At 39.2% G+C, this 218,723-nt stretch overlaps 6 protein-coding genes and 1 long non-coding RNA gene across 18 annotated transcripts in view; 4 read left to right on the forward strand and 3 right to left on the reverse strand.

Moving 5' to 3' along the window:
- Positions 1 to 1,990: 1,990 nt before the first annotated feature.
- pde10a (phosphodiesterase 10A) lies at positions 1,991 to 105,488 on the forward strand. Of its 4 annotated transcripts, none has more exons than XM_026939542.3 (22): positions 1,991 to 2,370; positions 68,235 to 68,366; positions 79,170 to 79,198; positions 81,273 to 81,396; positions 83,531 to 83,580; positions 84,313 to 84,453; positions 86,213 to 86,368; positions 87,525 to 87,575; positions 88,651 to 88,709; positions 89,889 to 89,940; positions 90,871 to 91,013; positions 92,096 to 92,188; positions 92,821 to 93,007; positions 94,161 to 94,303; positions 95,578 to 95,661; positions 96,523 to 96,673; positions 96,773 to 96,928; positions 98,419 to 98,591; positions 98,699 to 98,810; positions 98,948 to 99,028; positions 99,179 to 99,267; positions 102,640 to 105,488. In XM_026939542.3, exons 2-22 carry the CDS (start codon positions 68,282 to 68,284, stop codon positions 102,758 to 102,760), a joined length of 2,280 nt encoding a protein of 759 aa, XP_026795343.2. In that variant the 5' UTR covers positions 1,991 to 2,370; positions 68,235 to 68,281; the 3' UTR covers positions 102,761 to 105,488. The 4 variants fall into 4 exon arrangements, 3 of the variants coding, with proteins under 3 accessions (XP_026795343.2, XP_026795337.2, XP_026795341.2); XM_026939536.3 differs by lacking the exon at positions 1,991 to 2,370 and adding an exon at positions 4,329 to 5,451; XM_026939540.3 differs by lacking the exon at positions 1,991 to 2,370 and adding an exon at positions 37,873 to 38,857 and having other exon boundaries at positions 81,276 to 81,396.
- LOC128318012 (uncharacterized) lies at positions 102,777 to 122,648 on the reverse strand. 2 transcript variants are annotated; one of them, XR_008301421.1, is made up of 4 exons: positions 122,509 to 122,648; positions 119,660 to 119,765; positions 118,798 to 118,837; positions 102,777 to 102,916 (listed from the first exon to the last, which is right to left on the reverse strand). It is a non-coding gene; the product is annotated as an uncharacterized LOC128318012 (long non-coding RNA). The 2 variants fall into 2 exon arrangements; XR_008301420.1 differs by lacking the exon at positions 102,777 to 102,916 and having other exon boundaries at positions 118,701 to 118,837.
- Positions 115,753 to 122,459, forward strand: LOC113542058 (uncharacterized protein C6orf118). 5 transcript variants are annotated; one of them, XR_008301419.1, is made up of 11 exons: positions 115,758 to 115,930; positions 117,004 to 117,117; positions 117,251 to 117,852; positions 118,707 to 118,829; positions 119,041 to 119,100; positions 119,670 to 119,919; positions 120,570 to 120,784; positions 120,879 to 120,932; positions 121,079 to 121,140; positions 121,291 to 121,391; positions 122,329 to 122,459. XR_008301419.1 is itself a non-coding variant. In XM_053232527.1 (11 exons), the coding sequence occupies exons 3-11, from the start codon at positions 117,259 to 117,261 to the stop codon at positions 121,334 to 121,336; spliced, it is 1,326 nt and encodes a 441-aa protein (XP_053088502.1). In that variant the 5' UTR covers positions 115,761 to 115,930; positions 117,004 to 117,117; positions 117,251 to 117,258; the 3' UTR covers positions 121,337 to 121,465. The 5 variants fall into 5 exon arrangements, 4 of the variants coding, with proteins under 4 accessions (XP_053088499.1, XP_053088501.1, XP_053088500.1 ...); XM_053232527.1 differs by lacking the exon at positions 122,329 to 122,459 and having other exon boundaries at positions 115,761 to 115,930; positions 119,670 to 119,782; positions 119,861 to 119,919; positions 121,291 to 121,465; XM_053232525.1 differs by lacking the exon at positions 122,329 to 122,459 and having other exon boundaries at positions 115,759 to 115,930; positions 121,291 to 121,465.
- On the forward strand, positions 122,528 to 125,608 carry pla2g12b (phospholipase A2, group XIIB). Of its 2 annotated transcripts, none has more exons than XM_026939322.3 (4): positions 122,528 to 123,036; positions 123,717 to 123,793; positions 124,321 to 124,486; positions 124,811 to 125,608. In XM_026939322.3, exons 1-4 carry the CDS (start codon positions 122,679 to 122,681, stop codon positions 124,927 to 124,929), a joined length of 720 nt encoding a protein of 239 aa, XP_026795123.1. In that variant the 5' UTR covers positions 122,528 to 122,678; the 3' UTR covers positions 124,930 to 125,608. The 2 variants fall into 2 exon arrangements, with proteins under 2 accessions (XP_026795123.1, XP_026795122.1); XM_026939321.3 differs by having other exon boundaries at positions 122,542 to 123,036; positions 123,717 to 123,805.
- oit3 (oncoprotein induced transcript 3) lies at positions 125,003 to 135,136 on the reverse strand. Of its 2 annotated transcripts, none has more exons than XM_053232523.1 (9): positions 134,249 to 134,680; positions 131,937 to 132,311; positions 131,725 to 131,838; positions 130,958 to 131,080; positions 130,743 to 130,865; positions 129,621 to 129,781; positions 128,725 to 129,137; positions 127,949 to 128,048; positions 125,003 to 126,952 (listed from the first exon to the last, which is right to left on the reverse strand). In XM_053232523.1, the coding sequence occupies exons 1-9, from the start codon at positions 134,322 to 134,324 to the stop codon at positions 126,794 to 126,796; spliced, it is 1,644 nt and encodes a 547-aa protein (XP_053088498.1). In that variant the 5' UTR covers positions 134,325 to 134,680; the 3' UTR covers positions 125,003 to 126,793. The 2 variants fall into 2 exon arrangements, 1 of the variants encoding a protein (XP_053088498.1); XR_008301418.1 differs by lacking the exon at positions 125,003 to 126,952 and adding an exon at positions 128,285 to 128,399 and having other exon boundaries at positions 134,249 to 135,136.
- A 129-nt stretch (positions 135,137 to 135,265) lies between these two features.
- On the reverse strand, positions 135,266 to 192,644 carry mcu (mitochondrial calcium uniporter). Its single transcript, XM_026939354.3, has 9 exons — positions 192,403 to 192,644; positions 166,466 to 166,576; positions 146,806 to 146,869; positions 143,455 to 143,625; positions 142,721 to 142,825; positions 142,446 to 142,606; positions 141,740 to 141,943; positions 139,426 to 139,542; positions 135,266 to 139,250 (listed from the first exon to the last, which is right to left on the reverse strand). The coding sequence occupies exons 1-9, from the start codon at positions 192,511 to 192,513 to the stop codon at positions 139,170 to 139,172; spliced, it is 1,125 nt and encodes a 374-aa protein (XP_026795155.3). The 5' UTR covers positions 192,514 to 192,644; the 3' UTR covers positions 135,266 to 139,169.
- Positions 192,645 to 200,180: 7,536 nt separating this feature from the next.
- micu1 (mitochondrial calcium uptake 1) overlaps positions 200,181 to 218,723 on the forward strand; it is a 38,109-nt gene continuing 19,566 nt past the window's right edge. The window contains exons 1-5 of one of the 2 annotated variants that reach the window (XM_026939196.3): positions 200,181 to 200,400; positions 208,478 to 208,642; positions 209,509 to 209,695; positions 214,446 to 214,608; positions 218,107 to 218,150. In XM_026939196.3, coding sequence (XP_026794997.2) covers positions 208,479 to 208,642; positions 209,509 to 209,695; positions 214,446 to 214,608; positions 218,107 to 218,150 — 558 coding nt within the window. In that variant the 5' untranslated portion in view covers positions 200,181 to 200,400; position 208,478. The remainder of the gene's footprint in view (positions 200,401 to 208,477; positions 208,643 to 209,508; positions 209,696 to 214,445; positions 214,609 to 218,106; positions 218,151 to 218,723) is intronic. The other variant, XM_026939199.3, reaches the window with a different exon arrangement.

Here is a 218,723-nt window from a genome sequence, read left to right on the forward strand (position 1 = left end):
TTACTCTTATTGTAATGTCATACTTTATTTTGTCATTCAGTGTATTCAAATGTAGATCCATTTTGCAACAACTTCATCATATTTTGTTTCTATAGTTTGTTACTGTCATTGTTGCACAAAGGCATCAATCACCACTTAATTGTAAAGCACAGTGTATCTGGACATTGTTAAAATAACTACATTGAGAGACCGACATGTGAAGGAAATGTTACACTGCCAGATACTAACTGTTTCTCTGTGTCTTGAGCATGGATACATTTCCTGTTTATGTCAGATTATGTTTCTGTTAGGCTAGTCATGGTGAAATGTGCCACTCTCTGGGACAAGATGTTGATCTGTGATCACTTACTTGATGTTGATCCATGTTTACAGTTAGATCAACTGCTGATATTGTTTCTGCTGAAGATACGATTTATTAAAGTACTGATACGGCTCACTACTGATGATTCAAATCACTCATTCTTTGTATAATGTACTCTACTGAGGCTGAGAATCACCGTGTGTACAGCTGCTATCTTCTGTTGAAGCCGAGACTCACTCAAGTGTTGATACTGATCATAGTTGAGGACAAAATGAGAATCACTCAACATATCAATCAGGGACGTAAGCTGGCCTGGGCACTCGGGGCTGTAACCCCAAAGAGTTTTTCTTTAGCCCTCAATAATTCTCCACTTGGAGTGGTTTGTCACTAGGTAACTGAACGTCAGTAAACGAAGACGGCAGTGTTGTAATTTTGGATCTTCGGTGAAAGGAGTGTTGTATTTTATCTTCAGTGATCAGAGGCAAGACCAATCAGACAGGGTTTACGGGAAAATATGTGGAAATTCTCGTGTCTTATTGGCTGACAGGTCTCACTTCTGCCAAATGCTAGCTCACACAGTCAGTTAGTGTGAGGGAAAAATGAATATACACCAATTTCTTTTACCAGTAAAGGGGTTGAAACTGAACACTAACATCCTCTCATGCTGAGCTAGGAAAATAAGGTGTGTAAATGTCTATATGAGTTCCAAGTTACATGAACATGATATGAGCAGAGCATAAGGACAGCGTATTCACTTTGCATGGCACTGCAGCCAGCCAGTAACAGTCCAACTAACGCCCCTGGTATCAATACTGTTTTCTGCTGAGGATTACTCTGGGTTAGATACTGTTCCTGAATGAGGGTGAGAGTCACTCAAACTCACCACAGAACTCATGAGGTCTGATGACACAACATTGAGACTGTAGAATCTGGTGATGGTGGATGGTGAATTCCATGTCATGGAACAGGCTAAGAGGACTATCAGTATGGAATTCACCATGTTCTCTCCTCTCTGAGCAGGTCTGAGAAGCCCGACCCTGTGCCGGCTGCTGTCCTTCCTTTGATTGAGCCTCAAAGGAGCTCGCCTTCCTGATTGCCTGCTTCACTTCAGGCTGCACTCCTACAGCATCGGGGAGGTTGCTGAATAGGCAGCAGTTCTTCCATAGCCTGCAAGATGTGCTTCCTGCATTATGGTGCAATTAGGGCAAGGCTGTGTAAGTGCTTGTTGAAGATAATCCAGTCCCAAGCAGTCAGGACATTGGTCATGCTAGGGTGTCTTTGCAGCCCAAACATCTTGCTATTGTACCCTGAAATACAGGAGATTAAGAAAATACTTTTGTTTCACAAACACAAACTTAGTCCACAAATACATTTGGAGTGCATAATATCACTCCTGTAATCGACTGCATTTACTTGGGGATCTCTCCATGTGCAATGCATCATGTTTGAGCTGCCTGAGATCATTTGTGGATTTCAGAAACATTTCTCCTGCCTACTTGTTCCAATCAAATATGTATTTTTTGGGCCTATCTGAATGTCAGGGGAGGGGATTGAAATAATCTCAGCATTTTAATTGGCTGATTGGGCCCCTGTTTTAACTGCTATTGGATAACAAATCATAGCACGTGTCACCCTGTAAACCTTAACCAAATTAGTTTAACGAGGTGTGTTGATACACAAAAAAAGTCACTTCGACATGAGAAAGGAGATGTAAGGATTAAAAACAGAAGACAGGCGCTTTGGCTTTTTAACTGATGGCGCAAAATCGTTTGCAACCTGCAGACAAACTTGCTTTCTTTCTAAGAGACATTCCTGGAAGAGATCTGGCAAAGGAATTAAAGTTTTTCTCTTTTTTTGCTCATCTGCTCCTCAGGGAGGTTAACATTTCCGTGGAGGTTGTGCATGATTTACTCAGCAAAGACATGAAATCAGCGTTTCCAAATCGCACGCCAAGTGTACCTAACTTTCCCACTGCTGTAGCCAGCTCAGAAACTGATTTCTTTCTTTTTTTTATCATTATCTGAGATGCACTTTGTCAGCTCTGGTTTCACGGCAAGTCCAACTTTAAGGTAGGCCAATGTTTTTTTTTTTCTTTTCTTTAAAGAAGAAGTGCTATTTACAGAAGACTAGTAAGCAATATACTAAGCAGGCCAGGTTGCCTTTTCATGTAAAGATGTTAAGCAACATAGGAGCAGTGCAGTGAAGGTTTTGCTTTTCAGTGTGGTACGTTTTCTAAATGTCATGAATACAAAAGCAATGCTGTTTTCATACACTGTACATGCAAACGTTTCATACATGTAAATGCAGACGACTCTCCAAATGAGAGTGCTAAGTGTCCTACATTTGTGAACCATTTTTTTTTAAAATATATGAAACACTATATATTTGTGTATATCTTTATTTATTTGTGGGTATGATTTTTTTTTCTGAATCACATTGTGGAATTTGTTATTTGTTTGCAAAATGTGCAATTATGCAACAGAAATATTCCATAGAGTCCATGCGAGTAATGCGAGGTCACTGATTGCACCCTACTCGGGCAGCTTGCAGATCAGTCAGAATCTATAACTTTCCTTTAAGTGCGTTTGCATGTCACGCGCGGCTGGCAAGCCATTTGTGACGCGCTTCCGACGGCGCGAGCACGCGCGTCATACAGGCGCGAGACGCAGCGACGCAAGCCTGATTCACTTTGTACGAGCGCGACACGTGCGCAGTGGGGGGAGGCGGAAACACGGGCCTGCGGTGTTACCCCTAATGCATTCTACAAAGAGGTGCATTTGCAAACCAGAATTCCTGCCTCACATTTCACAGATCCTTACAGACGATCTCAAAGGTCTCGTGCTGATTTCCTAATGCCAGAAAGAATTACCAGATGTAGTTGCTGTAGGTTTAAAGCCTACTTTTCTTCTCACGTTGCATATAAAGAATCAAATGAGCAGGAGAAAAATTGTGCTTTGGGGGATTTATTTATTTATTTTTTACATTTTTTTTTTTTTGCTAATCTCTCTTTTTTTTTTCCTCTATGAGGGAAAAAAAATCTCCTTCTGTCAAAGAGGGCGCATTGACGCAAGCAGCTTTGACGTCAGTAGCTGCAGTGAATGGGGGGAGAGCAGAGCGCCAAGAGCCTGTTGGACTGGAGCGTTCGTCAGTGGCATTAGTGAAGAATGCTAAAGGCGAGCATTTGCAGGAAATCTTCATACCATATGATAAACGCAGAAGTGCAATAAAACAGCTGGCTAGGGTGTGATTTTTAAATGATAATCCTCAAAGCAGGATTTCCAAGTCACACCAGCTCATGTTTTGTATTGAAATCTTGCAGCAGAGCCGGTGCAACAGCCATTATTATTATTACTATTATTATTATTATTATTATTATTATTATTATTATTACAGGGAGTGAGGACGCACAGCCCAATTCATTCCCAGCTTCATCTGATTCTCGCTCACATCTCATTCAACAGGTGTCGCGCGCTTTCCCAACTTTAATAACCAATGCCATGCTGCAGGAATGCAGAGTTTGCACTACCTTTTGTGAGATTTTATACTAAATGTATTGACTTCTGCAAAAGATCATTAAAGAGGCACATTTTTGTTAGGTTCGTGCGTTGTGCTATTTCTATTGTTTTTCTTTCTTTCTTTCTTTCTTTCTTTGTTTTTTTAACAGTTCATCTTCTTCTCACATGCGTCCTCCAGTCAGTGGCTCGTCCAGCGCGCGTACGCAGATGGAACGGCTTGCGTAAAGAACTAAGTGAGGTTATCATTGAAGTCAATTGGAGCTGCAGCCTTGCTGCCGTTTGCGGAGGAGGCCACTGACGTCATTGGCTCACGAACGGAAAAGCAACAACCACCCCCTTCCCTCCCCTCCACCCCCAAACACCCCCCCCCCCCCCCAACACACACACACACACACACACACACACACACACACACACACACACACACACACACCGTGCAACCCTTTATTTACAGAAAACTGATCGCCTCGTGCTGTCAAAAAGCCCCACTCTGACCACTGGAAGTCCCTGAGAGTTCGCTGCTACAGGGAGCTCACCACTGCGCAAAGTTGAAGTACTTAAAGCGGCTTCTGAAACCATGCCCGCTCGCTCAGTCCGCGTTTCCCTGGCAACTGGATCAGGCAGTTCGGCGGAGAGATTGATGAGGGCGCGCGCAACGCTTCTAATTCGTCGCTGGACCATCGATATGTGCGCGAGAGCCAAAGGTGCGACGCGGTGCTCAGTCGTCCATAGCATAGCGATTTGGCTCGTGTGTCCATCTAAACTGGCCACACAAGGATACCAAAAGCTTCTCCCTGACGGCACAGATGTTACTGCATCTGTCGCTTACTTGTGAGGAATTTAGTAAACTCTGACACTGATAGAAAGTCGGTTCAAAAACACGCAAGATGTTGAGAGCATCCTTCTGACATTTCAGTCGCATTCAGTCCAAAACGTAGCGAAACATCTATCATATCTGTGCACTCTTTCTCTGAGTTCACAGCTGACCATGCAAATGAACGCTATGGACATGCTACAGTGGAGCAGCAGAATAAAAGAGCGACCCGCGTGGATGTGCGTGTCGCCACGAGCAGGAGCGCGAGAGTTTAGCCGTGCGTTATCGTGGACGTGTACTTTTTTCCTGCTTCAGTATAATCCCGGGCACACGTGATTGAACAAGTCACTTGGCGGAGGTATTCCATCATTTGTCAAGGGAAGCTTGTTTCCGAGCAATAGGAAAACTAGTCTATTGTTGTTGTTGTTGTTGTTTTCCTATAGTCACTCGTGCATGTGTCGCCGTGCGTTTCTGTAGGCTAATCGCCTGCGCACCTGCCAACTTTTCCCTGAGCGCGCGGGTTTTTGGACGGCAAACCGCTGGAGTCTGAATGCACGAGATCGCGGCGCGCGGAGCTCCTGCTTCTCGCCTCGCGGCCAAACGCATGTGCATAACTGCACAGTCCAGAGTGCCTCGCTTTCACTCACGTCTCCCCTTCGAGCTCAGAGGGCATTTCCAAAACATTGTGTCCTATCTAGAACACCCAATGTCGAAGAAACGAAAAACTCCGGACGACGATGACAGAGGAGGTGGAGAAGGAGGAGGAGGAGGAGAGCTCGCGAGAGCAGAGGATTTCCCGCGTTCAAGCTGCGCTGACCAAGGTATGAAAACTCGAACCTTAACTGCTGGTTTGACTCAAACCTTTGACCGTGAGCCAGTCACTGCGGGTGATGTGTTACTACACGAAAATCCATTAAAGACGCTTGGTGATGGCAAACAAATTGCCCGTAGGCTGCATGTTGATGTAAACTGCTCATGGACAGGGGCATGAGATCCATGTAGCCTTGGATATCCTGCTCAATTGTACTGAGTAACTCACTCGTTCAGGCAGAGGAGAGGAAGAACACATGGAGTACACTTGAGAGAATTAGTGAAATCCTTGTATCATGAGTAGGCCTACGTGATGAGGAAGGCTGAGGAAGGCTTTGAAAGGCTCCTACATGCCTACGTTTCAGCCGGAACGGGGTTTTATATAACTCCATGGACAACACTTTATGTTCATCTGTAATTCTCCATATTCTCTCCACACATCAATCGAATGTTAAACGAGATCGATCCTGAGCTTGGGTTATTCTCCGTGTGGAGTTTTGTGTGTTCTGCCTGCATTTGTGTGGGTTTCCTCCAGATTCACCTGTTTTTCCTCCCACCTCCCTAAAACATACTGGTAGGTGGATTGCCGATGCAAAATTGCCCCTTGTTGTAAATGAGTATACGATTGTGTGCGCGTGTGTGTGCGCGCACGGTGCCCTGCAATAGACTGGCCACCCGTCTGAGGTGTATTCTTCCACCTCGCACCCAGTGCTCCTGGGAGAGGCTCTGGACACACCCTGACCCTGCCCAGGATAAAGTGGTTACTGAAGATGAATGAATGAAAACGTTGATTAAATGACACTCGGACACAGTGCTAGGGAAGCTGCTTTGCAAATGTAATTTGTCAAGCTGTAAGCGACTCATAATTTAAAATAGCAAAGCTATAGCCGAGGTACTCGTTTGATAAAGTAGCTAGCTACGTTACAAGTTACAAAGAAAACGTAACACAAGCTCCCCACCCTTTATGTATTCTTAAATAACTGGATGTTGAGAGTGTTTTCATTTCTGGTTCGCATTGCTTACAAACAGTTGTGAATGATTTGTTGCGTGTATCTTTCAAGCTCGTAAGCATTGATAAATATGGCCATGGATGCTTGATAGTCATATTTTTATCACTAGTAGAATGCGTCCTCTGTAGCTGTATGTTATTCTCCAGACAGTTCCATGTTAGCTGAGAGTTCTGGCTTGTACTGCAGACTATAGTTTGTTGGATTAAAAAATACCATTTAATGGGCTATGTAAAAAGGGAAAAATTAGCATGATCAAAAAAAAAATGCCACACCACTACATTAGTTTGAAAATAGCTCAGCTACTGCCACACTACTAACCATATAGTTAGGCTAGTAGCGTCGCTTCCTGTATTCTATTCTATTCAATTCGATTCAATTCAATTTTATTTGTATAGCGCTTTTAACAATGAACATTGTCTCATAGCAGCTTTACAGAACATAAACAAAAAACATGCAAACAGTCCTAGTTGTTCTTGTAGCTAGCTTCTTACCAACACTGCAGACAGTAATGTTGGACTTACAGTATAGAGCAGAAGAGTAGTTCCAAGACCCTCCCGGAAGGTGTGTTAACATTGTTTTAGGTTTACTTTTTAATAATGGTATGCCAGACCCTGCATGCACTGACCTTTTCAGTCACATGGCCCCTGTCTGCTATGTGGACATACCGCAACTTCCAGGGCTGGCACAATCAGGCCTTTGAGTAGAAGGGAGTCTGGCTGTGTTGTTTGCACACATTGTGTGACCCCACATGAATGTTCTTAAGAGGCCAAGCCAGATTGTGTGTCTCCCTTGGCTGGCATGTAGGGGGAAGTGGGCACTTCCTTCAGCCTGTAGAGCATGGCATCTGGGCATTTGCAAGAAATACTGCACTTACAGTACATAGAAATTGCAATATGTCTTCTTTGACATAAGGAACATTCTAAATCAGTTAGAATAAAGGACATCATAAAGTACAGAAAAGCCTAAAAGAGATTGTGCTTTCCATTTTCCTTTCTAGCATTAAAACTAGCTTGTGCAAGGTGAAACCTTTCACACATCGCAGCCTTGCACAAATTAATAATCTGGTCACCGGCTCAGTGTTGCAGTCTTGCATTTTCTTTCTCATCGAACCCTTATTCTTCATGTTCTCTGTGGCCAGGAGAAGGAATGGAGGCTTAGAAAGAGATCCATTGAGATTCATATCAGGAGCCACAAAAGCCTTTTTGTCTGTCTAACTGAAGCCAAGGCTCGACCTGTCCATGAGGGGAACTCTCCCCAGGTTGCAGACCAGATCAGCCTCGTTTCCCACGAATGGTGAGACACTGTAGCCATGTCTAATCACTTACTCAACATTTTTCCTGGTTCCTTCACAAACAAAATTTTTCCTGAAATAGCAAAAACAGCAACAAAATCTTTATGCACTTCAGTGTCTTTTTTTACTGAAAAGATGATTACTGGTTAGGGATGGTTACACATTTCAGATTACATTGCAATATGATGTTCATAAAGGTATTTGTTAAAGGAAATTGCATTTGTTTCCAACTACTGGTGGCACTATTTTGTTCCAAACCTCTGTGCCTTTAGAAGCAAAGGCTCAAATAAAGAGTTAAAATGATTAACTACAATAATTAGTCAGGACCTATAAGAATGTCAGTTGTATCAATCAACACATCAATCAACGTTAAACAATTGCAAGCAAATTTTATCCAAGTAATTGCTTTGGGAAGACAATGTTAATGAGATGTTCAAATGCTCACAAAATGGCTACCTCAGTGACACTACTGCGATATTACTATTCATATTAATAGTATTTGTCTTAGGCACACTTATTAATAATCCATAATACAGAATTTGCAGCCAGTTTCATTTAAATTTACTGACATTTACTTCCAAGTGAATATATCGACCTTCCAAATTTGGCACATATGCTGTATTGCTTGTGGTCGTATTGCAACAGAGGTGTGGAATGAGGAGAGTAGAGTAAGGGGTGTTCAGGCCTCAGGTGGACCATACTGAAGAATGATGACAGTGGAGGTTTCAGTTGTTGCTGGAAACCTGGTAAACTGGCACCTCCCTTTAGATGTTGTCTGTACCAAAGGCAGGCCCTGGTTACTACACTGAATAGCCTTTTTACATTCTACACATTACATGTATTTGTAAGTGTTTAGGCCATACAATGTTATAACTAGTTTTTTTCCTATCAGTATCTAATGAGTCGTTTATTCTGTCAGTAGTTGGTGTTAGAAGTTAATAGTAGCTACTGACAATAACATTTTTTTCTGTGCGTAACTTGCATCTGTATTTTCTTTCTTCTGTTAGTTGGTAGTGTCAGGGTTTTTTTTGTGTGTGTCAGTAGCTAGTGTTGGTAAATTTTTTTTTCTGGTATTAGCTACACTCACTGTCCATTTTAATTGGAACACCTGTACACCTGCTCATTTATCCAGTTATCCAATCAGCCAATCGTGTGGCAGCAGCACATCAAACATCAGAATGAAGAAAAATGTGATTTCACTCTGTTTGTAAAGAGTCACTTCCTGTCAGCTCAGACCAGTCTGGTCATTCTCCCCAATCTCTCTCAACAAGGTGTTTCAGCCTGCAGACCCGCTGCACACAGGATGTGTTTTGTTTTTCACACCAGTCTGTGTAAACTCTAGAGACTGTTGTGTGTGAAAATGCCAGGAGATCAGCAGTTTCTGAAATACTCAAACCAGCCCATCTGGTGTGTCCTTATAAAGCATTTGTAATCCTACGAATCTTTTTTCCAGCTTGATCTTTAGGCACCAAAAGAACCTGGTCAGATAACTGAACATACTGCGTTAGTGTTGTTTGTTTATGAATGCAAAAATGAGGCTCATTGGAGTTACAGAGGTGGGTTTTCTGGAAGGAAGTAGAGTCTTAACTTCAGGCCTGATTTTTTTTTTTTTTTTTGGAAATCCTGAAATTCATGAGCATTCACTTTACAGGCAGATGGAATCACTTTCAGTAATGATTTTGGTAATGTTACAAATTACACTGGCTATGCATGGTTTGCTGGTACGGATCATGTGTTGGGCGTTGTGAACTGGCAAGTAAACAACTATTGATTGTACAATCCTAATCCTGAATTCTGCCAGTATATTTCTCTGGTATAAAAGCAGTACAAATAAATGGGAACATCAGTGTAACAAGACGTCGAGTTTTAAGGCGGCTTAACTTAGAGATACAATGTCGTTAGAAAGGCCTACCCTTTTTGGATTAAATGAAAACTTGTATAGCAGGAGTATAGTGTTACAGAGCTATAGCAGAGTTAATCCTACATCCTATGCCACCATTGTTCCATCCATTTGTATGACATCACAAAAACCCCATGACAGCAGAATAATTATCTTAAGCCACCACAAGTTTTTTCATAATATCTTCTTAATTATTATTTGATTCAAAAGGTGTTAACCTTTACAGGCCTCACAGATGTTGATGTACAACCATAAACCTTTGAACAGACATGGGTCTTGTACAGTTATCAGATCAGTCGGACTTGTTCCAAAAATTAAAAAATGTCTCTACATTCTAAAATGGATTGTTTAAGGAGATGATTGTCATAATAGGCATGGGTGGGGCCAATTCAGTTCACGTCAGTTCAATTAGAATCAGTTCTATTCAATTCCATTCGGTTGAAGTGAATTCAGATCAATTCAGTTCTGTCCAATTAAATCAAATTAAATTAAAAGAATGAAACAATTCTGGTGAAATTCTGGTGAGCTCCACTGAAGCAGGAGCTGAATAAAGAGTGCAGGATGCTCCAGATGAAGAATCAGGAGCGACAGAGTAGGAGAAGGCACAGCGTTCCAGGGCACAGGATCAAATCATTTCAGTTTACTGAACCTTCTATGGATTAACTTTTTTTTTTTAGTTCTGTTAAGGACTCCATCCTGGACTAACTGCACTCTGGAGGTGACAAATGCATTAACTTGTTTTTTGGGAGCTTAGTTTAGCTTTGTTTCTAATCAAGGTACATGATGTAACCCTGGATGCCCTTTCAGGTACTACATTATCAGAAAGCTTATTTCTAGTTGCCTGTTCTAGTAGCTGTAGTAGAAGCCTTTCTGTCTTATTGAATTAATTATTAGAACGTTACTCATTATCCAGTGTTTGTCTTGCACATCCTCACACACTTTGCAGAAACACACATCTGTTTGTCATCAGCATAGCTGTGGAAGCTAATACCATGTTTAAGAATAATTGTACACAGAGGAAGCATATATATAGGGAAAATAACAATGGGCCTGGAACAGAGCCTTGTGGAACACCAATCTTTACTGAAAGCAATCAGTCAGATAAGCTCTAAACCAAGGAACAGTGGTTCACTTAACACCCCAAAATTTTCTAGTTTATCAAGAAGGATATCATGATTCATTGTACCAAAAGCTGGCTTGAGATCAAGTAATACACACAGAGCATGAGGCATGATAGGTAGCCAGTAGCAGGTCATTTACTACTTTAACCAGTGTTGTCTCCATACTGTGATCAAACCTAAATCCTGACTGAAGTATTTAATGTATATTAAATACATTAATAACTTCCTGAGTAAGTATGAGCTTAACTCCTGAGCTACAACCTTTTATAGGATCTTGAAGATAAATGGGAACGAGGGGTAGGTTTTTGGGGCTTAAACTTTTCACCTTTAGTTTGTCAGACTGTTAGAATCCATGCTGTTTCTACATAGAAAACCTTAAAGCTGCTTCTCACTTAAAGCACTTTAGCAGGGATTTTTTTTGGTGCCTCATGGCCATAGACAGTGTATACCGTCTTATGTACAGCTTTTGTAAATCTAGGGTTTTTAAGTGATGTTAAATACCAACTCAAAGTTTGTGAACAGAATTTTCTGTTTTAGCAATATACTGTAGAGGAGAGAGCAAATCTCCTCTTAGTGTTAAGTGTTAACATGATTTACATTTTTTTAAATACTGCTGAGCTGAAAGAGCTGTTGATTTTTTTTTTTTTTTTTTTTTTTTTTTTTTTTTTTTTTCCAGTTTGGGTGAATGTTGTGGATATTGGGATGCATGCCAGAGCACAAGTACTAATGTGTCATCTGTGAACCAGTCAAATCTTTTTTTTTTTTTTTCTTCTTCTTCTTCTTTTTTTTTTTTTTTTTTTTTTTTGGGATAGTTGTGTACTGTAAAGCATTCACTGAAAAAATTCACTGGCAACAGGGTTCCTGGTAGTAGGTGTGACAGGAAGTTAGTGTATATTTACCAGTATCTTAATGTTACTGAAATGTCCAGTTTTTTTTAAATAAACACAGCTGTAATGTATTACTTTCACGCCTTCACAGTAATTCTGGTAATGGTTAACAGTTTATTTTCTGGGGGGGTAGATCCTTTTTTTACTGTTAAAAACATTGCATTGAAATTTATTTGTTGCACAATTGCAACAAATTTAACAATTATTTAAATAGATTTTATAAAGTGCAATGCAAAGTAGTGATATTTTGTTAATTAGAAGGTAGAGTAAGATTTCATTAAACAATTGCAGCCATTGCTAGGTAAAGAAAAATAATCACTTGTCCGGCTTAAGGGGGGGAAAAGAAAGGCAGTGAGTCGTTTGGGAGCTGAAAGAGTCGACTCTTATTCGTAAGCTGAGCCAAATGATCCGACTCACTGAAAAGAGCCGGAATTCCCATCACTAGTGCAAAAAACCGTCTGGTTCTCACCATAATAAGGCAAGATCATGGGAATAAGTAACAGTAGAGGGAATTCAACAGTTTTACATCTTCAGCATGAAACCAGACGAGAAAGATGGTGATATATAAGATGGTGATTTATAAATCAAATATAATATGAGAACAGCTGAACGTATAAATTCTTCCTACAAGCCAGGAGGCTGTATATCATAGCAAAATAAAATGTTTTATTTCAAATCTTTTTTTTAATCATTGCTTATAGTCAGCTATTCGATGCGAATGTACCAGTGAAGTCTGTAAAATGAGTTATTAGGCTTCAATACAGAAGACAGTGTTGCTTTGAATTCGTTCCTGATCTCACTGAGCTTCCATCACCGCCATAAACTGACTGCATGCCGCAAAGCATCATGGTCAGTATAGAACGAGTGAGCGTGTGTAGCAGTTATCCAGACTGACCGCTAGATGGCGACAAAGTAACAAAAATAATCCCTTTAGGACAACATGAGTATGCGCAGTGTGTTGTGCACAGCGGGGTTCCTTTAACTTAAAATAAAAGAGTAAATAATTTCATACACTCCCTCACTACAGATTTATTTTACATAAAATATATATAATTCAACTTAAAACATTAAGGTCATTATTGAAATGTGTCCAATAATTGCTGTTTTTTTTTTTTTTTTTGGAACAATTGAGTGTTTAATTTCTTCTTGTTATTTTTACTTTGTTTATAAAATCTATTTTTATTTTTGAATTTATTTTAATTTCTTATTTCAGATCACATTTGTAAGAAAAATCAAAATTGTTATTAGATTCAGGTTGACATTATTTATAGGCCTACTTGTTTTTGTTATTTGGTTTAAATCAATTCACATGGCTAGTTAAACAGGCTGACACCTATAAGCACTCAATAATAATTATAATAATATGTATAATGGTTTAATTGAAGAATTAAAAAAAAAAAAAAAAAACAGGCCCCTGGCTATGTTTCATTCACCCCTGAAGGTTCCCAGACCCCACTTTGAGAACAGAGGCTGTAGAGTGGCCAAGTGTCTCTATACCGTTATATAATCAAGGAAAAAAAAATCTGTCGTTAAATTATTTGGTTATTCGTAGCTTTGAAAAAGGCTTTGCACTCTTATACTCGTTATATTAGTCTTGAACGTATTTCCTTATCCTTGTTATATAATCTTTTGACTCTTGTTTACTCACTTACCCTTTCTCGTTTTCTCCCGCCTTTCCTAAATGCCGTCTAGCCATCTTGTTTTCCATTTCCATTTCGCTTCCTCCTTCTGTGAGGCATTAATTTGTAGAAACTCCAAGTAAATATGCCTGTTATTTTGATCTTCATTTTTTGCCAGGAAGTTTTCTCATTGCTTGCCAACATGTCATTGATTTTAATTCCAGGACAATTCATTTTAATTGCTAAAAATCAATGTATTTTTACATCCTTTTCTGTGGGAGTCATGTTTATATTTATGCACTTGTAGGGAAAGTGAAATGCAGAATAAATACAGAGATGGGATTAAAAGGTGTGTGTGTGTGTGTGTGTGTGTGTGGAGCAGGAGGATCAGATGACTGGGTACAGGTTTGTATTGATATGTGTCCTCTGGCTAATGGAAGAGGCTGATGACATCACACGTCACGTTTCTGCTTCTTCAGCATCACTTTGCTTGATGTGGTTTCTGTTCTCTGCCACACCTTTTCTTTAATTTAAAAGTCGCCACACTGTGGATCACAAATCTGTAGTCGGACAGAATATGTGATTAATTCTGAAGTACCATTCCCGTCTTGTCATGCTGATTTTATAATTTGTAATGAACATTTGTCACGTTTCACACACTCGCCTAATTTGTGTGGCAAGCTGTAATGAGGAAAAAAGCTAGATCCAATTAATTTACCTTGTAAGGCAAGTAGTTTACACGCAGGATTTTTTTTTTTCTGGGCTCCCTGAAACAATGACTAAGCAAAAAAAAAATGCTCATTACAAAAAAGCTGTGATGGTTATTCACCCACATGATAACATGATAAAGCACTATTGCCTCAAGCAAAATTTTTAGCTTAATATGGTGTGTAGGTCTGGTTTTTTTTTTTGTTTCTTTGTTTTTTTTTTTCCTTGTTTTTTTCTTCAGCTCGTCCTGCGCTAGGACATAATTACTCTTTCAGTTAGTGTATTACTGTACTAGATGTTGGACAGTGATTTTTTTTTTTTTTAAACAGCATTAGAGAGATTGGAAATCTTATTAGTATATTATTTTATGTTAACATCGTAATTCAAGACTGGTTTTAATGTAACAAGGTTAAAAAAAAGCAAAAAATATCTGGACGGTGGCATGACACCCTTTTTCTCCAGATGTATCACTACAAAATTAATTTAGTCCAGGTTAACCCTTTCATACACAGTGTCTACACTTGAGCTATAAGCTGTAAATCAGCTGAGTCGTTTGAGACTATTAGTGCAGGTTAAGATGAACCATTATCCTGAGTTCTGTTGCTCTCGAGACTATTTGCATTTTCAATGCAGCATGTCTCTGCTCTATCTTATCCCAAATTAAATTAAATTTATTGTAAATTATCCATATCCCAAATAAAAAAAAATTACTCCATCTTAGTTTTTCACCTCTGACGTGAGCTACATCATGCAACAGTCCTAAACTCTGTACATTTTATTCATGTCAAAGAAAAAGGCTATATTTTTTTCAAAAATGATATTGTCTATAAAATTTTTTTTTCTTTACAAAAACATTGAAAGATTTTTTAAAAATTTTAGGTATGATGTTTTATCCTTTATCACTCATTCTATTCCTACACACTTACTTTTGATATCTTAACTTTCAATATAAGTGATTATTTATAGAAAGTCACATTTATGACATGCAGTTTTTAGTAATAAAAACATTTAAAGAATCTGTGGATATGTTTTTTTTTTTAATTGAAAATCTGGTGTGAAAGGGTTAGTTAACATTGCTAGGTAGTGAGAGGGTTAACTGAAATATTTCCACTGTTAAAAGTAATAACTGCTTGTTTTCATACTGAAGAACAAGTTCTGCATCTGCTCTTTATTTGAGCTCTCTTGCATGCATGAATTCCTCTTTCTTTCTTTTTTCCTCTTGATTCCTTCTAGCTATATTCATCCTCTCTGATGTGTCCTTCATCAAGTGCCCTTGGTTGTATATGTAATTATATATGCCCATGACTTTGGTGTATGACTAATGCTGATAAGCTCAGACCATGGATAACTCTTATTTCAGAGAGAAGACTCTGCCCCTTCACATTCCCTTCACCACTATATATAATATTAATATTTATTTTATTTGATATTAGTTTTCCACAGTAAAATCTAACAATGGCAAAATGTATTTACATATATATACACACATACACACAACTGCTGCTCACTGGGTGTTTTTTGTTTTCCACACCATCCTGTATAGACTGTTGTGTGACACTTTCAGGAGATTAGTAGTTTCTGAAATATTCAAACCAGCCCGTCTGGCACCAACAGCCATGCCACGCTCAGTCACAAATGTTCCTATTAAAGTGGCCAGGGAGTGACTATTCATACTTGGCAAATTGTAGGTTCAGCGATTCACTACATGCAGTCTGTCACATGATGACCAGCCACGCTCACTTTTATGTGCACACAGAGCAGCTGTTCAAAAAAAAAAAAAAAAAATCTAACTAATTCCATCACAGGATTATTGCAAAGTGGTGCCTTTGCCTATATGTGTATTGTCCGCAAATTCAGCGTAACATGATGGTTCTTATTCAACAACAGTATAACAGTATTACTATATCTGTGTGATTAATAAAAGTTGCTCTTTTTGTGTATGCTAAAGCTTTGGTGGCTAAATGAGCTTTAAACTCCTGGAAGGGTATGCATTGGGCTTTGCTTTTTGAAATGGCAGCAGCTATAATATATATAAATATAATGTGTGTGTGCGCGCAAATATTTTCTGCAGAACACATTTTTGGCAGAAATTAAGGCTAGGATTTTAGTTTATATGTGTATGTCTTTATATGTTTTTTTAATATGTATTATGGGATTATTCAGGTAAACAGATAAATAAGCCGCAGATATTCATATTAGACGTGTGTTGCAATGCCACTGTTTGTTTAGTGCTCTAAATGTTTTGTATTTGTATTTGTATTAAGCTCAATGTGGGTATTGCCTAAACCATAAAGGTTTTGTTCTTTGTTTCTTTTTTTGTATTATATTTGTTTGTACCTGCTCACTTTTTCTAGCATTTTCTAACAAATTTATTTGGTTCTATTTCCGAAATATAACAATATAGAACAAACTAGTAGCCTAATTTAAACCAACATGAACCTGACCAGGCATTTACTAAGGATGAATGAATAACTGCTGTAAAAACATTGCTGTAATTGCATCACTTGCGTTATTTCTCCCAGAGGCTTCGTATCGGTCATAAAAACCTCCTGCTTGCCTGATTCTTTTGTTGCATGTCTAGTCTCAACCAGATGACATTTGACACCGTTCTGGCAAGCTTTGTGAAAAAAAAAGTGCACCACCTCATTTTATCTGTATTTATAACACATTACCTGCACATTCTGAATAATGTATTTGTACATACGTGTGTGTGTATACGTGTGTGTGTGTGTGTGTGTGTGTGTGTGTGTATATATACATATATATTTGTATGTGTAGTTTCAAAGCTTGTGAGGATTTAATTCTCTTAAGGCAAGGAAAGACCAGTATTTCTAAGTTAAACAGTTCTGTCCTTCACCCAAATCACGTTGTATAAGAGACTAAAAGGGGAGACATTGTGTTTGTTCTCCAGCAGCACATTAAGAATGGCACGTGCTGTCCACGGGTGGCGGATAAGTACAGAGCGCAAGAGACGGCTTGTATAACTTGTCTTTTAGGCACCTTTGTGCACGTACAAAGAATGCTGTGCCAGCCAGCAATGACTGATATCACTGTGCACAGCTCTCTGACATCACAGGAGAAGCTGGACCGTTGCCATAGACGTAGGTGAGGGCAGTAACGCGCAACACCTCACTAAATAACGCAACTAAATATCAGTGAGGCAGGACACACCGTGCTAACGGCAGACTGCCTGGAGTCCAATTTCTTCTGCTGAAGATTTGTTGCACAAGAGCCGTCTGATTAAAGTCAACTGCTGTGGTTTACACAGTGTGGCATTTTAAGATAAAATATAATGCACTTGGTGAGCAAGAGAAGACATTAGAGAGCAAGGGAGCGAGAACCAAAATGACTAAAGGGCAGAGAAAAAGGTAAAGAGACAGACAGGTGGTATTTCTATAGGCCTCCTAGATAGAGCAAAGATTATGAAAGGTTTTTAAAATGGTATTTGATTCAGACACACATTGGCTTCGAGTGGATTTGTCAGCTCATCAGTTTTAGGAGAAGGAAAGAGTTGAATGTTGAAGTAAAATGTATAAAATATATAACATGTTAGAAAAAAACACATAGTAAACTTGGATTTATTGAATATATAATGTCTTGTATATTGTTTTATATTATATATCAGATAGATAATAATCCTTATATATTGTTTACATATTTATTTTTAATTCTAACAATATATATATATGTGTGTGTGTGTGTGTGTGTGTGTGAAAATCAGGTTCATAAGTATTTGGACAGTGACACAATTTTTGTAATTTTGCTTCTGTACACCACCACAATTTGAAATAAAACTATCAAGATTGAAGTGTAGGCTTTCAGCATTAATTCAAGGGGTTTAACAAAATTATTGTTAATTATTGTAAAATTATTATTGTATTGTAAAATTATTGTTTTTTTTGTTTTGTTTTTTTTAAACAGAGTCTCTCCATTTTCACAGTCTCAAAAGTAATTGGACAAACTAGCATAAATATATTAGGATTATTTTTAATACTTGGACATCACCGAATGCTGAGTTTTTACTGCAGCTGCCTTCAGTTGCTGCTTGTTTGTGGGTCTTTCTAGCTTCAGTTTTGTCTTCGGTAAGTGAAAAGCATGCTCAATTGGGTTGAGGTCATCTGATATTTAAAGAACATTTAATTTCTTTGCCATAAGAAGCTCTTGAGTTGTTTTCGCGGTACATTTTGGGTCATTATCCATTTGTACTGTGAGCCACAGTCCTATCAGTTTTGCAGCATTTGACTGAATCTGAGAAGAAAATATAGCTCTGTACACTTCAGAATTCATCCTGCTACGTCTATCAGCAGTCACATCATCCGTAAACACCAGTGACCCAGTTCCATCAGCAGCCATACATGCTCATGCCATAACACTGCCTCCACCATGTTTGACAGTTGATGTGGTATACTTTTGATCATGAGCCATTCCATTCCTTCTCCATACTCTTCTCTTCCCATCATTCTGGTACAAGTTAATCTTGTGTCATAATTGGTCAGGCTTTTTTTTTTTTTTAAGCAAAATCTAATCTGGTCTTTCTATTCCTGACTGTTACCAGTGGTTTACCTCTTGAGGTAAACCATTTGTATTTACATTCATGAAGACGTCTCTTGATTGTGGACTTTGACAATGATACACCTACCTCCTCCAGAGTATTTTTGACTTGGCTAGATGTTGTGAAGGGGTTTTCCTTCAACAAGGAAAGAATTGTGATCATCCACTTTAGTTGTCTTCTGTGGTCTTCCAGGCCTTTTGGTGTTGCTGAGCTCGCCAGTGCATTCCTTCTTTTTAAGAATGTACCAAATTGTTGATTTGGCCCTCCTAAAGTTTCTGCTATCTCTCTGATAGGTCTGTTTGTTTTTTCAGCCTAATGATGGCCTCCTTCACTTGCATCAACACCTCTTTGGACCACATATTGAGAGTTCCCATGAACAGCTACCAAATGCAAATTTAATACATGGAATCAACTCCAGACCTTTTATCTCCTTAATTTGACATGAAATAACAAGGAAACAGGCCACACCTGAGCATGAAACTGCTTATCAGTCAATTGTCCAATTACTTTTGAGCCTGTGAAAATGGAGGAACTCTGTAAACAGTGGCTGTAATTCCTAAACAGTTAATGCAATATTTTTGTTAAACCCCTTGAATTAAAGCTGAAAGTATACACTTAGAGGAAATCTTGATTGCTTCATTTCAGATCCATTATGGTGGTGTACAGAGGCAAAATTACAAAAATTGTCACTGTCTGAATACTTATGGACCTGACTGTGTATGTAATTATATATGCCATATTATATAAATATATGCATTATACCAATTATTTTTGAACACCTTACTAAATAAGGAAATATTGTTTTATATATTCTGTATAATAAATGTCAAATCTCCATGTTGAACATCATAATGTTCTGACTGAATTTGACTTCTCTGAATTAGTTATACAGAAAAACATTAAACTGTCTTTACAAACATACTAATACACTATATACACTGTACTTGTTTCGCTAATAACTGCAACAAATTGCACTTAGTATTAGTTCATAAATCAAACATCATCTCGAACAGAATTTTCAGTGCATGTAGTTTGATTAGCACACTGATTAACTGCAGTCCTTCATGTGATGGTTGTAAGTGTATAAACAGTAAAACTATTCATAATTTAACTGAGTAATATTTATATATTCATTTTAAACTTAAAATAACATAAGTGCACTGTGGGGGGAAAAAGAATATAGGCCTACAGTTGAGATGATTAGTAAATCAAGGCCTGTGTGTGTTTTAGAGAAATGCGTAAATGAAGGCAGTGTATGTGTGTGTGAACAGACGCATGGCCAAGTGTCATGTGTAAAGGTGTGAGCATGTGCATGGTGCTAATATCGAGGGCTTTGATGTGACGGCGCACACTGAGTCCATTTGGACGTCCCTTACAGACGTAAGCAGACAGCAGTGGGAAACACATGCAAGCTTAAATCTGCTGTTTGTTTTTCTCTCTCTCATGCTCTCTCTCACTCTCTCTCACTCTCTACCCTCAGGGAGGTGCTGACGTATGTCACACACATCATCATAATCATCTTTCGAAGTTAATGAGGGCAGAGATTGAGGTTTGAGAGCAGCCTCTGTGAAAAAATTCCAGGTCACTGGTCTCAGTGGACGGAGTGTGTGTGTGTGTGTGTGTGTGTGTGTGTGTAACATGCATCCTGCACAATGATGTTTGGCATTCTTCAATAATAGCCTCACTTTAACGTGGGTTGACAGAATCATATACAAAATTAAATTGTGGTTTTGCCCTGTAATTATTTGCATGAAACCAAGCATTTCTGCGTATATACAGCATTATATGAATCAGAGACACTTCCAGTCTGTGTGTGTGTGTGTGTGTGAGTGAGAGAGAGAGACGGACAGACAGTGAACACCCTCGCAGTGCACTCACACTCATACTTTCCTGCTGACTGTTCTGTGAGATTTTTTTTTATGAATCACAGGTGTTCCTGCAGTCTAACAAATTATCTGTGCTTTAGTGGAGTGCAGTATGATGTTCTAAAGAGCGCTTTAAGGACAAATGTAACATTTCTGCCTTCAACTGTTCTGCTTCACTAGTTTGACATACAGTAAGTTTTGAGGAGACTTTTCAATGCATAATTTCTCCACTGTTTATGAGCACAGTCAGGGGAGCGGCCATTCCAAAAACAAAGCCAGACTCGGAGAGGAAAGAGAACAACACATCTGTCCTTGAAAAAAAAAAAAAAAGTCTTCATTATGCAGACAAGCACAGTTTAATACATCAGCTAAAAGTACTTTCTACCCTGTTTAAATGTGCTAGAATGGAGATATTGTACATCATAATTAGTGATAACTTTTAGTTGTAATATTAGTAATCATTTTTGTCGTAACCATTTAGTTGTATTTCAGTGGTACTGCCTTGTTGTTTGGCTCATAAAGATCATTATGAGCATTTTCCTCAAATCGTGGTTGAGACAGAATTATTTTTTCCAACTTTGTCATGGTTTCCAATTTCTTATTCTATTTAATTGTAATTGTATTTATTTTTTTTTACTTATTTAGTTAATTATAATTTTGTTGGAATACTGTATTATCATTTTTTAATTTTAATTCCAGTTTTGGGTTATTCTTTATTTTTATCTTTTGGTCTAGACTGTCATTTAACTTTTAGCTTTAACTTAAGACACTATGTGTACTGTGCGTCATTTGACTCGTAAACGTGCGTAATTACACAATTGCCCTGAGGTTTGGAAATAAAACAGCATGTTTAAGCAAAGTATTTAATAAAATGACTGTTGCAAATGTTTGCAATTTTCTTTAGCTATGCAATTTAACCAGCTCAAACAATTTGTTTATATTTCAGCTTTAACAGTCAAGTAATAACATTTCAGTCATCTTCCTTTGGTTTTTCAACTATTTCGGTAGAATAATTCAGTCTACAATATTCCATCTTATCTGTGATGTACTGATGCATCCCTTGTGTCCAGTTGTCCTGGGATAGGCTCTGGATCCAACTCTGATAAAGCTGTTACTAAAAATGAATTAATGAATACATGAATATTCAGTGTTGGGGATATTAGGGATCCTCAGGAAAACCATTAAAGCGTCAGTGCGCTCCAATTCCTCCACTAAACGGCCAAGGATGTCCACAGAGAATTTCATCACAGACCCGTGTTTGTCATTCACATTCCCCACCCTGTCATGTGTTTCTTGCTACTTCTTGAATGAACCAAGAGGTAAGCTCAGGTTTTACTGATTCTAAGGTTGTATTGATGCTTGATAACCTTAGGCTGAAATGTACCTATTTGCTATTTTAATCTTTTCGACTATGTGGCCAAGAGTTGAGCCTAAATGATTATACTCCACTTTGGACGCTCTTCTAGCCCTTCATGCAAGCATGGCAGCATCATATTTAATCAGACTGAGTCATTTTGCAATTGAATATATATCCAGTCACTTTTGGAGCATGTTATTAACCTCAAATACTCTGAGCTAAAGTAAAATGTCCTAATAACCATTGCACAGCATATTAGAGGCTGACACTAAACTAAACAGCTTAGACATAAGGCTATATATAAGCTGTTAGAACTGATCATCTCAATTAATGTATATAATATAATCTCCTGCACATGAATGTCTGTCCCCATTATTGCTAGTGTTTTAGGAGTGTGTATTGCTATAGCACACAAGATGACAATGTAACCTCTCGGTCAGGGCAGTGTATCGCAGTTGGACTGATGAGAGCATAGATGCTTGTGTGACAGCTGTGAAGGAACGAATGGCTCACTGTGGATACAGAGTGGTGAGGAGTGTTAGAGGCTCAAGGACATCAGGTGCAGTTTTAATACTTTTTAATGTACAGTGTTAATACTATAGAGTCATATCCTGAATGACTCAGCTGGGCCGTGTAGTACGAAGGACTTATTCATTAAGCATGGTAGGATATAAGAGGCCGTGTAGACTACGCAATGTCTGTTTTTAAGTTAAACACATTAAGATATTTATCCACACGTAGCCCCTAATATACTTATTACCTGTGCCTCTACTACACTCAGTGGCCACTTTATTAAGAACACCTGCTCAGCCAGAGAGCCAATCATATGGCAGCAGCACAATGCATAATAATACGCAGATACAGGTGAAGAGCTTAATGTTCACATCAAACATCAGAATGGGCAAAAAGTGTGATCGTGGTTACTTTGATTGTGGTATAGTTGTTGGTGCCAGATGGGCTGATTTGAGTATTTCAGAAACTCCTGATATCCTGGGATTGCGAAAAAGAAAAAACGTCCAGTGAGCGGCACATCTGCAGGCGCTTGTTAAGAGAAGTCAGTGCAGAATGGCCAAACTGGTTCGAGCTAACAGGGAGGCTAAGGTAACTCAAATAACCACTCTTTACAACTGTGGTGAGCAGAAAAGCATCTCAGAATGCACAACATGGAGGGAGGGGGGGAGTTGCCTGGTCTTTTTCTAATCTTGGACTTCCCAGTTTCAATGAGGTGTACAGGTATTTCTAATAAAGTAACCAAGTAAATGTATATGCACATAGGTATGATGATATGTATTCTCTGCTTACTTCAAAAAATGACAAGACATTAGACTGATATCACAATCTTAAAATCAATAGAATAAAATGCTCTCATGCAAGAAGCCAGAACCAGCCAGTGGAACGAATTGCAGAGTATTGTATGGAACAAATAGAATCAATCAGACCTCAAAATAAGAATTTTTAATACATTCTTATTGTTATGGTACTGATACTGACACATTCTGTGTATTCATACTAAAATATTCTAACATTCTCTTCCACTTATCCACCCTGTCTCCTAAATTGGACACATCTCTCCACCGCAGTAGATCCTGAAAGTAGTAACACCTACAGTGGGCCAGTGAGGGGAAAGCACAGGCCTCTTCTGGTATCCCTCAAGTCCAATGATATGCAGCAGAGAGATCAGTGGAAACCGGGGTCAGGTCAGGTCACTCAACACCTGCAGAACAGGCCGGAGCAGAGATGCCTCAAAGGAGACAAGATGGTTTTACAAAATGAAAATGTTCAATGATCAGTGAGAGAGATGTGTATAATGTGCAGTGTTATAAATTGTAGTGTCATATTAACTCCTTAAAGTATATTATTCAGTATCTCCTATGAAATATTCTGTAACTAGAGTTAAACTAACAGAAAGATAAAGTGTTAAGATAAAGGTAGATTGTATATGTGAATATAAAATATATATAGAAAGGAGACTAAATAGCAAATGAAAGAATACATTATAAATGCATACATTATAGACACACAAATAAAACCGTAGATAAATAAAAAGGATGTTCCTGCACTGCATGTGATAAGAGATATTCTCACAGTCTTCTTCCAACTGGAAACTAAAAAAAAAAAAAACACTTCAGTACTACTAAAATATCCATCACGGTGAAACCTTGTTGGAGACTAAGTACCTATTATGTATTTGCAGCAAATTGATAGCACACAAATACCTGTGCAGTAATTTAAAAAACAGAAAGTAGCACATGAACAAAGGCTCTGCTGAGCTTTGCTGGACATGGTCCACCATGCTGGAAGAAGTGGCCCGGAAAGAGATTGCCTTCAATTAGAAATTTTTTTGAGCAAGGCACTAAGTCTGACTATACCTCAAACAGGCCGAGTAAACATTTGTTTAACATGTTAATTACTAACATGAGATTGGGGTAGATACAATGACCCAAGTTGATAATGTGATTCAAATATTTATTCAGATTTGAAGAAATTATAAAAAATAGAAAACCAGTGGCCTGTATAAGGTATGGATGCTTGTCTTTTATTCACATGCGTACCCAAGTTTGACAGTGCGTCACTATTACAATCATCCACACAACGGTAGGTCTACATAGACATGATCTGTTACTCACTGAAGTGGATAAGGTGTTTTGGGCTTGAACTTGCTTTAGGTATGTTTTGGAAAGTTTCCAAAGGTGGTGACAGTTATTCTGCAGCTTTAAAGAAATCCTGTTTGTCTTTACCATCAAAGGAGTGTGTTTTGATTTTGATGCACAGCTTGGGTGACGTTAAGGTGTTTGACTTATTTCTCACCATGGTTCACTATCTCTATAAATCAGACATGTGGCCTATTGTTTGTTTCGGCATGTAGCAGTGTGGGTGCTCCGGGCGCAGAGTAACTCATTTCATAATTTTTATGAATTCATAAATTCAACTTTCACAACCTCTTGGATTTCATGGCAGGATGGTGATGCTTTTTCTGCCAGACCCCAACAGAGCTTGATTCTGGATAATGGTTATCCAACACAAGCAATGTTGTAGTTGGGCAAGTAATCTCTGGGCAAAGACACGTGGAAGGGCTGGACGAAGACGCATGGAAGCTCTGGGCAAAGACACGTGGAAGCTCTGGGCGAAGACACGTGGAAGGTCTGGACGAAGACGCGTGGAAGCTCTGGAAGCCGACACATGAAAGCTCTGGAAGAAGATGCACACCTTCTGTTTTAAGAGGTATCTCCCTATTGGGCTGATGCTATTAGAGAGTGAACACAGTCCACTGTCTTGCAGCAGTCCTGTGCCATGGTGATTGGCAAATACAGAGCACCTACAGAAGAAAATTTGGTCTTTTTTTCAAATAGAAACTTACTGTCCGATGTGGATTGCAGACAGGACAGTGGATGACGCTTTGGACCAGAATGAGTTGGCACATGATTAGCCAAATCTACAGTTGTATGATTTTCTGCTACTACCACTTACGTGGATGACACTGCAGCGCACCTGATAGACTCTGTAACCAGTTTGTTGATGGCCCCATTCTGGTCAAAGAGACCATGCTTCACACCTTGAAATTACAGGTCTGGCCACTGGGAGCAACTCCAGCATAGTGGCATGTTCACAAAGAGTCAGATACACTCTTGTGAGTGCTCATGCTTCGGTGCAGAATGTCTCCAACCTTCACACAAAACAATGGTCACACAGTGGGATCTTAATTTGGTACTACTTAAACGCAGCTCAGTAGGGACCGCCTTCTGTTGATTGCCATTTGTCACATAGTACAGCTACCTCCAGGACAGCACTAAGCGTAGTGTCAGTTGCAGTTATTTCTAAAGAGGTGACATGGAGAGCACAAGTGTAGCTCTGTGGTGAGACTGAGTGATACATCCCTCAGTAAAGACTACTATCAGAAAGTTGAGTAATTCTTATCAATAGTGCGCAATATCGGAATTCTGAACAATCGTTATCCTCAATTGTATATAAAAATTGTCAACACTTTTGTGACTCACATTCTCAGTAAAGTATGGTATCATAACTATTTGAGTGCTGTCTGTTGTCTGACAAGGTCCACCATCAAGGTGTATTACCAACTTTGACATAGGGCCTTCACCAATTTCGAAGGAAACCACCATGGCAGTCAGGAAAAAAGGAAGTAAAACGGAAGGTTATGTATGTAATCCCAGTTTTACGACTGAGTGGCGGACTGCCAGGCCAGCTGGGTAAGTCAGGTTAACAAGAATGGCCATAGGACGAGCTTGACGTAGATGCGGGCCTTTTATTGGCTACCCACATGAGGTCACATTCAGGGATACGAGGTAACAACTTTGCTGTTGGTACTCAGAAAGGAAACAAGTAACCATAATCATATATATTCAGTGGTTGAATGTCCAAACTGGTTAAGTTGCATATACAGTCTATTTCTTTTTTTTAATTAATTAAATTATGGATGCTTAAATTGTTATTTTAATTCAACATAATGTTTTTCTCTAAAAACTTCAATTATGTACTTACACAAGAGTGTAGCGTATGATTATGACGTTTTTGCTCACTTTTTGCACCCAATAGTAGGTTTAGGTAGAAAAAATATTTCTATTTTTTATTGCTCTTATTGTATATAGGTTTATTTTTTCAAATTAGGTTCTATTCCTACACATAAGGCACCTCAGAAATTAACATTAAGGTGGATGATGTGCATGGATTTTTTTTTTTTTTTTTTTTTAAAGACAATGGAGTTTGTCACATCCCCAAACAAGCTCAGACAGCTATATTTTGATCAAAGTACATTCTGGGTTTTTTCTAGTGTGGCACATTGCTTTTGGTTAGCTAAAGACTTCAGGTTAACTCAGTAATACACTTACACTTAATACATTTACACTCACCACCCACTTTGATAGGGACACCTCTACCCCTCCTTATTCATGCAGTCCATTCAGCCAATCACATGGTAGCATTGCAATGTATAAAATCATGCACATGCAGGTCAAGAGCTTCAGTTAATGTTCACATCAGAAAGGAAATGGGGAAGAATGTGATTTCCGTGACGGGCTGGACTGAGTATGGTAAAAACTGCTGATCTCCTGGGATTTTCACACACAGTCTCTAGAGTTTACACAGAATGTTGCAGAAAACATCCAGTGAGTAGCAGTTCTGTGGGTGGAAACACCTCGTTGATTAGAAAGAGATCAGAGTTGAATGGCCAGATGGGTTTGAGTTGACAGAAAGGGTACAGTAACTCAAATAACTGCTCTTTACAACTGTGGTGAACAGAAAAGCTTCTCAGAACACATTGAACCTTGAAGGGGATCAGCTATAACAGCAGAAGACACGTTGGTTTCCACTCCTGTCAGCCAAAAACAGGAATCTGAGTCAACGTTGGGCACTGAAACTGGACAGGTGAAGAAAAAGACTACATGATGCGTATGAGCAAAGGTTATGGGGTTCCTATTAAAGTGGCCAGTGAGTGTAATTATAAAATTTGCAGAATACAATCTAACATATTCCTGGGATTTGACCTCACAGCCTTAGCACATAATTCAACAACCCATAGCACATAATTTAAACCACTCAGGACATATTTTCAAACTTGTGTTTAACTGTACTCTGTTGTGGAAATAAACACTGGATGACTAACAGCTGTTACTGTAGATTTATTGGTTCATCTTTGAGGTAGATTAAAGCGTTGAACTGCTTTGAGGTAGATAAAAGCATTTTGTGGAATGCTGGTGGAAAAGCATCCTACACAATATGACCCAGATAACACATTTACTTTAACTGTCAATGTTAAGCATTTAATAATGACGTATAATAACACTGCATGTAAACACCATAATGTTGTGTAGATGAATGCTGGCAGAGCACCACGGCTGCCTTAAGTGTAGCTTAAATATGATCTTGTGTGACCTTATTTTTGACAATATATTGATTTAATTTCAGCATAATGATGTGTGGTCTGGCATTTTACCTCTTTAAACCAACAAACAGACTGACTGCTGGCAGTTGTGCCAATAAAAAAGATGCCATCTGTTGGATTTTTTAACTTTTGAATATGGCTTGTGTTAATATATTGGTAGTGATCATATGACTGGAAATATGCCTTATCATGAAGGCAGAATAGGAAGTGCACAATCAGCTGAGCCATTGTAGCCATGATTTCCCCAGCTCACATACAACTGTGATCCTTGACTTCTTGTCTCAATTTAATATTCTCTTCCTTTTATTTATATCCACTTTGGTTTGAACTGCGGGGTTAAGCGGAGTTGGTGCCTTTTGTTCCGAAGTGACGATACACAATGCGACACAGCAACAGACTGGATTGTGCCTAAGTCAGTTGTGGTACTATTAATTGCTTAAACAAGTATAAATTAAAATGTGTGTGTGTGTGCACACCTATATACTGCCCTGGAGTGGGTCTGTGTGTGTGTTTCAGTAGTAGAAGCTGCAGCAATGCGTGCCATTTCACTGTTGTTGAGGGGGACACGAGGTCCTGGAAGGCAATGTGAGTGGCAGTAACAGCGTCTCTCCATTCCAGCCTGGCCCATCTCTCACTGCATTGGCTGCGGCTCTGACGCAGATAGCCCCCCCTCCCCTCTTCCCCTCCCTCCCCCACTCCCTTTTTTTCATCCTTTTTTTTTCTCTCGCTGGCTTAGATGGGTTTTTGATTCATGTGCTTTCTGCACTTCCTCCCACTGTAACGTTCACCTCTGCTTGAGAGCAGCATTTTTTTTTGTGCCTTTCCTTTTCTCTTTCGTTCATCTATTTATTTCTCTTCATATACTCAAATCAGAAATGTCCATGTCATTTTATTTCATGGGGTCCTGAATAGACCATACTGCACATCTTGGACCCAAAATACTGATGTTTGAAAAAGCCAAAAGGGGAAACATCATTGCAACAAGTACATGCATAATTGTTATTTTATGTAAAATATATGTGGTAATTAATTATGCGACTTACATCTTAAAGCACCAGAATGGGTCTGTGGTTTGTTGTTTTTTTTTTTTTTTGGACCCACAGAATAACAGAGCCTAACATGGAGAATCCTGTCCCCCCTTTTTCTCTTTATGGCACCTTCTGCTCACATGCTCTTTACAACACACACGTAGCTTTAGCGTTGACTCAGCGTCACTCTAATGTCCATATGCATCAGCAGTACGTCAGACCCATTTACCCACTCAATATATTACCACATTTCAAAAGGCTCTGATTTTTTATTAGAGACTTTTGTTTTTCATTGTAAAAAAATATATGGCTTGTTTACACTAGTTCACTAGAAGCAATAGATCAACAATTAAAATGGTCAAAATACTGTACAAAACCAGAATTTCTTTCTGCTCATAAGGCAACATGTGCATGGAGAATTGTTCATAAAATTTGGTCATTTAATTTTTATGGTAGAACAGTAGAATTTCCCATGTGAAAAGCAGATGCTAAGCGATTGACTTCTAACAGGCACCGCCGTTGCTGAAATAGTTGCAAGCAGCGCTGCGAGCACAAGCATAACTTTGCCGAGCCCCAAGGGACCGGTTTTTTCATACGCCTGTCTCTGACGTCAATGCTCTGGCTGTCCTGTGGATCGTCACAGCAGACGTTGAGAGAAAAAGAGAGAGAGAGAGAGAGAGAATGAGAGAGAATGTGTGTATCCTAATGTGTGTGTGTTTGAGTGTGTGCAAAGACTGCAGTCTGCACTCAAGACTGTAACCTGCTGCAAAAGCATACCGTATTGAAGAGATGCATTTTGTTACAAAGCAATAGGTGTGTGTTTTATTTGGGTGTGTATCTGCTTTTGTGCTAGGGTGAAGACACAATGACAAAGCATTCAGGTGGCACTTTAAAACCAGTTGCTTGATTCTGAGGTCTCTCAGTGTTTGACATTCATTACATAAAACACACAGTGATGAGGCGTGGTAAGCATGATGGATCACAGCGGCTGAATAGGATCAAATAGAGAAATGTCATTACTCATTATAATCATTTTGGGTTGTTGGCTTCACACTAAGCGTCAGGATTTTTCACCCAGTATCATCAATGCATGACAGAAATTAGTTATTTGAAATGCTGTGGAAATTTAAATGAAGCTGTTTCACTAACATCAGAGCATTTGCATGTAAACTTTCTAAATATTGTTGTGAAATTCAGTATTTAAAGTGAGCATCACCATAAGTCAGTCAGGGGTCTTCATCAATTCTATGGCTGCTCAGTCACCTTGATACATAAACATGAAAACATTTTGCCTGCTATTTTCTTACTAAAACTTGGTATCGATTACCCTTTTTTTTTTTTTAGAGGACAACAATAACATTGTATCTGTAGTTTCTGAAAACAACATACTGTATTTCATTATATTCGTCTTGAGAATCAAAACCACAGCAGTGTAATGGAATGCAGCTAGCAGCTTTGCTTTATCTGTGCTTTGTCTATGAACTGAGGCTGCAATGGTCCGATCAGGAGTTTAAGTTTCTCGAGAAGAGTTAAACATACAGGAGAATTGTTCTGGAGAACTGGCAATATTGTGGACTTTAGGCCATGGTCATGTATGAATAATAATGCTTAGATAAGTTTGGAACTGGAAGTGAGTTTTGATATCAATTCACTAATCTCATACTAATTTCAAAACCTCTGTCTTATTTTTATTTTTTTGATAAATAACTATTTCATTATAGTGTTATTCTCAATTAATACAAGTATTTTAGACAGTCACAAGAGAATTGCTTCTTCTTGCTCCCTTCTAGCTTCAATGCCTGTATTTATATTTATATATATATATATATATATATATATATATAATATAATATATATGGTAGGAGGTTCATCTCACATTTATGCCATGCCCACTTTGGGTTTTATATAATATATATATATATATATATATATTATATAAAACCCAAAGTGGGCATGGCATAAATGTGAGATGAACCTCCTACCATCACATCCCCAGAAACACTGGAAGACACTGGGGGAAAAGCCCAGAGGTAGAAATGCCAACACGGTCTGCATGGTCTGTAAATTCTGGCTCTGGCAGTTCCTCACCCTCAACTACATCACTCAAGTTCATATTTGCGCTCAACTAGAATTGAGCGCATGATTGTTTTTTTTGTTTGTATTTTTCATTTTATAAAAAAAAATTAGTTTGTTATATTACAAACTCGTAGCCTAATTTAAACCACTGCGACCCTGACTGAGCAGTCACTAAAGGATAAATGAATTAACATGGTCTTGCTTTGTCCCTCAAACTTCATATCCGACCACTCATGAAAGTAAAAACCTAGCGTGACTTTTTTTTTTTTTTTTTTTTGTCCCATAGGTCCCCAGTCCCAGTGCACAACCTCTAGTCTCAACCAGATTCCCTGTGAATTTTCCTGGCAAGCCTTCTAAAGAAAAAAGCATAGTGCACTTCCTGTTCATATCTGTATTTTCTGTTTGGAATACATTATCTGTTCATTCTGAATAACGTATTCATATTTGGTTACATGCCTACTGTACACAATATACAAAGCAAATTGGTAGGAAAAAATATCAAGCCTAGGGTTATAATTTTCAGGGCATTATTATAGGACAATATACAACCCATGCCACTCACTTTGACAATTATCTGCATTCATCTGCACTGTATTCATTCAACTTTGTTTCATTGCTACTGTAGATTGATTTTGTTTGGCCAACATTTTGTTCTAACCTGAAACTTCAGTATTATCCCTTGTAGCATTACTGCTTAAGACAAATGACAGACCATACCTTTCACAACTCAATTTGAATGAACTGTTACAGAGATTAAGGCAGGGTTGAAGTTGAAGTTGATGCTATTTCTGTAATATGATATTGAACCACATTGCCCTCATTTCTTATAATTCCTATGAATTTGTCATGAGATAAAAGGTTCTCATTAATAGATTTGAATGAAAATGTTGAGAAACTGTTATGTGGAGAGTCAGGTTGAATGAGTAGCACACTTATTAATTCAGTCTGTTTTTCTTTTTTTTTTTTTTTTTTCTTTTTTTTTTCTTTTTTTTTTTTCTTCTTCTTTGCTATTATGCCAACCCACAAGAGCTTTACAAGCAAGCTTAGTGTCTATGAATCAATCATATGTATTTTAAATATGGACTAAGGCAATGTCAGGAAACGTCTCAGGAAGTTCAGCAAAGTTTAATAACAAGTTAAACACAATCTGAATCATCATCATCCAGGTTATGAGTATATAGGAAATTTGAAACTGTAAGTAGTCAGTGGAAACAAATCCAAGTAAGATACAAAACCAGGAAGTAGTCCAAAATCTAATACACAAGACGTCATGAGACATGTTTAGCTTGAGGACCTACTTATAAAGGCAATGCTAACAATTCCCATTGCTCTGTGGCATTGATAAAAATGACCAAACACGACTATTGTCTTAACGGCGTCATGATTTTCAGAGCTGTGTAGTTTTCTAAACATCCAGCATAGTGTAGTCCATCATTGGATAACCAAGAAGCCATTTTGCTTCTTTGTAATACCATTAGCAAAACAGTGGAACTTGAGAAGCACTGAGATGTGTTTTTTTTTTTGGATTGGATAGACCAATCAGCTGGCTTCTTGTGACTAGAGAACTCCTAGCACAGGAGATAGGAATATCATAGTGCAGGAGGCATTGTTTGTGGGGGGAAAAAAATAACCCAGTAGAGTTGGCACTGGTACCATAAAAGATCTTACATATTGCTTAATAATTTATAGACTTTCCATTAAATTGCGCTTTGTTGAAGAGATGAGTGGTTTAACAGCAGGCAAAAATTCACAATTGCAAATCCTCTTGTAGGAGTAAAATGATGTTTTTTTCCCCTTATTTTGTTTGGATTATAAACCAGCACTCCACAAGGGTTTTATATATATATATTTTTTGAATGTCCTGAGTGACTCCAGCATCTGCAAATTTTGGAGTCAGTTTATCAGTGAATGGTCTCCTTCTGGCCTAAATGTACTAGCAGTTTGTTTCATCAGCCATGGAAAAAATAATATACTTTAAAGATTACATTATTACATTACATTCTTTACGTCAGTGCTGTAATAATGATAGAACAATGCATAGAGAACTGAACTAAATGAGCTAATACTGGATGTTAAGCCATTAAAGACAACACCATGTGCTAAGATCTGAAGTGTGTGGCATTACAGCAATCTAAAAAGAAATCTCAAAATTGGTGATCATTAATTTGTATTCATATATGTTTCAATTTCATGTATGAATTTCTAAAACAGCTGAAATCTCTGCTTTAAATAATGCTTTCTTGAATACTATGTATTAGGCGAGTAAAGCCTTGGTATTTATTTCTGAGAAACAATGAAAGAACGCTCTTGGTGGTTTAGACATGGACTGTTGAACAGTATTATCGTCTGAGCTCTAGGTCCGAGAAGTCATTTAACCAAATGGCATTAAAGTGAACTTTATAAGCTCCGTTATGAATTAGATTGTGTTGTGCAGGACTGGACTGTTACTCGATGAACTATAAAATCCTTGCTCTACAGTATTTGACGCAACACGCAATATTCCTTGAACTTGCTTCCTATGGAGAAAAAAAATACAAAGATTCTCACAAATCATAGCAAAAAGAATTGGACCAGGGCAACTATGTGGTCTTGGGCTCACAGCCTTGTCACAAATGCTTACTTCACTGCTATTGCAGGCACATAGGCACAGCAATAGTTATTGGATTATAAATTACTTCCATATGTTCCAACGTCCCATCCCCCCATCAAACACTCATCCCTGTTCTACTTCAAACCCGGCTCCCGCCTCATTCAGCTAGTCACGACCTCTAGGATAGAACTATGTTAGAAAGTGTGTTTGGGTTAAGGTGGCATCTACAATGGCCTAGGTTATATCCACACAAACTTGAAACATTTTCTGTAACAAGAAGTGAACCTAGTAGCCTACTGAAACCTCATTATTTAGGATTTTTCATTAAACATGAAGAATGTCTGAAATACTTAAATGGCAATAGAAAGTGGTGTGGAGTGTGACACTGATATTTTCACACCAAAGTACTGTACACAGCATGACACAAAGTCGTGTATTGCTTAACGGTTAAACTGTGGCGTCATTGCATTTAACAACTGTGAAAAAGTGATTTTTTGTGACACAAGAGAATACATTTATAGCATACTGATTTGATTTACCTACTACTGTGTCTTAAGGGTGTAATGATACGGCATATCGTATTGTATCGTTTGATACGTCTGCTTTTCGAACAAAGCCTGCATAATAAAATAGGCTATTTGTCATAAAATACTGCTTATATTGTGTGAGGTGTAATAGGCATTTAAACTTAATCAAGCCCACACTCCTTCCTCTTCCTGTTTATCTTGGATCAGGATAGGCAACAGGGCTTTGAAAAAAAACACTCAACACGTAGCCAACTGGTGATGGAGCAAAAGATTACAGTGTGCCAAGTATGCCAAATAAGAGTACTACATACAAAACACCATGCCAACTAGGAAGTTCATAGCTGCAGATATCTACTTAGTGGAGGAATATGCAGAATTCAGTAACACATGTAAGGCTACAGAGAGCTACCTGACTTGGACAGCACAGGAATGGAACAACAGAACCACTGAAAGCCTGGCCAGAGAGCTAATGTTTAATTAGCCATGTTTCATTTTGTGCATTCTAATGCACAGCTTTTGTTTTGTTATACTCTGCTAAGAGTCTGAATGGATCACACAAACACTGTCATTATCTAGTTTCAATTATGGTTCTTTTTCATGATGTTGAATTTTTTTTTTTTTAATCAACTGAAAACGTGCACCTAAGGCACATATTCGGGCAATGCTTATTTTTGCTGTAGTGAAAATGTCATATCGAGGCACCACCTTATATATTATAATCATATAGATTTTGGAGTTTGAGTATTGCTACACTGCTAGCGTGTCTTTATATTACTATAAAGAATACTTTGTATGCAATTCTTGGTGGTCCTGAAATTGTCAGTGCACTTGGTTTGCTTGATTTTCACTGCTGTCATCATGACCTAATTTTACCCCAGCTGAGTTCTCTCTTTAGTTTGTTTCACTCTAGGCAGCATGCATGGGGTACTAATTAAAATTCTGCAAAAAAAAAAAAAGGGGTTCTGACAAAATGAGGAATCCTTATAGGACGGCAAGCAGGACCGGAGAGAATTAGTGATTCAGCAGTTATCTGCATTTTAACCTACGATCCTCTGCCCAGCTAACAGACCTTTAACATATTACAGTGTTGGTACAATAGCAGTTATTGCATTTGTTTTTACATTTTCCTTGTCTCTCTGATTGCATGTTCCATACAATTGACTTGCACTGTTATTGAATTCACTATTAATTGATTTCTGGGATTTAGCTGCGTTTGTCCATGTGTATCCATGATTAGCCCTCAACGCCCAGAACATCTTTTTGCTGTTTTATTCGATGGTCAGAAACGAATGCTAATGTTTAGAAGCGTTGGACATAGACACATGGCTTGGCGAAGCCTAAACAGAGGAAGATGACATCATAACCACCGTCTCGCAGACGAATCCTCATTACGAGGCTCCGCACAGGGTGCTTAATTACAGGAGAAGGAAGGATGTGACATAAAAGTGGAAAAATGGGATAAAATGGCTCTTTTATGTCACATCTGACAAAAGCCCTGGCTGTGATATTTTCTGCTTTAGGTTTTCTTAATGCATTGGCCTTGAACGGTGGTGTGTTCCCACCCACGTGGTGGCACAGTTTGTTATAGAGAAGCTTCCTCCACACATGATTATTACCTTGTCCTTCTCTTTTTTAGCAAAACTGTAACCGACAGTGTTGTTATATTCCGAAGGCAATGAGATGCTGAATTAGAAAGACTGTTTTAATACAAAATTTATCAGCTTGATTTTTTTGGACACTTTTCATGCTTAATAATGGTCCGACGTATAAACCGATGGAAATCGATGGATATAATATAATAATTTTGATCGGATCAATTTCAGATTATTTAGATTATACCTTTCTGTGCAACATGAAACTGTGGGAAAGTATTTGACAAATGTTTTCTGCAAATTCTAATTGTTTCACTCATCTGATTTCTCTGGGAGCTGATCGATAACTAAATAGCTGTTAGGTCAGAAATGTGCTTTGAGAAAAGTATTCTGATATTATATGGACGTTATGAGACTTTTTGTGTAAAAATAAAAATGCACAGAGAGAGAGAGGAGAGGGATAAAATGTTATAAAAATATGGTTTTAGGACTATTCAGCATGGTCACATAAGGACTGATACAAGTCGAGGCATATGAAATGTTAACTAATGTCTGGGGCAGTGGTTTGTGGTCATAACGTTTGTAGGAATTCCAATATAATTGTGCATACTTATCAGATTTCCTCTGACTTTTGTGTAAAAACAGGTTGCCCTGTTAAAATGCAGACATGCACCGTTTACTCAGAACTCAGAAAAAGACAATGTGTAAAAAAGGTGAGAGTGTACTTTCAGTGTGCTTTCAAATTACATAAACGTAAAGAGTATATAGTTATTTTAAAAGTTTCTCCTTTTTCATGAAATACTTACATTTTCTGTAAATACTGGACAGACATCTCTGAAGCTACAGTGACCCTTGTTGACATGTTGTTATCAAAACCTCAGCAAAATTCTATATTGTGATACAAATCATGTATCGTGATATGACATTTGTGCCATATCACCCAGCCCTGCACATATCTTTTTTTTTTGTAATGGATACAAAAAAATGATCGTGTAATGGGTCATTTTTTGCCACCATCCCAGAGCTCATTTTAGTTTCATCATGATGCTGAAATCAATACCTGTGCCAATGCACATGCATATCACGTTTGTACCCATGCTGTTCTGTACCCAGTTACCTTACTGTATGAAACTCGCGTTCAGTTCTGTAACATATTATATGTAATAAAAGCTTCAGGTGGTTGGCAGTCTTTTAAAGAGTATAGGTTGCCAACTGTACTGATGTAGTACACTTTCTGGGTCACTTCCTGTGTAGATTAACTAACTAAACACCTTTTGCGCTAACTGAGTTTACCCACTGACACTGAATTGCTCAGATTTAAGAAACATCTTACCGTTTTTGTGAGCCGTGTGCGGGCCTGAAAGACGTCAGTAGGACGTCAAAAAAATGACACAGGAAATCCTTTGAGTAAACCTCAAAGTTTAAAAAAACACGACTCGTGGAACAGAAACCAAACGCATGTGATAATTACAAAGGACTGGATGGCAAATGTCTGTGTGTTTTAAATAACCAAGTGGAGTTTCTCATGCAAGCAAAAGCAGATTGATAACATCGCCAGAGTGTGCGAGTTCTGGTTTATTATCACAGTGTAATAATCAATTGAATCAACTGTAGGATAATTTAACACCACAAGATGGATGGGTGTTCCCTAGTAGGCTGTTCTCTAGTAGTTAACCTTCCTGTGATGAAGCATGTTCTGATTTTACAAATAAATACACCTACATTTCTAAACCGCTGTTATGTAGTGTACATGCAGGAGAGGGATATCATGTTAAAACTGCACTTTTTTTTATATAGTATTTGCTGTTTTTTCCCTTTGCATAGCTGTAATATCAAAAATACTACTGCAGCATCATTTCTATGCAGTGTGCAATGTTGAACCTGGGCAAATAAAACAACACAGGCTATTAATAGAAATCTGGTGAGGATTTTTGCGTGTATTTTTTGACCTGTTTAGTGCATTGCTTTCTATAGGTGTAACCTGTGCACAGAAGTTATTTACTGGAGGAATGACTTTTCTGTTCATTTACATTTCAGTGTTAATTGAATGTAAGAAGATTAATCTTTTATTTTGTATAATTGAACATTGTGTTAGAAAAATGTTTTGATGCAACATGGCATAAATATGAAAAGTAATTTTTAAAAAAATGTCGCGAGCGAGCTCTCTCTCACACACCTCTCTCTGTCTCACACACACACACACACACACACACACACCGCTCTCTCTCTCTCTCTCACACACACACACTCACACACACACACACACACACACACACTCTCTCTCTCTCTCTCTCTCTCTCTCTCTCACACACACACACACACACACACACACACACACACTCTCTCTCTCTCTCTCACACACACACACACAGAGAGAGAAAGGGAGACTGACGCGTGCTGACGTAAGGAGCGCATCAGACCGCCTGCTGCAGCACTAGCAAACAGTTTGACTTCTACTTATGGCTCCGTGTAATCGCGCTCATATGGGTGTGGCGAGCAGGAATGTGCTTTTATGGCCACCTTGTGTTAATTCATTCACCGGAGCGGTGTCGGTCAGTAGAATGCCTCCATTATAATGCCTGCATATCGCTTTGATCGTGCTGTGGGCGATTTCCGTTCAGCAGAGAGCAGTGCAAACCGGCAGCAGAGCCCAGAGGAGAGAAAACGCAAGAAATGAGGGGACACTCGGGGGTTATTTTATTTTAGTTTTTCATTTGGCGCAGAGCATGAAATGTGTCCGAGCTGTTCTCGCGTTTATTCCGAGCTCCTATATATATAAAAAAAACCCGTCCAACCCAGTGAAATTACTCCCATCACGCCCCCAATAGCCCCCGACTCCAGGGAAAACACCACACACACACACACACACACACGCACACACATACATGCACGCACACACGCACACGCGCGCAGACAAGTTTTGCGTCTCCGCCAGTGTGTCCGCTCACGGCGTGCGACTAACAGCTCCTTTCTAACGCTCTGCTATTTATTTATTTTTCCGCGCGCGGACACACAGGAAGCGAGGAGGAGCTGAAGAGCTCGCTGTTGTGCATCAGCGGGAGTTTTGTGCTCGTGCGAGGAACAGGAGGACGCGGAGACACGAGGTATCGCTCGCTCCCTCGCTCGCGCGCGCTTCGCCGTTTCCGGCATTCCCCCCCTTCACTAGCAGCCGGCTCGGACTGCGGTACCCGGATTGTCCGCTTCCTTCTCCGTTTGGCTTGATGAGCCGCCGGACTCTGCCTTCAGCAAGACTTTTGAGTACAGCAGTTTTTTCTCCTCTCCTCCTCCTCCTCCTCATCCTCCTCTCCCGTTCTGTCGCGCTTTCCAGTCCGACATGGAAGATGGGCCGCCTTCGACAAGCTGCTTCAGAAGGCTCGCGGACTGTTTTCTCGGCTCAAGTAGGTACATTTCGGTTATTGTTTCCTCCCTCCAGCAGGCTCATGCTGCTGGTTGTTGGAAAATACAGCTGTAGTTCTTGTACTTGTGTTTTGTTCTTGTTTGGAAACTTTTGTGTTTGCCCGCTTTGCCAGTTTAGTGCTCAAAGTTAGCAGGCGCGAGCGTTTTTTTTTTGTTTTTTTTTTTTAAAGAAAGTTTCCGATGCAAGTTCATGGAAATAGCCTGCAGCACATGGCTGTCATGCAGCTATCACTAGTCATCTTTGTAACTTGCTGTTCAGTGTTTATAGAGGAGCTGCAGTGAGACACACCATGCTGTGTGATTTACAGCTGAGAACATGACAAGAAAAATAAACTTTCATGTTCAAGACGTCCAGTGAAGACTAGAAGTACTATCACTGCTTAAGATTCAGGCACCAGCCCTGTTGTGTATTTATTTGTGAGAGCTGCTTTGAACTAAAATTCTCCACTGGAGCACTAGATTTCAGTCTTTTTGTTTCACTGATTAGGATTGTTTGTTTGTTTGTTTGTTTAACAATACACCTAATGTATCTCATTAGTTTCCAAGTTGAAATTGCATGTCCTGAAATTGTCTTCCTAATCCTTGGTTTGGTATAAACCTAATCTAATGCACCATCAGCTCTATTTTGAAAGCTATCTATCTATCTATCTATCTATCTATCAGAAAGCTTCATATCCTCACTCATCACCTGGTTTGTTTATGTATTTGCCAGTAGGCTGGTTTTTGGTCGCTGCCTGCTGAAACAGATTTCTTCTGAAACACACAGAAGTTGTAGATTTTCATAATCTGTGTCTTTGCAGTGCACGATGATGTAGTGTGTGGTTTTTTTTGTTTTTTTTTTTAATCTTAGCCAACTGTGAAAATTTGAATGAGCTCTTTTTTTTTTATACAGAGCAGGCCTGTGTGCTTCCTTTACACAAAAACCTCCAAGCCGCTTTTGTAAGTGGTAAATCCTTCAAATAATCATCACACATGAAAATACTTTATGTATAAAACTGGAAGTTAGGCTATCTAATCTGCTTTAGTTTTTCTTTCTTTCTTTTTTTATACACAGCTTTTCGCTTCAGTGGCATGCACTTATTATAGATATTTTATATGCATCACTAAGAGAGCACACTTTATTGTAAAAATATACAGACTGTCCAAAAAACATAATTTTTTTCTTTCTTCAGTGATGATTTAGTGGTGTTGCAGTACAACAGGTGTGGTTCGTATGTGACCAGTAATCAAGCTAGATTTAATCATATTGTGTTATCTTCAGTACATTGTTTTATCTGCGCTTAGCATGCCGGCATGTTTAAACTGAACACAGCCTATTCAGTATCACTCAACAAGTCATTGCTTTATTCATACAAGCTGCTTTGATAATCAGTGATTGTGTCGGTGTACGCTGCCAGTCGAAAGTTTTTGAACTCCTGGAGTTTCTTATGTTTTATTTCACTTTAATCACTATGAGTTCCAGATCAAATAATATAATACTGAATAGCAATTATTAAAAATTAAATAAACCTAAATATTTGCAGAACGTATTAACTGCTCACTCTACTATGAAACTTTAAAACGAGCGCTTTATTACTGGCAGGTGCCCTTGGAGGGTAAATGTGTTTAGTCTATAGGTACATGACTCATAGCTCTATAATTAAACTGTAACGTGGTAAAAATGTGGTGTGCTACAGGTGCAGGATTAGAGTGGTAATGATTTTAGCTGCATCTGATTAGATTATATTATTCCAATAAAATAAATTCACTTAATTTGCTGAACAATTTCAATTTTAATTTCACTTAATTTGACTTCTGTCTATTTCCTTGTTAGAAAAGCAGCTCAACCTGAGCAAAAATACAGTACAGATACAGAACCTATCAGCTGTGAGTTTTCACAGACTTTGGTAGATTTTTTTTATTTTTTATTATTATTTTTTTTCAATATTTAATTTGCCCTGTCTGGTCTGATTAGTGAAGTGTAGACATGGTTTGTTCAAAAGAAAAGGGAAAAAAGTCAATGAGAAACAAATGTTTAAAGACATTTGGACAGAGAAGTGTGTCTTTTATACTAATAACTAATGGTAAAGTGCTAAAAGGTAATACTTGGCGACAGTAGGGTGTTCAAAGCTTTTGACTGGCAGTGTATATTCTAATAAAAGTTTATGTTGTGGTTTCAGTGACAGGTGAGTGTCAGCAGTCTTCATGCTAGTAGACACTTGCAGCACATTTGTGGCTTACCATGGTACAAGTTGCATCACAGCACTTTGAAGACTCAGAGGTGTAAATGTTTTGTAAGGTTTGTTTTGTGTATAGTGATCAGATAGTGAGCACAGGAACAAAACCACTTTTAAATTGTCAACATAGGTTTTCAAGTTTCAGGAAAGGCACATTTTCTTGAAAATATAATATGAGTACCCACATTAAATAATGTTTCATTTAATTGTCTAATTGTATCATTTCAAAACATTGTAAATAAGTATGTTCTATAAAGTAGAGAATACTACTAAGCAATATGTATCTCGTCATAAGACTGCTTCAGTAGTTTGTAAGCGTTTCATAGCTTTTATGAACATTAACTATGACTAATATATTTTGGCTTCTTTCAGTACCTTCATCAGCTCTAATTTACATCATAGACATAATGACTTTCAGGACATGGCAGAATATAAATGATCTTGTTTTGGTCCTGCTGAATAAAGAAGACATGCATGTCCTGAATTTGCTGAGTTAAACTTGATCAGGGTTGGAATCCTGACTTGATATTAACACTAGCTTTTCTTTTCTCTTATTCTGCTTAGCATGCTTCTTGGCATAAAATACTGGTTTGACCCACACAATAAGCAACCCAGCTCGCTATTGTATCTTTAAAACCAGTTAGCAGCATGTTGACATGAAAGGAAGGCTAGAGGTGATGTCACATGATCAAAGTTGTGATTGTCTGATATAATGAATATGACGCAGGGATGTCAGTCACTTGGGGAAAAATAAGTACAAGCAGGTGAAACAATGAATGCGTCACTGTATGTGAATGACGATGAAATGAAACGCACAGGCCAACTTTAATACACATCACAATGGTAAATGGTTTTAAATCAAGGAGCACATTATCTTGCCTAGAGCATGGCCATTTACCAGCTTTTAAAAATGAAGGTTTTGCATACTTTTAGTTAAGTGAATAATGTGAAAATACCTGAAACATGAAACCTCTCAAAACAAACACACACATAGTTAGAGCTATCACTGCTGAGGTCTTGTTTTTTGTGTGCTTTGTCTTGGCGTTTTTGGTAAAAATCGCTTTAGATTTGACACTCTGAATTCAATGCTACTCAGCAGACTCAATCTTGAAAGTTGCCCCATCAAGACGGCGATGCAATTTGTGTGTCTCTCTATCCTGAGTTAGGCATTTAGCTTTTCGTATCTATATCGCTCATATTTTCAGAAATAAAACTGAGAAAATAATAAATGAATTCAATTACTTGCTTGAATAAATTAAGAATAAACACGCTAATGCACTGTGCTGTTTTAGTATGTGTCTCACCTCTGTACTGGAGAGGTGGCCTTATGTTTGTTTTACTCCAAGTTCTAGTGGAACATGTCCATGACAGACACTAACAGGCTGCCTCTTAAAACTCTTGACAAAAATTCAAGACTCTTTTTTTTTAAAAAAAAAAAAAAAAAAAAAAAAAAAAAATTAATTTAAGTGACAGACTCTACAAAAGGACGATGTTTACACTGAAAGTGATTATTAAAACATCTTTCCGTTGCTTTGAAAAAATATTATTGTGAATAATTTATATTGGGGAAAAAAATAAATCCTGAATAATGAATGAATAGTTTACATGACATCTGTTGGGTGGTCAGTTGAAAAGTAGTTTTGAAACAATACAAAATTGTTTTGTGATTCTCTATATTTAATAGAATTTCGATAGTATGTAAATATATGTTTGAAACCATGCAAAAAAAAAAAAAAAAGTTTCAGTAATATGTAAATATCTGTTTGAGACACTCAAATCCATAACGAGTGGCATCACACATAATGCTTTTTATGTAAGGAAATACTTCTTAAAAGTATGCCCTGAAAGCACAGAGAACACAGAGCTGGTGCTAAATAAACCATTAAATAATTACACTTACCGGCCACTTTATTAGATACACCTGCTCATTCATGCAGTTATTCAAATCAGCCATTCATGTGACAGCAGTGCAGTGCATGAAATCAGGCAGGTACAGGTTAGAGTGTCGGTTAATATTCGCATCAGACATCAGAATGGGGAAAAATGTCATCTCGGTGACCTTGACCATGGCATGGTTGTTTGTGGCAGACGAGCTGGTTTGATTAGAGTTTACACAGAATGGTGCAAAAAACATAAACATCCCGCTTGCAAGCCCACTCCATCTGTTTGTGCCGAAAGTTTGAATTCCAGAAGCAGCCATGCAAGCCCAAGGCATGACGACACTACCTCCATTGTGATTGACCGATGAGCTCTTATGTTTTGGATCATGAGTAGATCCTTCCTTCGTCCACACTTTGACCTTTCGTTCACTTTGGTAGAGGTTAAACTTGGTTCCAGAACCTTTGTGGCTCATCTCTGTATTTCTTTGTGAATTCCAGTCTGGCCTTCAGATACTTGCTGCTCTTGAGTGGTTTGCATCTTGTGGTATGGCCTCTATATTTCTGCTCTTGAAGTCTTGTTTGAATGGCGGGTTGTGATACCTACACAACCCCCCGCCCTGTGGAGGTTGTTTTTGCCTTATTTTCACAGCTCTCACAGTGTTCGTCATCGGCTGCTGTTGGTTTCCTTGGTTGACATGTTTGATGTCTGGTTGTTGGTACACCAGTGGTTTCTTTCTTTTTCAGGACCTTCCAAATTGTTGTATTGGCTATGCCCAATTTGTGCAATGACTCTGATCAATTTTCCCTCTTTTCTCAGCTTGTCTCCCATAGACAGCTCTCATGTTGGTTTTTCTTTTTTTGACAACAAACACAGTCTTCACAGGCAAAACCCAGCACTCAAACCAAGAGTAGACATTCAGAGCTATTAATTGTTTAAACAGTCCGTCTAACAGGGCACACCTCAGCAACAAGAAACACCTGTCTGTCACATGTTCCAATATTTTTGATCTCTTGAAAAATGGGTGGGCTCGAACAAAAGGTGACATTTTCTAAGTTGTTTAACACATCTAGATGTAAATGTCAGGAAATGAAACTGAAATTCTGATCTATTCATCTCATTCATCTTTTGATCTAAAAACTAAGCCGTTTGTATACTTTGGGAGGGGACTGCCTGTTTTGCGTTTGTGTGCCGTTTGAATACTTTTGTGACCGCCTGTTTTGTCTGTATGAAAGCAAAAACTTTTTTTTTTCATGCGATGGGATTCCCAGTCCCCATGCAAACCTTTAACCCGCAACCCAAACTACTCCCCATGTTTGGTTCACTTTCTGTAGTTGAGTTGATTCAGGCTGGAATTGCTTTCTCACTGCAGTCAAACTGCTTTAGAAATCAGCTGCTTTAATACACACTCAAGTGTGCTTGCATACCTAAATGAACCATAAGTCCACGAGAGTTTTCCCAGATATGCGTATGTAAAAACACCATTAATGTACAGCTTCGAGGACAACCTGAAAAATTAAGTGTGTGATGGCATTGCATACATCTTGTCCAGCGTGTGAATCATCTTTTTTATGAAGTATTGAGTGGTACTGTAATTTTCATTAGGTGGAAATATTGCAGTGATTTATTTTCAAGTTATTTTTGGTGTCGTTTTAGTTTACAAATCAAAAGTAGCAGATCGCCGGATGTTTGAAAAGACCTCTGTTACTACTGGCAAACTTCATTTTTTTAAATTTTATTCTTTCTCAATTTATATTTCTATCTTCTAATTAAATACAAGAATGAACAAAGTCTAAAAATATTACAGGTAATTTCCAAAAACTACTTATTTAGAGATATAGTGTTTCTGTGGCTGAATCATGTCATTGTATTGAGCATGTAGTGGACTACATGGGTAGTACAACACCGGGTCTGCGTGTGCAAATGCTTAACATTGAGTTTCTGTGTATCCAATTCAGATTATTAAAATAACCTGCATGTAATTCAGGTTGCCAGAGTGTTTTTTGGGTAGAAGTGGCCAAGACTAGGTTTTCTAAAAGAAAAGGACTTACGTTTAACCTCAAATATCTGGAGAGAGAAAATTCGGGCAGAAGAAGCAGATGCATCTTTGCTGTCAGCTGCAATATGATGCAACATAAAAGCAAGGGACAATTAATAGCATCATATTTATGTATTAAATATTGCCCTTTAATTGTATTCCACAATTTTTCGTTAAGTGCATTTACAAAAGCATGAATTTCAGGGTAAGATGTTTTGGTTACATCAAACTGTCAGATAGGTACCTCTCCTCACTTGGGACGATGGCGCACAAGAAAAACTGACTAAAGTTCAAGGTCAGAATCATGTATGTATTTATACACACACATATACTTGTATATACTTTTTTTGGAGTACCCTGGAGCACGCACACATTTCCAGTGCAACTTTCAGAGTAGCGGTCTGTAGTAAGTCTTTAGTAATGCTTGAGGTCTGAATACTCAACTTTGTGTGTTGCCCACAGTGAATAGGAAGGTATTTGGGATTAAGCCTCACTGTGTGAATTACTACTGTAAGTGTAGACAAGATATTCAGCATCAAAATGACCATGAATGGTAGTGTGCTTCCACTACAACCGGATTTGTGTTTTATGCTTTATTGTACTGTTCTCATCTATTATTTATCGGTGGTGGTTTTACCACAGATGATGCAAGAGCAGTGAGCAGTGTTTCAGTTCATTTTCAGGAAAGCTTTGAAAATGGAAACTAACAGAATCAGCATCAGTCAGCATTTTGAAATTCTAGCCAGCTTACACAATGAGTCCTGAGCCGCACCCTGAATACACAGACAGAAATGCATCTCCACTCTTCCACCCCCCAAGGTTTTCATATATAATTTTATTTCTTTTTCTTTTTTTTTTATTAACCCTTTTATAAGAAGGGTTTAAATATGCATTTGTAAATTTCTCCAATTTATTCTCTTCCAACTTACAGTTGCTTACAGTTGTTTTGCCATCAAACCTACTCAAATGAATTTCTCTTGTTTTAAATGTGTACATTCGAATAATAAAGAGGGGAAATCCATCACTTCTGTTCCTTGTTCCTCATTTATTCTATCACTTGTATTATTCTTCACTACTATTCCAACTTGTCTGTTCCTCTTTATCTCTTTGCAAACAAGCTGTTATACTGCATAACAAGTCATGCACTAACACATAGTGGGGAATCAAAAACACTGCAGTAGCACACACCTGATCCAGCATCCAACACTCACTCACCACTCAGTCAACAGTCAACCAACTTCAATTTTATTATGATATACACATCACAGTGCAAAGGTGGAGAGTGAGAAAAATAATTTCCTGTTTTTGTGGCTTAAATGTTTTAAGTGGGTCATGTATGTTGTATTTTGATAGTACTGAATTCAGCTGAGTGATGTTGCTTTTATACAGCAGTTCAAGAAATTAATTAAACAAGAAATTAATATCAAGAAACTGACATTTTGGCCACAATATGGCCAAATGTTTAATTTATTTTTTCTCTGCTAGCAGAAATAGATCCCAAAGAAGCTACACTCACTTTTCAAACTAGGAAGTAGAATTTTATGTGGCAAACAAGGACAAGTGGAGTGATACAAACAGTGAAACGTCCCAGTACTAAATGTAAGCACTCTTGGAATGCCGCTCATCCAATCAAATTAGTGGCCCGGACTTAACTGTTGTATAATTGTTAATAATTTTTCTTATATGGTAGCTTCTAAGGCACAGTGTGTCGAAGCTCATCTGTAATAATGTTTCACCAATATTGCTGATAACTTGGATTAAATTCCACTACCGTGACAAATCTCATAGTGATCATATAGAGATTAATTATTTAGTAATCAGAGTTTAGTGTATATGTCAAACACTCATATTTTCAGTAGGATTCATGGTACAGACACAGCTGAGCTCAGTGATGGATACAAACACAGACGAGAGCAGTGCAAAACTGAATTTCAGAGGTCCACGTACAGGGTTATTCAAAGTTCAGCTTTTGTGCGATGCTCTTCAGCCAATAGGTGAGCAATAGGCACATCTAGTTGTTCTCGCAAGTAGTGAAATATGGAAGAAGGCATACTTTTATCCGTATCTAAACACAAGGAACTGTATAACACCAATATTAGTCTATCTAGAAATATCACAAAAGCTTATCGCATAGAAGTAGTTGTCTGGTAGTCGAGAGATGTAAAAGTATTTGATGTTAGTCTTGCATCAGGGCCTGAACAGGTTATTTGCCTGTGCAAAACAGTAGGAAGTGGAAGTTCTGTGGAATATAGTAAGGTGACTACAGAAAAGCAATAATCAGAGAAATAAAATAATGATAACTTTCAATACACCACATGCTACCTGTGTGAGGGAATGATGCTGAGGGACCCCCTTTAGTTAGTGAAAGCTACATTTTTCCTCGGACCATGCCTAGTCCAGTGGTTCCAATGGTATATTTGATTTACATATGTTGGTTAAAAATGTAGGTTAATTTTTTTTTTTTTTGTTACACATGACAGGCCTCCTTGCCACCTATGCCTTCTTGAATGTATTGATGTACACACTGTCATTAAAACTAGCACTGGCCCACTAGCACTACCCAAATCCACTCTCCCAACCTGAAGAAAAAGAAAGTCAGCCACTACCATCAGGAACCATGGCCAGTGCCACTATAGGGGAGCATGGTCTGAAGATGATGAAAGAGCAGAACAATACTCTTGTTCAATAATAATGAGAACTGCCTATTTGCAGGCCAGACACTCCTTTATTTATTTATTTTTTGATGGTGATATACTTTGGCTCATGCAAGGGGAGCTTTCGAAAGACGTACTGCAATGGGTGGACCCTCCCCCTCACCACCTGGGACAGAATACGCCCCCCAGCCCTCTGTCATTGGTCTGCAAAACACGAAGTAGGGCTTAGGGCTGGCACTGCTAAGTCCACTGGACCAGATCTGGCACTCTCTTTTTACCGAAATAGGTCTGTGAGCTAATGATGTTTGAATAATTAGGCATAAAATAATATCCCCAGCCATCCCCCGGAACTGTCTCACCTCCGTTTTGGTCTGGGTCGCAGGGAGACCACAGTCACAACAGTCTTATCAGATTGGAGAAGCATCTGCCCATAACCTACTGTTTTGCACAGGCAAATAACCTGTTCAGGCCCTGATGCAGGACCGACATCAAATAGTTTTACACCAGTGATCCTGAGCCCTCCTGCTCTAGACCTGCCTGATCCATCCTGATGCCCTACATCAGGTTAGGATTCTCATCACTTGGAAATCACTCGCTGTTGCTGAGGATGGCCCCACATGGACAGCCTAAAGATACATGAGATTACTGAGGATGGTACCACTTAAAAACCATGAAGATGGCTTTGGACTGCAATTGATATGAATAGACTTGCTATGATGGCTTAGGACTACAATTGCTGTGATAGCTTTGGGACTGCACTTGCCACAAACAGTTTTGCAGTCAAGTCTCCATCCATGAACAGTTGTTATCTTCATGATATGATAACTTAATGTGAAAACTATAATGAATTTCCTGTTTACCCAATTGCACCTGTTGACCATGTAGTACACAGTTGTTGAAGGGAATTATTTATATTTGCACTATTCGTTGTCACCCAGATGAGGATGGGTTCCCTTTTGAGTCTGGTTCCTCTCAAGGTATCTTCCTCATATCTTCACAGGGAGTTTTTCCTTGCCACCGTCGTCTCTGGCTTGCTCATTAGGGATAAATTTCTAAGTTTAAAATTTATATCTTGAATGTATATATTTCTGTAAAGCTGCTGTGTGCCAGTGGCCATGGTTAAAAGCACTATACAAATAAAATTGAATTGAATTGCCCCCAAGTGGAAGGCCAGATACCGATACATTTTACCAGGTTCGTTGTGAGGTCAGCTTGTCTCAAGGACTTTAGGACTGCCTTCGTATGCTGCTGCTAATTGTTACTGTACATAATTATGTTCTCTAAATACACAACAGCATATGCACTGTGAGGCCTCAGCACTCAGTCCAATAACCTTGAAACATAGTCGGTGCTCTAAAAAGACCGAATGGAAGCATTCAGTAGCACCCAATCCAACGGTCGTTGAAACATAACAGGTGTGCTGAAAAGCCCAAGTGGAAACCTGACAAACTAGTGTGAACAAAACAAGGTGGACTGTGGTGATAAGGGAATCTGCCAGCGGCCGGTCTTGTTGCTCACCCCTGCTTGGTCACAGTCATGTATCATACCAGGAAGTTTGTCTGCTGTCAAAGCTGGGAAAACTTCACACTGCTTTACTTGCTGGGACCCATCCAGTCCACTGGTAACTGATGGACACACTGGCCGTTCCCAAAATTACTGGGTGGAAAAGGTGAGGACTAACTGCCACCTATCTTTTATGCTCTTGTACCATGAATACACTTCACCTTCTACTCTTAACACTTTTGCAATACCTTGTCTTGAATCAGGCTTTGGTGGATCAGGACCTGCTTGCAGCCTTAATCTACCAGGGCTTCACTGCAGCCCCAAAAGACTTTTCTTTTAGAGGGGTGCTGGTCAGTGATATTCTCAGGGTGGGTAGGAGTTCGGAGTTCTCTGGAACTTGTGGTCCTTGGTCAGCTGGATGGCTTCAGCCAGTGTCAGCATGGTGACACTGGACCCACTCTGAGATACTGGTTGGAAGTCAGGCAATAACTGCTCCAGCACCAATCCATTCGATGGCCTTCTCCATTGGTTTGGGTGCAGCCTCATCCAGTATCTGCATGGGTGAAGGTCACTGGCTGGTCCCCTTCCTCTAACACCAGTGAGCAGAACTGCCAGTGGTTCCCCTCATGGGATAGACCTACCTGCCTGAGCATGACTGTTTTGATGGATGCATAACATCCCCAGTCAAAAAAAAAAAAAAAAAAAAAAAAAAAAAAAAAAAGCATGGATATAGAACACCCACTCACTCTTTGGCCAGCCACATGCCAAGGCAGTGCCCTCAAACATTTCCAGGTACATCTCTACATCATCCTGCTGTGTCATCTTGATAAGGGAGAGGGAGCTTACTGGTGGAATAACAGGAGGGAGGAAAGGGTCAACAGGCTCTTTGTGACTGCCCTATATTGTTCTTAATTCAGTTTCCGGGTTTCGGCAGCAGTTTAAAATCAGCAGTACGCTACTCAGACAAACAAAGCAGACCCAGGGTAAGAGCACACATGAGTTTTTATTTAGGCTTATTTGCTGGCATAGGAATCAGTCACTAAAGCTTTTTTTTTTTAAAAACAAACAACTTTGCAGCTTCCTCACGTACTCAATGATTTCTGCTTTGTTTTATCCTTGCCCATGGACCCACAGACATGCTTAGCTCAGTGCTCAAGATCTTCCCCAAACACCTACCGCGGAGTACAGACCTATGTTAAAACATGCCCTGATTAATTGTTTCATGATGATTTCCCTTTAATCCCTCTAATAATTAAATGTAATCAATTAACATATAAATTCTAGAAATTATCATCATTTTGGCATACATTGACCTCTTCTATGACTGTTGAATGCTTTTTAAAGTAGGCTTAAGGCTGCTGCCTATATCACCTGAATAATGGTATAAGACTGGCATGCATATTGGCAAGTATTTATCATTTAATTTTCATATTAATTTGCATGCGCCTCTGCTTATTGTACAGTTTGAGTTTGGAACATGCAAAAGATCACACAAATACTGTATTTCAGAATAAGGCTTTTGTAATGGAAAGTTGTGCAAAGTTCATCCACTACATGTGGAAAAATTGTTTTCAGCTGACATAAACCCTAGTATGTATTACACTATATGGCCAAAAGTATATGGACTGATCATCACACCCATGTGTCTGCCTTTGACCAACTGTTGCCACAAAGTTGGAATCACACAGTCTCCACTGTCTTTGTATGCTGTAACATTAAGATATCCCTTCACTGGAATTAAGTGGCTTAGCCCAAACCTGATCCAGTATGACAATGCTCCTGTGCACAAAGCGATGCCATAAAGACGTGGTTTGCCAAGATTGGTGTGGAAGAACTCAAGTGGCCTGCACAGAGCTCTGACCCTAATCCCATTGAACACTTATGTGTCGAATTGGAACGGTGACCAGGCTTTCTCACCCAACATTGCCTGACATCGCTAATGCTATTGTGGCTGAATTGGCAGAAATTCCCACAGCCACATTCCAAAATCAAGTGGAAAGCTTTTCCAGAAGAGTGGAGGCTATTATAACAGCAAGGGGGACTAAAGTTGGAATAGGATGTTCAACAAGCACATATGGGTGTAATTGGTCAGGTGTCCACACACTTTTGTTCATCCGTACCACCTAAGACCCTTTGTAATTCAGTAATGCAAAAAAAAAGTCTTGCATATTCATGGTAATATGAAGATACTGCTGTTGTGGATCCTGCAGAATTATACATAATATTAATTCATTTATTCATCCAGCCATCCATCTTCAATAACCGTTTTATATTGTTCAAGGTCATAAGGAATACAGAGCCTATCCCAGGAACATTTTTGGGAAATTGAGGGTTATAATCTGTCTCCTGGCATGCTTTTGGGTTTGAGAGAAAACTCCAGAATCTGAAAGAAACCCACACGGACACAAGGAGAACATGTGAAAATCTGAACAGACAGTAACCTGAGTTCAGGATCGATTTGCATAATCTGGATCTGTGAGACAGCAAAGTTACTCACTACATAATATTGTTAAATATCATGGCATAGATTAAAAAAAAAACAACAAAAAAAACAAATTTATTATTATTAGCAAAGACAATCTTAGATGAGAGTTTATGAATGTTAAAGAACTGTCATTCAGAATTGTCATTCAGAATATACTAAGTTAATAAATGTTTTAAAATACAATATCAAGTTACTCCCTGTGAAAATAGTTTGTAGTTATGATATTTATTTGTCTGGTAAATTTGTTGCCATACTGTCACGATGTGAAAGTAGTAATAATAATAATAATAATAATAGTAATAATAATAATAAGAAGAAGAATTGTGTAGAGAATCAATTTTCTATTTCTTACCTATAACATATATCCTGTCAGTGAAATTCTTAGTCTGACTTACATAAAACAGAATAGTTATGCTGACTTTTACAAATTAGCAGTTTAAAAAAAAGAAAAAAAAAAAAAGAAATGTTTACACTGTATGAAAAGTAAGCTTAGTACCGCTCACACATGACAATTCAATCTCTGAACGTGAAATGATATGATGTAGTACTCGCACTATAAGAGTGCCTCACAAAAGTGCACGTATTGGGGGACTGTTGAAGCTGAATTTAGCTGAAGCTAAATGTCATTTATGTCTTTAATACCCCTCAGGCTGAAAAGAAAATGTTCACACAGGGGTCTTTCAGGTCTAATGATGGGTGCAATTTATGTGCAAAATCTTCAAAGGAAAGGAAGCACCAAAAAATACCTATCGACATGAAAGTGTTTTGGGAAACATGATCATTATGGTTTGTCCATTTCTCTTAAAGATTTGGACATTTTCTGTCAGTCTTGTTTCCAGTAGATTCAGATACAAACTAACTTTTGCACTTTTGCATGGCACAATGAAGTCCAGTCACTTGCATAGACTATAGCACATGAATATGATTACTGAGCACTGTGCTGCTGATTTAAAAAAATAAATAAATAAAATAAACAGTCAGAGGTGCACACTGTTTTCCATGCAAACTAGGGTATAGTAGGCTTCTATGCTAATCTTATTGTGCCACTGCTCATGCTACTTAACAGTTGATTCAATTTTCTGTCAAAAATGGGGTGACATTTCCTTCCCCAGTCCCCACTGTAATTTTCGCCACAGTCTACAGCTGCTACAACACTGGCAGATTATCAGTCCTCCACTTCAATTGCTTTACAGCTTTTCATGCTCGAGTAAGACAACAGTAACAGTTTATGCGAGGGTGTTGTGTAAAATATCAAAGCGGTTAGATTGTCCCTTTAAGTCATGGTTCATAAATGTACAACCTTAGCCTGTTAGCTACTTTTGTACCATTAGGAAAACAACACAGACTGCATTGTTGTCCTGATAATTATGATAATTTAACACTGATAAATGCTTATTAAACGATCTTTTATTAAAAGATCTTTGGTATGACCAAGAGGTTTTAACATCAGAAACTGTGTTGCCAGGGGCTTTTTTTTTAACCACATAACAAATAAAAGATTTCATCATGATTCCATTACTAGTAATGCTATTCCCACAAAAAAAAAAAAATAGCAGTTGTAATAATACAAAACCACCTGTTTCATTATAAATACAGTAGCAGCTCCACAGTTTGGTTTTTAGTTCTTACAGGACTTATTCAAACACAGTTAGATTTCTGCTCGACTTTTCTGCCTGAAACTTGGCTTGTATTGATGAGTGGTTCACTTTGAATGTTTCGGCGTTCGGTCGCTTTGTTTGGTTTCCTGAATCAAAAACAAAACTGCCACATTCGCACATATAATTTTGTGCTCATTTTTTAACAATGCCGGTTAAGTTAAAACTATTCTAAATATTAGGCTGCTGTTACACTAGAAAACATAGTTATAGTTCGATGCCAAGAATAGTCTCTTTGGCCAAGAATAGTAATTGAAGTACAATGACAGTGATTTGATTATAATGTTGGATGATGCACTTCATGCAGTCTGGGTCAATGACTACATTCTCTTAACATATGGAAACAAATAATACTGGAATCTAATAGCTAATCATGGACAACTGAACCGATCTGACAGGTCAAATAATTATGATTAGGCAATTCTATAATAACCTATAACTCTACTTATTGAACAAGGGCAAAGATTCGTGAGTGTTTGAGAGAGTTTATATAGCACAGTTACTAAGGAATTTAGTGACGAAGGAGGAGTGCAGCAAAAGTGAGTCATGCTATAGAATTTACTTTCATTTAGGCCAGTGTGTCCTGTTCCTGCTCTACAACATCGGGTGGTGCGTCATTCGTGTTATTGCTTAATGCTCTTATTGCCAAGACTGCCAAAATATAGCACTGTAAGTATAAAGGGGAATTCCATCACCGACTGCATTGTGCCTTCAAAAGCAATGTTTGCATCTCTTAGTGTCTGGCCCATTGGCCCTATTACGTTTTCAAGGAATCGCACAGGATTGTGAGCATTGACGTATTTCCACATAATCATGTAGTTTTTCTTGGTTAATCCAACATCATACTTCAGATTGTTAAACAGGACCTCTGACTGCTGATATTTTACCTGCTTTAACTTGTGTGTCAGCCACTGGAATTTGAACAGCAAATGTTTTTGTCTATAAATGTCTATGAGCTTGGGGTGAACAAATCTTGGATTGTTCTTCACCTTCTGCGAGTTGCTCGTATTCACACTGCTCAGCTTGCATCATGACCGACATAAATAGACATAATTGTGCCGTCATTGCGGCATTAATTACTCTGAGTCATGTTTTCTTCTCTCCCAAGAAAACAAATGTAATTTAAGTGACAAAATTCGACATAATTGTATAAGCACCAGTCAACTGGTATACACATCATTTTTAACTTTGGACAGTACCAAGCTGTTGTAAACCTTCTTCTGAAAGACTGATCCATACTGATTATACATGAAGCTTATCTGTTCATAGGATATAATTAGCTTGTGATCATGAAATTCAAAATGCTCTCATTTAAATGTAAGGACTTTGTGTAGCCCAATGTATTGGTGCGTAATAGCATTCAATACTTTCTTTCTTTTTTTTTTTTTTGCCTTTAGGACATTACTTACTTTTCTTATTCAGGGTAGGCTCTATGTATTTTCATGCAAGGGTTTTCGAAATCTCTGCAGACCACGTCTAGGCCATGGAGTATTTTCTGCTGGGCCGCAAAAGTATTTTGGGTCTAGGTTTGACACACGCTCAAACATGTATGACCTCAGTGTATTGATTTCCATTGAAGTCATAATTTCAGTTAACTTCTGCAAATATGTCTGAGCTTTCCACCACAACGGTATTAATCCTGTTATCCCCCCCCCAGATCATTAGCATTTTATGAATCTTTTGTGGAGTTTGGGCATTTAAAATACATTTGTTTTCTTGAGAGATAGTAAAGCATTACTCATGGTAACGTTCCACTGCCTTTAAAGGTGTAGCGGTTCATATAAACACCATATAAATTTTTGACCATATCAAAATGTACATTGGGTGAATTTCCATTTCATTGTAGCTCTAAATCCAGATGTTAGGACTTCTACACTGGTTGTTTATCAAACCAGACAGTCATTTCCATGCTTATTTTCTGTGTGTGTGTGTGTGTGTGTGTGTGTGTGTGTGTGTGTGTGTGTACATGCTCCTTTGTGGAGGTCATTGTTTAAGGCTAGTCAAGGTCACCACTAATATAAGCTGATGGGCATTCTCATCCACAATTGGACCAACAACTACAGAGCATAACAAAAAATAAGGCTGTATTGTCATGTGGGAAACACTCCTCGAAGAAGGAATCGCACTTCCTGTCTCAGCTGGATGTTGTTTAATCATTGCCCTGATTTCCTTTCCACAAATGGCCCTCTTTTTCTGCAGGGAAGTCAATAAAGATGTTTCACATGATGCCCATTTTGTCTTGCATCAGAAATGCAGGACATCCACAGCTTAATGTTTAGGTGCGCCATGCAGACGCCATTACAGGATGAAAATCGACTCAGTCAGCAATAACAGTAAAGCTTACATCACAAGGCTTTTCAAGAAACATGCACCAATACTTTGACATGCTTTGAGTAGCTGCATTATTTTTTTTTATAAATACCTTAAGGGTGTTTGAATACTGGACAGGTGAAAAACCTAATTTCAGCACAAACATGCAAGCTTGATTAATCTGAAGGTGATTATCAATTTTCTCTAACAGCATGGCTCTGACAGTAGATCCAGGTGTCATTCAAATGGTACGTTTATGTAATGCACTCATTCTTACACGTTATCATTTCTATAGTAACAGTTCATTCACAGGGAATTGTAGATGATCCAAGGCTGAAAATAAATGGAATATTAAAAATGTATTATTTAACAAAGAAAATGTTTAATGGTTGATATGGTGAAGTTTTCTGTTAAGAGATGTTTGATTTATTGTAGCAGTCTCCAGTGTCAGAACTTTGAAACGGTCAGTGCAAGTCTTGAGGACAGATGACTTTGCGCTTTCTGGGTTCTCCATATCATGACAAGCTACATTTGTTTTTGTCCTAGTAACTTAATTTAACTTATCAGAGAGAAAAGAAGAGAGGCTGGTGAGTGTCCAGCTTTTTATCGCTGCTATAATATAGGTGATAACAGGAACTAACTTGTATCATGGATGTTGCATGACATTAGATATAATTCTAAACTGTTAAAAAGTGTCCGTGTGATGTTTATTAATAATGAAACTGTAATCGTTTGCAAATCACTGTGGTATAAGTGGAATAAAACATTTTGGGACATGATGGCCTAGGAAAATAATCAGCTTCAGGGTGGTAAAGGTATTTCACCACCCCGCTGTTGATTATTTTACTATAACAGTATACTCCGTCATGTTTTATTCCTTTCTTTTCACATGGTTTTACCTAAAGCAACTTTGGCTGAATAGAACTTAAGTAGTTCTGGGATTTGAAGTCAGATCTTCCAGTTAACAGCATAAACCTGTACCACTGAGCTCCTATATGTAATATGTGCATCCTGTAGATAGCTTTATGATCTGCTGTGTGTAATATAATTCATGTCCGTGGCTTATTCAGAGACGAAAACAATGTAGCCACAGCTACACAGTTGTAAATGTGAACATGGTCTAGAGCAAGCTTAGGGCAATGGCTTGGACGTGGCAGTGCAAGCCTGTCAGCGTGACCATGTGTCCTATCCACTTACTGATCAGCAAGACACGGTTTTAGCTTAAACCCTTATTACGTCATTGAGCTGTTTGGTGTTTCTAACATTCAAGGCTCTGTGAAGGCAGTGAAACACTCTGCAGTTCTCATCAGTGTTATCCTAGTTTCACTGGTCGACTGAACTTTAGCTTTCTCCAGATGTTTGTGAGTGAATGTTATTCATCTTATGTTTTTTTCAGATCTCATGAGATGTGCGTGTATGTTTGTGTGTGTGTGTGTGTGTGTGTGAACGTAATTAAACAGCTGATTTGAAAGCTAAACCTACATGGCTGACTTTAAGCCTGACTGGTTCAACCTACATCAAATAAATATTAACAACAGTCTTAATCAAGGTCAGCGGTGCATCCTTAAGTAATAAGCATATACCACATTTTGGACCTCTGCTTAAACAGAGGCAGAGCTGCACAGTACATCATGTTGTGGCTGGCGATTAGAGGTAGGCTTATCATTCTGTATAAGCTAGCTGGACATTAGAAAAAAAAAAAAAAAAAAAAGCCAAGGCCTCATTTACTGGTGTATGATCACGGCCTTGGCGGCAAGGACTCCAGAGAGAGAGGAGCCTGGTCTCGTGCACATCCATGCCTTATCTCCATATAAACCCGTATTTTATAGCCTGTACACCTTCCACCTAATGAGCACAGCCATGAGAGTGGAAATAATGCAAATTACCTTTCCATGGAAATCTATATGTGTACATGTTTCAGTGCAAGAGCGCACATTGGTTTGCACATTTGTTCACATATGTGTTGGAGCGTGTGTAATGCTGGTGGAGGTGTAATCAAAACAGTAGTGGCGTTACGTCACAGTTTTTACTATTTACTTTTAGGTGCTGATAGAGATAACTGTAGCGATATGAAATTTTAGGACTGATTCTTTTAAATAAAATGTCCATGTGTGTTTATTAATAGTGACAGTAATTTTTCTTGCTCAAGCCTATCTATGAATGATGACAGATTTTACAGATTTGTGTTATAACAACCAGCATTAAATTTTTAAAGTGAGGGTTAAAAAGATATTTCTGTTTGCCACCGCTAGTATGACTCTGCCTGGCCTATGTATGTATTGCTAGTATTGAATCAATACAGGACATATTTTAAGTAATCTTCAGTCTATGCTGCTATATTATCAGAATTATTGTGCTTTTCAATATAATCTCAAATGTTACATTTTTTACAAGATTTCATTGACTCCATGCAGCCTTGAAAGTGACGCTAGTGAAGATACAGCCTCTTGTCACTCCCTCTGACACCGTTTCTCTTTACCTTATCGCCAGAAAACCTGTAAACAAACTGCCGGGGGGAGAAATTCTACACCCCCAAAGTCGCAGCAGGGTCTGCATTTAGGGTGCAGAGGTAACTGCCCTCCACCCTTCCCCTCCTGCTCCTTCCTTTTTTCATTTGCATGGGCAGCGTCCCTGCAGCCCTCCCATAGATAAGATAAGAAACACATGCTCTTCCCACCTCCTGGCGAGGGAGTCCCAGCTGGACCTGCTGACGCACGCAGCCTCTTGCACACCCACCCGAGCCTGCTTCACTCTCATGGCAGGCAAGTGAAAAAGTACTACCTTGGCAGAGTGCCTTTGACACGGTGCCAGAAAGAGAATCGTTCACAAAAAGCCGCCTTTTTTTCCTCCCTCTGTTGCGCTCGCTGTATCGGAACCCCACCACCTCTGCTGGCTTTATTTATTACTGTAAAGCTTTAGAGCTACACACTTCCTGGACATAGGCGGTGTGAAGCTGACCGCACACAGAGCTCTTAGTCTCTGAGCTCACCTCATCAAATAAACTCTCTAAAAGGCAAGGCTCCTATGAAGGCTGTGATGAAGGAGGTCTGTTATCATACTCCCCATCAGCACGGTCAAATCTAATTGACAGCGGAAACCACTATTATTGGCTTGATATAAATTATGCAGGGGAATCAGGGGAAGTGTATTTGCTTTCAGGACTGGAGTTTATTCTTGCAGTTCTTCCTTTGGAAAAAAAAAAAAAAAAATTGTTAGCTTGTGGATAGCATAATGGTTTCAAACTGCCGTTCGAAGCTCGACGTGTACAGTGCTGTGCAAAAGTTTAGGACCCCTAATTTTTTCTACAAGGTTTGTTTTATCTAAATGCTTATTTTAGGTCTACATGAGTGTGACTTGTTTAAGAGTCTGTTTTTCGTCAGTAAATTTGGCAAAACTGTGTACTTTTACAGAAAGAGACAATTTGGTTGAAACCGAAACCGACCTACCTCCTTTTGCTAAGCATTTCTGTGAACATGCAAGGGTATCTTGTTTCAATCAAACTAAACTTCGAGATAATTAAAAAAAAAAAATGGTGACTTTTTTTTTCCGATCCAGTCAGTACATCTTGCTTCAAAATGTCATTGTCACATGGTTTATAATTTTGCTGTGTTGTCGAAACTCAGCGGAAGTGCATATTATACTGAAGGGGAGAAACACTGCAAAAAAGAGATACTAGCAAGTAAAATATCTTGAATACAGGCAAATTCATCTAATATTTTTAAGCAAATTTCCATTTCAAATTTTGCCATTTCTGTGTACTTTTCATCCATTCACACTTTGTGAGTGTTTTTTTTTATTTGGTTTACAGCTCGTTATAGCCTTTTTTTTTTTTTTTTTTTTTTTTTTTTTTTTTTTTTTTTTTTTTTTTTTTTTAAAGCCACTTCTCATTTGTTTTTTTTGTACTATTAAACCAAACATCAGTAAATTGACTGCGACTTTTGTAAATAATCTTAAGTAAATATTACAGTACTGCACCTCTACAGTTTGAGTGATTGACCACAACCTGTTAAACAGCTGAGTGTACTGCTGGTCATTCTCAGATCTCGAATGCAGTGTTATGACATTGTCACGGAAGACCATGTGTCACAGTGAAACACTGACGTCCAAGCCCTCCCTTTCAAGAACCGTTGCTCTTTTACTCAAAGCAGAACTAAAATAAAAACCCTTGGTGACGCAATCCAAACGTCTGGGGGGATCTAAGACTCTGCTGAACTGATCTAAAAAAGACAAAAAGGATCAGCGTTGCGGAATAAGGACAATTGCAAAAGTCAGGAAGGAAATGAGGCCTCCTTAATTTGGGACGGAACAGGAGGTCATACTCGTACAGTTCAGAACAGTTATTAGGACCTGTGTGTTTTATGAATTCTCTGTTTGGCATAATGAGGGCATGGGTTTGCCCACTTACTGCATGACTAGATTGATAGAGTGATTTAACAGGACAGACTTTTCACTGCTTTAGTCTGTGGGTCTCAAAAGCATTCTGTAAGTAATGGGACAGACACGTTGAATGAAGGATGAAATGATGGATACGATTGCATAAAGTCATTTGTTTGTCTCATTTGTATCTTGGCCATCTGTGCAATGTATCATTAGTCTGTATACTCTATTACTCTTGTCTCTCAGTCAGAGGACCGAAAAAGGCAGTGCCTGTAAATCATGCAATCATAAAGTAGCTTAATAAATCAGAAGCATGACCAAAATATTAAATGTGCCAAAAAAAAAAAAAAATTCTGTACCATTACAGGATTTTGTTTTCCAGTGCTTTTCAAAATCACTGGTAATTGATTATGTTCAGGGTTGCCAGATTAGGTTCTATATTATTATTATTATTATTATTATTATTATTATTATTAACACCAACAACAACAGTAATAATTTTGTTAGTAAAACTACTACTGTGATGTCGCCTACTTCCTTTTTATTATTATTATTATTATTGTTGTTGTTGCTAGTACCACCAATTTTTGTACCATTACAGTATTTTATAGTTTTTTCTATGCTTTTCAAAATCTGCTGTTCAGGGTTGCCAGGTTGATATTTTTTATTTTTATTTATTTATTTATTTATTTATTTTTTAAGTTAGGTGCATGTTTATCTCAAACACAGCCAACACAACTGCATAGTGTTTACAAGTTACCAGTAATAGGCTCCAAAAACAGAAAAGCTTTTTAATGGAAATATGAGATGTCTTAACCTGTATCAGTTTGATGGAATGAGGAGATTGTGGAATAAACACCTGTTGTATCACCCCATATGTGAAATGTGGTGGATGACCCTGTACGACTGCCAGGGAAACTGGGTCTTTTCTCTTTATTCATGATGTGACGTCTTATGGCAGCATCTAAAACTGTATGTTCTAGCTCATAAAGTTCAAACACTGAAAACTTTTCACTTGAGACCTAAGAAACAGAAACAGATGCCTTTTATTAATGCATATCTGTTTGTATGTTTTGTGCAATAACCCTCTGCAATAAGTCTACTTTATCATTTCTTCACTATAGCTAAAAGACACTAGAAGAGATACACCTTGTTATTTCTGAATACTAAACAATGTGTTGGAACGATGGCACATGGACTTTTTGGGACGCTACCTAAATGTCACATACAATTCAAGGAAGCCATGTGACCACTGCTATTCCGAAATCTTGCTAAAATCCTATCATATCATTTTTCAGTTCTTTGAAACTTGACCTTGACCTGACTGAGTCTTGGCGTACTACCAACTCTGTCTGTGACCCCAGAACTAAATGATCAAAACTTTTCAAAACGAATTATATAAACTGCTTGTCTTATCTCGCTCCTCTACCACTAGCTGTTCTGTAAGCATGAGATAAGGTCACTATGCAGGTCATTTATGCAATGTTTTATCACTGACGCTGATAACGTTCACCCCGGCTGACCTGGACTATGTGTGAGCAGCAGATGAATATGTAGAAGGCTTTCCTGGTGCGAGAGCAGCCAAACAGTTTTGGCCAAACAAGCCAATGTTTCAAGACCAGATATTTTTGTGACGAGTGAATCCTAGAAGATGCACTCCTGTAATTTGGTGTGTTGACAGTCATATGGAAGGGAAAGCGAGCTTAGGAGATTTGATCAGTTAAGCTTTATGAAAAGTGCATATCTAGACTATGAATCACCTACTTGGAAGATTAAAATGGGTAATTATGGTGCGTTCTGACAAACAATAGAGAAGTGTAAAGTAAAATGTTAAAATGTTGGGTAAAAAGGTTGATTTGCACTCATTATTGAGCTGGGTTGTAAATATGGAAACATGGGGAAAATGTTTGGTTACTAATGATTAGACAATAGAGATAATAGAGCATGTTTTGGACCACGAAAAAAATAAATTCAAAAACTAATTAAAATTATTAAAAAAAGAAGTCCATTACCTTCTGGACTGGAACCACAGAACCAGAGGTAATTCTATAAAGAAATTTAGTGCATTTGGGGCTATAATAAGAGTCACCCCCCAAGTTATGTCAATATTTACAAAAATATTTTGTATTCAGAGACAGGTTGTGCTTCTGCTTACATATATTTTCTCAGCTTTTCATTCAGATTATGTAAATCACCTGTGTGTGGTTCACGCCTCTGAAGTTGCCAGATTTTTTGTAAGTAGAACCGTGCCAGACAGGATTTTTTTTTCCAGCAGTGTCTAGACCACCACCTTTAAACATAACCGCTTGCCTTTAAGCTTGAAAAAAAATCAGGGGATGGACAATGCAGACTTCTTCTTTGCTGTAAAATGTAATTCACTGTAGAATAAATGTAAGAAACAATTTAAAAATAAAAAAAGTCTAACATGATGTATGAAGATGGCAAGCATTGAAATAATAAGATCTAATCTAAGGACTAATATATTGCTGCATGAATAGTCCTAGTTGTAATCATAACATTACTTAATGAAGCCATGAGATACTAAATCCCAAGTCATGAAATTATGATGTGTGCCCTGGACTTTTATCACATTTTTTAATTTGCTATTTTTACTTGCATTTTTCATTATGCATTGTTTTTTATTCATTTTATGTGCTGTTTTAAAGAAAACATGACCATGGTTAGAAGAATACGCTGACCAAGCATCTGGTTTGCAAAACATAAATTTCAGCGTGACATATTGCGGTTACGTCAAACCGACAGACAGTGTCGCTAGCGTTAATACAGCTCCCCAAACAAGGTTAACTGGTGTCCTGTGCCAGCACTGCTCCAGCACGAGCACCAGCCCCGTGTCGGTTGGAAGGTCTTCACTGAGGGTCAGTGGTCTGTGCCACATGGGTGACTGAGAGAGTTGGCCTTTGAGCTGTCTGGCAGGGATCATACCAGCAGGGATCATACCAGCAGGGTCAGTGTGGGATGTAAGGCATTTGTACTAAGCCAATGAGATCCTGTCCATCCCCAGGGCCTGACATCCTCCTGAGTCAAATGTGCTCTCGTTTTATGTGCAAAAAAGGGAAGGACTGTGGTCAGGGCGGAACTTGGAGATATGACGTAAAGAAGGAATGTTAGTAATCTATGTCGGAATGCATGTGTGTTTATTTAGCGATTCACTTATTTATTGAAATTTATCTGTAGGTTGCTTGTTTTGCAATATCTTGTGTTCGAGTGTCCTGGTACCATTATGGATGATTGATTAATGGGTGTTATATTAAAATACTAAAATAATATTTTGATAAAGTAAAACAGTATTATTCAAAATGTATACCTAATGTCATTTGTGAAGATAAATTTCTGAAAATTCTCAAACTCAGTGAAGGATCTAACCTTATGTCTCTACATAACATATTTAGAATCAGAATCAGAATCAGAACGACCCTGCATCAGTGTGGAACGGCCTGAAAGCCATCACCAACTGCAAGACATTATCCCCTCAATCTGTTGGGAATTAACAACTGGCTGATGATACAGGCGCTCGATTAGAGGATCATATGCATATCATATAGGATCATAATGCACAATTATAGGATCATATTTTAAGGACATTTATTGTATTATTAAGACAGTAACAGTTGTATTTTCATCATCTGACATGTATTCAATTCCCAGGTTTTTATAGAGTTTAGATTCATAGCATTCTTTTTTTTTTTTAATTAAAAAAACACTTCTCAACAAGAAGTGCTTGTGTAGCTCCAGGATGAGCTTTTAATGAGGATGCTACAATTGTAAGGGGCCAGTGTATTCTCAAAAAACATAGCTTGCAGGCTGTTGTGCAACCAGGCTTTCCCATGAACACTTGCTTCACTTTTCCCTCCTGTTCGAATCTGGCAGGAGGACTCCACAATAGTGAGTGTGAAAAACAGCTCTTCTAGTATGAATGTGTGAATCTACTTGTTGAATGAATAATAAATAATAGCATATCTGGAGAGTCGTCGGTGTCTATTGTCAGTGGTTTGCTTCTGTAGCCCGGCCTAGCAAATGTTTTATTGAGCTCCAAAATAAAACCATATCTCTACCATATTTCTTTACAAAGTAGCCACTGCTCCATAGAGCCCACACACATCACACGCTGGGTCTCCAAAAAAATAATAATTTAATTAAATTTAAAAATAATAGCTTGCACATGTATTTTTTTCATCGCTCTTAAATGAATGTTCTCCATCTTCCTCTAAAATCATACAGGTATTATAATGAAAAGGCGTGTAACGGACCCCATTTTGACTCCCAGCTTCATAGTACATTCTAACAGCATGTCCAGCAAACTTTCTGGAATGTAGCAGACCCAAAAATGAAAGTACATTTTTATAATTTGTGAACAAAAATATCTTTTTCCAGCAGCACTGGCATTTTTTTTTTTTTTTTTTTTAAAAAGTGTTTTCCAGTGTTGCAAGGGAATAGCAGTAGGCTTCATGTTTAACAAATAAAAAAAAAAAAAAAAAAAAAACTTCTGGTCTAGGCCACATGCACTTCCAGTTCAAAGAGTGTCATTGCGTTACACTCCTAATACAGAACCTAAAGAATGGTTTTTAGCACGTAGCCGGTCACTTACATTGTACATAGTGTTAGAATCTGGAGAAGAAGTGAAGGCAAACCTGGATCCTGGAATCAGAACTGGACAATGAACTCGCAACGTTTTATTGGATGTATTTTCAATAGCAAGGCCAAAATGGAAATCAGGACAATGAATAGGAGAAAAGGAACAAAAGGACATGACTGGTGTGGTGATCTCTGGTACGTACTACACCAATGAGTTCTGATGATGTAACTTGATTTGATCATATTCCCCCAGATAGCATTCTTACCAAAATACAAAACAGAAAGCATGTTTACTGAACTATGAAACACATGGGGTTAAGGCAGGGGAACGTTGGAAGCTGGATGCCCTTGTTTTTCATTGTGTGACTTGTGTAAAGGGGTAGAGGCTTGAATTGTCGGAAGACATGAAGGCTTGAGGTCTAGTAGGCAGCAGAATTTTAAATCAAAACCTGACTAAAGCCTAAAAAAAACCCTCTTAGCCAAAGCACGTGTTTGCTGTCAGTGAGTAAGAGAGTGTCTTTGACCGAGTGTTCGGCAGGGACGGTTTGACGTAAACCAATTAATAGAGACATTTTTATTTTGGCACCATTTTCAGCAGCCTAAAACTGAGTGCACTTCATAAATTCAGAGGCTCGGGAAGTCTTTTCCGCTTTCCGGCAAAATGAAGACGGACGAGGCGAGACGCTCCCTTGCCCTGCTCTTGCTTTAGCCGTTGTGTGTCTCTGTATCCCCTCCAGTTGTCGATTTATTAAGCAGTGCACTCTGTCCATGTGCGTCAGCACCGACTCGAGGAGTCTCGTGAGGCTGTACGCAGCTTAAGAGCACTGTCTCGTGTCTGGACAACGTCAGTCGACCCCCCCCCCCCCAAACTCTTTCCTAAGTGCACACACACACACGGGTTTGTGCGAAGACCTGGGCGTCTGTGAAAGAACCTAATGAACACATAGCCTCTGTGCAAGGACCAAAAAGAAGAGACGCACACACAAAGCTCATAGCTGGCTGCAGGCTATCAAAATGACACTACTTTGCTTATTTTTCCAAGATTTGCTGTTAAGGCTGCGAGGCTGAATGACTTGTGCATCTGGTTCGACTTTAGTGTTCAAAGCATAGAGCCTCTGCCTTCCGTGTCTGTTTGGCTTTTGTTGTCGTGCACCAAAACAGTCTGTAGCCATTTGCTACCCCATTGGAGTTCCATTGAAGTCCTGACAAAAGATGTGGCTCGGGTTTTGCGATCCCTCATAGTTTCTGTGTGCGTGAGTGTGTATGTGTGTCCATGCGGTACACATGCCTCCCAGCTGTAATCCCCTTCAGGCTTACACATTCAGTGAGGCAATGCAAAAATACAAGAACATAAAGCTACATGGCCTATGGTGTGCAGACAGTTTTTGATCTCATAAATCCATAATTCAGTAATTATTATTATTATTATTATCATTATTATTATCGTATTACAGCACTGTTGAGTTCTCAGTTCTTATTGGTCAGAAGGTGTTGATTAATTTTCTGTAACAGCAGCTCTGACAATTGTTCCAGCTGTATGTCAAATCACAGGTTTATATTAATATGCCAGTTCTAGTATGTTATCGTTTCTGTAGCAACAGCAGGACTTTCATGGTGGATAAAAAGTGCTATTTAACAAATAATAATGTATAATTGTTGATACTGTAAAGCTTTCTGTAAATTCATTTAACATTTATAGAAGGAGCCTCCAGAGTCCGCTCTTTGTAACAGGTAAAGCTGTTCCTTTAAGTGTTCTAGCATTGGGAAAGTCTTCAGTACTGTGGGCTTTACGACTTTACGATGACCTGACAAGCAGCATTTTTTGAGAGAGAGGGGAAAAAAAAGAGGTGAGAGAACGACTGTTTATAGCTCACTATAACGTTAAGTGATAGCAGGCACTAACTTGTCTCATGGATGTTCCATAACATTGAGTGTAACTATAAATGGATAAAAGGTATAACGTGGTGTTCTTTAATTACTATAAAATTGTAATAATTGCCAAATTGCTGGGGTGTAAGAGGAATAAATTATTTCAGGACTCTTCTTCTAACATAAATAGATTCTGTGTATTAAGCAATAATCTAATATCCTTACAGTTCCTTCTCCTTTCCTATGACCTGCTTTTATCATTTCTCATTTTAATTGTTACCCAATTCACTACTGTATACTGGTTTCATTTTCATGCATATAAGCGATATGTCTAATGACTTGTTTAGTCTGACCAAATGATCCCTAATAAAAAGACACTGAGAAATACAATCCAGACATTATACTCCAATACTTGCCCTATATTACAATGTTAACATTAAAGGATGGCTTCAACAGAGGCTAGGCCACATCCGAGGATGTACGTCAGCATTGGCTCTCAGACGCCATGGAGTGCATTAAAACCCCACACTAGCTCGGCAAATGGCTGCCCGCGCTGACAACAAAGACAATAAACGGCAGCACTTAGCAAACACACAAGGACTTAATTGCCTATTAAACACAATCAAGTTGGGCGTCTTCTTCCCTCAGCTCTGCCGGGACCGCCTGTCTTTCCCTGGAGATGCAGCAATACAATAAACAGTCCCATGGAGTAATTTAAGAATACACCATTTCCATTTTTCCGTTTTGGTACCACGTCGATATCAAAGCTCTTTGTAGTAGACGATACCTGATACTAATCAGATATTTGCATTCTCTTAATACACACACCCCTATCACATTATGTGAATGTTATAGATGTCACGGTGGTTTTGTGTTCATGTGGTTGATCTGTCGTATCTGGTCAAAATTACACTCGTTCACCATCCACTAAGTGGATCGGATTGAAAATATGAACAATCCCCTGGAAAGTCCTAGTGTGTTTAAAACATCCTGTCCGAATTTTACAAATCCAAAGCCCTAATAATAAGTATTAGATTGTTTTCAGTTTGAAGGTTTTTTAGGCTTCTCTGGTGTCAATTTTTTTTTTCATGCAACTGAACCGGTTTTGAAAACACTTGCTGTCATGTCATCACTCAATCTGCAGTTTGGACTGGAAAATACAGGGTATGTGTGAGTATGTAGCTGAAAACTGAAGCTTACATTACATCCTATGTTGAGCTAGCGTGAACAAATACATGTCGGTTTGGGATGAAAATTTTAAAAACAATTAGGTTGAATTTAATAAAAGTTATGGCAAATGTTTAAAACCTGTGTCCACCAAAGCCAAAGCTCAATGCACACTGCCCTAAAACTTTTATAATAAATATATTATTTTTTATGCTTTAAAATACAAATAAGTAGACAGTCTGGTTTAGTTTTAAATTACATTAAAAGAGGCACTGAAAAAAGTACTAAATACTAACCAGCTAATTATTGGACATAGTGTTCTCTGTGGAAGTCATTATTTTATGTCCCATGTATTTTATACTAATATGTGAAGCAGTGTGCTATTTTCGATTAAGCCTTGGTTATATGCTGAGGTCAGATTTTCTACTCTAGCCGAGCAAGTGATTTCTTTGCCAGTTAGCGTAGCCTCATGCTAACGGGTGCCACAAGTTTCATTCACTGTTAATACTGTTCCTGCACACAGTTCTTCAAAATGTCTATTAGAAATGTTTCCCACTGCTCTGATATTTGTACAAGCAAAGCACAGGGACTGATGGCAGTGGCTGTCTTGCAGGTCTGACGGATGAGAAAGTGAAGGCGTACCTTTCCCTGCACCCGCAGATGCTGGATGAGTTTGTGCTGGAGAGCGTGAGCGCGGAGACGGTGGACAGATGGCTGAAGCGCAAGAGCAGCAGCCCTCCTACAGGTATGCTGTCCTGCAAAAGCAACGTGAGCTCTGCTGTTATCAACAATCTCCTCCTGTGTCCACTTGCTATTTGTGCCACGATCTGTGCTGGCTTTTCGGAGGTGTGCAGAGCTTTTTTTGGGTTTTTTCCCAACACCTTGTAAAAGAGACAGTAAATGTGATTTTATAAACTGTTTTCAATACTTGTAAATTTAAGCATAGCTTCTAGGGGAGTAGTGGTTGTTTTTGTAAGACTTGCATCTTCCTTGGTTTTCACATAAAATTTTATTATGCTTTATTCATTGTGGATCTACAAAAATGTGTTCTGTCATTTTCTACATAGTGCAGTTTGTGTTGTTTGGCTTCAGTGCATGGTTTTCAAATGGAATCAGACTGGCAGAGAAACGGTCCTGGCAGGGAGAAGGAGTGACCTCACCACATCCGTTGAACTTGGAACATATACACTTGTGTGGGTCATTAAAATAAAATGCCAAACTTGTAGTTGAATTATACTGTACATCTTCCTCCCCAAATAAATACAGCCTCCTAGAAACTGCACAGTAAACTTAGAGATTTGCAATTGCCAAAGCACTAAATACGCTGCATTTCTCGTCACTGTCAAATCTGTATGTTCGAGTGTGTGAGTAACTGGTGCCGATGAGCATATGTGAGAGGTGGCTTGGGGCTACAGAGAAAGAGCACTAGTGAAAACCTGGGTGAAATGGTCTGCTGAGTGCGTACAGGTCGTTACAGGCCTGGCATTGCCATGTGCTTCCCGCACTGTGCCCACTTTACCAGACCCACCACAACCATCAAGGGCCCACAGCGCTGGCGGTCAGCCTAAGCTCAGCCTCTGACGTCATAGCCAACCTCCAGGGGCATGCAGGCGGCCGGGGAGGAGTGGAGGTGTGGGGAGGGGGCCAACGTGTCGCATTTTGGAAATGTTTTCTGCATGAGCGCAGCAGCAGAGCTGGAGGATGTATTTTGAGCGGTCTCAATGCTTTTCTACATAGTGTTTGTGTCCATTTCATGGGGATGCCTTTATTTACTTATTTATTTTTTAAGAGCACAAGAGAAAATATTTGAGCTGAATTTATTTAGTGACTACACTGAGTCTGCAGTCTAAATGCTTTGCTCTGGTCGAGGCATTGCCTCTTTGGCTTGGTTAATAATAAAACAGTCAGACAAGATGTCAGCTCCAAGACGCCATCCCTCAATGTGTGTTTATACTTAGCTTCACATACGTCATAGGGACAAATTTGTTGCCATTAAAATGTGATTAAACCACGCCGCTGTTGAATTCTCGAACCTGAAGCTGCGGATTTATTGCCTATAGCAGCAGCTCTGACAGTAGTGCCAGCTATAATTTAAATCACAGGTTTATGTTAAACAGCTTGTTGATTATACAGTGTTGATATGTTATCATTTCTATACACTGTTCCCTCTATTTCTTTTCTTGCCGAGCAAAACCTGTTTCTATTGGGCAGGCCCTTCTGCCATTTCAGCAGAAATACCCAATGAGCCACACAGATTGCGGCTGCTCTGCCCCCTGCCTGGTTAGCATTAGATCTGTGCAATATTTCATGACTAGAGTCACCCAAAATTAACCAAATATTGATGACATAATAGTATAAATTTTAATATTTTACCCAATGGAAAAAAATATTCCTACAGCTAAGTGCTGCACATTATTAAACCTTTTCTTCCACAAAATTGTCAGTTTTACCAAAATATTCAACCTCAGACAGTATCAGACACCAGCTTTGTTACACTGAAAAATCTACTTTAATATTTAATAGATAATGCATCCAATATGTGTTAATGCAATCTAGAAGTATAAATAATGCTTATATTAGAATTACATTAATACACTAATCAGTTAGGATGATTGTTTTTTACATTTTTATACTAAACAGTGTTTTGGTTTTGTATGACCTTTTAAACTTTCTATAGTCACGCCCTTGCATACACTGATGGCGCCTGTTGACGGGACCGCAGTAATTGTCAGAGGTGTTGAACAATTAGCATGGCTTGCTAAGCTCACAGCTAATGTAGCTAGCATTATTTATGGTTGAGGCAGAATTTCGGTGTTCTGATTTTGATGTACATTTCTGTATGGGTTTCAGAAAATAAGAAAAACACAATGCAGTTATGAAAGTCAATTGTACCTGTGGCAGGTGTGAACTGCACTGTAATCATGTGTCATTTACTCCAATTGACAAACTTTATTAACTGTAGCTGCTATAATGTAAGTGATAACCAGCACCAACATGCGCCCCAACACTGAAAGGAACTATAAACAGGTAAAAAGTATTTCATTCACTAATAAACGAACAGTTATAATTTTTTTTGACAAATCACTGTGGTATATGAGGAAAATATAGTTTTTCTAGCTCTCCTCTAAGAGGTTGATTGAGGATCTGAAAATGAAGCTAATTGATGCCTACAAAGCAGAGGAGACTATAAATAGATATCAGAGTGCTTCCAGCTCACAATTTCCACTGTCCGAAATGTCATTAAGACATGGCAATTAAGGGGAACTGTGGAAGTCAAGGCAAGATCTGGAAGACCAAGAAACATATCAGATAGAACTGCCTGTATGCTGCACAGAAAAGCAACACAAAATGCCAGTATGACACTAAGGACCTAAGGAGGGTTTAGCTGACACAGCAGTGTTGGTGCACTGTTCTACTCTGTAGCGTTGCTTGAACGAACATGATCTGCACGGAAGAGTCATCAGAAGAAAACCTTACCTGCAAACTCATCACAGTAGTGAACGTCTGAAGTATACAAAACAATTTCTGGATAAGCCAGAGGCATTTTGGAGTGCTGTGAAAAAATTAATTTGATTGGACAAGTGGAGTTCCAAGAGTGCTGATATTTATATAACACTGGTATGTTTCATTGTTTGCATCACGCCGCTTGTTTGTGTTACGTACATTAAATTTCAATTCTAGTTTGTTACTTTGAAACTGTTACTACACTACGGGCTGTCGGCATGGCACCAAACTGCAAAAATAAACAAAATATTTGATCATATTGTGTCTGAAATGTCAGTTACTCAATATTAATTTCTTGTTTATAGAACTGATGTCTAATAGCAATACCACCCTTGCAATCATGCCGCATGTAGGTAATCACAGCTGTGCTGATATTCACTATAACAGCACTCTTGCTCATGCGATATTGCTTTTCTCTAGACCGCGATTGTTAATTAATTTTAGCCCCAAAACAATGTCTTTAGTATTTTATGCAAAGTCAGGCTGCTCTGTTTTTAGATAAGACATTGTCACACAGGTCTCCTTATTTCTAATCAGCTGTGGCTAAGAGGACACTCAGTAAAGAGATGTGAAACTGACAGTTTATGCCAAGTTGGTCAGTGTGGGTAGTGGGCAGTGTCAGTTCTGCAGTGACAGATTCCTGACCAAAACTTACTCAGGCAATGAAACTGAAAGAAAATAAGTGTAGAACTAATTACTGTCTGTGGTGGATTGTAGCGGCTCAGTAAGCAATACCATGGGCAGCAGTCTGTGCCGCGTTGTGTTCTATCCATGGCTTGATCTGTGTGGATCATCACATGACCTCGGTTGTAACGTTTATGTGCCTGAGTGTGTACAGGTCCCCACATGTCTCTCCCAGCACACCAAAGAAGGAGAAAAAAAAACACGTTCTTTCTTCAGGCAACTACGAAGGCAATCCTGGTGCTCCCTAATCATGTGATCCACAATGTGTTTCTCTGTGTTTCTCTCAATTTCTTAGGTCTTTCCTATACCATGTTCTAAGCTAGTGCTCTCATTCTGATAGCTTCATGGATATTTTTTATATTTCTATATTTATATTTTTTTTATATATAAATTAACAATTAACAATTTAAGCTATATTTATATTTTTTATATAAATATATATTTTTTATACTTCTTTTATTTGCACCCGATGAAATGCTATTTTGTCTTGACATTCCAGTTCAGGATCTTCATATGCTTTATTTAAGCAGTAAAACCTCAGAGGAAGTGTGTTTATCATGAATAACTTCACAACCTTGTGTTCTTTTGCTTTCTGTTGCAACAGTTTTCAAAATAAGGCAAAAGATGAAGCAAATAAACTAAGAACATTGTTTCTCATATACATTTTTTAATAACTGCAGTTTCTTCCACCACAAAAAGTAGATTCACAACAAGTGGCTTGTTGGTAGGTCTGTGTAAGTTGTGTTTATTTGCTTTTCCTTTCGATTTGAAAATAGGAAAATAAGGAAGCGGCTTTTGTTTTTTTTTGGCACACAATAAAATAGGAATTGAATTTTTTTTTTTTTCCTCATAAACTTATTTGTAACAAATAAAATATGGACTCATTTTGAATTGTTTCTACTTGTTTCACAATGCAAAGTATAATAATTTTAAAATTAAAATAAGATTTTTGAATCCAAATATGGAAAAAATGCCAACTACAATACAGTAGCTATTCTCTGGTTAAGATGTGTACTCTGAAACCTAATTTTGATGTGATAAAAATAGGAACAACATAGGCAGAAATAAAATTTGGATGATTACCATATAACAATCTTGAAAAAAAAACCATTGTAATCTTCCTTTACCCTCTTAACCTCTTGCTATTTTTAAAAAGCATATAGTGATCAGACAATCTTTAATTGAGTTTTATTGCTACCAATACTCAATAATTGCCAATACCCATCTGGGTCATTCAAGATCATTCATTAATTTTAGCCCCAAAATGAAATTGAAATGTTTTTTTTTTTTTAAACAAGTGAAAGAGAAATTCTAAAGCTTTTCGTAGTATTAATTGTTGTAAAGCCAGCACCTCGTTTTCATAATTTTTTTTTATTTTGAAATGAAAAATGAATGAATTTTCTGTACATATCGTTGTTCCTATCTCTGTGAAAACAGTCCACATTTGATGCAGATTCCCTCACAGTTCTCCCTCTTTTTCCAATGTTGATTTACCGGTGAGAAAGGTGCCATTGTTTTGTTCACCTTTTCCAAGGATAATTAAATGTATGAAAAACAGTATTTGTAATAACTTATTTTTGACTTGAAGAGATGGTTAAAATTGCTGCATAACTTTTGTAACATTACTCAGTGGTCACAGTTACAGCTTAGGCTACTGTTTAATAAAAAAATAATAATAATTAATAATATCTGAGTAGGCTAAAGAATGCAAGTCATACGTTATTTTTCCTTATACTTATAATATTTTTTGTTGAAAATTCAACAGCTTAGAGTAGTGTGACCATTGCTGTTACTTAGCAACCCATGGTCAGCTGAATGATGCAGATTTGGTGGGGGGAAAAAAAAGTGCCGTTATCAGATATAAAATCACTGCTAGAACACTTTTTCAACCAATCAGGTTGCGTGTTGGGAGCTAACGGTTGTATAATTAAGGTTAAGCGCAAACAGAGAAAGTCTGAGGCGAATCTCCTGGTCTTGAGTGTAAACAGAGGTGAACAGTGTGTGAGCAGCTGGAGTCCTCGCCTGCAAAATGTGAACAGTCATGTTTTGTATCTTGTGACTGCGTTTACCCTGAAAGCCCACATTCCTAACACATTGCCCCTCTAAGGTTGTGTAACCTCTATGATTGCAGTACAATGGCCAATTTAGCCTGTTCAATTTAAGCATGTTTGTGTGTGTGTGTGTGCTCCCATTTCTAAATGAATTTACCCTACAATGTTTGGGTGTAAAATCAATGCAAGCCTAATCAACATGTGTGTGTCAAAAGTCTGAGTGAGTGAGTACTGGCAGTCAACAAACCAGCAAAGGTGCAAGTACAGGACTACAGACTTGTTGAAAGTGTGTGCATGTGTGTGACTGACTACTGAGGTGTGTGAAACTGGTGAGGTGTTATCCTGCCTGTCTGTGTGTGTGTAGTTTGGCTGTGACTAATGAGCACCCTCAGGCCCTACTGACGTCAGTAGCCCCCTCCCCACTCCCCCCTGGCTCTGTGGACTCCTGACACACACACACACACACACACACACACACACACACACACACACACGTGCTAGGTACTTAATAAATTCCCAACTCTTCAGTGCACCATTTCTAGAGGAACAACACAGCTGGGATATAGCCTGTAACTCTCTGTCCTCCACTGCACACACTTACTATTGCTTTCTCTTTTTCTATTTCTCTCTCTATTTCTCTTTCTCTCTCTCTCTCTCGCTCTCTCTCTCGCTCTTTCTCTGTCATTCTTCTAATCTGACTCTCTCTCTCACTCACACATATGCATATACACATGGTGATTTATGACCCAGTCAGACTGTCTGCGGCTGTGTGGCTCTAATCACTTTGGCACTAAGGCAGAGCGCTATGGATGACGTGCTCGGGAAAAATGGCTGAAATGTGCCATAATTTAGTTAGAGCAGGAGAGGAGCCTCTCGGCCTCAATGTGTGACTTGTTTCCAGTTTCTCCTTAGGTTTGGAATATGTGGAAGGAACTGCGACAACATTCTTCACATACATACACATTTATTTTTTTAATACCTGCTTTCTTCCAGGACTGCCTCATTATTAATACACCTATCTGATGCCTCCTTTCTTTCTTTCTTTTTTTTTTTTTTTTTACTTCCTGCATTTCTTGCTGCAGTCATTAATTGCAACTCCACTCAGCTGCACTAATTTAATCGATTTCCCCTGTGTAAAAATGAAGCAGACTTTATAAGATTTGTTTAGGACGCCTCATTTAGAGTAAGACACAGACGTTTTAACTTTTGCTCTGACTACACGTTTGCACGCAGGAGCGTTGAGACTGTGCGGAAAATATAGGAAGTCTGTCTGAAAGAAATAAAGGAAATAAATGAACAAGCATGAAAGAAGGAAAGAAAAAGAAAGGAAAGCAGAATGATGAAAAAAGAAACTAAACAGAACAAAAGAAAAGAAAAAAAAACCTGTAAATGCAACAACAGAGAGAAGAACCAAAGAAATAAGTGTGAATAGTTTGAAACTTCCAGGTTTTGTCTGTAGGAATGTTTTGAGTAATTGATAACAATCAGGATATGCAGATTAATAATGAGTATTTAATATTAGCAGTATTTTAATACTCTGCTTAAAAGTCAAACAGATCTGTACTCTAAGATTTGAGACAACAGATGACCCCTGATTGACTTTTGTATAAATCTGACTCCATATATGACGTGTTTTAAGGGTCAGTGCACGGTCTCGCCATTTGTTCGGGAATCCCAGGTGAATCTCCTGTTGTAGCCTGTGGCGAGGCTGATCCTGGCTTACTCAGTATGTTCCCACCAAGCTTGGAGCCAAACACACACGCTCACAGATGGAACAGTAGCGCCCTCCGCCTGAGCACTCAGCCTTCGAGCTCCCACCACCCAGCAATATGGATGAGGCAGAAAGACAACAGGGGGATTGGGTGGTGCATTGGGCTTTGCGTGGCAGCTGATACTGTTTGTCAGCTGTTTTTGGCCGCTGGCCACAGGCACACAAAGATCAGCTTGTGCGGTGGAATCTGGTAGCCTGGGAAGATAAGGCCTATGTGGTTTACCTGCAAGATCAAAGATAGATGGTCACACATGCATAGCAGTATTGACACTAGGAGTAAGAAATATACATTGTACAGCCACAATTACAGTGTCCAATTTTGTAAGATAATGAAATCCTACATATAGGACTGTGCAGAAATCTTAGGCAAATGTAAAGAAATTCTCTAAAGCAAAGATACTTTCAAAATAATGAAACGAAATGTTTAGAAATATTAAAAAATGCCCATGAAAAGCAATAAATTGTAAAATACTAAATCAGATCACTATTTTGGTGTGGTTTGTGGCACTTTTCTGCAGACTTTGCCTCACAATGGCTTTAGATTTTGCAGGTCCCAGACAGCCTGCATTTTTTTTTTTTTTTTAACTAGTCATCTATTAATAAATATGTTTAACATTCTTTAATGACATTTACAATTCTTTAAAGTTGTTCCTTCTGACACAGGAAAGTCTTCAGGTCAGAGAGCTTTGAGGTTTCTCGGTAACGGTGGTAAAGGAACGACTGTTTATAGCTGCCATAGCATAAGTGAGAACAGGAAGTAACTTGTTTTATGGATGTTCCACAACATTAAATTTAACCTGTTTTTTTTTTTTAAAAAAAGGATAAATTGTAATTGATGGCAGATTTCTGTGGTATAAAACAGAGAAATAAAACACTTCTAGATGTGTTGGTTATTGGTAAATAGACAACTTGGTGACTCCTTTGTGTCGGGCCACATCACACCACCACGCCATTGATTATTTTCCTACAACAGCATGCCCCGTCTTGTTTTATTGCTTGAGCAAAAAAATTCTCAGTAACATTTAATTTATTGGAGATGTAAAATTAGCTTCTTACTGAATAATTCAGTTAAATAATAAATACACTGACACTTTCTTTGTCACACTGTGTAATGTGACGTTAACTAAATAACTACTTTAGATTTATTTATCATGGTATACAGTCAGACCTGTAGCTACTTTACCAGTGTGTACTATCACATGATCCTTTAATAGCGTGCGAGAGAGAGAAAGCCTCAATGCAAATCCGACTTTGTGGTGTGCACCGTCCTTTTTTTTTTTTTTTTTTTTTTTAGTTCTGATATAGTATACATAGTAATAGTCAAAATGTGTGCCCTTGTCTAATCTTATTCTTGCTGTCATCCTGCTACATCACATTAACTTCCCCATGAAGCAGTAATAATAGTTTATCACATATTACAACTGTATATACATAACTGTGTTCCCTTTGTTTGATATGAGACTTTTTTTGAGTGCCAACTGCACTCAGGAACTGACACTCAGGATCAGTATGGGCTGATACCAGCGCAAAAAGGTCAATCAAATATATGAGGTGGGGGGAAAAAAAGAATGCTTCTGTCCTGAAACAAATGGAAAAGATTGAAGTTGGATTTGGAAAACATTTTTTAATATTTATTATATTTGCAATGTAAGTGATTTTGTGTGAAAGCTGTGGTTTTGTGCAAGTCTTGTTTTTAGCTATGTATTTTTCCTTTATTTTTTTAAGTGCTTCAATTTAAAAATAAGTGCCCAAGTGCTTAAATAAAAATAATTTTAAAGTTTAGTTTTTTTAAAGAAAAAAAAATGGAAAAGTATCGATATTGGCTGATACTCAAGGTTTCAATGTCAGTATCGGTATTGGAAAAGGAAAAGTGGCATCACACCATCCCTATATAAGAGTAGAGGTTTCTTGAGACAGCAGACATAGGATGTGTCATAGGATTGGTCAAAGGAATACACCAGAGCCAATCGTTTGCACAGAACTGAGAACTGTCGATTGAAATGTCACTCTGCTGCTGTGCCACTTGCTGCTGTGCCACTCGCTGCTGTCATCAGAATCACAGCCCCAGGTTGTGCACTTGCACAGAAAATGAACTGTCACCTGTTGTCTGTCGCTTGCTAGTGTGAACGCAGGGTCAGGCTGGGACATGCCTGCTGCGTCATATTTCAGATGATCAACGACAGATTTCCCAGCATCCTCAGTAACCGCACCAGAGAGACGGAGTTGTTGTCCATTAAATGAGTTAAAATGTACTGTTTTTTCCCAGTTTCATTTTACCACACAATCTTTACAGTATTCAAATGACTTATAGTCTTTAACAGCATAAATGTATAAATAATCTGAAAACTGGCTAGACTAGACTTTTTTTTTTTTTTTGCATATATGATACAGTGGCTATTTGTGGTTATTTATATATTGCAAAATGTACATGCAGTGTCACTAAATAGTCTTCTTGGTGTTTTCTCTGTCCATTGTATTTCCACTTTGGTGAGTGTGCATTGTGTCCCTGAAAGGACTTGTCACATGTTGGGTCACATGTTGCTTAATGACGCAGTGACTGAGATGCGTCTGCCATGGCAGCCACTAATGTACACTAAATCACATTACCTCAGAGTAGAGAGGAGCCTTATGCGTCTTGTTTTCAGGCCCACATCTGTCCACCTTGTGCCATGAAAAGTGCTTTCTTCCTCTGTGCCTTGATTCAGTAGCTGTCTTTCACTGAGGAGAAGGTTCTGCTCAAATGCCTGTTTGATGATGGGATGACAAAATGAGATGCTTTGGACAGCTAATGTACAAATTCACTTTTCACTCATTCATTTTATATACATTTATGTGTTTGCATGTTGCTCTGTCTGTCTAGGGATGTGACGCAATACCACAATCTGTATCTGTTTAGTGCTCCAAATATTTCCAGTTCAACTAGAGATTTGGACTTTCTTTTTTTTTTTTTTTTTTTTTTTTAATCCCACTCATGCTTGTGAGATTTTCTTATAAACTTGGGTTTGTTCTAGTTTCCAAAATATAAACAAACTAGTAGCCTAATTTAAACCGCTGCAACCCTGACCAGGCAGTTACTAAGGATGAATGCATGAATGCTGCACGTCTGTTAATGATCTTTCTTTGTCCTGCGAGCTTCATATCCAGCCTCTCACTGGTACCTGAATGAACTTAAGAACCTCTTGCTCACGCAACTTTTTTTTGCTGCGTCCCACAGGATCCTGGTCCCGATGCACACCTCAGGGCTCAACCAGATACCCTGTGTATTTGTATCTATTTAGAAAACAGAATCTGTTCATTCCAAATAATGTATTCATATTCTGTCACTTCCCTACTGTACAGACACCAAAAGGTCTGCCAAGACTAAACCTAACTCATTCTGTACTCTCACTATGTAACTGTGATTTATCTCCCGAATAGTCACCAATATTTTGGAAGGTTGGTTTTAGAGAAGCAATACCAACGAAAGTATAAAATGCAATAATTTAACATGGCACCATTTTCATTCACTTGAACATGTTTTTGTTTTGTGTCCACACAGATGAGCCTTCAACTAAAGAAGTAAGCAGGGTAAGTGAGGTGACTTCTTTTTGAATAGTTTACTGTGCATGTCTGGTGTGTTTAACAGTTTTGTTTTTTTTCTTCCCTGTGAGTTTACCCAGAGGTAAAACCCACATAAATGCCAGCCCAGCCACAGTGTATTTTATTCTCGCTCCCTTATTGCTTAAGATTACATGTTGGTGTGTCTGTGTGTGTCTGTGTGTGAGTGAGTGAGAGCATGTGCATGTCTGGAGGTGTCTTTAGAAGCTAAACAGCACAGCATTTGTGATTTACTAGGTTCAGTTTCCAGTCATTACAGTAGCAACACTTGGTACAGGGGCTTATTTATGATAATTGTTGGCCAGTCATGATGTTCCAAATGAGACAAGGAATGGGAACTATTACAACTAACATCATAGCAGCTTTTCAGAGTGAGAGCTCTGGGATAGCACTTGTTTACGGTTAAAGAAGCTTTTTTCCTGATTTGAGGTGTATAATTATGATATATCATTACTGTCCAAAAAGTGGAATGTCACAATATATACACCGATCAGCCATAACATTAAAACCACCTGCCTAATATTGTGTAGGTCCCCCTTGTGCCTCCAAAACAGCTCTGACCTGTTGAGGAGGCATGGACTCCTCAAGACCTCTGAAGGTGTTCTGTGGTATCTAGAACCAAGACGTTTGCAGCAGATCCTTTAAGTCCTGTAAGTTGCGAGGTGGGGCCTCCATGGATCGGACTTGTTAGTCCAGCACATCCCACAGATGCTCGATCAGGTTGAGATCAAACCATTCCTGAACAGTTTTTCAATGTGGCAGGGCGCATTATCCTGCTGAAAGAGGCCATTGCCATTAGGGATTACCATTGCCATAAAGGGGTGTATTTGGTACGCACCAGTGTTTAGGTAAGTGGTACATTTCAACGTAACATCCACATGAATGCCAGGACCCAAGGTTTCCCGCAGAACACTGCATAGAGCATCACACTGCCTCCGCCGGCTTGCCTTCTGCCCATAGTGCATCCTGGTGCTATCTCTTCCCCAGGTAAACGACACCCACGTACCTGGCCGTCCACAGGATGTAAAAGAAAACGTAATTCAGCAGACCAGTTCTGATGCTCAGGTGCCCATCGTAGTCGCTTTCGGCGATGGACAGGGGTCAGCATGGGCACTCTGACCGGTATGCAGCAAGCCGCATTGCGCTGTGTGTTCTGACACCTTTCTATCATAGCCAGCATTAACTTTTTCAGCAATTTGTGCTACAGTAGCTCTTCTGTGGGATCGAACCAGATGCGCTAGCATTCACTCCCCATGCGTATCAGTGAGCCTTGGGCGCCCATGACCCTGTCGCTGGTTCACTGGTTGTCCTTCATTGGACCACTTTTGCTAGGTACAACCCACAAGACCTGCCATTTTGGAGATGCTCTAACCCAGTCGTGTAGCCATCACAATCTGGCCCTCAGAATCTTACGCTTTCCCACTTTTCCTACTTCCAACACATCTACTTCGAGAACTGACTGTTCACTTGCTGCCTAATACATCTCACCCCTTTACAGGTGCCATTGTGACGAGATGTTATTCACTTCACCAATGTTATTTACTTCGCCTGTCAGTGGTTTTAATGTTATGGCTGATTGTCAACTGTCTTGACATAAATTTAAATGTAAAAACAGTTTTAGGTGACACACAAGGAGTTTTGTCACAAACCTGTTTAAAAAAAAATAGTTTAATGTTTTTATCCTCCTATTAGAAGGTTCATAATTATTCAGCTTTGTCATTACATCATAAATTTTTGTAATGACTTTTTCAACACAGGACGTCTGCCATTATCATTCACGTGCCCTTGTTTGAGGCAACACAGACAAAACATGCTGGTTTTTTGCTGCTGTTGCATAACACACAGACCTACTTTGTAAGTGGTTGTGGGATTTCTGAGTGTATCCAGGGCAGATGGGTTTCACAGACAGGGATTCATAGAGAGTTCTAGCATGTATTTGTGTGTTTATATGTATTTGTGTGTTTATATGTCAGACAGAATTTTAATGCAGTACATGACGTTTGTGTTTGGCTAGTTGCATGCTGTGTATGTCTGTTGTGTCCAGCAGTACCAGGACACTAATATGCAGGGCGTGGTTTACGAGCTCAACAGCTACATGGAGCAGCGGCTGGACACAGGCGGAGACAACAAACTCCTGCTGTACGAATTGTGCAACATCATCAAAACAGGTCAGGCCTCATACACACACACACACAACTACACTGATTAAGCTCCATCACTAAGATTACACCATGTTTGATGATAATGGAAATCCAGCTTGGTATGGATAGTTGTTTTGCATATGTCTCAACACATACTGAAGCATGGGCCCATTATGCAATGATTAAAATTTTCACCTAAAACAATAATTTACTATTTTAAAAAATTGCTCTCACTCTGTTTTTATCTTTGGCCACATCCTGTTATTTCCGGGATATTAATATGTCTCGTTGTCATCCATCACAAAGAGCTTTCAACACAGAGACAGATGTTTGTTGGCTTGCACAAGCCACGTTAAAAATACCATTAAGCACAATCAGGGCCATAATAAAAAACAAAATTTTGAAAGTCTGAGAATGGTGCCAGAAGCAGAAAAATGCAGACCATGGTTTCAGATATGTCCAGTTGGTTTCATGTGGTAAAATCAACTGTTACATGGCACCACGCCATGTAATAATGCTCTGTGTTCCGATATGATCAACCTCAAATCCATTCAAATGTTTGGTGAAAAACTTGACATCATACGAGTAGAAGTATCTGATAGCCACTGTAAAATATAGGTGTGGATTATTGATGTGTTGGAGCTGTTTTGTGCCTGGTTATTTAGGGGCTCTTGTGCTAAGCACTGTCCTCTCTGGGTGTCTGTGAGCTCATGTATGTAGAAGGGGGTAGACAGCGCTTTCCTCTGAGTGTGTTACACTGTCCTGTGATGCAGCATCCTAAAGAAGTTCACAAAGATGCAGTTGGCTGGCTTCACGTCTCTCAGAGGAAGCACTTTAGCTTTCACCCTCTGTTATTGGTAACTCTCATATGATATGGGAGAGCTGGCTGGCAGGTAGGAATTGGCAGATGACCAAATTGGGGAGAAAATAAGGAAAAAGACCCCAAATATACACTCAAGTCAACACAGGAATAATTACAGGAACAAAATTAACGTTTGGCAAAGGCTGCTTCAGTCTCTCAAGTTGGACTATACTGAATTGAGGAAAGAAGTCCACATGAGCAAACGTAACAGAGTAAAAGTGCTTGAAATGTTCTGCTTGTAGGGGTCGTCCAAGATTCCTCTGCAAGTGTCTGCAGCCTTTTTGAGGATTGCAGGAAGTGGTTCTGTCCTAGCATTGTTTAAAAAATTAAACCTAGATGCTTAAGCTCAAAAAAATCAGTCAATGCATTTGGCATATTATTTTCACAAAGGGTTCATTTCATTCTGAAGCTGACTGTATTATAAGGCTGTCACCACTGAGAGTATGCCCTACATTTGAAAACACTGATCTGTTCTGTGATGTGACATGGAGTGGTGGTAACATTGTGCACTGTGTGTTCAGTGTTGTAGCTTGGCCTTTACATTCATTTGGCTAAATAGACAAATCCTGTCTGCAGTAGGTCTCCATAAGGCCTTAGTGCTTTCTCCACAAGCAGACAGTCTAGTCGATTTATGGGTTAATGATGCAGCCCAGAGAGAGTGCTGGGTGCTGGTGGGGATGACCCTGGTTAGCAGGCCTTGCCCTAGCGCATGTTCTTCATCTCTCTCTGACACTGCTCCTCTCTCTCTTTCTCTCTCGATCTGTCTCTTGCTCACTGGGTGAGTAGTGCACAGGCTGTCACATTTCATCCACCCACGCCTCGTCAGCACACTGCAGCACTGCAGAGCTCAGGGATGCAGCCCTGCCCCCTGCACACACGCGCACACAGACCTGTGCACATGTTTTCTTTTACATTTGTGCATACACATGCGTGCACATAAACCTAAACACCACTCAGTGCAAACATGCCAGACCACACACACACACACACACACACACACACACACACACACACACACTCGAGTGTGACTCGAGATTCTTTACTCCAAGAGACATGAACACAGATCAGTCTTGTATGTAATTTGACCTCTAGCTTACAAATCTTAAACCTTTTTTATTTTTTTATTTTTAATTTTTTTTTTTTTAATAAAAACAAGTCTTTAAACAACCCAAGCTCATACACATGATTGAAGCAGTTGTGGGCTATTTTGATAAAGGGTCACATCTCAAATAGAGGATCATCCAGTCCATGACACCTCGAAAGTATCATTGTTTTTTGTTTTTTTTTTTCCCCTCACAGCCACAAAAGCTGATGGCTTTGCACTATACTTCCTTGGAGAATGCAACAATGTAAGTGGCCCTCTACAAACCTCATTTATATTTTATTTTATTTTATTTTATTATATTCATATAGTAATGGAATTTCAAAGAGGCAGTGGTCATGCATGGCTTCAAGGATTGAAACTTTCTACCACTGGTAAGGCATTTCCATAGCATTGAAAGAAGTGCTGTATATTACTGTCCATCCTTTTTGGTTGTTAAACCTGTTTGATGGTACTGTAAGCAGAAAAGAGGAATGAATAGGCCTCTCTTTACCCTAGCCTTCTCTAATCTGTAGGAACATCAAGGTCAAACAAATGCATGAATTTACAAATGGCGATTTGCCTCTTTTACTTCATTACCAGAGTAGCTATGTCATCATTATGACCCTATCTACAACAGATAAACATATTTGAGGGTTGGGATTGCTATTTCTGTATACTTATTACATTTTGACATTTGAACAAATGCTAGAGCAATCAGTGATCATATGAGGGTTAGTCAAATGAAAACCCTAATATTTTTAATGTTGGATTGTTTATTGCAAAAAGGTGTCACAAAATTGTATAATTTTTCTTCAAGTGTTCAGCGCTTAACAAGGGTCCAGATTCTTCTATAAAATTGTCCGATTCAATTCTAATTTATGTCGCACTTTTAAGGTTTTAATTTGACTGACCCTCATTGAATTGTAATCAAACTGGCTTAAGAATCATGCATCATGAATGACATGCTGACTTGATGCTGTCCTTTTCTCTGGACCAGACCCTGTGTTTATTCACGCCAACAGGGGCAAAGGAGGGGCTTCCTGGGCTCATCCCCTCCGGTCCCATTGCGTTCGGTACCACCATAGCTGCTCACGTTGCCAAGACACGCAAGACACTACTTGTAGAAGACATCATGGGGGTGAGTCACAGTGCACCACACTGACTGGAAAGCTGCGCCGGCTTTTAATATTCCTGTTGAAGATGATGAACGCTGTCAGCTATCATTAGTTGTCGGTCAGTGGTTGTGTATAAATGTGCAAAGAATTCATTTTAATGTTTTAAGATCAGATTTCATTTATCATTCTTTCTTTATGCAAATTTGCTTAGTTGAAGTAATATAGGCAATAACTTATATTATATACAGCTTCACTTTCTTTACATTACACCTTTTTGATTTATAGTTGTTGTGTGTACTAACACCCCAGAGGGCAACAGAATGTGTACATAAAATATGGTGCTGGATCAGTGATGCTTTGGGGCTGTTTTGTGGCTGGTGGTTCACAGGCTCTTGTGAAGACTGAATTCTGCTAAGAGCTAGGTTATTTCTACCCAAAACCTGGTTGCCTCTGCCAGGAGGTTCAGACTTGGCTATAGATAGAGCTTTCAATAAGATGATGAACCAAACATACTTCTAAACCAAAACAAAAAAGACAAAATCAGTGTTTGGCAATGGCTTTCTCAGTCTTGGACTCATTCTCTGGATTTGAACCCTACTGAAAACCTGTGGTCAGAATTAAAGACGGACGTCCACATGCACAAACCTAAGAATATAAAGGAGCTTATATTGTTCTGCATGGAGGAGTGGAACAGGGTTGTTTCTCTCTAAGTGTCTCTAACATTGTTAGAGATTACAGAAAGCGTGCGGTTATTCATCTCCAGGCAAATGTTACAAAATGCCAATACTTTTGAAACAAACGTTCTGTAGTTTTTTTTGGGTTGCGGAGTGAAAAACATTGTATCTTCTGTTGACATGACAGCAGAAATGACAACAAGTCATTAAAGCATTATTTCCTTGTTTATTTTGTGTGCTCATGTACCATACTGGTCACACAATTGAATGTGGTGATGACATAAAATTGAGGTCATGTGTCCATACATTATTTTATTAACCTATTTTGAATTTCAGAATTTGCATGCATTCCAGTTACTTTACTTTCTCTGAAGAGAAGAAGCCCATAGTTTAATGGCCAAGCTAGCCAAGTACTACTCTGTTATCTTTGCAGCTCACTGTAAGGAGGTGGAGTTGGAGTTCATAAATTTATTGTATGTATAAAGTTCAGTTCTTGAATTATTGTCTCTTATTAAGATGGCATCTCCTCAGAGCTGCTGCATATGCACCAATAAAAAAAAAAAATCATTGCCTTCGTAGGGATGATTTATACAATTAATTATTTGTCAATAATGTCATACCTATATGTTTAATAAGGTCTTTGAATGGAATTCCGTAAATATTTTGAGTCTGTTTCCAGCCCAAAATATGTTTCTTGATTAAATATTGTGGTTACAGCAAACTGTCAGGCAGTGGTGGTGGACTTAATACTGTTCAGCACTTGGGTCATTAGTGAGCAAGAAAAATCAACTTAAGTTCATGGTGAGAATCTCGGAAAACTTTCTCAGCATGTCACACGCAGCTGTCTGAGTAGTATGTAAGTTTGTAGTTACATCTGAGGTCTGAATGAGAAATTGTGGTATTAAGTCCTCATTATGTGTGCTTAACTCTGTTCTGATTACAGGTAATTAAGGTAATTAAGCAATGACGCAAATCAGTTATGGTAGAGCAGGTACAATACAGAGCTGCACAATGGAAGGGAACCTCAGAACTGGAATGCAGAAACACTAGTTTGAAGCATGAATACATTTGCATTGTTGAAAGTGTGTGCGTGTGTTTGTGTGCACAGGATGAGCGGTTCCCCAATGGCACAGGGCAGGACTCAGGGATCCATGTTCACTCTGTTCTGTGTCTCCCCATCCTCACGGCCATCGGAGACCTGATCGCTGTGCTGGAGCTGCACCGCCACCTGGGCCGAGAGCCCTTCAACCTCAGCCACCAGGAGGTGTGCAGACATTACACCACCCATCATCGCTGTTTGCAGACTGACAAATAATGGTGGTTAAAGTAGGGTGAACTCGGGTAATGTGGGACACTAAGCATCGTCGTTTTTGTTTCTTGTTCTAGTAAGAGCATGTCGAGAGTGTTATTACTACATCGAAGCAAAATCGCATGGCTTTAAAGCATGCATTAGTTTAATCTTAAGGCTATAAATCTGTCAGAATTAAAAGTGATCCTAATTTGAATTAAATTATACATATCACATACTCGTTCAATAAAATCTTTTTCAATTATTTTTACATTATCTGTCTTTATAAAACAGTAGAACAGCATGTACTCTTGGGTACTTTATATGTAGGAAAGTTGGAAATTGTAAGCAGGAAAGAAAAGCTAAAAATCTGATAACAGCACAGCTCTGACAGTAATTCAAATGATAGATTCATAGTAATGGCTTTATTCTAAGAAGTTATGGTTTCAGTTCATTCACAGAGACTTGTATGCCAGTTATTCCACTTAATTTAAGGTTAATAATGAACAGACTAAAAAACTTAAAGAAAAATTTATAATTATTAATATGGCAAAGTTTTCTGTAAGGAGAAGTTTTGAACATTTATGGAAGGCGTCTCCGGTGTCAGCACTTTGTAACAGTCAGTAAGTTTTCAACAACAGGAGAGTTTTCAGGACGGAGGACTCTGTACGTTCCAGTTTCGGTAACATGACAAGGTGTGAAAGGAAAAATAAAAGAGGCTGGTGAAGGACAACTGTTTATAACTTAAGTGATAACAGGAATTAACTTGTGGACATTACATCGAACTATAAATGGTTAAAAAGCATGATGTGTTGATTAATACATTTAAATTGTAGTTTTTGGCAAATCATTGTGGTGTAAAAGGAATAAAACCACTTTGGGACATGCTGTTAGAGTAAAATAACACTAACAATAACCTGGCATGTTATATTTTCCTATAACAGCACTCCCTGTTGTGTTTTATTCCTTAAATAAAGCTCCAGAGTAAAATAATACAGACATTGGACCACTAGTAAGAAATTAGCATGACAGTGCAGATGTTTGTAGGGTGTCAGAAGATAAAATAGCATGCATAAGGATTTTATCTTTGTTATTTTCAGGTAAATATGTATTTTTTTCTCTCTTATTTGAGGTTGCCACTGCAAATTTGGCATGGGCTTCTGTAGCTATTCACCAAGTGCAGGTGAGTTCAAACACTCTTCCTTTTGCATGAGCTGTGCCATGTTTTTTTCTGTTTCCACACACATTTAAATGCGAAGCCCCTGGGTATACGGACTGAACAGTCTCAGTGGTCCAACATGCACAACCTGACCATTGAATCAACGTACACAGGCGCCACAGAGGAGACAATTATGAAGTCGCAACCTGTTTAAACATGAGCAGTAACACTCTGGGTGGTGGTGTCCCATGGTGGCTCAGGGCCCACTGGGTCTGTCTTGATTTTTTGAACGGTATGCAACTACAAGAGCTTAAAGAAGCTGTTAGTCATATATTAGGGACCTGGTGTTTTTTTTGTGTGTGTGTACATGTGTATAAATATATATATATATATATATATATATATATATATATATATATATATATATATATATATATATATATATATATACACACACACACACATAATATAAATACATAATATAAAAATAAATGTATATAAACAGGAAATAATTATGTGAAATCTGAATGTATAGTTATAACGCTGAATATATAAATGCAAATCTGAATATATATTGTCTACTTCTCAATATAAATATATCTTTATGATCAGACAATAGACAGATGTTCTTATTGAATTTTTCTCTGAAAACAGTAGGCCTATACATCCTGTATGCATTTATCAGTATAATAGTACAATAATGTACTATTATATCATTATTTTAAGTGCACATCACTTATCTAAGCCAAAGGGAGCATGTCCCTCTACTTTACAAAAGGCTGTTCGTAGTGCCAAAGGGTCCTCACAGTCAGTGTTAATGCTATGTAGCTTTTCTGCAGAATTTAGCATGACTGAGAGGGCTAGGGAAACTGGCAACAATCTGTTGAGGAATAGTGATTTTACTGAGACCAAGAATGTTTATTGGTTTAGTCAAATATGGAAAAATTAAGAGCTTGTCTATCATTATGCCTGATAAAATGTATGAATATATAATCAGAGTTTATAACTATATATTCAGGATTTAAATTTATATATTGATGATTTAGAACTATGGGCTGCCTGATGTCTTTAATACATCCTGCTTTTCTATTCATTCCAGGTCTGCAGAGGTTTGGCAAAGCAGACAGAGCTCAACGACTTCCTCCTAGATGTGTCAAAGTAAGTGAATACATGGGAGGATGTATATCCTTGGAGAATGCTTCTAATCTTTAATAAAATGCAGTGGTTATAAGATGAAATATAAAAAAGTTAGACAACATTTTTGTATAACTTTGATGTGTGGGTTTTTTTTTTTTCTAACATGGAATTACATTCGTTTGTGTAGCAGGCTGGGAAAATGCTTCATGTGGTCAAAGTTTCTACTATATGTAAACTACAGATTTTCTTAAGCTGCATTATGTTTCAGTTTTGCAGAATTAGTTATGTCTGATTATCCCCAAAAGTGAACACTGGAAAAAAAAATGCATTTTAATGATTTTATTCCAATTCCACTGAGACATCAGTTTGTTTTTAATTTCATTTACATTCAGTTTAATACACAATCAGATATATTGTGTAAAAGACACATTATATTGCTTTAATTGTTAAAATATTAAAGAATTATAAGTATATGATGGGAAATATGTAATCACTTTGATCATAAACATCATCCATGTCAGACTCTAGTCTTATCACCCATGTTCAATTACAACATTAACCATTCTTTATGTATTCTTGTATTGGTATTATATTTCTATTAGGTCATTGAAAAATTTGCCGGCTGTCGTCTGTACAAAGTGTGTTTTTTGATGATGTGATGGCGCAGGAGCGTCACAGACATTTTGACAGTCGGTATCTCATTAACTGAACTGATTAAAGTTTACATCCATTTCCATGGCATGTAGCTATTGAAAAACATGATCAAACCACGACATTTATTCAGTGTGAGGAAATCACACTTAGCTAGCAAAGTTTCGATTTCTTTAGGCAGACTGACTGTTTTTACCATTGTGTTTCCTTATCCAAAATGATCTCTGCAGAAAGCCTAGGCAAGATCAGAAAGTAAATAAAACAGTTCTACATCATTCTGACATATACATATTTGACAGATATTTATGGTTTCTTAAACATTTATTTGACATGTCAACAAAAAACCTTTTTTTCCCCCATTTTTGGCTGTTTGAGTTCATATCTGATGGGTTTTCCCAGACCAACACACATACATGATAGTCATCTCTCTTAATTTGAATAATACTGTATAGTTTCTTTCAGTGTTATGTGTTATTTTATTTGTTTAAAAACTTTGCATGGATGATCATATCCATTTAAAATGGCATTTTTCCCCCCTACTCCCTACAGAACGTACTTCGACAACATTGTGGCAATAGATTCTCTACTTGAACATATCATGGTGAGTATGTTTTTGCTTTTCTCCTCATGGTCACACGCCTGGTCATGAGGAGAAAACATGCTGTGCTTTTGTCGCTCATGTGTGTTAACATCACTAGTGAAGAAATATGAGCAATGAAAGAACTCTTATTTGTTTGTTGGGTTTAGCGAAAGTCCCTTTCTAGAAACTGCTCATGCCATTCCCCTTGGGCTTTTTTTCCTTTACTCTTCTTTTTTGTGCTCATGTTTTTTTCTCTTTCATGCTCTTGCATTTTTGCTCTATTGATCTCTATCCCATCAGGCCGAACTTCCACTCCCTCATCCTCTAGTTCTTTTGTTCTTCTCCTTTATCTGCCTCTTAAAGAGACACCAAGCACACAGCACATATCAGATCACTGACCCACTCCTGTCTGTCTCTCTTCCTGCTGAGCCAAGCATTACAGGAAGTGATGCTGACAGGTCAGAGAGGGGACAGACACAGTCAGAGCATCGAACAGCTGTAATTCTATCAGCGTCAGTCTGTTCCTGGCCACACTTTAAGCTTAAAGTACCTGCACAAATAAGAGCCTGACTAATTCAGGAGCCATCTGACAGAATTTTTTCCATTCTGCTGATAAACGATGTTATAACAGGTCCAACATAATCACAGAAAGTTGTCAAAAATGAAGGAATAGTTTCCCCACTGGTACTTCTCTTAAACACAAACATGCCTGTTAAGAAGCCAAAGGAAAAATATTGAGAGAGCGGGGAAATAGCGGGGAAATACTTCCCATGTGACCATCAAAGATCCCTGCCCAGATATTAACGCAAATGATAGAAATGTATTTATAATGACTGGGAATGCAGTGTATTCTCAGTAGGCATTAGTCATACTGCTGAACTTTGTTGGACATTTTATACTGTCAAACAGGAAATGTAAAAGATGTGAGTGCTGTGCTAATTTGTGTTCCAGATATATGCAAAAAACCTGGTGAATGCAGACAGATGCGCCCTCTTCCAGGTCGATCACAATAACAAAGAGCTGTACTCTGACCTCTTTGACATCGGGGAGGAGAATGAAGGGAAGCCGGTATTTAAGAAAACCAAAGAAATTAGGTGAGTTCCAATAAGCTTTTGGCATTTAGCATTATATTTACAGAACAGTGTTCTTACTAGGGATGCATCAATGCCAGTTTTCTTTTTTCAGACTGAGTATGAGTACATGTTTTTTTGATACATGATACTGATACTTATACCAAAATGAGTAACCTACTTAGTATTAAGCAATTGGGGCAACAGGGAATGTTCAATTTTGCTCTGTTTATGTTGGTTGCTGCCTTGTGCTGCTAGCAATGAACAACTCATGTTGTCAAGTTTTATTTTTTAAGATGTTATCGCATTTAAATACTATCTTTAATAGAGAGTGCATGAGTGGCTCACTCAGAGCAGTTTCAGCGACTGTGTTCATCAGTAATGAGCACAAGGTGCTATGAATTGCACCTTGGCTCTCAAGCTGACTGAAGTGTGGACCCTGGAGAGCATGTGTGTCTCGGTGCTCAGTGCTCACAGACGTGAAGTGCTCTCACAAACACACTCACTTCACTCCACCATGCTTGCAAATATCTTTGCGCACGCAAATTCACGGCACTTTGTGCTTGTTTTTAATGACCACGCTCACTGCTTTGCGCGCTCAGGTCCAGTATCAGTTTTGATGCATTTCTGCTTACTATAATACTGTATATTGTGTGTATGTGTTTGTCATATTCTGTAATATAACACTCTCCCTCCACTCTGGCAGCTAACAGGCTCTTTTCAGAACTACCCTGGCACTAGGTCCTTAGCAATGTGGCATGGACATCCATGTCACAGTATTGTCCATGTAATGAGACATGGGTAGCCACCAGTGTCCTCCTCTGGAATGCAGTTGGTTTAAACAGAACAGTATCCTAGAATGGCCTTCATCTGTGCACGCAGAAATGATTTCAGTTCATTAATGACTGCTCCAGAGATCATACAACATGCTTTACGAAGCAAAAGTGCCTCCCCTGTGATACGCAATTAAGTACTGCAATGTTCAAAAGCGTTACAATATGTTTGGGGTCTGGGCCAAGAGATCTGTAGAGCTGCTTTGTGTGAATGTTCTGTTGCATTATAGAAATGAAGCATACTTAAATTGAACTCAGTCTGTCTCCACCTAGGTTTTCTATAGAGAAGGGTATAGCAGGTCAGGTGGCACGAACAGGAGAGGTCTTGAATATTCCAGATGCCTATGCAGACCCACGGTTCAACAGGTAACACGAATGTTAATTTGCAATGTAGAAACTTTACATGTCCGCATGGCTTTCCTCCTTTCCTCCATCTCTTAAAATCATGCTGGTATGGGATATGGGGAGAACATCCGAAACTCTACAGAGTGTAACCCAAGCTTAGGGTCCAACCCACAATGCCACACAATGCCAACCACTAGATTCTCCCTATATATTATTTCATAGTATACCAAACAATGGAATTTATAATACTGTCCTATCTTTCACACCTTAAAACAGTAGTACAAGCCACACCAATTGAGAGACACTGTTTAAAAACAAACGAAAAAAAAACACACTTGTACCCATTCATCCTACTTTTTTTTTTTTTGCACACTTAAAGAAGCATGAACTTAATAGAAATCCATTAAAATAATCATCACACTATTAAAAGAACCAGTTTATTTACAGAAGTCAGCAAGTCAGTTTTATACTTTACAGTTTGCCTCTCTCAGATTATGGAACAATTTTACGTTCTCTCATGCATGACTTCTATTTGATGCATTAAGTTTAGACCGCTCTCTGAAATTCCAGGTGTATATAACACAAATGCTTTATATACCTGATTAAATGTGATTTCTTTGGTTCGTCCTCCTCCTGTCTTCCACTCTTCACAGAGAAGTGGACCTGTATACGGGCTACACGACACGGAACATCCTGTGCATGCCCATCGTCAGCCGGGGAACCGTAATAGGCGTCGTACAGATGGTGAACAAGCTGAACGGAAGTGCCTTCACTAAAACTGATGAGAACAACTTTAAGATGTTTGCTGTCTTTTGTGCTCTGGCCTTACACTGTGCAAATGTGAGTAATGGACCAGTGTGTTTACCTAAACCTCTCAGAGGGGGTACGAGTCACTCTCCAGAGTTAAATTCCTGCAGATGGCATTTGTAAATTAACAAGCTTAATGACCTCAAACACTTTTGCTCCTCATCAGCAACAAGATTCAGATTTAGACACGATTCCTCCAGCCACCACTGACCGATTTCCACAAAGTCTATATTTCTGTGCATGTCTAAGGTGCTGTGGCACTTCAGATTTTTTTTTTTGGCATTGAATTATCATCAGTAAGACATTTATCATGAGTTGTTGTGAATTTTGGGGACAACAAAAAAATCATTATAGCAGTTTGTTTCCCAACTGTTGAAGGCTTTTCTTATATTCCACAAACTCACAACTTACTCAAAAGGCTCTTTGACTAAGTTGCGCGATATTTTTTTTTAAACCCTTGAAGCCTCGTCTTACTTTTGACTGATAAACACAGTCAGAAGACAAACATACTCGGCCACAGTGAATGTGTATAAAGAGAAGTGGTGTTTAGTCTTGTGTACAGAGTAGCAATTGTTCCTTGGGTTTGGCAAATGTGGATTAGTTTTGGAAATTTGGCTTCAGGGTTATTTTTTTTCCTCTGACAGGCATCAGGTTTAGTGGCTAAACAGTTGCTGAGGAAAAACAATAAGGAATGACCACCATACCCACTGCTGAAACAGTCAGCAATGACACAGCTGTGTGGTGATTTTTGGGTGTGAATTTTACGTGTGTATTTATTTGGCAGACACTGAGCCACAACTGCTGGGTTTCAATGCTGTTTTATTTGTATAACACTTTTAACAATAGATTTCCACAAAGTGTATGTTTCTGTGAATATCTGTGGAGGAACCATCACCCATAGGAATGTTTGACAGTCTGTGTGTGTCTTAATGGGTCTAAAGCAATGCCACAATCTATTTTATGCTCCAAATATTCGTATCTGTATTTGGATTTAAAGCTGAAGTGGGCATGACCTAAACCAGAAGGGTTTTGTTTGTTTATGTTAATGTTAATGTGTTCAGTCTGAATGTATTTATACAGAAAAAGGCCTCCTAATAGAGTGATGTTCTGAAGATGTCCTCTGTGTGTGTGTGTGTGTGTGTGTGTGTGTGTGTGTGTGTGTGTGTGTGTGTGTGTGTGTGTGTAGATGTATCACCGGATCAGACATTCGGAGTGCATCTACAGGGTGACTATGGAGAAACTTTCATACCACAGCATCTGCACATCTGAAGAGTGGAAGACCCTCACACAGCTCTCCCTTCCTACCCCCATTTACAAAGAGATTGAACTGTGAGTATACGCTGGAGTGCCCAATAGCACTGTGTATTCTTATTGGACACTTAGACTCGCCTACCTTGTTAGTCCAACTTATTGGTGTAATGGCAGTTTAACCTTTCTTTTTTTTTAAATTTCATAATTAATCTGGTTGTTCACAATTAGACTTTTTGTATACTAATGGTATACTTAGAAAATGACCTACATGGTAGGTAGCCTGAGAAAATGAAGAATAATGTAACTAAGTTGGATGGTAGAGGACTAAAACACGACAGGGCATACTGTTGTAGGAGAAAAAAGTGGACAACAGGATGGCGTTATGGAATATCCACAAAACAATTAGCTCCTGTTATCATTTGTTATAGCAGCGAAAAAACAGTCATACTCTCACAGCTTCTCTTTTTTCCCCATCTCTTGAAGTTAATAGGACAAACACAGCTTGTCATGCTACTGAAAAAGCAGAAAGCATAAAAAGCAGAAAGCAAAAAAAGCAGAAAGCACACTCTGTCCTGAAGACTTGCTTGGGCAGAACACTTATTGACTGTTACAGCACGCTGACAGTGGAGACTCCTTCTATAAATGTTATATAAATGTAAACTTACAGTTATACATTTCTCTTTTTTAAATCACAACAGCCGGTATTATATTAGATTTAGATTATGTGGAGCATTGGTCAAACAATTCCCTGTGAACTAGCAGTTAGAGACAATAACATATCAGAATAAGTGCTTTAATATGGCGCTGTGATGTGTGCTGCAGCCAACACTACAGTCAGAGTTAATATGACATTAACAATTAAAGCATTAAAAACATGAAAAAACATTAACAAATACAAATAGATTTTAATATTGTTTATTTAATTTTTTTTTTATGTGAGCAACAGTATAACAAAAATATTGACTGTGTCATCTATTTTTCTTCCAGTTTAATTTCCTTCCCTCTAAAATAACTCGCATTTCAGTGGGCATATGGGCCGATGTACACTATGCTAGCAGTGGATTAACACATAAAATTGACATAACATACATAAAATTAGAAAACAAATTAGAAAAATTTTAAAATCACTTCCAAATCTCCTGAGGAGACACACTCTACAGTAATGGAGTGATGAACAGCAGCTGTCTCAGGTTTATATCTAGGTGACAGGCTTCACACTCATTCATCACATTGTTTTAATGGGTGAGACTGGGAAATGATTACACATGGAAGAAAATTACACACAGATTTTTCTGAAAAGATTATCATATTCATATGAACATATGCAGTTCATGCACACTCTGTTTTCATAGGTTCCACTTTGACATTAGCCCCTATGAGGAACTCTGGCCTGCAGTCTTTGTGTATATGATTCACAGTTCATGTGGGAAAAACAGGTGAGAGCAACACTTCACACCTCTTAACTAAAAACAGATGGAAATGACACTGATGTGTCTCAGGAAAAAAAGAATCCCTGCATACTTCTGAAAAAAAAAATCATTACAAACCTGTTCTCTCAGTTTTTACACTCACAACCCATGAAGCTTTATCAGCCTTTACAGATAATATTCTGATTTTGCGTCATTCGCACTTACAGCCTTTAAACAATAGATCCCATAAAAGTCCCGTTACACAGGAAATGATACAGATAAATGGAATTCATGTTTCGAAACACCGGAACTTGTTTAATTTGTTTCTCACTTTTTTTTTTGTACTTATGCCACAGTGTTGAAGTGATTCACTTAAAAATGATACAGCCTGTACTATAGCATTAACCATTCATGATGTAGAGTTTTGTCATTAGTATGAATGACTAACACTTCTTTAATTTCTGAGTTTCTCACATTTACAGACATTTTTTCCTACAGACGGTGGTTCTTTATGGGTTGTATGCTTTGCTTTCTATTGTTGCTTCACTCCTCATATTTTAAGTCCACCCCAAAGAACCACCTCCTAAAGTCTTCACACATTGTAGCATAAGTAGTTACTGAAACACTGTTCAGTTTCCCAGTACACAGTATTTCACAAATATTAGGCCCACGACTCAACATCCATCATACTTTGTGAAGGTACATGTGTGAAAATGGCTATGGACCAATTCAATACATATTCAACTTTTTTATTTATCCTTGCCTGCTCAGTGTTATGTGGCTCATATAGAATGATGAGGTGTTTGTCAAAGTTTCTAAACTGGTTGTTGTGTGTGTATGTGTGGTGTGTGTGTGTGTGTGTGTGTGTGTGTGTGTGTGTGTGTAAAGTTTTGAGCTGGAGAAGTTGTGTCGATTCACCATGTCAGTGCGAAAGAATTACCGACGGGTTCCATACCACAACTGGAAGCATGCAGTGACTGTGGCCCACTGCATGTACGTCATTCTCCAGAAAACCTCTGGAATCTTCACTGAACTGGAGGTCAGAGTATCCCCAAACTTTTTTCCCCCCCAAAAAATGTCTTCTTACATGCCATCTCATGTTGTCTTCCCCTGTTTCTCTCTTTCTGCATTCACGCAGAGGAAAGGTCTGCTTATAGCCTGCTTGTGTCATGACTTGGACCACCGAGGCTACAGCAACAGCTACCTGCAGAAGTTTGACCACCCGTTGGCGGCGCTGTATTCCACCTCCACCATGGAACAGCATCATTTCTCCCAGACAGTGTCTATCCTGCAGGTAGAGCTCTACACACTCTTGGCTTCTTTCCTGGTGAGCTGTGTCCTATTCCTGACTTCATCACCACTATATTAGCACTTCTCCACCGAACAGCACCACTCACCACTGCTCAGCAACAGGGAAGCTCAGGGCTGTCTGTACCTTGGCCAAGGGTGTGTCACTTTCCCATTGCATAACTCTATTCATGAAAGGAGGACGTTTCCTTGGAAATTATCAGGTAGTGACTTGATGGGCACAAGTAGAAAAATACTGCTCAAAATTCAAATAATTATTTTGAAATGAAACCAGGCATATCTGATTCAATGTGGCCCTCCTGAGCTTCTCTCGTAAGCACAAGACATAGCCAGTTCGTTTTAGTGGCAGAGTGTGAATATGATAGTATTATCATATTCAGTGAAAATAAAGAGGAGCAAACTTTGATGCCCTTCTTGACACAACCCTCCCCAGTTTTATCCGGGCTTGGGACCGGCGCTGCAAGCACACTCTTGCATGCAACTCCAGTGACTGGGGTTGGTTCCCTGGCCGGAAATCGAACCCGGGCTGCAGCGGTGAGAGTGCTGTGGCCTAACTGCTAGTCCTCCAGGGACAATTACATGTTACTATGGGTAAATAAATAAAAAATGAATCTGAAACACTAAATTGATGGCCAGAAAAAAATGACTTGTTAAAAGATTTTTGTGCTGATAGAGAGAAATTAATAGGACGTCTATGTGCACTATTTTTAGCTCCACCCATCAGTCCTGGTTGGCTTGCGTCTAAGTACAGCACAGCCCACTTGAAAATAGTGTCAACATGGTGGTATATGGATAATTTCCCAAGCCTTGCCACACTGTCCAGTGGAAAAGTGCTATATCCCTCCTCACCCCCAGCAAACAAAGTAATCCCTCTTTGATCCTTTCACAGTAATGGTGTGTACTGTTTGAGGTGAGATAGTTATCCTAACAAAACGCCTAAGGGTGTCTGAGCAGGATTTCCACATGTTTGAATGAAGGGAAAAAAATGTGAAATGATCAGAGAGGAGCTTATTTTCTCATACTAGTAAACAGTTAAGGACAATATTTGTGTATTTGTAGATATATGGAATGTCTACTGTAACACGCACTGGTGTCTGTGGACAGGCAGTGGTCCCAGTTGATTCTTGTGTTTAGGTAATTATCAAGCACTTTGTAAGTGTGCATTATAGCAGAAAAATCACACTAAACCTAGGACTGACACTGTAGGCTACACAGATTATATGAATCCAGATAATTCAAGAATAAAAAAAAAAAAAAAAAAAAAGTAAAATGCTTTTTTTCCCTGTTATTTTCCAAATTTCCAGTTGCTTATTCAAATTTGCTTATGTAAACCTCCATCTCACCTGCTCAATCTTGGGACTTTTCTTTTTTTTTTTTTTTTTTTTTTTTGCTTTTCCACTCCACCCCACCCCAGCTCAGCCATATGCCGCCTAAGTGGAGCTTTTGCTTTTTTATTGATCTCTTTGTTTCCCATAGCTGGAAGGGCACAATATTTTCTCCAACCTGACTTCCAGCGAGTACGAGCAGGTGCTAGAGATCATCCGCAAAGCCATCATTGCCACCGACCTGGCACTCTACTTTGGCAACCGCAAGCAGCTTTCTGATCTGCTGAGCACAGGCGCGCTGGACCTGAACAACCATGCCCACAGGTCAGAGGTCATGCAGTCACACCTACGCACATGTCAAAAGGGTGTAAGACGACATTCATGAGTCTAGTATCAGGCTGATCAATGTCATAATTGCTCGTCCACGGCAGGGACCGTGTAATTGGCCTGATGATGACTGCGTGTGATCTCTGCTCTGTTACCAAACTGTGGCCTGTCACTCGCCTCACAGCCAATGACATCTATGCAGAGTTCTGGGCTGAGGTAAGCTTTATTACTGATTCATGTTAAAATGCAAAGTACACTTTATGTAAATTCATATTCAGGCAGTTTCAGTTTGGTTAAACAGGAAACACTTAGGAAATAAAAGGAGCGCGAAACGTATATCGTCTCTTCATCAGGGGGATGAGATGAAGAAGATAGGAATGCAGCCCATTCCGATGATGGACAGGGATAAGAAGGATGAGGTTCCCCAGGGACAGGTACCTGCACCTGAAAAAGGGACACTGCTTCAGAACTTTCTAAATGCCTTATTCTAAAGTTTAAATGTCTGAACTAATGTGGAAAATTGTTTGATATACATACACGTTACACTTTTGTCTTGCAGCTATGTGATGTGTCTTTGCTTGTAGGTGGGTTTTTACAATGCAGTGGCCATTCCCTGTTACACCACGCTGTCAGAGCTGTTCCCTCCATCTGCTCCTCTTCTTAGAGCCTGCAGGTCAGTTACTCAGGCAGCGGCTGAATCACCTCCGCACCTCATACCACACTCGTATTACAAGTAATGTCAGAGATATGGTGACACTTCAGATGAGAATGACCAGACTGGTTTGAGCTGACAGGAAGTCTATAGTAACTCAAATAAGCACTCTCTACAACCATAGTCATCAGAAAAGCATCTTAGAACGCACAACACATCAAACCTTAAGATGGATGGGCTACAACACGAACAAGAATCTGAGGCGATCATGGGCACAGACTCACCAAAACTGGACAGCTGAAGACTTGAAAAAGACCAGATTATGTTTTGTTTTTTTTTTTTTCCTCCCCTAATCTTCAACTGTCCAGTTTCGATGAGACTGTGCCCATGATCGCCTCAGATTCCTTGTTCTTGGCTGACAGGATTGGAACCCAGTGTGGTCTTCTGCTGTTGTTGCCCATCCACCTCCAGGTTCAATGTTTTGTACATGCTGAGATGCTTTTCTGCTCACCAGAATTGTAAAGAGGGATTATTTGAGTTACTGTATCTTTCCTGGCAGCTTGAACCAATCTGTCCATTTTCCTCTGACCTCTCTTATCAACAAGGCATTCCCACCCACAGAACTGTCGCTCACTCAATGTTTTTGCACCATTCTGTGCAAACTCTAGGAAGTGTTTGAAAGTGTGTTTGAAATTCCCAGGAGAGCAGTAGTTCCTAAAATACTCAAACCGCCCATTTGGTACCAACATCCATGCCAAGATCAAAGTGACAGAGTGGCTGATTAGACAACTGCATGAATGGGCAGGTGTACAGGTGTTCCTAACAAGGTGTACAATTACAAGCAGTTACTAATGAGGGATTATTTGTATGTTTTGTGTCCAGACAGTGCATCAAGAGTGCAGTTACAGTGTTAATCATTTTACAAATCATTAATGAACCTGCAGAAACAGTAGTTATTAAGAAGAATCTGTATTCACTATGTACTGTCTTTGCATACTCATTAGCTACAAATAATTCCCACCTGGCCCCCAGTGTTCCTGGGACCATGACCAGGAACTGAAGATGAGTAAACAAATAAAATAACCTTTCTTCTGTTAGGAAATAGTTTATCTTAGGAAATAGTTTATGGGGGTGGGATCAGGGGTGAACAGCCTGCTGAGCGACAAGCTAATCAGAGGCACTAATTGAAAATGTGGCTAGAAGAGACAGAAGAAAAAGTAAGTTTTTTTTCCTTTCTCCAAGTCTGGGTCATACTGATCTGATGGTGGGTTGAAGCCTTCACCCCTCCTACCCACCAGGGGCATTGTTTAACACCTGGATAAGCTCTTGTGCACATTGTGCATTATGCCAAGAACTTCAGCAAAGTCATGTAATGACAATGGCCTAGTACTTAATGTAAGTACTCAGTCACTATGGCCACCCACTGGCCTCCGTATAATCAGCCTGTACCATGATGCTCTTGCACTTGTGCAGCTAGTGCTCAAATTTCTTGGAGTCCAAGAATAGCCACTAGCCGTGTGCCTATCACTTCTGTATTAATCTAATCAGGTGACTAACTGCAAATGTTCAATCCAGCAAACCCAAGCCTAGAAATGCTTTGGGATTCTCTCCAAGTGTGCAGCTAGTGGCAGATTTTGAGTGGCGATGAGCACATGCCAAGCTAGTATGGCAGGTGCCAGGAGGACCACCCTGAACTGCAGATGTGCTGATGAAAGCTTGTATTTCCACACATCTGACATGCATGGGTCATTTTTTGTGACTCTTGAGCACTGCACTGTCCCTCCACTATAGCTGCTGAGATTTGCTCACATGTGGCACCAAGCGTGGCTGGCGCAGTCCACAGTGCCAGTAGCACGTAAGTGAAACTGCACAGTCTGTGGGCAGTCAAACCACAGAGTTCTACTCATGGCATGCCCTTAGAGGTGTGGCATTCCCAGCCAGAATATTTGTTGGTTTGGCCCAGCTGAGGACTACGATGTAGCTGTCCATGAAATGATCCTAAGCACTAGAGCTTAGGATGGTAACCACTTTGGCAAGAAGAGTGGGAGAATCGCATACCTTGGCAATAAGTTTAATAAGTAGCCTGATAACTCTGTAGTGGTCTTGTCACCCAAGTTTGTGAACCGGTTGATTGACCTTGCAGCATTCTTTAATGGTCAATCTGTAAAATATTCCTTTTTCCAGCATGCATCTTACACACATTGACCTGCTCTAGCTGAGGGTGGCCTGGCTGACCCTGTGGGGTTCTGAGACACGGTCATGGCCTGATCCCTTCAGACAGATGCATAAATCACCTGGACAGGACAAGGTCAAAAACTTACCCTACACAGAAGCTCCTCAAGTCGGCTCACTGACAGCTAGCCCCACTGAAAACTTACCTCCAGGTCAGCACAATGAGGCACCGAACAAGCGTATGAAAAAAGGAAGGACCCAAAGTTGGTGCAGAAAGTATAAGAAATTTGGTCAGGCACACATGCATCACCTTTACAGATGCCTAGTCGAGTCATTCTCAAACGTGGTGCTCCTGATGGAGCCGAACGGCCCTCTGGACAAGATGCATTTGCCCACATCGTCATGTCACTGGGTGACAGAAGTCGTCACCATAGTCTACAAACAGGCTGGCTATTCACCCTCGTGCATATTAAGCCCTGTAGTATCCCAGGATATCTGAGCCGCAGCTACGTGGGTGCCACCTTGTACTTTCTCCAGGTTCTATAAGGTCAAAATCACACCTCCTGATGAAGTGAGTGCAGTGACCATCTCTGCACACGTTCCCAATAACCATGACCTTGTGGCATGGGGTATGCAGGTGTTGAATACTGCCTCTGCTGATTAGAAGGGAAAAAATGGAATGCTAGTTATAAATGTAAATGTGGCAATGTGAATCCCGGATAATGGCCAGGACTCCCTCTCATTTGGAGCCATTTCTGACCCAGTAGGCAGTGTGAGTAGGTTCCAGGAGCCATAGTGAAGATACATTGGATACTTGCAGTAAGTACCAAGTCACTTAGTTGAAGTTTTTGGCATAATATGCACAAGAGCATATCCAGGTGTACAAGGGATATTAGAAAGTCTACACACCTCTGTTAAAAATAAATAAATAAATAAAAATTAAACCAAAATAAATCGTGTCAGATCTTTTTCCACCTTTGTCATATAGCAAACAAAATTCAACTGAAAAACAAATAGAAAATTTTTTTTAAAGACAAGCTTAGAATGACCGGCTTGCACACGTGTGCACATGTGACTGTGCACATTCAAACTCATGTTCAAAAGTAATTAACATACACCTGTCACCAACGAAGTGAATAGCATAGCAACAGATGAGCTAGAGTCAGAAATTGTATACCAGTTCTTGTAAATGTTTTGAAGTGTAGCATTATGTGTATGCAGGGAAAACCTGGGCCAGTGGGAGAGGATAGTTCAAGGAGAAGAGCCGTGTGCGTGGACTCCATGTGAGGTACCAGAGCAGAGTGAGCTGCTGGAGACTGGACCAGTCAAAGTGGACAACTGACTCAGCCTGAGACCTTCAGCCTTGAACACGACACCATCCGCACCCTGCCAGAGACACTGCACTTCGTTTAGAACAGTCCTACTTCCTCTGGAGATGGGAGGGAGCAGAGAGGCCAGGCAGGAGAGGTGATATTCACCAAGCAACTAAAGGAAGAATCTAAAAGAGACAAAGCAAAACAAGCGTTACCTCAGTGGGTGACAGAGGCTATAGACTCTAATTATAATGGCTCTCCCAGGATGCAGGATTCGATCGCCTCAAATCCGCTCTGTGTGGGACCGCCTTTGGTCTGAATGGACTTCTTTAGCTTCGAGTTTTCCTCGGATGGTTGCTTTTTTTTTTTTAATGTTTAGTTTTGAGGTGAAATCTAATTTGTTTTTCAAATGGTTGCTTTTGTGGTCTTATATTTGAAGAGGCCTTAAAATCTGAACCTGCAGTTCCTACTAAATGACTTGTAACTGGAGAGGGTTCAGGTCATCTGAAATGGTACTTTAATTCCTGCTGTGATCAAAACATCGAACGCAAGACCTACTTGGGAGTTTCAGAGAGACGGTAGGGAGCGTAAAGGTGCATGAGGCGAGGCCGAGCACGTTGGCAGTCTTGTTGACGTGTTCTGTTCGTTTGTGCGAAGATGTTTTGCAGTACTTGAATGAAGAAATACAGCCTATTCTATGTGGGGAGGGGGTTGGGGGGGAGGAGAGAAACAAATCCTGCAGTGTATCCGTCTGAAGTAAGAGAGCTGTTGTGACGAAAGAAGCCAGATCATTCTGAACCTTACTGTAGTCACACGAGAGTCACAATGTTCCTCTCTAAAATCTATGACCATTCAACCTGATGTACAAATCAGCTTTTGATCCTCTTGTTCTCAAAGTGCAGAACCTTGGGCAATCCACTCATTTCTAAGGCAAACAGTAATAAATGTTCTCAGCATTGGTGCATTGTGACTCTGTAGTGGCAGGAACACAAAAGTAAACCATAAATTCTCATTAACAGTAATATTTAATTAGTAATTATAGACTTCCAAAATGCCCATTGCACTCTCTTAAATAGGGCTGTTTATTGTTCATTTTTATATTACTGTCATATAAAGACTTATGCACAAGATGAGTTCAAACTTACACGCCTCATTAGTGCTTAGTGCTCTTAGTCCTCTGAATTTGGAGAAAGTAATACTACTGTATATGTAGGACAGGAAAGAAAACAACCACTATGACGAATGCAGTCTGGCTTGCTACCATTTGTGCCCAATTGTTTGTTTGTTTTTTTTTTTTCTTTTTTTCTTAAGGGTATTTTTTTTTTCCCTAAAAGCAACACATGGCACTCATGATTACTGTTCCAAAACATTCCATGGCCTTAATATTATAAGGTTCTATCTGGACTAAGAATAAATAAGAGACAGAAACTTATAATAATAATGTCAAGATAACTAGAATGATAGTGACATGAAATACTTACTTATTAAAAGTTCACAGTAATGTCTAAAACATCTTAAAGCAATAAGTTAATATTTCATCAAATAATCATGAAACATTAATTAAAAGCATGGAATGATATATATATGGATAGTGATGATTAATAAAATTGAGTAATAAAAAACTTGAACAGTCAAACCCTCCACTTAGTTCAAGTTAAAATGATTTTAAAACATTTCAAACCATTATGTGTATGAAAATGAAACACTGTGTTAAAATAAACACTGTGCTCTTAATTTTTTTTAAACAATATATTCAAGTGAGATGGTTAATCACATGATTAGGCTACATTTGAAAACATGGCCAAAGATAAATTAGAATGAGGAATCACCTATAAGGCGGAGACAGTGAGTTCTCTGATTAAATGGTTTGTTACGAAAATAGATCATGCATGGTTTGATTTGGCTTGCGTTTCTGTTTTTCAGCCTGTAATATGTTGGGACATAGCCAGCGCTCTGAACGCCTTCGTGTAAATCCTGCAGAACTGATGAGTGAATGTAACCAACACAGTGGCAAACTGCTTAACCATGTCTGTTGGGTTTTTTGGGGTACCAAAGGAGTACACTGTCAGATATGTGTGTTCATGTGTGTTCATGTGTGTTCAGTAAGTACAGCTTCCATTGGAGTGTGTGTGCGTCACTGTTTTCTTTTCTTTTTTTTTCTCTTCTCTCCATACTTTTGGCACATGTGCAACGCGTGTGCGTGAAAATGTGTTTGTATTCAGAGACGTAAGCTACACTTTTATGGTGCTACCTTAGGTCTTAGGCAGCCATGCACTTTCAGATTGTGTGTGTATGTGTGTGTGTATGCGCCATAAACCCTTAAAACAAGAATTCTCAAAGAATCTGAGTTAAGAGGAACTTCACAGCATTATCCACCTCAGTGACTGAGCTCATCCACAGCCTGTTTTTCTCCCCTCACATGCACTATGTTTAGAGACTCTTAACATTGTATTATTATTATTATTATTATTAATACTATTATGTTGTCCTTAATTTTATTATGGTTCCTATTATATTGCTATTATTACTGCAACTATCAATGATTATTAGCATTGTTATTTTCTTAATTAGAATTAAATTTTAAATTAACTTATATTTTTTATACAAAAAAGTTAGCATTTTTGTTTTGTACAGAGCAAAGTTGTGCATCATTAAAGTGAATGGTCATGTAGACCCACTGTTGCCCAAGAATAATGAGGAATGTCTTGACTGTAAATATAAGAGCAGTACTTTTATTAAATATTTCTGGAAGAAAAACTGTGTAATATTTACTGTATAGATTTCTGTAAGTTTTGCAGAGGAAGTGTACGCACGTCGTTTCATGTAAATAGACAAGAGCATTATTTTATGTTGGGGATTCAAATGTTTTAGCACCCCCTAATGGTCCACCAAGATCTAGTTTTAACTACATATTAGATATTTTCAGCAGCACTAATAAAAAATAATCTCTCCAGAGATTGTATATTAAAGTAGATCTAAATTGCTATTTTCACATCTAACTGTGGTTCTATGAACACAATTTATGCTATGAAAGCACATGGGCACTGAGCAAGTGGGAAGCTTAAGGTTACAAACCTATATAGGCAAGACTCAACATGGCAGGGCCTGCTGCTAGACACCAAATACAACATTTGCTGCTCTTGGGAATACAAACTGATTATTTAAAAAAAAAAAAAAAACACTGGTAACTAGTACAAGCTAAAGACCTCTCCAGTCATCTGGACATTCTCCAAGCACTGCCAAATCCCTAGAGATGTACAATGACATCTATTTTTATGACATCGTGGAAAAAGAAAAACAAAACCCACAACCCAGCTAAAAGAAAAAAGCCAAATTAAGCTACTGATACCAACAACATAAACACCACAGACTTAAAGGTCAGCGTACTAGAATCAGTAAACTGAACATCCTCACAATATTAAGACAAGAAATATAAGGCCTTGACTTTAGATATCATAATAAAGATAATAAAGAACTTAAGAACTCCATTAAAAAAAAAAAATCACCACACAGATGGAAACTGTAAAGAAAGAAATTAAAAAGATACGAACGAGACGCACGAGAGACAACCTAATATTAGCAGGAATACCCGAAAGCACACCAATATCTTTTCAAAACTTTCATGAAACACAACCTAAAGCTTCTTGCTGAGGCAGTTACAAAACATCAGATTTCACAGTGTCCACCATCTCTGAGCCAGACCACACAATCGACCCAGACCCATCATCCCACAGGTCAAACAAAAGGAAATGGCCTCAGTGACTAGTTCCCCCATGAACAGATGAATGGCACAACATACCGTATCCCCTGTTCAGGCAATCTGGGAAACGTGTTTTACTGGTGGTAGAAAAACTACATAAACTCTACATGAAAGTCCAGGTTTCCTTTTGTTTGACCTGTGGGATGATGGGTCTGGGTCGATTGTGTGGTCTGGCTCAGACATGGTGGACACTGTGAAATCTGATGTTGTAACTGCCTCAGCAAGAAGCTTTAGGTTGTGTTCCAATGAGGATCAACATGGGAAATGAGAGACTTGTCTGCAGCCTTACCGTCTTACCTCCAACCCCCCACCCCTCCCACCCCACCCCAATTGTTTTGAAATTACTACTGTAATTTACAATACTGTATATTTTCCCAACAAGTGCAGATCAACAATTCAATCATCTAGCCACATAAGAGCACTAGTAGATATGCAACTCAATAAGCAGGAATACAAGTGGCATTAGCTTGTCAGCAAAAAGAAACATACTGTAAATCATAAAACTACAAACATCTGTCTATAAAAAAAACTAAGCTGTCTGAAAAAAAGAGCACAATAAACTTAAAAATAATCACTTCAATCAAATCTATTATGCATCATGCAACTAAGATGAGGGGTGTTGCAGTATTTATTCACAAGAATCTGAGTCATCATTAACATGTCAAATAAGCAATTAAAACATAACACTTGAAGGCATGTATGGCCCAAATTCAGATGATCACTCATTTTTTTCATAATTTTTTCTCCATACTACAAGAATTCTCCTCAGCATCAATTATTATAAACAAGACTGATCTTCAACACAACCTATGACACTGGCACTCATCGGATGTAATGAAGCATTTATATGACCAACTTTGGACTTAGAAATATCTGGAGATTAAAAAAAAGAATACATCCACAAAAATATACATGTTTTTTCTCATCAGTTCACCACTCCTCTTTAGTAAAGTACTTCCTTGCAAGCAAAACCAATGATTCCCCAGGAATCTCACCCACTCTTCTCTGGGAAACAGCAAAAGCAGTAGCAGTAATGAGAAGGAAGATTCTCTCATACTCTCTCAAAAAAAAAAACAACAGAACAAAAACTGAGACACCTACATAAATCCCAGAGACCAAACTTCAAAAGAAATAAGAAAAATATCCATACTAAAACTCCATGCTAAATAATATCAACAAAATAAAACTCAATTTCAATAACGAAGTCTCAGTTATAATTATATAGAACATGGTAATAAATCAGGAAACTACATAGCAAATCAACTTAACCAAGATCAATTGTATTAACAATTGAAGACACAACTGGAAATATTATCCATAACTCAATTGCTATAAACACCACCTATTACTCTATACACCTCCGATAATGAACACAAATATAGAAAAAATTCAGTATCACTCCCCATACTAAACAATGAGCGACAAAGAGATTTAAAGTCCATAAGGGTTGAGATAATGCCCTAGCAACTCCAAATCACTGGGCACAAATGGCTTTCCAGTTTAATTCCATAAACATTGTTGGACAACAATTTCACCACTATCAGAAAGGCACAAAAAAAAAGAAAAAAAAAAAATACAGCATCTATCCCACCACACATGGATACTGCTTTAATTTCAGTACTAACCTAACTCTGTACTAGCCACCACCCCATTTCACTAATCAACACTGATATTAAAATCAGCAGCAATGTATTAGCTTCCACAATCAAATCTGCTGTCTCATCTTATTAACCCAGACCAAACTGGCTTAATTACAGGAAGACACTCTCAATGGTAAAAAATTCTACACTATTATAGTGTCACGTCCATAAATATTTGGACTTTGACAAAGTTGCTGTTGTTCTAGCTGTCTACCAAAGTATATTAGAGTTGAAATTAAATCTAAACCCAGTGAGCGGCGTAGGAATTACAGTACATTTTATATGCGGTCCTCAAAAACCTCCCCAGAACAAACCCATCAGAGAGATAGCAAAAACATTAGCTGTGGCCAAATCAACTACCTGGTACATTCTAAAAAGCAAGAAAGCATTGTGAGTTCAGGAACGGAAGACCATGAAAAAAACAACAGTAGTTGATTTCCCAGCTAAATAAATTCTTTCCCAGCTAAATAAAAACCTGTTCACAAAAGTTGGCCATATCAAGAACACCCTCAGTGAAGTAGGCATATCTGTGTCAAAGTCAACAATCAATAGAACACATCGCCAGAGTAAATACAGATGGTTTAAGATCTAAAACACTGGTAAGCCTCAAGAGCAGGATGACCAAATTAGAGTTTGCCCAAAACAAACAAACAAACAAAAAATAAAAATAAATTTTAAAAAACAGTCTACACAGTTTTATCCTATGGACAAATGAGACAAAGATCAACTTCTACCAGAATGATGGGAAGAGAAGAGTATGAAGAAGGGAAGGAACTGCTTGTCTGAAGCACACCACCTCATCTTATGGCATAGACATGTATGGCCATCAACAGAACCGGTTCCCTTGTATTTACTGATGTGCCTGCTGACAAAAGTAGCAGGATGAATTCCGACATGCACAGCTCTATATAAAAAGCGCTGTAATTCCTACAATGTTCACCTGATATCGATGTAAATACCCTCAAATTAAAGCTGAATGTCTGCACTATTCATTATTTAATCTCAACAGCTAAAATAAACACTGTCAATGTCCAGATATTTAAGTACCAGACTGTACTATCTCTAGATGCAGAAAAAGCTTCTGACAGCATGAACTGGACTCTTCTCTTCACAGCTGCTATACAAGAAATTTGGTGTTGGGGAATAATTTCTTCACTGGATCAGAGCACTATCATTTACCCAATAATTACAATTGGAATAACCTTACAAAACATAAGAGAGCAGGAAAGGATGTCCACTCTCCATCCCCTTTTGCTTTGTATATACAACCACAAGCTGCAGCAATACATCAAAATGACAACATTATGGGTATCAAAATATGCAGATGATGTGATGCTGTTCCTACAAAACCCAACCAACTCGCTCAGAAAGGTGACTAAGGAACCAGCTACATTTGCAATGATATCAGATTACTCTATGAACAGGAACAAATCAAAAATTATGGCACTATATTGAGATAACTGGAATGCTGCTTCTCAGAAACGAAACACCAAATTCTCTTTCACCACAAGCAAAAGCCTATAATCTATCTAGTAATAAATATTTCCGCTAGGCTGTGAGAAGTATTCAATCTAAACTTTGTAACAGAAGATGACCTAATGCCATGCACGAAACCACCCAATATCCCTGAGGTCCCCGAAGGTATTCAAACTCAATTTTTCTTTTGGCAAATCAGTTAGGGTATCTACTTTGGCACACAGCTAGCTTATTAGCTCATGAAACAGCAATGTCTATGGTCAGCAAGAAACAGTAACTTGAAAATATCCCCAAATCTGTAATGGTTGGTTATGGAGGCAGTGTGGATTCCCTGTAAGTTATGACACTGATGGATAATGGGTGGGGGAGGTGTGCCAAATACGTCAAATAAGAGAACTGTACTCCAACAATAATGCTGCAAACTTGTCTACACGCCGACATCAGACTTCTATGTTGGTCAATAGAACTAAATGAAAACAGGAAGCAACTCACATCTCTCTGCTGCATTCAGGCACTCTTTCCTTGGTGAGTACTCAGTATAGATGAAATGCAGGATTCAAAACCTCATCTATTACTACGGAGAGCTACCGGACTCTGTCAGCACAACTAACAGCAAAATTCCAATGTACAGCTTGTGTGTCGTTATACGCTGCAAATGGATAATGCAAACACTGTCATTATTAAGCTTAAATTATTGTGCTTTTATAATGTTGAAGGTTTTAGTCAAATGAAAAGCTAAAACCTATACAGTGAGGGAAAATAAGTATTCAGACAATTTTGATTTGATTGGATCTCAAACTGACAAGACCCTGAGCCCTGAAAAGTTTGCGGGTCGCCGGTGGAACTGAAGCTTATATCCCTATAACAAGGTCGACAGGACCCACTGGTTCAATCTATTACTACAGAGAGCAACATTTCCATCATGGATGGGCTCCATGGGTGTCTCCAGCAGTGGAGAGTGTCTTCTGTAGGCCAGCCTGAGGTATGCACAGATGATTAGCCAATGAGCAATGCCATGGCAGCTTGGGGTGTCACATGTCCGCTTTACTTGCTTTTGCCTTTCGCCAGAAGCCTTTACTCTTCTTTCTAGGGTTTCTTTGGCCATAGGCCCAAAGAGTAACTTACCATACCTCGTGCCAGCCTAGAACCAGGCTTGGGGAGAGGCACTATGCATGCCATCCTAAGTCTCCTACTGCAGTGCAGTGTCAATCAGTTCCATCAAAGAAGTTTCACTTCCTTCTGACTAGAGCTCCCAGTCCAACATGAGCAGCAAAATTGCCAGCAAGTTGCCTGTGCACCCCTTGCATATGATATTCATCAGAATGTCATCTTTTTGTCTGCACTTGGGCAGCCTGTGTCTTAGCATAGGATGAAATTAACTACAAAAAAAATGACTCGGCAGAGGCATATATGCGTGTTAATGGAGCCCACAATAAACTGAGAGGATAAAAGGTAAACTGAGAGGTAAGTGCCTCATAAATTCATAAATATAATTCATAGCTAACTGAAAAATTAAGAAGTTAACATGAGTAAGTCTATTGCCCGGACAGATTATCTGAACAAGAAAGGTCAAGAAAAAGCATACCATGTACAAGGCAAGAAGAATAAAGGGGACATATAACTGTTGACAATGGCATTTTATAGCAAAATAATGTCATATGGAATTTATACTGGACAGTACCTAACCTTACCACTGTTTTATTGACTACTTTATTGAGAACATCAATATGATCATCACGATGACATCAGCTTTCTGATGCCTTTCTTCACAATGGATCAGCCACTGTTTTCCATTGCCAAAAGAATCCAGTGGACATGGCCAGATATGCCTGATGAGGACAAGATTGTGGTAATGATGGGAAGACTTCACACTGAAATTACTGTGATGAAGTTAAGCTGCTTAATGGAAGCGTATGGACCTCTGTTCTTGTTCAATCAGTCAAATTCACTACTTAGGGATGTGCTGAAGCTATTCTCAAATAATCTCATTTCACTAGGTCAAGATATACACATCAAGTTACAGCAGCTGCCCTACATGTGCTGCATACCTCAGCATACATTGCATCACTTGCATCCACAGATGTAACAAATGGATATCAACACACAGAGCTATCAAAAAAGGCCAGCCAAATTCTACAGTTGCAGTCTGTACTGGAAGATGGTACAGGATCCAGAACTACTTGCACTGCAGTTTGTGTGGTCTCTCCATGAAGGGGACTTTCAGTTATATGTCCAGTGCCTTGGCAGGCTTGTGCCATAGATGTTCTCTTTGGATCACATGAACTATGCCAGATGGTTCCCAATCCATATCAAGGATATGGCACAGCTTTAAAAGCAAAATCCATCCAATCAGTAGGAGTTTGATAAGTGTCATTTTGTTGTCCAGAATTCAGATCTTATCTTTAGGCCCATGAGCAAATGAATGAAAAGATTACGGGTGAAGGTGTTCTAGGATTGACTGATAATCCCACTGCCCTGCAAAGGTGGAAACTCATATCAAGTTACAAGTCATGCAAAGTCAAATCTTGACCAGACAGCCTCTACACAGTCTCAGTTCCCTGGTTGCTGTATTTCAAGACATGGAAAGCCCCTTCACTGAAGACAGTGAAGACTTGATAGCATTTTGACATAAAAGAAGTCATAACAAAAGAAGCAGTAACATCTGTCTGGACTAACAAGAGTATTGACCAAACCCAATACAAGACTTACATCAAAGAAGGACTTGTGAAGTGTTCAACATTAGTCACTGACACAATCGCCAAGAATAACAGGCCTTTGTTCCAGAAGTCCTCAAGCAAGAAGTCATCTAGAAATTCATACCAAATTTCATCCCTGAAGAGCAATGCTCCAGGATGTACACCTCCTGTCATCAAGGAAAGGGGATATGGATGAATTTTTCTGATCTTATATGCTGCCTTGACAAACTAAGCACCTCAACCTCTTTTGAAAACCCTTTCTGTTGAAGCCAGAATCCTTAATGGATCAGTAATAGTGAACATACTGCCAACAGGAGCCTGCTCAAAATTTATCTATGCTCACAAAATCATCTTGCTTTACACAGACAAGAACCTGCAATCAACAAAGCACCTAGATATTGTCTGGGACATACATCATTAATGAAAGCCTCAAAGGTTATTCAAGACATAAAAGGGGATCAGAAAATCGTATCATAGTTCAGGGATCAACACCCGTTCCAAAAAAATGGCACCATTTCCTCAACACTTACAATGCACTTACTATATAATATAATATGCATTGTTTGCATATTATACATAAGTGTTGTTATGAAACTGAACATTGTAATATTAAAATTATGAAAGACAAGATACAAGTACAAAATTGGTATCAATGACCTTTTCTCTTAATTCTTATTTGTATCTACAAACATGCCTGTCTGTAATTGCAAGATCAGAGGTGTCAAATAGCACTATAACAAACATGTAAATATGCATATCTGTTGGTGCTTTTAACTGACATGTCTGCCTTTATAATATACATTTAGTCACCAAGAACACTGTCCAAATAATGGCATGATATAAATTTCCAGCAACCCTTTTGAAAAATGTATTATTTAGCCCTGACAATGACGTTGGATCACCCATGTCCTCATCTTATCTGAAAGAGCACCCAAAAAAATATTTGTAAAAAAATTTTAGCACTTGTTTAAAAAAGTGAATAATTTTCCGACCCATTATAAGCAGGGGCAGACTCCTGGGCTTGAACCATTGTTGGTTCAGCACAAAACAGACAAAAACCACAACAGATAATAACCACACAAAACAGAATCAGAAAACATAAAATTGTCCAAAATAAGATGTCATATGTTCTAGAGGAGGTGCATAATATTGTCCAACTAGTTTTAGAGCAACAGTCAACCATGCAGGTAAGAAAGAAAAAAAGAAAGAAAAAAAAAATCACAATGGCATGGCATTAGCAGATTATTTACAATACAATACAAAACAGCTATTACTCAGCCACTCATATATTAAATGTATCTGACTACCATTTTCTATTTCTATAGCAGTATTATTAGTAATCATATTTATGTAAAAATGCATTACATGTTCATTACAAATTATAAGATTTTATTTATGCTCGACTAGTGGGGTTTTTATGGGTGCATGTTGTTTTTGGAGCCATTTTTGTAGGCAATAGTTGATTTGCATTTCAGAGCTCATATGACCCTACTGAAATCAGGCGGGTGGTAATTAGTTTTTTTCCCCCAGAACTTAACGCGACGGTAATGGAAAGGTAAGGGACCGTCAAAAAATGCATGACACAGACACCTGTGTAAGATTCGATCACAACTGTACTACATTGCAGGATATCTGACTTACTGTAGTATTAGAGTATGGATACAGTACAGTGGGATTTATGACTTACAAGTGCAATATCACATAAAAATCTGAGTATAGTAATAAAATCACACAGGAAAAAAGTACAAATCCAGAAACTGAGATTTTAAGACACTGACAATTTTAGTGATTAGCCTGCCTAGTGGGATTTATGACTGCGTAATATTACATAATTTTTACAGTATTAAAATCATATTTTGAAAACAGTAATAAAAATTTAACAAAAAAACAAGAACAAGAACATTTACTGATTATTTTATTGAGTAGTAAGGAAAGATTTTAAAGGCAGTCTACCAGTTTGACCAGCTTGGTCTGTTTTGGCAGCTTATGAAATCAAGCTGGATTTTTTAGCAGTACAATATTACATAAAACATGTACAGTATGAGTACAATAATTCTTTTTTAATTATTATTATTCCAGTAAAAATCCAGAAATTGATATTTTAATATATGGGAAGTTGTACTAGTTGCCCAGTGGAATCAATGACTTACTACAAGTGTAATATTGCAAAAACATTTTACAGAAATAAATCTTTTTTCTCTTTAATAAAAATCACAAAAAATCCAGATATTGAGATATTGAAGGTGGTAATAGTTACCTAGCAGGCTGAATGACTTCAACAAGTGCAATGTTACATAAAGGTTTTATAGTATGGGAACAGTAATAATATATATATATATATATATATATATATATTAACGATTACATATTGCACATGTCACACACTAGGTAACTATGATCAACATCTTAAAATATTAAATTTCTGTTATTTTTAATATTCATTATTACTGTACTCATATTCTAAGACTTTAAGGCATTTTATAAGCCTGATATGCTGAAGGGTAGACGACTATAGACGCTTACATAGTTGTCCAAGTCATGCACTTTTTACACGGTCCCTTACTGACGCCATTACTATAAAGCAATATTGATCTGCAGTTCTCGAAGATTAGCACCAGCAAGCATTAATAGGAGAGCTTTTTAAAATATATTTAGCTGCAGTTCTTTGTGTGTTCACTCCAGAGTGAGAATACACACGTTTTTATCATCTTTGTATGTGTATTTCTTGAGAAATAGTAAACTCGAACATGCAGCAGATACCAATATAAAAGTCTTAACAATAGTTTGGCGTGCAGCTCGCGCGCTCTTCACCAGAAATAGCTGAACTTCTGAAAATTAAACTTCATCGCAGTAAAAGAGACACACTCTAAAATGAACCAAACCTGTACATAGCCCACACAAAACACACACACACACACACACAATTTCACATCAGCTGTAAACAAACAACAACCTGGCCCATCAAACAAACAAACAAAAGCCAAAAACAAAGAAAATACCAAGTAGCTCCTTACCTTGTAGAAGTTACGCCATCAAATCATCGAAAAATCCACCCCAGTAAACACCAGGTCAGCAAAATATATACATATATTATAATATTCTGCGCTACACTATCATTATTTTCCGTTTTCCGACATTAACTCAATTAACACACAACACCTGATATCAAAGCCCACGTGACCGCACCTGCGTGCCAAACTTAACCCAATAAACACGACACAAATATGACTGACGTACAGGTAAACCAATCAAAGCACACATTTCCACCAGCTAATGAACTTGGTCAAGTCAGCAACAATACTGAAAATCTAAAAAAAAAAAAAATTTTAATTGTTTTTATTTATTTTTAGCCCCGCCCCCTTTCACCCCGGGGTCCTGAGCTACAACCGCTTGTGCATAAAAGCAATGAAATTTCTCTGTATGGAGCTCTACTGATAAATGATTTTAAACCAAGTGAATGTAGCATTTAAATCATTTACTAACAAATATTTAAACGAATAAATCACTGCGTTTCCGACTTTGACCACGTGACTGGAAAGTAACCAATAACAGCTTGGAACCCGCTGCCATAGCAACCTGTGTTAGAAGCTCCCAGGTGCTGGTTAAGCTGGACGCCCAGTTTAACAGGCGAGTAAACAAACTGTATTTTAATTACATTATAAATATTTTTAAATGCTTATTTAAAACCAAATTTTACAACGGTTAATTACTTCAGCATAAATACAGCGAGTTTCCTTATGTGTAAGAGTATTGTAGACACTTTTTTAATTGTCTTTACTTTCTCATTTGCTTTATTAGCAACTTTTAACTGTAAATGAAAAACATATATTGTGATTAATTGTCTACCATATTTGTAAAAATGATTCTCATTCCCATTTTCACACTGTACAGATTGGTGTTTTGGATGATTGACTGGGGTGGGTATTATTTGCAGTTACATAATAATACATTCTAGGCTGATGTAGTATATTAGTAATCAAAGAGAGAACATTCTCCCAGACTTGCTATTCAGATCAAAACCTGTGATTTGAGTGATACTGTAACAGTCTGTGTGTGTGTGTGTGTGTGTGTGTGTGTGTGGAATGAAATACATCATTCATTCATTCATATTCAGGAAACTCTTTATTCTGGTCAGGGTCGTGTTGGATCCTGCGCCTGTCCCGGGAATACTGGGCGTGAGGTGGGGAAACACCCTGGACGGGATGCTAGTCCATCACAGGACACCATGCACATGCTCATACACACACACACTATGGGCAACTGAGCATAGCCAATTTGGACATTAGAGGAAAACCACACAGACACAGAGAGAACATCTGAAAGTCTAAGCAGACAGTAACCCAAGTACAGGAACCAGGGACCCTCGAGCTGTGTGGTGACAACGTGACCCATTACGCCATCGTTGTGCCACCACATCACCCCTGAATGAAATACAATTAGATTTATAGACAGTCAGACAGATCAGTCCACCCACCTCTACAGTCACAGGTCAGTTTATCAGGTAAAGCGGTCATTAAGGTGTACAAATACTGACTGTGGTCTGCCTGCTACCCCATCCCGTGGAAAGAAACCACCATATAACCACCACAGACCATGGTGTTGGACCATTCAGCACAACAGTGACATCTGACATTGTAGTGTATCGAGTACTGCATTGTTGCTAGTGTTTTAACCACCTTTTTAATGTTTTATCCATCCAGCTAACCGCAGTCCGATGGTCAGAACCAGAAAAAGCACTGGCAGATGATTAACACACCATGTGAATGGAAAAAGCTTTAGTCTCCTACTGTAAACCTACAAGGTGGACCAAGAAGGTAGGTATATGTAATAAAATAACCAGTAATAACACAGTGTTTACTCTTACTAGTGCAGCACACACTACTATGTCAGTCCTGTGCTGATGATGATCCACTCAAAAGTTGAATTCTCTTCTGTACTTTATGGCAGCTTTAGCCATGTCTGTATCAGGCGGCCAAACTCCGAAGCGCTCAGGCAATCAGCGCGAGTTGAAGGAACTTCTGCGTAGTGTGGAAAAAGCGCACAAAGCAGACATCCAGACCTACAGCTCAGGTCACCTGGGTCCTAACCGCCTCACTCATAAACCCCTCGACTGCAGGCCACGCAAGCCCATTTGGAACAAGCCCAAGTGTAAAGACATGGGCCCTTCTCGCGTTCAGGAAAGGAGCAAAATGGAAGCTAGCGTGGAAGAAACGATTGACGTCCTGCACAGTTTCACCATAGCCACCACGCAACAGAAGCCTAGGATCCAGGAAAAGCCAGAAAGTCCCAGTGGGGAATTGCTGACCGCTGATCTGAGAGGAGCTCTGGACAGGACAGAGGTAGCTAAGTTGAGAAAAGCAAAGCAGGAAACTTGTGCAGTGTCTGGCATGGTGGAACAGGACAGCTGCTTGTTCACACACTCACACGAAGCTGGGCTCACCTGGAGGCAGCACTTTGACACGCAGGTTTTAAGGACAAAAGACCTGACCACCAGGAAGTGTTTGAGTGGTAGAGAAGCAGCAAAGCGGCATGAGCGCAAACTTCAGCAGGTTAGAATTACAGATATAGCTGAGTGCAAAACTTTGCATAACCTTACTTTTTACATATTCTTTTATTAATGCAAGTAATATAAACGGACAAATTAACAGATGCTTATATAAATGTGGACTATTCCTCTTGTCCCTAAGGACTTTTTCTCAACTCTCCTGATGTTTGTACTGGATTTTTGCAAATCTCTCTGTTTAGTTATTAGTCTTTAATTCCTTGGAATTGTCCATGTTTCTTCTTTTTCTGAATTCCCTAAACACGGTTATCTTTTAATCCCTCTCTCCAACTCTCTGAAAGGCCAAAATTTTCCTTTTATAAGTCTTGTGAAATGTTTTCCTGGCCCATTTGACTCAAGAACATGACCTTCCACATAAAACTGCTTGCGAGTCTGTTTTAAGTCTTATTTATTTTATTTGAAGGTTCCAAGTAAACATTCAAATAAATTAACTTCATACAGCAATGTCAAGTGTGTTAATGAAAAATAACTAGGGTCAAACTTAAATGCAGTAATATTTCAGATTATGTTTTCACCAGGTAATGCAATTATAGAAACATGGAATTCTTTTTTGTACATAAATTGTAAAGCAGTGGTATAGTTTTTCTTTTTATATTTATATATATATATATATATATATATATATATATATATATATATATATATATATATATATATATACTCAGAAGCCATATTGGGGGCACTGTCATCTCATGAGCTTGACTGATGTGTTCGAGGCTCGGCTAACGTCTGTGGTTCAGTACGCAGACAAAATTATACTGTACTTAGTCATCTCAGAGGACAGCAAGAGACTGATGCATATTTCCGACAGAGGAAATTGTTAATGTGTGTGTGTGTTAGGCACTGAGGAAACTTCCTGCCAGCGGAGGTCCCTGCAGAGAGCGCCTCACAGTATTTAGTGATGTCTTTGATGACGTGTGTCACGGCTCACCTGCATTCGGCAGCGTCCTCCGAGAAATCAAGGTGAGACACTGTTAACACACACACACACACACATACGTGAAACATACACGTCATACACTCACATCTTTGACTAATGAGTAAATGAGTTCCAATGATTTACACAAGAATTAGTTGCATTAATGTTAACCGGCCATTTTAGTCTTACATTCTTAATTAATCTAAGGTTACTTTTAAGTATAAACTACTGTATGTGGTGATCTGTTGTATCCAGACAGAGTATGATTTGTACACGAAGTCACTCCTTTCCTCCCAGTCACCTCTTCAGGATAAGGTGAGAGCTTTACATTTCAGATCTCAGGGGAAAAAAAAAATCTTAGCAGTCAATAATTATTGTGCGTAAAAGGCCAGATTTGGTATTTGCATGCAGCAGAAATGTATAAATAACAATGAAACAAGACACTCTCTGCTAGCATATGGTCATGACACCATTTTGGAAGTTCTTGATTAGAGTTAATTAGATACTGAAATCAAATCTATAAAATACTTTGATATCTCAGCGGTATAATTTAGGATTATACCTTGCTAGTAATTTAAGTACATTTGGTATAACTCTGATGTTTGAGATAGCCGTCAAATCAGGCCTGATTCCTCAATCACTGGATGATGTGTGTGTGGGCATGTGTTGATATCTTCTTGTGGACCAAATGTTCTCATAAGAATAGGAATATCTGAAAGTTTTGGCAACTGGCTGGTCCCCATGAAGAAAACCGCTTTATCTTGCTTTTGGTTACTGAGGCTAAGGTTAGGATTAGGTTTAGGTGTAAGCATTACATTGATTAGCATTATTAGTTATGTCAATGGAAAGTCCTAACAAGGATAATAATACGAACCTGTGTTTAGTCTGCATGTACCCCCTTCGGAGTCTCCACAGAAGCAACAGAGTTAAAGGAAGCAGCAAAGCGAGTGTTATTACTGGAACAGGAAGCCTGGAGAGCTCTAGAGGAAAATGACAGGTATTATTTTATAAACATTTTGATTTCACTGTGCATGTTGCTCAAAACAATTCATAGAAGATTGTTTTTTTCCTTCAGAGTCAGAATAGAGTATGAAGATGCTCAAGCCAAAGCCTTACCAGACCAGAAGGAAAATGGTACAAAGGACTACAACAGATGTTTTCCCATAACCCTAAGCAAATCTTTCAGCACACCCCTGACTCACCATGTTTTCTGTCACACAGATGTTGTTTGAGTAACCCCAACTTTATATACACTACATGGCCAAAAGTTTGTGGACACCTGACCATCACTCGTATGTGCATTTTGAACATCCCATTCCAGATTTAGTCCCCGCTTTGCTATTATAATAACTTCCACACTTCTGGGAGGGCTTTCCACTGGATTCTGGAGCGTGGCTGTGGGGAATTGCTCATTCAGCTACAAGAGCATTAGTGAGGTCAGGCAATTGTGTGCTTCCAACTTTGTGGCAACAGTTTGGGGAAGGTCCACATATGGGTGTGATGGTCCAGTGTCCACATACTTTTGACCATTTAGTGTCGTTCTGCCAAGTTTACACAGACAAGAATACTAAATAGTTAATACATAGTCCTTATGACTTCACAACAGTTAGGAATGAAGCTATAATTTTTTTTAAATAATATTTACCAGATGTTTACATTCAAAAGTTCAACAACAATAATCATCAGCTTACTATTTTTACAGTACTGTGGTATTTTATAACTCATTACATAAAAACAAATTGTTGGGTGCTGTTGTTTATAGATTTTTTTTTCTCATGAGGCAGGGGGGTCAGAAAGCCGCGATACTGGTCAGTGTGATGAGGATGTGTTCTCGGGAGTGAAGCAGTGTGAACTGTCCTCCATCGCTCAAGTGGAGGCTAAGAGACAGCAGGTGTGGGAAGTGTGGAATGAGGTGCAGAGGCTTCAGAAAGACATCAGAGAGACGATGGTGTCCACTGTTACCACCAGCACTCTTGAGAACTGCATCAGAGACTCAGAAGTTCTGTCCTTTCTGCATCAAGTTAGAGTATTACATTGTGCCCTGGCTAAGAGATGTTAAGTACTGATGTACGTTTGTCTTTTTCTGTCTCTAGGATGAAATCATGAACTTTGCTGCTTCAAATGTGCTTCTACAGAGAACCAGTAAGGTAAAGATGGACAAGATGGACACTTTGAGAAGCTTGTCATTCTGCTTACGTAAATCTCAAGATTGTAAATATATAAAGAATCCAACAACCTGTTCAAAGTGTAGATCATATCACATGAAATAAACTGTGCTTTCCTTCCTTTAAAGGATCTCAAACAAAACATTTCAGTGGTCCTGAGCAAAGCAAAAGTCAGCGAGGAGACAAAGAAGTATGTCCTGTTTTCATCTTGCTTTACAGACATAACATGTCTCTGCACAGAGACTGAAATAATAGTAATACTTCTAATTTATATAGCATCATTTCAAGCTCCTTGCAGATTTGTCCAGGTTACCAACACTTTGATTTCTCTCTTTTACAGGCAGGTTTGGGAGGAGATATGGACAACACTGAATGGACACGAATAGGACACAAAAATTGGCCGCTTTGTTACTCTGACTTCTGTTTAAACATCTCCGAGGGGTAAAACTATTTTAGCTCTTTAGTGAATGTCAAGTGTGGTAAACTAAATAAAGAGGCAACGGTCTTGGATTGCACTCCAGTCTCACAGGACAGGAAATGGCTTGTCACTCTGATGTATGCTGTTTTTCTAAAAAAAAAAAAAAAAAAAAACAAATACTGTCCTCTTCTGTAGCTGTTTTTTTTTTTTTTTAACTTTCCTGCTATACATTATACATGTATATATATGTACATGTATAAAATATATGTCAGATTTAGAAGGAGTTGATCCTTCATACAGAGTATTTTCTCCTCAATGTTAGTTGAACTGTATTCAGTCAGGAAGAAAGTATAATGCCCACCTGTCGTTACATTGGAGTATCGTTTTGACCAATTGGTTAAGGAACAGACTTGTCACCATATTCTGTGAATGACTCAGACTCTTTACAGGCACTATTATTCTTAAGAGGAGTAAGAACAGAGGCAAAGAACTTTTGGACTAATGGGAGAGTGTGTAAAGTTGTTGTCACTAGAAGATAAAGTCTATGGGTTATCAGCCAGACACAAGGATAAAGTGAAGCAATTGATAACATCTCTCTTCTTACACCATGTACTTTTGGAATCAGCAACATATCAGACATGGTGACAAAGAAATCTATGACTAGGCACTGAGCACGTGCCTTCACGAAGAACATTTACTGCAGCCAGCAATTCCAAACAGGCTGCCCTTTGACCATGTGCTGGCTTGCAGTGATTGTGTGTTTATGTTGTTCACCTGTTTAACCACTAGATGTACCCCAAGCCTTGCCATTGGATTGCAATAAATTGGCCAACCCAATGACTGCACGTTGCATACTGTAACACAGTTTTACCTTTAACACTTTCAGTTTAGATTGTTTTGGTGTTCACCTAAAAAAAAAAAAAAAAAAAAAGTACAAATAAACATTTTTTTCCCTCAAAGGTGTTGAGTTTCCAGTGCATGACTGTACTTTATCCAAAGTGAAGGAGAGATGACAGAATTAGGGTCTTCAGCTAAAGAATATAAAATGAAGTGGCTTTTATATTAAAAGAAGAGCAAGATCTAAAAACTACAGAGAAGATTAAAGAGGGTATGTGGTTTTAAACATGCTCTCTCTCCTACCCTTGCCAAAAGTACTGCTGTGTCCTTTGACCTTAGCACCAGCCAGTGCCTCGCTGTCTGCTTGATCTAATCGGGGATCAAAGTCCTGTCCGTGAGGCACTATCAGTCGCAGGCTGTTTCACTCTTTTATTCCACAGACACTTGTCCCACACTAGACTCCGTGCTACACCATGTTCTCTCGCTGTGCCCTCGTTCTTCTGCTCTGCCTCTCCACAGGCCTGGCTGCCACGCTCATCCCTCCTGCTTCTGCCGAGGAGCTTCCGTCAGCTCCTGAGGCTGCAGCAGCTGAAGAGTCAAACATGAATACAGTTGTAGAGGCTGATGGCGTTGAAGCAGCCCAAGCTGATGCTCCTGCAGAGGTAAACCAGGCCAGAGATGCCGCCAGCACTACCCAAAACGCTGAGGAGGACTCTGAGTGGGGCCTGAGCTCCATCAGAGGCAGCTTTCAAGCCGTCAATGGGTATTTTGACTCACTGCTGGAGCTGATGGGAGGCCGCGATGGCGTGTGCCAGTACCGCTGTAGATACGGTAAGCAAGCCAAGCTAAATGTTGATGTTGACAGAGCTGTGACGTGATTCCAGTGAATGGCTTGGTTTTACTTTGTGTCAATCACACCACTCTTGGCCATGGACACCCCGAAAAGTCATGCTGACAAATCTGAAGGGAACTGAGTGGGCAAAGCTTGTTTCTGGTTTTCATTTTGATTTGATCAATGCTCGTGTGTTGGTTCATTAAACTAACACTGGAGAGCCAGTGTTAAATTTTTGCTAAGTCTTACAAAACTATTGCCTCAGAGCAATATTATCTAGCAGCACTGTTATATAACAAAGTAGATAATATCAGCTTTATGCAGACAAAGCTCACAGTCATTGCCAAAAGTCTTTATTAATTACTGTACCTAATGTCCTTCCCTGGGAATACACACACTTTAGCGGTGATATACCTAGTCTTTTAGTAATGCTTGTAATAGAGAATATAGTCTTAGGAAAAGGTCCTACCAGCTTCCTAAAAGCTACCTGGAATTCTCTCTGAAAGGGAATCCGTCTGTAGTAGAGGGAGAGAGCTAGGGTGCTAGGTGAACCATTGTTTTCCTAAGCATGTACAATAAATCTGAGCATGTCTTTCCACACCATGTGCAAAGGTGTGGAATGTATCACAATGTTTTCTCCTGCATGTTAGGTAACACAGGCATGTTTGCTGATTGACAGGTAAAGCTCCACAAGCTCGTCCAGGCTACCAGATACCTGAACCCAATGGCTGCACATCCTCTTTGCTTGGTTTCCAGGTACCGGATAGTGTATGTGTCTTCTGAAGCATCACTAACAGACTAACACCAGCATGTGTTTCCATTTTCACTACAGGGCTCAGAATACGTATGGTAGTTATACCAACTATACACTATGGACAAGAGTTCTTTTAGGGTTCATTGGATAAATAAGGGAAGGGAAACACTCTGTTGTAGGGTTCTACATAGAATCTTTAAGGGTTCCTCTAGAAGTACAACTGAAGAATAAATCATGTACCTTTGATGGTACCACCCCAGTAATACAGTACAGTCTGGTATCTTCAATTATGAAAGTTATGAAGAGTAAATTTACACTCTTTCATCCAGCCCTTGGTTCTGCCCATGGGACAACCTCTTAAGTATTTCCCTTACAGAAAAAGTAAAACATCTTTAGGAAGCTAGAACAATCAAGCATCCAAACCCCCAAGGAACCCCTTTTTCTAAGAGCATATAATCAATTTAATGAAAATAAATAGTAGCTTTAAAAATCCTAGCATGCACTAATTCTACACAATGTTCTACCACAGTTCGACATGGGCATCCCAGCCATGACCAAGTGCTGTAACCAGCTGGACATGTGCTATGATACGTGTGGTTCCAACAAGTACCGTTGCGACACCAAGTTCCGCTGGTGCCTCCACAGCATCTGCGGTGATCTAAAGAAGAGCTTGGGCTTCGTGTCAAAGGTCGAAGGTGAGAAGTGCTTCAATGCGCACACCCATTACTCACACATTCACATTTGTGCTGGCTTGAAGTAAACAAGATAGGAGTATCATAGGAGCAAACTGTAGAGTGTGTGATATTGACACTATTAAAGATAAGGTAACTGTTCCTTTGCATTATGACATTCTATTGCACTTTGTACACTCTGACGTCTTCTCCTTTCTGGCTTATCTATGCTTGCTCTTTCTTTGTCTTATGATATGGTGCAACTTGTTTTTTGTTTTTTTTTGCACAATGTGTACCTGAGAATAATTTATGACAGTATAGATTGCCACTCTTTTCTCTCTCTCTCAGCTTGTGAGGCATTTGCGGATACCATGTACAACACGGTATGGACTCTGGGCTGCAGGCCGTTCATGAACAGCCAGAGGGCAGCCTGTATCTGTGAGGGAGAGGAGAAAGACGAGCTGTAAAACTACCACTCCTCCTGCCAAGCACAATGACTCACCATTACCAAGCGCCTTCAAACTCAACCAAAAAGAGCTCAGTACTCCATTGAGAGACTGGTGGTGCTAAAGACTCACATGGAGCAAACAACAATGAAATGCTTATATCCCAGAGTTCTCATCAGCCCTTTTTATTAATATACATGTATATAGAGCTATAGGTTTGGGTTTACAGGTTTACCTAAACTGTAAACTCCTGTGGTTCTCTGGGAGGAGAGCATTTCTTTAGTACTACTAGAAGGCCAATAGTTTAAGACGGGTCTGGTTAAGTTGTTCTGAATGAGGAGACAAATTAGAAGGAGCTTTCTACGGGTGGAATAATAATTCTAAAGTTAAGTCAAACAGCACATTACAACTAGTTGGAAGAACTTTTTTCAGTGTCTGTGTCCACCCCAGGCTAAATGCAATATATTCATAATTTATTAAAGTGTAGTGCTGCCATTCAAATTAAACTTTCACCCATTTATACAATCCAAACACTGGTATCTACATTGCAAAACAGTGGTTTCCTTTCACACAGATTTAAACATTGTAAGACAAGAATATCATTAACATGACTTCTGATGTATCTTCTAAACATTCCTAAGTTATTTTGAACTTTATGTTATTCTGAATAAATATCAGACTTGTGTGGCTCTTCACATAATGTAAATCTTTTCTCCATAAATGACTACAATGGCTTTATACCAAGGATGTAACCAAATACGAATATGTTAATTTCTAGGGTTAGTTTATATTTTGGGAAATTAGAAAATATCACAGGCATGTACAAACAAAAATAATACCAGCACAAGCAGGATCAAAAACACAGTCGCACATACATCTCCAGTTGAGACTAATTATGAACTGTACTGATGTAGCTGAGGTTGAGGAACTGTCAGACCCAGAACTCACACCCCATGCTAACTGTACTTACATTTTAACCTCTGGGATTTTTCCCAATGGGCATAGTGGTAGGGTTCTATTATTATTATTGTTATCATTATTATTATTATTATTATTATTATTAAAAACACACACATTTTTTTAAACAAGGTTTAGGCCACACCCACTTCAGGTTTAAATACACATGTAGATATTTAGAGCACTAAACAGATACAGATGCAAATAGTGGCATTACATTACACCCATATTATAGACATATAGTGTGTTAAGACATGCTGTTTTGGCACAGTCAGCTGTGACATTAGCACAGAATTCATTAACACAGAAGTTTAATACAGTAATACTTTTGTATGTTAACATGGCTGGAGAAGCTACAACAAATTGCAAGCAAAATCATATTAATCCACGTCAAACATAACTATATATATATAATTTATTATGAATATTCATTTAAAAAAAATCTGATGCCAAAGCTCTTGCATAGTAAAACTGGATGCAAACACTGCTGTCATGATAATGTGTAATAGACATAAATGTACATTCTGTATTAAAAGTTATATAAATATTCTGCAATATCTAAGAACTAGCTAAGAAAATACATGTGTTCATGCTTCAGTGCTTCCATTAACTCAGAGGCAAAACGAATGTGTGATGACGCCAGAGAGTGCGTCATTGGCTCAGATATACATGAGTGTGATGTCAGTGCATTTATGAGTGGAGTGGATGAATTGAGGCTGAGATGCCTGTGTGCAGTGATTCACTGAGTATCAGAATGGCAAAAATCATTCAGTTTCCAGTTGGCAGATGAAAGTATGAGGTTAATGGGTTCTATGTAAAAGGCATGGCATGGTAATGTTTAAGGGAACACAGAATAAATGTTCCCGATAGAGTGGTGGATGGCAGATTTGTGTGTGTGTGTGTGTGTGTGTGTGTGTGTGTGAGTGCATTACGGATCTGGCAGAATGAGAATGGGTCCTCCAGTTAGTGTGCGTTTCTCCTGGTGCTGCTCATTCCAGAGGTCTCGCCTCAGACGTCTGCGACAGCCCTGCGTGCAGCGTGACTCTCCTTCACCACACACCAGCACCCGGCAATGCAGGTACACCTCCTACACAGACAAAAAGGCACCGAGTCACTGTCTGAAGCCGACATACAGCATCAAATCACATACATACATTAGTTTTACTGTAGTTATGGGGTATTTTTATTATTGATTTGGTGGTGCTATAAATAGGTTTATTGATCTCTGTATCAACTAATGATTACGTCAGCACCCAACGGGAAATATTTTGGTTCTCAAACAAGCTTTATATATATACACATATGTATTTATTAATTTTTGTGAGGACAACCTAATGTAAACCAGCCCCACACAAACAGTAAAGAGTTATTTCATGTTCTCCTTCTCTCGCTTTCTGTCCCTAATGGCAAACTTTTTCATTTGATTCCCATTTGTGTGTGCCAGCAAGTTTTGTAAAGCCATAGGGTGTCCCATTACTCATTTCGGACTTCTAAATGAGGCTGGTGAAGCACCTTCAATAAGTCCTTTGGCAAAGCCCACATCAGTGGAGACTCAATGGTGGTCTCTTACCTAAAACCCCTTGTGACTGTTAATTAGCATTTGTTGCAGATTATAGCAGAAAGATATTTAAATTGATTTATTTTGCCTTTGCACTGAGCATGATTAGGGTTGCAAAAATACAAAACATCTGACTGAACAGAGTACAACTTATTACCTAATTTCATCTGTGTCTAATGTGATCTGCATAAAAGTACAAATTATGTGCATTATCTTCACTGCATTATATGATCTGCATAAAAGTACAAACAGATGATTGCACTGACAAAAAGACTCCAATTTTGTGTGTTTGAATGGAAAATGAGTTTGGAAAAAGTTTCATTGGATATCACACAAGCATTTGACTCGAATCTGGCACACGAGTTTGTGACTGCTGTCACGTCAATCTACCCTTGAGGACTCAAGGATTAGCTTACCGTGTCAGCAAAGGAGGACAGCAGGGCTTAGGGTAATACATGGAATAGGTCTTCTCAGTCTCAGACAGTTGACTGCAGAAAGCCTGTCTGTGTGTGCACTTTCACTCACCCTGTTGTCACTGCCAATGAACTTGAAGACAGGAACCTGGTAGTGTTTGGAGAGCTGATCTTTAGCTGAGAGCTGGCGTACTGTCTCATCCGAAATACAGCTGACAGAAAGAAAACAGGCTAAATAGTCTACATTTTCTGTTCTAGTGGAGCATCTCCAGTTCTACTGGAACATCATGTTTGTAACCAGACCTCCACGTAGCTAATTGCTGTTGTTCTTCAACTCATTGGCCATAATCAAGCATTGACTGAAAACAGCTGAAAAATAACCAGCCAAACCAACTACGGAGGCCCTTTGAGGACTAACACCACATGATTATAGGGAAAGATTACTGACCGGGTCTACTGGACAAGTGCCCAGGTGCCCTGGTCACTAGCGGGCTCTTGATCAGCATGGATTAGAAGTGAATTAAGCCTTTAAACCCCAGGCAATGAATGTAATGTCACAAAATCTGAAACAAATTTTGAAAAATTATTGTTGTGTGGGTGTGATTTTGCAACCAAGGTCCTACCTATTTTTAACTGGAGCTAGATAAGTGGATTAAAAAGAAAACATGGATAACCACAAAAAACTAAGTGTGTCAATGAATAGAAAAGTTGAAAAGGAAGAGAAGTCATAGTACAAATCCAAACTAAAATGGGACAAAGAAGACTCAATATGTTGTCACTGTTGGCCAATAAGTCAGAGCTTGTTAAAGACGTTGTCCTTGTCTGAAATAAATCATTTTGGAGAACAGAATCTTAAGTACAGGGCCTCTTATTACCCAAATCACTCACCCGTCTTTAATGAGGTAATATTTGAGGACTTGTTCAGCTTTGGGGCCAGGCGTGGCGAAGCAGGTCTCCACAAGTGCAGCAAGGCCCTCCACATGCTCACGTGGCTCCACGCCAAAGTACAGCGCATCACGTAAACGCAGCTGAGGAGGACTGTTGTACGGCTCGGAGAACTCTGCGCTCTTAAACAGCTCCAGTGTGAAGGGGAAGATGCCTTCACTGTGTGCTGACAGCTCCAGTGCAGAGCTGCGTACACTGGGAAGGTAACCATCTGATACATCATAGTGACCCGGGAACTCACAAGTTATGGGCAGCAAAAGCTTGCTGGTGCGTACAATTAGATCTCCACTGCTGGTCGGACTTGACTTTGGCAGTCCGGTGACCAGATTTGTGCCAGTAATTTTGCCATCAATTACCTAGAGATAGACAGAAAAACTTTGTAGCAAGAGGTCCACAGGATCTAGTAAAGGGTGATAGCCAGGATATTTTAGCCCAAAATCTTGTTGCCTCTGCCAAGAGATAAGGTAAGATAATGACTCCAAGCACACACCAAATCAACACAGAAAAGATTACAGGCACTCATCCATCTTAGTCTCTGGATTTGAACCTTATTAAAAACCAAAGTACACAATCCTATAAAGAAGATTAATCTTGCCAACAACTGACCATCCGGTTCTATACCAAGTTACAAGTTTGTCCATGTGTGCAGCCTATTAACAATGAATTGCTACTATTCTTCACTCTTCTATATTATTAACATGGATTAATACAAGTGAAAGCCTGTTGGCACAAAATCCTGTATTTTCTTATGAAAGTTTTACTCAGGTGAGTTCCTGAGTGAGCCAAAACACCTCCTATGACAAATGAAAATTATTAGTGGCTGTCATGTTTCTCCTCACCTTGACCACGGTGCCGCAGGTCTTCAGGCTGAAATGAAGGTTGATGTGAGTGCCATTAGAAACTCCGCGACATGAGGAATTTGACAAAAAGAGCTCCAGGCCACCCACAAGGTCTTTGGGAACAGACACATCAATAGCGCTGGGATCGCAATGCACAGGCACTAGACAGGAAATAAACACACCATTTTAACTTCAATAATCCAATGGAAGTATCTAACCGATTTCCAAGTAAAAGCTGTTAAACCCTGTGTCAACTTGTTTCAGTGCTTCCACAACTCTAATTCTAGACCCACAGTAACCCTAGCATATACACCTCACCCTAGCCCCAACTTAACCCCAACCCTATCACAAACGTAGCCCAACCCTAACCCTGGGCCAACTTGAACACCAGCTCGGCCCTATACCCAACCCAACCATAAGCCTTGGCAAACCCCTAACCCTAGCCCAATCCTAAACCTAACTCAATCCCTAACCAACCATAAGCCTTGGCAAACCCTAACCCTTACCCAATCCTAAACATAGCTCAATCCCAAACCAACCATAAGCCTTGGCAAACCCTAACCCTTACCCAATCCTAAACATAGCTCAATCCCAAACCAACCATAAGCCTTGGCAAACCCTACACCTAGAACCATCCTAAACCTAACTCAATCCCTAACCAACCATAAGCCTTGGCAAACCCTAACCCTAGCCCAATCCTAAACCTAGCTCAATCCCTAACCAACCATAAGCCTTGGCAAACCCTAACCCTAGCCCAATCCTAAACCTAGCTCAATCCCTAACCAACCATAAGCCTTGCCCCCAACTTACCCTGGCCCAACTGTAACTTTAGCCAGACTCAAACTCTAGCAAAACCCTAACCCTAACCCCAACCCCACCACACTCCCAGCTCAACCCTAACCCTAGGCAACCCAAACTCAAGCCCAGTCCTAACCCTATCTCAACCCTAACCCTAATCCAAAATTAACCCAAGCCCAATCTAAACCTAGCCCAAGCCCAGAGAATTATTTTTTCTCAGTGAGAAAAGAAAAGGTCTCCAAATCAGAATTTAGATATTTAGTTCCCACAGAGTACACACATACACTTAGGAAAATAGATACATATGAGTGCAGTCTAGCTGACCCTGACAGCTTCGCTCGTCCTTCCCCAGTGTTAGACCTCGTGGACAATGACAGTAATACGAGTCATCCTCTGATGAGCAGCCATGGCTACAGCCTCCATTCACATTGTGGCAGCCTGCAATCTCTGCATGCAACCATAAACACCATAAATGAACAACATTATCAGCGTGAAGTTTATTTTGTATTAACTTTAAGCTAAATCTGAATCAGTCTTACCATTGCAGGTCCGGCCATCGGCATCCAGTACTCGGCCTGGGCCACACTCACACCGTCGTGAGCCCTTGGTGTTCATACACATTTCAGCACATCCACCATTGTTACTCTCACACTCATTTATATCTTTTGTCAAAAACAAGAAAGAAGTTTTTTTGAGAAAGAAAAAGTGAAGAGATGGGAAGACAATTGTGAGTAAATGACAGCAGGGAGGCTAAATAACTAAACAATGGTTTACCGTGTGACAGCTTGGGGCTGGTAGTTACTTAATATTGAATGGAGAGTTAGGAGAAATCAAATACAGCACTTTCTTTTATTTCTCTCTCATTCAAGGAGAGAGTGGTAGCAGGGGGGGATCAACCAGCATTCAAGTTGATAAGACAGTAATTACACGACAGGGCTTTTGTGAAATGGCTGTCATTCCCTATTAAATGACACGGTTATATCTATCCTGTCTTTTTCCTTTTCTGATTCTGCCCTGTTGTCAGTATTAATCTCTGCTATTATAATGCAGTGGACAAGTGTTTTTTTTTTTCAGTTCTTTCTGCACAGCTTAGAAAAATTTAAATTACACTCGATTTCTTAGTATCACTTTACCACTACCCATTACCCTAGTCTTTCACCAATGTTTATTCATCAGCAAAATTAAACTTCAAGATTAAACCAATTCCCCTGCCTTATTAATACTAAACATTTAAATACAACATGGTTGGCTGAAAACCTTCTTAGACATTTTCCTACTATCCATCCCTCAATGTCTCTTGGCTCACCCAGACAAGTCTGGGAGTCTGGCCCCAGAACAGTCCCAGCAGGACAATGGCATTCTAGTTGCAGTGGACAGTCTGGACCAGTGCACTCCACCTCATCACAGATGTCATAGAAATCTACCACACACAAAAAATGATCCATGCTTATATTCTCAGCAATTAAGTCAAAGAAGGAAGCAAAAATGTAGAAATGGCATGCAGGCAGGCAGACTTACGACCACAGTACACGTGGAAGCATACTGAAGGGCGCGGCAGGCGGTATACATAGTAACCCCTGGGACAAGCTTTCACATCCACCGTCCCACGCCAATGGCAGCAGTCATCATTGAAGCTTGCACATGTAGGCAATGTGACGATGCCATCAGAAGGCAGTGGGTGGGTGCCGTTGAGCCAGATCGGTGCGTGAGTGCCACAGTGGTTCTCCTCGATGCAAAAATTTGGCATGGCATCACCGGCCATACCAGTGAAGCGGTACCACTCACCAGCTACATGGCGGTCACACAAGGGCACACCAGCTGAGTTGTTGACATGGTAGTCAGTATTCCTCCAGGGCTCATTCAGACTGATGTAGGCCGAGCAGGGATCTGGAGCTGGCCATGGACGAAGGTATGAAAATGGGAGACTATAGTGTATTTCATCCAAAAATGAGCATGTCTAAGTATAAACACAAAAGGACTAGCATGGATCTACAAAATTTCCATCTATGTGGAATTTTTCATGCGAGTTTGTACATAAATATTTTTTTCTAAGCAGTGAATGAATAAATCCATACTAACCCTCAGGCAGGGAATAATCCATATAGGCTTAAAGGAAGGTAATACATGTACTAACTAAGCACAGGAAAAACTGTCATCCAGTGAGTCAGTATGAAAGCAATTTGGTCTTGTGAAGTCAGACTCAATAATGTAGAATCTTTTCTTCTCATTCAGGTGAGAAGTTTTCAGAGAAAGCCTCAATTCAGAGAATGAATAAGCACTGGGTAATCAATATTTCTCTCTCTACAAACTCATTAAGATGGTAAGTAAGTGGTGCATGTGTCCTGCTGTAAATGACAGACGATGTGCAGTGAACTGAGTAATGCCTAGAATAACCTATAGAGAAGCGGTTGAGTGGTCTTTGAGATCCACCCATGCAGAATTTAAAACAAAACCGTGCTTCTGGTAAAACGTGACCTTTTACTATAGTCTGGCTCCAGCTACAGGTATTAGAGGAAAAAGTCCCACAACTGAATTTCTTAAACACTTAAGGAAACCGTCCCAGCAATGTTGCACTAAAATTCATTAACAGAACATTGGATTGGACTGTTTAGGTTTATTTGGGTTGCAATGAGCTAACAGAAAAATTTTAATTTTTAGCATAAATCTTTAGAGATTAAAACTAGCTCAACTCCTGAGAGTCCACATACAAATCCATTATTATGGACTCTCCTAGTGGAAAGAATATATAGTATTCCTCAACCCTGCACTTCCTTTTCACCATCAAAAGCAGTCAGAGCAGTAGAGAACAATCTAGTGACAGCAGGCAGACTGCAGAGAGGTCTATCTCTTTAGGATGTTCTGCTAATACGGGAAGTACTGGAGGCCAAGGATCAGGTCAAGGTGACACGCTGTAAACACAAGATTCCCGTATACTGCCAAAATAAATCATTTCAACTCCCTCCTCCCCATCTGTTGCCTCATCCAGCATCTTTTTCATCCCTTCAACAAAGAATGGAATTTGGTTTATAACTCAAGGCTAGGGGAGACGTACTTTAACTGACAGGCTACATTACACGTAGTCCTATGTCAACCAAAAAAAAATCAGTTAAAAATCAACAACACATCAACAACTCCACATAAATGTGTTCATAGCACAAGAAAATGATCTGAACATGATATATATCACTTGAAAAACAGATCATGTGACTGATAATTATTTATTATAATTAATAAATAATTAGCATAATTATTTCCTAATTACAGTTTTTACCATACAGCGTCTTGGATAAATAATCAACCCCTTGTACTTTTTGACATTTTGTAGTGTTAAAATGTGGAACTGAAATGGACTTAATTGGGGTTATATGTCAAACTTTTAGCTTGCTAATGAAAAATTACATATTTGCACAGTAGCTGAGATTTTGCCCCATGGTGAAATAATGGAAACTAGCTCTTTTTTCATATTTTCATTTCAATGACAGCCCACAAGATGATTTTAATTTAGAACATGGATTCTAAATTTGTTTGGAGGGCCAGATTATTGGGCCAGTCCTAACCCACAGGCTGTATGTTTGACACTCTTGGTCTAGAATTTGCGTGGCAAGCCTTGAGACTTACAAAAAAATGAAATTCAGCAAATCACTGTCAACAAGTTCCCTCATTGCTGTGTGTATCTCCAGGTAGTCACTCAAATAACCTTCATAAGTTTATGAAATACTGTGGACCAACAGAGAAAATGCCCAAGATAGCCAGCTTTCAAGTGAAAATATGAAACTTCAACATCAAGTATTTATGAAACATTACACAAGTTAAAAATGCAGTGCACGTACCTGTAATCTGATCAGTGGCCACAGTCTGGACGGCCGACAGAGCTATGAGGACATCCATCAGCAAAGTCAACGGCATGGTGACTTCAGTCTAACACGAGATTGCACGGGGGTCTGTTGTGAGAACTGTGGAAAAGGGCAGGGTCTTTAAATTTGGAGTGTGTACATGAGGGATGGGTCCGTGTCAGAGTTGTGTACTGTGCAGTATAAGATAGGCCATCTGTCTCACCTTGACCTTCAGTCCTGTCCTCAATCCCCATACAACACACACCTCCGGCCAGTGACAGGATCATCCTTTCATTGTTCCCAAACCAATCAGTCCACCATTGAGCTCATACATAATCCACATACAGATCCTGGCAGCTGCCCAGAACTCCCTTAATCATTGACACTGCAATTTCAATCAGTCCTGGCAGCAAAGACCTGACCAAAGCAAGTTTTGCCCATGTTTAATTAAATGAATTGCTTCTTTAATCAGTGGGGCCATTAAGAAGCATGAGCTGGAATGTGTCAAGCTTCATTTGAGATTACTGCATGTGGTTCAATAGGACCATCTTCTTAAAATCTTTGCACCAGTCCTTGGGTGTTAACAAAAACAAGATGTAGACACAGAAGAATATATCCTATTTGAGGAGCATCAAATCACCATAATAAAGAGCACTTAATTATTCATATAATCTAACATTTGTACAGACATCTGAGCTGTAAATTCCATTTTTTATTGGGTAGGAAGCAAGACTACAGGAAGAACAAGAGCAAAGGATGCAGATTTGAGAAGGTCAAGGCTCGGCTGTTCAGTCCTGATGTAAACATGTTAAATTAAGCTGAACCCCAAACCAGGCTTTAACCATGTGGTTTGTTCAACTGTTCTTTTCTCAAGTTTACGCAGTATTACAAAGTGCAACACTTGTATCACGGATACTTACTATGAATATTACACCACACTATATACATTTTACATGATTTTGGTATTAGTGTTTTAAAGAAAATCATAATTACAAAGACAGAAAAACATGACTCTCAGTTCCAAAACTGGATAAGTATTTATTGATAAGTGAATTACATTTCTCTTTTATACACATTTCATAAATGATACAGGAGTTTACATTTTTATTTTTATAGTCTTCCAATATCACAGCATCTGATGCTATTGATAAAAACAAACATGAAATGAAGAAAATACATTAATGTGAAAATGAGATCCTGCTTTACTCATATTGATATATATTTTGTAATTTTTAACTTTATTTTCTTAAGTGCACGTGGTAAAAATGTAAAATAATGCACTCCTCTGAAACGTAATTCATGTGCTATGGAAAAATTGTGGGCTTATGAAGAGGTATTAGAAAGCTATAAATGGATAGAGAGAGAGGAGAGAGAGAGAGAGATACAAAAAAAGAAAAAGAGTGATGCGTGGCTGGACGTTGGCTGCCTATCGATCTTTCAGGGCAGTCTCAAAGCACATGGAAAGAAATAAAACTGCACTAAATCCTCAACAAACCAGTATTCTGTAATCTTTGCAGCTTTTTTTGGGTCATTGTTATATAATTTCCCCATGTAAACATTACATTCATGCAACACCCGCTTTAGAATAAATTCCATATATTACATATACTCTTGTAAAAAATTAAAGGCAAAGCAAACAAAGGCAAACCCTTATAGAAAACAAACAACAAAAAAAGTAAAAATGCTCAATGGTGATAAAGACTGAGGCATTGAACAGTGAGAATGATTTTGGTATCAGCTTTGCAGGTCATTCCAGGAAGTGTTTTTTTAGACACCGTCCCTGCCCTCGCTTCCCTCTGTGCGTGCAACAGCATACAAAGATTTATGATTATTGACGGTATGAGGACAAGAGGCCAAGGGGGCACAGGAAGGTGATTGATTTACTCATATTGATCAGGACCGATATTAATGGGAATTACTCAAATGCACTCATGGAGTCGTACAAAAACAGTTACACTGACAATCAGCCTGTCCTTATTGATGAAGCCGTATATCGATGATACGTTCTTACTGTGACAGCATTTCTAAACTTTGCGTAATGACAGCTGAGAGCAGCAAAACCTGTTCCAAATGAAATATAGAAGCGATTATTGAGCTACCTGTGATAGCTTCAGTTTTATCATCATGCACTAGTCCACTGCAGTCTCTGCAACCATACACCAATACTCACATCCAGGCTAGCCGTCTCCACAACAACTCAATTTCATCTTGCTTATTCAGATGTGGCCTTTCTAGGATTAATATGACTGTGCTTTTCATTCCTATAAATGTCAAAATTTGCGAGACACATTCCTTCAAATCACTGTGACATATTTCCAGACTTGCAGTCATGCACAGTGTATAACATTTCGCTGATTAAATAAGTAAGCCATGTATTACATCAGACAGCACCGTTCTGCTCCAGGTCTCTTAAACATGAAGGATCCAGACAATCCCTTAGCTCACTTAGCCATGTTGAGCCACTGGACATGAGTGGTGTGACTGCCTGGAGGCATGGACTGATGGTGAACTGCATGACAGGAGAAGACAATATCCAAGAAAAAACTTCCCATTTGCAGCACACAAGGCCAACATGCAGCATTAGGCTTCAAAATATTACTGCAAGGGAGATGGCAAGGCTGTTAGATATATTAATCAGCATGTCGGAGCAAATATTGCGTGAGTGTGCTGCAGAAACCTTGTTACTTAAAAACATATTTTCTAAACATTCTTCATTCTTATATCTTTTGGAAAACGTGATGTATTTTCTATGTATTTTCTTTACAATGATGTATGCTGACACCTTAATAGCTAAAAAGGGTTTCTTTTTGGAGATATGCGGCATCGGCAGCACACCTGACTGCATGAAGGAAGATATTAGTAAGATATCCATACAACATAACCCTCTGAAGGTACACTAATGCATACAGGTTCATCTGAGACACAAATTTGAGTTATGACGTGATTCCTACCCAACTTTGAACAGAGCACCATGTCCAGAAGAAATGCATTTACGTCTTGTTGTATGAAAAAAATAAATAAATAAATGCAGTGTGCATATTCAAGCAATCCAATATTCCATCCACAGATTTTACTACTTCGGAATGCGTCTGCGCTAAAGCCTGTACCCTAATGACGCCATGTTCTAGATGAAAGGATGCAAAAGTCACGCGCTACAGCATGCCGCAAAATTGTGCGAGAAACCAACTAAGCCTAGGATCTAATATATTACACGGTTCTCTTCACACTTCAGTATATTCTTGGCATACAGAGGAGCTGTGCAGCTGTTTTGTCTCTGTTTTTTTTTTTTTTTTTTTTTATGCAATCGTATGATACAGTAAACAGCCCAGGAAAAGTCTTGAAGGATGGATGTGTCTGGCTCGTAGGGGCTGAGGCTGAGAGACCAGAACGTGGCTGCACAGGGGAATAGGAGCGCCCTGATCAGCATGCTGCACGGGGTGCTGTGAGGCACTGTGGGTAACAGTTTTCTGGCACAGAAAAGAAGAGGAAACCTTCTGAATCTGTCACTTTTGTAATCCTCTGTTAATCTCCACAGGTTTCAAAGCAAAAGGCGCATATGTGGACTAATTCACTGTCACCATTCATAGCTTGCATTCGTAATTAAACATTGTGTGCGTGTTAAGCGTGGTAATTCTGTAATTTAATATCAAGAGCTGTATGTATGAGGAAAATGGCCTGATCCGGTGTACTGATGTGCAATGCAAGTCTTACGCTGACGTGATGATCAGATGTCAGGTTAAAAAAAAGAAGAACTCCTCCACCAATATGAAAGAAAAAGCTTAGTTCAATTCCTCACCCATTATAACAAATAATATAATATAATATAATATAATATAATATAATATAATATAATATATGGCTTTCAAAATAAAAAGTGCCAAATTTTTTTTGTTTTTTTCTTTTTCTTTCTTTCTTTTTTTTTTTTTTTTTTTGAATAATTGAACACACAGTGATGTTTAGCCGTTAGACTTCTGGTCTGCAGCTTGCAACAGGTCTGTACAGGAAGTGATGCTCATCACGTAACCCCTTCTCCTTGTACACACTTAGCAGCAGTGTGGTTGAACCCCTGTTACAGCTCTGTAATTTGCACAGCAGAGCGTGTCCGTCATGCTAAGGATGCAACTGGAGACACAGGGAGATGTGGCGGCAGTCCAGAGTCTCAGCCACTAAAGGACAGGAGGGGACAGGGAGATAGAGGACAACTCTGCTCCACGCAGGGACGTTGGGTCAAAAATAGCTCTCCTGCATTTGATTGTCCCCCCAACAACAATGTCCAGGGCTGAAAAAAAAAGCCCAAAGGCCCAAGATCTTTCCTGTGCCAGATATACAACTCCACTGTAAAAAATAGGTCTTTAGAGGTTTTCTTTTTAAAGTACGTTTTAGAAGTGCTGAACCACAGAGCATGTGTCTGCATGTGTTGTTTATTCAGCATGTCTGGGAGATATTGTGTCCATACCCAGAGGTCACTTCCTGTTAGGCATCAGGAGCTTCCTGTAGGCTGCTGCTGTTCTCTCTTTGTTCCTGTAGCGTTACCAGAGCGCACAGGTCTGCAGGCACAACTAGCAACTTTGCCCTCCAGCAACTCCAGCAGAGGGGCTTCAGGTGTCGTTCTTTCTTTCGTTGGATTTCATTCCATCCCCTCCTCCTCTACTTTGACTCGCCATGTTTAAGCAGTTTTCAAAACCAAATTATAGAACATAAAAACAGTAGTAACTTTAAAAAAAACAAAAAAAACTCCAATTCATGTCAGAAAGAAAAAAAATTGAAAAAGAGGTGGCAGGGGAAACAAAAAAAAACAGGAAATGACAGAAGAGTGGGCTGAGAGGGAGAGGGAAAAGGAGAAAGAGAGGAAGGAGGGAAGGAGAGAGAAGGGAGAAGGAAAGGGGGAAGGAGGAAGGGAGGCTTTCACTTCCTCACATCAATCCTTGCTGGTGCCAATCTGCTGGATGGGGAGGTGCAGCTGGAGAGGATCTCTCAGGCGCTTCAGGTCCAACTCGGCCTGAGAAAGAGGGAGATGATGGAGGAATAGAGAAAGAGAGAGAGGAGAAAGAGAGAGGAGTCAGGGAGGGAGGAATTTGGGAAGGAGAAAGTCAGGGTCATTCAGGCAGAGGAGTGTTATTTTTAAGTGCAGGGATAATTGGGTGTGTGTGGTGTGTGTGTGTGTGTCAGCACACCTCAGCAATAGCGTCCTTCAGTTTGTTGTACTTTTCAATGTCAAAGCGTGTCCTCTTCACTCCCTTGTGGAAGAACAGCAGATACTGTCTGTCTCTGGCATCAGGGTAGATGTACTCCTGTAAGTGGGCACACACAGCACGAGGTCACACAAAACACAACACACTTCTCTTTCATTAAAAAAAAAAGACAGATATATCAAACATCATTATGCCCCAACTTGACACAAAAGAAGTCTGCCTATGTTTGGCAGGAACTACATCCAATCAAGTGAGAGAGAAAGAGTGAGTGAGAGAGAGAGAGAGAGAAAGAGAGTGGTATATTATATTATACCTTATACCACAGTGCGGTTGTATGCTCGAATCTGATTGGTCAGTAGGTGTGCATTATTTTCGTATAATAGCACAGCTCAGAAAGTAGTTCCGGCTGTGAACGAATGCGCTCGTTCTAATACGCGATTGTTTCTATAGTAACAGCTTATACACAGGGACTTGTATGGTGGACACTCCACAAAATCTAAGACTAATAATAAATGGATTAAAAAAAACATATAATCACTGATGTGGTGATGTTTTTCAGGAGATATTTATTTAACATTTATGGAAGGAGTCTCAGTTGTAAGCATTGTCACAGTCAAAGTTTCCCAGCTCAGGAAAGTCTTCAGGACAAAGGAGTTTACACACTTTCCGGGTTTTCAATAAAATGAAGACTGCATTTTGAGAGACACGGGGTGGGGGGGTGGGCGAGTAAGGGAATGACTGTTGATAGCAGCTATAACGTAGGTGAGAACAGGAACTAATGTGTCTCTCAGATGTTCCACAATATTAAATATAACTATAAACTGTTAAAAAGAACACAAGTGTCATTCAGTAACGAATTAAACATTGTAATTGTTGGCAAATCGCTGTGGTATATAAGTGGACTAACACACTCTGCCTGCGCGTCGTGCCGCATCACACCCCCCGGCGTGCATTATTTTCGTATAACAGCACAGTCTGTCTGGTGTTATTCCTTACATTACATCACTCAGAACTGATTGAGTTGTAGCTTTTTCTTGCTGACAAGGTAATAGCATTTTTTTTGTTCTCTAATTTGATGGGAAGCAATGATTTATTCCTGTTGTGGAGTTTGTACCATAACTCATTTGAGAAGTTGTTTGTCTAATTTGTCTTAATTTATGGATTTGTTTTTGATTGATTTCTTTCAGGACATAAATATGAATGACAAAATTCTTATTAAATTTGTGTGAGTAGTTGAATAAATAAGCAATTTAAACTTGACAATGTAATCCGTATAGAAAAGTGCAGTAACTCCTGCCAGTTATATGATTTAGAGCCAGTTGAGGTTCACAATAGGGAGTCTCTTTATATGGAAATTTACAGAAACTCAGGAGTACGAGCAGGATACATGGTTTTCTGAACTACCTGGATTTTCGTGAACATCACATTTCTTGTGTAAATGCTCCTGTGAGGAAATTCTGAATAAATCAGTTCGGATCCAGCTTGATCAATGTTAGATGGAGTTCTATAGTTTCAATCCATGGTTTGACATAAGCATATTTGTAATTCTGATTTATGTAGTCCTGCCCAGCAGCTCACTACAAAAACCATTCCTGAACAATTTCTGCAGTGTGGCAGGGTGCATTATCCTGCTGAAAGAGGCCACTGCCATTAGGGACTAATGATGCCATGAAGGGGTGTACTTGGTCTGCAACAATGTTTAGGTAGGTGGTACGTATCAAAGTAACATCCACATGAATGCCAGCACCCAAGGTTTCCCAGCAGAACATTGCCCAGAGCATCACACTGCCTCCACCGGCTTGTCGTCTTCTCATAGCGCATCCTGGTGCCATCTCTTCCCCAGATAAGCGACACACACGCACCCGGCTGTTCACATGATGTAAAAGAAAACGTGATTCTTCGGACCAGGCCACCTTCTTCCACTGTTCCATGGTCCAGTTCTGATGCTCATGTGCCCATTGTAGGTGCTTTCGGTGGTGGACACGGGTCAGCATGGGCACTCTGACCAGTCTGTGGCTACGCAGCCCCATGCACATCAAGCTGCGATGAACTGTGTGTTCTTACACCTTTATATCATAGCCAGCATTAACTTTTTCAGCAATTTGTGTTACAGTAGCTCTTGTGTGGGACGGGACCACACGAGCTAGCCTACGCTCCCCACGTGCATCAATGAGTCTTGGGCACCCAGGTGCCATTGTAACAACATGAATGATATTCACCTGTCAGTGGTTTTAATGTTATGGCTGATAATGTTACGGCTGTTAACGAGGTTCTTGGTGGCTTGATGGCATCTTACCTGGCGTGTGAGCACGAAGTAGGCATACATGGCCATGGCTGTGCCATAGGTAATGAAATAGGTGACGGGCTCCATGATATCCCACGAGTACTCCCACCAGGTTAGCCGTGCCAGCACGCCAAACTGGGTGGCCATATATGCCATGCCTCCCCACAGCACCCAGGTGGTCCGACGCTCTGCTTTCCTGCTCAGCTCCTCTTTCACCTGAGACGCACGGCACACAAAAAATAAGCATTTACTTGACAAGTCTACAGTATAATGAACATCAGGTCAGTCTGCTGGGATTAAATTTTTAAATTTTGATTAGGTTTTCTCAGTGCTAGATCCAGGAATACAAAATTTGCTTACATTCTGGTAATGCTGACATGAATTGATGAATAATGATTATGACCACGTAATCACCAGTGCAAGGCGATATCACATTACACTTTTCTCTGAAAAATCATTACTCACAGTAATAGATTGGATATTAGAATATACTGTAGTTTTGTACATAATGCTTAATTTAGTTTTTATATTCTGTACATCATTACATGTCATGTAACCTGAAAACTCGTCAATTCTTCTCTGTATAAACGTACAGTGTTATTATAATAGCCTTATAAGGCAATAGCGACCTATACACGGCTTCGCTGTAGCGATATATACATCTCTGTATCTTTCAAAATGCTGTCAGTTTACATCAGTCCTTACAAATGCAAGTCACCTTTTCTAGTGGGCGAAGCTGGGAGTTGAGATCCTCCAGTCGGCCAATCAGCTCTCTCTCTTTGCTCAGCTGATGCTCCTCTATGCGCAGAGTAGTGTAGAGCTGCTGCACCAGAAGCTTCACATCGTTCAGTCGCTCTGCCTCCTCATGCGGCAACAACTCTGACAAGCACACACACACACACACACACACAAAAAAAAAGTATAACCACACAATTATTAGCTACACGTAATATAAAGAAAAAATGAATGCTGAATGTAGCCCTCAACTCTCACCTCTTCTGGGTGGCCGCACAAGGTGCGTGGTGTCATTAATGACCAGCTTGAAGTCGTCCAGCAGCAAAATGTCAATCCCCGTAGAGGAAGCTATCCTTGCGCCATCTACACATAGTAGTAGTGGAAGAGGTTTAGTAAAATCTTTAATTGCATTTTTTTCCTCCTACTTGGCTGAGTAGAATGAAAGCAATTTTCATGCATGACTGCTAATGCCCCAGAAGCAACGCGACGCACAAAGGTGTCAAAGGACTAACCAACTGACTAGTTATAATCACTTCACTTCCTCACGTTACACTTTCTGTGAAAAGTTGCACTTGAACACAGCTGTGAGTGTGTTTTGCTCACTTGTGTTTCTCTTGTCCTGCAATACTTCACTAGGAGGAACAGGCAGTAAGAGAACTCTCTCTCATCGCTAGCCTGCAACACTCAATCAGTGCTGACAGGCGCTAATAAAGTCAGACTGCTGCCAACACCACGGGCAGCGATCAGCCACAGGCGCACAATAACGGCTTGATGGCCAAGAGTCAGTTTGGTGTGCCAGGACTAAAGGGTGCTTATGAAATGAAGCATTTTTTTTTTATTTAGTTGGGAGCATAGCTGACTTTAATGCTTAAAACTGTAAAGTTGTAGATGTCACAGTCGCTACATAAACACGGCACAAAACCTAAAGTGTTTGTGAGACCAGATTCCATAGTATACTGGTAGAACACGTGTATTTGTGTGTGTGGTCATACCTGTAGAATAGATAGCGATTCGGTCGATACCCCGGTCCTCGGCTTGCAGCTGCTGGAGGAAGACGCCCACGCTGTCGCTGAGGGGCTTTAGAGTGAACTGACAGCGCTCCCTCCGAGACGGCAGCCTCACTGAGATCACCGGCAGGCTGTTCTGATACACCACCGTCACCTCTGACAAGACAAACACAAACAGTATCGTTACAGCTCTCGCTGAATCGCCACCCACGCAGCACGGACCGTTAGCTATTGCTGTCTCTTAATGATGGACCACAAGACAGCGAGTGTCTGACTGCCAGTTAAAGATCTGCACCTGACCCTAGTTTGTTCTATCCAGCTTTATGGCTGGGTCATGGCAATTGCTGTTTCATGATGCAGTCAGGGATACAGAGAGCCAAACCTAAGACTAGCAGTAGAGGGCAGTGTTGCAGTAAACTGAAAGTATTTTGAGAGACAACTAGTTTTCCCTGAGCTGCAGGATGAGTGACATCTGAGTTCTCATGCATGCACACTTTCTAAACACCTTTTGCAGGGCAGCAAAAGAGATTAATGATTCTTATCATGATTTCTAGTAGATGGATGCTTATATCTGGACAAAGCAAGCCATCTTTTTCCATTCTCTGCCCAAGATTTTAATCAAGTCTTTTAGCCAATTCAGTGGCAGACATTAAGCTCGATAAGCTTAATGAACAGATGCAGCTACACATTTTTTCTCACTGAGCGATAGCTCTATAATCTGTTGTGGTTGCTGCTTGATTAGGAAAAGGATTTGGTCTGAATACCTTTTTAGGCATTACCATTCATAGTGTCTTATTTATACATGCCCACTTTTAAGCCATAGTTAAACAAGCACACCTAATTGAACAAATAACAGTAACACTAATTACTCGAAACTGTCACATTAAGAACCTGGCCAGCTGTTCGTGGTGTGCTAGAGCTCTGATTTTTTCTGATTTTTACAGCCTTTGCTCTTCTAGTAGTTTCCATACTCTGACAATGCAGGCAGAGAGCTTCAGTGTGAGAGAAAACTGATGACTAAATTATCATATTTATAAGGAATTATTTAGTGTCAATAAAGCTCCTAAACTCATCACAAAGCAATTTTATTTCATTACACTCTAAACTATGCGCAGAAATAAATCGACCTCTATAGAAGTCTGTCTGTCGTGAGGAGAGGGATGTCTTGGAGGCATCATCAACAGGGTCTCAGTGTGCATCAGTTTTATGACTGAAGCAGAGTGTTCGCTGGCTGTCAGATTTAAATCATGAGCTCGCGTTCTCGATTAGCCCAAACTTCCTTAAATGCTGAAAGGAATGTGCTTTTTGTATGAGGCACAATTAGAGCTTGCATTAGGCTTAATGAGAAGTCATTTTAGGAGATTGTGTCCTTAAGTGCAGATGTCTGAGGAGTAAAATATTACTGCCACAAAACTCTCTTCAAAGCAGAGGACCGTACAGTACAAGCATCAGAGATAATATGTGAAGACCTGTAGCAAATCTGTCATATTTCAGACGTAACCACCTGCTACATGTAACACCCTCGCCTCATCAATCTTTTCCTTCTTCTGCTCATTCACTGTCATTTTTTTTTTTTTTTTACCCTTTACTGACAAGAGCCTTTTTTCCTCCCCTTCTTTGTGGTTAGCGCCACAAGAGGCCATTCTTTCTGTCTTAATAGCGCTGCTATTAAAATGTACCTCTGAAAATAAAAAAGCCTACTCTGCAGCATGGCTGTGCTTTCAGTGTGGCCCATCTGCTGGAAGCTGGTCAGCATTTCCCTCGACCTAAGCAGATGCTGTTAACGTTCTTGCACACTACCAGAGTGCATTCTGACTCATCACGCCTCCAGTGTGCACTGTAAGAAGCTGCATCACTTAAGAGAATCACATCAAATTTGTATTCGCCTTATAAATATCGCAGAACTATAACTACATGCCCTACAATTCACCACCATCTGTTTAACTTTAATCAGTCAATCTGCAGTTTCTAGTCTGTTGCACAATCCTTAAGCAGATATTTAGGTTGAATTACTCTGTCTAGCTCTCAACTGTAACTCTCTTACATTAAATATCTTGCTTGTATAGATCATTCAGAGTGCCTCTGAATCATCGTTGCCTTATATAAGTGCACTGGGAGGCTTGCTAAAAGCCTGCTGTTATTGATAAATACTGGAACACATTTAAAAAATGTAAATATTCTTCTGCATACAGTCAGCTCAAACAAGCCCTAAAGAATCACTTGGAAACCTCTGTGAGCAGTACGTCATCATGCGCCATGTGTAAACCGCTTTCAGTCAGAGCATGACTTGCCTGCCACTTATATTCACTTTCCCGGTAATTTGTGTTAATAGGACAACGATGTGCTTGCCAAAAAGTGGCGCAATTAAGCTCGTGAGTGGGCGGATGTTAAATTCTGGGCTATTACTGTTTGCTGTTAATGTAAACGAGGTTCATACTGTTAATGAATAATTAGCTAAATTGAAAATGCAACAGGACTGTAATGAAAAATGCTTAATGTTTAGACAAGTGGAGTGTGTTTTCCTGTCTATCAGTATGATTCAGCTTGTGTTGTGGTTTAGTGGTTAGTGGTACACTGTTTGATTCACATGGGGTTAAAACAAATTATGTTTCATGCTTGCTCTCTGGCGCTAGTCTACAGACTTGGTAGTAACATCCGTCTCAGGTGATCGGCTGACAAGTGGACAGCACTAAATAGAGGTGCGAACTGGGTCAGACGAGTGTTGTGAGAACTCAGAACACTTGCCGAGGTGCAGATATATTTAACTGACAGTATATTTAAATTTATTATGTTTACTGTGGTCATGTTCATTAGAGATGTGTTTTTTTCCCTTTAAACACGTGTCCCTACGCTTTCAGAATGCAGTGACTGAATTTATGTATGCACTCAAGTTTTATTCCTGCTTTTGGTTATTTGAAAGGACATGGAACATGATTATATGAGCAAAAGCTGCCCAAAATACCACACAGCCAGACAACAGTATGAGCAGGCTATAGCGTTTATAAATGAATCAGAGCGCTCTATGACTCAAGCAAGAACTGACATCCAACAGCTAAATATAAACACATTGTTTAAGTTTTCTGTTGGTGTTGGCTAGTATTATGGATGTGGGTCAGAAGTGAGGTCGAGTTTTGGCAACCCTGCTACTGAGGAAACAAGATCACGAGTGGTCAGTGGAGTGCATTTGAGTCACATAAAATACCAGGTGTGAATAGTTACGTGACTCAGCTGTCCGCTTGTGATTGTATCACCGAGACAACTCTGAACAAAACATTCTCTCTCTCACACACACACACACACACACACACAACCACCCACCCATCCATTTTCTCTCACCTTCTGAAGAAGCAGGTGAGCACAGCAGCCTCTGAGCCTGCCATGTAGGAGTTCCCTTCCAGCCCTGCAGAGACACAAACACAAGAGGCTGATTTATGAGTGTAATGCATTACACATTTCAACTTAGTGTAGCAGATAAGCTGGTCTTTGTTGAACGAGCCCAAGATGCTCATTTCATGACTAAAACAAGCATGTTTTTTATCTTGGTGGGGACCAAATATCCCCAGTAACACACTCACAATCTAATTCAAGACAATTACATACCAACTACATTTACATTTACATTTATGGCATTTGGCAGATGCCCTTATCCAGAGCGACTTACATTTAATCTCATTTTTTTATACATCTGAGCAGTTGAGGGTTAAGGGCCTAATAGTCAGTATTTACATGTTATTATAGTAATAAAACCAAGAATTGTTTACAGAAACAGCGATCACTTCAAATAGACTTCAGACAGAATAGGCCATTTGTTGCAGGGGAACACATTAAATTACTGTCATAGGATCACTGTGGTCTGAGGAAAGAGCCGAGAGAGATGAAAGGAGTGTGAGTGTGTGTTTGTGAGAGAGAGAGAGAGAGAGAGAGAGAGAGAGGGGGGGGGGGGGCAGTATGGGAAACTGCTTGACTTTAACCCTCATTCTTCTTTCTATTTTGGTATAGATTACTGATGTTCTCTGGTGAACGGCATCCAGCGGGGAAGCACGTCATGTTTTCCACTGAGCTGTACACAGGCAGGGACAGATGGAGAAAAGGAGAGACTAACAGGGAAAGAATTTCTGCATTGAGTGCCTGGAAATTGAAGGGAAGAGCGTCCAGTGAGTTTGTGCTTGCCACAAAGAAGCTGGTGTATTAAGATCATTTCTTACCTATTATGCAATTTGCTGAGTCTTTTATTTGTTTCATTTAGTTTGTATTGGTTTCATACAGCACATAATAAAACAGACCAAAAACCAAAAAAACATTTGCTGTGGTAATAGGCAGGGCAGAAATTGTTTTAATCATAAAATTGTTTTATTCATTGGTCAAAAATACAGCGACAGGAAAAGGGAGACCAACTTTTGGTAAGTACGCATACACAAAATCACAGAGCTGATGGTTAAGTAATTAAATAAACAACAAGTTTACAACATTTTGTGGACTGCATCCAACATTTCTTTCTTTTTTCTACAGTCCAGATATCCAAGAGAAATGCAGAAATACGATGAGTGCTAGTTTGGCATCTAAAAAAATGACGCATGTAATCCAAAGTGCACTGCATGTCTGGTTCATTGCCTGCAGTTAGGTCGATTCAGGGTCGAATCACTTTCTCACTGCAATCAAACCAAACTAGAGTCCACTCGGCTGTGGACCGAGAGCACCTTGCTCAAACTGTCTCAGATCGATTATTTTGGTACACACTTGAGTGTGACTGCTGTGTTCTCACCTGCACAAACAAACAGCACCAAGCAGGTAAACCCACCAGGGCTTGATTTAAAAAGGGATTAAACACTGCATTTATGAATGTGAATATGAAAGTATCTTAACATTATACGTAACTGATCTACAGTGATCACAGTTAAACATTTATATCACTAAAAGTTTATAACTTTTATTGTTTTATTTGGTCATTTGTTCAGAATAAAAACTTTAACCTTAATGAGCTGGAATTTTTATATCCCTTGGTTGCCTGTGAGGCAAAGCGTGATTTCAATGACACCACAGCCTTCCCCTTCCTTCCAGCTGACTCTAGTGCTACGCTGAAACTATATATGGTTACCTTTGTGACAAATGGCAAAGCCTGAAATGATGCACTGTATAGCACTACTAATTTTCTTAGAACTGCTTAAAAAAAGCTCTGTCAACATGTCTCACATTAATTACACCCAGCACAACAACTAAAATTATACGTGAAGTGTCACTGAACAACATCAAACCGCAACTCTACAAATGGTGAACTTTGATTATATTACCTCAGGTATTTTGCCCTGCCTTCTAACTGAACTGTGCAGCTGGGCGTGACTGTCGATCAGATCCGGAGGAGAAAAACACAGGTCTTGGGCAGCCAAGCTGTTTCACATACACATCTGCTTTAAGCTGACCAGTAACCACCTGCTCATCCTCACATGAACACACACACACACACACACACACATACTTTCACATGCAACCACACTCCACACTTTGAACAAACCAATCAAAGCACACACTAGTGACTGACTATCAATCTTCTATTTGAACCTAGAGCACAAGATCTGCAAAGGGGGCTATAACGGGATCACACACGCACACACAGACACACATACACACACACACAAACCTCTTCACACCACTGTAAACACCCAGACTGTCAATTAAGAATGTCTGAGTCTCCACCACACACTCAACACAACAGTTTGTTGTTGTTTTTTTAGTCATAGCACAGAGCGAAGGAGGGTTGCACATTCCTTTACAAAGGCATTTAATTACTTAAAACGTTTACTATTGACACGTACTGAAATATTAACGGTGTTATGTTACACTGCCACAGACAGAGCAGTAATTTTTACACTATAAGTTCACATTGCATAAACCAAATAAACTGAAATCGTGGCACTTTATTTATAAGCAAAACAAAAGAATTTTACTAAGTTTTATAGTTATTCATTCATTCTATTAATTCCCACATTAATGTTCCATGTTGCTGATATTTACAGACTGAGGGGAATGCTCAGAAGACAAGTCAGAGGCAGTTATAAAGGCAAAAGATGAGTATATTTTAGATTAAGTTGTAAAATCGGGCTTTAAACCAATAAAACATTACACTTAATCCAGTGTTCTGTCCATGGAATGCCCTAATCCATGCCTGGAATTGCCTAAGCTTACCGCAAACAGACTACACTGCACGGCGGAAGAATAGCTTATTCTTAACAGTTCTTAGACACGACACAAAGTGGAGACAAAGGGCATTATATGAACAGATGTACTATGCCTAAACTGTTTTATTGGTTTAATACCTGGCACATTTATTTACAGAATTCATTTATTGCGATGCGGTCACAGATGTGCATCAGATTTTAGATCTTTCGTTTTTCAGATTCAGCTCAGAGTTTAGAACTGAAACTATCCATTTTATATAAACTATTAGAGAATCCTTATATCACATTCAGGAATGGAAGTGCGAGAACATCTGTGACTCTAGTCTAGTTTCTCTGCGAAACTAACACTCTCTTGTTGCTAAAATCGGTATGCCAACATCTGCACTTGACTGTATGCTAACTACCTATGGTATAGCATAATTATGTTCTAAAACCTATGTAGTGCACTAGATGCCTAATACAATGCCAGTCGAAATTCAACCAAAACAAACAAACGAACAAAAACCCTCTACAATGAATGCCTGTTGGAAATTATTATCTACTTGCATCATTGTTAGGACACATATTATGTTTTTTTTATATATATTTTAGATTGATTTGTATTTATCATTTATAATGCATTTATTCACATCAAGCAATATGGGTCTTTTTGCCAAAACGTTTAGGAAACAATTGTTTCAAAAGACTTGCACAGACTTAGATTGTTCAAAAGAATTATACTGTTATATATTTGAATGTAATTTTTTTTTTGCCTTTGAATAAAGAACTACGAGATAACTCCAAATAGTAATTTCGAACAATGAAATTCATTCAGATAGCTTTAATGCTTTGTGTGTGTGTGTGTGTGTGCGTGTGTGTGTGTGTGTGTGTGTGTGTCCTCTCTGCAGGAGTTGCAGTGGCACAGCAGGTGGGCTGTGGACTGCGGATCTTGACTTAGGACTGACATTAATTAGTGATGAGGAGTTAACAAGCCGATCTCCCAGCAGCGAGTCATGTCAGCTCTCGCTCTCTCTCACACACACAGGTTTCAGCAGCGTGTGCGCACACACACACACATACATACACTCACCTTTTTAGCTAAACTAGAACATTTATATCTGACAGCAGTCGTGCATCCTGCTGTATCATATCTCAGGGAACAGGTTTCTAAAACTCCAGTACAGTTAGGCAAAGCTAGGGAAAAGAGCATGTAGCATGTGAGGTGCAACATGTACAGCATCAGCCACATTGTGTTATTGTAAACTGCACTGTGTGTACTGTGTGTATTGTACTGTGTGTATTGTACTGTGTGTATTGTACTGTGTGTATTGGTGAAAAATGTGGAGTGGGATTGGCGGCTCCATTCAGAAAAGCCGCTCATGCCAGTTCTGCACGACGGCGCTCTGGGCTTGCTGAAATATTAAACAGCAGAGCAGTCAATAGTACAGCAACCTTGAAGTCAATTGCATTCAGACAGTGTGACAGATAGAGACAGTGAGAGAGAGAGAGAGAGAGAGAGAGAGAGAGAGAGGGAAAGACAAAGGATGCAGAATTGTGAGAGAGCGACAGAGAGGATGGTGTGGGTGGGTGTGTGTGTGTGTGTGCGCGCACTCTGCAGCACAGCGGCGGGAGGGAGAGTGACTGCAGGAAATGCTGAGCACTGCAGCAGTGGAATCCCTTGCCTGGAGAGGGGGGTTACCCCTCACTTCTCTTCATGCCGGCATTCCCTCCTCCCTCTCTCTCTCTCTCTTTAACCTTGTCCTGCTGCTGTCTGAATCTCGGTATTCCCCTGTTTGCTATGCGACAAGTCCCTTCATGCCGCTTTACTGCACTTACAAGACCAGCATAGCACGTTAGCATGTTTGCCTGAGTGTTTCCTTTGTATCCATCAGCAACACACACCTTTCACACTCTCCCAGCATTAGTCCTCATCACTGTACTGTTTAATCTGATATGGCAGATTTTATATATATATATGCCACAGATGTACACAATTTTTGGTTTCTGCACCATGTCGCCACTGGTGAGTGTTTCAAAGACGTCGCTAAGGGTGTGGTTATGATCATTGTTAGTTAAGAAATGAAAGTAGAATTGTTTGGAATGCTGTACAGAAAAAAAAAACTGTAGACTGTATTATTCCTGCTCCGCTATCTGACAGCTTCATGTAACCACAATATGTCATGCTGAAATGAATGATTTGGTTTGTAAATACACTCCCGGAAAAAACTGGGACTGCTAACTGAGGCCAATATTAAATGTATAAATATGACACTATTAATTATTTAATTAATAGTATTGCTCACGAACATCGGAGGATTCTCTTTACAAGAGAGTTCATTGAATTAACAAAAACATGGGTATTTTATTAATTTGACAAATCAAAGTAGCAAATTAAAAGCGTGATTAAAAAAATATATATATTCCTCACTGGACACACATTACGATTTCATGACCTTGATTTAGTATCTTGTGGCTTCATTCATTTGTGTGCACGATGATAAAAAAAATAAAATGCAAAATAATAGGATGTGCTGGATCAAATGCTATTTTAAAAGCAGCCTAATATTGAGGGAGGAAGCCATTTTGATAAATAAACCAAATGTGCAGCCATTAATTCATAAGTATAACTAGGACTGTTCATGCAGTCATTACTGTATACTGGCAATATACCAGACACTTTTATGCATACAATCTTCTGAGTCATATAACGCCGTATTTGTCTTTTTTATTTTTCATTTTTTTATATTGCCTCTTGCTTTTATGTTACATTGTATTATATTTGACAGCAAAGGAAAAAAAACGCTATTTCTTTCCTCAGTCTGCATTTTCTGTCTCTGATTTTTTTCAGGTTTAAACGCAAGTACTTGTGTTCAAAGTCGGAGGTCTGGACCAGGAGTTCCCAGAGGTTCTACATTAAATAAATCTTTTGCTTGTTAAAAAAGTTTTACCTGTTTACAGCTTCTGTTGATTTTTTTGAATCTACGTAACTTTGCCTTGTTGGATTTTATGACCAGGTTTTCCTTTTTGTTTCCAAATGTCTTTTTAAGAAAGCAGACTTCATACTTTCATTAGAAAGCTGCTTCAAACATACAACACACATGGGAAAGGGTTTGGCCTCGTCACTGCTCATGCAAGTAAATTCAAATTTTAAATATTCCTCACTGTATGTACAGAAGGTTTCATAGACATTTTTTTTTACCTGTAAACATATATATTGCTATAATTTAACTTATGTCATTGACATGTTCATCATGGTCTCACAAACCCCTGATTGGGAAACCCTGGTCTAGATGCTATAGAAAACTCAGTTTTTGATGCTTCTACTAAATGAACTACTACTAAGAAAAATGAACAACACGCACGTATTCAGCATAATCTGAATACGGAGCCCAGAAAACTGATTTAAGTAGATGAAATCTGAATTTCTCTGTGTAAATATTATGTAATTTTTCTTTCGTTATTACTACAAATGTTTGGATAAAACTGCGGTGCTTCATTATACATTTAGAAAACAATGAAAAATCTTTCCACTTGATTTTGTCAGCACTCATTTCAAATATTATTTTATCAACAATTGAGTGGTTAAATGCAATTTTTAGTGGCTGCACTCATTTGCAGAAAGTTGACATTTTTCCTCTCACACAGCGAATATCACAATTGTCATTCACCATGTGGCTCAGACAGACCTCTTTATTAAAATGCAGCAAACTTATCACTTGGCGGGAAGAAAAATGTCTGAGTACTGCCAATTAATATATTATCTCCAGTTTGAGCTCGTGCAGCACCTCCTATTATTTTAGTTTAATAAAGTTCTACATGGTCCCAGTTTTCACAGATAAATTATAAGAGGGAGAGAATGAGAAGTAGAAGCTTTTATTCTCAATGTCATTCTAACACTGAGCTACAACCTGCTATTCATCTCCTAAACAGCCTCATTCATTTTTCTGACTAATATCACTGCGCATACACACTCATACACACTCATACACACCCCAGCACTTCACAAATGTTCCTGCCCCAAGCCTGATGGTTGTCATCATCCTATTCACCCTAAATCACAGGAGTCTGCTGCCCTATCAGAAATAACTCCCCCATTTCTCTCATAGGGCCATTTACAGCCAGAGATGGATTTCCCCTTTATATGTAGGTACCCTAAAGAGTCAAGAGCAGGTGAGTGAAATTCTCAAGACTTCACCCTGAGTAGAATAGAATATAATCCTGTAGCAGAGATGCCTCCAACCACATAAATGTGTGTGTGTGTGTGTGTGTGTGTGTGTGTGTGTGTGTGTGTGTGTGTGTGTGTGTACTGTGTATATACTGTATGTGTACAATAATTTGCTATTAAATATGGTCAAACCCAAAGCCAAGGAGTGCTGAGAGTAGATTTGTTCTGTCAAAGCAGAAAGGCCTTTAGCAGTATATTATTCATACACAGGCTGGGAAATGATTATGAAATTGAATGATGTCACAAATGTGCCGGCTGTTGGCATCCCCAATAAATTTCATAAGTTGCCACATGTGTGTGTTGTAGCTGTAAGGATTTAGCACTGAGCTCATGCGCTTCATGACTAGTTATATATTTTAAAGACACATAATGACTATAGTAAAAAAAAAAATGCAGAGGGTGGGAGTTTATGTTTTCTGGGGTGTTGTTTACTCGTGTTTATGTGAGGGAATATATCTCTTCCTGTCTTTTTCTGTTGGAAAAGAATGCCTAGAAGTGTTGAAATTGTTGAAACGCTCATGTGCTGGAGTCGCTCAGGGCCTCTGTGCTGTAGGTGGGGGTATACACCTAAAAAAATGGACCAGCAACCTATCAGTTAACTAAGAGAAAGTAGTGAGACTAGAGAGGATGGTTGGAAATAAGGGGTGTAATTAGAAATCTGTGGTCTAGCAAAGAAAAAAAGAAGAAAAAAAAAGGCTTGCTTTTCTATTTGAAACTGTTGTATATGTGGATTATTGCGAGTAATGTACTTAGTCTTATTAGCTTCTAATAGTTATTCAGTGAATAGCATTATCATTATAAATTATGACTGTTATAATTACACTGTAAAAACAGCTTTTAATTCTTTAATTCATGGCCAGCAGTACGAGACGAAAAAAATGGAAAAAAAAAAAACAGATTTTGGCAGACAATGAACTGATGTGTACAACGATTTTAATTCAATGAGCATCCGCAACACTGTTCATGATGTCTTTTGCCAGACATGAGTAAAGTTATTCATCCAACGTTGCACCTATTGCTGATTAACTGACGCAGCTGAGCTATCTGAGAGGAAAGGAAAAGTGCCATCTGTTCATATTACACTGCAAGACTGTAGTTCATCTGAAAATGGATGGTTCTGGTTTTCAGATTTCTGAAGAAATTGCCACACTGCACCGAGTTAGCAGTGTGTCCCTCGGTTCCATTACCTCTCACAAACTCCACTCTGCTGTGTGTCAGTTCTGTAAAACTAAACAGAAAGTGTTTGGTGATAAATAAAATAGAAGTGATCGTTTTACCTAGCAAATTAAACTGATAAATTGTCCCAGCTTTATTTAGAAATATATAAAAAATCCATTTTACTTTTCTTTATATCAATACATTTTGATTGAACTTTAATTTGAGTGAAAAATCCTTGAAATACAGCATAGTACTTGTTTTTTTTTTTAGCTCAGAATTTCAATATTATTTAATGCCAGCGCATTCGAGCATTGCTGTCAGTGAAGACAAATATGTTAATTCTGTCCGGTTTAAGCTGAGTGCATAACAACGTACTGAAATCACGCTGGAAAGGAATGCTTCTAACGCGCGTGCAAGCATAAATATTTACATGCTTTATAAGTCTTGCAGGCTTTTTTTCATTTATAAAGCCACACTGAGGGGAATGCATAATTTATTTTTTATTCAGTTAAAGGGGTCTATGGCTACAAAAAGAGAAACACAGTTATAGACAGTTAAATTGTCTGTGTTGGTTTGGACAGAAATCTGCTCAGCGGTTTTTCTTTTAGTGGAAGCAGCTCTTCCGTTTCCTCTTGCCACACCGCCAGATCTGGAATATGATAGGTAGTTCCCAAGTCTACATGGATACACCTTTTTCATTTGTATATATTATTGCGCAGACTTCCTTGCCATCCACGTTATTGTCTTTCAAGCATGTTTCAATATTATGGGCATATCATTAATGGTGGTGATTCTGTTGTTCTTATTACTAAGGTGTACCATTTTATTTTTCTATTCATAATCATATCTTTATTTTTCTATTATTTATTATATTTATGCATATTGCATAAAATTGTGAACTGCTTCACGTCACTCTGTATCACACCACCCCCAACGTAAATTATTTTCCTATAACAGCACGTTGCGTGTTGAGTGTTATTCCTTACTTAGTGTATAATGTAATGAATTGTTCTTTGGTGTTGAAGGAAATACAGAACTTTTTTATTTAATTTAATTATTGATATTGTGATATCAATTATTCATCCAAGCACGATGGGTTAGGAGTCACACACACACACAAAACAAACATAATATATCATTTAATATGGGCCACGATTCCATTTTATATGGATGCTCGCTTCTTCAAGTGTTAAGATGATTATGGTAGTCTAATCCTTTTCTTTTCAAAAAGCGCTTAGAAAAGCATTCTCCTTCTTGACTTTCTTAATCTATGGGATCAAAAGACTAAGCAAACCCAATTAATGGGCCTCTTTTTCACCTATTGTTTAGCCTGACACCAATCAGCTAAAGACCCTTCACATGGCCACAGCACCAAATGAATTATTGATTAAACCATGACACTGATACCCCCGCCTCCCCCATATATATATATAAAAAAACAAATGTCTTTTACAAATACATGCATGCTCCTGTTTGCGTACTATGGAAATGGTGGACAAACAAATTCATTAGCTAGCTAGTGAATGCTTCAGCGTGCTTGCGAACACACTCCAATTACCTACGCTAAAAAAGTAGCGCTTCATGCAATTTAACTCTAAATTTTACCAAAATAATTATGTGCATTAATACTGACTATGTAATATAAGTGACTTTTGTGCACAATGTTAAGCAGAAACAGAAGTCTTTCTATTTTCCTGATAATGTCGCTGATTCAGTATTGTTTGTGCCCTCGACAAAAAGGCAGAACATCTTTGGCTATGAGCTGTGTTGCTCTCTTGTCTTGACATAAAGACGTTATTTGAGCTATTGCGTTCGCTCAGTAAAGTGTTAACAGTTTTCGTGTTGCACTGTTTCTATACCCTGATTCTGGAAATACTGTTAATAGGAGTATTAAAAAGGATTCAGATTATTGTATCAACAGCTTACTGAACCTGAAAAGCTGGTATCACTGACACGCAATCTGTCCATCCCTGCACTGGCATGTTTTTTTTTGTTTTTTTTTTTTATTGTGATGGCACACTTCATTCAAATATTAGCACATATGACGCGCATGAGCTTTACACAAGGCGTTAAATGTTGTCGCCGTTTGTTGGCCAACATCTGACATTGCTTCAGAGGTGACATATCTCACTGACACTATGAGACAAGTCCTATTTGTCCTGCCTTTTTTTTGTGTGCGCGCGCCCAAGTGTGTGAGGTAGCCTGCGGATTGCTCAGTTTGAGGCATCGTGTTTGCGTATACAGACAGATGGCGTTGGCCCTCAACTTCTGTTCATTAGACTGCAGGTCACGTAAGCTGCAATAACGTGTCTCATGTGACTTTACATACACACTACACACTGCAGGGAAACCCCACTCCTTACACACACACACGGTATCTCTTTCCAGTAGTGACTGGCTGCTGACTGATGATGCGAGACATGAAGCAATGCAACAACTGCACCTCGTTTTGCCCCTGCAATACATCTTACCACACTGCAACTGCTCTCCCCTTCCTCCTACACACTTCTCCAAACCCAACATCACCGGGTGTTGCTTTACAATCAGCCGGTGCTGCGGAAAAGAGTGGAATGCCGCTGAGCAATATGCCACTTTGAATATATGGTGCTGATTTCTAATGATAAAATACTTCAGTCAGGAATTTTGAATACTGCACTGTGTCTTAACGTAATATAATCTCTGGTGTTTAATTAAGCATCCTGTATTCATGCGTCATAGGATGCACGTTACCTTCGGTGTCTTTTACTGATTATTATATATATTATGTGGTAATGCGTTATAGTGTAATTTGCTATTTAGACACACATAGTCTTGTTGTACCAATAAATCATTAAGAAAATATCATGATACTCTATGCAATTTTGCTCAGGCCAACAGGCATTTATTTATTTATTTATTCATTCATTCAACCTAAGAACAAAACAGAGTATTTCTGAGACGGTCGGGGAAAACCCATTGGATATCGCCGTGGCTTAATTCTGGAGAACAGGCATTTAAAAAAATAATAATAATTCAACATACTTTGACAGCTCAAATTTATGAAACCATAAATATATTTTACCAAAATGAAATGATTTATTATCTTTTCTTGGATTTCTGGAAAAAAGTTATAACTTATAAGTCTTATAGGTAAATAAGGAGGCAGTTTAATGAAAATGGCTGTAGGTTATGAATAAAGGTGGGTCTAATGATAGGCATAATTTTATATATTTTATTTATTACTTAAACAATTAGAGTCAAATTAAATCAAATAGCTGCGTTTAATAGCCGAGTTGGAATGGATTCTTTAAATTCAGTTTTCTCTTTTTTCACTTTTGGAGGTAAAGAGCATTTAAACATTAATCGTGACTGAAATACATGCAAGAGAGAAGCACACTTCAGTTCAGAAAAGTTTTCAGACCGTATATAGCAGAAAACATCAACATTTCATCATGTGCAGGGTTTCCCCATGCCGTCACACATTTATCAAGATTATGCATCAGCAAACATCTCAGTAGTATAATTTTGGTATCACATACAGGCAGGGTAAGCAGCTTTTAACCATAACCGTGTCACCACAAACAAACATTATTTTCTGTTCATACGGCTTGCTGACTTCAGCGACGTTTTATTGCACTCATAATGTTCTTTTTATTTCAGTAATTTTAATCAACAATTGACTGGAAATAAAATCATTTTAAATCTATCACAGTGTAGATTCTTGTTTAGGAACGTGCAGAGGAAATACAGCCTTAGAGCTCACACATCAATGCTGCCAATAAATAATACACCCCGGCATGGAGTAGGTCTTTCCTAGCTTGCATCCTCAGAGTGATCATTCAGCCTTGTAACATTAATTAAGAAAGATTTAGTCACAGCTTCAGCAGCGGAAATAAAAGCTAGGGGTGCAGAAAACAATTCGGAGACAGAGGATTAATAAAAAAAAAACCACCAACAACAACAGCAACAACAACAGGGCGCTCATTCACGTGAAACACTCCGTTCGCTCTAGTAAAAACAAGCAGCTTCAGTCAGAGACAGCGACTGAGAATCTCCCCATTTTTTAAAAGCAGTGGTAATTGGTCCTTCACATCCTTACTCAACCCACAGAAAAGACACAAGAGGGAATCAATACTCTGAGTACGCGTCAACATTTTGACAAGGTATGTGACTGGCCAGCACTAACATGCACAACATATCCATGGAACAAACCCTCTTGCTGTTAAAACATCAATCTAAAATATACTGTGGGAATATCAATATACTTAATGCACATCCATCGACTGTGATGCACCTGAATTTAATCAGCGGTGTAAAACCTCAGTCTGAACCTGCCAGAGACTCTCGTTAAGACAGTCTGTGGGAATCGAGACATTACAAAGTTTTATTTTTCCATTCCAAAACTCTACATCCTTAGAGCTCACTTGAAGGCACAGATAAGAGACGCAACCAAGCCAACAGAGACAGACTTGCTTTGCTTCGGCCTCCTCCAATAGGAGCAAATGGGCTGCATTTAATCAGCTGCGCCCTCCGTTCATCCCTTCAACCGAAACTCTGCCCGAGCAGCCGTGGAGATTGCCCATCATCTGTGCTCTGCACACACACAAATACATCAAACATCCACATTCCCCTACTATATTTTCTTTTGCATTATATTGTATTCACTCAGTAACAATGTTTGCCTTCAGGCAAGGAGCTCTTTTCATCTCAAGGAACATTTTACCTTCTCTCAGAGACAGCATGGACATCCATACAAACATGACCACATCCTTGAATCAGACATCCTTTCTGCTGTAGGGCTGCCAAGTACCATCACAGAGAATGTTACTATAACTCTGTTAAAAAAAAAAAAAAAAAAACCTGCTTTTCCCCCAATGTTCCCCAAAAGCACTGTTGACAAGAGCAACAGCAGTGACCAGTTAGTGATGTACTTCATATTTGAGGGATCAATTCACGCAAAACTGCAAAGAACCTACAGAAACCGAGTAGCATCCAAGTGCAAATATGGGACGTTTCAGGGGACAGGTGTTGAGGACAAGAACGAGACGAATGAGAATTGTCAATATAGACAAAGCTGATCCGAGCCACAAAAAAAAAAAAAAGAAAAAGAAAAAAAGGACAAGGAAGCTTGTAATGCGGAAGTGAGAATGTATCTTCACTGTGCCTTGTACATGTCCAGTGCTGGCTGGAGGAAGAAAGGTTAAAGGCTGGATACTAGAAGAAGAGCTTGTAACTGGCTTCAGCTGAAGGTCTCATTAAAGTAAGCAGACAGATAGTGGGACAGTTCACTCTGACTAATCTAGCGGCTTTTATTCTTCTCTCCTCCACACTTTATTCATCATCTCTCTCCTGCTGACATATTCACATACCCATTTTAAACTCACAGTCAGTCTGCTGTAATGCATTTTGCAAATGTAGATCTCTACATATTCATGAAGTATAGAACACAACAGGGTCCTGCTGTTGTAGGAAAATAATCCATCACAGGGTGGGTGTGATGTGGCCTGACCTGAAGTAGAGTTAATGTTAGCACTTTTCTATAACAACACAGCCCGAAGTGTTCCTCTATTCCTCTTATACCACAGATAATTACGATTAATGAAATATTAATGACACATCATGCTTTTTAACTGTTTACAGTTACACTTAATGTTGTGGAACATCCATGAGACGAGTCATTTCCTGTATTCACTTATAATAAACAGTACATAAACAGTGTTATGTGCGTTGATTGCCATAGACACAGAAGCACAAAGTAATACTACTCATACTACATCTTCTGCTTACACCTGAGTCATCCTTTTCAGCTGATGGTCAGCCCCCTGAAAAACAAGCTGCCGGCATAGAGAGAGAGGGATGGAAAAAACTTTGGTCAATAACCTGACACTCTTTGTGAAGCTGAGAATGATAGGGAATATTAGCTTGGTGGATAAAATAAGACGTTAGAACCTTTGACTATTATTGATTTTGCAGTATCTTCAATGAACAGGAGAATGTTTGGGTATATACGCTGCAGTATTTCCTGTAATCTTTCTCACATTTGCACTGTCATGGGTACACACACACATATTTTTCCAAAACACAAGACATCTTACGCTTGCATTTCCCTTAATTGAGTAAAACAGCATATCAAGTATGAGCATATGCAGCTGCACACAGTGCAATTATGTGCACTTGCGGCATGCTTTTTACTAAACAGATACAGAAAATACCACAAGGAATAGACTGTCATTACCATTTTAAACGAATAATGCTGAAACAGTAACAGGAAGTCTTTCACAATGGGAAAGGTATGACTTTGCTTCTTTGAGTGTATGTATAGGCACACACAATGTTGTTTCCATTTTAGCAGATTTCTCCTATAGTTACAGGTAAAGTATTCCACTATGCATTAAAGCAGGCTAATGTAGTCTACATTAATGTAGGCTATTTGCAGACAGTGCACATACTTATAACCAGTTCCCAATTTCACCTCCCTCAGTTACAGTGCAACGCCATCGCTCCAGCAGCGCCATTACTCCAGCAGCGCCATTACTCCAGCAGTGCCATTGCTGTGGTAACATCTGCGGCAACGTCATCGCTGTGGCAACATTTGCGGCAACATCATTGCTGCGGCAACACCATTACAACAGCAATGCCATTACTACAGTAATACCATCACAACTGCATTGCCATTCCTATAGCAACACCATTCCTACAGTAATATCATTCGATTACTACAGCAACACCTTTACACAGATTTGCTAATAATAATAAAAATATTAATTATTCTTGTTTTAAATAGACAGAATTATTCTACATCTGTTCTTTTTTAAAAATATAAATATTTAATGAAGCAATTTTCAGTGCATGCAGGAGGATGAAATACACGAGGGGAACCCCTGATACAGGTCTATGATAAGCAAATACAACATAACCTAATGTCACTCTGCAGTGCTGTAGAGTCCACTCACTCACTCACTCACTCACTCACTCACTCACTCACTCACTCACTCACTCACTCACTCACTCACTCACTCACTCACTCACTCACTCACTCACTCACTCACTCACTCACTCACTCACTCACTCACTCACTCACTGGATTATGACACAGCGAAAGTAGCAGCTTCTGCCAAGGACAAAGTGGAAGTGATGGAGGCTCCCTTTAACTCGGCTCAAATAAGGCAGCAGAATGTGCTAAGCTGCCAGAGATGATTTAGGATCCCACCATATATGGTGCGCGGGTGTCGTGAGGTTTACCAAGAGAATAAGAAACACATCCAACGCCATGACTGTGAACAAGTATGTGTTCTTCAGCTTACAGTCATTTGGAGACTGTACATGCTGTATTGACATTTACTGCAGTAGAAATTAGTGAAAAGGAAGGAGAAGCAAGAAAAAGTCAGTCAAGTGAAAATAGAGATTGAAGGAGAATAAACTAGAAAGGTAGAACAATACTTCTTATTTGTTATTCTGTAATGCAAACCCTTCTCCTTTCAGAAAGACACTACGTATGATAAAGTAATCTGTGAGAACACTGCTCAGCACAGCTCTGACAGGAGCGATAACCTCTCAGCACAGCACTGGCTAAGAGCCGCAGACCCTGGCGATCAATGCCACATCTGGTCCCTTCACTACAGCAATGCGGGTAGAGAGAAAGAGAGAGGGAACAGGGAGTGAGACAGTGAGACAGAGAGAGGGAGAGAGAGGGAGAGAGAGAAGGCGAGAGCGGGATGGATGCAAGCAAAGGAAAAGCTGAGACACAATCTTACTAAATGTCTAGAGAGATGGAGACACACATTCATTTGGAACCTCAGCGGTATGGAATGAGATATTGAAATCGTTTCTGCGCAGAATTCTCACAAGACATTAACTACAGAATGAGACACTTGTCCCGACTAATACTATCTGATGTGTGGCAATACAGATCCTGAAAACAGAATCGAATTAACACAGATATATCATAAAGTGTTATTAAACGACGGAACCGAGTTTCAGCAGCTCAATTTTGAGTCCCAGAGCATAAACATGGAGGATCTGAGGTGTTGTGTTGAGAGAGCAAGTTAAATAAAAAAGTTAAATAATTCAGCTGTTTGCTCACACCTGGTTTGTTTGCTAAAGCCTGAACCAGGATGCAACTTTTGTGACGTTGTATCTTGTATCTTTTTTCATTTAGTTGTTTGGTCAAGAATTTGGGGGATTGGGGGTTTAATGCACACTTATTCATAGTCCTGAAGGTGTTTTCTAATTTACATGGTCATTTCATTAGAGAAAAGTTACTAAAGTTGACTACTAGGTAATGATGAGCCAATATTACTGAGAGTTAAAATACCAGTGCACTTAATTAAGTACCCTAAAAGACTGTATAGTGTAAAAAAAGAAACTGAGTCAGGGAAGTAAAAAATACTTTAGAATAAAATGTTCCCGAGCTGCTGTGAGTCGCCCTGCCAGTCTTGTAATAGTAATTCAGCTAGTGCCATGTCAGAGGTGTTAGCATTAGCGGGAAATAATGGGAAACGGGAAATGTGTCATATGCTGAATCAGATACATTAAACATCATCATGTCACAACCTGAAAGAGGTCTTACAATACTGTGTTTGCTGGAGCCACAGCCAATCAGAGCAGAGAGAATGAGTGAGAGAGACAGAGTCCCATATTATACTCTGTAATACAAACACGCATATTATGCACACTTCTCCTAAGAGCTCCTAACACACCCAGTAATACATCGGTAACAAGAATTTATTTATTTAGTTAGTTAGTTAGTTAGTCTACAAGTGTGATCATTAATAAAGTGTGATTTTTACTTCATGCAGAAAACATTAAGCTAAAATAAAAATTATACCATGATGTTTCATATTAAAAGTCACTCACCTGCTAGAGCACAAAAAACATAAGAATCTTGTATAGACGTGCATATATATAGTCATTTTTAAATTGAAAAACGCCTGAACAAAACAATACAAAACATTACTGGTGAAAAATAAACATTAAATTACATTGTAATTGAATTCCCTAGTGGAAATACATTCACCTTGCTGCTTTTCCAACTGTATGCTACATAAACAAAAAAAAATCCAAAAGACAAAGAAATATTTTAGAATTGCATCTCTCATATTGCAAAGGAATCAAATCACAAGGCACATAGAGATTCCCTCACCTACTAACCCCCAATAAGTTTACATGAGCAATGAAACACACAGATATTAAATATTAGGCATTTGGATGGACTGCAGCAAAACTAGAAAAAGTAAGAAGGTAAAAATAATGTACTTCCGTCACAGTGCTACCTGTTCCTCTGCACTACACCAATCTCATCTTCTCTCCTCTCTCAGCTATCTAATAATCACTCCTTATGCACCACGTATATTGAATTTGCTTTAGCACATGCATACACAAGCATACACTCACTAATGTGCTACTCAGCAACAAAGATGGCACAGGATCAAATAGGCTATTCTCTATGAAGAAATTTATAGCTCATATGCCCGTTGAAATAGCCAGTGGGGGAAAAAAAATCCACCGTATTAAAATGCAGACACTTAACCTTGAGCTCATCTTTTGAGCATATTGCAGCTGCTACACTGGGCTCTATCAGCCAAATAATCTGCACTGAGAAGGAAATCAAAATCACACAATTCAGCATCAGGTCAAGCCAAGCGGTTACCATGGCTGAGAAAAAGCCCTAAAATCTTCGAAATAAACAGGCTAGACAGGAAGTTCACTCCACAATTAGTTCCAATATGGAAAGTGAGAAGGAGTGAGAAGCTTACTCATGCAAAAATGAGTTTCCTTTTGAGTTGCTGCAAATCTCACAGTCTTTCTCAGACCTGAAAAAAGCTGATCATTCAGTCGTTCATAAGCTGAAGACTTGATTATAGTTGTACTTTTTCAGGATATGCAGAGAACTAAGAAAAACCTACACAGAAAAAATCTACTTGTGCAACCATTGTATCCAAGACACCAACGAAGTGACAGGTTTTTCAGTTTAATTGCGCATAAAATGGTACATTCACACATTATTAGTGCGCGACAGTGGAACGTTCCTCTCATATTCTGCCACACTGAAACACAGTGCTGGTCATTCTACTGCACACAAACACCACCTTCTCCCAGTACAAAGCATGATTTGTGTGTGGTGGATGCCATCACCTACATATCATGTTTGGCGTGTGTGAAGTGTATTGAGTGGGATTATGACATATTCACATACAAACTTAATAACACTGTGTTTTAAATCACAGTTTCAGGGATTGAACACAGCATACTTATACTTATTTGTGTGTACTAGGTACTGCCACAAGTACTTTGCGTCGGGTATCAGTCTGATACGCAGAGAAACTTGTACACCTGAGAGCACTTCAGTTCAGTGAGCACTGAGCACTGAGGCATGTCCTTTCTTCGCACTCTCTGAGGTTTTTGCTTTGCTCACGAGTCAAGGTGCAGATTTTTAATGGCCCCGCTCGCTGATGCTCAGCTAGCCTTGATCTCTGTATTAAACAAGGGTTAAACAGGATAACATCTAAAACTAAAAAATTTAATCTCAGTGTTAAGAGTTCAGAAGTAGAAAAAAATGTTCCATGACACCTTGATCGGTTAATCCTAATGTTACTCATTTTAGTATTAGTATCAGTATCTGCATCAACAGTTACTGAAAAACTTGTACTCATTCTGAAAAAAGGAAAAAAAAAAAACAACACATGGTATCAATGCATCCCCAATGACAACCTAGTAACTTTGTGAATGAACAAAGTAACATTTACTTGGTTCCTTTTTCATGTTGAAAATCAACAAATGTGTTTTATATCAATTAAGGCCAAATAATAATAATAATAATATTCATTTAAAATTTTGTGATTTGTTACAGTCGCATTGTTGGTAGCACTCATAATGTGAGAGACACATTTCAGAATCAGAGACAGGAGCTGCTTATAGCAGACCAAAACTGTACGACTTTCAAAATATCTATAGCATTAAAATGTGCTAGACTGGAATAACACTTCTGGCCACACTGAGACATACGAGAAATTGAGAGAGCAGCTCAGCTAACATTCGAAATTTTACACAAAGACTTGCTGCTGTTTCGTTTGATTGAGGATGTAAACATGACAGCTTATATTGATTTGTTACAAGGTCACTCCAGAAATGTGAATTTTCTATGCTGAGTAATCAATCTATCAAAATGACCAATCCCTAGTGTGTGTCTTGCTATAATAAACAAGGTGTTTGGGGTAATAATGGCGTGATAACGACCTCATTAACGGAATCTGAGTTTCTTTTTTTTTCCTCAAGAGGAAACAAAACATTTGTAGTGGCACTGAGAAACCCGTATCTAACACATTCGGGAAGGCCGTGGTTATCCTTGATATTAGATAAGGCTTAGGTTGGGAATCATTGTAGCTTACAGCCAATATCTTCAAAACTCCTGTGGAGCTCAAAACCATTTAATGTAGGTTCTGTTTTGACACACGGCTTTTCTCTTTTATCCAATCGCACTAACCTGGGGAGGTAGGGAGGTCCTGGACTGGCTGAAGAGTGCTGCCCTGCCGGAGGACCTCAGGCTGTGTCCTCTTCTCACACTCTGGTGGACAAACGGTCCAGATAGCGTCTCCTGCAGAACAGAGGTCGACATCACAGTGTCAGACTGAAATCGTGGAGCAGGGTGTTAAAGAAATACTCTATATAGCCAAAAGATTGTGGACACCTGACCATCACACCCATGTGTGGTTCTTCCCCAAACTGTTGCCACAAAGTTGTCTAGAATGTCTTTGCATGCTGTAACATTACATTCTCCCTTCGCTGGAACTAAGGGCCCAAACCTGTTCCAGCATGATAATGCCCGTGTGCACAAAGATACTGGTTAATACTGTGTGTAGGTTTCATTCAATGGGATTTATGTCCAAAAAAAAAAAATGATGAAAACAGCAATTAACAGTTCTATCCTTTAAATATTGGGGGGAAAAACTGAGAATTCTTCATTGATGCAGGAAAACTAAAGTTTAAATTTAATGTAACAGTATTTTGTGCTTCTCCTCCTCCTCTGATGATGATGATGATATGTAATTGATTAAATAATTGAACATTATTTAACTGAGAGCAAAACTGTTACCATATGTTAAGCATTTTATAGCAAAGAAACATTTAATGGAAAATCTGCAAACATGTTTAAACACATTTTCATTTTATTGCTCTTATTATGAGCTCGCATTAAGCTTGTGTTATGTACTGTTGGTACAGCGATGTCAGGAACATAAGGCAGACCTTCAGTCAACTGCTTAAAATGAAGCTGCTAAAAAAAAATTGCAGCTCTGAGCTCTTTAGGCTCTGCTGGTTCTCTGTGTGTAGGAGAGCAACAACTCTTCCTTCCTTTTCTTCTAACTATAGCTATCACACCAGCTGTGGCCCATCAGAGCCTACATTAATGCCAATTAGACTTGTTTTCAATTAATTGTGCTAAAAGTCTTCTAAAAACAATGGAAGTGAGAGTTCATACAAGGCAAAAAGAGACTCGGAGATGCAGACTCGAGGGTCTGTAAAACTCTGTTTTGCCAGAGAGAAAGAGGGAAGCACAGAGAAACAGATAAAGCATGTGAAGAAATCCTGAGATTACAGATCATCAACTCACATACCAAGGAGTTTAAATACCTTAAACTCAAAGCTGTAATCTCGTTAACTTTGTACAGTAGACAGGGACTATTTCCCCAGCTGTAATATATTTACAAGTTGGGAAATAATCACGGCAAGAAACATATACGAGGTTGGACTAATCACTAGCCAAGACCCCCTACACAGATTTTGTGTTCAAATTATTTGTTTGTTTTTTTGGTGGCCAGAAGGGAAGTAGGTTTAAACAACCAGAGACAGAAGATAAGCCCTACTTCCTACTGACGTTTGAAAAACCGAAACGCCTCATACCCAAAAACATCCGCCAACAACTAGTCGATGTCACAAACACAACTCAGAATTTTCTAAGGAGAGGATAAGAACTACAGCTACACAATCCTGACCTCACTGGGTATTCATATACTTACACATATCTCCATTATTGCACTTGGCTAACTAACTAGCTGGTTGTATGTTATTAGATTACATTAGCTGCCCATTTTTATCCTAGTTATTTAGGGTTCCAGGTAACCAAATGATGAGACTGGACATGGCTGGCTATCTAATGCATGATTTCTAAAGCAAACTATGGTTTTAAAAAATGATTGACTGAGGGTCAGCTATAACATTAATAATGATCTCCTTGTTTAAAACCATTTGACAAACACAAGCATGCCTCTAATTATGTAGATCTACAGTAACCACTCTGGCTGAATGCCGGCAATGTCTTAAAGGTGCTGCTTGTACATTTTAAAGTGTTTATGAATCTTTCATAATCATTTAATTTTAAAGTTGCTTGAAAAATCTGTGACTTGTAATATTGCCATGCAAGAGATGTGGCTAGTTTGTTCATTACATGCTTCTGTATACATGTTTTCCATCCAGAAATGGGCTCCACCCCAGCTGAAGCAGTGCTACTCAGTTATGCTGATTTTCCCTAAAAGGCAAGAGAGTGGGTGGGGTCACTTTGAGGGCAGCATAGAGCTCTAAAAATGACAAACCACTCCTTCAAGTGCTAGCAAAACTAAAATTTCCATATTTCTCTGTCACATGTTTTTCATCTTCCAGGACTTTTAGGTCTAAATTCAAAGGCATCCATTACAGCTCACGGGAAAGCCAACACATGAGCATGCTGTGGCTCTAATATATACAAAAACCATCCAACCACCCACACATTCCTATACATGTGTGTTGAGGAAATGGAGGTAATGGAGCATAAAATGTAGACCTGTGTGGGTAGCCAGGGCTCAGATAGCAGCCTCCAATTAACCCAGTATTGAAGTAGTTATTGTTTGTCATGGCTTGAGGTTTGCTGAACATGCTTAGTGATGATGCTTAACTGCACTCACAGGAGCTATGTGACACAAGATTCTAATGAACACCAGCAAATGTTCGTGTTTACTAGTGTAAAGCCAGTTCTTCATGCCTTATCACCGTCACCATGCATCGGGTGTTGCCCTGAAATATTCCAGTTCTTTTACACAAGATGTACAGATCATAAGCTCCTGAATACCACTGCTAAATCCATTCTTGTAGAAATAACACCAATGCAGAAGTAGAAGACCCCTCTGGAAAGCTGGAGTGCTGGACCATTGATGGCCATCAACATTTAAAAGTTCAGCAGCACTTGAGCAGCCAAGTGTCATTAAAGGCACAGGAAGATTTGCTTTTAATCTATCTCTCCGCCCAAGAGGGACAGCCCAGTCTATTGCCGATGATTAGCTTGTCACAGTGAATAAAGCGCCTGCTCCCCACAGATTAAAATGACAAACCAAAGGGCACCGTTTCTTTTGCTGGTTTAGCGACAGCCATTTTCCAGTCAACATGCATCTTCACGTCTACGTGATATCCAACCACATATGTAGCTTCTATTTCAAATGCCAAAGCTGGGATGTGGTAGTATACCAGAGGAGTTCCAAACCAGCTAACATTCATTTTATGAGCATATCGGCACCTTTAGTTATCTCAGATTGACATTTTGCTCTGGATACAGTAGGTATATATATATATATATATACGTACACAGATCTGAACAACATTCCTATAAGCCTCCACTTTTTCTCAAATGCATAATTATATTAACAATGTTAGTCAAAGCCTGTGTGGATTTTTACTGCTGATTTACAAGCAGTGAGCTTATTAAGGTCGTACTAAAGGTACATTTTTATATATATTTACATTTTATAAGTTATTAGGTGTCCAAGTACTTAAGTGATTAAATGTTTTCCTATTATTATACCTGATATTAGAATCTATGGCAGCCCTTGTTAAGAAATTTGGCGCACAGACTCAGCAAGTCCCTGAAAATATCCGTACCAAATTTTGCAGTGGTTAAAAACTTCTAGAGCCTAAACCCTCTAGCGCCACCAACAGGCCAAATCTGGAGACACATTTCTGTCCATAGCTCTGCCACAAAATCATTAAAATTTCATTTGCCAATGACTTAGTGGCTTCGATTCCTTAGATCAAGACAAATCGACACATATGACTGTTTCAAGGTCTGCCATATTGGAGTGACTGCCATCTTGAATTGTAACACTTCCACGCAGAAGGTATCAAAGGATCTTTGATATTCGAAACCATTTGCCAATGACAGCCTAAAAAAGTTAATGGCAGAGACACCAAGCAGGAAGTGAGCGTGCATTTCAGCAATGATTTATGGTACTGGCATCATACTCGGTATGTGGGTTTAAGGTGATGCAAAGGTCACTAATAAATGCTGTGTAATTTCACCATTAGGTGGTGCTAGAATTAAAGAATGAACTGAAATGCTCATAGGAACATCTCCTTTACAAAATAAAAACTTTCACATCACCTTAATCCATAGTGCTTGGACCCCTTAATCGCTGCAAGCAGCTACATTCTAGAATTAAAGTATGATTAAAGTCACGCAACTTATTATAATGATGAATGCTATTGAGAAGATACAAGGTGTTAATGGCTATATTTAACATCCCCTCAACACACCGTTAACTGCACTAATCTTTGTCAGGTCACTTGCGTTTCAGTGCTATTTGATTCTTTTAAAATAAGTATTCAGACCTATATGCAGCTTTTCGTTTATGGACTGTCAAGATAAGTCTTCCCGACAGACACACACGCCTGGGACCTGGCATAACAAAAGCCGAGCACGCTTTAAAGAGAAGCGCAACCGAGAAGTTAATAAGTGATCTGTCTCACGAGTTAGCACGCTAAACGGCTGGTAATGAGACGCCCTTTGTCACAAAGTTCTGCACTAATGCGCCGCCTCGCTAAATATAGTCACAACTAAAACAAACCGCAGGCGGGTCCAAGGTCTGTGTGTGTGTGTGTGTATCCATGCACAACAAACACATTTAACACTACTCAGAGAGGACATACACTGCATCAACTAGGCATGGCAAACTAGATGTCAAGGAGGTTCTTACAGATAACCTATCTGTGTCCATTCCTCTGACACAAGAGAACTCTGAGTGTATTTTACAGCTGTGGCATTCATAATGGCTTTCTCTGCATAGAATTCAATATGTGGAAAAGACTATGGTGATTATGGTGCATGTATCCAGAGTGGAAGCAATCACTTCTCCCATACCTAAAACCAAAAAACCCAGCTGCAGAAGTTAAATCTCAGCCATAGAACAGAAACCAGAACAAATTGGAGGAAGATGCTTTGTTTCACACAATGTGGTTGGGAGAATGTAGTAATGAAAGCCTGGGCTCATGGGAAGGTTGTTTGACCTCCTGCCCTCTAAGCTCTTCCCCTTTTTGAACCTGCCCTGTTTTTTGTCTCTTAAAACTTCTACTGACATTTGTCTTTACTTTCCCATCTCTGCCTCCTTCCTACAGCTCTAATGCAGAAGCAGAAGCTGTTCTGAACTATTCTGTTCACACAAACATGCTCACATGTTTTGTTTGTGTGTCCCAAAACTAAAGCAGGAGAGAAAAATGTGAGAAGTAAGGACCATCTCTTCATCTGATAAGAACATTCACTGTTCTCTCTCTAGCTCTCCGAAGTTTACACACAGTGAAAAGGAGATGGGGTTTCCAGAACATTAAGCAACCTCTTACACAACATGAGCCAAAGACAGGGGTGGCAGTAAGATGCGTGTGTGTCTGTGTGTGTGTGTGTTTGTGTGGGGATTTTTTTTTTTTCCCCAGGAAGAAAATTAAGATGCTGTGGACCTTTATACTGCAGGTCTGGAAACAGGAAATCCCTGCAATTCTCTAATAATCCCTCACGGACTCTCAGCTGCATGTCAATCACATACTTTTTAACAATATTTGCAGTAGATTTACAAAGATCTCTTTAAAACTGCACTCCTCTTCACATTAATTCATTTTAAGCCCTTCAAAATCACTAATCCCCAACTGTCGTTCACTATATATGCTCACTACATTAAATAATAGTGCTGTAGAATGTACATAGGGCACTATATGGCCAAAAGACCTGTAAGACCTTGGATTTTAAAAAAAGAGATTCATGTTGGTAAGCGTTAACTATTTGTTACAAATACTTTTATATTTAATTAAACAAAAAGAGCTTTTCCAGTACAGTTATTAATTTGAATCCCTGTACCCTGGCCATCACCTGTAAACATTACCTGTGAAAGCAGGAGTTCTCCCGAGTTTGAAAAGGTTTTCTTTCATACTCAATGAAAATGGTGTCCGACACTAGTACTGAAGATTACTGCGGTGTACACTCTGGTCAACAAGCAATTCTAGCTAGGGTTATTTCAAAACTGTGGTCGTCTGACTTGATTGCCAAAGCTTGAGGATTGTTTGACAATCAGTGATCTGCACTATTCCTAGCTCCACCCCTTCTGGTACTCCAGCTACCATGATTACCAAACGGGTAACCAAATTTAGCATGGGTATTTAGCTAATTACAGTATGGGTCAATGGAAAAATTACTAAATGTGGAACCACAAATTAGTTTCTGCTCAGTGAATTGTGTCCTTCAAATATGGATGGATGAAAATCCCGATCATTTAAAAAAAATCAAAATATAGGCTACAAAAATTTGAAATTCCTCACTTCATTTAGTATTCAACTTCCTTCTGATTGCTCGAATACACTATTTTTTCCACATTGCATGTAAATCACCTACACGGCCAGTCAACATTTCTCAAACACCTGATATTTTGGTATTTTCTTAAATGGCCTCATTTTAAATTCTCTAAACTTTTGGAACAGGTATATGTGTGAATTATAGCTGTGAATTGAGCTAGGAACAATCTAGAACTAATCAAATCTAGAAAAGGATAAAATCTTTGTAGCGTACTTGTAGCATACCACATATTTGTTTTTCATATCACATATGTTTTACAGTTAATACTAACACCATTTTTTAGAGTCTATTAGATATAGACATGACTGGTTTCCCCTACAACTTTAATAAATCATTGGATCTGAGAGAGACCAATTAATTATATCCATACAAACTTAGGTTTCGTTACTTAACTGATGTTCTCTATTATTTCGTTTGGTCCTTAGCAATAACAGTCATTAAACTCCAGATGTTCAAAAACTTCTGACTGACACTGTGTGCCAAGGACACAGGGTGGTGAGAGAGGTCTTGCACTGGCTAGCTAATGTGTGGTGATCCATCAATGACACATCAGAGCTACCTGAGCTCAGCTGGAAAAGAAAAAAAAACACACACACACACACACACACACACACACACACACACACACAAACACTAGACAGGATCTACACTTTAAAAAGATACCGGCACATTCGGTCATGCCAGTGCTGAAGCTCATCTGTCAACTGGGGCACACCTGAAGCAGAGAGAGTGAGAGAGCAGCCTGACCCACAGCTAGCCCTAAAAAGAGTGACAGACAGACAGAAAGACAGAGATACAGCAGTATTCCCTCTACACTCAGTACAGTTTAATTAGAGTATGACTGCCGCTGCTAACAGAGACACAGCGAGCGGAGAAGCCTGTAAATCCGGCCAATCGTCACACTGAAAACATACTGCAGATGGACTTTATGAAACGAAACCCAACGTAAGCCTCTCTTCATCCCTCTGTGTCCGTCTGTGACCCTTACAGAGGTGTGAGAAATAGTGAGCAAGTGTTAGTTCCTGTCTAGATCATGTTATGTTAAGTATTTCCACATAGTAGTGTAACGGATCAGACTTGTTTTTACACACGCCCATTAGGAAACTCGCATCTGATTGCATAACACTCTGGCTGAAATCATAGGCTGTTTTTATTTTAAAAATATCTGCTGGTTCCCTGAACAAGTACTGACTCTGGCATCTGGCACTTTGTCAGTGGAAGCTGGATACCAGTGCCAGTTATACGACACACATCAGCTCCATAATCAGTGTTACATGACTGACAGCTCTAATTACATGACACAGTCATTAGCAGTATTTCATCAGTGAAGGGAATCCTGTGACCAGCGTTGCACATTTCAAATAAAAATACCAGCTGTTATGTAACATCAACTTTATGCAACACTTGCTGCCTTCATGAGGTGCGAGTAAACCAAGGAAAAATGCAAGGAGGGAGGACAAGTATTGAGAAATGATAAACTGTTTTTAGAATGAACATGTGATCTTCAATGGTCTATTTTCACTTTCAACAGTTTCCTATGTTATTATCTAAAGAGAATGATGCAGCGGCACTTTAGTAAATTACTCTTCCCAGTTCTTTCCTCTGTAAACTCTAACCAAACAGATCAGTTTCCAAAAGCTTCAACTGTCATGTCAATATTGCCATCAACACCATTATATTTGTCATCTCAGACTGCTAACTAGCTGAGCTGAGTCTCGGCCGCAATTGCGTCGTATAGCTGCATTGCATTCTGGAGCTTTGAGGCCAACATTGTTGTCACTGGAAAATGGTGGGTGACAAAAGAAGCTCTTGTTCTCTTTATTTTTTGGAGACAACAGTGAAACCTGACAGCTGTCCCTTGTGTTTCATTTTTTTTCTCCTATTAGACATGATTGTAACTGAGATAGCAAGGTGATTTCAACTAACAAATGAGCACCAGAAATTGCTAATCACAAATATTTCAATATGAACATATTTAAGTTGTTGAAAGGTTTAATGCTGCATTCGACTCACGGTCGTGACTTGTAATTCCCAACCTCTGACCAGTAAAAGTAAAACGCCCCCTCAACTTTAAATTCCCAATCGTCAACTTGGGGTAATCTTCTCAACTACAAGTTCCTCCCCTGTTTACAGAATAACATCAAATCAACACGGCTGAGCACATCACAGTTAGCTGGCTAGCTTGTTCCTAACAAAGATGAACGTCGAGGTGTCCATTATTTTATTTTCCACTTCGCAATTCCAGCATCCAGAGATGCAAATAAGCTCATAACACGACAACAAATATTCTTGTGTTTTTGTTTCCCGTTCTATGACAAACATTGCCACATGGTAAATTGTGATTCTGTATACGTTGATCTCCTTAAAAGGTGGGTAACTTCGAAGTACTCAAAGTTTGCTGTAAAAGCACCTCAATTAAAGCGTAGCAGCAAAAAGGTTGCTTGTTAGCGTTCTCTAGTTTGAAGAAAATGCAGAAAATACCTTCTTTGAGGAGAAATGAAACAGTGAAGCTTTTTATGCAGAGTAATACGAGGCATGAATAAGTAAACAATACTCTTCAAACCGCTCTCCTTAACGTGGGAGGCCTAGCAACCGTGAAGAATGCAGGTGAGCAGGTTAAATATTTTGAGAGAAAATAGCATGAATGATGGGAGAGACCGAGTCAGTTACTCTGACTAACTGCACAGAGTGTGGAACTGTTTGCTTTAGATTGCGTAATGCATTGTAGGGAGGAGAGGATTTCCTATAACAAAAGCATGGGTTTGGTTGGGTGCCACCGATGAGTAGTGATGATAAAGCCAGATGAAGGGTCATCAGAGATTAATCATTAGCAACAGACGTCTCAGAGATCATGTAGCAGGATATAGCAGCAATGAAAGAAATAAACCCCAAGGCTAGCTGAGAACAATCAATGCAACAAGCGTAACACAATGAGCAGAAATTAAAACTAGGGATGCACCAATACAAATTTTCACGATGTTTTTTTTCGTACTCTTCAATACCGATACCAAAATGAGTACTTTTAATCAATCAGGGATGTCATGGGACATTTAATTTAAATCTGTTTATGGTTTTTTGGTTTACCAGACAATACCGTATGCTTGTTCATGCACTTTGTCTACCAGGCTCGTTCTTTCTAACGTTATCTAGCTGATATTAAAAGAAGAGCATTAGCTAGCTACATGAGTTTCCTTGCAACGACAAGGGATGTTGCAAAGGGGTTTTGTGCAGCTGTAATGCTGCCTTCGAGTCCTGTCAGAAATGTCGTACTTACGAGGTGAACGTTCATGAACTCCACAATGTCGTTACAACCTGGAAACTTTTTCCTATGAGCCCAGACTTTCCGAGTTTGGGTGGAGCACAGTCAATAACAAAAAGTCATGATGGCTGCCAATATGAATGTGACGTCTACGGCATGCGGTAAGATTTAAATGATAATTATGCATGTTAACTGTTCAGTTCTTCGTGATTGACGATACGAAAAAATTCTCTCCATTTTCTTCCTACAAAATCCACTTGAACACAGACCACCTCCGTACTCCCACGCACAAACTTCCAAGGCCGACTTGAAGGCAGCATGAGTAAAGTATGTTTCATTGGTTTCATTACGCTGTTATTTAGCAATAACAGTCATGAACAGTCTGTTATCACTCAACCAGAGTTGTGTGTAGATTTTTTTTTTTTTTTTGCTGGAGCGTGCTTGCTGCCAGCAATGATCTCTTCATGCTGAGTTTTATGTTTAAGATGTTTGTATTGTAGGAAGATGCTGTAGTTCCTTTGATACTTTCACTAAGCACAGTTTGCAGTCTGCTTTGCTTGGTCATTATTACTTGTGTAATACATCCAGATCGCTGTCATTTTGTGTCGTCTGTTCATTAGAGCAACAACGCACACTGGGCTTATATCACATGGTGTCGGATGTTGGTATTGGAGCATTTTCATGAGTATAATTCTGAGTAAATGAGCATGTTAGCAGACCAGTACTCGGTTTCGAAATAAGTGCCCAATTACAGCATGATCAGAGTGAGAAATGTCTTTGCACGGAGCCGGCCACACAACGGGCTGCGCAGGGACTTCCTCAGTGTCGCAGTGTTTCCACAGCAACTCCATGGCGACTGAGAGGAGGCGTGAGGTCAGAGATGTACTGTAAAAGCTTTCTCTTCACACGCACCTTAGATAGAAGACAAGCTGGCCTGTCACATACACACTCCTTTCTTAGCGCTGGAAAATTACAGTCTCGTTAAATTAGGTTGCTGCATATCGCTTTTGGGTCTGAAAACGAGGTGCACATTCCCCGATTTGAAATTTTCTTCTCTTGTTTACTTGTACACTGTGCTCAGAAGTCTGTCCCTCTCGTTTTTTCTCTGTCTCTCTCAGCAGGGAGAGGGAATTCCCTCAGGACTGCCTGATGAAACGGAGCTTTAGACATGCAGGCTTTGCTGTCAGCGGCACCGATGCGCTCTATAGATTTACCTCTCGCCACTACTTCACTTCATGTTTCTCTCACTCGGTCTCTCCAGCTCTCCTGTATCTCTTTCATTTGCATTGGCTCTTGCAGCTCATCCCAAAGCACATGCAAGAGTAGGTGTGACATCCTGAAAGTCATTCTGAAAACCCTGTTCCTCAGAGTCTGGGAACGCAGCATCTTTTTATTGACAGAGTTTCAGCAGATGTAGAGTTGAAGAAAATGTTTATGGGTAAACAGTGCTTCTGTTGAAAGTTTACAGCTTTTATTTCATTTGTGAGAGTGGTGTTCCTTATGTAGCAACTGCAGTAGTGGTGCAAAAGGAGAAAGAGAGGAATACAAACAAACCACCAGTGCCACTGACTACCGTCACAGCTAAACTCAATTAATTACAGTTACGGGCCTTGACACACCAAGCAGACATCGAAGAACTAGAAAACTAGCTCTAAACAAGCCTGACTGATGGTTCTTTGTGCACTCTAAAACACTGCAATGACTACAGCTGACAGCCAGCGTGCACACACATTCTGTGCTGTGTGACAGGAAATAACTTTCCGTACCAGAAGATGGGGTATAAGGGGTTTTATGGTAACCACCAGGCACTTGGGGGGAAGCTGCCGCTCGTCTGTTTTAGTTAAAGTGTGAACACTAGAAAAGATTACAAACACACGTTCTTTCTTCCTATTCTAAGTAAAAGATGTTATGTACAGTAATTAACAAGACAGTGTGCACGTAATCTTTTCTAGTGTTTAAAAGTTTGAAACATAGCTTTTCTCCCCCCAAGCGCTTCATGGTTACCATAAAACCCCATATATGTGCGCACTCCAGTTTCTACCTTGACAGGCTAAAACTCAATACATTCACCATGTACCTTGACGGAAAGCGAGGGCGCATCTTTGAAGCGAGAAAATTAATTAAACATGAGAAGATTCCCAATGTGAGATTGGGAAAAGGGGATGGGGCTTCCAAGCAATGTATGGTTTTACAGAGTTTACACACTCATTTGGTGCATTTTGAGTGACAACTATTTAGCAGAGTACTCAGGAAAATTTTGTACCATGGAAAGCAAATTGTGTTCCAAATTGCCTACAAATAACATTTATTAGAGTGGCTTACTTCACTATATTTCTTCAGTATACTCTATCAAGTGCAGTAATGTATGGATTGGAGCGAAGCCAAACAAACTAGCCTAGCTACCATTTCAACAACACTGGAGAATCTGGTGAAACTGTCTGCTCAGCCATTTCATTGCAAAATTATAGCTGTCCAAAGCAAATAAGCAGAAGTTGAGAAATGAGATGCTGTTTGTCAGCCCTCAACTTTTGCTTGATCTGCTTACATCTATTTCTCTTCTGCACCATTTTACTAGGCTGAACAGCCAATCTGAGAACCATGGTCATGGTACACCAGTTCAACACTCTCAAGCAACACTGATGACTGATGGCCAACTGCAAAAAAAAAAAAAAAAAAAAATTATATAATATATATATATATATATATATATATATATATATATATATATATATATATATATATATATACATATATATACACATAAATTAATTTTTTTTTTTTTTTTTAAGTAATACACCCGACAGCTGCCAGCCAGTTTGGTGAGTCCTAATATCAGCTAATGGCGTATTGGAGCTCTCGTTTAAAAGATTAACAACCACCAGTCGACTGTGGTAGGAACACATGTTGTGTAGTGTGCATCACGTAGCACAATCATGGCATTAGCCTTTGCAATAACTCCACCACCACACTCAGGCAGCCTGGAGTCTAAGACTGCTCTTCTGGAGTAAGTGCTTGTTGGCGAATGTAGGCTACTCAGCTTGAAGGTCTAAAAGCAGAGCTGTTTCTCAGGGCTAGTTGACCCGGTCACATACCCTCTTCGGAGTCCTTACAGACCGTGAGAACACTGCAGCTCGGTACGCAAGGTCGTACTCTTGGCTAAATACAGTGCAGGTTCACCTTCACTTTTCCACAGGTATACTCTGGAGCATGAAGTAAGCACTGGAGCATGATATAGAAAGGAGAGTTAGGAACGCAACATTATTATTTTAGAAATACAAGACTAGGCATAAAGGTCAGTCCAGGTGGTTTTGATGGTGGTTTGATGGTTTGATGATAACTTATAAATCTTAAAATCTTTTTTTTAATCCATTTAACAAAACACAATTAAATAAAAAATCCACCCGAACGACACGCATTAATCTTTATAACTAACACATGACATTCAAAGGCATCCAAGTTTTTTTTGTAATGAAATTCTATGTTGACTCCTTTAGTTTACACGCTCATGGACACGCCGGTCTATTTTCGGTTTCTTACATTACCCACAATGCCATTTGACTACTTCCTGATAGTGAGGCCAATGGGAAAGCGATGCAGCGGCGCTTTAGTCATTTTGTTTGACCAGCATTCTCGCCTCTTCATCTGTACATTCTGCTCAAACAGATCAGCTTCCAAAGCTTCAACGTTCATGCTAAGACCAACAAGCTAATATCGTGATTGTCATCTGCTTTGTATTCTGGAACTTCGAGTCCAATGTTTGCTGCCTCCACTACTGCTCCAATTGAATATGGTTGTAACAGTGCTAACAATGTCCTCGTGTGATGTCAGCGTTATTTACAACCGCTAACTTCTCACAGGAATAAAGAAATTACAGCATCGGCCAACAAATGAGCAGTAGAATCACTACAGACATCATAAATATTTGAATATAAACATATTTAATGTGTTTCAGGGTGGACTTTTCCTTTAACTGATATGATTGAGCTCCTCATTGTAATTGTGGCATCGACTGTATCAGCTCATACATCCAATAACATCAGTGACAGTCTGACAAGCTGAGGCACAAAGTGTGGGGGAGTGAAAGGTCTGTGCGTGTGTGTGTGTGTGTGTGTGTGTGTGTGTGTGTGTGTGTGCGCGTGCGTACGATGCTGTATCTCCCTGACAGCTCACAGATGAAGCCAGGCAGCATACTTCCTGTTCCGCTGACATTCTGACAGATCAGTGCGGTGCAAACATGTCTCGAGTAGCCTCCTTCCCCCACAAGACCCACCCAGAAAAACAACAAAACGTTGCTTATTAACCCTGCAGCCACCCAGGCGCCGCAAAGCCCCATGCGAGCCGCTGCCACTGCACGCCCCGCCCTGAAGCAACCTCTCCTACACACACGCATTCCATTTTTATTTTTTTCTCTGGGTTACTGCAGTGATGCTGCCTCTTTAGTCGACAGCTAAGAGCAGTTCAGCAGCCAAGAGCGTGAACAGAGAGACTGAAGACTGCAGCAGACCCGCACGTGCCGAGTGAAATCTGATCCTCATAGTAATTATAGAAATGGAGAGCCGTGGTGAGGAATGAGGAAGGAGGCATGTGTTCACAGCTAAAGAGCTAAGCCACAACGCAGAGAACGAAGGAGTCGTCACCAGCTCATTCAAACGGCCAGTAAAGAACTGAACAGGAAAAGATAGACACGGAGCGTCATGCAAAAGAGAACAGAAAAAGTTTGGTATAACTTCCAGAATTGTGATCTTGTATTTCTTCCATTTCTGGTGGCATTGCAGGGGGTTTGTACGACTGCCACAGTAATAAGTTTCGCCATTAATTACAAAAGTTTCACTTTACTTTGCCTAATTAATGTGTCACAAACAACTTAACTCGTTTCCTTGCATGGTGCACCCATTTAAAAATTTTAAAAAAAAGTGAACAAAAAATTTAAATAATAGCAAGGTTTAATAGGAATGTGATACTGAATTAAATGCAGGCGTGAGTGCTGATCCTTTTCACCATCTGTGTTGTTTGACTATGTTGTCATACTAAAAAAAAAAATCAAACTGAACTGTAACCCCACTACTAGCTAACAGCTTCACTGCGCTGGTGTCTACCATAAATCTGGAAATGTCGACTATTTAACATTGAACACTGCTGCGCTGAGAAAAAAACAAAAGAATTACCAATTACCAAAACACAGACAGACAGAAGTCGTCATTCCAAAGCCTTTGTGCGCCCAACTGACCTGCTCCGGGTCTGTTCCGGTAACGCAATCATCTTATTCAGCTAACCGTGTGGAAAATAACTGTGGTGAAAACGGGTGGAGGCTGGAGCGTGGGGTGTTGACGCGGATTTCATCTAGGGTGAACGCCATGATTTTTTATGTTTTTGCGTGAAGACACACATTTTCAATTGTTTTACTTTTACACAAATTATCAGTAAGATGACAAATTATGCTTTTTTTAATTTTAGGACATGCTTCTTTGACTTTAATTGACCTGACTTGCAAGCAAACTGTAGACAGTGGAAAGGAACACAGTGTGTGTCTCAGTGCTCAGTGCTCGCAGAACTGAAGTGCTCTCACTTGCAACAGTGCTCGACACTCACGAACACCTTTGTTTGAGCACAATTCACAGCATCTTGCACTCATTTTCAGTGATCACACTCGCCGATACTGCTCTGCACGCTCCCATCAGCCACCGTAGCACCTTCTTTCATTAAAAAGATACTGTTTCAACGCTCTAGTCTGAGATTTGTGACCTGACAACTTACAGCTGTTGTGTCGTTTTTATTATTTTTTTTTAATGCTTTACCTTAAAATTTGTGGTTTAACTTCACTGTTATTGTCACAAAGTACAGAGACAAACAAAATGCAGTATGACCTATTCATTTTTAATATGCTTGTTTTAGTACCTTAGCATAATTATTGTTTTAGTGTCATTTTACTCCTTCCAATTATGTCACCTTAGTTTTAAAGATTGTCTCATCTTGTTTTTACTTTGTAGCACTTTGAAATTTGCCTCAACTGTAAAGTGCAGTATAAATAATTTGTATCGTTATAATTATTTTCTACTGAGTTTTGCTAGGATGTGAATGAAATAATGAATAAATGAACATATGGTGGTAAACATGTTTTTACTCTCACTGGGGATACCACTTAACCATCACCAGACACAGATCTACTCAAAAGTTATCTTTTTTTAAGAAAGAGACTTGTGAGTATTCGTTCAGTTTTAATAAACCATCCGTGGTACAGTCTGTGGCTGCATGTATCAGTTACACCCCTACAGGAGCCTCTAGAACTTTCTCCACACACTCCCTCTCCCCTTCCTTATCTCTTAATATCTCTTCCTGTGCCTCAAACAGATTCACACAGCAAACTTGTATCACTCACACACACACACACACACACACACACACACACAAATCCACCCCTCAGGGCAGATTTTAGCTAAGCTGGGAAGCTGGATTGGCCTTTCTTGGCATGGAATGCAAGGCGATAGTCGGATCACGCTAATCAAGTCTCGTCGATGCTGATAGAGACGATTAACATTATGCTACACAAGTGTCATGTATAGATGAGTCCAGATTACAGGGGGCGCTAATCTGAGCTTGATCCGTGACACTTAGCTTCAATCAAAGTCTAGTGTATGATAGAGCCATCCCTTATGAGAAAACAGTAAGAACTGCACTCCATGAACATGGTATAAAAAATGAAGGCAGCTTGGCCTTTTGGGGTGGCCAAATATTCTGAGATTATTATTATTATTAGCAGTAGTAGTAATAATAATAATAAGAAGAAGAAGAAAATGAAAAAGAAATATTACTATTACTATATATTAAATATATTATTTATTAAATATTGCCAATACTATATCATTGCTATTATTATCTATTATATATCGCAGTTGTATAACTCTGTTTAATGCAGTCTGATTTGCACTCAGCCGCTACTTCTACTTCCAGTATAATATAAATTAAATCTGAGTCTGCCTGTTTTTGCTTAAGGTGCAATATTTGTATGGTGTTGTGACCAAAACACCAAGAAAAATTCCGAACACATGTAAATGTATATGGCAAATAAAATGATTCTGATTCTGATTACTGGGTTCGTTATTAAAAGGTGTTCAGTAATATTCTGACATTTTATTCAAGCCATAATGCTTTTTATTCCTGAACTGTCCACTAACAGAATAAATTAGTGGCCTACGCTGACATTATCATAGGCCTTGTTTTGTTTTGTTTTTTTAAAGTTTGGATTAAATCATTACAATTCATGCGATAAGTCAAACAGGCTAATAACTATAAGAACTCAATAATAAATATAACTGTGATCATGCTGGATTGTGATATTCTGCAACAAAACCCCCCTGCTATGCTTCATGGATCACACTTTGCTATAAACCATGGCAACATCACCCTGACGATTGTGAGGCAGAATGGCCTAGTTACAATAACAAAGAATCACAATGGTGAGCCTAATTACATAAGAAAATTACTCATCTTAGGTGAACGCAGACGGTTTTCCATTTAACGTCCATTACCCATGTGCTACACACACAAGGCATTGCTAAGCAGAGCTAGGAGTGGTGTCGACATTCCGACACCACTGTCACTGCACAGCTATCTAGCCTGTTAACATCCAATTGGTCAAATAGACAGAAAGTGTGCAGCAGGTAACAGCTCTGATTTTTTACACCAATTTCCTTTCCCTAACCCACGAAAAAGAATCCTCTTTTCCCATCATTTCCAGTACCTCTCCACTACTGGTAGAAGATGTGCAAGTAATTATATTGATTTCCTGCCGGGATACAGGCGTTAAGTGTGTGAGAGTATCCTCTCTTCCTGATTCTCTTCTCTGTAGCTTCATAGGGGAGTGAATGTCTGGCTAAGCAGGGCAAATGGACCGAGACAGGCTGGCTGCGTCCTTGGGACTTTCAGGTCACCCACACACACCTATACACACACAAACACACACAGCAGTGGCAAAACCAAGGTGGGTGCTGCTCCACATACACGTGATATCTGCAGGTGGCAAGGTTAGTGCAGGTAATCAGGTATACACAAAACACAAGCGATGTTAGGCAGGTATCCAGAGAACCAGCTCGAATACACGCCAGCTTTCTCTCGTACAGTTGTTCTGGCAACTAATTCCGATGCAAACACAGATGTCAAGACACTGACTAGACACCTATTTGAATTGGAGTAGTTTTACATGGGATGGTTGGGTAATGTATTGTATCTCAGAGATTTTAGACTCGTCTGAATCCGTTGTGTCAAGATCTCCAGGAAAAATTCACCATGTCTATTGTCTCCAAAACAAAACCATGTTTACAATGCAGAGCAATAAACCATAAACAAAGGACTCGCTTCCTAGCACAAGTACATCCTACAGGCATGTTATGCTCATGTGACATACTAAAGATCACGAGCAATGTGCATTACAAGAAGTGTTAATGATAAAAGTCAAAATAAAGTGTATGTATTAAAATCAGGTGTATGTAGTACGCAAAGAAAGTGTGACAGCCATGCATACATCATGCCGACACTCCCATCTCTGTGACTTTCACCCACACGAAAACCACATTTCTTATCAAACGTATCCCGCCTGAACAGTACACAGGATGCAGACTGTCTATTCACTGGCTCTGATTTAAACCGCTATTTTATGCACACTTTTGGTGGAATAAAACGTTGTCTTCTTAATGGTAATTATCGTCTCAGGAAAAAAAAGAGAACGAATCTGGGAATAAAACCAAAATCAATGGTTAGAAAGAAACTAGTGTAGCCGTGAGCACGAGGCAGGAACACACTCTGCATGGGACACAACGCGATATGCACACGCACACACACACACATTCACACCTAGCATAGCCAATCCAGCTACCAGCATGTTCCTGGGACATGGGAGGAAAGAGGAGAACCCAGAGACATTGACATGGGGAGAACATGTGAAACATCACAGTGGGTTGAGCTCAGAATTGAACTGACGACCCATGAGCTGTGAGGTGGCTCTCGCCATGCTTGCGAGAAATGGCTGTTTTAGTGCTTTTATGGTTCAGCTTGCGTGAAAATAACTTCGTGAACGCAGCATGAGTCTGGCCAAACACAAGCACTTTGAGTAACATCAAATGCACGATTTCCTCATGCTGCGTTTCTGCTTATCCTTTCCCTCTCAGGTGGTCATGTACATGTTTATTGTCTTTTATGTACTGTGACTATCCACTGCACATAACCACAATAAACCCTAGTGCTGTATAAACGCAATAGAAAAGGGTGTTGAGTGTTTTATTTGAGTTGCCATGAACTTGTCTCCTTAATTCCCAAGCAGAAAACCTAAATGTTAGAAGCATAAGCTGTAAGTCCTACACACATTTCAGAATGGCCCATTATTATGTGAAAACACATAGAGCACAGTGGTGTTTGGTGTTAAACCGGGTGTAGTGGAAGTGCAGCTTGTCTAGCTAATACATAAGCAATATTATGGAGAGAAAAAAATCACGCTTGTGAGATTACCCATCAATGTAGAAAATACATATTTGCGTAAAGATATCTCAGCTTTTGAATGTGCAACTCCACAGAAACTCTCTGTGATTATTTAATGTTATGAATGGAACAACAGGGAAGTCAAAATATGCCAGGAAGTGGTTAAGTGTGAAACCAGCCAACGTCAAAACCCCAGCAAGAATCCATTGCTGTATTTCTCTGCCTGTACTGGGAGAGATGGAAGAGATTATTTTTCTTCTAATGGCTCATCAATATAGATTGCCCATATAGGTGGTTAAAATGATGATGATGTTTAAATTTAATTACGACACAGTGCTATTGAATTCTCAAATCTGAAGGTGTTGATTGATTTTCTAGAGCAGCAGCTCTGACAATAGTTCCAGCTCTAATTTGTTTAAATTAATGCGCTCGTTTTAATGTGGTACAGTTTCTATAGTAACAGCTCGGAATGCATCGCACCACCCTGGCGTGGATGATTTTCCTCTAACAGCACACCCCCATCGTGTTTCATGAAGCAGAGATCGTCTAGTTCTCCATACGCAAGGACAAGCCTGAAACAATCGATCGGCGCGTTGTCACAGACACATGATCACACCAGTGAACACACAACCCCAGACACGGGGGCAAACAGACCTGCTTATAAGCATGCAATCATGCGAACACACTCACCCGCATACTCAATCAGCAAGCCATAATTCCAGTCAGCTATCATCTCAAACTCATTTAATGCAGAGATGAGCTAGGTAACCTTCCTGTCAGAGCCTAAATTAGCAAGCCTATTTAGATCTCCAGTCGCTAAGGGAGACTGGCTGTTTTCTCATCAAGCACAATCCAGTAGCATATCTAAACCGCAAAGCCCGATACAGGCTGGCCGCATTAGCATCATCAGATGAGAGAGGTAACCATGAGGACGCTTCAAGAGATCCATCAACGCTCTGCAGTCGCTGATCTCCATTATCGGCAACGAGCTGCAGTGAGAGGCAGAGGGACCAAAGCAATGAGCTTTCACTTAGCTCAATTACGCTGGAGGTGATCATCATGACCCCCACCTGCTCTGTCCTCCTGCAGTGGCCAGCTCTACAAAGTGATATACATCAGCCAGTAAAGTGCAATTTAAATATTTTCTGGAAAAAATATGCAAAATTAAAATCGTAATCTTAAATAACTCTTTCAACTTCCTGCGCCAGGGTCGTGGAACACTGGGTGTGAGGTGGAAATATAGCCTGGATCAGAGGTCATCATGCGGGCGCAGGCACACACGCACGCACACACACACACACACACACACACACACACACACACACACACACACACTCTCATATACAAGCAAGTCCAGTTAAGCCTTTCCTAAGAGCCTTCTTCTTTCTTCCATGATTTTTTTACATACATGATATGTCCAGAAGTTTGTGGACACCTGATCATCACACCCTTGAACATGCTTTTTGAACATTCCATTCCAGATTTAGTCCCCCTTTGCTGTTATAATAAGCACCACTCTTTTGGGAAGGCGTTCCACTAGATGTTGGAGCATGGCTGTGGGGATTTGTGCTCGTTCAGCTAAAAGAGCATTAGCGAGGTTGGGAGAGGAGACCTGGGGTGCAGTTGGCGTTCCACTTCATCCCAAAGGTGATCAATTGGGTTGAGGTCAGGACCACTCAAGTTCTTCCACTCCAAACTTGGCAAACCATGTCTTCATGGATCTCGCTTCGTGTACAGTGGCACTGTCATGCAGGAACAGGTTTGAGCCTCTTAGTTCTAGTGAAGGGAAATTGACATTCTAGAAAATTGTGCACTTCCAACATTGTTGCAACAGTTTGGAGAAGACTGACATATGGATGTGATGGTCAGGTGTCCACATACTTTTGGCCATATAGTGTATGTGCACATTAAAATGTCTTTATTACACACAAGATGGAAAAAAGTCAGCGCTCATTAAAAGCATACTGGAAGCTGAATGATGACCTTTTTTTTTTTTTTTTTAAACCCTGTTCACGGAAAGCACATCCATAGTCATTTAAAGTGCAACCTAAAAGTTGTACTTTAAACATAAAGCCAAACAATCTCCACACTCACATATCATCCAAAATCTTAAACAGAATTCTATCACAGAGCAACTTTTGATGAACAGCTAATTAATAAATTGCTCGAGGATGATTTCAGCATGGAAATTCCCCATCCATAGAAGACAAGGTCCCAGACCTTTTACGCATTTCAAAACCATAATGCCAAAAGGTTCAACCAGCTTCAATATCTCAGCAAATCTTATTAGCAATCTAATTAAAGGTCATGGACAAATAATCTTTTTATTAACATCATTAATATTCATGAATGAAAAGAAATCATAAAACATGAAACTCATAAATCCTGCTGAACCCATGAGAATGAGTAAGGTAAGCGTTATTTTGAACACTTTCCTCAGTTCAGTTCCTCATTTACTGATTTGGAGTCTACAATCCAGATGGTACACACATCCTCTGTTGCCTAAACGAGAAGAAGAGTTGAGAAAAAGGAAGCAGACTACATAGTTGTTAATTTTTCTCGCAGCATAAAATTTAATATAGAACAACCTTATAATAATAGTCAACTCATACATCACAATTATATATAATCATAGTGTTCAATTCTCAATTCTGATTGGTCAGAAGGTGTAATTCAATCACAGGTTTACATTAATGCGCTTGTTCTAATACGTTACTGTTTCCATAGTAACGGCTCATTCACAGGGATTTGTATAGCAGAAGCTGCACAAAATCTAAGCCTAACAGTAAATAGACTTTTTTAATACAAAGAAATTAGGAACATAACACTTCAGGCTGTGCGGTTATTAGAAAATAATCAACTTCCGTGTGGTAACAGCAACTCCGCTTTCTGTCAGGCTGCATCACACCATTCCGTCGTTGATTATTTTCCAATGACCTATGCTAAATTGCCTCTAAGTATGAATGTGTGTATGCGTATGGTGCACTGCACTGGACTGGTGTCCCATTCCGGGTGTGTCCCTTCCTCATGCCCAGTGTTCCCAGGATAGGCTCCAAGCGCCTGACCAGGATAAAAGGCTTACTGAAGATGAAAGAAAGAACGAATTACGTTTTCGTTTACGAGTTTATCCTACAGACTGCTACTGCATCAGCCAATCACTGTCAATATACACTCATGAAGCATGCCATCTTCTGTAGCAACAAGGTCGACCCAGCCGTTAGCTTTAGTTTAGGAATTCCTGAGCGTTCTCACAAGTTTCATGAGTTTTTAAAAGAAGAAACTGTTACATAGGAACATTTAGTGCCACATACGCCCTATTCAGACAAGATTAAAGTTACATGGGGTCCTGGGGTAATTATCTTATTTTACAGGTGCTACTCTGTGATTTTATTTCCTTCCTGATTGGCCATGTCAGTGTTTTTCTCTGTCCTCCTCTGAGAAAATTACAGGCTGAATTACCTACTGTTCATCAGTCTCCTGATCATTTTAGTTCCTGATACACGTCTCTGATTTTCTACGCAGATGTTTGACTTATAGTTAGTCTCGCAGCACACATATCAGGAACTCTCCCCAGATATTAAACACTTCCCTAACTGCGAAACAAAAAAAAAAAGAAGGCTTTAGAAGAGCCACTCAACCATACATGCTTGGTGTGGGTGGTAAAACCTCGATCACACATGCTAACTGGGAAATCAGCATCTCTTCTTTACTCCAGTGCCTCTCTGACCACTTGCACGCCGCGTTGTGAATGGAGCGTGATTATATAACCATGTGACACAAACATTAGGGTTCGTAGAAAATACAACCCGCTAGAAACTCACTCACACCTTCTGTGGTCATTTTATTGCTGTCCAGATATGAGAGTCTTATCACTGAGGAGAATTCTTAGTAGTTAGATAAGATTCTTTGTAAATACGGCACCTGAAAGCCAGTGTGAGAGGATGAGCTAAGTCGAGTAAGTTGTGATGGCTGATTGGACATAATTTTTTTTTTCTCTCCTGTTTACAGAGGTCTGAGCTTCACAGAGACCAGAGTCTGTCCTTTAAGCATATATTTTGTTGGCCGCTGCAGCAGTGAAAGGAGAACCTCACCAAATATTACGAAATGTGTTCCGACTTACACTCCTTATCCTGATCAGTTTTGATAGGCCAATCTATATAAAAGGTGGGGTCAATAAGTTTTAAGCCAGCTAACTGCTGCACTGAATGCTTGAAAGCACATTTTACCTGGGGCACCTCAGTTATTACCGATGTGGTGCTTATAGCCCGTGAAAATAAGAAGCAACGAAAAAAAAGAAGAAAAAAAAAGAATAAAAGCCCTTCAGAGCCTTATAAACCAGGAAATTCGTACAAATAAAAGAGTATCCTGTGAGCTGATTAGAGCCTTCTGAGTCCAAAGTCCAGCATAATAAAGCTACATTTAGACAATGGGTGCAATCTATGCAGATAGTTATAGGATAATAAAAATCAAGTTAATCCTCACATGTTCAGTCAAACAGTGGAGTACATTCATGAGCCAGTTTAATAGGAACTGTTCATTCATGCAATTATCTAATCAGCCAATCATGTGGCAGCAGCGCAATGCTGATACAGGGATTCAGTTAATGTTCACATCAACATCAGAATGAGGAAAAAATGTGAATTTTTCGAGGTGAATATATCAATGCCAATGCCATGTCATTGCTTGGTTTGCAGGTAGATCAACCACTTTAGTGGGACAGGGTGATGTGTTCAGTGGTGTTCTTTCACTGTGCAGAGTTGTCACTATCTTTCTGTGCTAATCCAGATCACCGCAGCTTCTCAGTCAATCGGTGTAGCAGGGGTTAATTAGCTTATTCTGATCCTGATTGGATTAATGTGCCGTAAGGTTGTCGGGGATCAGCGTGCCTGTCTGGTTCCTTCACACACATACACAGAAAACAGAGAAATTACAGGCATAGAATTGTTCTTAATCGATCACGCTGAAAGGTAGAGTGAACCGAATTAAATCAAGACAGCGCTCCAGTATAATGGATAGAGCTGTTCTGAGCCCACACCCACATCATGATTTATGGCAGGTAGCTTTTCTAAATAACTCAGTGGCCCCCTTTTTTTTCAAAATGGGGCACCTTTATAGGGCAGCTGCATAAATACAGAGCCAGAGCAGGTTAAGTGTCTTTCTCTGAGGTCTAATATGAGTGTCAAGAGCAGGATCAGAGCCCTAAGTACAGCTTATAGATCTGGGAAATTTGAGTGCTCTGTCATATTTCCCATGGGGCTTCTGCAGATAAAGATGTGTGAATTGAAGCCCTGACTCTGTACCTTCTGGATTGGATTAGACCACCTGAGAGCAGAAGTGTCATCTGTGTGAGCTCCACCAATCTGCTCAGCCTTCTGTTTGTAGTTCTGTAAACAGCCAGGTGAGTACTTCACTGGCATAAGAGTCACTGCTATGGACGTCCATCATAAAACTCTTCATTGTGCTTTCCTTTTGTGCTGCACAGACGGAGAAAATCCGAGCTCTGCTGTCGTTGCACGGTTATATGCTTCCAGGCTCCTGTAAAGCTTTGCGTCAGCTCCCCTTATGAAAAACCCCTGCAAAGGCACACAGCGCCAAAAATCCCACGTGTATGACGTGAAATAAAAGCTTTGCTATAGGAAGCTACAGATGGATTCATGGTCAAACTGGGGTTCGTTCCAAGTAGTGGAGAGATCAGTTACAGTGTCAGCACAAGCAGCAAGGATATTCGTTAATGAGCTGGCAGGAAAAGACAGGCACGCGTAAACAAATTGGGCCAGTTAGTCCCTTACGTTTTTGCTAGAAATCTCCGGATACTGATAATGTTGGTAAGTGAATTGGTGCACGTTGCCTCACGGATGGAGCACTGATTGCAAAGCACAAGCTCAGAAACGGAAATCCTCTCCAAAAGGGAAAACCCGGGAAGGCGTGAAGGGAAACCCGGAACAGAGAATCCGTCATGTGTCAGATATGTAGGAGAATAAATTCACGTCAAGGGGGAGGGGGTGCAGTGAGTGTGTGAGAGAAGGAGAGAGAGAGAGAGAGAGAGAGAGAGAGAGAGAGAGAGAGAGAGAGAGAGAGAAGAGATGGATTGCTTGAGGGTCATCGAAGAGTTCTGCGGCACCATCTCCATTCTCACACAACACACACACACTCACACACTGCAGAGGCTCAGGAAACACACTGCTCACCTTTACCCGCTTAACAGGTTAAACAAAATCAGTGCCACGTAATTGCAGTGTCGTTACTACGAGGGAGCGTCCGAGATAACCTCACTAGACCGGAGCAATGTCAGCGAGTGTGTTTTTAGAGACCAGATGTCCACACAAGGACCTTACATGGACATTTGCCTGGTCCTCATGGTTTTTTTTTTTTAATTTTTTTACAAAACAAACTAAAATAGCCAAAATTTTGGACTTAATGTTGCTTAAGGTTAAGGTTAGATTTTTAGGGGAAGGCATTGCATTCATTAACTATTTCAATGGAAGGTCCTCACAAAGACAAATGTTGGACAAATGTGTGTGTGTGTGTGTGTGTGTGTGTGTGTGTGTGTGTGTGTGTTTGTGTGTCCTTCCATTCAACAAATAAAGTTGTGACCCACTGTGCACTGACACTGTTGCATTCAAGGTTATCCCGGAAAAGGACCCTTGATTTCCTCATCATAGCGAGTTTACTGTGATCACCTTAACACGGAAACGTGACAGGACTGTAAATGTACAGCATCTGCGTTAGCTTAAACCTCTTAGCTGTATGTACAGTATACACACACACACACACACACACACACACACAGCTCACGAGCTAATATTGCAATGTCACAACTGAATACTGCTTACTAGCGACGTGTATCTACTCAACAACAACAGCAACAGCAACAACAATAACAACAACGAGACTCGAATAAGTCGTTAGCTCGCTACTTCCTTATCGCCAGGACGGAACTGTAGCAGAAGAATCCACCCCTCATATATCCTTTCCTTCCTTATCCCACTCCCTCCCTCCCCCGTTTTTTTTTTTTTTTTTTCTTTTTCTTTTCCCTCCGTTGCGTCCACACACTCCTTACCGTTCCTGTGTGCTGGTGTTGCCGATGTGAGGAGACACCGAGCGCGGGGAAAGGAGAAGCCACGGCGACGCTGCTCCGGGACAGCAGGAGTCTGCACACTTTCGCGGCCATGTCTGCAAGAGAAAGCTAGAAGCCGGACGGCAACTGCTGCGGGGTGAACTGAGGGAGACGGTCGAGGGAAGGGAGGGAGAGAGGGAGGAGGAATAGGGCGGGCTGCTTGGGCTTGGCTGCTGCTATACACACACACACACACAGAGAAAGAGAGAGAGAGAGAGAGAGAGAATTTTAGTACAAAAATGCGGAACAAACTGCAGCTTTTGTCCTTCGACGGAAAATACTTCAGCCTCTTGTTAGCTTTGGGCTAACTACGCGTTACCATAACAACTAAAAAAAAATCTTTTTTACGTTGAAAGTATGGAAAGTAACGATTTGATTGGTCAAGATGGTTACCTGCTGGACACGCACGAGCAAGTACAAGCGCGAGCACTTTTTTTGTCCAATGAATAGGAGCCCATCCGGCGCGTGCCTCAGTTTGACAACTTCAACTAGGCGGTGCTTACGGACCGTGCAGCCAATCAGAGCACGCGGGACGCTAGTTAACTCTGTAATCACAGAGAAGTCCTTCAAGAAATTTTAGCACTGACGAAAAGCAGTCACAGAGCTGGGTCTACTTACATCTTAAATATATCTTTTTTAAATATAAGATCACATTTTTTTTTCTTTCTGTCATGTAATGATAACTGCATTTTAAAATCTTATCAGAAGCATTTATTCATGCATCCCGTGTCTCTGTAGCAGGAGTCATGTCACACTAAGGCACTGCTGTCCTCTCTTGGCACCAGCTCTGTCCTTTCCATCATATTATTACTTTTCTATTATTAGATCATCCTTCAGTCTGCTCTATGGGAAAAGTAGGTGCTTGATTTGATTGATCAGACAAACCACTGACTTCACTCTCCTCACACATGCACACAACAGGCTAATGTAAAATATTGAGCACATGCTTACAGTTTATCAATATGATGATTCATTAGTGTATCTAGCCCAGTTAATGAGTCCTTCTGTAGCATGACTAATGACTGAAGTGAAGAATAGGCTACCAGAGAATATCTTCTAAGCTGTGCTCAAGCCAAACGCTCATTAAAGAAATGGTTGGGGAGGAGGGGATCTAATTTACACAACTGCTTGGGTGTCTTCGTTTTTCAGTTTTGTGCTGGAGCTGTGAGACTTGTATTACTTGTTAACCAAATTAGCTTTATATTGTCAGCGCAAAACTGTAGAAAAAAAAAAAATATCACCATACCTTAGCTAAACTGCTACATTTGAGCTGAGTAGATTATGGTTATGGTTCGAACTTGAGTTTGGTTGCTCTCTGTGCAGAGTATCGCATATTCTCCCATGTCCGTGGGTTTCCTCCAGGTTCTCTGGTTTCCTCCCGATTGCCAAAAACATGCATGTAGTCGGATTGGCTACGATAAATTGTACCTAGTTATGAATGAATGTGTGTGCATACTTCTCTGCGATGGACTGATGTCACATCCAGGGTGGGTTCCTGTCTCACATTCAGTGTTATCCATTATAATATGATATTTTTTTTCCTCCAGTGTGTCTTTCATTGGGTACAGTCCAGAAATGTTGCTCGTGGACAACTGTTGATCCACCCAATTCCAGCTCAATCAAGGGTTCCAGTGGGAAATGACAAGCTTTCTGTGTGTAACTCAAGAGGCTCTTACTGCTTCTCTTGCCCCAGCTGTCCAGGTCTCATCCTCTCTCAGGTGCAATGTGCTGCAGTGCAGGGGTGATGCAATTTAAATGCAAATCAGGTGGAAGAGACAGGGACCATGATGCAGGCCACGGTGGAACTGGTCATCCCCAGAGAGATGGGTGGTGAATTGAGTTTCGACACAGTTTCCTGTAGCATGCGAGGCCTAGTATTCATGTAGGCAAAACATGCTATCATCTAGATATATTACGTAAACCTTCTGTGTGTTATCTAATAGACCCTCCCAGGTTATACATACAACGTTTCTTTCGTATTCTCATTTAGAAAAACTATACTACTGTATAGAATGATTTACCAGTTTAGTGAGTATACCAGTCTTGTAACTAACAAGTTCCTAGCTCAGTGTATCTTTGTCACGTTTCCGTCCCGATGGACTATCAGGCCACTAGAGATAATGTGTGGTGTTTCCAACTACAGACTGCTTTATCATGCAGTCTGATTATGCTGTTAATAAAATTGCATCAGAATTATGCAGTTTATTCTTCTGTTTTCTTCCCTTTTTATATTTAAGAATCAATAAATAGCAAACATGTGAAAACTGTTGGAATTGCAGAGGGAATCGTTCTATTTTCAGGTAATCAATACACAATTCACATAGAGCACAATGAGCAAGTGAAATGAGCTGAGAATGGACTGTTCTGGACTTCTTCATCTTTGTGCGCAGTAGACCAAGACACACCTAATAAAGTCTTAAGGCTTTTTATTGCTCTAGCTCTGTAGAGCAGCAAAATTATGCCATTTTACAAAGGGAAGCCATTAATATGGCCTAACCCTTGACTGAGAATATTGTCTTTAGTTTATATGTGAATCACATATGAATCACATGGGGAACCTAACTTGCTAAATTGAATTGAAGTTTCTTTGTTATTAAACAAATATGGTTCTAGCTTTTTCTTAAAACCTATATGCAGTTTTCCTCACACAGAGCCGTGCTGAATGTGGATGGAAGTTGAATATTGTATGTATAAATATATCTTGCCATTAAATAGAGGAGCAGCTTTCATGGGTGTGTGCTTCACACAAGTGCTCACAGTTACTAAAACAGTCACACTGTTTCTGCCTCACACCTGTTGCTCAGCCCATAAGGCCCCTGCCTAACAACAGAAGGCTACATATGTGGCTGACACTTTGGCTACTTTGCCTCCAAGTCATTGCCATGGGTGATATTCACACTAATCAAGATCAAAATACGCCGCCAATATTTCCACTGCTGATGTGGAAAATTTGGGCAAAGGATGTACAAGCTGACAAGCATACAACAGCAAGAAAAATTAAAGACTGTGCTAACTCAGAAGGTTTTCATGATCTTGCATTGACACACAAGACATGAGCCTATGAGCAGTAAGATGAACCGATAAGCTAAATTACCGATTCAGAGAAGATAACTCTCTCCCCGTGTACCCCCTCCCTTTCTCTCATGCTCTCTCACACTTTTTCACATGGATACACGCACACAAGCACAGGCCCACGAGAGATGGCAAAGAGGAAAGAACAATCGTGCCTTTTCTCCTGAACTTTCCATGACGCAGTGCTTTTGCACAGCCACGCCTTAAAGTCAGGATTCAGGAATGCACTACAAATAAAAGCTGCACCTGGCAGGCGTGGTTGCCCAACAGGGAAAGCAGACGACATACCTCACTTAGCCCACATGAAATATTCATTATAGTAAAGCGCAAACAAAGCAAGACTCCATCTATTATACAGGGTTGTTGTAATTAGACACTCCTCTGCACCTATTCCACACCTGACTACCTGGACACCTTCAGTCGTGAAACAGAGACACACATTAGCATACAAACTCACACAATATAAGGAAATACAGAAGACAGAATATTGCATGATGTTACTTTTGTAATAATGTGTACAGTAGTATTAGGTGAAACAGATATTTGCCATGTTAAAACACTCATTTTTTTTAATACTCAATCAACTGTTTGCTGACGGGAACAAATAACCAAGGCTTTCAGGATAAATTAAGGGTGTGTGCATAGTGTCAGAGTCCAAGTGAGATAAGTGGACACTTAAACCTGCACTACTTGTTTACCTCTGAAAACACAAACACACACACACACACATCGCAGGTCGCGTGATACATGTAACTTGAGAGCTGTTGTAGTTTTCCATCTGTGTGTTCCTATTTTCACTGTAAATTTTACTTCTGCAATATTGATTGTCGTATTCGTTACTGTGCAGTGTAGGCCTTTTTAAACAAGCCAGTCCCAGTGTGTACTAGCAAGCCCTTGGGTGGGTGATGCATACCACATTTACACCTACCTGCAGCGTGCTAGAGTGATTTAACGTCAGAGTGACGAGTCAGATCGACAGATCTGGTGTGGTGCTGATCAGCAGTGCATCATTAAATAAGAATGCGAAACCCTTTGATCATGGCACAAAGTATTTTACTGTCAGGTTTTCTTCAGCTCTTGCTCCAGCTCTTCCAGGAGGAACAGAGTCATGCATACTAGGGGTGTAGTACAATGCCACTATCTGTGTCAGTATCTGTTATGTGCTCCAAATATCCATATCTGTATCTGTATTCAGATGTAAACCTGAAGTGGGTGTAGCCTAAAATGGAAGTTTTTTTTTCTCTTTAATTAAATAGAATGCCAGTACTGTTAGCATGGTGTGTGAATTCTGGCTTTGACAGTTCCTCAACCTCAGATTCATCGCTCAAGTTCATAACTGGTCTCAGCTTGGCCCCAGTGATTATTTTTGTTTGTACCTGCTCGTGATATATTCAAATGAATTTAGTTGGTTCTATTTCACAACATATGAACAGACTTGTAGCCTTTTTATTGCACAATGGCTCATGTTGTTACTGGTTACTGTTACTGTTACTTTGCTTGTCCCATGAGTAATTTATTATTTTTTAAATTTTCTTTTATTTTTTTGTAGAATCCCAGTCCCAATCCACATGTCTGGTCTCAACCAGATGCCCTGTGTACCTTTCTGGCAAGCTTTCTTTAAAAAAATTAATAGTGCACCACCTATTTGTATCCATTTAGAACACGTCTGTTTATTCTGAGCAAAGTATTTGTGTTATATCCCTAATGCATACAGACTTCAGCCTGATTCAGATACAAACCAATCATTTTCTTCGCTTGAAACCAGCCACACTGTGTCTGTCCCCTGCCCTATTCTTTCTGCAGTGAAATTGTACCAAATGTAGGCTATATTCAAATCAAATTCAAAGCTGAGTTCTCTATAATTTCACTTGTTCAAGTCCACTGGGTGTCTTACACTCAGAGCTTATTAAGGATGTGGTCTGGAAGGACAGAAAAGCATGCTTCAATGTAGGAGGATCCTAATTCGCACATGGTTAATCAGCAAACAAATGTGCTGAAGAGACCCTAATTTTACTCAGAGTGTGTGATAACACCACCCTACAAATTACATCTCAATGCAGAGCCAGATGCCTATTAAAGGACTGAGGGAACGAGAACAGAGACTGGTGGAGATAACAGCTATTTTCTGCTCCCCTGTCTCACTTTTGGCAATCTATGAATATGCATGGATGGCTCTAGTCTGTGCACTCACAGTGTGCAATCTTGTGATAACAGTGTGATACATTTATGAAGGTTTTCATTCATCCATGTCAGCAAATTGTTCATAGTTATAATAAAATATAATAAAAAACAGTATAATCTTGAAGACAGTCATCCAGTCACTGGATAATACAGTAGTTCAGTAGCTCTATTAGTTTCAACTGAGTGGTGAGAAATTACCCAGCAATTTGACTCCTAGCAGTGGGTGATTCCCACCAGTGATGTTGTACTGATTCTTTCTGGGTCAGAATTAAAGCTAGTGGTTGTTCCCCTTCAAAAATGATTCAGAAGCCTTCAGAACATTGTAAAAGAACACTCAGGGAAAGGATCTGTAGTAGCTGGATAGTACTGTGGTTGGGCATGAGACAGTACCAAGAGGAACACTCATTCAAGCAATATTTAAAAAAAAACCTTGTTCATATTTTCACATATACAGTAGAATGAAATTAATTTCTTCCGTGTTAGGAAGCTGAGGTCAGAACTCGAGATCGTGATATTGCACCCTGGAGTAGTTCACGGTTAAAGGCTTTGTTCAAAGGTCAAACAGTGATAGCTTGGCAGTTCTGAGATTCAAACAAGGACTCAACTGGGATGTATTTGAGAAGCTCTGACCAAGCCAACATTAGCAGTTAAAACTGTGAGTTATTACAGTAAGACAATACATCACATCGCATATTGGTGGTCCATGCTTTTATTGGGCTGGCCATAGGGCCTACATGTTCACTACTAGATCCTTAGGTGTGAATCTGCCACAGTAAAGATGTTAGTGAATGATTTTCCATGCCTACTCATTCATTAGGGCCTCTGTCATGACTGTCATAAATTTTTATAGTCAACTCTTTCCAATATATGTATACAGTGGGATGAAACATTGAACCTCCAAGGCCACAGTGCATCATATAAGACAATACAAAGCAATGCTCTTGGCAATAGATACACAAGACAGTTCCAGATGAAAAAGTCCACACTAGCTACACAGAATAGAATAAAGTAAATGGCATAATTGTGCCAAGGTGAGTAGAATGACTGAAATTCACTGATTTTTGTTTAAAAAATGTGTATATGAAGTATTTAGTGACTGAACCTTGATCTGATAAATTAGGCCTTCAGTAGTGAATCATGCAGATATAGACTGCAGGACACGTTTCTGCATAATGTCAAAAACACTAAAGTGACTGGGTCTTAAGTCAACACACATCACATAGAAAAGTGGAGAGAATGCTGTTGACTTAGCATTTCAGACCTGGTCAATAATTCATGATAATGGCTGTCTAAGATACTGGAAAACAATGCTTGTGTATAAGTGAGCGTTTGAGAAGGTGAGAGAGACTTCCTGTCAATCCTGCTCTGAACCAGACACCTGTGGATTACAGATCACTTCAGGAGGGAGAATTTTAATTTGTGGTATTAAATAGCAAAATTTTAAAATCTTTAAAAAAAAATAAATAAAAATAAAAATTGTATATTGCTCCCGACATTAAATAAAAGTGTCATCAAATTATTTTTTTTGCTGGCATTTTGTTAGCAAACGTGTATCTTTTGATGTATATCATGTATCATAGAAATGTCTTCAACTATTGTGATATGATATTGCCAACCCCTACGTACACGAATCTCTTTTATTTATAATATTTAATTTAATTCATTTAATTTAAGAATAAATTAAGGCTATGCAAATCGCCATTAGGAGGTTTATACATGCATCACATTTAATTTAATAAAATTAAATTTACAAATATTACAAGTATGTAGGAGATATATACAGTACATGCACCTCATATGTATATAATATTTAATTTAAAGAATTTAATTTAATTTAAGTTTATAGACTATATATAGTATATAGGAGATATACACATGCACCACATTTATTTATAATATTTATTTTAATGAAATAAATTTAATTTACAAGTATATAGACTATATATAGTATATCAAAGATTTATACATGCGCCACATTTATTTATAATATTTATTTTAATTTAATTTGAAAATGTATACAGACTATATAGCGTATATCAGAGATATATACATGGACCACTTTTATTTATTTAATATAAAAAATTTATATTAATTTACACACACACACACACATATATATATATATATATATATATATATATATAGAGAGAGAGAGAGAGAGAGAGAGAGAGGAGATATATACATGCACCAAATTTATTTATAATATTTTATTTTATTTAATTTGCAAGTATATAGACTATATTATATAGGAGATATATACATGCATCACATTTACATAAGTAAGATTAATTTATAGAGACTTGTTTATATGTAATATTTAATTGCATGAGGTTAGTTTCAGTTCATTTCATCATTCAGTACTTTGCTGAGTCCCTGCTGTAGCTACACCCTAAAGCACACTTCTGTACTAAACAGTATGTGAATGTAGTGCGCTACCGAAGCAGAGCGCGTGCTGTGTAGTAGGCTAGTATGCGGTCTGAAGGCTCGCGCGCGGAGGCGGATCTTCTGTGCGTTCACGGTAATTTTGCAGCTCTTCTATGGACGCACAACTTCTCGTTTCCCTAACAGAAGTAAACACAGACTGACACTGAGGGAAGACTTAGCCAAGCGAAGTGAAATTCTCTCTTCAGTAAGCCAGCAGAGCCTGGTTTTTTTCACCTGCTTTTCCTGGGGCTTCACCGGAGCAAAGTGAGTAAACAGTGCGTAAAGAAGTGTCAGCTAGCTGAGCTGGGCAGTAGGCTAGGACGGCTAGCTAGCAGGCTAGCTTTCATTTGTGTAAATACGTGTACGAACATATTATTAGCTAAGTTTAGTTAGCGATAAAAGTGAAGAATACATCTTGTTAGCCGGGGAAAATATGTTTTCAAACGCGTGAGGTAGCTAATACAGTCAGCTTTTTTTTCATTTCAGTGTTAGCCACCGAGCTAGCTGTCAGCTCTGATGTCCAGGTGGATGTTTCTTTAGCTAGCTTGCTGTCCTGCTCTTCTGAGCTGATGAGCTGAAGTTATTGTGTTAGAACAGGGTTAAAAAACATGTAAGGATCCCTACAGGAGTGGTTTCTTTATCTAATAATCTAAATGAAGATGTTTTCCATCCGAGTCACTGGAGTTACTCTGCACGTTTTCCACTTTCCTCTGCTGATCCAGTTCATGAAGGACTTGTCTGATGTGTATTAATAACCTGGATCAGAGTGTGGAGGAAAACAGCTTACAGATGAATACACAGTAAAAAAAAAAAAATAAATAAATGCATGATGCTTAAGTTCAGAATGTCTGGACTAAAATTGCTCATTTGTTTTAAAGTTTGCTAGGGCTATGCACAAAGAGTCTGGACAAGTACTAGTGTTTCTGAGACAAGGTGGAAATTGTCCAGATCTCTACAGACAAACGTTGTGCTTGCTTCTTTAAATTACTTTCCTTCAAATGATGATGTACAAGAAAATGGAAGTAAGGAAGAAGATTTGTCACTTCATCATATGTCACCTTTTTCTCTTAAGGAATAAGGCATGCTGTTATGAGAAAATGTGGATTATTTTCCACTAACAGCATGTCCTAAAGTGTTTTATTCCTCATATACAAACGCAATTTGCCAAAAATTATTAAAAAAAAAGGACATGTCATGCTTTTTAACTCGTTCTATTTACATTTGATGTTGTGGGACGTCCTCAAGACATGTTAGTCCCTGTTATCACTTACGTTATAGCAGTCGTTCCCTCATTCCTTTCTTGTTTTCTTTGTTTTGAAGTTAATAAGACGATAAAAGAAAAAAAACTGAACACAGATTGTCATGTTACAGAGAAACCACAAAGCACGAAGCATCCCCTGTCCTGAAGACTTCCCCATGGTGGAAAACTTACTCACCGTTACAAAACTCTGACAATGAAAAAAGTGACAAAACTCCTTCCATAAACGTCAAATAAAAGTCTCGCAACAGAAAACTTCGCCATATCAACTTTGTTAAATAACAATGCCTTTTTAAAATCTGTTTATTATTTGCTTTATGTTATGTATAGAGCGTCTGCCGTACAAGTTGCTGTCTATGAGCTGTTACTATAGAAACGATAACGTATTAGAACGAGTGCGTTAATGTAAACCCTATAATCCACACCTTCTGACCAATCAGATTTAAGAATTCAATGCTGTGGTATCATTTTTTTAATTGTAATGTAACCAAACAGATTTGAGAATTCAATGCTGTAGTGTAATTTTTTTTTTAATTGTAATGTAATGTGAAGTGGATCTCATTTTTGCTCTCTCGTTTGCTTCAACATAATTTGTGTGACTGCACTGATTTGATTGATTTAAATTTAAGTCAAAAGGGTCTTTCTGTAGTCATTTTTTTTTTAAAATCACCTTTCCACAAACATGTAGATGGTGGATCTCATTTTTGAGGTTACTACACACGGTGCTGGCTGTGAGCCAACAACCACTTATATTAAATCATGAAACACTCCCGTCATGCATAGTACCAGAGTTGACCCCGCCCTGAGCAAGGTAATTACTTTTGTTTTACCCGCACACAGGATTTTCTAATGCAGTAGTTCTCAAACTTTTTTTTTTTTTTTTAGTTTAAGGCCCCATTTGTGCATACAGAGTGTCACTGCTCCCTCCAACCTCCTCTTTCTTCACAGCTATATCATCCCTGCGTGAACAAGAGACATGGTGCTGTTTTAATATTACATGTAAATCCATGAAGGAGTTGAACGGCAATGAGTTGTGATTGGCTGGCATACATTTGAGTATCGCAGTGTCTAACGTCTACTGTTTTTAAACATTTACCACTCTTTTGCTTTGTCCAAAACAGATTTAATAAATTGACAAAGTGTAAAAATGTCAGGATACAACCTTGGAGAGATTTTTATGCATTCCCAGCTCGAGAACCACTGTTCTAAAGAACTAAAGACCAAATTAAAATATTTACTAATGGTGCATGAAAGAGTGCTGTAAATACATCATGCAGCACCATGTCCTATACTCCCATGTTAATCAGCATGGCCTTTCTTTGCCTCTTCATATCTGTCCACCCTCTGCCGCTTGCACGATGATAATCCCAATCCTACGAATTTCCAGTCCTGATGCGCACTAGAGTCTAGTTTCATTAGACTTTTAATGTCTTTTGGTATGCAATAAGAGATAATTCACAGAAAGTGCATCTAAATCTTTCTGCTGGATAATAAATAGGAGAGAACACACAGTAAATAACTGTAAATCACACCTGAAACAACTGTAGAAATATAAGAGAGAATAAGTTTGAAATGCATCTGTGGTATTCATTCGGTTCATTTAATCTCTCGTGGGATCATGTGGCTTAGACATAACCTGTGTGATGGTTCACTGGATTGTTTGACAGACTAAATTACTTGATAATAATACATTATTACTGTGTGACATTTCATTACATTTCCAGCAGCACTTCAAGCTTGATTAAACACCAAATAGAATGTCTCTATCAGATAATATATGACATAAAATATTTATCAAAACAAACAGTTTAGGAACAATGGCATGAGAGTTGAAGAAGGAAGAAAAGGGATACTGTGTCTTAGGTAAAGAGTGAACAGATAGCTCAAACATGAACTCTAGATTAATCTGGGATTTGCTCCATGACAACATAGTAACATGACAAAACACCATGATACACGAGAATAATAGCATCAGGTTGCCATGGTAACATTTTTAAACACCATTATACAGCAACATAGTGCCATGGTATAAACATTTAAACAATGGAATACTCAGTAACTACAACAGCTTACAGCAGATGGGCTACAACAGCTAAACTGACACTGACATGGTGGGGGTGTGGCGTTGGTACGCGTGAATCAGGCACAGCAGCATTTCAGGGATTTTTGAACACCCTAATTTCAATAACGTCACTGCTGGGTGGAGAATAAGTGACAGTTAAGTTAGGAATAAAATATGAAGGAATATGCTGTTATGGGCAAATACTCAACAACAGGGTGTTGTTAAGCAGCCTGACACATTGTTACCTCCCTAAATTTCCAGTAACGTCTAGTAAACTCTCGGCGTTTGTTTGTGGTTAGATGAAAGAAAAGGCTATTCTTTTGACACCCCCTCTACATAGTTTGATGGCATGAAGGTGGTGTCTAATTGTAGATTTGGAGAATTTGGTGACCTCCAGCTGTGATCCATTCTTCTCACAATTTATGGGGCTGAAACACACTAGCGTCCTCTTAGCGGATATGTTACAACTTTGGGTGTTTTAAACGCCTTGACAGTGGATCTGGGCATTTTCAGGCATGTAGCTATTTTGCCTGATTTATGAAGATCAACACAATTGTGTCTCCTTTCATTTGCTTATTCTCTAATCTTCCCCATGTTCATGAATGTCTAAAGGAGTTTGGCACCTATTATTTGTACTCTAGTGAAACAGGAAGTCGTGAATCACTGCTTATGACACGAGTAAACTTAAAAAAAATAAAAAATATATAAAATATAAATGAGAGCATGCCTCAGTTCCAGTTTGTTAACAAGAATTTCCAGTGCCAACATTTGCAGTGTGGTTTTGTTACAAATATATATTTCTGGGAAAGGCTGTTCAAAAACTTCTTAGCATATATTTACTTTTCTCAATTATAAGTCAGTTTGGTCAAAAAGTGTCAGCAAATTTGAACAAATGTAAATGTAAAAAGCTAATATATATTTTTTTTACCCATCTCTTCCAAGGGTGTCAATAATTTCTGGAGCTGACTGCATCTCTAGACTCGGCTTTCGCCAAGTTTTTTTGTTCCTCACAGGGGGTCCTCCTGCTCCTCCAGCTGGCGTGGAGTAATTAGTTGCATTCTCTCTCCAGCCAAATGTGATGAAAATCAGCTTTCATGACAGCAAAGTGTTAGATAATGTAGCCATTAGCTTCCTCTTCTCTTTCCCATGTGCATCCTGTACTTCTGTAATCACATTTCTGGAGGCGCTGGAGAGAGGAGACTGGCTCTACTACAGCAGTGTGTAAGATTCGTGCTGAACAGATGTGACGTGATTCAGCAGTCATTGGGTTTCTGCTCTGACCAGAGGATTGAAGGAGCCTTTTAATGTTCAGCTCTGAGCTTTCAGCCTCGTGTTAAGCTAGCTTAACCTGCCTTTAGAGTGAAGAGATCTGTGCAACACTTTCAAAATCAGTGCAATAGTTGCTATATACTTCTTTGACAAGCACTGAACCTTTTTACTCTTTGATAAATATAGCACTGCTATATAAATGGTTACATTTGATGTATGGTGCATTAAAGGTGCATTAGGTGAGATTAGTAAAATTTTTTTGAGGATTAGGTCTCTAACAGTTACATAGGTGGTTTAGACATTTGATCAATTTTTTTTTTTTTTTTTTACTTCGTGAGCCCACCCCAGATTCCCATCCATGTTCACAAACCTCTGGTCCAGGATCTACAGTCGCCTATAGAGTGTCTATAAAATGACCGATGGGAGACACATCCAAACGCAAACAATCATTCCAGACCAGAAGTCGGGTTTTCTCAGTCAGGTAGTACACTTGTGCTGACGTCATGGCTTCTACCTATCTTCCAGATTATTTGTACAAGTAAGTAAGTAAATAATAATAATAATAATAAATCGACTGTTGCACCTTTAATCATAGTAATACATATATGTAACTGCAGAAGATGGACATGGAATAGATGGGATACCAAAATATTTATACCACAATATTTTAGATGGTGGTGACAGTATACCACCATCTACATGTTGGTGGAAAGGTGATTTAAAAAAAAATGTCTACAGAAAGACCCTTTTGACTTAAATTTAAATCAAATCAGTGCAGTCACACAAATTATGTTGAAGCAAACGAGAAAACAAATGTGTTTACCGTATATACACTTCATATAAAACCTTAGTGTAGTGTAGTGCAGTGCAACAAACAGTCTGCTGTGCAGAAATAATGTGTGAAATAATGTTAAATTATCCTATTTAAAAGTCTATAATTTATTTATAGTGTTGGCTGTGAACATTTTTCGAACAAATCTTTGGTCATAGAGACCATGTAGCATTAATGGCAAAACATTAACCTGCGCATCCTTAGTGTTGCATCATGGTTTTTTTTTTTTTTTTTTTTGGTTATTTCAAACTTTACAGGATATTTAATATAACAGAAGTTTGTGTCGTTTATACGAAAGCTTGAATCAGTTTTTGTCAGTGGTTTGGATTTGAGCTCATAAACATACAATTAACGGTGAGGCCATTAACTAAACAGCAGAAAATTGAACGGCTGCTTTTTGTTCTGTGCTTTTTCAACTGAACGAGAGCTTCATTTCCAGTGGACACGTTCCCAAAGCCCAAGCATGCTTCCCTCACACTGCTGGCAGGACATCGGAAAGCTAAAAAGCCTCCATGTGTCTGTGTAATTGTTTGAACAGCATGCTCGCCCTATCTTTCTTCAAGCGGTTAATCAGCGCCTAGCAGCAGGCTGGTAGTGGTAGTGTCACTCAATTCGGTTTACACTCTGTACAGTTTATTTTTGTGCAGGTAGTCAATGTTTAAGGTACTCTTTCTATTTCCACAGTAATAAACAGGTGGACTTGAATGTTTGAGTGTGTGTGTCATTGCAGATCTGACCCATAGTAACTGTTACGCAGTTAAACAAATTTATTCGGTATCGTAAATTATAATGACTAGTGACGTATGCGCAAAACCAGTACGAGGGCCGTGATATCTTTCTTTCCCTGGGACGAAGCTTGTTTCGTTCCCTTTGCTGTAAAAACACTGCTCATCAATGCCACACTAGTGAGAGAGCACTGAAGATCAATTCTTTCCAATTAGGGGTGAGAGATTTACTGGTAGGCTATAAACAACAACAACAACAAAAACAGATCAACAGTTGGAGATTTTAAAATCCTGTTTCTTCCACATTCGTGAAAAATGACAAAGGCACCTGACATATTTGTTGTTATTGTTTTTGTCTTGTTGCAAAACTGGTATATAGGTTTCTTTGCTTTCCTGAATGTGGCATACATATCGAGGAGCAAGTAAGCTTCTGCTGAGTAAAAACCATCCAGGTGGATTTCAAACAGTGCCAAACAACAAAAACGAACACTTCCAGAAATGGAGCCATAATCTTTATTTATTACGCAGTTTATTGACTTGACAAAAATGAGCTTAGCGTGATGCTGCTTTCGGTGCATGGGGTTCAAGAGGAATGTTTATTACAGCAGAGCTGGTTATAACGCTTCAGCGAGCTTTCAATTCTTAAAGCTTCTCATTTAAAAACAAAAAATGAAGATGTAAGAGAGATACAAAAAAAAACAAAAAAAACAAAAGCAGCAATCATGTAAATTGCAAAGTTAATGCTGTCTATTACAAATGAGAGTCATATAAGATTGCATTATAAATTGCCCCACAATATGATGCTTTTCAACTGAACCAGAGTTGATAGTACGCATGGTACAAGCTCCTGCATACTTACATGCACAGTTTGTGAAAGAAAAAAGAATCATTTGAGAGGAGAACCTGCCAAAACCCCTCATCCTCCAGAGAATATCTCTGTAATCCTCCATAGTCACGCGCCGCAGCTCGCTCCAATTAACACTGAGTCCCTTCCGTCGGTCCCTTCTGCTGAATCAGGTGCTGGGATTGGGCCGAGGCAATCACTAAGAGAGTATGACAGGTGGCTGTTGCAGACCCCTCCTTTAATTACTATTCCACATCCCATGACACACCGCAGACCTCAGTGACTTGGCAAATGAAAGATTAGTGATAATAGTAAAGTAACACAGAGCATCTCTTGATTATTATCATGTTTAGAAAAGCTTATTTAGTATATTGCTACTAATCAATGAGTCAGATGATTAAGGAATGAGGTGTTTCTTTGGGAATAAAATCAATTGCTAAAAGTGGGGCATGTGTGAATTAATTTTTTTGCTGGTTATTAATTAGTTTTGTAAGAACAGAGGCTAAGAGACACTCACTGCTTCTTGGAGCTGTTCAGCTCAGGTATTCATACACAGCCTGAATTCCACTATAATGTATAATCTAAGCTTATCCTTGCTTTAAGATGACCTTTTCTGTAAATGAGTGTAAGTATAAGTATATACTTTGGAAAGATGCCATGGAAAGATAAAGTAGACTGTCCTGTGTGCAAACTTGTGTAATAAATTAGCATTTATTACCATACCATTACAGTTTACTACTGTTTTTAATAAAGGTCATTGCAGTGTCAGTGGCAATAAAAATAAATGATGTAAATCCTGTAATGCACTCAAAGTTTCTTCCTCTTGTCTTCTCAGGGAGTTTTTCCTTGCCACTGTTGCCTCTGACTTACTAATTAGGGATCTAAATCTACATCCAGAGTTTTATATATAAAGCAGCTTTGTGGCAAATGTCTATTGTAAAATGCAGTATGCAAATAAAATTGAATTGAAAGTACATGTGAATTTACATTGTGTGTAAACAAGCAAATGTCGTTTCGGGCTACATGAGCAGAACTCAGGTATGCAGATAATGTGATAAGATACTATGCTGAGGAAATCTGAATTAATTAAGCTGTACTGTTAGCATATGTATTGATATACAAGATATGGTAGCCAAAAATATTTATATAACAGTTTTGAAATAATACCTTTACTGCTGCTGGATTGTGCCATTTAGTGTCATCCTCTTTGTAAAATCATCTTCAGAGTCATAAGGCAGATGCTGTGATGTACTCAAAAGCTGTAAAATTGGGCTGTAGCTGTCATGCTGTGAATTTTTATTATTCTGCTAATCTGGACATTTCTCCCACTGCCTCTGTCTCTGTTTGGCAGCATGTACCGCGTGCGGGCGCTGACAGCAGTCTCAGTTGGGATGGTGCAGTGTTCACGCCGCATGCACAGCGGCAGCACGCGCTCTCCTCAGCATCGCAGACTGCTGCTGGCTGCTCTGGCAGGAGTGACGGGCATCTCTGCAACTACAGGACTCCTCTGGACAAAGTAACAACACATTATCATTTCACACGTTCTTCATTTCCACTACCACTGCTTCACACACACATAATGATCTGATAAATAACGAACACACACAGCATGCTTGATGTGGTAAATAAACAGACGATTCCGTGCAAATGCAGGGCCAAATTTCGAGTTTGCAAATTCTTTGCATACCAAAGGTGTAGTGTATGATCATTTTCCTTTCGTGAGCTGTTATTAGGAGCCACAGTAACCTGCGACCAGGTCGTACTTTTGGAAATGGATTTCGTCTTCATTTATGCCTGTGTTATCACATAATATACACACTGCCAGTTTTCCGCTGCTGACAGATGTATGTGCAGGAACATATTGCCAGCGTGCTAAGTGGTCATCACATTGGTAGAGAGAAATAGTCTAAAGAATAGCACCGCTCCAGAAGGGAGGCACCCAACTGAGAAGTAACAGCTGCTTGTGTTGCAGCTGTTTGTCCAGCCACATTTTAATTAAGTTTATAGTATTAGTGTCTTACATTTTAGTGCTGCTGTTACTGTTATTAATCCAAGATATTAAGGTTGTGTGTGTATTATGTCCAATTGTGGGTGGGATTTTAATATTTAATATTAACACCACATTTAAAAACATTTAATGCATTGTTTTTCCATATCAGTCATATCTTCCATCGTTTTGTCCCATGATGGGGAACTGCATTCAGCTATTCATTATGAGCTAGAACTGAAACATAAAGCTAGTGTTTAGGCCATGCAGTATCAGCTATAGCTAGTGTTTGGGTGGCTCTGGTTTCTGTCTCGGTTTTGTAAATTGAACATCCAGTGTGAGCATAATTAGTTCAAGAGCATTTCTGTTGTCAAGATTTGTATCCTGATTGGCAGGGCTTATGCCGAGGCAGCCTCGTCTGTCAAGCTCGAGGAGGAGCTGCGTGAAGAGGGAGCACCGAAAGACATGGACGCAGCTTCAGACAGCATGGTGGAGTCCGGCAGCAGTGATGAGGAAGCCGAGGAAGGCGAGAGCTCGGAGGGCAAGAAGAAGAAACAGAGAGTTGGCTTCCGTGACCGTAAGGTAATCAATGACATGACCAGTGACCCCTCCACCTGTTCCGCTTCGACCAGTACTGACAAGTCAGGAGCGAACGCCCAAGCCAGATCTACATTCATAACACTAATGTGACTAAACCCTACTGCCTGAATGTAATTACTAGGCAGCAAGGCTTTGTTGCTGTAACACAGTAGGCAAGGTAAGGCCAATGTTAAACATGATTTACAGTCAGTGGCTTGGAGAAAAGATCACATTTTGTGACTTTTTTTGTGGTTACTTGATTAAAATACTGTTTAATGGCAGTTACAAGTGGACTGGAATTGCACGTGTATTGTAAGACTGATAGTCTATTTTTTTACAAGCATTATTAAATTTACATCAGCACAGTGCGTTTCTTTCTTGCTCTCATTCTCTCCTCCCTTTCGTGTTTCTCTGTGCGTGACAGTGAATGAAGCGTGGTTTCCCACTCTTCAAAGCGAAGCACTGAGCTGTCTGTATACTAATGATTCCTGTTGTATCACATGGTATTCTACTGGATTTTTTTTTTATGGACACAGCTGAAAATTGTGTATGGCTTCAAAAATATCGCCTCATTGACCACGTATTGGGATGCACATCATCTCGAAAGGAGAGATCTTTCTATAATGATATTTTCATTTAACACCTACAAAAATTATTTTTCGTAGCATTCAGTAAACATTCTGTGCAAAAATAGATTTTAATGTCCAATTAGCTGCAATGAAAAATGGAGTTGGTCAGTGTTATAAAAATACCGACAAACCTTTGTCAGTATTGCTGTAGGCTACAGTGTAATGGGATGTTCCTCTAGTTTCACAAGAACTATATTTATTAACAGAAGTAATATTTGTACCAAACAATAAATATATAGGAAAAATACCAGGCAATTTTTGTTTTCCAGTCTGTCCAGGCTAGGTGAGCTTAGCTGACAGGAGTGGAATCTGCTGTGGTCTCCTGCTGTTGTAGCCCATCACCTGAAGTTTCGACATTGTGAGATGCTTTTCTACTCACCATGGATTTAAAGAGTGGTTATTTACCCTTTCTAATGTTTGATGTGGTCATTAACTGAATGTATCTGATGTAAGCAGCAGGGGTACAGGTGTCCCTAATAAAGTGGCTGGTGAGTGTTGAGGTGTGTGTAGTGAAAATAAAGCATATACAATCTAAACAAGCTAGAACAGTTTTACGGCTAAAAAGGGAAAAAGTATATAATGCCTTCAGACTGTTCTGGGAACAGGCAAGGGAAAAAAGTCTTAAACTGTGGAGTAAATATGGTGAATACCTCTGCAGCAGTAGATTTTAAATATGTGTCAATTTATAATTCATACTAAACAGGTTTAAGTCTGTGCTGCCAGTCAAAAAAAATTCAGCCGTCATTCCCACAAACACACATATATTTACAAATGTGCTGCTGCATGCGGCTCTAGCAGGAAGTTGAATTGGTAGACGTATTGACTCGAGCACCCTTTCTATTGACTGTTGTGTTCAGGATTATAGCAGGGTACTACATCATGCTTTCTCATCCATTTAAAATGAGGACGAGTCCTGGAGTAAAATGATTGGAGAGGATGTCAGTGAAGATGATAGTGCATTTATGTTTGTACAGACGTGTGTTTATAAGTAGTGGGAAGAGAAGGATTCGGGGTGACATGCAATTCCGCAAGCCTCTTTTGGACACCATCATTTGCCATTCACAATACGTCGTACAGCTCACACGCACTCGTCATTTCTTGTGGGCTGATGCATGGCACTCATCAGTCAGAGACAGACTGTTGGCAGTATTTACAGTCATGCTGTGCAATCTGAATTTCATTAATAAGCTATTGGTCCTAGATTTACAAGGTTCAAAGTGACATCTATAATTTAGAGCTGAATAAACACAATCTGGGAATACAGAGCAGCTGCGAAATGAAACTAAGTGAAGGACAGCTGCCCTACAAGCATGTGGAAAGAATAATTACTTTTTATGCTTGCTCTCCCAAGTACAAAGTTTAGAGACGCTAAAACCAAATGCATTGACAGATTCTGCAATAAAACATACACACCCAGTTCTTCTTCAGCCTGGCCCCTCCAACGACAATCCCCTCAAAGTAAAGATATAAAGATGCTAGCTATACATATGTACATATATAAACACCTGTACACCTATTCATTCATGCAGTGATTTGTGTCAGTCAATCATGTCGCATCAACGCAATGCATAGAATCATGCAGATGCAGGTCAAGAGCTTCAGTTAATGTTCATATCAGACATCAGAATGGGGAAAAAATGTGATCTCACTGACTTTGACCATGGCATGGTTGTTGGCGCCAGACAGGCTGGTTTGAGTATTTCAGAAACTGCTGATCTCCTGGGAAGTTACACGCAATCTACACAGAATGGCGCAGAAAACAAAAAACATCCAGTGTGCCTTGTTGATGAGAGAAGTCAGAGGAGAATGGCCAGAATTGTTCGAGTTAACAGGAAGGCTATGGTAACTCAAATAACAACTCTTTACATCTCAGAACACACAACACGTTGAAGACACAGCAGGTTCCACTCCTGTCAGTCAAGAACAGGAATCTGAGGCTACAGTGGGCCAAAGCTGACTGAAACTGGACAGTTGATTTATTTATTTCTGTTGTTAACAGTGTAGCCTAAAAAGCATTGAAGCTGGAAATGTAATCTGTAGCCTGTGTAGGTCTGTTAATTGAAGTGCAGTTTGACATTTTACTTCCTGTGTTTATCAGCATTACCTGCATTAACAAAATAGGGTCCCTGGAGGACTAGTGGTTAGGCCACAGTGCTCTCACCGCTGCGGCCCGGGTTTGATTTCTGGCCAGGGAACCAACCCCAGCCACAGAGAGCTCTCAGTGCCGGTCCCAAGTCCGGATAAAAATTGAGCAGGGTTGCGTCAGGAAGAGAATCCAGCGTCAAAACTGTGCCAAAATCAAAATACATGGACCAGTCGTCCTAATGGGAGCAGCCGAAAGAGGAGCAACAACACCTGCATTAACAAAATAGCCAAAAATAGCACTGTCTTGGACCATTTTTGTTTAACTATGGATAAGATGACTAGTTGACCACCATTTGGAATTACGGGTCAACTAGTAAAACCCAGTCATCATGCAGCCCTTAATATCCACCTTGCTCACACGTCATGTCATACCACTGATGGAAATGGACTTTTATCACCCAAATGTACCGCCTTTGTCCTCACTATGCCAGACATTTCAAACTCTGAACTTGTAGCTAGCAAAACGAGAATCTTCAAAATTGGATGTATTCTTAAGGAGACGATTTTTCACAAACAGTTCATATTGTTCTCTGTTTATTAAGTCCTTTGATACCAGAATATTATTTGGGCTTTGCAATGATTTTTAGTAGATTAATTGTGTTGTGCATCATAAATTTCTTCAGTGCTGCCAATATTAACGGGTCAAAATAAATGAAAAGGATGAAAATTAAATCACTCATCTTTCTGCTGGGGAGAGAGTCTTTCCATTGCTTGATTATCAATAAACTCTGAATGTTTTTTTGTTTTTTTTGCAAGTGGAATACTTGTTTATACAAGAGTGTAGTGCAGCGTTGCTCACAGTAATAGCTGTGTTTTTATAGCCAAAGAGTTTAAGTCCCAGTAACAGATGTAAACATTGGATGTGTCCAGAAAGGTGACTAATTCACCTGCTATTAAAACATTGATTAAAGCATTAAGCGCTCAACATAATCCAGACTTTTATTTGGCTTTTGAATTAAAAATAGACTTCTTGCCAATTTTATGCCGGTTTCTAACTAGGTAAAATAATCACTTGCTGTTTGAAATTTTTATTTTTTTATATTGAAAATGATTTTGTTATTTTATCAGCACCTTTCATTTACTTGTTTGCTATGGTTCTGTGTTATTTATTTATACTTGCCTAGTATATTGCTCCAACAGGCTGTGTAGAGAAGCTTAGAGACTTGTATGTGCGCATATATGCATGTGTGTGTGTGTATGTGTCCATGTTTTCCTCATGTGTGTTTGGTATCCTGTTCTTCTTTGCGGCATCAGCGTGCTCCAGTAGCAGATGGCATCAGTGCCATGATGGCATCCTGTCAGAGTGTGTTCCAGTACCTTTTTCCCTGTAGATCAAAACAGTGACAGACACACACACACACTGTTCTGATCCCACTTTCTGAGTAGTACATCTGTCTCCTCAATGCCTGTTAATGGAGTGTGTGAGCCTGCAGGTTAATATCTATCCTCCTTGTCATTGACAGCTACCTACTCATTTGTGACACCTTTTTCTGCAATGAAACTATAACTAAAAGCACGGAACACGTATAGACTTTATTGGGTTTTACAGTAGGCCCTGGGGAGAAAAGATTGCCATGTGTCTGCTTTATTTAAGATGTATAAAATAGTTTACGCACACTTTTTATTAATTGCAGTACCTAATGTCTTTTTTAAATCAAGTAGGTTTGCAGCATGTAAACTTTTCTGGTGGCAGAGATCCTCTCACTGTGTGTTAATGTATATCCACTTTAGGAAGTTTACCACACTCACTTGGCTAGTTCTGGAGTCAGCTGTTGTTAAAACTGAAAGTCGTTTTATGGAGTGTGTCAGCTTTGCTCTTGTTAAACTATGATATGATGTTCCTGTAAAATATTGCATCACACAAGGTCATTTTGCAGTTTGCTAAATTTTGCCCATGTAGACTGTAATTAGTTTACTGACAGGGTTGTAGTGTTCTTGCAAAACCTGTCAACTGTCATATAACATTGTTCCTGTTGCAGGTGATGGAGTACGAGAACCGTATCCGAGCCTACTCCACCCCTGACAAGATCTTCCGCTACTTTGCCACACTGAAGATCATCAGCGAACACGGAGACGCTGAGGTGTACATGACACCGCAGGACTTCATTCGCTCCATCACGCCTAATGAGAAGCAGCCAGAGAGTGAGTGTTCTCTGTGTCTTTCCCAATCTCTACAAGTGCTTCAGTAAAGTGATGCTCTGTTGCTATATCTGTAAGTTACGACTTCATGCGTCACTCTCTCTTTCACTGATTAATGTCCTCCTCTTTGTCACTTTGCCTCTTAATGACTGTAACCCAAATACCTCATTTAAGGAAGAACAGATGTGTTCTTACCAGCAGTACATGCGATCATCAGGGCTGTGCCTTCTAGGGTTTCGTCCTGCAGTATCTGGTATCTTTTAAATGGAGGCCAGGGCAACTTGACCAGACTTAGCTTCATGACTTAGCCTCATGTCACACCCTTTATATGGTTGACAGGAAGAGTGACAGCAAACAGCTGCTTTCCGCAAAGTACTGCTGCCTCAGTCAGGTGATTCCTCAGATGGGGTGAATGTCTGACAGGCTGACCTGACTAGCTGAGAGTGGCTGGTAAGGCAGGACGTGGGGCTGACTCGGTATTAGGCATTGGGTAAATAAATTAGCAGCTCTGAATGAGTGAGACCCTCATATGCTGAGACAGCTGGTGACAGAGATTTGATCTCCTGCCTTTAATTACTGGCATGCACAAGAGAACGATTCTGTGAATTTATATACCCAGGGTTACTTCATGTTTCATAACAAAATTCTCACTCAAATTAATTTATGCGTGATTCACAAAAGTGACTACACACATGGAAGACAGACTGAATTATAGTCGAGTCCCTTTGGTCGTTTTGGCACAGTTTTAACACAGAGATCCTATCTGTAAATATTATCTTTCTCTCTTAGTCAGATTAAATAATACGGGGATCCGTTGGTCTGTGTGTGAGAATGAGGATTTAACACCAAATGTCAGTGAGAAAAACAGAGAAAGAGAGAGATAGAGAGAGAGAAAGAGATAGGGAGTGTGTTAGTGTGAAATGCATGAGTGCTTCTGCTTTTTTTTATTCCCAGCTAAAGCCCCGTCAGTGCAATTACCCAAAGCAGCCTTGCTGTCATTATTAGACTTCAGAGCCTCACCGTGGTGCATAGTGGAAGCCTTTTTACCACCGACAAGCTCTGCATTGCCCCCAGACATTGAATCTGATTGAATAAACGATGAAGCTGTTTGCATTTTAAGGTTTTTGAAGGACAGTCCATAGGGCAGACCCTCGTATTATGCTGACTGCTCATTTCTGACTTGTGTGCAGGTTGGCGCAGAAGAGTGTTATTGCTTTTAAAGTATTGATCCCCCGATGGCCTGGCTCTATCAAAGTTCGCTTGCCATTGAGATTTTGCCTGCAGTCTGTGCTCGTTAATTAAAAGTGGGCCAAGGAGATTTTGTCGTTCGGTACTTATCTGCAGCGTGCTACTGATATCGGGAGCAAAGCACTCTCATGCTAGTGATGATAGGTGTTCCACACTCATCATTTGACCTTGGACTAAATACCGTTCATAGGCGTTGTCCTTTTAGAGAGCTCAGCCAAAATGGGGACAGCATTAATGTACAGAGGCAAAAATTTAAATATTCTTAGAGTCATAAACTTACGGTACAGTATTTTCATAGGAAATGTCGTGAAAGGTGACGGGGGATAAATCAGTTAATCCAAAATGAAAGAATTATGTCTAGGTGTAGATGTGATCTTTTACTCCGCAGTGTTGTGAAGAAGGCATACTTTGCTTCATTAGCGTGACTCATTAACTCACTTGGAAGCTTGAATGTTGGAGTCGCTTAAGGCAGACATTCAGTTGTGCGTTCATCAGAAACACACCTGTCGAGATCAAGGGCGTTTTTTTTTTTGAGGAGACACACACACACACACACGCACCTCAGACAATAGTCTGTTTTCTCTAATGTCAGAAATCAGTTTGCATTAACAACCAAAAATCCAAAGATGTAAAATTTGAATATAAAATATATTTAGACCACAGCGCTACTGCGTTCTCAAATTCGATTGATCATTAGCTGGTTTCTATAACAGCAGCTCTGACAGTAATCTCAACTAGAATTCAAATCACAGGTTTATATTAATATGTGTGTTCTAATATGTTATCGTTTCTATAGTAACAGCTCATTCACACTGACTGGTATGGCAGACGCTCCACATAATCTTAAGCCTAATGATAAAAGGTTTGAGAAAACGTGTTATTATTTAACAAAGAAGATATATACTCACTGATCAGGTGAAGCATTCTGTATGGATATGTTTATTTAACATTTATGGAAGGAGTCTCCAGTGTCAGCACATTGGAACAGCCAATACGGACTTAGGACTTTTTAGAGATGATGTTATGATTTTCATTCTCGTGTAGCTCTCTACTTTCTCTCGATTTACAATAGAGACCTAGAAGCTTCTTCACATAAAGAGGAAATTATGTCCTTGCAGGGTACCATCTGTTACTTTTTCATTGTCATTCAAGCCTCCTTATTTAGACGGATGGACAGTCTGGTGGCAAAGTAGGACTAATGATGAACATAAACATGTTATCCATTATTCATTTGACTGCCAGAAAAGCTGCTCCATAATTCATCTTCTTTTTTGATCTCTTCAATTTTTTGGCCCTTCAGCACTGGCCTCCATTTCTCTCCCAGCCACTCACGCTTGGCTTCTCTGGTACCATCTTTCACCTGACCTATATCAATCGTCTGCTGCAGAATAAAGAGCACCTTGTAGAAGGGGAGGAATAAATTTCACAGTGAGGAGTGAAATAAGGAGTTCAGTGTGTGTGGGGTTGCAGGAGTTAAGGGTGTATCTTTGTTTTCTTATTCATCACTGTGTAGTCTCTGCTCTCCAGCTTTACTAATGATTAATGAAAAAGTAAAAAAAATTATCATGCACTTTCAATAATCTGATTATGATCCTTTGACCACGTTTAAAAGACAGGTATGCAACAGGCGCATATAATCCAGACCTCTAGCGGTAGTATGACTCACGTTGTGCTGGGATCTCAGGTGTAATCTGTACAATGTGATCACATCAGTCTGGCTTTGGGGATAAAATACCTGCTGACAGGATACAGCCATTATTAAACTATTTAAAAAAAAAAAAGCAAAGGACCATACAAAATTTAAATATCTCGTTTTCATTCAGAGGTTTGGCTTCAAGAGCAGTTTGTCAGCTTGCCATCATTAATTCTTCCTGAGGAAACTTAAGTATAGGCTGTATTAAAATAAATTAATGTTTGTCTGTCTTAATCCTGCCTCGTTCACAGCTGACTGTCTTTGCACACTCTACCGAGCTATCAGAGTGCATACAAAATGCAGAGGATAAGAATGCATATATATTGATATCCACACATTAATGCAAACTGTACAAAAAAGATGAACAATGCATTTATTTGCAAGCATAGGAGTATGGAAATGATCTCTTAATGTACCATAATAATCAATGGATAAAACATTAATTATAAAACACTGATTACTGCAGAGAGATGTAGGATGAGTGCTAGTGGGTATATTTGTAACTTACATTCATAAACTTTTTGTCTTTCTGTCTGTCTGTCTCCCTTTCTTTCTCTTAGACCTAGGTCTGGATCAGTTTGTGGTGAAGCGCTATGATGGAAAGGTAAGCTATGTGGTGTGCGTGCGTGCGTGTGTGTGTGTGTGTGTGTGTGTGGGCGAGTAGGTGGAAGCAGAGAGGTTACCTAGCTATTGTTCACCCCATAAGGATGTTGCCAGAGAACGTGTGTTTCAAAGGCCGCTTCTCATAAAGCCATTATTCTCTCTCTTCAGAAGGACCGAGGCCTTGGATCCCTCGTGACGTCTTTCTGTCTGCTTTGGTCACTGAGTCACAGAAAATAGTTCTTTTTTGTGTGTGTGTAACTACCTAACCAAATTCTATGACCCTTGTAAGAAAGCAAACAAATCAAAAACAGAAAAAGTGTGTTCTTTTTCTCTCCCTCTCTGTTATTTGTAACACCTAAAGCACTGTTGCTGATCTGTGGCAGTGCTGAGCTGGACACATCAGTGTTTAGAGTAGGGTCATATGTCAATTCTCTACACCATGCCGTTATCCGGATCAGAATCTATTTTCCTTCTTGTATAACGTGAATATTAATGGATGACTTATAATGATAATGAGACACACCCAGCCATCTACCACAGATCGGTAATAGCAATACAAAGATTTTTGCAAAGA

Source organism: Pangasianodon hypophthalmus, chromosome 3, assembly GCF_027358585.1.
Source record: "Pangasianodon hypophthalmus isolate fPanHyp1 chromosome 3, fPanHyp1.pri, whole genome shotgun sequence".
NCBI lineage: Eukaryota > Metazoa > Chordata > Actinopteri > Siluriformes > Pangasiidae > Pangasianodon > Pangasianodon hypophthalmus.

What these genes read in the sequence shown, in the direction of transcription:
- pde10a (XM_026939536.3), top strand. Translation starts at nt 5,181, where the DNA reads ATGCACGAGATCGCGGCGCGCGGAGCTCCTGCTTCTCGCCTCGCGGCC. An exon ending in TTCAAGCTGCGCTGACCAAG is followed by an intron (nt 5,452 to 68,234) that starts GTATGAAAACTC and finishes GCTGTCTTGCAG; the next exon opens with GTCTGACGGATGAGAAAGTG. An exon ending in CTGAACAACCATGCCCACAG is followed by an intron (nt 98,592 to 98,698) that starts GTCAGAGGTCAT and finishes CGTCCACGGCAG; the next exon opens with GGACCGTGTAATTGGCCTGA.
- LOC113542058 (XM_053232524.1), top strand. Translation starts at nt 117,259, where the DNA reads ATGTCTGTATCAGGCGGCCAAACTCCGAAGCGCTCAGGCAATCAGCGC. An exon ending in GCGTCCTCCGAGAAATCAAG is followed by an intron (nt 118,830 to 119,040) that starts GTGAGACACTGT and finishes TGTTGTATCCAG; the next exon opens with ACAGAGTATGATTTGTACAC. An exon ending in ACCAGACCAGAAGGAAAATG is followed by an intron (nt 119,920 to 120,569) that starts GTACAAAGGACT and finishes CTCATGAGGCAG; the next exon opens with GGGGGTCAGAAAGCCGCGAT.
- pla2g12b (XM_026939321.3), top strand. Translation starts at nt 122,679, where the DNA reads ATGTTCTCTCGCTGTGCCCTCGTTCTTCTGCTCTGCCTCTCCACAGGC. An exon ending in CCAGTACCGCTGTAGATACG is followed by an intron (nt 123,037 to 123,716) that starts GTAAGCAAGCCA and finishes GCTGATTGACAG; the next exon opens with GTAAAGCTCCACAAGCTCGT. An exon ending in GTTTCCAGGTACCGGATAGT is followed by an intron (nt 123,806 to 124,320) that starts GTATGTGTCTTC and finishes GTTCTACCACAG; the next exon opens with TTCGACATGGGCATCCCAGC.
- oit3 (XM_053232523.1), bottom strand. Translation starts at nt 134,324, where the DNA reads ATGCCGTTGACTTTGCTGATGGATGTCCTCATAGCTCTGTCGGCCGTC. An exon ending in GGCCACTGATCAGATTACAG is followed by an intron (nt 132,312 to 134,248) that starts GTACGTGCACTG and finishes GTCCATGGCCAG; the next exon opens with CTCCAGATCCCTGCTCGGCC. An exon ending in CGATGGCCGGACCTGCAATG is followed by an intron (nt 130,866 to 130,957) that starts GTAAGACTGATT and finishes GGTTGCATGCAG; the next exon opens with AGATTGCAGGCTGCCACAAT.
- mcu (XM_026939354.3), bottom strand. Translation starts at nt 192,513, where the DNA reads ATGGCCGCGAAAGTGTGCAGACTCCTGCTGTCCCGGAGCAGCGTCGCC. An exon ending in AACACCAGCACACAGGAACG is followed by an intron (nt 166,577 to 192,402) that starts GTAAGGAGTGTG and finishes TCTGTTCTGCAG; the next exon opens with GAGACGCTATCTGGACCGTT. An exon ending in CTCACCTGCTTCTTCAGAAG is followed by an intron (nt 143,626 to 146,805) that starts GTGAGAGAAAAT and finishes TTGTCTTGTCAG; the next exon opens with AGGTGACGGTGGTGTATCAG.